The sequence below is a fragment of the Haematobia irritans genome, chromosome 3 (assembly GCF_050003625.1).
Source record: "Haematobia irritans isolate KBUSLIRL chromosome 3, ASM5000362v1, whole genome shotgun sequence".
NCBI lineage: Eukaryota > Metazoa > Arthropoda > Insecta > Diptera > Muscidae > Haematobia > Haematobia irritans.
In genome coordinates this window covers 35894337-36157438 of record NC_134399.1, presented here as the reverse complement: position 1 = coordinate 36157438, position 263102 = coordinate 35894337, and the positions used below count along the sequence as shown (strand labels likewise).

Here is a 263102-nt window from a genome sequence, read left to right as displayed (position 1 = left end):
GCTTGCGATATATGCACGTTTATATGTTAAACTTATAATATTATAGATTTAAAGCAATATTAGGATGCTATAGCTCATCCAAAATAATTTAAAATACGCAGTTCTATTATTAGTTTTTATTTTATAAGACACAGCTTAGGCTGAAGAAGATTATAAATGGGAGTTTCGAAAGACTTAAGACATGAACTTAATTTAGAGAGCAAGAGAAAATTTATCAAAAGACTTAAGGCATGAACTACATTTAGAGAGCAACAGAGAATTTATCAAAAGACTTAAGGCATGAACTTCTTTTTAGGTGATCTGTTCCAATTAAAAAGACGAAAATTCAGTTAATTGAAAAATACAATTAACTTTTTATTAAAATTAAAAGTAAAATCAGTAAGGATAATTAATCAAAATTATTACATTTTTATTAAAATATTAATTATCCTACTTAACATTTTAATTAAATAAATATTTCGAAATTAAAATAGAATTGAAAATTCTGAACAGACAAATTACCCAGCGGCGGAATCGAGAAGGACCTTACAAATTCAGGCATGTTAAATGCCTTAAATTGGAAGGAGTTGTGTTTATAAGACATGCATGTGTACTGATTTTACATTCATCGTAGGCATTCTAAAATCAGACCTGTAATTAAGCATTGCGTTTCATTTACTTTTTCATTTTATACACCCAGACATTCTCTTTGCCTTCTTTATAGAAGTTGTATAGCATGGGTGTTAAAATGATGTAGCAAGAGAGTTGTCTTGTGTTCTCGTTTAAAAGAGAGCTTTAAAATTGTTTACATCCCTATTCATTTATAATTAGAATGCATTTGTAATGCCTTTGGAAGTCAAGTGGTTATTTCATATTATGACAGAAAATATTTATGTCAGAAAATATTTTCATTAATTGTCTTTGCATATGTTAATAAACGATAATAAAAGTGCATAATAATTTTGCGGACGCCAATTCACGCCATTCGTTCAGTTTTGATTTTGTGAAGTACAGACGCGTTCCTTGTTTTGTGTTTTAAAATTTGTGAAATTGTGAAAAGTTAAACTTACAGCATGGGTGTTAAAGTTATGCAGCAGGAGCTATTTAATTATAATTACAATGCATTTTCAATGCCTTTCTAAGTCAATCGCTCGTTTTATAAAATCCCACTTACAAATATAAGTAGACAAGCATCTAACATAATTGGATTGCCTTCAATTTCCCAAAAAGGGCCATTATTTTTCTATAATTTCTTGAATTTAAATTCTTCCAGATCTCAACAACAAATGTGGCGAAAGAAGTCCTGACTTAAAAATTTGTATATTTTTTTCTTTAATTTTATATTAATTATCTATTTATTTATCTATCTTTGAACTCGAAACTTCTTATTGTAACAATAAATCTGAATTAAAACAATAACTATGTCTAGTAATGATAAAGTCATTCTTTTGAGAACGTATAGGGAAGACCGCCCTGTACTACAGAACACCTTCTTGACGTAGCGCTGCAACATGCCTGTAATAAGAAGGAGCGAAGGTGTGGTTTTATTTTCAGTAATTATGTAGGAATTCTTATATACACCCCTGTAGAACTCCTTCTGTTTAGAGGGCTGGTGAACGCCCTTTTATGTAAGCTACAAAGAAGGCCTTGCCCTCCAATCTCACCCTATGTTAAATGGAAAGGAAGGTGTAATGTCCTAAGCAGGCCTCTGTAATGCCTAGACAGGCCTGGAAAAAGGCCTTCCAAGCACATGAACTACGCCGCTGGGTAGTTTCAATTATTACTGTGTATATGTGTTATTATACATACACATGATAAAACAAGTAAGGAAAGTCTAAAGTCGGGCGGAGCCGACTATATTATACCCTGCACCACTTTGTAGATCTACATTTTCGATACCATATCACATCCGTCAAATGTGTTGGGTGCTATATATAAAGGTTTGTCCCAAATACATACATTTAAATATCACTCGATCTAGACAGAATTTGATAGACTTCTACAAAATCTATACACTCAAAATTTAAGTCGGCTAATGCACTAGGGTGGAACACAATGTTAGTAAAAAAAAATATGGGAAACATTTAAATCTGAAGCAATTTTAAGGAAACTTCATAAAAGTTTATTTATGGTTTATCGCTCGATATATACACACAAAAAAATATCAATTAATTTGATTGTCAATACAATTAAAATTATGTTTAAATTTGAGCTAACAACGTAATTTGTAAATACAATTACGATTTTAGTCACTTTAGCACTCAATTTTGTTATATCAACAAACATTTTGTTATATCAATAAAAATTTGATTGAACTTAAAAATTTTCTGCAACAACAATTTATTGTTAGCTCAAAAATTATAATATTATTTTCTGTGTATGTATTAGAAGTTTAGGAAAATTAGAGTCATTTTTACAACTTTTCGACTAAGCAGTGGCGATTTTACAAGGAAAATGTTGGTATTTTGACAATTTTTGTCGAAATCAGAAAAACATATATATGGAAGCTATATCTAAACCTGAACCGATTTCAACCATATTTGGCACGCATAGCTACAATGCTAATTCTACTCCCTGAGCAAAATTTCAACTAAATCGGAGCTAAAAATTGGCCTCTGTGGTCATATGAGTGTAAATCGTGCGAAAGCTATATATGGGAGATATATCTAAATCTGAACCCTGTCCAAAATTTCAACTAAACGGAGTTAAAAATTGGCCTCTGTGGTCATAGGAGTGTAAATCGGGCGAAAGCTAAATATGGGAGATATATCTAAATCTGAACCGATTTCAAAATTGTCCAAAATTTGAACTAAATCGGAGTTAAAAATTGGCCTCTGTGGTCATATGAGTGTAAATCGGGCGAAAGCTATATATGGGAGATATATCTAAATCTGAACCGATTTCAACCAACTTTGGCACGCATAGCTACAATGCTAATTCTACTCCCTGTGCAAAATTTCAATCAAATCGGAGTAAACGATTGGCCACTGTGGTCATATGACTGTAAATCGGGCGAACGATATATATGGGAGCTATATCTAAATCTGAATCGATTTCAATAAAATTTGGCACACTTAACTACACTACTAATTGTACTCGTAGTGCAAAATTTCAACCAAATTGGGGTAAAACTCTGGCTTCTGGGACCGCATTAGTCCATATCGGGCGAAAAATATATATGGGAGCTATATCTAAATCTGAACCGATTTCAATAAAATTTGGCACACTTGGCTATAGTACTAATTGTTCTTCTTGTGCAAAATTTTAAGCAAATTAGGGTAAAACTCTGGCTTCTGGAGCCATATAAGTCCATATCGGGCGAAATATATATATGGGAGCTTCTGCACTTCTCGAAATTACGCCTTCTCATAGAAGAAAAACTTAATTAAAAGTAAAGCAAAAAATCATTGACGCAAATTATGACCATTTTAACCAAAGAGTAGTTCATTCTTACTATTTTTCGAAATTTCATTTTCCTGTGGAGAATTTAAAACAAAAATAAAATTTAACTACAAAAAATATTTTTTAGCAAATAAAGAAGATAAATTTATCTTTAGTTGAGCTACGGACTTTTTTTCAGTGTTGTTGAAACTACTTTAATCGCTAAATTTATAACTAATTAATTAGAAATAAAAAATTTCTATTGATTGAGAAAAAAGGGTTTACTTCAAATTTTAATTAATTGGTAATATTTAATTATCCACGATTACAGATACCACGCCACCTATGTTCGTAATTAATACCATTCACCTCAACTTAAGGGACCGGGTAAACCTACCTGGCCTTAATCTTCCCCATCACCTGGCCTTAATATTACACATCAACCTTAGTATGGAAATTTAAAAAATGACAAAATTGTTTGGTATTGAAAAAATAAAGGAAATCTTTCATTACAGAAGTTACATCACATAGTTTCAGGAAATAAAAATGGAAAAAAGAAAGCATGCTTAGCGTTAGAGATCATAAATTAAACAACAGACAATCACATTACAGACACGGGGAAAATAAGACCAAGTTTTTTTTTCATTTCACCCAAAAATACTTAATACTCATATTCATAAAGACAGTACTGCCATTATTTGCTATTGCTTTCAGCCAAACACCATTCCAACTATGCCGCCCATTCTCACTATTTCTCATTTGGTAAATCAGCCGCTAATTCATAACAAAATACATGGATGTGGAAACTGTCGGACAATAATAATCAAATATTTGTTTGAAACTTCTATTGACATACACCAATCTAAGAAATCTCATACATGGTGGATACATAGGTCTGCCGAGTGATGGCTTAAAGGTGTCAGATTGATGGTCAGCATGTAAAGATGATAGGCGATATGAGAGACTATCTGTAAGTCAATTTGCCGATGTAGTTTATTATGACTTTTAACTCGGAACATTTCGAATCATAAACGATCCATTTTGACACTTTCACTTTTTTCCATGCTATTCATTCAGCAGTTCATTAAGTCATTTACATGAACATGCTCGCACATCTATTTTTAATCAGTACCAGGTCTTTGTAGAGGTAGCAGTATCTCTTTTGTGATGTGGATTTTATACTATATGCATATGAATATAATCGATTGTGGAAGCACTTAGTTGCTATAATACATGGAAAATAATGAGTATTTAATAATAAAAATAAAATAAACATAAGGAATATGCATGGTATATAGAAGATTCTATTTTCCATTTTCAAAGCAGATCGGTTAACCCTTCTGTGCGTGATGAGGTCCCGCTGGACCTTTTTGATTTGTATTCATACATAACTTTATCTTTTATATGAATTTCAGCTTGATGGTTTATGACTTCTTATACTGAAGTGTTTTAAGTTGAAAACTTTAAATTTTTATGTGATTGAATCATTAAATCGGTTTTTATAGGTATTTGAAAAAGTTTAGTGCGTGATGAGGTCCAATGGGACCTATTACTAATTACATTAGTGGTTTTAGCACAGTTTAAAAAGCAGTGTAAAGATATTGCGATTTTCGTATTTGGAACAATTAATAACACTAACATACTTTCAGAAAATACCGTTATTTGGAAGAATTTGTCATTTTTGAAGTTTCCATTGGTTTCGTTGCTTGGTAGTACATAATTTTATGTCTTCCGTTGATATTGGATATATCATATATAGTGAGAGTAAAAGTGCAAAAAAAGTTATTTGAACTTCATGGAAATCGTGGTCGAAATAAGTTTTTATATTTCTATACATTTTCCAGACCTATCGGCTCCTGGAATTTGGCAAGATGTGCCTCAATTTGGACCAAGTTTGAAACAACCACTGTGCACATAATACTGCGAGCAAAACGAACGCCACTAAAAAAAATCGTATTGTTTTTCCTTCAAAAATCCAGTTTGTTAAGAACATTCAACTACAAAAACAATATATTGTTGCTTGGTACGTATAAGGATACTTATAGGTACCACGCCTGCGTCAAACATCAGGGCCACTAATAAAATATCGTAGTGATAACCTCTCTACCATCCTTTTTTTATTGTAGGTCCCACGGGACCTCATCACGCTGGTATCGCTTCCAGTGTTATCACATACACAAGGGTTAATAAGTGGGAGATGGCTAAAATCGAGCGATACATACACTCAAAACAAGTTTACTTGGATCCAAAGATTTCGACCTTCCCTTAGGGGTTTTGGTATTGATTCCGAATTAAAGATGCTGCTTCTTTAAAATAAAGAGATTTATTAGGGACTTATCTAACTTTAAATCTTGGCTCTATACAACTAAAATACAGATTTCCCTTTTTTGAATTTTCATTATTTTTTTTTGCAACATATTATAATAACTGTTCTATCCTAGATTTGACGCTTTTTATCTTTATTCCAAAGATTCTATATCTCAAATAATTCAAAGATTATTTCTTTAAATCAAAAATATTTTTATTTATTTTAAGGAAAATTTTCTTTCTTAGTATCCTAAAAAACATTTTTAGAAGAGGGATTATGAACTTTGATTATTTTATTTTTTTTATTTTAAAGAAGTCTGTCCACACTAAATTTTAAATTGCGCGTCCTAAAATTTAGGTTGCATCATGTTTCATATTAGGTCAATATATTTTCAATGTATAATTAGTTTCTATGAACAACAATCCCTCCATTTACGTCGCCACGGTTTACGTTGTTTCGATTGATGTCGTCAAATTTTTTGTTCCATCCAACTTCGATTTACGTCGTCGATTTGTTTTGCCAACTTTATCAGAAATGTCTTCCATAAGTGAAATAAATACCAACGATGATGACATCGAAACATTTATAACTGAAATTCTTACAGAAAATTCGTCAAATTCTGAATAATATTGCATATAAAGGGTGATTTGTTAAGAGCTTGATAACTTTAAAAAAAAAAAAAACGCATAAAATTTGCAAAATCTCATCGGTTCTTTATTTGAAACGTTAGATTGGTCCATGACATTTACTTTTTGAAGATAATTTCATTTAAATGTTGACCGCGGCTGCGTCTTAGGTGGTCCATTCGGAAAGTCCAATTTTGGGCAACTTTTTCGAGCATTTCGGCCGGAATAGCCCGAATTTCTTCGGAAATGTTGTCTTCCAAAGCTGGAATAGTTGCTGGCTTATTTCTGTAGACTTTAGACTTGACGTAGCCCCACAAAAAATAGTCTAAAGGCGTCAAATCGCATGATCTTGGTGGCCAACTTACCGGTCAACTTTTCTAGGGCCCATTCACTGAAAATTCGACGTTGTGGCAGATCGTTCGGCTATTCATGATGAAATGTCAAAGCATACTGAGCATCTTTCTCTTTGACACCATGTCTGAAATCCCACGTGATCTGTCAAATACTAATGCATGAAAATCCTAACCTCAAAAGAATCACCCTTTATAACGCAACGGGTTTTCATTTGTTTATGCATTTAATTTTTAAACCCTGATATTTTTGTATAATGAATTGTTATTTTTTGTTCATATATTTACATTATGTATATATATTTACTTATTTTTCACAATCACAATTTTTTGTGATTGGGGATCGATTTATCTGACGGCTATATATAGCTATAGACCGATATGGACCTAGTTAGGCATGGTTGTTAACGGCCATATACTAGCACAATGTACCAAATTTCAACTGACTCGGATGAAATTTGCGCCTCCAAGAGGCTCCAAAACCAAATCTCGGGATCGGTTTATATGGGGGCTATATATGATTATGGACTGATATGGACCACTTTTGGCATGACTGTTAAATATCATATACTATCACTACGTACCAAATTTCAACCAGATCGGAGGAATTTTGCTTCTCCAAAAGGCACCGGAGGTCAAATCTGGGGATCGGTTTATATGAGGGCTGGTATGAACCAATTCCTGCATGGTTGTTGGATAGCATATACTAACATCACGTACCAAATTTCAACCGAATCGGATAAATTTTGCTCTTCCAAGGGGCTCCGGAGGTCAAATCTGGTGATCGGTTTATATGGGGGCTATATATAATTATGGACCGGTTTCGACCAATTTTTGCAAGGGTGTTTGAGGCCATATATTAACACCACGTACCAAATTTCAACTGAATCAAATGAATTTTGGTTTTCCAAGAGGCTCCGGAGGTCAAATCTGGTGATTGGTTTATATGGGGGCTATATATAATTATGGACCGATTTCGACCAATTTTTGCATGGGTGATTGAAGCCATATATTAACACTACGTACCAAATTTCAACCGAATCAGATGAATTTTGGTTTTCCAAGAGGCTCCGGAGGTCAAATCTGGTGATTGGTTTATATGGGGGCTATATATATTTATGGACCGATATGGACCATTTTTTGTGTGGTCATTAGAGACCATATACTAACACCATGTACCAAATTTCAGCCGGATCGGATGAAATTAGCTTCTCTTAGAAGCTCCGCAAGGCAAATCGGGGGATCGGTTTATATGGGGGCTATATATAATTATGGACCGATGTGGACCAACTTTTTCATATTTGTTAGAGAACATATACTTACACCATGTACCAAATTTCAGACGGATTGGATGAAATTTGCTTCTCTTAGAGGCTCCGCAAGCCAAATATGGGGATCGGTTAAATAGGGGCTATATATAATTATTGACCGATGTGGACCAATTTTTGCATGGTTGTTAAAGACCATATGCTAATACCACGCACAAAATTTCAGCTGGATCGGATGAAATTTTCTTCTCTTAGAGGCTCCGCAAGCCAAATCTGGGGTTCGGTTTATATGGGGGCTATATATAATTATGGACCGATGTGGACCAATTTTTACATGGTTGTTAAATACAATATACTAACACCATGTACCAAATTTCAGCCGAATCGGATGAAATTTGCTTCTCTTAGAGGCTCCGAAAGCCAAATCGGGGGATCGGTTTATATGGGGGCTATATATAATTATGGACCGATGTGGACCAATTTTTGCATGGTTGTTAGAGACCATATACTTACACCATGTACCAAATTTCAGCCGGATCGGATGAAATTTTCTTCTCTTAGAGAGTCTGCAAGCCAAATTTGGGGGTCCGTTTATATGGGGGCTATACGTAAAAGTGGACCGATATGGCCCATTTGCAATACCATCCGACCTACATCAATAACAACTACTTGTGCAAAGTTTGAAGTCGATAACTTGTTTCGTTCGGAAGTTAGCGTGATTTCAACAGACGAACGGACGGACGGACGGGCGGACGGACATGCTCAGATCGACTCAGAATTTCACCGCGACGCAGAATATATATACTTTATGGGGTCTTGGAGCAATATTTCGATGTGTTACAAACGGAATGACAAAGTTAATATACCCCCATCCTATGGTGGAGGGTATAAACATTAATTGAAAGTGTAGAAGAAAACAATATTTTTTTAATCAAATATATCTTTAATTCTAATTAATTCTGTGATAGATACTATCATTTTAGTGATTGAAGCAATTTCAATTAAAACAAGTATATACGGCCGTAAGTTCGGCCAGGCCTTATGTACCCTCCACCATGGATTGCGTAGAAACTTCTACGAAAGACTGTCATCCACAATCGAAATACTTGGGTTGTGGTATCTTAAAACTTCTTAACATCGTTTTCTAAATTGTGAGTTAGTCCATACGTGGTATATATTAGACAAAAAAGTTATGTATAGTTAAGTCTACAAATAATTACGAATCGATATGGACTTTTTGCACGGTACGTAGAGAGCCAGAATTGAAATATGGGGGTCGCTTATATGGGGGCTATATACAATTATGAACTTGATATGGACCAATTTTTGTGTGATTGGAAATCGATCGATATATATAACTATAGACCGATATGGACCTAGTTAGGCATGGTTGTTAACGACCATATACTAGCACAATGTACCAAATTTCAACTCACTCGGATGAAATTTGCTCCTCCAAGAGGCTCCAAAACCAAATTTCGGGATCGGTTTATATGGGGCTATATATATGGACCACTTTTGGCATGGTTGTTAAATATCATATACGATCACCACGTACCAAATTTCAAGCAGATCGGATGAATTTTGCTTCTCCAAAAGGCCCCGGAGGTCAAATCTTGGCATCGGTTTATATTGGAGCTATATATATTTATGGGCTGATAGGAACCAATTCCTGCATAGTTGTTGGATACCATATACTAACATCACGTACCAAATTTCAACCGAATGGGAAGAAGTTTGCTCTTCCAAGAGGCTCCGGAGGTCAAATCTGGGGATCGGTTTATATGCGGGCTATATATAATTATGGACCGATGTGGACCAATTTTTGCATGGTTGTTAGAGATCATATACTAACACTATGTACCAAATTTCAGCCGGATCGGATGAAATTTGCTTCTCTTAGAGTCCTCGCAAGCCAAATCGGGGGATCGGTTTATATGGGGGCTATATATAATTATTGACCGATGTGGACCAATTTTCGCATAAATGTTAGAGACCATATACCAACACCATGCACGAAATATCAGCCGGATCGGATGAAATTTTCTTCTCTTAGAGGCTCCGCAAGCCAAATCTGGGGTTCGGTTTATATGGAGCTATATATAATTATGGACCGATGTGGACCAATTTTTGCATGGGTATTAAAGACCATACACTAACACCATGTACCAAATTTTAGCAGGATCGGATGAAATTTGCTTCTCTTAAAGGGTGATACGGTCAAAATTTGGTCAAGGGAAAACGCGTGTAAATCGGTGAAATCGTTTATTTAAAAAATCAAATTAAATTTCTTTTTCAAGTTCAATTAGTATAAAATTGAGGAAAAATATTCAGTTAGGCTTTCGCTTTTCCAAATCCGAATTGCCGGGCCTCACGCTTGACACCTGTCATCAGATTTTGTACAACCACCTTGTCCACCTTCTTCGCCGCAGAAAGCCAGGTTGCCTTGGACTGCTGCACGTCCTTAGCATTTTTTTTGGTCTTCTTTAGGTTCCGCTTGACAATAGCCCAGTATTTCTCAATTGGGCGGAGCTCTGTCGTGTTGGGAGGGTTCTTGTTCTTGGGAACCACCTGCACGTTGTTGGCGGCGTACCACTCCATGGCCTTTTTACCGTAATGGCAAGATGCCAAATCCGGCCAAAACAGTACGGAACAACCGTGTTTCTTCAGGAAAGGCAGCAGACGTTTATTCAAACACTCCTTCACGTAAATTTCTTGGTTGACAGTCCCGGAAGCTATGAAAATGCTGCTGCGTGCGAGTAGCTCGGATTTTCGCGATGCGCGAGCAAAATTTTGATACGCTGCTCTTCTTGCTTGGACGGCATTTTGACAACTGAAGAGTGAATTCCAAAATCAAAATAGGAACAACATTCTACACACACACCTTCAAAATGAGGGGTGTTCAGGTTTTTTAAATGCAAAATTGAAAGAAATACGTCAAGTTTATATTGACCAAATTTTGTCCATATCACACTTTAGAGAGTCTGCAAGCCAAATTTGGGGGTCCGTTTATATGGGGGCTGTACGTAAAAGTGGACCGATATGGCCCATTTGCAATACCATCCGACCTACATCAATAACAACTATTTGTGCAAAGTTTCAAGTCGATAGCTTGTTTCGTTCGGAAGTTAGCGTGATTTCAACAGACGGACATGCTCAAATCGACTCAGAATTTCACCACAACCCAGAATATATATACTTTATGGGGTCTTGGAGCAATATTTCGATGTGTTACAAACGGAATGACAAAGTTAATATACCCCCATCCTATGGTGGAAGGTATAAAAATTAATTGAAAGTGTAGAAGAAAACAATAAATTTTTTAATCAAATATATCTTTAATTCTAATTAATTCTGTGATTGATACTATCATTTTAGTGATTGAAGCAATTTCAATTAAAAAAATTATCGGAATTCTTTCAGTTGGGTTAGGTTAGTAAAAAAGTGATTCTGAATCTATCGGTATAATTTTGATGGGATCAAAAATCAATATTTCCGCTAGGCACAGATCATGGTTTAGGATATAAAAAGAACACTGAAAAAAAAACTTACTTACAGATCCAAAGATTTTGCCTTTACTTTAATGACTTTGGTTTCCAATTTTTTTCCTATTGCCTTTTTGCAAGAGTACAAGGCTACCGTAGCTTTTCTCGCTCTTTCTTCAATATTCAGCTTAACGTTAAGCTTCCTGTCCAATATATAACCAATGTATTTAGCACACTCACCAAAGGGAATTTCAATATCACCTAAGGAGATTCTCAGTCATCCGAAGGGCTCTCAGTATAATATCTCTGATTGTGCACGGTTGAAAAAGACTGTTTCTCATATGTTTGGCTATAAACATTATATGTTTGGAACACAAATTTTTAAACACAATATTTTTGAGTGCAAGCATATAATGTTCATAAAATATCATAACATGTTTGGGACATATATGTTAGAACATATTATGTTTGGGACATAAAATGGTTGTAAATATAATATGCTTGGATGCAAACATATATTAATTTAGAAATAGCCTATAAACATATATGTGTTTAGTAGCTTGGAGCGCTATTTAACAGGGAGCGATATTGAATTAAGTTGGTGGTTGTTGCTTGTTATTACAAAATTAACATTTTATTTTTCCTTGGGCAATTGATCAGCTACTTCTTTGATCCTTACAAACTGTGTGGTCCGCTTTTCGAATCCCCGTCCGGCAAAAGGTAAAATTAAAATAAAAAATCATACAATTGAGCAATTTCTTCTACAATGTTTGTATTACAGAAAAAGGTGCTAAGAACTAAAAAATCTCGTGGAAGTGAGAAAGATGTGGGGGAATATACAATTGGGCAGAAACATAATTTTGAGCATTCAGGTCGAAAACCTATGTTGTTAGCACCTATATTACCTGTTTATTTTCATAATTCATTATGATTGTAAATATATAAATAAATAAATAAAATTTTGAGAATTTTTTTTAAGCATATAATAATTTTGGGTGCAAAATGCTTCCAAACATATTATATGTTCATATAATAACATATTGTTTTTTGGAAGACAACATTATTGAATTTGGATGCAAAAATACAAAATGTTTGGAACTTAGACTACCCAAACATATTTTGTTTAGACCAATATGCTTTCAAACATATTATATATTGGAAGAGATCAAACATATAAATGTTTGGGCAATACCCAAAAATGTATATGCTTGAAGCAAAATATGTTTGGGAGTATATGTTACAGAAGCGATTTTTTGTGAGCGTGTGGATGGGAATTTTCCCCTGACTGCTGGAGCCACATTATCTTCGTATGCCACCATTTTTGTCATTTCTTTTTCTAGGGAAACCAGAAGTTTGTTTATAGCAACATTCGAAAGAAGAGGTGATAGAACCTATCCTTGGGGAGTGCCTCTGTTCACATACCTTGGTATGTTTGCTGGTCCTAGTATGGCTGAAATACGTCTCTTCGTTAGAAGTTCGTCTAACAGCCTATGTATACCTTTTAACATTCAGAGTTGTCAGTCCATTTAATATTGAGCTCGAATGGACGTTATTGAATGCCACGATTGTGTATTCATTGACAAATAGCGAGCTTTCAATAAAGCTGACTAGTTCATGCAATGCGGTCTTAGTAAACCTGTCCTTCGAGTATGCTTGCTGTCGTTTCGAGAGTAATCTTGAATCGACGCTAGTTCAAAGATAAATATCTATCATCCTCTCTAGAGTCTTTAGAGGGAATGAGAATAAGCTGAATGGTCGAAAATCCTTAGGGGCTTTTGCCATAAAATAAGAATGATTTTCGAATTTTAAGTTGCGGTTAACACGTATATGATGGACGAAAACAGGCAGAATCACAAACAAATTAATATATGGGTTATAGTATCAAGGTCCGATATATGACTTTGCTAATGATTCCAAGCCAAACAAGGACACATTTTAAATATAGGTACTTGATACAAGGAAACAAGTCATAATTTAAGATTTAATTATTTCATCTCCTTTTTTCATCGGGTCTTTCACAAGGGTGTTAATAAAATTCTACCTTTATCATTGGACATCAATCTTGCGACAATATTCTTTTCAGACATTTCTATTCCTTTTTTGTTGTTGAAATTATAGCATGCTTTTTTATTTAGTACTATAAAATAAACAATTATGTAAAAAACAGCGTATTAAGAAATGAGCATTTATTTTATTATTTCATCATTTAAGTGGTAAATGCGGTACTACTGAGCTCATGTTTCGACATAATTCAAGTGGATAGTGAGATAGCCATTAAAATCCCACTATTGCATAGCTATAAAATAATAAATCCCGAGAAAAAAATAGAAATAGGTTTAACGAATCGAGACCACAATATATAAACCAACAGACCTACCACGCAGACTAAACGAATGAATGAAAATTTTGTGTTAAATAATAACGCTATTGCCCGTAATTTCTTTTACAAAATGTGCTGGCTATTGTTTTAAGGAAAACTATCAGCAGCAGCAGCGATAATGATCACATAACAGTCATATTAGCAACGAAAGTAAAAACAGCCTTGTTTTCGTACCATTGTCTCAAACATTGACGTTGGCGCTACCGAAACAGCAATGAAAGCATGAAAAATAAATAATAAGTAATTAGAAAATAAAAAAATTAACGACAAGAAAGAAATAAATAAACCAGCAGATACTAACGGTCCCATTTACCTTTTACTATCTAATCTAAAAGCATAAATTTCATGTCACGCTAATTTACGCATACGCTAGTTTTGTACTGTCTAAAAACACTGTGATTCCGATTTTTACCACCAAAAAGTGGTAATTAGGTACGAACAACAAATCGGATAATCTGCAGGCCTTAAATTATAAGTTTGTAAACACAACCATAGCGATATGCGATATTTACTACACTGAAAAAAAAAACAAGTATATACGGCCGTAAGTTCGGCCAGGTCGAAGCTTATGTACTCTCCACTAGAGGTGTGCACGTGACACGAAATTGTCGTGACTCACGAAAATTTTCGTGATTCGTGCGTGAATCGTGAGTCACGCTCATGACAACAGCGTGAGTGTGCGTGAGTAATGAATTACACTCACGAAAAGAGTTAAATTCAATTACAAATTTAGAGACACCTGAGATGTTAAGAGTTTAATAAGACTCTCGATTTTAACCCTTTCGACCCTAAAGTTGCCTGTGGGCAACTTTTTGTGTTTTGAGACTCACTGTCAGCGTTGTTTTTGTTTTTGTTCATAAAACTATAACGGTATCGAAAGCTACAAGTGTTTTCTTCAAGTTGAATGAAAAATCAGCTAATTTGGTTGTCAATTAGCAAAAAAATTTTCATTAATACGCACGTACCTCAAGAAAAAAATATTTGCGAATTTAAAAAGAGGTTTTTATACATGTGACTTTTTTCAAAAATAACAACTAAAATGTTGAAAGTTTTTATTAAATCTATTGTAGTACATGTCAAATAAAATATTTCTGGAAGTCAAATCTTAGAATTGCAAAAAACAACAGATGGGAAATTTTTAAAATTGAAAAGTTGCCTGTGGGCAACTTTGGGCAATTGTGGTAGTAAAATTACATATTTTTGAACATAAGACCTGGAGAAAAAGGTTTGAAAAACAATGATTTTGAAAAAATTTTGAACTTCAATTGGGATGTCCCAGTGACGAGAAATGTGGCGATGATGTGGAAAACATATCTACAGTGCAGTGGGGAATTTGGAAGGAATCGTAAAAAGGGAGGAAGCCACTTCTTGGCAACATACTAGTGGATTAGCACGAATATAGACGCTTTATAATACTTTGGTTTTTTACACCGCCAGTTAAATTGACATTGGCTAAAAACAAAAAAAAAAAAAACATTTTCGTGATTCACGCGAAGCCGTGAATGAAATTTAAACGAAATCTCGTGAATGAAATTTCAACGAAACCTCGTGAATGTGCGTGAACGGGATTAAAGAAAAATGTGTGGCGCGTGATCGTGAGTAAAAATCAAATTGTGTTCGTGATTGTGAGTGAGTAAACTTTCTCCGAAATCACGCTCCCGATAAAAATTTACTTTCACGATCCAACCCACGCTCACGATCCAACTCACGCTCAAGATAAAATTCACGTTAACAATAAAATTCATATTCACGATAAAATTTGCACACACGGTAAAACAGACACAAAAAGTCACAATCACGAACAAATTCACGTTCACGATTAAATTCAAGCTCACCGATTTTAATCACCTTTACATATTGAGTCACGAGAAATTTCGTTAATTACCAGAATTTTATTGAGCCACGAAAATTGTCGTGTTCCGAAAATATTCGTGACTTACGAGATTTGTCGTGAATTACGAAAATTGTCGTGAATCGTGCGAATGCGTGAGACATAAACATTGTTCATGTGTGAGCGTGTGCGAGTATGACTTTTCATTTCGTGACCGTGAATTCCTACCCACATGGCATGCGTGAGTACAAATATTTCTTCGTGAATGTGTTTGAGCGTGATTGAAATTCCACTCACGCGCGCATCTAAGTATATATTTACTGTAAAATAACAAAAAACTTAACAAAAATCCAATAAAACGTAATACGTCTATCATTACAAAACAAAATAGTTTGTAGTCACAATTGCCCAAAGTTGCCCACAGGCAACATTCTCTACCGCCTAAACGAATGGGCGTGGCGACCCGAAATTTTGGCTAGACGCTTCTTAAAGGACTTCAACATGATTAAAAGTAAAAAAAAAATTTAACGATACCTATAAAAATTCGGGGTCGAAAGGGTTAATAATGCTCATGTTTTCAGACACTTCGGTAAGGTAAATTAATCATAAAATAATTCGTGAGTCACAATATTTTTCGTGAGTCACGGTATTTTTCGTGAGTCACGACGTTTTCGTGCGTGAGTGTGCGTGAGTACAAATTTTCTTTTCGTGAGTGTGTGTGAGTCCTACCAAAAATATCGTGCGTGAGTATGATTTTTCAGTCGTGGGCGTGAGTGAGAGTGAGTAAACTATTACTCACGTGCACACCTCTACCCTCCACCATGGATTGCGTAGAAACTTCTTCTAAACACTGCCATCCACAATCGAATTACTTGAGTTGCGGTAACGCTTGTCGATAGCAAGGTATCTTAAAACCTCCTAACACCCATTAGCGTAGCTAGACAATTTTCCTAGGGGGGGGGGGCTATAGGCCCCCTAGCTAAAACTTTATAGCCTGAACTTATAGGTTCAACTAATGTTTTATTTCATAAAATTGAATAAAAAAATAGACATCAAAATAACTCGACAATAAAGCAACTAAAAGTACCCTACGGAAAATTGGTGCAAATTGCCACTGACGGACCTATCACAGAACTGGTACCTTTGCTCCAGTTAGTTGCAATTTTCACATTTAGTGAAATAAAATTATCAGAATAACCTTTTGTTCGACATATTTCAAAAGTTTTTTTTCATTTCGGGTTCGATTAGGCGCCCAAATTGAAAGAGATTTCTAAGAGTTTGTCCGAGACTGGTTCCTGAGGACCTGTTTATGGGTTGCTCCTGCTAAATTGTCCCAGGACGTGTAGAAGTAAAAAACTTGTCTCCTTTATATAGCTTCCAGCAAATGTGAAGTAGTTGAGATGATAACACAATTTTTGGCCTACATAGGGGTGAAGGGTATAATATAGTCGGCCCCGCCCGACTTTAGACTTTACTTACTTGTTTTTTACTAACATTGTGTTTCTTCCCAGGCTGTTAGCCGATTTAATTTTTAATTCCAGCGATTTTGTAGAAGTACAAAAAATTTCTCCAAATCGTTTCAGATAAAAAATATTTGTATATGGGAATATAAACCTTGATAATAACTCCCAACAAATTTGAAGGAGTTAAGATGGTAACACAAATTTTGGCCTACATAATGGTGAAGGGTATAATATAGTCGGCCCCGCCTGACTTTAGACTTTACTTACTTGTTTTTATTATTAAGGAACTGAGAAAATAATTATAATTATTCCATATGCACTTTTTCGACTCACTTTATGTACGTATGAGACAACGATGGAAAAATTAACACAATTTTCTATGCAAGTATAAAAACAGTATCATTTTATTGTCTTTAAATAATTTTCATAATTCCCTATTAACATCGAACGAAACCACTGTGCAACTGAAATTTCTCATTATTATACGGGTAGATATTGCATTACTTTGTAATAAATACTCTTTTCAATATTATTTAACGAAAATCTGTTGTGGCTGCTGGCAATAAAAGTATTAAATTACAAGAGTGTAACTAAAATTGACCAACATTTGGCGGGGAATACCAACATCTGGGAATTGGGGCTTTTGGGACAATTACCGGTGGCTCTGATGCATTTGATGATAATGAAATTTTTCACAATCGCCGAAACAGTAGCCATTTCCTCACCTCATGAAAACACAACAAAACAAAACGCTAACACATTTTACGCCCGGTGAATGGTAAGTAAACTTTCAAGAGCAGCCATAAGTGGTCCATCCAGCAAAACGTAAAGTACCAATGAGCAAATATGGCTAGCCAACAAACAGCCCATAAACATTGCAATCTGAAAAGACGGAAAACGATCATAGACAGTTTATATGCCATGGAAACCGTTACAAATATTGTTGGATAACTTACAATTTGACCAGTTGACCAATAGATTGGTACATCACCGGTAAATAGTATTAGGCGTATTATGATCGGAGCAATGAGCACATTAATCGGTGTGAGTTTTTCCAATGCGCTGGCATATTTGAAGCTTAGAAATTTATTAATGAAATCTGTTTTACACAAAAACACAAGAGAAAGCAGGCAAAAAATAATATCTTAATAATAATCATAAAAATAAATCAAAATGAAAATTTAAATAAAAACAAATAAAACTGAAAAATAATAAATATTGTCAAAAATACCAAGTACTCTCGGAGAAGAAAATCTACGAAAATTTTCTATAACAGATTTGTCTTTATTTTAGTTAAAATTATTCCAATTTAAGAATTTTTTCTTTTAAATTTCTTGTTTACTTTTAAGGCTTATATGAGAAATGAGAAATTTAATATAAATAAAGTACACAATTTTTCTAAATTCAAAATTCGCATAAACTTGTTTTAAAAAAATTAAAATGAGTAAAGTTTACTTCAATTGTGTCGGTCTTGAACATATCAATAATTTTAATTCAAATATTTTTCCTTCAAAATATGAAATTAAAAAAAAAAAATAATTTATTTATTCTATATACTAGGGACCTTCCAATTATTATTTGACTGGATACTTACCTCCATTATTAGACAAAGCAGTTACAATAATCCAAAATATTATAAAATTCCAAACTAAATGGGTGATAACAGTCAGAGAAGCCTTCAGCCATTTGCCCAATTGCAAGATTACAAATTGCGTACCATAAAAATAGAATACTAGTAGAGAAATAACCAAAATCCAACCTAAGAATACAAAAAACAACGTTACACAGAAAAAAATATCACAAATATATTTCCTATTATAAAGGTAATTGAAGCTGAAAACTTTTTCAATTAAAAACTTAATTGGAACAATTAACTTTTTAATCAAACTCGAAACATTAAGCCAATTAGGCCAAGATTGAACATTGTTAAAAATTTCAAATTTTGTACCAGAAAGTGGTGATTTGCGGAAAGCATTGATTTTTTGTCATGTTGCACAACAAACAATTTATGACCTTTTAACAGCTACGGGAAAGATTCAAAACTGTGGATGTGTATGTGGATGAAAAAAAAACGCTAATTTCATACCGGTATACCTGCTATACAATTAACTTTTTAATCAAAGTAGAAACATTAATTTTTAATCAAAAAATTAATTGATACGATTAAGTTTTTAATCAAAATCTGAAGAATAAGTCATTTAAAAAAGATGGCATTTTTTGTCAACTTTGTCATTCCGTTTGTAACACATTGAAATATTGCTCTCAGTCGCCATAAAGTATATATATTCTGGGTCGTGGTGAAATTCTGAGTCGATCTGAGCATGTCCGTCCGTCCGTCTGTTGAAATCGCGCTAACTTCCGAACGAAACAAGCTATAACTTGAAACTTGGCACAAGTAGTTGTTATTGATGTAGGTCGGATGGTATTGCAAATGGGCCATATCGGTCCACTTTTACGTATAGCCCCCCTATAAACGAACCCCCAAATTTGGCTTGCAGACCCTCTAAGAGAAGCAAATTTCATCCGATCCAGCTGAAATTTGGTACATGGTGTTAGTATATGGTCTCTAACAACCACGACAAAATTGGTCCGCATCGCTCCATAATTATATATAGCCCCCATATAAACCGATCCCCCGATTTGGCTTTCGGAGCCTCTAAGAGAAGCAAATTTCATCCGATCCGTCTGAAATTTGGTACATGGTGTAAGTATATGGTCTCTAATGGCCATGCAAAAAGTGGTCCACATCGGTCCATAATTATATATAGCTCCCATATAAACCGATCCCCAGATTTGACCTCCGGAGCCCCTTGGAAGAGCAAAATTCATCCGATTCGGTTGAAATTTGGTACGTGATGTTAGTATATGGTATCCAACAACCATGCAGGAATTGGTTCATATCAATCCATAATTATATATAGCACCCATATAAACCGATCCCCAGATTTGACCTCCGGTGCCTTTTGGAGAAACAAAATTCATCCGATCTGGTTGAAATTTTGTACTTGGTGGTAGTATATGATATTTAACAACCATGCCAAAAGTGGTCCATATCAGTCCATAATCATATATAGCCCCCATATAAACCGATCCCGAGATTTGGTTTTGGAGCCTCTTGGAGGGGCAAATTTCATCCGAGTCAGTTGAAATTTGGTACATTGTGCTAGTATATGGCCGTTAACAACCATGCCTATTTATAGTTATATATAGCCCTAAGATAAATCGATCCCCAATCACACAAAAATTAGTCCATATCAATAATTGTATATAGCCCCTATATAAGCGACCCCCATATTTCAATTCTGGCTCCCTACGTATCGTGCAAAAGTCCATATCGATTCGTAATTATTTGTAGACCTACCTACACATACCTTTTTTTGTCTAATATATACCACGTATGGACTAACTCACAATTTAGAAAACGATTTAAGATATGTAACACAACCCACACGCAAAGAAAAAAAACGTTTGGAAAACCTGTACCGAAAACGTTTTTCTTTTGTTAGAGTTTTTTGAATTGCTCCGAAAATTTTAAACTTTTATCACCAAAAAAATTCGTTTGTTACAAAGTTTTTATTTTTTCAATAAAAAAAGTTATTTTTGAAACAACAACAGAGCCCATTTCGTTTATATCAAACACTGTTCTTTTCAGACTTTTGGTCTTTAATAAAACACATTTTACAGTTCAAAATTTAATATAGTACAATGTAATGTTGAACATTTTTTTCGGAATCTTCCGAACATATGTAGAATGTTTGTAAAAAAAAAAAAAAAAAAAAAAAACTGTGGTCGAAGCAGGGATCGAACCCACGACCCTTGGCATGAGAGTCAGACGTAGCAACCACTGCTCCACGGTGCCAAACTAAATGTTTGTTTCTGTTAAATAAACTTTGTTTATTCGGTTCGTGGGCGCCGCAAGCTATGCTATATAAATATAACTTATATGGATATTTATCTATAGATGACCATAACAGGTACATAGCTCAGTGGTTAGTGTGTTGGCTTACAAAGTGCATGGTCCGCGGTTCGATTCTCCGTCCAGGCGAAAGGTAAAAAAATTTTAAAAATTTATAAAATCGTATAATTTCTTCTACATTGTTTGTATTACAGAAAAAGGTGCTAAGAACTAAAAATATTCGTGGAAGTGAGAAAGATGTGAGGGACAATGCAATTAGCCAGAAAAAAAAAATTTTTTGAGTTAGTCTTTATGAAATTGTTTTTACATCCTGGAAAAGAATAAACGTTTATCACAAAAAGTATATACTTTTCTTCCAAATACACTTCCTTACAGCGAAAAGCAAATGAGAAACGAACTTTGTTTGTCTAAAATTTCGTTTGGGAGGAAAGAATTATTTTTTTGCGTGCAAGTAATTCGATTGTGGATGACAGTCATTCGTAGAAGTTTTTACGCAATCCATGGTGGAGGGTACATAAGATTCGGCCTGGCCGAACTTACGGCCGTTTATACTTTTTTGTAATACAACAAATTAATGTATTTTAATAAAACAGAAAGTGATTGAAAATAGTTCAATCTTTAATGAAAAAAAAAATAATTGATGCAATATTTTAATCAAACTAAGAACAAGGTTAGTTAAGACAAGTATATACAGCAGTAAGTTCGGCCGGGCCGAATTTTTAATACCCACCACCATTAATCAAATATAACAGTTTACTTTGAAAACTCTTCGTCGTAGCGGGTTTCTTGATAATATATAGAATTTAAGGGGGTTTGATGACAAATCTTCTCCCAAGCAAATCAGTTCAACCAGATTCTACCTATGAAGACTAACATAGATCAGATTCTGGATTTATGAGAACCAATTTTGTTTGAGTTTTAGAGAAATCATAAACATATCGTGTATATGATGAAATAACGCCTTGATTTGAAGTCTTAAATCTGTAGATTTTTTCCGACATTATTTAAATGAATACGATGAGTAAAATCTGGAAATTTTACTTCCAATTTCAGGCAATTTTCATGACCAGTGCGCCTGTTATACCCTGAAAGAAGTGTTTTCTTTTCTGCGGAACGAAATTTTAGACAAGCAAAGTTTTCTTTTGACACAAATTTTAGAGACAATCGTTGAATCGCTTATCAAAAATTCGGATTAGTTTGCTCTAAACGAAAATACTTTATACGAAAGGGGAATTTCGTTTCTCTAAAATTTCATTCCGGAGGAAAATATTTTTTCTTTGGGTGTACCCTCAAGAAGTTAAATCGGTCTATATCGATGCCTTACCAAACGGACCGTTAAAAATAAATGCGATACAGATTTTAGAGGATCTAAAATTCCAGTATATTTACATTTTGGTGCAAATCGGATAAAAACTACGGTTTCTAGAAGTCCAAGGAGTTAAATCTGGAAATCGGTCTATGTGGAGGCTATACTAAAACATGGGTCGACACACACCGTATTCGGCTGACCTATTTGTGGTCAGCCGGATTTTAGAAGTCCTAGAAATAAATTCGGGAGTTAGGTCTATATGGGGGCTATACCAAAACATGGACCAATACTCCCCACCTCTTAATGTTTCTCAAATACCTCTAGAATTCCACTTTCAGACGAATTGGGTGAAAACTACTAGAATTCGTAGAAGTAAAATCGGGAGATCAGTCTATATAGGGGCTATACACCTCAATTTCGGCACACCTATTTGTGGTCCCAAAATACCTCTAGATTTCCAATTTCAGACAAATCGGGTAATAAATACAGTTTACAGAAGCCTAAGAATAAATATCGGGAGATCGATCTATATGGCGGCTATACCAAAACATGGACCGATACGGACCATTTTCGACACACCACTTTATGGTCCTAAAATACCTCTAGATTTTCAATTTCAGACAAATCGGGTAGTAAATACAGTTTCTAGAAGCCCAAGAAGCAAAATTGGGAGATCGGTGTATATGGAGGCTATACCAAAACATGGACCGATGGGCCCCATTTTCGGCACATCTTTTTATGGTCCTCAGGTACTTCTAGATTTTCAAGTTCAGGCAAATTGGATAAAAACTACGGTTTTTATAAGCCCAAGACCCCAAATTGGGAAGTCGGTTTATATGGGGACTATATCAAAACTTGGACCGATATAGCCCATCTTCGAACTTGACCTGCCTGCAAACACAAAACGAATCTGTGCCAAATTTCAGGACGATAGCGCCATTTTTGAAGGCTATAGCGTGATTACTACAGACAGACAGACGGACTGACGGACATGCTTATATCGTCTTAGAATTTCTCCCTGATCAAGAATATATATATATATACTTTATATAGTCGGAAATCGATATTTCGATGTGTTACAAACGGAATGACAAGCTTATTATACCCCCATCACCATTCTATGATGGTGGGTATAAAAATGAGTAAACGTTTCCGCGGTTTTTATTAAACAATGAATTGAAAAATTGTTTAACTGAATTAATTAAAAAGTTAATTGGAATTTGGATTGAATTTAAAAACTTAATTGTCTTTTGCAATCAACATCAATTAAATTTTTTTCAAAACAAATCAATTAATTTGTTAATCAAATATTTTTTCATGTTCAATTAAAAGAGTGATTGATACTATCATTTTCGCGATTAAAAAATTAATTGGATTTGTTTGGACAAACTAATCTAGGTTAGGTTAGGTTATGTGACAGCCCGATGTATCAGGCTCACTTAGACTATTCAGTCCATTGTGATACCACAGTGGTGAACTTCTCTCTTATCACTGAGTGCTGCCCGATTCCATGTTAAGCTCAATGACAAGGGACCTCCTTTTTATAGCCGAGTCCGAACGGCGTTCCACATTGCAGTGAAACCACTTAGAGAAGCTTTGAAACCCCCAGAAATGTCACCAGCATTACTGAGGTGGGATAATCCACCGTTGAAAAACTTTTTGGTGTTAGGTCGAAGTAGGAATCGAACCCACGACCTTGTGTATGCAAGGCGGGTATGCTAAACATTGCACCACGGTGGCTCCCTATTATGGTCCTAAAATACCTCCAGATTTCTAATTTCAGGCGAATTGGATAAGAATTACGATTTCTATAAGCCCAAGATCCCAAATCGGGAGGTCGGTTTATATGGGGACTATATCAAAACCTGGGCCGATATAGCCCATCTTCGAACTTGACCTGCCTGCAGACGTGATTACAACAGACAGACAGACGGACATTGTTATATGGTCTTAGAATTTCTTCCTGATCAAGAATATATATACTTCACATAGTCGGAAATCGATATTTCGATGTGTTACAAACGGAATGACAAGTTTTTTATTCTATGATGGTGGGTATAAAAATGAGTAAACGTTTCCGCTGTTTTTATTAAACAATGAATTGAAAAATTGTTTAACTGATTTAATTAAAAAGTTAATTGGAACTTGGATTGAAGTTTAACTAAATAATCAACTCCTCTTTCTCCATAAGAAGTTAGCATAAAGTGAACAAAATTGAGTTATCTCTCCCAGCCAGATCTATACTAAAGGCTGTGGAAAAGTTCATTCGCCCGAACTGAAACATGTACAGTCTAGGCGTGTATAGATTTGTATCTGGCGTTTTCTTTTCAATGGTTCCATAGATCAAATTCCTCGATGTAATTTGTCCATAAAGCTGGAGAAATAATTAATTGTGAAATTAAAATATCATGCATTTGGACGTTAGTCGCCTGTTTCGGTATCAGGCTAACATGAAAAATAATCAACTAAAAAATTATTGAGTTTTCCAAACGACATAAATTAAAATTTCGATTGAATCAATTAAAAACTTAATTGTCTTTTGCAATCAACATCAATTAAATTTTTAATTGAAAATTTCAAAACAAATCAATTTTTTAATCAAATATTTTTTCATGCCCAATTAAAACTGCGATTGATACTATTACATTCGCGATTGAAGATAATTCAATTAAAAAATTAATTGGATTAATTAAAGTCGTGATTGAATAATAATTTTTTGTTGTTTGCATACACACGCAAACATATATAATGGATTTGTTTGGACAAACTAATCTAAATACACATACACAGTCTCACACAAGTTTACATACGATTAAAGGATTTGTATTTTATTTAAATAATAAAATATTATAAACTATGCATATACATGCTTTAATTTTTGTAAAATAATTTGAAAAACAAAGTATTTGTTAATTTTTAACAAACATTTTTTAGTGTGGTTTATAAACAACAACAAGAAACATGTTTAGTTAGAAGGTTAAAAACTCAGGGGTATGTAAACTTGTGTAAGACTGTGTACCTACTAGTATACCACCTGTGGAATAACAATGGATAGAATAGTCTAAGTGAGGCTGAAATATCGTGCTGCTACTATATTTAACCTAGCTAACATACACTGAAAAAAAACATTATCTTGAGGCCAAATATTTCTTGTTTTCCAAAAGTCAATAAACTTTTCAATGAAGTAATTAAGTCCTTAAAATTAAGTGAGTAGACCTAAAAATTCGTACCTTTACATGGAAAAAAATTTGTTTCTTTGACTAAGGTTAACTTGACTTTAACAATTCTAAAAATTCTTCCAAGTTAATGAAATTGTCTTTAAGTTAATTCAAAAGTAGGCCATGTCTTTCAACACTTTATATTAAAGAAGATTTTTGCCTAGAAACGTAGCATCATTTCTACTTGAAGTCGAGCTTGAATTTGGAAATTTAAGTAGTCATTAACAGTTTCAATCAATTTGTTTTAAAGCTCTTGAAGAATTTGACTTACCTGTTGCGAAGGCAACTATATGCATGCGTATATTATGATTCGCCCTATGAATCAGATGACCCAGATAAACACCCAAAATATACGGAACGATAAAGAGGCAAATATTATCCGAGACCAAATTGAAGTGGGTCAATTCGTATAATAACGTAGTGCTGAGATAATAAGACCAATAAAATGACATGTCATAATAAATATATAACATAGAATTGGGTTTAATTTACCTATATCCATATCGATGAGTTATACCCCAAATCCAAATAATTGCAGCTACTGCAGAGAATAAAACTATTGAAGCGCCCATTACAATGGCATAGTAAAATTGTAATTGCAGAAGTAGCATTAGCAAACATGACATTATATAAAAATGGATTTTCAAGGCTACGAACCAGGTCCATGGCATACACTAACAAATGTCCAAATGTTAGTTTAATTCCAAATTTTTAAACCAAAAATTTTTAAACATACCCGTTCGTTTAGCGGAAAGAAGGTATCCATATAAAATATATTGAATATTTGATTCTGTGAACAGTTCTTGTAATCTCGCGATGGTATTTCCAATGTTATATTGTAGTAGAAATACTTGTCCAAAAGTAGAGCAGAATATAGGGCAAATGTATAAGATGGGGTTAAGCTATAGAGAAGATATCACAATACAATTATAAGAAATAATTTAAGATAAAATACTAAGTAATTGTTAACATTATTTTCAGTAAAAAAAGTGACAGATTATGCAACTTAAATGGTAAAAAACTAATTTTATATAATACATATGTCTTTTAATATAAAATAATCATCTTTGAAATTTCCTGAATCTGAAGAAAATCATTTTTCTGTCCACGACTTTAATATTGTCTACACGCAGAGAAGGAATATGATCCAAGAGCAAAATGTTACGGAAAAAATGTCGAAACCATGTTCTTTTTTCGGAATTTATGTATCTAAAGGCATGTTACATTGGACAAGAAAAGAATATTTTTGCGAGAAAAATGCTACATCGTCGCTGTGAAAAGGTATCATGGTGCCCTTGAAACATTTTTGAGGTGATCATATTCCTTCTCTGGGTGTATAGAACATTTTCCCAATAATACTTGGCATTCAACCCCTCGATCCATGGGTTAGGTTAAAGTGGCAGCCCAATTAAGATTCAGGCTCACTTAGACTATTCAATCCATTGTGATACCACATTTAACTAAAAGTACCTATTACATATGGGCACTTCTATTTTTAACCACTGAACCTTCTCTATTATTTTCTTTGGTTGAACCAACCAGATTGTTCCAAAAACATTAACAGACTGCTTAAGTTAACGTTTTCCAGTTCCGCCAGTAATCTAATGCTACATGCCCCTAAAATTCGCTTACGCCTTACACAAAATGCAGGAAACTCACACAAGAGGCGTTTAATTGATTCCTTTTCCTCCGCATCATGACAGCTCATATAATAGTCATTATACTTCGCACCAATAGTTTTTGCAAATTCGCCTATCAGGCAGCGACCCGTTATAGCAGATATCAGGAGTGATATCTGACGTCTTGAGAACACTAGCATATCTAGTGTGTGGTTCAAGTTTAAATGGGACCATATTTGCTTGGTGTCGTTACAACCCTTGCAATTCTTCCATCGAACATTTGCCATCATGACAGCCTTCCCACGCAGTATGAGCTTGTAGGTAGCCAGATACATACCAACAGATTCTAGTTCCCCTGGAATACGTAAGGTAGTTCCTAGCCCTTCTAACTCATCTGCTTCGCAGTTCTCCGGTATGGTCCTATGGCCAGGCACCCATATTAGGTGAATATTATACTGCTCAGCCATCTCGTTGAGAGACTTGCGGCAGGCGATGGTCGTTTTCGAGTTAAGGAACACAGAGTCCAAGGATTTTATTGCAGGTTGACTGTCTGAGTATGTAGTAATGCCAACATTTTTTGGAACATTACTTCTCAGCCAATTCGCCACCTCTCTTATTGCTAATATTTCAGCCTGAAAAACACTACAGTGATTAGGTAATCTTTTCGCTATTCGAAGTTCCAGATCTTTATGATATACTCCGAAACCCAATTGTCCATCCAATTTGGAGCCATCAGTGTAGAAATCTATATATTCTTTATTCCCCGGGGTCTGTGTGCACCACGCCTCACTGTTGGGGATTAGAGTCTCAAACTTTTTGTCGAAAAGTGGATTCGCCAAAGTGTAATCCACTACGTTAGGCACATCTGGCATTATTTTGAGAACCGAACTGTGACCGTAACTTTTTTCCGACCACAGCGTTAGCTCGCGCAACCGCACAGCCATTGTTGCAGCTGACTATTTGGCCAAAATGTCTAAAGGCAATAGATGCAGCATGACATTAAGGGAATATGTTCCTGTCTTACTGAATGCGCCTGAGATACACAAGCACGCCATACGCTGAACTTTATCTAAACCTGTCGGTTACTGAAGTGCGGCCACGAGACTACAACACCATATAGCATTATAGGTCTAACCACTGCCGCGTATAGCCAATACACAATTTTCGGTTTTAGTTCCCACTTTTTTTCCTATTGCCTTTTTGCACGAGTACAAAGCTATCGTGGCTTTTCTCGCCCTTTCTTCAATATTAAGCCTAAAGTTCAGCTTCCTGTCCAGAATAACGCCAAGGTATTTTGCACACTCACCAAAGGGAATTTCAATACCCCCTAAGAATATGGGCTTAACCGTGGGAGTTTTGCGATCCTTGCAGTACATGACTAATTCTGTCTTTGCAGGATTTACTCCAAGACCATTCTCTTTCGCTCATTTCTCAGTCATCCGGAGGGCTCTCTGTATAACATCTCTGATTGTGGATGGGAATTTTCCCTTGACTGCTAGAGCCACATCGTCTGCGTTTGTCACCACTTTTATCCTTTCTTTTTCTAGGGAAACCAGAAGGTTGTTTATAGCAACATTCCAAAGAAGAGGTGATAGAACTCCTCCTTGGGGCGTGCCTCTGTTCACATACCTTTGTGTGTTTGCTTGTCCTAGTATGGCTGAAATACGTCTCCTCATTAGCAGTTCGTCTAGCAGCCTAAGTATATCTGGATCAACATTCAGAGTCGCCAGTCCATTTAATATCGAGCTCGGATGGACGTTATTGAATGCCCCTCGATGTCTAGAAACGCCACGATTGTGTATTCATTACCAGATAGTGAACCCCTCGATCCATTAATACACTCAAAAAAGTTTCTTTGAATTCAGTGATTTTGACCTTCCCTTAAGGAGCTTAGAATAGCTTCCGAACCAAAGATGGCGCTTCTTTAAAATAAAGACATTTTTTAAGGAACTATATATCTTTAATTCTTGGCTATATAAATGTAATAATCGGATACATATCTTTTCGTTCTCTTTTCTCGTAATAAATTTTAGCTAAAAATCTAAATTATAACAGATACTTTCTCAATGTCAAAAAGCTTTAAATCAAAAATGCAAAATCCTCAAAATGAATATCAGCATATTTTTTAAACTAATTCAAAGATTATTTCCTTAAATCCAAAATGTCTTTCTTTACTTTAAGGTAAATTTGCCTTCAAAGACATAAAAAAGCTTTAAGCAAAGATTATGATCTTTCTTTTGATTATTTTTTTTGTTAAGGAAAATTGTCCCTAATATAGTATAAATTGGGTATGGTAAAATGTAGATTGCATAATCTTTTATATTAAAACATTGGTGACCATTGGTGGTTTTTCAGGCAATTATAAAGCAATCACACTTGAATCCCATCTAGAATAACATTATTTCTGAATGTAAAGATCAGTGTCAAAAACCAGTGAACCAGGAACCAGGAAGGAAATTTTTGGTTAATTTAAAAAAAAAAATAGGATAATTTTAGAAAATTTTTAAAACTGTATTACAAACGCAGATGTCACACGGATTTCACACAAAAATAAGTAAATAGGTCTTTTTCGAAAAATTCAAGAACAAATTTCGTAGTTTGAAGGAAAAAATTGGAGTTAAAAATTGCGCAAATATCTTAAGTGTCATATGAAGTAAAAAAATAAATATATTCCAAGAAACTATTTCAAAACATAATAATTCCAAAAACTAAAATATAAAAATATAATTAAATTTTTTAGTGTCATATCGGGTTCATTTTTTTTTGATGGCAGCATTTTTCTGGCTCTTGTCCCCATATTGGAACACTTTCGTTCCCAAAAATGCATAATTTAAATTAATATTTATCACAAAAATCCCTAATAAAGTGTGGACAAATTTTTGTGAAAAAAATAAAGCAATTTGCTCTGCTATAGAAAATCATTTATAATTTAAAAATTGAAAAAAAATAAAAGGAAAATTCTGTGTCCGCTTCTGGTCTTTGGTTATTTTTTAATAAAGATTTGTATTAAGTTCGAGTTAGCCACAAAAATCGCCAATTTTTCACAAGTACTTTTCTCTAATAATCCATTATAAATAATATAAATTTTGTGAAAAATTGCGTTTGGGTATTCCCCATCAATTTTTAATACAATTTGCATCAATGAGGTATTTATTTTTTTTTATTGTTTTTACTGTTTTTTTTTTTTTATTTTAGCGCCTAAACTGGAACTTAATACCCACCTTAATGTAGAAATAAATAATCAAGTAGCCAACATAAAAATTTCGTCCCCATACTTGAAAGGAAAAAAATGCCCAAATACCCGCTGCACTGAGCGAGCGTTTCAGAAATAATGGCAACCTGAAGTTGGTTGCCATACATATCAGCCACACTGTATACCTAACCTAACCTAACTGAGTTTAGAAAGTACTTTTTATAAGTAAGTTTTAAACGTTCTTTTTACAAGTGTAATGATTAAATTCCTTGCCTCTATATATCCGGTTGCGTACGATCAAATTTCTGAAGAGATTATAATGTAACGCGTAAAAGTATGCTTTCACCACAACTTTGAAAAGAATTTTGTGGAGACATATTGAAGTGGAGATATATATAAAAAAATTAAATAATGTGTGGCATATATTTAGGCAGCATATTAATACCAAATCTTGTACATATTCAAAATAAAGTGTGTGCTTTAGTGAAATTTCATTCCCCCCCTGTTCTGGTTTACGAATTCGCAAAACGCAAAATTTTCAATTGACAATAACTCGTCAATCGATACGTCTTGAAATTTTTACAAATTAAATTCCTTATCGATAGGAACAGTTTGCGAAAATTTCGTATTATATATTGTAGTGGTTCGGAAAACAAAGATTGAGAAAAATTTTGCGTTTTGCGAATTCAAAAACCAGAAAAGGCTGATTGAAAATGCCCAAACGACAAAAAAATATTTTTGGTGAAATTTCAAGATTACAGCACTATTCCATAGGAAATAAAACTTGTGTTTCAAAAGTTTCCTATGCCATGATTTTCTTACACCTTCAAATAGACTTGTTATACGCGATTGCCCCACTTGGACAGAACTCACAGTTTTATTTGTTGGGCGTTCAGAATAACTAATTTTAAATTATTTTCTTGAACAGGTGGAAAGAAGACATTAAACCGATATTTTGTTAATTAATAAGTATTTATTATGGTTTAACTGAAATTTGCAATTCACGCGATTCATTTAAATTTAGCTTTTGCGTGCTAGTGGCTCTCTCCTGCTCATATGGCATTTTCTCCAGTACAGCACCACTATTGGAATCACACCTAGCGCCAGGAAATATAGCGCAACAAAAAATTATTCCAACGCATTTACAAAATTGTTTGGTTTCGAATTTTCCACACTTCAGTTCAGTTTTCCATTATCAAACCAAAACTAGCTTTTGGGGGATTTATAAATAAAACTGCTCACCGAGGTATGACGGGTGCACTCAAAAAAAAGTGAACCCTACGTGGCACTAAGGCCAATTTAATTCTATTTTAGTTCATGGAATTATTATGTTTTGAAAAAGTTTTCTTGACTTTAAACATTTTTTGCGTACGTTAGTTATATTAACTAAACAAGCAAGGAAAGTCTAAAGTTGGGCGGGGCCGACTATATTATACCCTTCACTACTATGTATACCAACATCTTAACACCTTCAAATTTGTTAGGAGCTATATAAAGGTTTAGTTTCCCATATACAAATATTTAAATATAAACCGATTTGGACACATTTTTTTTTAAACTTTCACAAAAGGGCTAGACTGAAAATTTAAATTGGTTAATGACCGAGACGGACCACAATGTTAGTAAAATTATATTGGAAATATTTAAATTACATAAAATTTCGCAAATCTTAATGTATGATTTATAGTTCGATATATACGACTTAGAGTATACACCCAGAGAAGGAATATGATCACCTCAATCATGTTTTAAGAGCAAAATGTTATTTTTGGGTGGTGACCATATAACATGGTTTTCGCAACCATGTTATTTTCTCGGAAATCATGTATCTGATTTCGGCAAGCATGTTATATTTGACGAGAAAATAACATTATAGTGACAAACATGTTACATGGTCACCATACAAAAATAACATTTTGCTCTTGAAACATATTTGAGGTGATCATATTTCTTCTCTGCGTGTAGGTAAATTTTAATCATTTTTGCGAGTTTTCGACTTAACAATGACAATTTTACAAGGAACACGTGGGTATTTTGGCCATATTGGCTAAAATCGGAAGACCATATATATGGTGGCTGAGCCGATTTTGATAAAATTTGGCACATATTGTTAAAAGTTTAATTGAACTCTCAGTGCAAAACATCAAAATTTTCGAAATGAAACTTTGGCATCCGTGGCCATTTGAATCTAAATCGGGCGAAAGATATATATGCACGCAAAGAAAAAAAAAACGTTTGGAAAACGTGTACCGAAAACTTTTGTTAGAGTTTTTTGAATTGCTTCGAAAATTTTAAACTTTTATCACCAAAAAAATTCGTTTGTTACAAAATTTTTATTTTTTCAATAAAAAAAGTTATTTTTGAAACAACAACACAGTCCATTTCGTTTATATCAAACACTGTTCTTTTTTGACTTTAGGTCTTTAATAAGACACATTTTACAGTTCAAAATTTAATATACTACAATGTAATGTTGAACATTTTTTCGGAATCTTCCGAACATATCTGGAATATATGTACAAAAAAAAAAAACAAAACAAAAAACTTTGGTCGAAACAGGAATCGAACCCACGACCCTTGACATACAAGTCGGACGTAGCAACCACTGCTCCACGGTGCCAAACTAAATCTTTGTTTCTGTTAAATAAACTTTGTTTATTCGGTTCGTGGGCGCCACAAGCTATGCTATATAAATATAACTTATATGGATATTTATCTATTGATGACCATAACAGGTATGTTACATAGCTCAGTGGTTAGTGTGTTGGCTTACAAAGTGCATGGTCCGCGGTTCGATTCTCCGTCCAGGCGAAAGGTAAAAAATTTAAAAAATTTATAAAATCGTATAATTTCTTCTACATTATTGGTATTACAGGAAAAGGTGTTAAGAACTAAAAAACCTCGTGGATGTGAGAAAGATGTGAGGGAAAATGCAATTAGCAAGAAAACAATGTTTTTTTTTACATTTGTCTTTATGAAATTGTTTTTACATCCTGCAAAAGAATAAACGCTTATCACAAAAAGTATATATTTTTCTTCCAAATACACTTCCTTACAGCGAAAAGCAAATGAGAAACGAACTTTGTTTGTCTAAAATTTCGTTTGGGAGGAAAGAATTATTTTTTTTGCGTGTGGGAGTTATATCTAAATCTGAACCGATTTTAACCAAATTTTGCATGTATTTCAAAAATGTTAGTCCTACTGTCTGTGCAAAACTTCAAGTAAATCGGAGTGAAATATTGACCTCTGGTAGATATAGGCTAGACGCACAGTCTTACACAAGTTTACAAACCCCTGAGTTTTTAATCTTCTAACTAAACATGTTTCTTGTTGTTGTTGTTTATAACCACACTAAAATTTTTTTGCTAAAAATTAACAAATACTTTGTTTTTCAAATTATTTTACAAAAATTAAAGCTTTAAATAAAATACAAATTCTTTAATCGTATGTAAACTTGTGTGAGACTGTGTATATCTAAATCTGAACCAATTTCAACTAAATTTGCCATGCATAGTAAAAATATTATTTCCTCTTCACAATTTTAAGTAAATCGGAGAAAAATTTTGATCTTCGGTGATCATATCTGTAAAGCGAACGACAGATATATATGGGAGCTATATTTAAATCTGAACCGATTTCAACCAAATTCGGTATGCATATTTATAATGTTAATACTACTCCTTCTGCAAAATTTTACGTAACGCGGGGTAAAACTTTGGTCTCTGGGGCCATAGGAGTTTAAATCAGGCGAAAGCTATACATGGGAGCTATATCTAAAGCTGAAGCGATTTCATCCAAATTCGGTACGCATATTTATAATGTTAATTCCACTCCCTATGCAAAATTTCACGTAAATCGGAGTAAACATTTTGCCTCTGGGCCCATAGGAGTGTAAATCGGGCAAAAGCTATATATGGGAGCTATATCTAAATATGAACCGATTTCATCCAAATTCTGTGTGCATATTTATAATGTTAATTCTACTCCCTGTGAAAAATTTCACGTAAATCGGAACAAAAGGTTGGCCTCTGGGCCCATAGGAGTTTAAATCGGGCGAAAGCTATATATGGGAGCTATATCTAAATTTAAATGTGAATTCTACTCCCTGTGCAAAATTTCACGTAACTCGGAGTAAATATTTGGCCTCTGGGGCCATAGGAGTGTAAATCGCAAAATTTGCGAGACTCACAAAATATTTGATTATATGAAATTGGAAGAAGTTCGGTTGATAAATACGTCATGTATGACCAGATCGGTTATAAATATAAATGCAAGCTATAGCTAAATCAATAGGGATCGTCTTTGAGACGAAAAAGGACCCTATGCCAAATTTGAGGACGATCGGACTTAAACTGCGAGCTGAACTTTGCACACAAAAATACATCAACAGACAGACAGACGGACATCGCTAAATCGACTCAGAATTTAATTCAAAGCCGATCGGTATACTAAAAGATGCGTCTATGACTACTCCTTCTCGGCGTTACAAACAAATGCACCAACTTATTATACCCTGTACTACAGTAGTGGTGAAGGGTATAAAAATTATACACAAATGAAGTAAAAAGATTTACTAAATTCGTTTCTCCCACAAAATAGTTAAAAATTTCTTAAAATTTGCACATTTTACCAATAATGCGGCCATCCTGAACTTCGTATGACACAACATTTTCAACTCCAATTTTTTTCCTCCAAACTATGAAATTTTATTTAACAAGTGAAAAAATAATTGCATCTAAAAATTTTGTTGAATTTGTCGAAAACTATTTACTTATTTTTGTGAAAACGGAGTGACATCTGCGTTTGTAATACAGTTTTGTAAGAATTTTCTAAAATTACCCAAAATATTCCTTCCCGGTGAGTTCACTGTTTTTTGAGTATCGTTCACTTACCCCACAATTTTATAAATAATCAGTTTCATGGCATGCTTCATTTGACCAAATGTATATAAATTATTCTTAGGCAGAGAACTGAAGAAATCATAGGACAGATTAGCCCCACTAAAATAAAAAAATAGAGAGTAACATATTAGCACTTTTTCGATTGCAATCTAATTAAACTCAACTTGATAAGAAAATAGATATCCATTAGAAATATTGAACGTTTCAGAAATAAATCTCGATGTTTCACCTTATTTTGTATCATGGCCAAGTCCAGATTGTTTGCCATGAAACTATATTCATTGATCAGGTGTAATAAGATGTAGGATATGGAAAAGATGAACATCATGCCACATAAGGGAGTTGATGTTGTCTGCAGCATATTGTAAACAACATTCGATAATGATATGGAATCCAAAAGTTCTTCAAAATAAAAGGAATACTGACGTGAGATGATCTCGGGAGCTTTAACTAAAAATACGAAACCAGAAGCAAAAAAAAAAACAAACTAAGTTGCACTAACTAAGTGTAACGTATATAACTTGTCTTACATACCTGGTTCAATTTGCGAAGCCCTAGTTAAGGTGAATTGCTTCAGGTCTACACTACCCAATGTACTCTTCCATTCTCCGATGTTTATTAATATATCATCTGCAGATGGTTTACTCTCTTGTAAAAGGCTGCTATCTGCTTTAGTAACTGGGATATCGGGGACATTGGACCGATTGACGTGTATTATATATCTCCTCAGTAAGAACACCGTCAAATGTATTAGCAGAGATCCAAATAACATGATTCTATATATTAAATGGTTTATTATTTAGGATTGGTTGGGATTGGAATAAGTATATACGACCGTAAGATTCGGCCGGGCCGAATCTTATGTACCCTACACCATGGGTTGGGTATAAACTTCTGCTAAAGGCTGAAATCCACAATCGAATTACTTGGGTTGTGGTAATGTATGAGTTAGTCCATGGCAATGAATGAGTTAATCCATATGGGGTATATGTTAGACAACAAGTCAGATTACATACCTATATAATTAGGAGTTCGGAAAGTCTTATCTGGGGATCAGTTTATATTGGTGCTATATATAATTATGGACCGATATGGACCAAGTTATGCATGGTTGTTAGAGGCCATATACTACTACGTATTAAATTTCAATCGATCGGATCCAATAGGCTCCGAAGGTCAAATCTGGGGATCGGTTTATATGGGGGCTATATATAATTATGGTCCAATATGAACCAATTTTTATATGAATGTTAGAAACCACGTACCACATTTCAACCGGATCGGATGAATTTTGCTCCTCCAAGAGGCTCCGGAGGTCAAATCTGAGGATCGGTTTATATGGGGGCTATATATAATTATGGACCGATATGGACCAAGTTACGCATGGTTGTTAGAGGCCATATACTAACTCAACGTATTAAATTTCAATCGAATCGTTACAAACCTCCGATATGTGATAAGTGGACTTTTTGAAATTTAAGTCATGCTTTTTATGATTGTTTATCGCTCCCTGTATTAATTAGTACAGGAAGACATAAACTAACATGTTTCAGATCAGGTACGAAATACAAAGTTATGTTATAATAAAAGACAAAATCTTTCGCAGTGAACTTACCACATGTCGAAGGGTTAAACCCGTCATACAGGGTACACTTATAAGTTAGAATCACCCAGCAAAAAAATTTGGAAGTTCTTCCAAAGGCACAACTTAAAAAGCACTTCCAGAAGATGCACTCCAAATGATGTTCTTTATTTTAACTACCCTGAAAGTTCTTTTAATTCAATTTTTTAAAATTTGGTTTTTTCATACTTTTAATGGGTAATTTTAACTTTTTTGTTTCAAATAGGTTAAAAACAGAGTAAGAATTCATAAAATGGTACAAATCACTTAAATTTTGTCGAAAAAAGTGCTAAATCCAATCAGAAAAATTGTGAACTTTTGAAAATATTTGAGGTCAAACGTTACTGACAAGCGTTAGAATCCATTAAAAATTATAAAAAATTATAAAAATTAATTATTTGACAAAATTTCACAGAATTTTTATACCCTCCACCATAGGATGGGGGGTATATTAACTTTGTCATTCCGTTTGTAACACATCGAAATATTGCTCTAAGACCCCATAAAGTATATATATTCTGGGTCGTGGTGAAATTCTGAGTCGATCTGAGCATGTCGGTCCGTCCGTCCGTCTGTTGAAATCACGCTAACTTCCGAACGAAAGAAGCTATCGACTTGAAACTTGGCACAAGTAGTTGTTATTGATGTAGGTCGGATGGTTTTGCAAATGGGCCATATCGGTCCACTTTTAGGTATAGCCCCCATAGAAACGGACCCCCGATTTGGCTTGCGAGGCCTCTAAGAGAAGCAAATTTCATCCGATCCAGCTGAAATTTGGTACATGGTGTTAGTATATGGTCTCTAACAACTATGCAAAAATCGGTCCATAATTATATATATAGCCCCCATATAAACCGATCCCCCGATTTGGCTTGCGAGGCCTCTAAGAGAAGCAAAATCCATCCGATCCGGCTGAAATTTGGTACATGGTGTTAGTATATGGTCTCTAACAACTATGCAAAAATCGGTTCATAATTATATATAGCCCCCATATAAACCGATCCCCAGATTTGGCTTGCGAGGCCTCTAAGAGAAGCAAATTTCATCCGATCCAGCTGAAATTTGGTACATGGTGTTAGTATATGGTCTCTAACAACCATGCAAAAATTGGTCCACATCGGTCCATAATTATATATAGCCTCCATATAAACCGATCCCCCGATTTGGTTTGCGAGGCCTCTAAGAGAAGCAAATTTCTTCCGATCCGGCTGAAATTTGGAACGTGGTGTTAGTATATGGTCTCTAACAACCATGCAAAAACTGGTCCACATCGGTCCATAAACTGGTCCACATCGGTCCCCATATACACCGATCACCAGATTTGACCTCCGGAGCCTCTTGGAAGACCAAAATTCATCTGATTCAGTTGAAATTTGGTACGTGGTGTTAATATATGGCCTCAAACTCCCATGCACAAATTGGTCGAAATCGGTCCATAATTATATATAGGCCCCATATAAACCGATCCCCAGATTTGACCTCCAGAGCCCCTTGGAAGAGCAAAATTCTTCCCATTCGGTTGAAATTTGGTACGTGATGTTAGTATATGGTATCCAAAAACCATGCAGGAATTGGTTCCTATCAGCCCATAATTATATATAGCTCCCATATAAACCGATCCCCAGATTTGACCTCCGGTGCCTTTTGGAGAAACAAATTCATCCGATCTGCTTGAAATTTGGTATGTGGTGATCGTATATGATATTTAACAACCATGCCAAAAGTGGTCCATATCAGTCCATAATCATATATAGCCCCATATAAACCGATCACGAGATTTGGTTTTGGAGCCTCTTGGAGGAGCAAATTTCATCCGAGTGAGTTGAAATTTGGTACATTGTGGTAGTATGTGGTGGTTAACAACCATGTCTAACTAGGTCCAAATCGGTCTATAGTTATATATATCCCCCAGATAAATCGATTTCCAATCACACAAAAATTGGTCCATATCAAGTTCATAATTGTATATAGCCCCCATATAAGCGACCCCATATTTCAATTCTGGCTCTCTACGTACCGTGCAAAAAGTCCATATCGATTCGTAATTATTTGTAGACTTAACTATACATAACTTTTTTGTCTAATATATACCACGTATGGACTAACTCACAATTTAGAAAACGATGTTAAGAAGTTTTAAGATACCACAACCCAAGTATTTCGATTGTGGATGACAGTCTTTCGTAGAAGTTTCTACGCAATCCATGGTGAAGGGTACATAAGATTCGGCCTGTCCGAACTTACGGCCGTATACACTTGTTTAATTTACATCCAAAACATTGAATTCGGATCACACCTAAAGAAGTGATGCAAATTTAGTGCAACGGTTGTTGAAATGGAGGACTTCCGTCCTATGACAAGCCCATGTTAAATTCATCGCTTCTGCGTCAATTTTTCACCACTTCCGGATCCAAAAAGAACATTTTCATTACTTTTTTGGCGACGCTTTTTTTGCTGGGCAGTAAAACAAAAAAATTCTTTTGTTTGTATGTAACATATAATACTCTTCCTGTCTAAACCATGGTTATCTAGATTATAAATACTTACACTAAAATATAGAAATTAAAATCTTCATATATTCTGTAATGTCCTGTAACTATGCGATGTCTCAAGTAGGTCACATTCCTTACGAAATTGGTTGTTTGAAATAAATAGACTTCCAAAATTTCGCGAAGATCAGTATTGGTGCACGATTTTGGAAAACATATCATCTGTTGAATTTTTTCGAACTACAGGAAAATAAAGTGGAAATAATTAAAGTTTATACATCATTAATTTATTATTTACCAATGCATCTACACAGAAAAAATATCACAAAAATATTTCCAATTAAAATGTTAATTGAAGCTGGAAACATTTTCAATTAAAAAATTAATTTTTAATCAAACTAAATGTTTAATCAAAACAAGTCCATAATTGACATTTTTGAATTAAGAAAATAATTGATACAATTAACTTTTAACTTTAAGCTAGTTAAAAATGTTACAGGGAATAAATCTTTTAATCAAACTAAAAGCATTAAATCAGTTAAGAAAGTGGTTGAAAATAGTTATGTTTACTGTTTAATTAAAAAATTAATCGGGTTTTGCAATCAACACCAATTACATTTTTAATTGCATCAATTAAAAAATTAATTGAAATTTGCTCTGAAATCAGTTCATTTTTTAATCATGTATTTTTTTTTTTTGATGCACAATTAAAACTGTTATTGATACTATAATTTTCGTGATTGAAGACATTTCACTTTAAAAATTAATTGGACCATTTAATTTCGTGATTGAAACAAGAAAAAAATTTTCTGTGTACAGTATGCAAACACCCTATTTTTACACAAAACAAGTAAGGAAAGTCTAAAGTCGGGCGGGGCCGACTATATTATACCCTGCACCACCATGTAGATCTAAATTTTCGACACCATATCACATCCGTCAAATGTGTTGGGGGCTATATATAAAGGTTTGTCCCAAATACATACATTTAAATATCACTAGATCTGGACAGGATTTGATAGACTTCTACAAAATCTATAGACTCAAAATAGAAGTCGGCTAATGCACTAGGGTGGAACACAATGTTAGTAACAAAATATTGGAAACATTTAAATCTGAAGCAATTTTAAGGAAACTTCGCAAAACTTTATTTATGATTTATCGCTCGGTATATATGTATTCGAAGTTTAGGAAAATTAGAGTCATTTTTACAACTTTTCGACTAAGCAGTGGCGATTTAACAAAGAAAATGTTGGTATTTTGAGCATTTTTGTCGAAATCAGAAAAACATATATATGGGAGTTATATCTAAATCTGAACCGATTTCAACCAAATTTGGCACGCATAGCTACAATGCTAATTCTACTCCCTGTGCTAAATTTCAACTAAATCGGAGTTAAAAATTGACCTCTGTGGTCATATGAGTGTAAATCGGGCGAAAGCTATATATGGGAGATATATCTAAATCTGAACCGATTTCAACCAAATTTGGCACGCATAGCTGCAATGCTAATTCTGCTCCCTGTGCAAAATTTCAACTAAATCGGAGTAAAAGATTGGCCACTGTGGTCATATGAGTGTAAATCGGGCGAACGATATATATGGGAGCTATATCTAAATCTGAACCGATTTCAATAAAATTTAGCACACTTGACTACACTACTAATTGTACTCCTAGTGCAAAATGTCAACCAAATTGGTGTAAAACTCCGACTTCTGGGACCGTATTAGTCCATATCGGGCGATAGATATATATGGGAGCTATATCTAAATCTGAACCGATTTCAATAAAATTTGGCACACTTGACTATAGTACTATTTGTTCTTCTTGTGCAAAATTTTAAGCAAATTAAGTTAAAACTCTGGCTTCTGGGGCCATATAAGTCCATATCGGACGAAATATATATATGAGATCTATATCTAAATCTGAACCGATTTCTTCCAAAATTAACAGGGTTCTATTCTGAGCCAAAACACATACTTGTGCCAAATTTGAAGTCGATTGGACTAAAACTGCGACCTAGACTTTGATTACAAAAATGTGTTCACGGACAGACGGACATGGCTACTGGGTGTTGCAAACATATGCACTAACTTATAATACCCTGTTCCACAGTGTGGCACAGGGTATAAAAAGTATACGCATTTGTTATACCCTCCATCGTTTTTAATACATCGTTGGTTCCAGACAATATTGGACCCAGACCCCATAAAGTATTTATGCTCTGGGTCGTGGTAAAATTCTGATTCGACGTAGCGATATCTCTCCGTCTGTTTGTTGAAATCACGCTAACTTCCGAAAGAAACAGTCCATTGGTTTGAAAGTTGTTCCACACTGAAAAGAAAGCATGCCCCGTTCAAAAGATTTTGTCTTTACTTTAAAAAATTTGGTATTGATTCCGAGCCAAAGAAGCGGAGAATACAAGTAAGGATACTTTTAAGACACAATCCTCTTCAGCTTTTTTCTTCATATGCTATCAAAGTCCTTTAAAAACGAGTTAACAACAACTCCTGCTGAAATAGTGCTCCATTTTTTGCTGGGTAGGACCACTTTTAGGTATAGCCCCCATATAAAGCCAACCTCAGATTTGATTTCCGGAATCTCTTGCTAGAGCGAATTTCATACGATACGTTTGAAATTTACTATATGCTCTCTAACAATCGTGCGAAAATTGGTCCATATCGCTGCACTCAAAACAAAGTGAACCCTCTATTTCACTAAAGGCAATTTAACTTTATTTTAGTTCATGGAATTATTATGTTTGAAGAAAGTTTCCTTTACTCTAATATTTTTTTGCGTACTTTAGTTAAATGAACTAAATAACGGGAAAATTATACACAAACGAAGCATAAAGATTTACTAGATTTCTCACAAAATAGTTCATTATTTCTTTAAATTTGTAAATTTTACTACAAATGCTCCCATCTTGAACTTCTTATGGCACTAAAGAGATTCTTACAATTTTGATCTTCAATTTTTTCCTTCAAACTACAAAATTTTCTTTAACAAGAAAATGATATTCAAATGAAGCATAAAGATTTACTAAAATTGGAATTTATTAAAATTTGTAAATTTTACCAATAATGTTCCTATCTTAAATTTCGTATGGCATTAAAGCCATTTTTGCAATTTTGAACTCCAATTTTTTCTTTCAAACTACGAAATTTTTTTTAAAAACTGAAAAAAAAGAAAACAATTATGTCTAATAAGTTTTCTTTAATTTGTCGAAAAATATTTACTTATTTTTGTGAAATCGGCATGACATCCGTGTTTGTAATACAGCTTAGTTAAAACTTTCTAAAATTAACCTAAATTTTTCGTCCTGGTGGGTACACTTTTTTCTGAGTTTAAGGAGAAACCTTTTTTACGAAAATTTAATAAACAATCAATAAAATTCACATAGATGCATTTTAAGTTTAAAATTTACACTTCGTGGGTTTTTTTATTTGCCTGCAAAACTGTCGGAGTCGGATATATAATTATGTGTACTGAAAAAAAAAAAACAGTGAACCCACCAGGAATAAAAATTTTGCTTAATTTAAACAAGTAAGTAAAGTAGAAAGTCGGGCAGGCCGACTTTATCATACCCTAAACCACCCTTACCATAGAAATAAAATTTTGAGAAAAAATACTATGTCTATGTATTTTGAAAATAATTTTTATAGAAATAATATTTTGAAAAAATGTCTATAGAGATACAATTTTAACAACATTTTCTATAGAAATAAAATGTTGGCAAAATTTTCTATAGGAATAAAGTTTTGACAAAAATTTCTATAGAAATATTTGTTTGGTAGATTTGTTGTAATTTGTGGTAATCTTCAAATTTTGTTAGATTTTTTACCACACATTGTTAAAGATCAAGCCTTGCCGGCTTTTAATATCCTCCTCTAGAGCCACGAAAATGTAAAAATTATTACAAAATGTGCCTACATTGTGGCCCTACAAGACGCTAAATATTAGAAAAAACCTACATATAGGGAATGTCTCCTACTTCTAGCAACACTGGCTGTAGTTGATATTGCACCTACGGGGTTAGTATGCCACTAATCTTGAGCTCATTATTAAAAAAGAGAAAATCGCTCAATTATTGTGGGTATTAAATCCAAATTTGTAAAAATCGAGCAATATTCTTATGAAAGAGCTACAAATACGTATAAATACGATCGGCTAGTACATCAAAATTTGAAATTTGAGTAACATTGGTTAATAAATAAAAGTACTATGGAAGCTATATCTAAATCTGAACCAATTTGCATAATATTTTGCGGGTTTGATTAATACCACAAAAGGTTACTTTGTGCAAGATTTGAGTAAGATCAGTTAAGAAATGAAGCCTGTGTGGTCAAACATAAGGTTATAAGGGCGAATTTTTCAAAATCGGGCGATACATATGTGGGAGCTATATCTAAATCTGAATCGATTTCGATAAAATTTGCACATATAGTTAGTACTATAGACGACTACATTTAGCCAACTTTGAGTAAGATCGGTTAACAAATAAGGGTTCTATGGCCAAATTTGGGAAAATCGAGGTATACATATATATGGCAGCTATATCTAAATCTGAACCGATTTAGATGATTTTATGCACATATAGTAAGTGCTATAGACGACTACATTTAGCCAAATTTGAGTAAGATCGGTTGATAAATAGGGGTTTTATGGCCAAATTTAGAAAAATCGGGCGGTACATATATATGGGAGCTATAGCTAAATCTGAACCGATTGAAATTTTGCAGACTTGAAGGGCGATGAAAGAGATTACCTTTTGCCAAATTTGGTGACGATCCGTTTGAAAAAAAGCGTAACGTGACCCCATTTGTCGAAATCGGGCGATATATATATATGGGAGCTATATCTAAATTTGATCCGATTTCTTCCAAATTCAATAACGTTCGTTCTTGTGCCCAAAAAACTCCCTGTACCAAATTTCATCAAAATCGGTTAATAATTGTGACCGGAATCCTGTGAACAACAAATACATGGACAGACGGACGGACTTATACCCTGACCACTATGTGGTTTAGGGTATAAAAATGTTGATTATTTTTATACCCACCACCATAAAATGGTGACGGGGGTATAATAAGTTTGTCATTCCGTTTGTAACACATCGAAATATCGATTTCCGACTATATAAAGTATATATATTCTTGATCAGGGAGAAATTCTAAGACGATATAAGCATGTCCGTCTGTCCGTCTGTCTGTCTGTCTGTCTGTTGTAATCACGCTACAGCCTTCAATAATGGCGCTATCGTCCCGAAATTTGGCACAGATTAGTTTTTTGTTTGCAGGCAGGTCAAGTTCGAAGATGGCCTATATCGGTCCAAGTTTTGATATAGTCCCCATATAAACCGACCTCCCGATTTGGGGTCTTGGGCCTATAAAAATCGTAGTTTTTATCAGATTTGCCTGAAATAGGAAATCTAGAAGTATTTTGAGACCATAAAGAGGTGTGTCGAAAATGGTCCGTATCGGTCCATGTTTTAGTATAGCCCCCATATAGACCGATCTCCCGATTTTGCTTCTTAGGCGTCTAGACACAGTATTTTCTATCCGATTTGTCTGAAATTGAAAATCCAGTGGTATTTTAGGACCATAAGGAGGTGAGTCGAAAATCGTTCGTATCGGTCCATGTTTTGATATAGCCCCCATATAGACCGATCTCCCGATTTTGCTTCTTGGGCGTCTAGAAACTATATTTACCATCCGATTTGCCTGAAATTGGAAATCTAGAGGTATTGTGGGACTATAAAGAGGTGTGTCGAAAATGATCCATATCGGTCCGTGTTTTGGTATAGCCCCCATATAGACCGATCTCCCGATTTTGCTTCTTACGCGTCTAGAAAAAGTATTTCTATCCGATTTGTCTGAAATTGAAAATCTAGAGGTATTTTAGGACCATAAGGAGGTGTGTCGAAAATCGTTCGTATCGGTCCATGTTTTGATATAGCCTCCATATAGACCGATCTCCCGATTTTGCTTCTTGGGCGTCTAGAAACTATATGTACCATCCGATTTGCCTGATATTGGAAATCTAGAGGTATTGTGGGACTATAAAGAGGTGTGTCGAAAATGATCCATATCGGTCCATGTTTTGGTATAGCCCCCATATAGACCGATCTCCCGATTTTGCTTCTTACGCGTCTAGAAACAGTATTTTCTATCCGATTTGTATGAAATTGAAAATCTAAAGTTATTTTGGGACTATAAAGAGGTGTGTCGAAAATAATCCATATCGGTCCATGTTTTGGTATAGCCCCCATATAAACCAACCTCCCGATTTGGAGTCTTGGGCCTATAAAAACCGTAGTTTTTATCCAATTTGCCTGAAATTGGAAATATGGAGGTATTTGAGGACCATAAAAAGGTGTGCCGAAAATGGTGTTCATCGGTCCATGTTTTGGTATAGCCCCCATATGGGCCGATATCCCGATTTAGCTTTTAGGGATTCTAGAAACTATATTTACCATCCGATTTGCCTGAAATTGGAAATCTAGAGATATTTGAGGACCATAAAAAGGTGTGCCGAAAATGGTGCTCATCGGTCCATGTTTTGATATAGCCCCCATAGAGACTGATTTCCCGATTTTGCTTCTTGGGCTTCTAGAAACTATATTTACCATCCGCTTTGCCTGAAATTCTCGAGCTATAATAACCTGTATTTATTACATGATTTGCTTGAAATTCGAAATCTAGAGGTATTTTTAGATTACAAATAAGAGTGCCGAATTTGAGGTATATCGGTCCATATTTTGGTATAACCCCCATATAGACTGATCTCTAGATTTTTACTTCTAGAGACTATATTTTCTGGCCGATTTGTTTGAAATTGAAAATCTGGAGATATTTTAAGATCACAAATATGTGAGTAGCAAATGGTGCCTATCGGTCCATGTTTTGGTATAGCCCCCATATACACCGATCTCCCGGCTTTATTTCTTGGGTTTTTATCCGATTTGCTGGAAATTAGTAATCTATAATAAAATTTTAGACAAACGAAATTTCTTTTTCTTATTAAGTGTTTTCGTTTATTCAACGATTGTCTCTAAAATTTGTGTCAAAATAAAACTTTGCTTATCTAAAATTACATTTCTCAAAAAAGAATACACTTCTTTCAGAGTATAGCAGGCGCACTGATCATGAAAATTGCTTCAAACTGAAAGTAAAAGTTCCAGATTTTACTCATCGTATTTAAATAAATGCGATATGTTTATATTTTCTCTAAAACTCTAACAAAATTGGTTCTCATAAATCCAAAATCTTATCAGGTCTTCATAGGTATTCTACCTTTAAAGTTTGTCTTCGGGAGCTGGCTCGTTTGGGAGAAGATTTGTCATCAAACCCCCTACAATTCTATATATTATCAAGTAACCCACTACGACGAAGAGTTTTCATAGTAAACTATTATACTTTATTCATGGTGGTGGGTATTTAAAATTCGGCCCGGCCGAATTTACTGCTATATATACTTGTTATAAATATCGTAAAAATAAGTAAATATTTATCGACAAATTCAAATTTTACCCCTTTTTATTTCATTTAACTAACGTACGCAAAAAATTATTAATGACAAGGAAAAATTCTCAAAACAAAATAATTCCATTAATTTAAATAGAATTCAATTGGCTTTAGTGCCATATTGGATTCACTTTGTTTTTTGAGTTTATAAATCCCCTAATGCAAATACCGATCGTTATGCTTAAGTCCATGCTGAACTGATTATTACTTACCCGAAAAAAATTATCATATCCAATTTCCATTAGAAAATGACCAGATATTAGATGAACATCGAATGGCAATGCGAAGAGTTTGTAATTTGGATTTGAAAATTGCAATTGTATGTCATTATGTTGCTGCGATAGAAATCGACACAAATTTGGATTTTGTAAACGAACTGAAGTACCAGAAAAGGCTGCTCCCGCGTAATAACTGGAGGCGTCATACACTACATAGAAACGAAGAAGAGGAAACAACCTCAACACTACATTACCAAGGCCCATAAATTATGGTTGACCTACATTTCACAGCCCAATATTCACCATTGCGTAGTCCTTGAACATAGACATACATGTCTTTGAAACACGTCTGTGTGATATTCCATTCCTTATCGCTGAATTCAAAGAACCTTATCAGAGCGTATGGACTAAAAGTCTCAAAGGCGTAATTTACACTGGTAATAATAGTAGGATTACACTGAACTCCATTCGGCCTAATCATTATGGCCAATAGACCAAAAGCCAATAAAGAAATTCGAAGTTGATGGCAAGAACTACATTCGTTCATCTCAAGTGTTAATGATAGACTGCCTGCATATGAGTCATAATAATCATGGGGAGTTCCTTATTACTTTCTTATTGAAATCAAAAGTTTTCTTCATTTGAACTTTGGTTGATTTTGAAAAATCTCATCATGCGAACAAAATGATAAAGTGGAAAAATTGCAAATGGAATTTAAATATCGACCACAATATCAATACAGTAGTGGGCAAATAAATGGCACAACTTCTACCGCATCTGGCATGAATTAATTGGATATCCCAGCAACAAGTATATACAGCAGTAAGTTCGCCCAGGCCGAATATTAAATACCCACCACCATGAATCAAATATAACAGTTACCTTTGAAAACTCTTCGTCGTGTTACTTGATTATGTATAACGGGTTACTTGATAATTTATAGAATGATAATATATAGGAATGATTAAATAATGCCCTGATTTAATTTCAGTTTCAAGCAACTTTCATGATCAGTGTTCTATACCCTCAACAAGTGAAATCGTTCTATATGGAGGCCTTATCAAATAGAAAGATAACAACTAAATCCATTACAATTTTAGGCAAATCGGATAAAAACTACGGTTTATATAAGCCCAAGGAGGTAAATCCGTAAATCAGTCTATATGGGTGCTATACCAAAAATATACACCGATACACAAAATTAAGCACACCATGTTGTGGTTCTGAAAAACCTACAGAATTTATCGATACACAATTTATTCGGAATAACTATTTTTGGTCCCAAAAAACCACTAGATTTCAAATTTCAAGCAAAAAACAACGGTTTCTAGAAGCTCAAGAAGTAAACTCGGGAGATCGGGCTATAGCAAACCATAGACCGATATACACCATATTCGACACACCCGTCCTAACATACCTTTAGATTTCTAAATTCAGGAAAATCGGATTGAAAATACGGATTCTAGAAGCGCAAGACCCCAAATTTGGTCGGTTTATATGGGGGCTATACCAAAACATGGACCTATACACCTCATTTTCGAGACACCTATTTTTGGTCCTAAAATAACTATAGATTTCAAATTTCAGGAAAATAGGATTGAAAATACAGTTTCTAGAAGCCCAAGAAGGTAAATTGGGAGGTCGGTCTATATCGCTTTACCAAAACATAGACCGGTCCCAAAAAACCACAAGATTTCAAATTTCAAGCAAATTGAATAAAAACAAAGGTTTCTAGAAGCTCAAGAAGTAAACTCGGGATATCCGGCTATAGCAAACCATAGACCGATACACACCATATTCGGCACACCCGTCCTAACATATATTTAGATTTCTAAATTCAGGAAAATCGGATTGAAAATACGGATTCTAGAAGCACAAGACCCCAAATTGGGTCGGTATATATGGGTGCTATACCAAAACATGGACCTATACACCTCATTTTCGACACAACTATTTTTGGTCCTAAGATAACTATAGATTTCAAATTTCAGGAAAATAGGATTGAAAATACAGTTTCTAGAAGCCCAAGAAGGTAAATTTGGGAGATCGGTCTATATTGCTTTACCAAAACATAGACCGATAGGCACCATTTTCGGCACATTTATTTACAGTCCTAAAACACCTCTAGGTTTCCAATTTCAGGCAAATCGGATAGAAAATACGGTTTCTAAAAGGACAAGACCCCAAATCGGGGGGTCGGTTTATATGGGGGCTATACCAAAACAAGGATTGATATAGCCCATCTTGAATAGAATTTCTCCCTGATCACGAATATATATATACTTTATATAGTCGGAAATCGATATTTCTATGTGTTACAAACGGAATGACAAACTTATTATACCCCCAACACCATTCGGATTGAATACGGTGGTGGGTATAAAAAAGAGCTTCCAAAAAATGTAGTTTGGGTTCCCAATTTGTGACCCGCAGGTAGTGCAAACTTGGATCATCTCCAATGAATTTTACATGGGCTTATCATACGACGGAAGTACTCCTTTTTGAGATCCTTTGCATTGCTTTAGAAGTTGTGCCTTGGAAGTTCTTTTGGATGAAGAAATTTAAAAAACAAAAAAAATTTCTAACTTCACTTTTTATTTTTATCAGTATTTTTATACCTTCCACCATAGGATGGGGGTATATTAACTTTGTCATTCCGTTTGTAACACATCGAAATATTGCTCTAAGACCCCATAAAGTATATATATTCTGGGTCGTGGTGAAATTCTGAGTCGATCTGAGCATGTCCGTCCGTCCGTCAGTTGAAATCACGCTAACTTCCGAACGAAACAAACTATCGACTTGAAACTTGGCACAAGTAGTTGTTATTGATGTAGGTCGGATGGTATTGCAAATGGGCCATATCGGTCCACTTTTACGTATAGCCCCCATATAAGCGGACCCCAAAATTTGGCTTGCAGACCCTCTAAGAGAAGCAAATTTCATCCGATCCGGCTGAAATTTGGTACATAGTGTTAGCATGTGGTCTCCAATAACCATGCAAAAATTGGTCCACATCGGTCCATAATTATATATAGCCCCCATATAAACCGATCCCCCAAATTTGGCTTGCAGACCCTCTAAGTGAAGCAAATTTCATCCGATCCGGCTGAAATTTGGTACATGGTGTGAGTATATGGTCTCTAACAACCATGAAAAACTTGGTCCACTTCGGTCCATAATTATATATAGCCCCCATATAAACCGATCCCCCGATTTGGCTTGCGGAGCCTTTAAGAGAAGCAAATTTCATCCGATCCGGCTGAAATTTGGTACATGGTGTTAGTATATGGTCTCTAACAACCATGAAAAACTTGGTCCACTTCGGTCCATAATTATATATAGCCCCCATATAAACCGATCCCCCGATTTGGCTTTCGGATCCTCTAAGAGAAGCAAATTTCATCCTCTTGGAAGACCAAAATTCATCTGATTCAGTTGATATTTGGTACGTGGTGTTAATATATGGCCTCAAACACCCATGCAAAAATTGGTAGAAATCGATCCTAATTATGTATAGCCCCCATATAAACCGATCCTCAGATTTGACATGGCAAAAGTGGTCCATATCAGTCCATAACCACATATAGCCCCCATATAAACCGATCCCGAAATTTGGTTTTGGAGCCCCTTGGAGGAGTAAATTTCATCCGAGTCAGTTGAAATTTGGTACATTGTGCTAGTATATGGCCGTTAACAACCATGCCTAACTAGGTCCATATCGGTCTATAGTTATATATAGCCCTCAGATAAATCGATCCCCAATCACACAAAAATTGGTCCATATCACGTTCGTAATTTTATATAGCCCCCATATAAGCGACCCCCATATTTAAATTCTGGCTCCCTACGTACCGTGCAAAAGTCCATATCGATTCGTTATTATTTGTAGACTTATATACCTTTTTGTAATAATATATACCACGTGTGGACTAACTCACAATTTAGAAAACGATTTAAGATACCACAACCCAAGTAATTCGATTGTGTATAACAGTCTTTCGTAGAAGTTTCTACGCAATCCATGGTGGAGGGTACATAAGATTCGGCCTGGCCGAACTTACGGCCGTTTATACTTGTTTGTAATACTTTTATGTTCTTATTATCTAATTTTTACAAATTGAAAAACTTCTTCGCTTCCACCGGAAGCGAACAAATAAAATAATTTCCATTTATTTGTCCTTACTGTAGTAATATTCCTTTTAAACGTAGTAATATTCAGAAGATTTAAATTTATTGCGAACACTACATAAAACAACGATTTGTATACATCACCTCAAAGAATTTCTTCTCAAGTGTATATTAAATTCATCTCTACAGGCAGAGAAGGAATATAATTAAATCAAACATGTTTCAAGAGCATAATGTTACTTTTGGACGGTGACTATGTAACATTTTTGTCGCAAAAATATTGTTCTCTGGGCAAACATATATGTACATGCTTGCTTGTCGAAATTAGATACCTAATTTTTTTTAGAAAATAACATGGTTTCCTTAAACATGTTTCCCGTCCAAAAACAACATTTTGCACATTTGCAAATTTTTTTGCTGAGATAGTAAATGTATATTTTACATCCGTTCATATTATGTTACATGTATTTGCAATTGTACACTATTTCTTTATCCATCAATGTTAGCATCATTGTCGTAGATTGATATGCAATGCATTTTTACACTTTCTTTGAAATGGGTTCACGATTTGTACATACTGACCTCATAACGAAATCAAAAGTGGCGTATAATAAAAATAACATAATAATACGACAGATAACCGATATAAGAAAGTCGCAGCAAGTAGAGAATGTGGAACTTCCGAAACGATCGTCCATCTAACCATCTTGCTGTCTAAGGACTTTGTCCAAATCAATTTGACATACTTTTCCTGGTTGGTTAAGCTTGTAGTTTGATCAACGCATGGTTTTAAGCTGAAATCAAAACAATAACAAAATCAGAAATCTTTTTTTCTTATATTTTTTCTTATAGGTAAATAAATTAGCTTACTAATAGTATCCGATATCTATACTGCAATTTTAATTTTTGGAGTTAAGTGATATGAGGAAATCCCACAGGAAGCTCTTCAACCATGTCCACAAAAGCTCCGGAGGACTAAGACGCTTACAAGATGAATCTGAGAGGATATAAGCGAGATGTGAGATGTGTGCTCTGGGACAACTCTGGGAATTATTAGTATCCACTCGGGGTCTCATTTAAACTTCGGAAGGCCATTGGGCACCGTTAAGTGGCGAGGCTGACTGATATTTATCTCAGAACATGTATCAACTCAAGATTGCTCCCGAAACGACAACATGCATTGATCACGTACTGCAAAGAGCCCAAATTCCCACGGTTAAGCCCATCTCCTTTGGTGGTATTGAAATTCCCTTTGGTGAGTGTGTAAAATACCCCGAAATTATATTGGACTGGCGGCTGTAGTTTAAGAAAGGACTGGCTATACACACACAAAAAAATGGATTCAATCGCGAAATTAATTGATCCAATTATTTTTAATTGAAATGTCTGGGGATCGGTTTATATGGGGCTATATATAATTATAGACCGATGGGGATAATATTCTGCGTGGTTGTGAGAGACCATATACTAACACCACGTGTCAAATTTCAAACAGATCGGACTAATTTTGCTCCTCCAAGAGGCTCCGGAGGTCAAATCTAGGGATTGGTTTATATGGGGGATATATATAATTATAGACCGATATGGACCAATTATTGCATGATTGTTGCAGAGTATATACTAACACCACGTACCAAATTTCAACCGGAGCGGATGAAATTTGCTTCTCTAAGAGGCTCCGCAAGCCAAATTTGGAGGTCGGTTTATATGGGGGCTACACGTAAAAGTGGTCCCATATGGTCCATTTGCAATACCATCCAACCTACATGAATAACAATTACTTATGTTATGCCAAGTTTCAAGTCGATAGCTTGTTTCGTTCGGAAGTTAGCGTAATTTCAACAGAAGGACGGACGGACGGACGGACGGACATGCTTAGATCGACTCAGAATTTCATCACGACCCAAAATATATATACTTTATGGGGTCTTAGAGCAATATTTCGATGTGTTACAAACGGAATGACAAAGATAGAATAACTTTAAAGGGTGATACGGTCAAAATTTGGTCAAGGGAAAACGCGTGTAAATCGGTGAAATCGTTTATTTAAAAAATTAAATTAAATTTCTTTTTCAAGTTCAATTAGTATAAAATTCAGGAAAAATATTCAGTTAAGCTTTCGCTTTTCCAAATCCGAATTGCCGAGCCTCACGCTTAACACCTGCCATCAGATTTTGTACAGCCACCTTGTCCACCTTCTTCGCCGCAGAAAGCCAGTTTGCCTTGAACTGCTACTCGTCCTTAGCAGTTTTTTTGGTCTTCTTTAGGTTCCGCTTGACAATAGCCCAGTATTTCTCAATTGGGCGGAGCTCTGGCGTGTTGGGAGGGTTCTTGTCCTTGGGAACCACCTGCACGTTGTTGGCGGCGTACCACTCCATGGCCTTTTTACCGTAATGGCAAGATGCCAAATCCGGCCAAAACAGTACGGAACAACCGTGTTTCGTCAGGAAAGGCAGCAGACGTTTATTCAAACACTCTTTCACGTAAATTTCTTGGTTGACAGTCCCGGAAGCTATGAAAATGCTGCTTTTCAAGCCACAGGTACAGATGGCTTGCCAAACCAGATATTTCTTTGCGAACTTTGACAGTTTTATGTGCTTGAAAATATCTGCTACCTTTCCCCTTCCTTTTGCCGTATAAAACTCCTGTCCCGGAAGCTGCTTGTAGTCGGCTTTGACATAGGTTTCGTCGTCCATTATCACGCTTCGTCAGCATCGTCGTGTACAGCCTCCGGGATCGCGCTTTGGCCGTCGTATTTTGTTTATCATCGCGATTTGGAGTCACTACCTTCTTGTAAGTCGATAGTCCGGCTCGTTTTTTGGCTCGATGCACGGTTGTAGACGATACACCCAGCTTATTTGCGGCATCTCGGAGAGAGAGCTTAGGGTTTCGCTTGAAACTACCGGCAACTCTCTTTGTCGTCTCAGCGGCTTCCGGTTTTCGATTTCCCCCCGATCCAGACTGTCGACAAACGTTCCCCAAACACTTTAATTACATTTGTAACGGTTGATTTGGCAACTTTTAGCGATTTTGCCAGCTTTGCGTGCGAGTAGCTCGGATTTTCGCGATGCGCGAGCAAAATTTTGATACGCTGCTCTTCTTGCTTGGACGGCATTTTGACAACTGAAGAGTGAATTCCAAAATCAAAATAGGAGCAACATTCTACACACACACACCTTCAAAATGGGGGGGTGTTCAGGTTTTTTAAATGCAAAATTGAAAGAAATACGTCAAGTTTATATTGACCAAATTTTGAGCGTATCACCCTTTATATTTAGCTCAAGGACAAGAGACCTATTTTTTATAGGCGAGTCCCAACGGCGTTCCACATTGATCTGAAACCACAGGAGCTTTGAAACACTCAGAAATGTTACCAGCATTACTGAGTATTCGGTCGCAACCGAGATTGAATCCACGACCTTACGTATGCAAGGCGGGCATGCTAACCACAGTGGCATCCTCCAAGGTGGCTCCAGGTGCCGAAAAAAAAATTGGTGACAAATAGGAACTATAAACACTGAAAAAAATATTGTCGACCTTACGACATTTCATGTCTTTAAAATACGAATGCAAATTTTGCTTAGCATAGAAGATGTATTCCTCTAATATAAATATTTTTTCCTTGTCCAAGAGCCGATAAACTTTTCAATGAAGTCGTATTTTCCTTATAATTAAGTGATTTCACTTAAAAATGGGTATCATAACATGAAAGAAAAAATGTTTGGGCTAAGGTCAACTTAAGAAGGAACAAGATACTGAGCTCTTATTTCTTTCAGACTATGACCGACTTGCGAGAATGCAGCCTGAGGAGTATTCTCGCCTTCATCAAGGCATCGGGGTGGAGGACCTAGGCGCATCCGAAGGACACATTATTCTAGAGTGAACTCATTCCGGCCGGAGCGAGACAGACACGACGATGAAGATGGAGAGAAGTTTGAGGAACCGCAATGGACCAAATATGGTCTAATAATACTATTGGCGCGAAGTATAATGACTATTGTATGAGCTGTCATGATGCGGAGGAAAAGGAATCAATAAAACACCTCTTGTGAGTGTCCTGCATTTTGTGTAAGGCGTAAGCAAATTTTAGGGGCATATAGCTTCAGATTACTGGCGGACCTGGAAAACGTTAACTTAAGCAGTCTGCTAATGTTTTTGGAACAATCTGGTTGGTTCAACAGAAGAAATTATCGAGAAGGTTCAGAAGTTAAAACTAGAAGTTCCCATAGGTAATAGGTACTTTTAGTTAATGTGGTATCACAATGGACTGAATAGTCTAAGTGAGCCTGAATCTTAATCGGGCTGCCACTTTAACCTAACCTATGGTCGATTGGACACAAATCCGCTAGTTCGGATTGGTGTCATCCTCCATAACCTAACCTAACCTAAGGTCAACTTGACTTTAATAATTCAGAAAAATTCTTTAAAATTTAATGAAATTGTCTTTAAACTTGTTGTCCTTTTGCATCTTGACTACAAAGCAAAAAATCGTTCAAATATGGGACATGTTTTTCAACACTTTATTTTGGAGACGTTTTTACTGGAAACATAGCATAATTTCTACTGGAAGTCGAGCCTTAATTTGGAAAATAAAATTGTAGTTAACTCGTTTTTAAAGGACTTTAATAGCATACGAAGGAAAAAAGCTGAAAAAGCGAAAAATTAAAATTTGCTTCCTACACACAGAGAAGGAATATGATCACCCCAACCATGTTTCAAGAGCAAAATGTTACTTTTTAACGGAAAACATGTAACATGTTTGTCGACACCATGTTATTTTCTCGCAAATTATGTATACGATTTCGGAAAGCATGTTATGTTTGACGAGAAAAGAATATTTTTGCGACAAAAATGCTACATGATCGCCGTGAAAAAGTAACATGGTGCTCTTGAAATAGGTTTGAGGTGATCATATTCCTTCTCTGGGTGTAGAAGCAAGTACACAAAACCCAAATTTAAAAGAGAATTGTGTCTTAAAAGTATCCTTACTTATATTCACCGCTTCTTTGGCTCGGAAACAATACCAACATTTTTAAAGCAAAGACAAAATCTTTGGAACCGGACATACTTTTTTTCAGTGTACCTTTTACCTACTCATATCATACTGCTTGTAAGCGCACATTGAAAATACTACTATTATCCTCAAATGTGAATCTGAAAAAATTATTTTTAACCAAATTGTTGGATTTGCTTTTATTGAAATAATGTTAATAAAATAGTTTGAATTTAATAAAAATAAATAATAATAAATTAAAATAAATATAATTAAATTAACCTGAAGAAAATTATATTAATTAACCCTTTCACTACCGAAATAAACCTAATGATAAAAATTTTTATTTTTATTCTGTTTTTACTTGTACTAACAGCATGTAGAGCAAAAATTGTCATTTTGAAAACCTACCTCAATTAACAGGTTGGCTGATAAGTCCCCGGTCTAACAAAGAAAAACACATTTTTTTTTTGTCAAAATTCGTTTTTATTATTCAACATAGTTCCCTTCAAGAGCGATACAACGATTATAACGACCTTCCCATTTTTTAATACCATTTTGGTAGTACTCCTTCGGTTTTACTTCAAAATAGGCCTGAGTTTCGGCGATCACCTCTTCATTGCAGCCAAATTTTTTCCCTGCGATCATCCTTTTGAGGTCTGAGAACAAGAAAAAGGCGCTGGGGGCCAGATCTGGAGAATACGGTGGGTGGGGAAGCAATTCGAAGCCCAATTCATGAATTTTTGCCATCGTTCTCAATGACTTGTGGCACGGTGCGTTGTCTTGGTGGAACAACACAGTTTTCTTCTTCATATGGGGCCGTTTTGCCGCGATTTCGACCTTCAAACGCTTCAATAACGCCATATAATAGTCACTGTTGATGGTTTTTCCCTTCTCAAGATAATCGATAAAAATTATTCCATGCGCATCCCAAAAAAACAGAGGCCATTACCTTGCCAGCGGACTTTTGAGTCTTTCCACGCTTCGGAGACGGCTCACCGGTCGCTGTCCACTCAGCCGACTGTCGATTGGACTCAGGAGTATAGTGATGGAGCCATGTTTCATCCATTGTCACATATCGACGGAAAAACTCGGATGTATTACGAGTTAACAGCTGCAAACACCGCTCAGAATCATCAACACGTTGTTGGTTTTGGTCAAATGGAGAACGCGCGGCACCCATTTTGCACAGAGCTTCAGCATATCCAAATATTGATGAATGATATGACCAACACGTTCCTTTGATATCTTTAAGGCCTCTGCTATCTCGATCAACTTCAATTTACGGTCATTCAAAATCATTTTGTGGATTTTTTTATGTTTTCGTCGGTAACAACCTCTTTCGGGCGTCCACTGCGTTCACCGTCCTCCGTGCTTATTTCACCACGCTTGAATTTTGTATACCAATCAATTATTGTTGATTTCCCTGGGGCAGAGTCCGGAAACTCATTGTCAAGCCAAGTTTTTGCTTCCACCTTATTTTTTCCCTTCAAAAAACAGTATTTTATCAAAACACGAAATTCCTTTTTTTCCATTTTTTTCGCAATAACAAAAGTTGCTTCACAAATTTTGACACTAATCATTTGAAGGTTTGTACTTTATAAAAATAATATACATTTAATACTAGCGACGCCATCTATGTGTCAGACCGGGGACTTATCATCCAACCTGTTACTTCACGAGCTATATGAGCTTGTTATGAAAACTTAATTCTTGAATTGTGACCAAATGGCCTTACGAAAATAAGCGCTATTTGGCCTATAATATCTTTCAAAGTGTGAGGAAAAATACAAAAAAAACAAGTAAGGAAAGTCTAAAGTCGGGCGGGGCCGACTATATTATACCCTGCACCACTTTGTAGATCTAAATTTTCGATACCATATCACATCCGTCAAATGTGTTGGGGGCTATATATAAAGGTTTGTCCCAAATACATACATTTAAATATCACTCGATCTGAACAGAATTTGATAGAATTCTACAAAATCAATAGACTCAAAATTTAAGTCGGCTAATGTACTAGCGTGGAACACAATGTTAGTAAAAAAAATATGGGAAACATTTAAATCTGAAGCAATTTTGAGGAAACTTCGCAAAAGTTTATTTATGATTTATCGCTCGATATATATGTATTAGAAGTTTAGGAAAATTAGAGTCATTTTTACAACTTTTCGACTAAGCAGTGGCGATTTTACAAGGAAAATGTTGGTATTTTGACAATTTTTGTCGAAATCAGAAAAACATATATATGGGAGCTATATCGAAATCTGAACCGATTTCAACCAAATTTTGCACGCATAGCTACAAAGCTAATTCTACTCCCTGTGCAAAATTTCAACTAAATCGGAGCAAAAAATTGGCCTCTGTGGTCATATGAGTGTAAATCGGCCGAAAGCTATATATGGGAGCTATATCTAAATCTGAACCGATTTCAACCAAACTTGACACGCATAGCAACAATGCTAATTCTACTCCCTGTGCAAAATTTCAACTAAATCGGAGCAAAAAATTGGCCACTGTGGTCCTATGAGTGTAAATCGGGCGAAAGCTATATATGGGAGCTATATCTAAATCTGAATCGATTTCAACCAAATTTGGCACGCATAGCTATAATGCTAAATCTACTCCCTGTGCAAAATTTCAACCAAATTGAGCCAAAACTCTGGCTTTTAGGACCATATTAGCCATATCGGGCGAAAGGTATATATGGGAGCTATATCTAAATCTGAACCGATTTCAATCAAATTTTGCACACTTGACTATATTACTAATTGTACTCCTAGTCCAAAATTTCAACCAAATTCGGAAAAAATCTGGCTTCTGGGGCCATATAAGTACATATCGGGCGATAGATATATGGGAGCTATATCTAAATCTGAACCGATTTCAATCAAATTTTGCACCCTTGACTATACGACTAAGTGTTATGTTTGTACAAAATTTCAAGCAAATCGGTATAAAACTCTGGCTGCTGGGTCCATATTAGTGCATATTGAGCGAAAGATATATATGGGAGCTATATCTAAATCTGAACCGATTTCTTCCAAAATCAATAGGGTTCTATTCTGACCCAGACGGACGGACGGACAGACAGACATGGTTTTATCGACTCAGGAACCCACCCTGAGCATTATTTCTAAAGACACCATGTGTCTATCTCGTCTCCTTCTGGGTGTTACAAACATATGCACTAACTTATAATACCCTGTTCCACAGTGTGGCGCAGGGTATAAAAACCGTAAAAGTATCAGCTATAGTTTTTGTATAAATGTCCATTTACTAGAAACATGCAGTACAAAAATTGTCTCAAATTTTCGTATTTTTCGTTTATTGTTAAAGAAGATTATAAAAATGAATTTTAGACCTCACCAATATGGACAATATTTATAGGTTATTTAGATTAAAGCCTCTACTTAAAAATAGCATCGAGAAATAAACCAAAACTAAGTGGGAAAATAGAATTTGGTGTCTTTTTCGAATGTCCTTCTAAGTGGACATCGGTAGTGAAAGGGTTAACTTAATTTCATATATCTTGAACACCACCAAAATAATCTCAAAATAAAACGTTTTCAAATTTCTTTTTTCTCATTAACACTGAAATATTTATTTAATTCAATTGATTTATTTCTTGAGTACAATAAAATTCCGGAAATACATATAAGAACGAGTTAATGTTTTCGTTTACATTCTATATACGTACTAATATGTATATATATATATGTATATATATCGTATGTATATAACTAAATCTAATAATAATGTATGTATATAGCATGATTATAACGGCATGTTTAAATTAATTTATTTATCTTAATTAAGAGATATATGTTGGTATAAACTAATAAATACCACAATGAAAATAGAAAGATTCCTATTATATTTATATGTAAATAAAAGAAAATCAAATTTAATTGAATAGTAATATTCGGGCATTTTATCGTATGTATAATCAAGCATTGATGCAATTCAAACTCTACACAGATTCTTATCCATGATCGTGACCGTGAATGTAGAGATCGAGGAGCTATATAAACATTGCATGTTTATGCGTTTTTTGATGATTTTTTTTTATTTAATTTTTTTTATTATTATTACATTCATTGTTTTTAAATTGTAACGCGTTATTATTGTCATTTTTAATTAGTTAACATTCATATTTTTTAAATGTTTTCTTTTTATATGTAATTACTTTTATTTGATTTCATTTGTAACCATTTTTTATGCATACACATTTTCGTCGTGACAATGTCTTGTTAACTTATATGACCCAAAAGGTGTATAGGACGTTTTCAGAGATGTTTTGTTTTTTAATATTAAATAATAAAATTTATTTATTTTTAATCACATTTGTAGAAAAAAAGAGCTACGTAATTTTAACGAAGATTTTCATTAAAAAGTAATCAATAAAACAAATTCGTTAATATAATGAACAAATTCGTGTATGAATTAGGTATACAAAATTCGTGAAAATCGATTTTTTTTATGAAAATAGAGTCGAAATTATTAACCGACATTATAATGTTACACTGAAAAAACTATTGACCTAATATGGAAGATTATGCAACTTAAATTTTATGACTCGAAATTTACGCAATGCTAAGGAAAAGATTCTTTAAAATAATGACATTTTAATTAAAAGAAAGTTTATAATCCTTGCATTAAATTTTTTTTTTCATTAAATTTAGGACACAAATCTTGAAAATTTGCGTCCCTCTGTTGAAGTTGTTGTAGATCTTTGAAGTAAGGGAAATGTTCCTTAAAATAAAGAAAAACATTTTTAAATTAAAAAAATCGTCTTTAACTCAACTGACATATTGAATTTTTAAATTTAAGATGAAAACGCTTCAAATATTGGCTAAGACTTATTTTAAGGATTTGCATCTTTGGTTTAAAGTTTTTTTTAGCATTAAGAACACAGTTTTTACTTTGAAGTACTTGGCATAATTTGGATTTTGAAACTGGAATTTGTTTGTACATGAATACCTTTATTAATATATCGCAAACAGAGAATAAAAATTCGATGAATGAGATCTGTATCCTAATTTTAATTTTATCGATCCTAGATTTAAAGCCAGGGAGGTCCGTAAAAAATGGCTTTATTTTAAAAAAGCCGCATCTGTGGCTCGGAATCAATACCAAAATCCTTAAAGGAAGGTCAAAATCTTTGGATCCAAGTAAACTTTTTTTTTTTTGAGTGTAGTTAAAATCGATTAATCTACTTTTCATAGTGACCAAAATCGACAAATCCCAGTTTAAGGAAAAATTCGAAAGGTCTTATACGAATTGAAATTGAATTGTGATGTAGCTGTTTTTATGCTGAAGATTCTTCCAAAGGTCGAAATTCGCGACAACAAATTAACCTTTTCGATTTTTAAGAAGTTGAAAAATTTACTTTTCCATTAGTCATAACAATCCCTAGGATTCAATACCTTTTAGATTATGAAGTTATTTGTAATATTAAAGAAATAGAAATAATTTTTAATATATTCTTAAACAATTTTTATTTGTTTTTCTGTGTATAAAAAGGCGAGAACTACACTGAAAAAAAATATTTAAGTGATATTAAAGATTACGCAACCTCAATTTTAGGATGCCCAATTTACACACTATTAAGGACAAATTTCTTTAAAATAATGAAATTTTAATTAAAAGTAAGTTTATAATCTTTGCTTCAAAAAAAATTTTTTTTTCATTAAATTTAGGACACACATTTCGAAAATTTGCGTTCCTTCGTTAAAGTTACATGTCTTTAAACTAAGGCAAATTTTCCTTAAAGTAAAGAAACACATTTTTGATTTAAAGAAATCGTCCTTAAATTAACAGAAATATTGAATCTTTAGATTTAAGATAAAAACGCTTCAAATATAGGCTAAAATTAATTTGAGGATTTTGAGTCTTTAATTTAAAAATTTTTTTTTGGATTTAAGATTTTTTTTACTTCTGTATCCCAATTTTAATTTTATGGATCCTAAATTTAAAGCCAAAAATAATCCTTGTTTTAAAGAATCCGCATCTTTGGCTCGGAATCAATACCAAAATCCTTAAAGGAAGGTCAAAATCTTTGGATCCAAGTAAACTTTTTTTGAGTGTACTTTAGAAGTATTTTTAAAAACACTTCCTGGACGCACAGTGAAATACAACCTTCAAATCTCTTCACCACTGTGGTATCACAATGGACTGAATAGTCTATGTGAGCCTGATACATTGGGCTTCCACATAACCTAACGTAACCTAAATCTCTTGAAGCGATTTTAGCCATAAATTTTGAATGCTACATAGATCTGTCGATCTGTCGCTTTTAAAGGCTCTTTAACAGATTGAAAGATTAAGAATAAACGAAGAAAATAATATCACACATTCTTATAAATGTATACAAGCTTTGTTGAACACGAAGATGAAGTTATGGAAAAGAAAATGCCCTGTACCAATCTACACAAGCTTAGATATACATATTTCATTGCAGACTAAAGCGAATTTCCATAGCCTTCAGTATAGATTGGGCGGCGAGATATGACTCATTTTGGGTCTTATATGCATGAGTCCAATTTTATGCGCAATTCGAACATTTATGTTGCAGACGTCTTATAAATAAATCATAAGGTTCATATTTGCAAAAATTGCTCCAAAAACACGAAAATGGAAATCTCTGAAAACTAATATTGTTACTGACTCTTTATGAAAAATCAGAACAAAATATCAAAAAATTATTCTATGAAGCCGACACACAGTTTTTTTTTTATGGGAGGAACCGACCATCTATGCAGCATTTAAGGCCTATAATAATGATGCGAGAGAGGTCTGAAATGAACGAAATTCTTCCAAAATTATTTTTTCTGTAGAAAACGTTTGTCAAAATTTCTTGCTGTAGGAAATTTTTAACAATTTTTTTTGCGATAGGACATTTTTGTTGAAATTAGAAATTGTGGCAGCCCATTATTTCAGACTCATTCCTACTATTCAGTCCAGTGGTGAACTTCTCTCACATCAGCCAGATCTTATCACTGAGTGCTGCCCGATTCCATGCTAAATGATAAGGGTCTGTCAGGAATATCACCAGCATTACCAAAAGGTGTTACAAGGACATAGTATTTTTTTCAAAATTTGTTATAGGAAATTTTGTCAAAATTTCTTTGCTATAGATTTTTTTAAATACAATATTAGGGCTGTTTTCTTTTAGCACTGGATACCCTAAGCCGTGAAGGACTAAAAGAAAACCGAGTATTCGTTTATCCAGGACATCTCCAAAAATATGCAACATCAGCTGTTTAAAAATAATCACAGAAAAGAAGTGAAATCTTGCATTTTAATGTATGAAATGCTCCAATTAGTAATTAATAGTTACTGCTGCGATTATTTATGACACTGTATCTCTTTGAATTTCATGTTTTTTGATAAAATAGTCACAATAAAATGCTATTGTGAATCAAAGAAGCGTCACTTTCTCAAAATACAATCTGGCAACATCGGCGCCACTTGCACTGATGAGATGTTCTGGATAGAACACCAGTGCAACGATGTTCTAGATGGCCCATACAAATGTTGCATCCAGTGCTAAAAGAAAACAATCCCAATTGCCTGTCTTCAATCACGAAATTTATTGATCCAATTAATTTTTAATTGAAATGTTTTCAATCATAGAAGACAATCATAGAATGTCTTCAATCATAGAAATGATAGTATAAATCACCAACATTAATTAAATTAAAAAATTAATTGATACAATTAAAAAATAATTTGATACTATTATTTTCTGTGATTGATTTTTGTTTCAATTAAAAAATTTGTTGAACAAATTAAATTTATTACTGAAAATGTTTTAGAATTCAATTAAAATTTTAATTGGAACAATTTTGGTGATATTTTTTTTGTATCTGCCCTATAGGAAATTTTGTCAAAGTTTCTTTTCTATAGAATTTTTAAATTTGCGTTCTAAAGGGTGGTTAAATTGTAAGTGCCGATGTTGAATGTGAACCACACCTAAACGCCAAGTTTTTTTCCGAATTTTATTTGACATTTCTCTATTTCAGACTTACTCAATTTGAACCATGGAGAGATACACAATCCAACAACGTGTTAAATGGTTCCAAGAAATGGCAACAGTGGATGATCAATTTTCGAAGAAAATCATCTTCAGTGACGGGCACATTTTCACCTCAAGTGGATTCGTCAATAAACAGAATTGCCGCAATTGGGCGAATGAGAATCCAAGAGTGATTGTCGAAAAACCAATGCGCCCACAAAGAGTGACTATTTGGTGCGGTTTATAATTTCTTTCCAAAAGGATTTTTTAAATTTCTTTTCTATAGGAAAATTTGCCAAAGAAAAAAATGTCCTTTGTAAAAAAATGTCAAAATGTATTTTCTTTGGAAAACTTTATGAAAATTCCTATATTGCCACTCTATAGCATTTTTTAAATATCTTTCCTATAGAAAAATTTGTTTGCTATAGGACTTTAAAATTTAAATTTCTTTTCTATCGGATTTTTTTTTTTCAATATTTCATTGCCATAGAAATCTTTAAAAAAAATATTTTTCTATAGACAATTTTGTCCAAATTTTATGTTAGAAGAATTTTGGTGAAAATTTCTTTGTTAAGATCATTTTTTTTTTTTCAAAATTTGACACAGAAATTTTTATTTTCCAAAGGAATTTGTTTAAAGTTGTCTTTGTCACAGGAAGACAAACTTTCTTTTCAATAATTGTTTTTCTTTTTTCAAAATTTCTTGGCTAGCCGAAATTGTATAAACATTTCTTTGCTACACGAAATTTTAGCAAAATTTCTTTGGTATGAATAATTGTGTAAAATTTTACTATGGGATTTTTTCTAAAGAATTCATTGCTATAGGAAATTTGCTATATCATAATTTTCGAATTGCATTTTAATATACTCTAAATGACCATTCGATTTGTAAATAAAAAAAGAAAATACAAATAAAAAGTTTTATTTTCATCCAAACTGGATTTTCTGTATTTTTTTATTTTCATTTATTTGTATCCTGTTAAAAAGTACTTTTTTGTAAAATTAAGAGAAAAAAAGAACTAAAACACAGTTTATAAAGACAAGTACTATAATTAAATAATTATTTTAAACAAAAAAACAACTTCATAAACATACAATACAGATGGATAATGGATAATACAATAATTAAAATGTAAATTAAAAAGAATTTCCATAATAATTACACTTAGGAGGGTGGAAATTATAAATATAAATATTATTTTTTTTTTTTTCGTTTTTGGTTACATAAAAGTAAATGTATTTTTTTTGTTGTATTAGAATTGAAACAGGTATTAAAATTATATAGAAATAATACGGGAATCCTTAAATTATTTTAAAACTCAATTCTAAAATAATTAAGATTTTACAAACATAAATGGATGGAGGGGGTGGGGCAACAAGGGAGCTGTATCTGACAGTGTTTATAGTCATAGACATGGAACATAATAAAAAATAATCTAAAATAGAAATTGGAAACAATTAAAACAAATTTTTACAAAAACAATTAAAACAAATTTTAAGGACTTGTTCAACAGTATTTTTTTGTTTATCTTAAAAAAATAAGAGATTCCAGTTATGCATATGTGTATGTATATGTCTATATCAACTTGTTTGCTTTAAAATCATGCTAGGTAAGAAAAATATATAAAGCTTAGTATTTTGTTTGTTTTAATTAAAAAGGGGCGAATAGAGTATAGATTTACAAATTATAATTTAAATAATAAAAAAAAAACAGATAACTAGTATTCGAGAGGTTTTGTAAAAATGTATGGACGTAATCCTCCATGGTAAAGCTGATAATTTGAGTGGGTCAAAGCTGCTTTTGGTTGAGGTTACTGACATATCCTGCGAAGAGAATAAGTTGATGTCACAAACCACTGAAGGGATAACATAGTGTCCTTGAATTCTCTACGTTAAAAAGGAACACATTCATTTGATTTGTTATCGATAAAATGATGTCTTTTCCATAGAAAGCTTAATTCACATAAATAGACAGTGTTTAAAAATTCCATAAATATTTTTTTGTTGTTTTGTATTTCGGATTCAAATGGAGAATTGTCTAAAAACGTCATCGATTCTTAAAACAAACAGAAACATAATTACAGTGGGTTTGTATGTGTATGTACGTGGGTGTGTGTGTGTCGTATAGCCCAAGGTTAGGAGGGGTCCAAACACTATGTAAAAATTCCACATATTTATCTTTAGCAAAGTTATTCTCGTTAGTATTTCGTTAACACCTTTTTTGGGCAAAATGTTCGTATTGGCACAGATTGGGCCACCTTCGGAACTATATACAAAGAATTTATTAAATTCAAATTTGTGGGACGAATCCGTACAGGTCCCCCAAATCTGCCCCAATGTAAACGAGGCCCGAATCCTAAGTTTTTATTTGGTTTTTTGGATCGATGTGTGTGTGTATGCTTGTCGGTTCTGTTTTCTTTGTTTTTTTTGGTTTTTTTGCTAAAAATTAAGTTTTCAGTTACATTTTAATCGACGCTTCTAGTGAATGACATTGTGTGGTGTAGATGTGTGTGTTTCTGGGTGAGCAGGTTGGTTTGGTTTTGGAGTTTTTGTTTAATTTATATGGGTACATAGTTGCCCTTGGGCTTGTAAAACAATTGACCGCGTACGAGTCGTCGTCCGATTTCAGCAAGCAGCAAACGTTTTTCCTTTTGAATTTTCTTCAGAACGCCCTTGTTTTCTTGTGCTCTGCGCGAGAGATATGGCAAGACTTCCTGTACTGGACCATAGGGTATATACTTATAGGCCGAGTAACCAGCTTGACCTAAAGTAGGAAAAAGTAACAGTTGATATTAAAAAAATTTCAAATTTTAATTGTTTTTTTTTCTTTCAGTACATACCTAATGGGAAAGTAATATAATCACACATGCCCAATAATTGGCCGAAACATATGACTTTGTCTTCTGGAGAAATTCCAATTTCCTTCATCTTCTCGATGGCATAACGAACAGTGTCTTCGTTATGAGATGCTACCATAATACCAATCTTCTTTGCATCCTCACCACTATCTTTGAGTATCTATATGGACAAGAAAAGAAAAAAACAAAATTTGATTAAAATAGTGACCTACACTCAAAATACAACCCACCAGTTAATTTTAGAAAATTTTGATTAATTTGGTGGGAGACACGAATTTAGGAAATCTTTATGCTTCAATTGTATATAAATTTTCCCCATGTTTTAGTTCATTAAAAATTATTAAAGTCAAGAAAACTTTTTCAAAACCTAATAATTCCATGAACTATGTTAAAATATAATTAAATTGGCCCTAGTGCCCCAACAAAAAACAGCGTCGCCAAAAAAGTAATGCAAATGTTCTTTTTGGATCCGGAAGTTTAACATGGGCTTGTCATAAGACGGATGTCCACCATTTTAACCGTCGTTGCATTGAATTTGCATCACTTCTTAAGATGTGATGCGAATTCAGTGTTTTGGATGTGAATTAAGAAATTTTGTGATATTTTCACAAATAAATAATTTTTAGATTTTTTTATGAGTTTTAATGCATTCTTATGCTTGTTTGGAACGTTTGACATCAACTATTTTCAAAAATTCGCAATTTTCCTAGAATGGATTTGGATTTTTTTTTCGGCAACATTTAAATAATTTTTACCATTTAATTATTTCTTAATCTATTTTTAACCTATTTGAAACAAAAAATTTTAAATTTTCCATTAACAAAAAAAGCGAGTTATAAAAAAATTGACTCAAATGAACTTCCTGTGCAGCTAAAATAAAGAACTTCTTCGGGAGTACATTTTTGGAAGTGCATTTAAAGTTGTGCTTTTAGAAGAACTTCTACATCTTTTGCTGGGGCCATATAGGGTTCATTTTTTAGTGTACACACTCAACGAAAAAATACTTTCCTGTGAAACGAAATAACAAACAAACGCAATTCTCCTTTGTTGTATAGTATTTTCTTTAAGAGCAAATAAATCCGAATTTAACTTAAATGTTGCAATCTGCTTTATTTGCTTTTAAGGAAATTTTTTTTTAGCCTCAAAAGAAAACTTCACTTGTCTAAAATTTCGTCACCCAGGAAAGCAAACACTTCTTTCAGTGTAGTTGATTGATTTATCCATATACGAGTGCTACTCACCTTAATCCTTCTCAAACACTCAGTTAATGTCTTGTGGTACATTTCAGTAGTAGCCTCAAAGTTGGGATTCACTGGATCAGGGTATCCCAAGGCCTCAGCTCTTGCACGTTCCTGTTCCATGTAAGCACCACGCACTAATTTAGCACCAAAGTAGAAGTTTTGACGTTTAGCTTGTTCCAAATCCGTATTAACCTAAACGAATGAAAAGTCCCAACATGACCGTAAATTATCCGTCTGGTACTACTAAATGGATTCCACCTTACCTCACGGAATGCTTCACGCAAATAACATTGGTATGTATTGAATACAATGGCCTTATCTTTGTTATATTTACGCATCATTTCTAGAGTAATACGGGAAATTGCTGGTTGGAAATAAGTTTGTTCAGCGTCAATCATTATACGGACATCCAATTCAGCAGCAGTCTAGAAAATCAAAAAGAGAATAGTTAACTTCAGTCAAACAATATAAGAAAAATATAAGAAGATATCTTCTAAAGAATTTAACACAAATGTGAAGAATATCAAAGAAATCAGAGATTATGCTGAGGATTTGGATTTATCTGTCCAAGATCTATGATAGTTATAGTTTTTTTAGTAGGTGGGAGAAGCTATCTTGATAATCCTCAAATTCATGTTGACTTCGCCACATCACTAATTATGTTATCTGGATTTAAATTAACAGTTATTGGATGAACGGGAATGAGTATTAATTGAAATTCGCCACTATTCCCCCTAGAAGCGCTTCTATTTGCGTGAATTTTCGTCAATAGTCAATCATTTCCCAGCGAATAAAGATTTTAGATTACCACTTTTCATGTTATCCTGATACCGAAACAGGCGATTAACGTCTCAATGCATGATCTTAATTTACATTAATTATTATTCGAGCTTTATGGAAAACGAAGATTAAGGAACTTTGATCAACAGAGTCATTGAAAAGAAAACGCCAGACACAATTCTGTACACGCCTGACTGTACATGTTTCCGTTGGGGCGATTAAACTTTTCCACAGTCTTTAGTACAGATCTGGCTGGAAAAGATAATTCAATTTTGGCCCTTTAACTTAATGGAAACACATATATAAATTAGACCCCTTTAAATCGAATCATCTTTCATCCTATTGTGTATTATCCCTCCATAGTGTAAAGGCTTCGAAAAAGGAGTACTTCTGTTCTGTGACAAGCCCATGTAAAATACAGTGGAGATGAACTAAATTTGCACTACAGTGAAACTTCTCAGAAGGGGACATTTACGGTGTACTATATTTTTCCACATTTGGGAGGTTTCCAGATTAATTTTACTCTTCCACTTTTGAGTTTCCTAGTTTGAGAATCATAAGAAATATATAAGAAGATATCTTCTATAGAATTTAACACAAATGTGAAGAATATCAAAGAAATCAGAGATTATGCTGAGGATTTGGATTTATTTGTCCAAGATCTATGGTAGTTATAGTTTTTTAGTTATCTTGATAATCCTCAAATTCATGTTGACTTCGCCATATCACTAATTATGTTATCCGGATTTAAATTAACAGGTATTGGATGAACGGGTATGAGTATTAATTAAAATTCGCCACTATTCCCCCTAGAAGCGCTTCTATTTGCGTGAATTTTCGTCAATAGTCAATCATTTCCCAGCAAATAAAGATTTTAGATTACCACTTTTCATGGTATCTTGATACCGAAACAGGCGATTAACGTCCCAATGCATGATCTTAATTTACATTAATTATTATTCGAGCTTTATGGACAACGAAAATTAAGGAAATTTGATCAACAGAGTCATGGAAAAGAAAACGCTAGGCACAATTCTGTACACGCCTGACTGTACTTAATGGAAACACATATAGACATTAACCCCTTTAAATCGAATCATCTTCAATCCTATTGTGCCTTATATCTTCATAGTGTTAAGGCTTCGAAAAGGGAAGCCTTAAGCCTTATTTTCAGTGACAAGTTCGTGTAAAGTACAGGGCAGATGAACTAAATTTGCACTACAGTGAAACCTCTCAGAAGGGGACATTTACGGTGTACTATATTTTGTCCACAATTGGGAGGTTTCCAGATTAATTTTACTCTTCCACTTTTGAGTTTCCTAGTTTGAGAGGTTTCACTGTACTTCCTGATCACAATTTAGAAAAGAGCTTTAGAAGCAGCTCTTTTTATACTCTCCACCATAGGATGGAGGGTATATTAACTTTGTCATTCCGTTTGTAACACATCGAAATATTGCTCTAAGACCCCATAAAGTATATATATTCTGGGTTGCGGTGAAATTCTGAGTCCATCTAAGCATGTCCGTCCGTCTGTTGAAATCACGCTAACTTCCGAACGAAACAAGCTATCTACTTGAAACTTGGCACAAGTAGTTGTTATCGGTTATCGGTTCACTTTTACGTATAGCCCTATATAAACGGACCCCCAGATTTGGCTTGCGGAGCCTCTACGAAAAGCATATTTCATCCGATCTGGCTGAAATTTGGTACATGGTGTTGGTATATGGTCTCTAACAACGATGCAAAAATTGGTCCATAATTATATATAGCCCCCATATAAACAGATCCCCAGATTTGACCTCCGGAGCCTCGTGGAGGAGCAAAATTCATTCGATTTGGTTGAAATTTGGTACATGGTGTTGGTATATGGTTTCTAACAACCATGCAAAAATTGGTCCACATAGGTTCATAATTATATATAGCCCCCATATAAACCGATCCCCAGATTTGGCGTAGAGGCTCCGCACTACGAGAAGCATATTTCATCCGATCTGGCTGAAAGTTGGTACATGGTGTTGGTATATGGTCTCTAACAACCATGCAAAAATTGGTCCACATAGGTTCATAATTCATTATATATAGCCCCCACATAAACCGATCCCCAGATTTGGCTTGCGGAGCCTCAAATAGAAGCAAATTTCATCCGATCCGGCTGAAATTGGGTACATGGTGTTGGTATACGGTCTCTAATAACCATGCAAAAATTGGTCCACATAGGTTCATAATTATATATAGCCCCCACATAAACCGATCCCCAGATTTGGCTTGCGGAGCCTCTAAGAGAAGCAAATTTCATGCGATCCGGCTGAAATTGGGTACATGGTGTCGGTATACGGTCTCTAACAACCATGACAGAATTAGTCCATATCGGTACATTATTATATATACACCGAACCCCACATTTGACCTCCGCAGCCTCTTGGAGGAGCAAAATTCGTCCGATCCGGTTGAAATTTGGTACGCGGTGTTACTATATGGTTTCTAACAACCATGCAAAAATTGGTCCATATCGGTCCATAATTGTATATAGCCCTCATATAAATCGACCCCCAGATTTTACCTCCGGAACCTCTTGGAGGAGCTAAATTCATCCCATTTGGTTGAAATTTGGTATAGTATATGGCCGCTAACAGCCATGCAACAATTGGTCCATATCGGTCTATAGTTATATATAGCCGATCGCCAATCACACAAAATTTGGTTCATATCGCCAAAAATAATCTACCATATTTTATTTCTATAGAAAATTTCGTCAAAATTTTATTTCTATAGAAAATTTCGTCAAAATTTTATTTCTATAGAAAATTTTGTCAAACTGAATTATATACGTATTTAATCGGCCTTTTTTTTTGTTTATATGGACTAACTTGTTCGTATGGACTAACTTACAAGTTAGAAGACGGTGTTAAGAAGTTTTAAGATACCTTGCCATCGGCAAGTGTTACCGCAACCCAAGTAATTCGATTGTGGATGAAAGTCTTTAGTAGAAGTTTCTACGCAATCCATGGTGCAGAGTACATAAGACTCGGCCCTGCCGAACTTACGGCTGTATATACTTGTTTACTTTACGAATAACAAAATTAATTGATTTCGATGCAAAACTCAGCCAAGATGTTAATTGAAAATTCAATTTTCAAGTATATTGGTGATTGATACTATTAACTTTGTAATTGAAGCACTTTCAGTTAAAAATTCAATTTTTTCTGCATATCAAACGGCTCTACAGGTTTTAGAAAATTGAATTGTCCACAAAATTGTCACCACAATACTGATTGGTCCCAAGTAGCGCTTAACCCAAAAAGAGCTCATATGAATATCGCTATATCGATATTTACCCCTTTGCGATCTATCATTCATGTAGGACTTTTTTGTGGTAGAGCACACTTTTATCAATACTGCATAAGTAGAATTGCAGGCGATTGCTGTTTCCTGATGGATGGAGGACATATTCCCACACTGTTAGAAAAATATGTTTTTCATATGTTCCGATATAAACAAAATGTGTTTCGGGCACAATTTTAAAACACAATATATTTAAGGGCAAACATGTAATGTTCCTAAACTAACACTAAATGTTTGGGACATCTATGTTAATATGTTAGAATATATTATGTTTGGGGCATGAATGTTTCATAAAAATCATATGTGTGAATGCAAACATATATAAATTTACAAATTTCGACTAAACATACATATGTTGTGATATTTTATTCAAAGCGACATAGATAGTATAGAGAAAGAAATAGAGATGGAAACCGGGAGAGTTGACGAAAGATATCAACATAACACAGCGAAAGAATCAAAAGAGAACAATTTCTGTGAAACCGCTTCTATGTTGTTTCGTAAAACTGTTTTATGATAAGGCCAAAAATTTGATATGCTTAAGTCTAAATATTATTTAATTTGAATAAAGAGAATAGACAATCGGAACCAAGAGAATAGACATTTGAAAAACAAACAGCATATGTTTTCGCCTTGAGAGCAGCATTTTATGTATGTGTGGACATGTGTTTTGTTTATCGTTTTGGCATTATGGGCACAATTTTTTTCTTGGTTCGTTAAAAGAAATCAGGGGTCTTCATAAAAATAACGAAAGGGCACTATACTCTTTTTAGAGTTGGGACAGTAAAATGAAATAAGGAGGAAATAGTGAAAAATTACACAGTAAAATGTATAAAAACAATGTTTGGTTCTTCTTTATTAATAAGTAGTCCACGAGGAGTTGACCGACACATTCAAATATAAAAGCGGGCATTAAGTTCGAGTTTTGCAGCTAAAACAATTTGAAACGTTTTTTCTTTAAAATGAATTATTAAAGAAAAATAAAAGGCATTTTACAGCGATGGTGTTAAATGCTAGTAAAAAACTGTTCACACCTAACTAAATTTATGTTTATATTATAAAATTATTTATGTATGTTTATACTCGTTTATGTATGTTTATACTCGACTCCTCGTTCTTCTTTTGTTAGAGTTTTTGAATTCCTTCCAAGTTTTAAAGTTTTGTACCAAAAACTGTTTTTTGTTACAAAATTGTTATTTTTGCAATAAAAAATAATATTTTATTCAAAAATCAGTCAATTTCGTTTATATCAAGCACTGTTACTGACTATAAATCAATCCCACGGCGGCGGGTTCTACGCACCGGATTGACCCGATGGATACCAGCCATCGGCCAGCGGCTGCCACCTCAGTGTACGTGTTGTCTCGTCCATTTTTTCGTGTTGGAGAAGGTGCATCCCGGGGAGCCCTCTCCGCCTGCTTTTGGTCCGAGCCGGGATAGAGGAAAACCCCGGACCATGGTACTGTGCCGTCTGCCGAAATCGAATTCACCATCGCTCGGTTTCGGTGAGGTGTAACCGGTGCATGGAATGGGTGCACTTCCGGAATTGCTCCGGCCTAACATCGCTGCGGGAGTATAGTCAAACTGACTTCGTGGCAGGATGCTGTGCCAATGACTGCAGCAGTGGGTCATCTGATTATGTGACCCCACCGACTTCTCCCGCACAACAATATTCTCCGCCGCAGCATCTTACACCGAATATTGTTGTACCAGTTCCGGAGAGTGCATAATTTTTGCAATTTAATTGCAACGGGCTCCGTGGTAAGATTAGTGAGATCGTAGACTTTATGAATCGGAAAAGGATAAGGATCGCGGCGATCCAGGAAACAAAGCTGAATCCCACCTGCAGCCTACGACATTGTGATGGGTACAATGTCCTACGGAAGGATCGCACAAGAAATGGAGGTGGTGGCCTGGCTTTCATATTACACCGTTCCGTGCAGTATAGACCACTCACGCTTGTGCTAGACACTAATGACCCGTACATGGAATGTATGGGGGTAGCAGTTAAGTGTGGGGCTGCCGAGATAGAGCTATACAATGTGTACATACCGCCGGTTGGTAGCTGTGCTCCTGGTTATAGCCCAAACATTGAGTGGTTGTTGAGCGGGCATAACCGATTGGTTCTAGGAGATTTTAATGCCCACCATGAACTTTGGCATTCTCTCCTGGGTAATGACCAGAGGGGCATAGCTTTGGCAGAGCAGATAGACGACTCCACATTTTGCACGGTGAACGAAGAGGCCCCCACGAGAATTATGGGTGACTGCAGCAGTTCGCCAGATTTATCGTTAGCATCGCCTGGTCTGATAAATGACGTCTCCTGGCAACCCGTCATTTCATTGGGTTCGGACCACCTCCCCATAATTCTCACCATCAACCGACCCTCCGATTTCATAACCTCTGAACGCCGGACGTTTATTAATCAAAAGAAAGCCAACTGGGAAGGCTTCAGAGAATACACCGATCGCCGCTTCAGTGAGCTCCCGTCCCCCTCACATGTTCATGTTGCCCAGAGGGAGTTCCGGGACATCATCAACGCAGCAGCCGCTCGCTTCATACCCGCTGGTCGAATTGCCCAGGTGAGGCCCAACTTCCCAGCCGAAGCGGCGGGACTCGCAGACGAGCGTGATGAACGCCGTCGTGCTAACCCTGCTGATCCTAGAATCAGAGAACTAAATCTAGAGATTAGTAAGATAGTCGACGAGCACAAGCGGAACACTTGGTTAGAGCACCTGAAGCAATGTAACTTAGGAACAGGAACTGGTAAATTGTGGTCAACAGTTAGAGCCCTCTCGAACCCCTCCACAAGGGATGATGGGATTTCAGTCACATTTGGCGACGTGACTGTGACTGATCCGAAGAGGTGCGCCAAATACTTCAACCGACAGTTTGTCGAGCATCCCGAGAGTGATAGAGCGAAAAGGATAGCCACCCGTCGTGTACGTGGTCTCCGAGCCGATGACACACCACAATTTACTGCAGCCGAAGTTACCAATGTCATCAACAGCGCGAAACCATCTAAGGCGCTGGGCCCTGACGGAATTTCAATGCTAATGCTGAAGCATCTGGGAATACTGGGAGTTGAGTACCTGACCAGACTCCTCAATTTGTCTTTGGAATCACACATTATACCCGATGTCTGGAAAATGGGAAGGGTGATTCCACTACTGAAACCGGGCAAAGATTCGAGCAAAGGTGAATCGTACAGACCGATATCCCTTCTTTCGCCAGTAGCCAAGACACTTGAGGCATTACTCCTCCCCAGCCTTGTGGAGAATTTTCCAGCTGCCCACCATCAACATGGATTCCGTAAGGTACATAGTACGACAACAGCCTTACATGCCATTTCGACACATATTAATAAGGGACTTAACCAGCCCAGGCCGTGTCACAGGACGGTCCTCGTGGCGCTTGACCTATCGAAAGCATTCGATACGGTCAACCATGCCACATTATTTGAGGACATCGAGAATACGTCCCTACCGGCAGGAGCGAAGCGTTGGGTGCTGAATTATATGTGTGGACGCCAGTCGTACGTGGAATTCAGGGACAGAAAGTCAAGACCGCGTAGAGTTAAACAGGGAGTTCCCCAAGGTGGGGTGATATCTCCGGCACTGTTTAACCTCTACATGTCCTCGATTCCACCCCCTCCTGACGGCGTCGAGATTGTATCATATGCGGATGACTGTACAATCTTGGCATCTGGGCCCAATGTTGATGACATTTGCGATCGGTTGAACGTCTACATAGCTAATCTTACCAGTTATTTCACTGCGAGAAACTTGAGGATATCCCCCACCAAATCCTCAGCCACACTATTTACTACATGGACGGCAGAAGTGCGCAGGCAGTTGAATATCAGAGTCGATGGAGTAATAATTCCGACCACAAATTACCCCAAGATTCTTGGGGTCACATTCGACAGCCTTTTTAGGTCATCTGCCCATGCCACTGCAATTTGTAATAAGCTCCGTGGTAGAAACAAGGTCCTCAAGTCACTAGCCCGCAGTACTTGGGGTGCGGACAAAGAAACTTTGCTAACTACTTATAAGGCAATTGGCCGGTCAGTGGTAAACTATGCAGCGCCAGTGTGGACACCGCAGACCAGTGATACGCAGTGGAATAACATACAAACCTGCCAGAACGCTGCTCTTAGAACTGCGACTGGGTGTCTCCGCAGCACACCCCTGGATCACCTTTATGTGGAGACACAGATCATCCCTGTGCGAAGACACAACTACATGTTGTCAAAGCAGTATCTCCTGGGTTGTTATCGCAGTAATCATCCAAACCACCATCTTATGGATACACAACCACCACCCAGGAACGTAAGGGTTGATATACATAATCTAGAGCGCGAGATCCAGCGCTATAAAAGAGAGCCTCTAGATCAAGCAGCGTACCAGGCAGGTTTGAACAGGATTCATGAGGATACTGTAGCTGAAGCGGTGAGAAGCTACAAGGTTAATCCTGTTCTTGGAGTCCGACCACCGCCCATAGCACCGGAGGAAAGAGACCTCCCACGGCAGACTAGGGCAGTTTTGGCCCAATTAAGATCAGGCAAGTGCAGCCGCCTCAATTCCTACTTATCGGTGATTGATAGCAGCGTAGCTGACGTTTGTCCAATTTGCAACCAAGGGCCACACGACACGCGTCATCTTTTCTCTTGCCCAGCCAAACCAACCCGACTTACCACCAGATCACTCTGGACACACCCCATCTTAGTCGCAGAGTTCCTTGATCTGCCAACAAGCTGATGTACCAAGCGTATAACATGAAATGGATGAGATCACAATAAACTGTTACAACAACAACAACAACAACTATAAATCTTTAATAACCCACATTTCGAAGTTTCATTATAAAAATTTAATATAGTATAAATATAAATGTGTAAATTAAAATTGAACCCACGACCCTTTGCATGCAAGGCAGACATGCTAACCACTGCTCCACGTGGCAAACAAATGTATGTTTCTGTTAAATAATGTTATGTTTGCATGGGCTCGTGGGCGCTGCAAACTATGCTATATAAATGTAACTTATAACGATAATTATCTACTGGTGACTATAACAGCTACGTAGTCCAGTGGATAGTGTGTTGGCTTACAAACTGTATGGTCCTCTGTTCGATTCTCCGTGCAGGCGAAAGGTAAAATTTATAAATTTATAAAAGTGAATAATTTCTTCAACATTATTTGTATTACAGAAAAAGGTGCCAAGAACTAAAATATTTCGTGGAAGTGAAAATTACGAGTATATTAGGCAATGAGCACAATCGTCTTTGGGAAAAATTCTTCCAAGCATATAATATTTTTGGGCTCAAAATGCTTCCAAACATATTCACACAAAACAAACATATTAATGTTTCGGCAGTATCCAATAATATATGTGCTTCCTGCAAAATATGTTTGGAACATATATTAAAGAAGCGATTTTTTTTGAGGGTGTAGAACTGGGACTGGTCCATACACAGCAGAGACTAGTCCTCTACTGGTCCTGTGGTTGATCCATATCCCCTTGGGTTAGGTTAGGTATAGTGGCAGCCCGATATTCCATGCTCACTTACGGTGTGGTCACACTGGGCAAATATTTGACAGAAATCGAAAAAGAATTCTTCGCCACAGGCAAAGCATCAAACATTTTTAGACCATATTGGATATATTACATCACGATAAGAGTATTTTCCAAAACAGTATACAGATATTTCGTAAGTGCTACTGGAAAAATGTTTGACACTCATTTTAGGCAAATATTTGTCTAGTGAGACCATACCCTTAGACTATTCAGTCCATACCATAGTGGTGAATATCGCAATAGGAATGAAATCGTCCGACTACCATTTCTAGTTCGATATGTACGCAGGACATGATAATCATGAGAGTTGTGTAAGCAACATTCGATTTCATAAAATCTTGTTATTCATTCCTCGAACCCCTCAGGGGAGTCACATAATTTGACGACTCCCTGTAGCTACCCTACATCCAGATAAGTAATCAGTAAGACCATAATCGGGGTACTACGTTAAGCCAGAACAGATTAGACAGTGCGCTAACTACCAGAGATGGTCCGTAACATATCAAGCTTTTTTAGACGGTCTGTATTCGCTCATCCTTTCCTTCTATAATTTCTGCAGAAACTGGAAGGAAGGAAAACTACTTAAGTCTTGCATAAGTGACTTTTTGTTTAGAAAGAATTTTACAAAATCATTTTTTGGCTTATTACAGCTAATTTCCATCCTAATTCGCTGATGCAACTAAGGCTTGGATGGACATTATGGACCAAGCAAACCTAGAATAGTTTGAAGTTGCCAATGAGAGATGTAAAACTAGTAAATACAATAAAAATCATTTTTTTGTATCCCTTCTATCGGGGAGCCTAAGTAAATTAAATTAAAATATATTCACAGTTTCTTTAATTCAAAATTAAGTTTTTTACATTAGGTTTACGACTTTTGCGACATATGTACGTATTATACCGTCGTAAATGTATGTCGCAAAAGTCACAGTTTGCGACAGGCCAACCCTGCTAACTACACATCACGGAAATCTAACGATTCCAGCATAATCAAAAGATTTTTGCTAACCAAATAAAACAATAATTTTTTACGGCTCGGGCCAAAACGGAGAATGTTCCCGAGATGCACCTTTTCTACTACATTGAGTTTTTTTTTTTTAACAGGTAGCTGATGTTGTGAACTCACATATACAACGAAATTTATATTTGTTAATATTGCTTACCTTAACAATTGTATTTAAACGACGAATCATATTTCTAAACATTTCTTCCTCATTATGTGGAATTTGTGAGATCAAACGACGCATTTGACCAGTTTTTGGATCGGGTACTCTGAAGGTATCACTAAGCTGTGAGTCTTCATCGACAATACCAGACCAGGGGAACAGATGCAAAATACTGTAAAATAAAGAATAGTATAAATATTATAAATGTTCCGCATAATACATAAAAACCAAGCCATAACAAACTAAGTCGAATGTCATACACACAGAAAACGAATTCATTTATTTTATGAAAAAAAAATATCCAAACATGGAATTCGACATACAGCAATAAGAAGTAGGGATTCTAAGTTCCAAGAGGATATCTCTATTCGTTCGAAAAGGGGAATTCGAACGGACGGACACGGTTATATCATGAATCAGAATTTCACCATGAGCAAGAATAAATGATATATACACAGAAAAAATTTCACGGAAACTTTTCCAATTCAAGTTTCAAAATTGTATTGTGAGAAACGGGCCGACTGAAGGGCATGTTTCTTTCAAATAAAGTTTCTTTACATCGGCGTGTGGCCGTCCAAAACTACGCTGTATAAATACAACTGTTGTCTGGGTAACCTGAGCATTGATGGCTATAGCAGTGATTGTCTGTTGACGACAATAACAGCTACGCAGACCAGGGGACAGTGTGTTGGTTTACAAATTGTATGGTCCGCGTTTCGATTCTCCCTCTAGGCAAAAGGTAAATTTAAAAATATAATATAAAATCAAATAATTTCTTCTACATTGTATGTATTACAGAAAAAAGTGCTAAGAACTAAATAGACCTTGTGGAAGTGAAAAAGGAGGATAAAATTATCCAGAAAATAAAAAAAAAATGTTTTGAGTTAGTCTTTATGAAATTGTTTTCACATCCTCAACAAGAAACAACGTTTATCGAAAAAAGAATATCAAAATAAATTTACTTAAAGCAAAAAGCAAATAGTAAACGATGGCGTTTTGTGTAACATTTCGTTTGGGAGGAACGTATTATTTTGTGGAAATACCTATGTGGAATTTTTTCCATAAGCCGTTCTTTCCACCTCACTCATTTTTCACTTATCCGCAGTATATTACAGTTTTTTTTCTACTTAATTTTTTTTTGTCAAAAGGAAACTTCGTTTGACTAAAAATATTGTTCCTTAGTAAAGAAAAATCTAATTACATGTGAGAAATTTCCCCAACTGTCATTCCCACGCCATCTGCATATAGCAAACGACTGTTTTATGCAAAATTTTAAAGCAAAGGTAATAGAACTCGTTCTTGGGATAAACCACTGTTGACATACTTTTGAATGTTCGCTCGCCGAAATATAAATGTTAGCCCGCTTAATTTCAGGCTCACGTATTGCATATATGTACTTCTAGTTTTTATCGTAGAAGCCTCTCGATTATTTTCTTCTGTTGAGCCAATCTGATTATTAAAAAAATATTTGCAAACTGTTTAAGTTAACATTTTACAGGCTTGCCAGTAATCTAATGCTATATGCTCCTAAAATTCGCTTACGCCTCACCAAATTACAAATTCACGATACACTCAACAACAGTGAAGGCACTAAAGCGAAATTTTCTTTGACAAATGAAAAAATTAATTGTGTGAATTGAAATACGTTCTTATCCAAAAAAAAAATCGACCAAAATTTGAAGACAATTTTACCACCAATCTACCAAATTTAAAAATTTTATTTCTATAATTTTTTTTAAATTTTATTTATATAAAATTTTTTTGTAAATTTTTTTTTCTATAAAAAATTTTGTCAATTTTTTTCTTTAGAAAATTTTGTCAAAATTTTATTTCTATAGAAAATTTTGTCATAATTTTATTTCAATAGAGAATTTTGTCAAAATGTAATTTCTATAGAAAATTTTGTCAAAATTTTATTTCAATAGAGAATTTTGTCAAAATGTAATTTCTATAGAAATTTTTTTCAAAATTTTATTTCTATAGAAATTTTTTTCAAAATTTTATTTCTATAGAAAATTTTGTCAAATTTTATTTCTATAGAAAATGCTGTCAAAATTTTATTTCTATAGAAAATTTTGTCAAAATTTTATTTCTATAGAAAATTTTGTCAAAATTTTATTTCTATAGAAAATTTTGTCAAAATTTTATTTCTATAGAAAATTTTGTCAAAATTTTATTTCTACAGATAATTTTATGAAAATTGTATTTTATAGAAAATTTTATCAACATTTTATTTCTATAGAAAATATTGTAAAAATTTTATTTCTATGAAAAATATTGTCAAAATTTTACTTCTATAGAAAATTTAGTGAAAATTTTATTTCTATAGAAAATGCTGTCAAAATTTTATTTCTATAGAAAATTTTGTCAAAATTTTATTTCTATAGAAAATTTTGTCAAAATTTTATTTCTACAGATAATTTTATGAAAATTGTATTTTATAGAAAATTTTATCAACATTTAATTTCTATCGAAAATATTGTAAAAATTTTATTTCTATAGAAAATATTGTCAAAATTTTACTTCTATAGAAAATTTAGTCAAAATTTTATTTCTATAGAAAATTAAGTCAAAATTTTATTTCTATAGAAAATTTTGTCAAAATTTTATTTGTATAGAAAATGCTGTCAAAATTTTATTTGTATGGAAAATTTTGTCAAAATTTTATTTCTAACATATATAAAATGCTGTAAAAATTTTATTTGTATAGAATATTTTATCAACATTTTATTTATATAGAAAATTTAGTCAACATTTCATTTCCATAAAAAATATTGTCAAAATTTTACTTCTATAGAAAATTTTTTCAAAATTTTATTTCTATAGAAATTTTTTTCAAAATTTTATTTCTATAGAAAATTTTGTCAAATTTTATTTCTATAGAAAATGCTGTCAAAATTTTATTTCTATAGAAAATTTTGTCAAAATTTTATTTCTATAGAAAATTTTGTCAAAATTTTATTTCTATAGAAAATTTTGTCAAAATTTTATTTCTACAGATAATTTTATGAAAATTGTATTTTATAGAAAATGTTATCAACATTTTATTTCTATAGAAAATATTGTAAAAATTTTATTTCTATGAAAAATATTGTCAAAATTTTACTTCTATAGAAAATTTAGTGAAAATTTTATTTCTATAGAAAATGCTGTCAAAGTTTTATTTCTATAGAAAATTTTGTCAAAATTTTATTTCTATAGAAAATTTTGTCAAAATTTTATTTCTACAGATAATTTTATGAAAATTGTATTTTATAGAAAATTTTATCAACATTTAATTTCTATAGAAAATATTGTAAAAATTTTATTTCTATAGAAAATATTGTCAAAATTTTACTTCTATAGAAAATTTAGTCAAAATTTTATTTCTATAGAAAATTTTGTCAAAATTTTATTTCTATAGAAAATTTTGTGACAATTTTATTTCTATAGAAAATTTTGTAAAAATTTTATTGCTATAGAATATTCTGTGAAAATTTTATTTCTAACATATATAAAATGCTGTAAAAATTTTATTTGTATAGAATATTTTATCAACATTTTATTTATATAGAAAATTTAGTCAACATTTCATTTCCATAAAAAATATTGTCAAAATTTTACTTCTACAGAAAATTTTGTCAAAATTTTATTTCTACAGATAATTTTATGAAAATTGTATTTCTATAGAAAATTTTATCAACATTTTATTTCTATAGATAATTTTATCAACATTTTATTTCTATAGAAAATTTTGTCTAAATTTTATTTCTATAAAAAATTTTGTCAAAATTTTATTTCTATATAAAATTGTGTCAAAATTTTATTTCTATAGATAATTTTATCAAAATTTTATTTCTATAGAAAATTTTGTCAAAATTTTATTTCTATAGAAAATTTTGTCAAAATTTTATTTCTACAGATAATTTTATGAAAATTATATTTTATAAAAAATTTTATCAACATTTTATTTCTATAGAAAATATTGTAAAAATTTTATTTCTATAGAAAATATTGTCAAAATTTTACTTCTATAGAAAATTTAGTCAAAATTTTATTTCTATAGAAAATTTAGTCAAAATTTTATTTCTATAGAAAATTTTGTCAAAATCTTATTTGTATAGAAAATTTAGTCAAAATTTTATTTCTATAGAAAATGCTGTCAAAATTTTATTTCTATAGAAAATTTTGTCAAAATTTTATTTCTAACATATATAAAATGCTGTAAAAATTTTATTTGTATAGAATATTTTATCAACATTTTATTTATATAGAAAATTTAGTCAACATTTCATTTCTATAAAAAATATTGTCAAAATTTTACTTCTATAGAAAATTTTGTCAAAATTTTATTTCTACAGATAATTTTATGAAAATTGTATTTCTATAGAAAATTTTATCAACATATTATTTCTATAGATAATTTTATCAACATTTTATTTCTATAGAAAATTTTGTCTAAATTTTATTTCTATAAAAAATTTTGTCAAAATTTTATTTCTATATAAAATTGTGTCAAAATTTTATTTCTATAGATAATTTTATCAAAATTTTATTTCTATAGAAATTTTTGTCTAAATTTTATTTATAGAAAATTTTGACAAAATTTTATTTCTATAAACAATTTTGTCAAAATTGTATTTCTATAGAAAATTTTGTCAAAATTGTATTTCTATAGAAAATTTAGCCAAATTTTATTTTTATATAAAATTTTCTAAGTACTTCTTAGTTTGAGGAGGTCTATATTGCAAAATTTACCAAACCATCAAGAATTCTACCGAACAGTTAAAAATATACCAATTTTGATAGAATTCTACCTGGCAACCGTGCCTGGTACTCATATTAAGTGAATATGGTACTGCTCAGTCATCTCGTTGAGAGATTTGCGACAATCTATAGTCCAAACAAATTCTTTAAAAGAATATGCAACATCGACTTAGCATACTATGGTTTAGAAATGGTTATATGATCGTTAAAACAAAAACACCTACCCATCTTTATCAGAGGTAACATTCTTCAAGAATTCTTTGACGTTCTTATTATCACCCAAACTCTCGTAGTACTTTTCCAAATCCTTAATAGTCTTTTTATAAGTCAAGACATTGCCTTGTCCACCAACCATATCTTCCATATATTTACGTGTGCGCATAATGACCTCAGACAATTGCAACTGTAATAAAAGATAAAAGTGGCATTAGAATAGGAATGATTAGAATTTTACATTTAACTATTACATACCAAGAGTTGAGGACGACCCAGGGCGGTTAGTTTAATGGCGGTGATACCGGTGCCAAAGGTAGCGCCTAAAAAAACAAAAACAAAATGTAAATTTACTTATTAACATATTGGAGGAATTTTTTCCAAAAACTTAACCACGACATACGATAGCATTGTGATTGTGAAAATTAAAAATTAATATACAAAAATATTTTTTTATAACTTAATATTAATACTAATTGCACTCTACAATATGGCCTATACCATAGATAAAGCATCTGATGATCATATACACTACAATAATAATAGCCAAGCGATGCCATCGCATGTGACAACACGGTCAAATGATGTTGTTCTAAATATAGGTCAAGGTCCAACGTGAATCTACAATACTTTGGTCTTGGTCAGATCTATATATGTATCTGTAGATCACAGAAAAAAAATTTTGCACATCTATTCTTTGTTTATTTTTGTTTTGTTTGTTTTTTCGTTCTATATGTTTTTTACACATCTTTTATGTAGGTCGCTATCATTTGTGTATGAAAAACAAATATCCAAACATATTTAAGAAATATTAAGCTGACTCAAGATAAATTGTTTTTTATGTTTTAACAATTTGCGTCTAGGTATAGATTATTTTGTTTTATTCTAGAACACAGAAAAAAATATTATTTGCCTTCAGTTACGAAATTAATCGAATTAATTAAAATTGATTTAATTAATATTGTACTAAAAAGTTGCACAAAACTTTCAAAGATTTTTGATTTGGTTTGATATTGGTTTTTATTTTTAATTGATACTTTTTTTAATTCAACTAAAAATTTAATTTCTGAGAAATTATCGTGCCACTTTTTCGTGCATCAACAATTAATCCCTTTATATTTTTAACATTATGTAAATTTTATACCCAATCCCCACGCTAACGAAATATAAAATACTCATATACATATATTTTATATTTCATTATCGTTAACGTTGAAAATGTATAAAAAGTGGCACAAAAAGTGTCATTCCAAATAAAAGCGACAAACTCATATCCAAGTAGTTGCACTCATTTATTTCTTATGAAATAATAGGGCTGTTTTCTTTTAGCACTGGATGCAACATTTGTATGGGCTATCCAGAACATCGTTGCACTGGTGTTCTACTCAGAACATCTCATCAGTGCAAGTCGCACCGATGTTGCCAGATTGTATTTTGATAGAGTGACGCTTCTTCGATTCACAATAGCAATTTATTGTGACTAATTTATCGACAAAACTGAATTTCAAACTGATACAATGTCATAAATAATCGCAGCAGTAAATATTTATTACTAATTTGTGCATTTCATACATTAAAAATGCAAGATTTCACTTCTTTTCTGTGATTGTTTTTAAACAGCTGATGGCAGTGTTGTATATTTTTGGAGCTGTCCTGGATAAACGAGTACTCTGTTTTCTTTTAGTCCTTCGCGGCTAAGGGTATCCAGTGCTAAAAGAAAACAGCCCTAATGTTTTGAGATACAATGGTAACACAGACTGCAAAAACTGTTGACCAAAAACCATCATCACTCGAAGGAAGAGGAAAATTCGCCAATTTTTTGTGATACTTATGGAACATTTGTAGCGGTAACGATGCATATAATCGATGAGTCCATTATAAATTAAGAATTGCACTGATAGAAAAAGCTTCATCATATTAATGAAATTTGTCATTAAAATAATATTTATGATTGTGATCGCGGTAGCCACAGTTGGTAGAATTCTATCAAAAATGGTATATTTTTTGCTGTTTGATTGATAGAATTCAATTATAAATAGGAGAAATAAAATTTGGACAAAATTTTCTATAGAAATAAAATATTGACACATTCTTCTATAGAAATAAAATTTTGACCAAATTTTCTGTAGAAATAAAATTTTGACCAAATTTTCTGTAGAAATAAAATTTTGACCAAATTTTCTATAAAAATAAAATGTTGACAAATTTTTCTATAGAAATAAAATATTGACGACATTTTCTACAGAAATAATATTTTGACCAAATTTTCTATAGAAATAAAATTTTGACAAAATTTTGTATAGAAATAAAATTTTGACAAAATTTTCTATAGAAATAAAATGTTGCCAAAATTTTATATAGAAATAAAATTTTGACAAAATTTTCTATAGAAATAAAATTTTGATAAAATTTTCTGTAGAAATAAAATTTGTACAAAATTTACTATAGAAAAAAAATTTTTGACAAAATTTTCTATAGAAATAAAATGTTAACAAAATTTTCTATAGAAATAAAATGTTAACAAAATTTTCTATAGAAATAAAATGTTTTCTACCGAAATAAAACTTTGACAAAATTTTCTATAGAAATTAAATTTTTATAAAATTTTCTATAGAAATAAAATTTTGATAACATTTTCTGTAGAAATAAAATTTTGACAAAATTTTCTTTAGAAAAAAAATTTTGACAAAATTTTCTGTAGAAATAAAATGTTGAAAAAATTTTCTGTAGAAATAAAATTTTGACAAATTTTTTTATTGAAATAAAATTTTGATAAAATTTTCTGTAGAAATAAAACTTTGACAAAATTTTCTATAGAAATAAAATTATGAGAAAATTTTCTATAGAAATAAAATTTTGAAAAAATTTTTCATAGAAATAAAATTTTGAAAAAATTTTCTATAGAAATAAAATTTTAACAAAATTTTATATAAAAATTACATTTTTATAAAATTTACTATAGAAATAAAATTTTGACAATATTTTCTATGGAAATAAAATTTTGATAAAATTTTCTATAGAAATAAAACTTTGACAAAATTTTCTATAGAAATAAAATTTTGACAAAATTTTGTATAGAAATAAAATGTTAATAAAATTTTCTGTAGAGATAAAATTTTGACAATATTTTCTATGGAAATATAATTTTGATAAAATTTTCTATAGAAATAAAACTCTGACAAAATTTTCTTAGAAATAAAATTTTTACAAAATTTTCTATAGAAATAAAATTTTGACAAAATTTTCTATAGAAATAAAATTTTGATAAAATTTTCTGTAGAAATAAAATTTGTACAAAATTTACTATAGAAAAAAATTTTTGACAAAATTTTCTATAGAAATAAAATTTTGCCAATATTTTCTATAGAAATAAAATTTTGACAAAATTTTCTATAGAAATAAAATTTTGACAAAATTTTATATAGAAATTATATCTTTATAAACTTTTCTACAGAAATAACATTTTGACAAAATTTTCTATAGAAATAAAATTTTGACAAAATTTTCTACAGAAATAAAATTTTGACAAATTTTCTGTAGAAATAAAATGTTGACAAAATTTTCTATAGAAATAAAAGTTTGACAAAATTTTCTATAGAAATAAAATTTTGACAAAATTTTCTATAGAAAAAAAATTTGACAAATTTTTTTATACAAATAAAATTTTCGCAAAATTTTCTATAGAAATAAAATTTTTACAAAATTTTCTATAGAAATAAAATTGTAACAAAATTTTCTATAGAAAAAAAATTTTGACAAAATTTTCTATAGAAATAAAATTTTGACAAAATTATCTATGGAAATAAAATTTTGACAAAATTTTCTATAGAAAAAACATTGTGACAAAACTTTCTATAGAAATAAAATTTTGCCAAAATTTTCTATAGAAATAAAATATTGACACATTCTTCTATAGAAATAACATTTTGACAAAATATTGTATAGAAATAAAATGTTTACAAAATTTTCTTTGGAAATAAAATTTTGACAAAATTTTGTATAGAAATAAAATTTGGACAAAACTTTCTATAGAAATAAAATTTTGCCAAAATTTTCTATAGAAATTAAATTTTTATAAAATTTTCGATAGAAATAAAATTTTGACAAAATTTTCTATGGAAATAAAATTTTGATAAAATTTTCTATAGAAATAAAACTTTGACAAAATTTTCTATAGAAATAAAATTTTGACAAAATTTTCTGTTGAAGTATGTGAAATCATCTGTGACATATACATAAAATGTAAAAAAATAAACCATTTAGGAAACTAAATAAATCGATATAAGATAAGTAGGCTATGTAGACATTGCGCATCATATAAATTCGTTTTAAAAGATTTTTATTATTTCAACTTTCAAAAGATAATTATTAATAATTACAATAATTTACGAATATACTAAAACTGCACGTATAATCTTTTAATGATTACATGATTTAGAAATTTAATACTTCTCCATACCTCCCATTAGAATCTTTGAAAATTTGCCAAAAAAAACTTGCCATTTAAATTTTAATACAAATCGTTCCCTTTGTATTTTAAAATCTTTGACACATTTTTGTTCTTATCCAAATATACATGTATACTAAAACATTTTTCATATATCTCGTGATTCTTGACAGACATAAATCATTAAAAAAATGTTCATTGGAATTGCGTGGGACATATGAGTAAACGACTACCTCTATACTATATTGAAATGATGATGGATTTGAAAAAGTTGTTTGCCAAACAAAAAAAAAAAAAACAAGATTCCTTTAATACGTTTGTAATTAAAATATATATTCCATTCTTATGCAAAAAAAGTTAAACACTATCTTTATAGTCGAAGAATTGATTGCATTTGCAATCGAAAATTCTAGGTACAACGAACTGATCATTGTTAAAGTTGAATGTAAACTTTTTTTCGGGCTAAAAATTACAAATACCATATTCCTAAAAATGGAATAATTGAGATTAAAAATATAAAAAAATTAAAATGTCTGGCGATCAAAAAGCCACATCCCCGAAGCTTAATATTGATTTTAAAATAAATTTAATTTATAATAATAAATTATTGTAATTGATTGAGTTTACAACAGATAGCTTAGATGTAAGCAATCGATAAAATAAAGAAAAGTCGAATTCCCAAAAATTTAATAGTTGCGATTAAAAAAATCTAAAAATTTTAATAATAAAATAATAAATTTATAAAGAATTAATTCATGTAGTTAATGTTTTAATATGAAAGAAAATCGATTACACAAATAAATTGAATTAACTCAAAATTAATTTTTTTTAATTTAACAAGTTATTTTTTTGTCAAGTTGGATTCTAAAATGTTTACCTTCATTTAAGGATTTTGGTATTATTTCCAAGTTAAAGACAAATTTCGACCCAGATTTAATTTAATTTGATATTAAAAAATCTAAACTTATGTCCTTAGTTTTGTTGACCTGTTGTTCTAATTTTTTTATTATTATTTCGGCCTGAGGTCCTTTTAATAAAAAATCCTTTTTACGTTTTTTTATTACTTGTAAAATTGATTATCCAATATTTCAACTAACATCGTTAGTCTTCGACGGGGATCTAAATACTCGTACATTGTGTACTAATATTTGTTATTTATGTAGATCCCCGTCGAAGACTAACGATGTTAGTCGAAATATTGGATAATAAATTTAACAAGTAATCAAAAATCGAAAAAGGATTTTTTATTAAAAGGACCTCAGGCCGAAATAATAATAAAATAAATCTAAAAATTTTAATAATAAAATAACAAATTTATAAAGAATTAATTCATGTAGGTAATGTTTTATTATTAAAGAAAATCGATTGCACAAATTAATTTAATTAACTCAAAATTAAACAATTTAATTAATTCAAAATTCCAATTTTTAAATTTAACAAATTATTTTTTTTTGGGTTTGTCAACTTGGATTCTAAAATGTTTACCTTCATTTAAGAATTTTGATATTATTTTCAAGTTAAAAACAAAGTTTGACCCCGATTTAATTTACTTAAAATATAAAAACAGATCTAATTTATTTAATTTTTCATTTCCTTCTAAATATAAAATCCAAATTGCAACGAAAACTTTAAAATAAATTTGTGACTATTTTTACAGATTTAAGGTGGGTATTAAGTTCGAGTTTAAAAATGACGATTTTAGCCGCTATTGAAACTCGAACTTAATACCCACCTTTATAGAAAAAAAATATATTTGCCTTCAATTAGAAATTAATTGATCCAATTAATTTTTAATTGAAATATATTCAATCACAAAAATTATAGTATCAATCTCTAAAGCCAATTAAACATTTAATTAATCCAATTAAAAAATTAATTGATACAAATAATTAAAAATTTTGTTTTAATTGAATAGTTTTTAAAATGCAATAAAAATTTTAATTAGATAATCTTGGCAATATTTTTTCTGTGTATATTATATCCAGAATTTCGAAAGCTCCACGGAAAAATACCAAATATTTTCCCAGATTGCTATGCCAGTTTTCTAAATCTTACTCTATGTCTCAGAAACGAAATCGGACACCTCTTAAAAGTGGACAGTTTCGTGAGACGTTTGCAATATAATGACATTCAAAATATCCCCTCACAAGTGGACACCTTAAAGAATTAGAGCGTTTTTAGGGCTCGTGAGGTTTCACTGTATATCCTTGGAGTTATAATAGCAAAAATAAATTAATTAAAATTACACACTACTAAAATAAATCATACTAGCAACATTATTCTAGATTACATACCTATGGGTGTTGTAGTAGTAGACATTAATTACACCACATTATTACAACACATTATAAAGTTCTTTAAAATTATTAAAATAAACTAAAACACACAACAAAACAAGCAACATTAAATGAAATTAAAATTCAAATTAATTAAAAAACAAAACAAAAAACACTAGTTTACAGAACATTTCCATCGTTGAAATGTAGGGACATTTATTAAAAATTCTTAATATGCTTACTATAATTGCCAAGTAAGGGTTCCGATTGGACTTATGCAACACGAGATACTGATATGCCACGCCATCTATTGGAAAAATAATTTTTATTACACCAACTTGGTCAGAGTTGTCTCAGAGTATGTTGCAGTTTAAAAGTGCCAAAAAGGTATAAAAGTACTTAAGTGCCAAAAAAGGTACAAAAGTACCTACTATATCAAGCTCTTTTAAGGATACAAAAGTCGAAAATAGACTTTACGAATAATCGACCTTATGCCAGAAAAAATGTATACAATTCAAAGTCGACTCCTTTTAATCTTCAAATTCGACTTTGTACATATAATATCGACTTCTAACGCAAAAATCGAAAAGGACTTAAAATATATCGGGAATATAAGGCAAATAATGATCAATTATATTTTACTTGAACATTTCTCCTGCATATGTGCAACTGTTTTTTTTGCATGTAAACTGGTGAGGAAAAGTAGATACACTACGACAATCCCAAGTGAAATAAATCATATGGTTACATCGACGACAAAGACTTGGAAACCCCGTAAAAACTAATTAGGAAACACTCAAATGGGAAATCTTATCGCATCCACCGTATATCCCTAACATTGCTCCTTCTGATTACCACTTGTTGCGATCGATGGCGTATAACCTGGCTGATCAGGATTTTCGTTTTTATAAGTAATCCACAAATTGAGTCGATTTGCGGAAAGTCTAGTAGGGCGGGGCCGACTATATTCTACCCTTAACCACTTTCTAAATTTTCGATACCATATCACATCCGTCAAATGTGTTGGGGGCTATATATAAAGGTTTGTCCCAAATACATACATTTAAATATCACTCGATCTGGACAGATTTTGATAGACTTCTACAAAATCTAAAGACTCAAAATTTAAGTCCGCTAATGCACTAGGGTGGAACACAATGTTAGTAAAAAACAAGTAAGGAAAGTCTAAAGTCGGGCCGGGCCGACTATATTATACCCTGCACCACTTTGTAGATCTAAATTTTCGATACCATCCGTCAAATGTGTTGGGGGCTATATATAACGGTTTGTCCCAAATACACACATTTAAATATCACTCGATCTGGACAGAACTTGACAGACTTCTGCAAAATCTATAGACTCAAAATTTAAGTCGGCTAATGCACTAGGGTGGAACACAATGTTACTTAAAAAAAAAATATGGGAAACATTTAAATCTGAAGCAATTTTAAGGAAACTTCGCAAAAGTTTATTTATGATTTATCGCTCAATGTATATGTATTAGAAGTTTAGGAAAATTAGAGTCATTTTTACAACTTTTCGACTAAGCAGTGGCGATTTTACAAGGAAAATGTTGGTATTTTGACCATTTTTGTCGAAATCAGAAAAACATATATATGGGAGCTATATCTAAATCTGAACCGATTTCAACAAAATTTGGCACGCATAGCACCAATGCTAATTCTGCTCCATGTGCAAAATTTCAACTAAATCGGAACAAAAAATTGGCCTCTGTGGTCATATGAGTGCAAATCGGGCGAAAGCTATATATGGGAGCTATATCTATATCTGAACCGATTTCAACCAAATTTGGCACGCATAGCTACAAAGCTAATTCTAAACCCTGTGCAAAATTTCATTTCGGAGTAAAAGATTGGCCACTGTGGTCGTATGAGTGTAAATCGGGCGAACGATGTTCTTCTTGTGCAAAATTTTAAGCAAATTAGGGTACAACCCTGGCTTCTGGGGCCATATAAGTTCATATCGGGCGATATATATATATATATATATATATATATATATATATATATATATATATATATATATATATATATATATATATATATATATATATATATATATATATATATATATATATATATATATATATATATATATATATATATATATATATATATATATATATATATATATATATATATATATATATATATATATATATATATATATATATATATATATATATATATATATATATATATATATATATATATATAAATCTAAATCTGAACCGATTTCTTCCAAAATCAATAGGGTTCTATTCTGAGCAGGGTTGGCCTGTCACAAACTGTGACTTTTGCGACGGTATAATACGTATGTCGCAAAAGTCGTAAACCTGCTGTAGAAAACCAAATTTTGAATAGAAGAAATCCTGAACATTTTTAATTTAGTTTGACAGCATTCGCTGTGAGTTTCTGTCGAAATTTGTGAAAGTTTTCCCATGATCAAGCCTATTTTCTTAGGTGGTATCGAAATTCCCGTTGGTGAGTGTGCAAAATACCTTGGGGTTATATTGGAAAGGAGACTGAACTTAAAGCTAAGAAAGGACAAGAAAATCCACGGTTACCCTGAACTCGTGCAAAAGGCAATAGGGAAAATGTGGGGACTAAAACCGAAAATTGTGAACATTCCTAAGAATTGAAACTTCTTCGCACATACCATCGTCTTGGATATCATCGAATTCGCTGCCTAGCTGACGCGACTAAAGTATTTTCAGTTTGCGACTTTTGTTACTTTTTCTACATTTACGACGCGTATGTGACGTTTACGACGTTTACAACTTTGCGACAGTCGCAAACCTAAAAGAGTTTGATACAGACCATCTCTGATTCTGAGTCAAAACACATACTTGTGCCAAATTTGAAGTCGATTGGACTAAAACTGCGACTTTGATTACAAAAATGTGTTCACGGACAGACGGACATGGCTATATCGACTAAGGAGCCCACCCTGAGCATTTTTGCCAAAGACACCATGTGTCTATCTCGTCTCCTTCTGGGTGTTGCAAACATATGCACTATGTTATAATACCCTGTTCCACAGTGTAGCGCAGGGTATAATTATGGAACGGCTTTAAAATAAAGTCCTATAAGATTTCTGAATAGAAATTTGCCATCTTTGCTAAGCAACACTACTATTGGTCATTTATATTCACAACAATATTGTTTTCAGTGTACGAGAAAAAACCAGTTTCATACTTTATCTTTTATTTGCTTCAACTTGTAATCATATCCATATCGCGCTATTGCACAAAAGTTTGAAAAGTCCAAAATTAAAACAAACAAAAAATCTTGAAAGCTCACAAAGTTGACTTTTACAAAACTCGAAAAATCGAAACGTAAGCATTTCCAAATTTGAAACACTCAAAAAATCGAGTGTTTTATTCTGATCACAATCCCAACACCCAATACTTTCCCCCGGAAAGAAACTTTAGACAAACGAAATTTTGCTGCAATGTAAAGTATTTTCATTTTTATGTTAGTCTGATATTAATGCAGGCTGGTTTTTTATCCAAATTAATTACTTTACATATTATAAAAATTCTAATACGAACTTATTCGAAATGAAGATTTATGATATTGGTATCTGGATTTTATTGACAAAAAAAATACAGATACCAATCTTCACAAGCCTGACTATACACATATTTCATTGCTGGCTATGTCGAATTTCCATATCCTTCTTTAAGAGCAAATAAACCCAAATTTTTAACAAAATGCACAATGGTTGTATAAAATATATACCGATCGACTCAGAATTACCTCCTGAGTCGATCGGTAGCGCTTGGTGTTCATCCGTCCATGTATTTGTTGTTCGCAAGATTCCGCTCGAAATTGTTAACCGATTTTGATGAAATTTGGTAAGTGTCGTTTTTTGGTACAGGGACGAACGCTATTGAATTTTAATTTTAGATTTCGATAAATAGGGTCATATTGGCTTCATTTACTAACCGATCGGCATCAAATTTGCCACAAAGTAATCCAATTGATCACCCTTTACGTGTGCCAAATTTCATCGAAATCGGTTCAGATTTAGATATAGCTCCCATATATATGTTTCGACCGATTTTCCCAAATTTGGCCATAAGTCCCTTATTTATCAACCGATCTGACACAAAGTTGGCCAAATATAATTTTCTATAGCACTTACTATATGTGCACAAAATCATCGAAATCGGTTCAGATTTAGCTATAGCTTCCATATATATGTATCGGTCGATTTTCACAAATTTGGCCATAAAAAGCCTATTTATCAACCGATCTTGCTCAAATTTGGCTTACTCTATTCTTCTATAGTACTGACTATATGTGCAAAATATCATCCAAATCGGATTAGATTTAGATATAGCTCCCATATACTCGTATATGTAGCGCCCGTTTTTTCGAAAATGTGCCGTTTATAATCTTATTTTTGACCATAGTGGTCTCATTTATTAACCGATCTTACTCAAATTTAGCACAAGCTAATCTCCTGTAATATCAACAAAACCTGCAAAATATAATCCAAATCGGTTCAGATTTTGGTATAGCTCCCTTATATATACATCGATTGATTTTCCCAAATATGGCCATAATACTCTTATTTATTAACCACTGTTGCTCAAATTTCAAATGTACATGTATTATCCGATCGTATTTAGACTTACATGGAGCTCTTGCATAAATCTATTGCCCGATTTTCAGAAATTTGGATTTATTACCCACAACTAATTGTGCGATGGACCCAATATTAGTGGCATACTAACTCTGACATACTAATAATGGACCCAATATTAGTGGCATACTCTGTAGGTTCAGAATCAACTATAACTCCTAATATGAGACATTTCTGTTCAGATTTTGATAAAACTCCCCTTAATGTTTAAATATGGAAATGTGGTTTTTCCCCAAACCTATACCATTGATATCCCACAAACATTGGTCATTCAGTAGGGGTGGTTTAGGGTATGATATACTTTCACTTTTCTTACTTGTTTCATTTTATTTTAAAAAAAATTTTTAGCTTCAAAGGAAAATTTTGTTTGTCTAAAATTTCGTTCGGAAAGAAAACACTTCTTTCAGTTTAAGCTCTTTTAAAAAGACATACATTTTTCGTAGAATATTATGGATGCACTGAAATCATAGCATGCGTTACTCCTTAGTTATTATTATTATTTATTTATTTATTTATTTTAACAAAATAAACATTTAAAACTCATCTTCATTGATTTTTTTCCGGTTTTAACCAGTTAAAAGATTTTCTGCAAAATAAAAGACCGGATTTTCAGATAAAACGAAAACCAGTTTTATTTAAAAACTGGTTATTTTGATACTCTACACACAAAAAATATCACCAAAATTTTTCTAATTCAAATTTTAATTGAATTCTAAAAATTTTCAATGAAAACATAAATTGGCTCAACAATTTTTTTTTAATTGAAACAAACACCAAACCACAGAAATGAAAAGTATCAATTAAATATTCCATTGGATCAGTTAATGTTTTAATTAACATTGGTGATTGCTACTGTCAAATCAACGATTGATCAATCGATCAATCAATTTCGTGATTGAAGAAAATGAATATTTTTTTCTGTGTAGTGTTCTTACTATTATTTAAAATCAGCTACTTTGTGCGCTTCAAACACTCTTTACAAGGAATAGATTGCAAGTAATTGGAACGAAAAAAAATTTAATATAAAAGGTTGGCTTCCTTAAGAAAAGGTCCGAAATTAATTATGGCATTCCCTTCCTCTATTTAATGGAATGATATCAAGTGGCCATGCTTTGCAAAGATCGAAATAAAACTCATAATCACAATTAAATGTGTATATTAAACAGTCATTTGAAATAAATTAAAATTTTCTTTCCATCAAATTTAAAATATTCCATGCATATATGAACTGTTCTGTAAACTAGTGTAATTAAAAAAAAAACAAAAACAACAACAAAGAAGAAGTAACTACAACACGAAATACATTAGTAAGGTGCTTTGTATCCATCCTTACCCTCAGAAGTGCGTCGAGGGGAATACTTCTTATCGTCGTCTTTAAAAAGGTATTTGCAGTTGGTAGCCGTATTCCGTAATGCGTTTTATACGAGGGATTCGATAGGTTGGTGGTTAGGCGGGATTTAAACAATGCAGATTAGTAGTTCATAGTTGTTGGTGATGGTCAGTGGAAAAGGCCATAAAAGGGCAATAGCATTTATTCGAGTGTTTGTGTGTGTGAGTGAGTACGTATGTGTTGGGTAATGAAATTAGAAAAATGGGATTGGTTTTTACGGAATGTTACGGGATGCGTAATTTGTTAATTAAATGTGACGATGACGTATTTTGGTCGACACACCACCGCGTGTCAATTAATTTCAGACACATTACGTGACGACAACGACACAGGAAATTTGAATTGCAACACCGACCGTTTAGATGAAGGATTAAAATTAAATTAAATTGTAGCAGTAGTAGAAATTAATATCAATCGCGAATTAAATTGATAATCGCGGAAGATATAGTTTTTTTTTTTAAAGTTGTTTGTTTATTTGTTATTTGTTCGCCAATAAAAGGCATTTCCGGAATTGTTGAAGGATGATGAAGCGAGTTGTTCAAGTTGATTAATAATGCCAATTTGTTGAGGGTTTATTTTTAGGATTTCGGTTAGTAGACAAACACATATAAATAAATATTGTCGTAATTTTGAAAATGAAGAAGAAGGAATTAGTAATTATTAAAATGTAAATTAATAAAACAAGTTTTGACACAAAAATAATAAAATTAAAGGATTAAAACATAACCATTACAATTTTTTTAGTAATAACTTATTCTAAATATTAAATATATATAATACACATTATTTTCTATTTCCAACAAACACAATTGTTTGAAATAGATTTGAATTTAAACTTTCTTCAAACATTTCTACTTATTAGGCTTGCCTCTTCAAATATTTTTATTTATTGGGCTTGCTTAATAAAACCGCGAGAAACATTAGTTAACTTTAGAAAATAAAAATATATTTTTCCTTTGTATTAATTAAGATTATATATTAAATACCTAATTATATGTATATTTTTTTATTAATTTATATTCTTAAATTAAATGATTTCAATGACACAACATATAAAACAAACCTTTTACCAACCCAATTGTATGTCAACTTTTAAATAATGTCAGGAATTTATGAACACTCAAAAAAAGGAGACACAATATACAATTTAACTTTATTTAAACTTTATTTCAGAAAATATTATTTTTAGTTAACATTTCTCCAAGATGTTATTGTTATATTTATTTATTTACCCCCATTTTCATGAAACTCCGTTAGTGCTCCGTTAGCTAACGAACTTTTAAACCGTACCATGGATATATCTGTCATCTTGCCTATATATTCCACATGCCAGTTAGAAATTTAACTGCTGAAAATTTTTCAGTTAAAGTTAACCGGAGAGGAGATATTTGCAATTTACTTTCTATTAACTGGCAGTTAAAGCCTAACGGAGCTACAAGAAAATGGCCGTTAATGTAAATGATTTTGATAGTATTGTGGCGTTTTTCCCATATTTTGACAGTATTGTGCGATTTTCCCCATATTCGAATATTTTTTCGTAGACGGGGACGAACTTTTCAAATTTCCATAATTTTGGGGATTTTCTCGAAATCGGTTTAGTATATATAAAAAATAGTTTTTGTCTTCAATCACAAAATTAATTGATCCAATTAATTTTAAATTGAAATGTCTTCAATCACAGAAATAATAGTATCAATCACAAATGTTAATTTAAAACAAGTATATACGGCCGTAAGTTCGCCCCAGCTGAATCTTATGTACCCTCCACCATGGATTGCTTAGAAACTTCTACTAAAGACGGTCATCCAAAATTGAATCCTTCTAAGAGTTGTGGGCATGATGGGATATATCCGAAGACGCTGTTATCTTGTGCTACTATAATAACTCCATATTTAGTGAGGATTTTTAATGACATGGTGAGAACCTCAACATATTCACAAATCCTTAAAGTACATAAAGTGGTACCAATACCTAAAAAAAGTGACGCTGCTGCGTTAGAAGATTTCCGACCCATATCAATTCTGCCAGTTATTGACACTGTTTTCGAGCGTGTAATACATAGTCAACTGTATAGGTATTTTTTGGATAATCATTTATTGAATGATTACCAATATGGCTTTCGGAAAGCATGTGGGACGGAGGAGGCTGTTATAAATGTGCATACCAGTATTTGCAAGGGATTAGATGAGGGTCATCGGGCCGTTATTGGGGTATTTTATGATTTATCGAAAGCCTTTGATCTTGTCGATCACAATATTTTGATAAGGAAACTCGAATCTTATGGAATTTGTGGTAATGGACTGATGCTATTGAAAAATTATTTAACTAACAGGAAACAGTTTGTACAGCTGAAAGGGCAGAAAAGTTCACTGAGAGATGTCAGGTATGGAGTACCTCAAGGTAGTGTTTTAGGGCCGCTACTGTTTTCTATTTATATAAACGATTTGAAGGATCTAACATTGGATGGGAGGATATTTATTTACGCGGATGACATTTGTCTTATTTATCCCTATAAAAATGAAACAGCGGTAAAGCTTCATATAGAAAGATATGCGTCATTGATTTTAGAGTTTATTCGCCTTAATAAGCTCTATCTGAACTCCGACAAGACTCAACTTATCAGATTTAAACCTCGTTTTAAATTCAGCAATCGATTTAGTATTCATATTGATGGAAGTGAGATACAGGAAGTTCACACCGTACGATATTTAGGTTTACATTTACAAGGGAACCTTTCGTGGGATAGTCATATACATTACCTTAAATCTAAAATATCACCAGCACTTGGATTACTATACAAGTTTCAACACAGGTTCGATATGAAAACTAAACTCTTAATTTTTCAGGCCTTGATTCAAAGTCATTATAGTTACTTGCCTATAATTTATGGTTGGAAAAAATCAGCTGAGTTGAAATCTCTTCAACGGCTTCAGAATAAAGCTCTGAAAATCGTAGCAAATTTGAGAATTTCTCATTCCACTTTGGACTTATATCAGGAATTTTTCCCCACAATTTTGCCTATATATGGAATTCATAAACTTCAATCAATGATCTATATTTATAAAAGCTTACATAATATCGGACTTCACACCATACACTTTGTGAGAAATCTGCTATCGGTAAATACCCGTAATAGAAATAATTTAAAAATGTAGGTACGCAGCAATATAATTTGCTGCCCCCATATATTAAAGAAATTGAACATCTATCTTTGTACAAAATTACTTTGAAGAAATATTTACTAGAACGAATTGAAGAGCTTCTGGTATAATGTAAATGGAGATAAAATATTATTAATTATTGTATTTATATAAAATGGAATTTAAATAATATTATGTATATCTTTATTAAATTGTTAATATATACTTTATGAACAGTCTCTAAAATGCCTAATGGCGCAGAGACGAAATGTATTAATGTTTTGTAATTTGCACAATAAAGATACAAAAAAAAAAAAAAATTACTTGGGTTGCGGCCGATAGCAAGGCATCTTAAAACATCTTAACATAATCTTCTAAATTGTAAGTTAGTACATGCGGGATATATATTAGATAAAAAAGGTCGATTAAATGCGTATATATTCAGTTCTTGTATATATAGGGAAGAAATAATTCCGAACCGACATGAACTTTTGTGCCGTAGTTATAGACAAAAATTGAAATATGAACCCAGAGAAGGAATATGATCACCTCAAATATGTTTCAAGAGCACCATGTTACTTTTTCACGGCGACCATGTAGCATTTTTGTAGCAAACATATTATTTTATCGTCAAACATAACATGCTTTCCGAAATCAGATACATAATTTCTGAGAAGAAAACATGGTTTCAACATGTTTTCCGTGAAAAAGTAACATTTTGCTCTTGGAACATGGTTGATGTGATCATATTCCTTCTCTGCGTGTGGGGGTCGCTTTATATGGAGGCTATATACAATTATGAACACGAGTCTACCAAAAATGGCAGATTATTTACTGTTTGGCAGATTGGTTGAATTCTTGATGTTTTGGAAGATTTTGTAAACTATTCCTCTCCAACTAAGCGGTGCTTCAAAGATTTTCTATAGAAACAAAATTTTGACAAAATTTTCTATAGAATTTATATATTGACAAAATTTCCTAAAGAAATAAAATGTTGACAAAATTTTCTGTAGAAATAAAATTTTGATAAAACTTTCTAGAAAAATATACAATTTTGATATAATTTTCTATGGCAATAAAATTTTGCTAGATTATTTTTGGCTCGAGTGCCAATCGTGATTTTTCTGTGATTTGGGATCGGTTTATCTGGGGCTATATATAACAATAATTCGATACGGAAAAATTTTGGCATGGTTGTTATCGGGCATATACTAGCGCAATGTACCAAATTTCAAGCGAATCGGATGAATTTTGCTCCTCCAAGAGACTCCGGAGGTCAAATCTGGGGATCGGTTCATATGGGGGCTATATATAATTATGGACCAATACGGACCAATTTTTGCATGTATATTAGAGACTATATATTTACACCACGTACCAAATTTCAACCGGATCGGATGAAATTTGCTCCTCCAAGAGGCTCCGGAGGTCAAATCAGGGGATCGGCTTATATGGGGGCTATATATATGATTATGGACCGATGTGGACCAATTTTTGCATGGTTGTTAGAGACCATATACTAACACCATGTGCCAATTTTCAGCCAGATCGGATGATATTTGCTTCTCTTAGAGACTCCGCAAGACAAATTTGGGGATCGGTTTATATGGGGGCTATATATGCATGGTTGTTAGAGACCATATACTAACAGCATGTACCTATTTTCAGCCATATCTGATGAAAATGCTCCTCTTAGAGGCTCCGCAAGGCAAATCTGGGGGTCCGTTTATATGGGGGCTATACGTAAAAGTGGACCGATATGGCCCATTTGCAATACCATCCGACCTACATCAATAACAACTACTTGTGCCAAGTTTCAAGTCGATAGCTTGTTTCGTTCGGAAGTTAGCGTGATTTCCACAGACGGACGGAAGGGCGGACATCGCTAGATCGACTCAGAATTTCACCACGATCCAGAGTATATATACTTTATGGGGTCTTAGACCAATATTTCGATGTGTTACAAACGGAATGACAAAATTAATATACTCCCCATCCTATGAAAATAATTGATACAACTAATTTTTGTGATTGATTTTGTTTCAATTAAAAATTTTGTTATATTAATTAAATTTTGAATTAAATATTTTTTAAAACTCAATTTAAATTTTAATTGGAAAATTTTTGGCGATATTTATTATTATGTACACAGTCTGTTGTAAAACTGATGTTAAAATTAACTTATATTTAAAAAAAAATTGATTTAGTTTATTTTTAAAATTTTGTACGAAATTTTCCATATTTTCCAATCCAATAGAAAAATTTTACATTTATTCCACAAATGGAGCATTTAAATTAGAAACGGACATTGTGGGGCCCCAAGGACTTGCGCCACACTGTGGAACCGGGTATTAAAAGTTAGTGCATATGTTTGCAATACCCACAAGGAGACATATGGTGTCTTTGACAATATTGCTCAGGGCCGAGCCCTGACTCGATCTAGCCATATCCGTCTATCCGTCTGTCCGTCCGTCCGTCTGTCTGTGAACACATTTTAGTAATCAAAGTCTAGGTCGCAATTGTAGTCCTATCAAATTTGGGTCAGAATAGAACCCTATTGATTTTGCAAGAAATCGGTTCAGTTTTAGATATAGCTGCCATATATATCATTCGTCCAGGTCGTGTCAGATTTAAATGCATGTATAGGGGAACAGAAATCTTTATGTATACACCGAAAGAATTCTCTTCGTTAATTTTACGAAGAATTCTTCATTAACTATTCTTCGTGAATTCTTCATTAAAATAACGAAATTTGCATTCATTTTCGTACATTTTACGAAGAACATTTTACGAATATACGAAACTTCTACGAAATATTCTACATTAACTTTTCTTCGTAAAAAGTTCGTACTTTTAACGAAACTTTCTTCATATTTCATGAATTTTGTGAAGAAGTTTTTACGAATATTTTACGTAACATTCTGCGTTAAAATTTCTTCATAAAAAGTACGAAACATTTTCTTTGAAATAACGAAGAAGTTTCATTGTAGTTTTAAAATTTCCGTTCGCGACATAAAATTGTCTTTTATAATGAGCTTGAGTGTATTCCTTTATTCTATTTTTTTATGCAAGTCTATGCTACTTCTCATTTGGGTGATAGAGCGCTATGAATAAAAGTGAAGCAATAAAACAAAAAATTATTAAAAAACTTAAGATGTAAAGTAGTGATGTCATTTTTCACATTTGTAACTACAACCAAATGCACTTTCGACTGTAATTTTTTTTCTAAAAGTTCGAACATTTTTGAAAAAAAAGTACGAAAGTTTTTCATAAAAAGTACGAACATTTTTCATAAAAACTACGAAAGTTTTTCATAAAAAGTACGAAACATTTTCATAAAAAGAACGAAATTGTTTCATAAAAAGTACGAAGATTTTTCATAAAAAGTACGAAGATTCTTCATAAAAAGTACGAATTTTTTTCTTACAAAGTACGAAAATTTTGGAAGAACTTTTCTTCGTAAAAAGTACGAAATATTTCGTACTTTTAATGAAAAGTTTCTTTGGTTGTAAAACAATGACAAATTTCGTACTTTTAACGAAATTTTTCGTTCTTTTTACGAAGAAAATTCTTTCGGTGTAGCACCCAACACATTTGGCGGATTTGATATGGCGAAAATGTGGATCTACAAAGTGGTGTAGGGTATAATATAGTCGGCACCGCCCGACTTTAGACTTCCCTTACTTGTTTTTTTTACTAACATTGTGTTCCACACCAGGACATTAGCCAACTTAAATTTTAAGTCTATAGATTTTGTAGAAGTATAACAAATTTTATCCAGATCGAGTCAGATTTAAATGTATGTATATGGGAAAGCTCCCAACACGGATTTAATACGGTATCGAAAATGTGGATCTACAAAGTGGTTCAGGGTATAATATAATCGGCTTCGCCCGACTTTAGACTTTCCCTACATATTTTATTATATGACTGTAGAATAAATATGTACTTTGCATGAAGAATTTCTTATTTTGAGATAAAATTCCAGCTAAGAAATTTTATTTTTTATGAAACAGAAACCTCAAACCTCCTCTTCTATAAAAAAAACAGTGCATAACGGCTGTTAAATTAATTAAATACATCAATTTAATGAATAAAGATTTTTGACTGTTTATGTTATGTTTTTTTCTGATTTAAACTGAAATATTTATTTATGTAAAAGCCTTATTAACAAAGTAAAAACTAATTGTTAAATACACATAAGTGTTAAAACATTTTCGCCTGATATTTATTAGACCGTTGCTGCTGCACTTAATAATCTAGAAGAGAGCAATTCATATCATTCATCACTGCTCACATATAGTATTGCAGGTACACATACCCATACCGATGTATGATTTAAATACATAGAATTTAAATGTATTTTGTTAGTACTTTGAGATAGCGAAAATATTATAGTATAATGTCTTTTTATATACATGTCCCACATTGTTTGCCAATAATTTCAAGAAAACGCAAAAATCAAAATATTTTCACGGTTTCTTACACTTCATTCATGTCTCATTTTGTTTCGTAATCATGACGATTGAAGGAAAACAAAATTTCAAAATAAAAATAAATTTAAAAAATTCTTGTAACATATCAACAACAGATATGTATTTGGGTTGTTTTTCGAATTACTAGTAAATTAAGATATATTTTATGGCCCATAAAAGACCAATTGAAGAATGACGAATATGCAGTAAAATCAAGAGATTGATTTTGAGGATAAAACAAGTATATACGGCCGTAAGTTCGGCCAGGTCGAATCTTATGTACCCTCCATCATGGATTGCGTAGAAACTTCTACGAAAGACTGTCATCCACAATCGAATTAATTGGGTTGTGGTATCTTAAAACTTCTTAACATCGTGAGTTAGTCCATACAGGGTATATATTAGACAAAAAAGGTATGTGTAGCAGCGTTGCCAGAATTGTTTCACCAAAAACCGCTAGATTTGCCAAAAAAAATAGCTAAAAAAGCTAAAAAATGCTAAAAAATAGCTAGAAAAAAAGCTAATTTTTTTTGTATCAAAAGTCACATTTTTGATTGAAATTTAACAAACTTAAAGACTTTATTTCACTTACAATGCATATTATTTTCATTTGCATTGCATATTAGCTCTGTTTGCGTATTCGATACATTTTGATTACTATCACAAATTTTTTACTGGAAGTCCTTCGTTTTGTGGGAGCTACCTTCCCAACACCTCTATTTTATTTACTTGTTATTTTAAAATATTAAATGATCTAAGCATGCTTTGGATTTGGTAAAAAAATTATTTGTCATTTTTTTAAATAAAATTTTAGTTTGGTTTTGAAATTGTGAAAACTTCGAAATACATTATTTTTATTTAAATTTTAGAAAATACCTACAGTTTACATTTCCCAGTAAAAACATTTTCCTTTTCTTCATGAGCTATCAAAGTGCTTTAAAAACGTGCTAACGCCAACTTAAATTTCCAAATTCAGACTCGACTTTAAGTAGAAATTACTGTATATATACGTTTTTAAAATAAAGTGTTGAAAAACCTCTTCTATTTTTGAACGCTATTTTGGTTTGTGGTTAAGATGCAAAAACTCCTCACATTTAAAGACTATTTCATTAATTCTTCCTTCTTTCATGAAAACATACCCATTTTTAAGTTGAATCACTTAATTATAAGGACAAAACGACTTTATCGTCTTTTGGACAAGGAAAACAGTTTATATAAAAGAAATTCACAAATGCTATTATAACCAAAATTCGCGTTCGTATTTTAAGGAGACGACAATATTTTTTCAGTGCACAAAGCTATTCACATCTACTATTTTAATTTAGTAATATCGTAATAACTTTAGAATATTATAATAACATAAAAAGGATAAACGAGTCAAATCATAATATTCCCAATAATTTACTGACAGTTTATCTAACAAATTTGTATGGTAATAGTAGATTTAAAGTTTACGATAACTTTTATGTATATAATGAAAAAACTTTACAACAAGGTGTACTTGCTACAAAAATACCCGCATAATGGCTGGACTCATTATTAATGTTTCAACTGAGCTTTGAAATATGTGGAAATCCTTATACTTGCAGCAAGGCTTAGATAAAAACGCCGATTTATCCATATTTCAATAGAAACATGTCGAAAATAAAAAAAACCAAAAATAGCTAAAAGGGTCATGAAAAAAAGCCAGAAAAAAAGCTAAAAGCTAAATGCATTTTTTTCCCGCTAAACGTCTTCAAAAAAAGCCAAATCTAGCGGGAAAAAAGCTAAATTGGCAACGCTGTAGGTAAGTCTACAAATAATTACGAATCGATATGGACTTTTGCACGGTACGTAGGGAGCCAGAATTGAAATATTGGGGACGCTTATATGGGGGCTATATAAAATTATGAACTTGATATGGACCAATTTTTGTGTGTTTGGGGATCGATTTATCTGATGGCTATATATAACTATAGACCGATATGGACCTAGTTAGGCATGGTTGTGTACGGCCACATACTAGCACAATGTACCAAATTTCAACTGACTCCGATGAAATTTGCTCCTCCAAGAGGCTCCAAAACTAAATCTCGGGATCGGTTTATATGGGGGCTATATATGATTATGGACTGATATGGACCACTTTTGGCATGGTTGTTAAATATCATATACTACCACCACGTACCAAATTTCAACCAGATCGGATGAATTTTGCTTCTCCAAAAGGCACCGGAGGTCAAATCTGGGGATCGGTTTATATGGGAGCTATATATAATTATGGACTGATAGGAACCAATTCCTGCATGGTTGTTAAATATCATATACTACCACCACGTACCAAATTTCAACCAGGTCGGATGAATTTTGCTTCTCCAAAAGTCACGGGAGGTCAAATCTGGGGATCGGTTTATATGGGAGCTATATATAATTATGGACTGATATGAACCAATTCCTGCTTGGTTGTTGGATACCATATACTAACATCACGTACCAAATTTCAACCGAATCGGATGAATTTTGCTCTTCCAAGGGGCTCCGGAGGTCAAATCTGGGGATCGGTTTATATGGGGCCTATATATAATTATGGACCGATTTCGACCAATTTTTACATGGGTGTTTGAGGCCATATATTAACACCACGTACCAAATTTCAACTGAATCAGATTAATTTTGGTCTTCCAAGAGGCTCCGGAGGTAAAATCTGGTGATCGGTTTACATGGGCGCTATATATAATTATGGACCGATGTTGACCAATTTTTGCATGGTTGTTAGAGACCATGTACTAACACCATGTACCAAATTTCAGCCGGATCGGATGAAATATGCTACTCTTAGAGGCTCCGCAAGCCAAATCTGGGGGTCCGTTTATATGGGGGCTATACGTTAAAGTGAACCATTATGGCCCATTTGCAATACCATCCGACCTACATCAATAACAACTACTTGTGCCAAGTTTCAAGTCGATAGCCTATTTCGTTCGGAAGTTATCGTGATTTCAACAGACGGACGGGCGGACATGCTTAGATCGACTCAGAATTTCAACACGACCCAGAATATATATACTTTATGGGGTCCACCATCCTATGATGAAAGGTATAAAAATCGAAATTGATTAATGGTCTTTAAAAGTCTTTAATATCGATTATGGCCCATAAAAGGTCGATTGTTAAATGACGATTACTCTAAAAATTTAGGAGATCGAGAAAAACGTCGAACATCGAACAATGAACTTTTTGTCACAAAAAGTCGAATACTTGTAATATCGAGATTTTTGTAAATCGATTCAAATTGATGTTGGTCAAACTCAGTGTTGCCAGGTTAGGGGGTTTTCACGTTTACGGGGATTTTTAGGGGTAACATTTATTTGGGTGGCTTTTTGGGAAAAAAAATATCTTAGACCTCATAAAGTGGAGCAATTCTCAACCAAATTTGGAACAATTCTGGTATGAATTTGGAGGAAAAAGATGAAGGAAGTCAACCCAAGTTCCTAAATATAAACAAGTATACATCAGCATTATTTTCATTATCCTTTTCAATTGCTTCTGTTGAAAGAGCATTTTTAATATTTGACACATTTAAAAGCAAACTAATGGCGATTTCGATTGGGAAAAACGGTGCAACATTCTCGTAATTGATTGTCATATACGAAGGACACTGTCATAAATTTTGGATCCTGTATCCCTCAAAATGTTATGAATTAATAATAACTTTGGAATGACACTATCATTTGGGCGCAAATACAATGAGGGAAAAAGTAGTGTAACACCAAGGTAACATATTTTTTGCGAAACGAAAACGCCCTAAGAAATCGTACTTTAACTTAGCAGCCGAAAACATTTTAAGAGTTACATTTTCATTCAATTATGGGTCTTAATTTTTCAATTTGTACACTGCAACGGCAGACGATTGTTAATTTTGAACTCTTTGTGGCGAAAAATGTCTTTATTTACTGTTCTTGTATCACTACAGGATTTGTTCACGAAATTTGAGAACCCATTTTGTACTTTTTACATTCTTAAATTTTTGGGGGGTTTTTGAAAAAAGTCTAGACCAAGTTAGGGGCTTTTTCTTAAGATTTGAGGGGAAGATTCAAAAATCACCTGGCAACACTGGTCAAACTCAACTTTTTATCGTAACCACAATTGACAAGACGAATTTTAACGAAAAACTTAAAAAGTCGAATTTTCACATAAGAATATAATTTAGCTCTCTCTCTCTACTCAGAAAAAACATCACCAAATTATTTCCAATTAAAAAGTTTATTGAAGTTGAAAAATTTTTCAATTAATAAATTAATTAATATAATTAAACATTAAGTTAATTAAGTCAATGATTGAAATTTTTACATTTTTAATTACAAAATTAATTGATTATTAACTTTTTAATCAAACCCGCAAGACTAAAAAAGGTGATGGTTTTTTTTATACCCTTCACCACTACTGTGGTACAGGGTATAATATGTTTGTGCATTTGTATGTAACGCCAAGAAGGAAAAGTCTGAGACCCATCGTTTAGTATACCGATCGTCTTAGAATTAAATTCTGAGTCGATGTAGCGATGTCCGTCTGTCTGTCTGTCTGTCCGTCTGTCTGTCTGTCTGTTGATGTATTTTTGTGTGCAAAGTACAGCTCGCAGTTTTAGTCCGATTGTCCTAAAATTTGGTATGGGGTCCTGTTTCGGCTCAAAGACGATCCCTATTGATTTTGGAAAAAATCGGTTCAGATTTAGATATAGCTGCCATATATATTTTTCACCGATCTGGTCATAATTGGCGTGTATATCAACCGATCTTCCTCAAATTCCGTACATCTCAATATTTTATGAGTCTCGAAAAACTTGCAAAATATCATCCAAATCGGTTCAGATTTAGATATAGCTCCCATATATAGCTTTCGCCCGATTTACACTCCTTTGTCCACAGAGGCCAATTTTTTGCTCCGATTTAGATGAAATTTTGCACAGGGAGTAGAATTAGCATTATAGCTATGCGTGTCAAATTTGGTGGAAATCGGTTCAGATTTGGATATAGCTCCCATATATAGCTTTCGCCCGATTTACACTCATATGACCACAGAGGCTAATTTTTTGCTCCGATTTAGTTGAAATTTTGCACAGGGAGTAGAATTAGCATTGTTGCTATGCGTGCCAAATTTGATTGGAATCGGTTCAGATTTAGATATAGCTCCCATATATAGCTTTCGCCCGATTTACACTCATATGACCACAGAGGCAAATTTTTTGCTCCGATTTAGTTGAAATTTTGCACAGGGAGTAGAATTAGCATTGTTGCTATGCGTGCCAAATTTGGTTGAAATCGGTTCAGATTTAGATATAGCTCCCATATATATGTTTTTCTGATTTCGACAAAAATTGTCAAAATACCAACATTTTCCTTGTAAAATCGCCACTGCTTAGTCGAATAGTTGAAAAAATTACCCTAATTTTCTTAAACTTCTTATACATATATATCGAGCGATAAATCATAAATAAACTTTTGCGAAATTTCCTTAAAATTGCTTCAGATTTATATGTTTCCCATATTTTTTACTAATATTGTGTTCCACCCTAGTGCATTAGCCGACTTAAATTTTAAGTCTATAGATTTTGTAGAGTCTATCAAATTCTGTCCAGATCGAGTGATATTTAAATGTATGTATTTGGGACAAACCTTTATATATAGCCCCCAACACATTTGACGGATGTGATATGGTATCGAAAATTTAGATCTACAAAGTGGTGCAGGGTATAATATAGTCGGCCCCGCCCGACTTTAGACTTTCCTTACTGGTTTTAATTTGTAATTACAAATTTATTTCAGACAATCAATCTTTTAATGAAACACAAAGTCAGTTAGGAAAGTAATTAAAAATAGCTACGTTTTTAATTATTTTTTTTTTTTTTTTTGAGTTTTGCAATCAACATCAATTAAATTTTTAATTGAATCAATTAAAATATTAATTGAAATTTGCTCATGAAATCAATTAATTTCTTAATCGAATATTTTTTGTGCCCAATTAAAACAGTGATTGATACTATCATTTTGTGACATTTCAATTTAAAAAATAATTGGATCAATTAATTTTGTGATTGAATCAGAAAAACATTGCTGAAAAATTATCATAAAGTCGCAATACCAAAAGTCGACTTTTCAATAATAGCAAAAATCGATATTTCCACAATTTTAAAACCGGCCATAGTGGAGGATTCGGACTGGCCGATTAATTCTTAATGTAAATATTTCTTTGGAAAAATGTTAAAAGTCGACTTTTCAATAACAGCAAAAGTCGACATTTTCACAATTTTAAAAGAATTCGGCCTGGTCGATTAATTCTTAATGTAAATATTTCTTTGGAAAAGTTCCGGTTGTCGTTGCGATGCGACTTCCGAAATCACATAAATCATGTTTACATCTTGACAACACTGGTAATAAACTTTATTCAAACCAATCAATTAACAAAACTCTGGTGCATAAGAGTGTGTTAAAATATTTTCAAATGTTTTGTTCTTCATGAATATATTTTACTGAATAAAAATAAACGCATTTCAATTAACACTTGGTCGAATGCAAGATCAGAAATATTTATTAACACATTTCTCTTCCAAATTCAAGAATATAATTATAATTAACACTTCACATAAAGCGTGTCTTATATAATCAATATAAAAACTGTTGAAACATGTGATAGCAAATGGATTTATTATTTGTCCAAAAATGGTGTCTATCTATATTCCAGCAACTAATTAAGCCAGAGGGAACTAATATAAATTTTAGATTCAACATTATTTTTTTTATTTTATCCCTAGCATAGACTCAGACTATTAACTCCATTGTGATACTTCTCTCCTACCAAAAGTAACCACAACCCACAATTATCGTTTCATACGATTTCGCTAAACTAAATAAATTCATCTTCTATGCCACAAACGCTCAAAATCATATCTTTACTAATTGTTTCGGAGGAAACACATGTATGCTAATTTATTAAAATTTTAAATTGTAAACAATTGAAAATTACCTATATTAAATTGCTCTTTACTACTTTCTTATCTGTATGCAATTTATTAACATTAACAAATGTTTTGTTTTGTATAAATTTGTTTTCAAGTCCATGAAATTATTTCAATATTTTATGGACATATAATAATTATAACGAAAACATAATCGTCAACTGTTTATTCACCTGAAAGTGTGTTAATAAATTAATCGCAAATTGTTGAGACACCCACACACACACAAATAAAGAAAATAAAATGTAATTGAAACGATTACGTAAATTTTAAAATTGAAACCCGTATTACTGCATTAATTTAAATTGTTCGGAATTGAGTTGGTTTTGCGGGTTTGTTTTGTATGCATGTCTAAAAATTTGGTCTCATCTAGAGTGATTTAATTAAATTTACCTGAAACAGCTTCTAGACATTTGATGAAGGTATCCATGTTGCGTTCGCAAGTGGCTTCGTTCAAGTAGAAGTAGGTTCTGGCACTGTTGACCTTGTAGCGACGATCGGCAAATGTTTTATCAATTTTATATTGTGGTAAAGCCTCATCCTCTGCAGACACAGCCATACTGGAAACTGAAGATCTAAAAAAGAAATAATGAGGAATTCGTTATTGAATCTACTGGACTAATCGGTACATAAACGAATTCTTTTCGAACAAAAAGTGTTTTATTTGTGTTGAACTTTTTCTATAATAACTCATTGTCAGCAATTTTTTAATACAACCAAAAATATTATATTTTTATTTATATGGACTAATTGATATTAAGTTTTTTTTTATATTTATTTCAATATTTTATTGTTTTAATTGAAATGAATTTAATTAAAATTACAGTAGATTAATTTATTATAAAAAATTTAATTACATTTTACCAGAACAAACTAAAATAAACTTCAACATAAATTCTATTCAATGAAAACAAAAAAAAACTTTATTTAATTTTAATATTGACGAAAATAAAATTGAAAAGCTAATTAAAACGAATTCAATAAAATTATTCTAATTAACATAAAACTAAACTTAACAAGTATATACGGCCAGGCCGAATCTTATGTACCCTCCGGTTTATATGGAGGATATATATGATTGTGGACTGATATGGACCACTTTTGGCATAGTTGTTAAATATCATATACTACCACCACGTACCAAATTTCAACTAGATCGGATGATTTTCGCTTCTCCAAAAGGCACCGGAGGTCAAATCTGGGGATCGGTTCATATGGGGGCTATATATAATTATGGACTGATATGAACCAATTCCTGCATTGTTGTTGGATACCATATACTAACTTCAGGTACCAAATTTCAACTGAATCGGATGAATTTTGGTCTTCCAAGAGGCTCCGGAGGTCAAATCAGGGGATCGGTTTATATAGGGCCTATATATAATTATGGACTGATTTCGACCAATTTTTGCATGGGTGTTTGAGGCGTACCAAATTTCACCTGGATCAGATGAATTTTGGTCTTCCAAGAGGCTCCGGAGGTCAAATTTGGTGATCGGTTTATATGGGGGCTATATATAATTACACACCGATGTGGACCAATTTTTGCATGGTTGTTAGAGACCATATACTAACACCATGTACCAAATTTCAGCCGGATCGGATGAAATTTGCTTCTCTTAGAAGCTCCGCAAGCCAAATCGGGGGATCGGTTTATATGGGGCTATATATAATTATGGACCGATGTGGACCAATTTTTGCATGGTTGTTAGAGACCATATACTAACACCATGTACCAAATTTCAGCCGGATCGGATGAAATTCGCTTCTCTTAGAGGATTCGCAAGCCAAATTTGGGGTTTATATGGGGGCTATACGTAAACGTGGACCAATTTTTTCATGGTTGTTAGACTATATACTAACACCATGTACCAAATTTCAGCCGGATCGGATGAAATTTGCTTCTCTTAGAGGATTCGCAAGCCAAATTTTGGGGTCCGTTGATATGGGGGCTATACGTAAAAGTGGACCTATATGGCCCATTTGCAATACCATCCGACCTACATCAATAACAACTACTTGTGCAAAGTTTCAAGTCGATAGCTTGTTTCGTTCGGAAGTTAGCGTGATTTCAACAGACGGACGGACGGACAGGCTCAGATCAACTCAGAATTTCACCACGACCCAGAATATATATACTTTATGGGGTCTTAGAGCAATATTTCGATGTGTTACAAACGGAATGACAAAGTTAATATACCCCCCATCCTATGGTGGAGGGTATAATAATATATCCTCCATCCTATGGTGGAGGGTATAAAAAGTTGATTAAAGAGGAAAACGTAAAACTGAAAACTGATAAAATTTTTATAAAAAATAAAGTCAGTTAAGAAACTTATTGAACTTTTTAAGTTTTCAATTAAAATGTCAATTAACCCAATCAAAAATGTTATTAAATAAAAAATATTTCCAATCAAAAATATAATTGATAATATTGTTCGAAAGTAATTAGTTTCTATAGTTACAGAGAAACCTCTCAAAGTTGACACCAAATTATAATGTGTTAATATAGCAAACGTCTCACGACAAATTTGTTTAAGAGATTTCACTTTATTCTATTTATAGGTTCATAAAACTATGACTCATTTCCAACTATCCGGAAATTTCGTAAGAGAGTATAAACTTTTATAAAATTACATGAAAATGTTTTCATCTAAAGGTAAAGTAATTGATTGCTTCAATTAAAAATATTATTTGAGTTTTGCGACCAAAATTAATAACATTTTTAGTTGGACCAATTAAAAAAATAATTGAAAGTGTCAAAGAAATCAATTAATTTTCTACTTTTTTATATCTAAATAATTTTGTGATTCATTCTATCATTTTTGTGATTAAACCAGAGAAAGCGTTTGAAAATGTCGAAGAAATCAATTAATTTTCTACTTACGTATACTTTTTTATATCTAATTAATTTTGTGACTAATTCTATCATTTTTGTGACTAATTCTATCATTTGCTTTGACTAATTCTATCATTTGCTTACTTCAATAAACTAAAAATGAGAAAAAAACGTTTTATACAAATAAAATAGTTCAATAAATTCGAAATTCGCACTATATAGTTCATATTAAATTTTACTTTCTTTATGTTTATAATTTTACAAAAATCAATAAATTTTACTTAAATTGTATTTATCTTGAACATCGAATTGCGAAAATACCTTTTTAACAGTTTCTTCCTTTAAACCATTGACTTAATTTGACTTAAATTAAATTAAATTAGCATAAAATTATCAGATTAGGAATACAAAAGTCGTAGAACAAACTAGAAGTATACAATTAAATTATAATATTAGATCCATAAAAAACATTTTTCCTACCACCATCAGAGAAGGGCTGTATCAAACTTTTTTAGGTTTGCGACTGTCGCAAAGGTCTAAACGTCACATATGCGTCGTAAAAGTCACAAACTAAAAATACTTCAGTCGCGTCAGCTGGACATTCGATGATACTCAAGACATTAAAAGTTCAATTCTAAGAAATTTTCCTAAAATTATTAACGGATTTATAAATCGTTAAATAGAGAATAGACTTATTTCAATGGGAGACTCCAAGAGAAAATTACTGTTATGTCATACTCGCCGATGCAGTAATCGTTACCTTCCACAAATTTCTGCAAAAACTGGCAGAGCAGAAAACCCACTACTTAAGTCTCCCATAAGTGAACTGCTGTTTAGAGAGAATTTTATAAATTAACCTTTTGACTTATTAGAGCTAATTTTCATACTAATTAGACATTGTCAAAACTCTAGCTAGTTATTCGCTGATGCAACAAAAGTTTGGATAAACATTATGGACACCGCAAGCCCTGAATAGATTGTATGTTAGTTGCGAATGAAAGATGTAAAACATGTTGAGTTTTCAATTAATGCAATGGAGGCATATTTTTGCATCCCTTTATCGGGGAGCCAAACTAAATTAAATTAAAAAAGTTCATCATTTTTTTGTACAAAATTAGGTTTTCTACAAAATTAGGTTTTCTACTCTTGCGACATACGTATTATACCGTCGTAAATGTATGTCGCAAAAGTCACAGTTTGCGACAGACCAACCTTCTTATAATTAAGTGATTTGACTTAAAAATGGGTATCATAACATGAAAGAAAAAAATTTTGGGCTAAGGTCAACTTGACTTTAATAATTCAGAAAAAAATCTTTAAAATTAATGAAATTGTCTTTAAATTTGTTGCCTCAATCAATACCAAGATTGTTAATGTAAAGACAAAATCTTTGGAACCGGGCATGCATTTTTTCGGTGCTGAAAGTTGATCGATAATTCCCTACGCAGCTCCTAAAAATTTCCTTTTTTCCCTACGCCCAAAAATTTTTTTGCCTACATTTTTCGCTACATTAAAAAAAATTGACTAAATTCAAACAAATATGGCAAGAAAATGGCAAATATTTCTTTAAAATTAATAGTCAGTGACTATATCCTTCAATAAAGGGATGAAATGTTCAATCAAATGAATACTGACATTCTTAATCGGATTTCGAACTTTGCAACATCATTGCTCATTTTTAACACTACCAACATTTTTCTTGTGGACTTTAAAGGCCGCGTGTTTCTTCAAGTCAGATTTACGAACTTTCCACAAGCAATGCACTGACATTTAAAATCGTCATTTTGTACCGCCACTAGCCAATCCTTTAATTCCAGTAAGCCAATTTGCACAAAAAGTTGTTTTCTAAATTTTGCTGGAATGGTTTTTGTAGACGACTCTTAAAAAAATAAATAAAAACTCTTATGAATGTAATTTGCCCATAAGTAAACAGCATAAAACAGTTATTTAAAGATATTTCAAAATAGATATCCTACATTTATATAAACGAATCCGCGAATGCACTGCTAAAGTGGTATTTGTATTAGAAAATATTCGGAAGCACCAAGTTGGGGAAGCCATCATCTGATTATGTACCTAAATGGAAGCGTTCATTCCTGCAAAAATAAATCTATTTCATATTATTAAATAGCAATGCAAAAAAAAACTTTTAACGATACCGCTGACCTTTTCTATATAATATCATAATTACAATAATATCGTTGACGATGAATAACATATTCAATTAGTTGACTAACATATATTTTGGATCTTAAAATATCCGAAATATTAAGCAAAAGTACTCTTCTTGTTGCAGAACATAGTAAAATATGAAAATTGGAAAAATTCCCTACATTTGTAGAAAAACTGAAAAATATGTCCCTTTTTCCCCACAGTTGTACTTTTAGGAAAAAATCCCTACAAAAAAGATTTTTCCCTACGCATGACATCACTGCATGAGTTACAAAATGTGCAAAGAGTCAAAAATGTGCCCCTTGCAAATCGAAAATGTCTAAATAAGTTAAACTATATGAAACTAGCATCAATATAATTCAGTTTAAGAAATAAAATGAAAATCAACAAAAACAAATAATATATTGAACATTGAATTAAAATTAAAAAAATAATCTAGAATAAAGTCAACTTATTTCAAATCAATTGAAGTAATGTAAGTTAAATTAGATTAGATTAAATATATTATTAAATTAACTTGTATCATATATCAGTCAATGCGTTAAATTAATAATTTAAATTGAATTAATTTATATAATATATGTATCTGTTAAAGCCAAATAAATTGAATTAAAATTAAAAACAAATAATCTAAAATAATGTCAACTTATTTCAAAACAATTGAAGTAATGTAACTTAGATTAGATTAAATATACTATTACATTAACTTGTATTATATACCAGTCACAACTAACTTAATTTAATTAAATTTAAAAAAAAAAAATTAAATTAAAATAAAATTATATTGAATTGAACTATTTTAAATCTAGTTTAATTTAATAATTAAATTGCGTTAAGTTAAAAACAAACAAGATATGTATTTTATTACCATATTGGTACAATTAAATTAAATTTAAACAAGTATATACGGCCGTAAGTTAGGCCAGGCCGAAGCTTATGTACCCTCCATCATGGATTGCGTAGAAACTTCTACTGAAGACTGTCATCCACAATCGAATTACTTGGGTTGCGGCAACACTTGCCGATGGCAAGGTATCTTAAAACTTCCTAACACCGTAATATATACCACATAGTCCATACGTGGTATATATTAAACTAAAAAGGCCGAATAAATACGTATATAATTAAGTTTAAAGTTTCTATAGAAATAAAATTTTGACAAAATAAAATTTTGACATTTTCTTAGAAGTAAAATTTGGATTGCGTAGAAACTTCAACTGAAGACTGTCATCCACAATCGAATTACTTGGGTTGCGGTAACACTTGCCAATGGCAAAGTATCTTAAAACTTCCTAACACCGTAATATATACCACATAGTCCATACGTGGTATATATTAAACTAAAAAGGCCGAATAAATACGTATATAATTAAGTTTAAAGTTTCTATAGAAATAAAATTTTGACAAAATAAAATTTTGACATTTTCTTAGAAGTAAAATTTGGATTGCGTAGAAACTTCAACTGAAGACTGTCATCCACAATCGAATTACTTGGGTTGCGGTAACACTTGCCAATGGCAAAGTATCTTAAAACTTCCTAACACCGTAATATATACCACATAGTCCATACGTGGTATATATTAAACTAAAAAGGCCGAATAAATACGTATGTAATTAAGTTTAAAGTTTCTATAGAAATAAAATTTTGACAAAATAAAATTCTGACATTTTCTTAGAAGTAAAATTTGGAAAACATTTTCGATAGAAATAAAATTTGGAAAAATTTTCTATAGAAAAAAATTTTGACAAAATTTTCTATAGAAATAAAATTTTGACAAAATATTCTATAGAAATAACATGTTAACAATGTTTTCTATAAAAATGAAATTTTGGTAGATTATTTTTGGCTCGAGTGGCAACCATGATTATGAACCGATATGGACCAATTTTTGTGTGATTGGGGATCGGGTATTTATAACTATAGACCGATACGGACCAATTTTGGCATGGTTATCAGCGGCCTTATACTATCACCACGTTGCAAATTTCAACCGGATCGGATGAATTTTGCTCCTCCAAGAGGCTCCGGAGATCAAATCTGGGCAACGGTTTATATGGGGGCTATATATAATTATGGACCGATATGGACCAATTCTTGCGTGTTTCTTAGAGACCACATTCTAATACCATGTTCCAAATTTCAACCGGATCGGATGAAGTTTGCTCCTCCAAGAGGCTCCGGAGGACAAATCTGGGGATCGATTTATCTGGGGGCTATATATAATTATGGACCGATATGGACCAATTCTTGCATGGTTGTTAGAGACCATATACTAACGCCACGTACCAAATTTCAACCGGATCGGATGAATTTTTCTCCTCTAAGAGTCTCCGGAGGTCAAATCTGGGAATCGGCTTATATGGGGGCTATATATAATTATGGACCGATATGGACCAATTTTGGCATGGTTGTTAGAGACAATATACTAACACCACGTACCAATTTCAATCGGATGACTTTTGCTCCTCTAAGAGGCTCCGGGGTCATATCTGGGGATCGGTTTATATGGGGGCTATATATAATTATGGACCGATGTTGACCAATTTTTGCATAATCATTAGAGAACATATACCAACACCATGTACCAAATTTCAGCCGGATCGGATGAAATTTGCTTCTCTTAGAAGCTCCGCAAGCCAAATCGGGGGATCGGTTTATATGGGGGCTATATATAATTATGGACCGATGTGGACCAATTTTTGCATGGTTGTTACAGACCATATACTAACACCATGTACCAAATTTCAGCCGCATCGGATGAAATTTGGTTCTCTTAGAGGCTCCGCAAGCCAAATCGGGGGATCAGTTTATATGGGGACTGTATGTAATTATGGACCGATATGGACCAATTTCTGCATTGTTGTTAGAGACCATATACTAACACCATGTACCAAATTTCAGCCGGATCGGATGAAATTTGCTTCTCTTAGAATAATCGCAAGCCAAATTTGGGGGTCCGTTTATATGGGGGCTATACGTAAAAGTGGACCGATATGCCCCATTTGCAATACCATCCGACCTACATCAATAACAACTACTTGTGCCAAGTTACAAGTCGATAACTTGTTTCGTTCGGAAGTTAGCGTGATTTCAACAGACGGACGGACCGACATGCTCAGATCGACTCAGAATTTCACCACAACCCAGAATATATATACTTTATGGGGTCTTAGAGCAATATTTCGATCTGTTACAAACTGAATGACAAAGTTAATATACCCCCATCCTATGGTGGAGGGTATAAAAATATATTAAAATTAGAAAACACATAAAAAAGTTATTAAATTAGATCGCTGCTTGTAATCAACTGATCACAAAATTACTATATATGTAATCGATATAACATATTATGGATCAAAACCTTATTAAATTAAAGTTTGAGCAAATACCACATGAGATTTTAGCCCTAATATTAATCTCGATAATGTAATAATTACATATACTTACTCAACTTCACGTTTCTCGGCTTCCTCTTGTGAGAGATCTTCTTCAACAGAGTAGTCCAGAATTGGTTTGACTCCAAAAGAACGTAACCTATTATCAATTGAATGGAAAAAGAAAATACAATTTGACTCATTAATAAAATTCTCTGAAATAAAATTATTTTATAAACATGCATTTAAGTTTTGTTAAAACAAACATTGTATATATAGTAGTGTGAAATTATGTCTGAATTGAGTTTGCATGTGTGGGCGTATGCGTAAAATGTGTTTTAATCGATCATTGGTTAGAATAAACGTGGCGATAATCCTGTGCTAGTTGTTGCTGTTATCAAAACATTTCTGTTAGGAATTTCTATCATGTGAATTTGAATTGTGGTTGTTAGATATGATTTACATAATAAATTGCATAATTTATTAATAATTACATATGCAATTTACTTAAAATAGATATGCGTGTGTAGTATATTGGGATGAAACAATATTAACTAGAAACTATTATTAAATCGTCATACATGATTTTCTTATGAAGCTCTTTCTATATTAAATTGATTTCTTTCTATATTAAATTGCTTCTTGTATCGAGAATGAAGTCATCTAAATATAACGAAGGTATTCTCAAATGAGGAAAGTCAAAACAAATAAAAACGAAAATGAACACTGACTGTGAAATTGATCATAGGGTGGCGTACATTGGACTTATTATGGATAAATCTTCTTAAAGTGTTCTTTTAGGCTTAATGCCCATTTATTTATACTCGCATAATTACCTTAAAAAACGTAAAAATACCTTAAATGGGGAATTATTTACAAATTGCAATAATAGTGGCATTAAAGTTTTTTATTATAATTTATTTGTTATTTGAAACATGAAAAATGTTTATCAATTACGGCTGACGTGTAATTGTTCGAAAGGATATTTTCTAAGATTTTTCTTCCCAGCAAAAAAAGCATCGCCAAAAAAGTAATGAAAATGTTCTTTATGGATCTGGAAGTGGCGCAAAATTGACGCAGAAGCGATGAATTTAACATGGGCTTGCATTGGACAGATGTCCTCCATTTCAACAGCCGGTGCACTGAATTTGCATAACTTCTTTAGGTGTGATTCGAATTCAATATTTTGGATGTAAATTAAAAAATTCTGTGATATTTTGGCAAATAAATAATTTTTATATTCTTTTATAATTTTTAATGGATTCTAACTCTTGCCTTAAACGTTTGACCTCAAATATTTAAAAAAATTCACAATTTTTTCAGATTGGATTTATCGTTTTTTTATGAATTCTTAAATTGTTTTTAACCAATTTGAAACAAAAAAACTTAAAATTACCCATCAAAAATATGAAAAAACATGTTACAAAAAAATGAAAAAAAGCATGTTACAAAATCAAAATAACTTCCTGTGTAAAAATAAAGTGTTAAAATAAAGAACATCATTGGGAGTACATCTTCTGGAAGTGCTTTTAAAGTTGTGCCTTTGGAAGAACTTCAAAATTTTTTTGCTGGGTACGTGTAATTTTCCACGAAGTATTGCCTTGTTCGAAAGGATATTTTCTACGATTTTTCTTATTCAATCAGATAACCGACTGATGACCTATCACAAGCACATGTAAAATTGAATGCTTCTGGTGCGATTTTGCACCATAAATTGCCAAATATCATTTCTTCATGGGTAATACTAATAAAGGGTGGCTGATATGTTATGAAACAAAGTAAGGCGGTATATTTTTTTTCAAAAGCAAAATGTCGGAAATAACATCAAATTTTAGAATCAGTGTGGATTTGTTCGAAATACTACCTATGACACGATTTATGTCGAAAAAGACCATAACACTCTGATCGGAAATTGCTCTGCGGTATTTTGGCCCATTCCCTAAGATGCGCCATTTTGAGATGATCAACACTTTGGTATTTTTTTAGTGCTAACCGTAGTGTCCAAAATTCCCCAGGCGCAAAACTCCAACATATTGAGATCCTCATTACGGCTCGGCGGCGGTTGAGAACTGATGGCCAATTAAAGGTTTACATTTTCAATTGGCCTCTATGGCAAGTAAACCCGATCATTTTGTTTGTTCACAAACTGCTTCTCATCGGAGAAAACCAAATTCGTTAACTGACCACTTCGTGCAAGCGAAGCAACTCCTTGAGGCTTGCCATCCTGACTTTTTTGTGCATCACCGATGCACTTTTTGAAACATCAATAGCTTTAATCCATTTTTTTTAACCCATTCACTACCGAAATAAACCTAATTTTAAAAACTTCATTTTTCTTATATTTTTACTTGTGCTAAGAGCATGTAGAACAAAAATTGTAATTCTAAGGATCTACCTCAATTACTTCAAGACATATATGTACTTGTTCTGAAAGTTTGATCCTTGAATTGTGTCCAAATGGCTTTACGAAAATAAACGCTATTTGGCCTATAATATCTTCCGAAGTGTGAGAAAAAATACAAAAAATATCAGCTATAGTTTTTGCATGAATTTCAATTTTCTAGAGACGTACAGTAAGAAAATAGTCTAAAAATCTCCTTTTTTTGTTTATTGTTTTTTGACAAAACTCGAAAAGCCGAAGTACTCCACGTTTTTGTTACCGAATTTTTCCCCAAAATTTTTCAATATTTTCAAAAATTTCTTCAAACTGTAAAAAACTTTAACTCCCTAAACTATATGTCTAAAGAACGTAGTTAATATCATTAAAATCGGAAAAAATCGGAATTGTCCATTTTGTGAGTAAAAAATCGTCAATATGCCGATAAATCGGCAAAATTGGCGGCCCTGCCTAGGATATTAAGAGTTTAATAACGCTCTCGATTTTAATCGTGCTCATGTTTTCATAAGGTAAATTACTCATAAAATTATTCGTGAGTCACGACATTTTCCGTGAGTCACGATATTATTCGTGAGTAACGGTATTTTTCGGGAGTCATGACGTTTTGGTGCTCGAGTGTGCGTGAGTACAAATTTTCTTTTCGTGAGTGTGAGTGTGCGTGAGCGTGAGACCTATCAAACAATAATGTGCGTGAGTAAGATTTATCCGCAGCGAGTGTGCGTGAGTAAAATATTACTCACGTGCACACCTCTAGCTCACACCTCGCCCACGATTACAACTTAACTCCAGGTAATACTGTGGAGAAGTACTTTCTCCATAGGACATAACATAGGACATGGCAAAAGTATGCAAGATTTCCATTTATTGGAAATTGGTTACCAATGTTGGACTGAATTAAAAAAAAATCCACGAGTAATAACGAGATGTCCGAGGAATATAATCTTTTTTTCATTTTCTCTTCCAGGAATATAATTTAGCTTCAGGTACACTGAAAAAAATATTGTCGTGAAGTCAAAGAATTCATGTCTTTAAAATACGAATGCAAATTTTGCTTAGCATAGAAGACGCATTTCTCTAATATAGAGTTTTTTTCCTTGTCCAAAAGTCGATAAACTTTTCAATGAAGTCGTATTGTCCTTATAATTAAGTGATTTGACTTAAAAATTGCTATCATAACATGAAAGAAAAAAATTTTGGGCTAAGGCCAACTTGACTTTAATAATTCAGAAAAATTCTTTAAAATTAATGAAATTGTCTTTAAATTTGTTGCCTTTTTGCATCTTGACTACAAAGCAAAAAATCGTTCAAATATAGGACATGTTTTTCAACACTTTATTTTAAAGACGTTTTTAATTGAAACAAGCATATTTTCTACAGGAAGTCGAGTCTGAATTTGGAAAATAAAGTTGTCGTTAAGTCGGTTTTAAAGGACTTTGATAGTATATAAAAAAAAAAGATAAAAAAAAAAACAAAAATTAAAATTTGCTTCCTAGAAGCAAGTACACAAAACCCACATTTAAAAGAGAATTGTGTCTTAAAAGTATCTTTACTTGTATTCTCCGCTTCTTTGGCTCGGAATCAGTACCAACATTTTTGAAGTAAAGACAAAATCTTTGGAACCGGGCATGGTTTTTTTTTTTAGTGTAATGATGCAGTGAAGTATTTTCCTCTTAGGACATGTCATGAAAAAGTAATCAACTTTTCCATTTTATGATAAGTATTTATAAATTTTTCAAATAAGTTACCACCAAGATTACTTGGTAATGAGAGTTTTTACTGGATATAATTTCATTTAAAGGTGGGCACTAAGCTCGGTTTTCGAGTTGAAAATCCCATATTTTCACTATATTTCCTGAAATAATCAAAATTATAAATAAAGACTTGGCGAAATCTAGATGAACAAGAAACTGCGCATCAATTGAGTTAATTTTATATTGAACTGTTTTAATAAAGTAACCGCGAAAATTTCAACGCGATAAGTGAACATAGTACTGACCTTAAGACATAACAAATTTTACATCTCTACATATTAGTTTACTATTAATTACATCTGTTTAAATAAAAATGTTAACAATAATTTCTATTAATAAATTATTCCATCCCAATGTTAAATGTAAATATGCAAAACGTGTTGAAGTGTATTAGGTGTATGCGTGTATATATTTTTTCTTGTTTTATTATTTATTAAACAATTAGATAAGAATTGTATCACCAGGGTGCCACATACACTAAAGACACCGTACATAAATAACTAAGTGATACTGATATTCCTACATAAATAAATGTAATTGTGATTGCCTTGCCACTGTGACATAATCTTCAAGAGATTCTCACATGCCACATACTCTCGTTCTACATAAGTGCTCTGTGTGGTTCATGTGGTGGCAGGCAGCAGTAATAAGACAAATTGAAGGACAGTCGAGTACATAGCAAAAAGCATTTGTGAAACGTCCTTGACAGAGAAAGAAAGAGAGTAGTGATTTATTTAATGAGTCGTTTAAATTTTGATTAAAGTCAATTTAGAATTTCGTGGATGTGGATGTGGACTGCACCACCATCAATCCCCATCAAGAGGGCCAATTCAATTCGATTCGATTGGTGTTGGTTGTTTTTTTTGTGTCTTTTCATTCTTTCAAATTCATTGCCAATTTGCTTAGTATTTGTAGGTTTTGATGAAGTGAAATGATTTTGATTTTGTGCCCCAAATTGATATGGTATGAGGAAATAACTTAGTATCGCTATTTGATTGGCAAGGTTGGAGGTTATGACAAGTTACTAATTGAAAATACAAAATACACCTTAAACAAAACTAATTTAAATATATCATTTAAATTTACTATATATAATAGGCAAATATTCCTCTTATCTCTATTAACACTTGTTTAAAAATAAAATTATATTTTTATCTAAATTTTTCTTTGGGGAATTCTGTTGTTGTATTTATTTATATATATGCAATTGCAGGTGCCAAGTATCTTAAAAGGTATCACTTCTAATTGATTTCATGGCAACACAGTTGGGTAAAATGAATACAAAAAAAAAAAAAACAAAATAAAATCTCAATGTGATAGATTTTGCAAAACCACATTAAGAGGTTAACTCATTTAAAGGTGAGCTTACTTAGCTTGTTCATGTAAACAAATATACTGTAGTTATTTTTAATTTCTTCCCATTAGTGTTAATTACCGATTGCGTAAAGCTGCATATCTCTGAAGGAGAAAGTTATATAAACATATGCATATCGACATGACCCAATAAATGAAGGTTTCAAGATGTGTTCTTACACCGAAAGAATTATCTTCGGTAATTTTACGAAGAATTCTTCATTAACTATTCTTCGTGAATTCTTCATTAAAACAATGAAAAACGAAGAACATTTTACGAATATACGAAACGTCTACGAAATATTCTACATTAATTTTTCTTCGTAAAAGTTTCGTACTTTTAACGAAACTTTTTTCAAATTTCATAATTTTTGTGAAGAATTTTTTACGAATTTATGAATATATTACGAAACATTCTGCGTTAAAACTCCTTCATAAAAGGTAGACACTTTTTTTAAATAATGAAGAAGTTCCTTGAAGTTGTAAAATTTCCGTTCGCGACATAAAATTGCCTCTGATAATGTGCTTGAGTGTATTCCTTTTTTCTATTTTTTATGCTTGTCTATGCTACTTCTCATTTAGGTGATAGCGCGCTATGAATAAAAGTGAAGCAATAAAACTAAAAATTATTCAAAAACTTAAGTAGTGATGACATTTTTCACACTTGTTACTACACCAAATGCACTTTCGACTATAATTTTTTTTTCTAAAAGTTCGAACCTTTTTCAAACAAAAGTACAAAAGTTTCTTATAAAAAGTACGAAACATTTTCATAAAAAGAACCAAATTGTTTCATAAAAAATAGGAAGATTTTTCATAAAAAGTACTAAAATTTTTCATAAAAAGTACGAAACATTTTCATTAAAAGGACGAAATTATTTCATAAAAATTACATAGATTTTTTTATAAAAAGTACAAATTTTTTCTTAAAAGATTTTCATAAAAAGAACGAAATTGTTTCATAAAAATTACGAAGATTTTTCATAAAAAGTACAAATTACAAACTACGAAAAATTTGGAAGAACTATTTTCATAAAAAGCACGAAATATTTCGTACTTTTAATGAAACCTTTCTTTGGTTGTAAAACAATGAAATTAACGAAATTGTTCGTTCTTTTTACGAAGAATATTCTTTCGGTGTACACAGAGAAAAAAACATGAACATTTGAACGGTATTGTTTTTTAAAACATACAATAAAAGTAAGTAAATTTGAAAATTTCAAATAGTTTTTATTATTAAATTATGCAAAATTTTCCATCTCATTGTTTTCATCAAAAGTACGATTTTTTTCTTAAAACATTTTCATAAAAAGAACGAAATTGTTTCATAAAAATTACGAAAAAATTTCGTAAAAAGTACGATTTTTTTCTTACAAACTACAAAAAAATTGGAAGAACTATTTTCGTAAAAAGTACGAAATATTTCGTAATTTTAATGAAAACTTTCTTTGGTTGTAAAACAAAGAAATTAACGAAATTGTTCGTTTTTTTACGAAGGAAATTCTTTCGGTGTACACAGAGAAAAAAAAACATGAACATTTGAGCGATATTGTGTTTTAAAACATACAATAAAAGTAAGTAAATTTGAAAATTTCAAATAGTTTTTATTATTAAATTATGGAAAATTTTCCATCTCATTGTTTAAGGTATATGTAAAATTTCATTTTACATTCTTTATATTTTAGTAATTTTACAACAAACATAAGATAATTTTAATTAAATATGAGTTAATTGATAATAATTCCATATGACTTCATTTAAATTAAATTCAATATAATTTAGTGCAAAAAAATACAACTAATTGTAATTTATTTAATTCAAATTATTATAAATTATTTAATAAATTATACAAAATCCGCTGAAACAAAAATTGTAAATATTTTATGATTCATTTCTTACATCACACTTCTCCAATGGACAACTTTATTTTCATGTATTATTATTTTTTTAAATAATTTGAAATTTTTTGTTTAATTCAAATTACGTTAGCTTGATTTCTATTTTTACTGTAATTTCCCAGCAAAAAAATTTGGAAGTTCTTCTCAAGGCACAACTTTAAAAGAACTTCCAAAAATGCCATCCCAAAGATGTTCTTTATTTAAACTGACTCATTTGAGTCATTTTTTTTTAACCCGTTTTTTTTATATTTTTAATGCGAAATTATTTTTTTGTTTTGTTTCAAATAGGTTAAAAACATATTAAGAATTAATAAAATGGCACAAATTATTTAAATTTAGCCGAAAAAATGTTAAATCCTTTCTAGAAAAATTGCGAATTTTTGAAAATATTTGATGACAAACGTTCCAGACAAATCATAAAAAAACTTTAAAAATTATTTATTTGTCAAAATATTACCAAAAATTCTTAATTCACATCCAAAAACCTTGAATTCACCTCACACCTTAAGAAGTGATGCAAATTCCGCGCAGCGGCTGTTGAAATCGTGGACATCCGTCCTATGACAAGTCCATGTTAAATTCATTGCTTCTGCGTCAATTTGGCACCACTTCTGGATCCAAAATTTGGCACTACTTCTGGATCCAAAATTAAATTAATTTCAATTCAATTTAATTAACTAATTATTTAATTTTATTAAATTTAATATAATTTAATTTATGAAGTCAATTAAATTTAATATGACTTAATTTAATTTAATAATTTTATTTCGATGTCCTCATTCCAGAATACGCTAAGTCGACTTGGCGTGTTTTGATGGAGTTCGTTGTGTTTTATTCGGATTTTTGTGAATTACATCCTGATAAAATTTCGAATTTATTGGACACTTCCATCAAAAGTTATGCATAATATATACAATATGTGACTAAAGTTTTAAAAAATGTCGAATGTAAAAAGGTCAAAAGGCTTTGTTCGGTTAAAGTGGTCTAAGTAATTTTTAGCCATGTTCTATTATCACTATTTTGAGATCGTAAATACTAAAAAAACTATAATAAATATGATTTTAAGACCGAAAATAAGGGAATTTCTATCTTAAGGTGGGTACTAAGTTCGAGTTTTTCCGCTAAAGTGAAAACTAAACTAGTAGAAAGGCATCAAATTATTTCTTGGAAATTTTATTATAACTCGATAGGGAATATCCCAAAGAAAATTTTCACAAAGTTTGTATTCCTTAAAATGGATTATTAAAGAAAAGTAATCGTGAAAAAATGACAAAACTTTGAACTTGTTTCCTGTAAAATTCACTTTTTAGACTTAGCGTACTTTGGAATGAAGCAGTCGATTTGATTGTAAAATAATGTAAATGATAATAATTGAATTAGATTCTGTTTTCTTCAAATTTAATCCTATCAAATTTTAACCTATCGAATTTGGACTCCATTTACATTAAATTTAATATAATTTAATTGAACGTAAAAACAAATAAATTAATTTCATTCTATTATAGTTGATTTATTTAATTTACTATAACATAATTTAATTATATTAAAAAATTATACGAAATCTCGCGAAAGAAAATTTCTACTTCCTAAATCCCTAATATTATAGGATAAATTTCTTACCATCTCTTAATTGTAAACTTTAACTTTATAATTTCACACCTCTCTAGTAGAGAATTTAAGTTTTATTTAAATTTAAAATAATGTAATTGATTTAAAAAACTGGGATCGATTTCAATTTATTAGAATTTAATTAACTTTAGGTTGGCTGCTAATTTAATTTAAATTGATTTAATTAAAGAGGGAATTAAATTATAACTTAATTTAATATAATTTAATTAATCATTTTTTAAAATTATATTTATATGCTGCGCCACACTGTGCAATAGGGTATTATAAATTAGTGCATATGTTTGCAACACACAGAAGGAGACGAGATAGACATATGGTATCTTTGGCAAAAATCCTCAGGGTGGGCTCTCGAGTCGATATAGCGATGTTCGTGTGTCTGTGAACACATTTTGTAATCAAAGTCTAGGTCGCAGTATGTGTTTTGGCTCAGAATAGATACCTATTGATTTTGGAAGAAATCGGTTCAGATTTAGATATAGCTCCCATATATATATTTCGCCCGATATGGACTTATATGGCCCCAGAAGCCAGAGTTTTATTCTAATTTGCTTAAAATTTTGCACAAGAAGAACAATTAGTACTATAGTCAAGTGTGCCAAATTTTATTGAAATCGTTTCAGATTTAGATAAAGCTCCCATATATATCTTTTGCCCGATATGGACTAATACGGTCCCAGAAGCCAGAGTTTTACCCAAATTTGGTTGAAATTTTGCACAGGGAGTAGAATTAGTATTGTAGCTATGCGTGCCAAATTTTGTTGAAATCGGTTCAGATTTAGATATAGCTCCAATATATAGCTTTCGGCCGATTTACACTCAAATGACCACAGAGGCCAATTTTTTGCTCCGATTTAGTTGAAATTTTGCACAGGGAGTAGAATTAGCATTGTAGCTATGCGTGCCAAATTTGGTTGAAATCGGTTCAGATTTAGATATAGCTCCAATATATATCTTTCGGCCGATTTACACTCAAATGACCACAGAGGCCAATTTTTTGCTCCGATTTAGTTGAAATTTTGCACAGGGAGTAGAATTAGCATTGTAGCTATGCGTGCCAAATTTGGTTGAAATCGGTTCAGATTTAGATATATCTCCCATATATAGCTTTCGCTCGATTTACACTCATATGACAACAGAGACCAATTTTTTGCTCCGATTTAGTTGAAATTTTGCACAGGGAGTAAAATTAGCATTGTTGCTATGCGTGCCAAATTTGGTTGAAATCGGTTCAGATTTAGATATAGCTCCCATATATATGTTTTTCTGATTTGGACAAAAATGGTCAAAATACCAACATTTTCCTTGTAAAATCGCGACTGCGTAGTCGAAAAGGTGTAAAAATGACTCTAATTTTCCTAAACTTCTAATACATATATATCGAGCGATAAATCATAAATAAAATTTTACGAATTTTCCTTAAAATTGCTTCAGATTTAAATGTTTCCCATATTTTTTTTACTAACATTGTGTTCCACCCTAGTGCATTAGCCGACTTAAATTTTGAGTCTATAGATTTTGTAGAAGTCTATCAAATTCTGTCCAGATCGAGTGATATTTAAATGTGTGTATTTGGGACAAACCTTTATATATAGTCCCGAACACATTTGACGGATGTGATATGGTATCGAAAATTTAGATCTACAAAGTGGTGCAGGGTATAATATAGTCGGCCCGCCCGACTTTAGACTTTCCTTACTTGTTTTTGTATGAATTAGTGTCTAGAGAATTCCCAATTAAACTACACAGAAAAAATATCAATTATAATCTTAATTGAATTAAAAAAAATTCAATAAAAACTGATTGAATTATTTTTTTAATCAAAATAAAACTCAATCACAAAAAAAAATTAATTTAAATTAAATTTAATTTTTAATGGATATCTTAATTTAAATTAAATTACTTAATCGTAATAAATATTAAAATACCTCTAAAACGATTCCAATTTTTTAAATTTAATTTTAATCTAAATAAGACCTTAATCAAAACTAATTTAATTTAGCCTTAATATAGTTTTATTAGTAATTAAATTATCTCTATCTCAAAAAAAACTGTTATCGTTCGACAGAAATGTTAAAAACAGCCAAATTTATAAGCATCAGCTGTCTTTGCACTGTAGTCCAACAAAAACGTTCGGTTTTGGCATAGAGAAATTGCAGTAAATTAACCACGATACAATGTAAAATATTCTTTTAATTAAATAATAAAATTAATGACTGAAGGATTTCGTATTACTAATTAAATATATAAATTTAAAAAAATGTTAATTTAAAAAATCATTTGATCTGAATATAAATACAAATAATTCAATTATGATGAAGTTCAATTAAAATTTCAATGAATAACTTTTTTCCTGAGTAGACTAAAAATTTCTTTTTATCTCTTAAATACTTACTACCTCTTTCCTATCAAAAATGCGATTATAAGTAAAATTTCCATTTTGCAAATTTCCACATAGAAAATCATGCAAAATTCATCACATAATCATTTCAATTTTTCAAAACAAAATTGTGGGCGATATGGAGGAGGACATGGACAGATGAGAAAATTAGTAAAAATATGCAATGCTCACAAAAACTGAATGGGAACACACAGAGTTGGAGCAAACATTAAGAAGGAAAATACAAAGAAAAAAACACAAAAACGTGAAAAAAAAACCTCTCAAGTGTTGGCACAATTTTATAACGATCCTCGCCTGCAACAAAGTGCCCATAGAAAGATGATTTCATTAAAACTGTAAAAAGTTTCTCTCCCAGAATGGCTTTGGTAAATTTCATCAACTTCATCACCAAGAAAACAACGCAAATGCCAAAAATTCCAAATTTGGGTGAATAACAGGATATTGAGTTGAATAAAGTTGGGGCAAGTGGGACATTTGTGTGCACAAGGGGGTGGGTGGGTGTGTGGTGGATGTAAAAGTGTTCGAGGTTTTGGTGGGAAATTGGATCATTGGATGGCATTTTGTTTGCATGTGAGTGTATGTGTGTGTGGCAAAAGCGTCGGTTTTCAGTTGGGCGCCAGCGAATTGCATTCAATTTGCGATTAAAACACATGTTCGTTTAAACAGAAGAAGAAACATAAGCAGGTTGTTTGTGGCGGTGTTGGTGGCAGTTGGTAGAATAACAGCCCCCATTTACAAAACATAATCCGGCGCAAAAACCAAAAGTAATGTGAAATAGAAATAAAAAAGAAAGAAAAAAAGAAAAGCATTAGTCAATTTCGGTAAGGATATATAAAATTACCTTTCAAGTGTTGGTATGATTTTGATCTGATCTTCGCCAGCAACAAAATGTCCATAGAATGTTGCCTTCATTAGAGCTGTAAACAATTTATCTCCCAGTATTGTATTTGCCACTTTCATAAGCTACAAATTTGTTTAGATGTTGCATTTTCGTTTCGTTACGTTTTGTTTTTTTCATTTACGCGATTTAAATAAAGGTAGACAATGTTTTTTTTGTTTGTTTTTGGAAAAAGAAATTTAGAATAGATTGACATTAATAATATGCATAGTGTGTTTACACTTAAGTCCATTCAATCATTCTCATTCATTCAACTTTTTCTATTAAAGTAAAATCAATGGAAAGAAAAAAAAAAATAATAGAAGAAAAAACAATCTCGAATCCGTCTTAAACATAACGAAAATGAAAAGTTCTATATATTTGCCAAATAATATACTAAAATTAAATATAATACAAAGTGGCATAAAGATACAACACAATTTACAAAATTAACTACTAAAAATTTTATATACATTAAGGGAAAAAAAAAGAAATGCTTGAAATTCTCAAATGAGATGAATATTTTTTTAACTTAGAAAGATTGTACTTTTAACAATAAGTTTAAAATTTTAATAATAAAATAATTATATGGTCTAACGAAATGAATTTTTACTTCTTGTACGTCGACATGAAGAAGATTTCCCTTCAACAAGCTTACCCATGTTCCCACTTAAGACTTAGGAGACGTTTACCTTAGACGATCGATATCTATACCTTAGATCTGGTATTGCTTCAAGTTTGCTCTCAAAACCACAATGCAACTAATTCAAAAATCCTAGTGAGACTGCATTGCATGAACTTGTCCCATGTAATGGAGCTCACCGTCTGTCGATGAATACTTGTACACAATTGTGACTTTCCTAGACACTGAAGAGCGAGTATTCAAAAAAGATGAGACGTGTTTTAATCTCTCCAGGGCAAACAAACATCAAAAGGTATGTGTGACTGTATTGCATGATCAAGTCTGTTTTATAAAAGGCTCACTATCTCTCTATGAGTATAAAAGTTTGGCTTTTCTAGAGTTGGAGGTGACACTCCATGAGAGGAATGTTTTCCATTTACTTTGGAATATTAAACTTTTACTGTGCGAGTAAACATATTTTAGCCCATCTAATAAGAGGGAAGTTCTCCACTGTGGTATCACAATGGACTGAATAGTCTACGTGAGCCTAACGGGCTACCACTATACCTAACCTAACCTAAGCTAGCCCCCCTAAAGCCAGATAACCTTCTGATGTATGAGGACAAGGAAATTCAGCAAAGAAGAATCTTTCACCTATACATTGGAATATTGCCATAAACAGTCTTTTGCTTTTACTAGAGACAAAAGGGTACAAGAAGCGTCCCACTCAGTCCCATATACAATTGGAGAATTCGTACAGGAGGCATTCCGGGTGACTGAGATATGAGTGAGTGAGAAGTAAGATCCCCATAGTCTCTGCCAAAAGACAATAGCGAAAAATAGGCATCACAACCAAAATTTGCACATTGTAACCAGCTGTGGTTGGACCTATAATGTTAAGTAAAGTTGTGGTATGGAGGCAGGCCCTTCCACAATCGACTCTCAGGGAGTTTTTGTGTATCTCTGGCGAATGAAGTCAGACATTTACATCTCTTCTTAATGTCATGTTACATTTATTGCCTTTTAACATATTGGAAAAAAAATCCGCTGCAACAAGGGTCGTTTCATTTTCTCTAAATGTGTCAACCACTGTGTATTATACTTTTGTGAAAGTCCCTTTCGGCGTGAAGTTTGAAACACAAATTCAGTGAATTCCCAGAGTACATTTACACTGTGAATCAAGGTTGTGTAAAATTTTAAGCCGATGATTCCAAACTGGATGGACATACAAGTGGAGCCTAGAAACAAAAACCGTTTTTTACGATATTTTATTTCTAGATTTACTCCCATATTCATAAAAGTTAATGTAAACTTTAAACCTACTATTACTATACAAATTATATCGATAAACTGTCAGTAAATTATTATGAATATGGACATTAAAAAATATTCCAAAAACCGGAGGATGGCGTTTTTTGAAACAAGACATCAGCAAATCTTTTAACGAGACGACACATCGGTTCAATAATAACCTAATACCTGGATATAAGAACATATCAGGAAACTGTAAAAGGGAGGCGGGGACCTCCCTCCCCTTCAAATTTCATCGAACTCATACAAAAATATCTTGACTAACAAATTTCCACTTGGGCCCACTCCTAAACAGAATTCTGCGATGATGTATAATTTAATGCTGAGTTGTCAGGTGGGTAAAATTGAACTGTTTAAATATATTGTTAAGGAATAAGCTAAACTTGAACTGCTCAAATATCTTGTTGAGAGATATGTGGCAGTCTATGACGTTTTTAAATATTTTATTATAATTCGAGCTAACCGAATCGAAAACTAATTTTTCGATATATTAGGAATGAAAATCTTTTCTTTTTATAGGAATTAATAAATTATTATATTTAAATTATTTGTTTTATTATACATGCTATTTGATATTTAAATATTCATCCCAGAGATAATTTAAAGCATTTCTTTTATATTAAAATCAATACAGAATAAAACTACTCTTACATGATATTATTCAATGATGTTTTTCCAGTTTTGTAGCTATAAGTTAAATTTATATATTTTAATATTTATCTTATTATTTGCATAATTGAAAAGCCAATAAATTTGAAAACTCTCAATGGAGCAGTCACCTGAACATATAAAACTTCGTAGTTCCTTTTATCACACAAAATTAAACTAAAAAACGTTTACTTGGATCTAAAGATTTTGACCTCCCCTTAAGGATTTTGGTATTGATTCCGAGCCAAAGATGCGGCTTCTTTAAAATAAAGAAATTTTTTAGCGACCTATCTGGCTTTAAATCTACGACCAATAAAATTAAAATTAAGATACAGATCTCATTTATCAAATGTTCCTTCTCTTTTCGCGGTTTATTAATAAAGGTACTCACGTACAAACAAATGCCAGTTTAAAAATCCAAATTATAACAGATACTTCAAATAAAAAATGGTTTCTTAATTCCAAAAACAAACTTTAAACCTAAGATGCTAAATCTTCAAAATAAGTCTTAACCTATATTTAAAGCGTATTTATCTTAAATATAAAGCTTCAACATTTATGTTAATTTAAGGACAATTTATTTAAATCGAAAATGTGTTTTTGCTTTAAGGAAAATTAGCCTTAGTTCAAAGACATGCGACTTTAACGGGGGGACGCAAATTTACAAAATTTGTGTCCTAAATTTAATTGAAAATATTTTTTAAAGCCAAGATTATAAACTTTAATTTAATTAAATTTTCATTATTTTAAAGTAATTTGTCCTTAATATTTTGTAAATTTTGCATCCTAAAATTTAAGTTGCGTAATCTTTAATGTCAAGTAAATATTTTTTTCAATGTAGGTGTTGTAAAAAATATTTTAAGCAAAAAAACCTGCTAGTTTCCACAAAAATTACATTTAAGCATATCCAAAATAAAACTACGTTGGTCTAAAATTTCGTTTTATCGTGCACTGATTTGAAAAATTATGCAACCAAGATTTTAGGAACACGCAATTTGAAAAATATTAAGGAGTGTTTAAAATATATAAATTTTAATTAAAACTATATTCATAATCTTTGCTTTAAAAAGGTTTGTCTTTAAATTTACACATGAATTTTTGAAATTTACGCCCCTCCGTCAAGACAAATTTCCCTTAATGTAAAGAAAAACATTTTTTATTTAAAAAAATAATTTTTAAAATAACTGAGATATTAATTCTTTTGATTTAAGATAAAACAAATTTTTGGAAATTTTACATTGAGTTTCAAGCAATTTTCATGATCAGTGCGCCTTCTACACCCTCAAGAAGTGAAGTCGGTCTATATGGAGGCATTACCAAATGGACCGATAAAAACTTAATCCGAAACACGTTTTTGTGAGCCTAAAATACCAGAATATTTACAATTTCAGGCAAATCAGATAAAAACTACGGTTTCTAGAAACCCAAGGAGTTAAATCGGGAGATCGTTCTTATGGGGGCTATACCAAAATATGGACTGTTTTCGGCACACCTCTTTATGACCCGAAAATACCTCTAGATTTCAAATTTCGGGCAAATAGGATAAAAACTTCGGATTCTAGAAGCCCAAGAAGTAAAATCGGGAAATCGGTCTATATGGGGGCTATATAGACCGATACTCCCCATTTTCAGCACACCTCTTTATGGTCCTAAAATACCTCTAGATTTCCAATTTCAGACAAATTGGATAAAAACTAAAAACTTTCTATAAGCCCAAGACCCAAAATCGGGAGGTCGTTTTATATGGGGACCATACCAAAACATGGACCGATACTCACAATTTTTGGCACACGTATTTGTGTTCCCACAATACCTCTAGATTTCCAATTTCAGGTAAATTGAATAAAAACTGCGGTTTCTATAAGCCCAAGAAGTAAAATCGGGAGATCGGTCTATATGGGGGCTATACCAAAATATGGACCGATACTCACAATTTTTGGCACACGTATTTGTGGTCCTACAATACCACTAGATTTCCAATTTCAGGTAAATTGAATAAAAACTGCGGTTTCTATAAGCCCAAGAAGTAAAATCGGGAGATCGGTCTATATGGCGGCTATACCAAAATATGGACCGATACTCACAATTTTTGGCACACATCTTTATGGCCATAAAATATAGATTTCAAATTTCAGGCAAATTGGATAATAACTACAATTTCTATAAGCCCAAGACCCCAAATCGGGAGGTCGATTTATATGAGGAATATATCAAAACTTGGACCGGTATAGCCCATCTTCGAACTTGACCTGCCTGCAGACCAAAGACGAGTTTGTGCAAATTTTCAGCACGATTGCTTCATTATTGAAGACTGTAGCGTGATTACAACAGACAGACGGACAGACGGACATCGTTATATCGTTTTAGAATTTCTCCCTGATCAAGAATATATATACTTTATATAGTCTGAAATCGATATTTCGATGTGTTACAAACGGAATGACAAACTTATTATACCCCCGTCACCATTCTATGGTGGTGGGTATAATTAATTGAATTTTGCAGTCAACATCAATTAAAAATTTAATTGAATCAATTAAAAAATTAATTGAAATTTGCTAATGAAATCAATTAATTTTTTTATCAAGTATTTTTTATGCTCAATTAAAACTGTGATTGATACTATCTTTTTCGTGATTGAAGACATTTCAAATAAAAAATTAATTAGATCAATTAATTTTGTGATTGAATCTGATACATTTTTTTTGTTTGTATATCGCAAAAAAAGAAAGAAAATTCGATAAATAAGATCTGTATCCTAATTTCAAATGTATAGAGCCTAAATGTAAAGCTAGATATCTCCCTGAAAAAAATCTTTGTTTTAATGAACCATAATCTTTGGCTTGAAATCAATACCAAAATTCTTCAGGAAATGTCAAAATCTTTGAATCCAAGTAAACTTTTTTTGAGTGTAGATTTAAAGCTAGATTGCTCCCTAAAATATATCTTTTTTTATAAAGAAGCAGCATCTTGGGCTCGAAATCAATACTTAACCCCTTAAATGAAGGTAAAAACTTTGGAGCCAAGTACATTTTTCAGACAATTGCAAGAATTTCTAGAATGAAAAATAGTTCACACGACAAAAAAATGATAAATAAAACAATTTGTTGCCTATTTTATTCATAAGAAAAAATTCTGCTAGCAATAAAACCCCAAATGTAGTCTGCTCTAAAATTTTATTTTTTTTTTTTTATAAATAGAAAAAAATGCCCATATAAAATTCATAAGAAAAAACCCCCACTAAATTTGCCCACTATTAATGTGACGGGTGTGTTTGTTTATATCATTATCATCGTCATTACTGGCTTCTTCTACATAGTGTATATGTACGTAAATGTTCAATTATTTCAAATGTACTATATAGTATTATTTTTGAAATTTCACAATTTGCTAGAACTTTTTAATGGCTTTTAGTCAGGTGAGCAGTAGCAGCTTTTATTCTAAAATTTAAAAAAAGGGGGCGGAACTTGTCTCTGCTCGTGACGTTAAGCAAGTGCAGTCGTTGTCGCGGCACGTTTATTTCAAAAAAGATCTCATCCTATAGATATGTGTTGTTTTTGTTTTTTTTTTCTGTCGCTGAGTCAAACGTTAGAAAATGTATTAAGTAAACTTGTTTTCTATTTATTATTTCGTCGCATCTTAGAAAGATGTTTCTTTGTTGCCAAAAAGTTGATTTTTTTTGTTGCTGTCATTAGATGGCCAAATCTAATATGAATTCTTTATATAATCAAGTGCTAGGGAATAAAAAAAATTAATGAAAGCACGGGATTTATGTACCCTGGGTTATTTTGGGTAGAAGGGCCTATTTCTAAATCTAATCGAATAGATTTAATAGATTGTCCATGCATCCATCTGAAGACAGTTTATTTTTTAAAGCAAAGTCAATGTAATAAGTTTTATTTAGGTTAGGTAAGCAGCAGCCCGTATTTATCATCGAGAGCTGCCCGATTCCATGTTTAACTCAATGATAAAGAACCTTCTTTTTATAGCCGAGTCCGCACGGCGTGTCACATTACGGTGACATCACTTAGAGAAGCTTTGAACCACTGAGAAATGTCATCAGCACTCCCAAGAGGAGATAATCCGGAATTACACCCACGGTTAAAATCTTTTTTGGTGTTCGGTCGAAATTTGGGTTGAACCCATGACCCTTTGTATGCCAGGCGGGCATGCTAATCACGGTGGCTACCTAATATTTATTTATTTAATTGACTTGACTAGTTTTTATTGGAAATAATGACGCCGAGTCACTCCGACAGCTATTTATTGTCAGTCGACGCCGCTACCAATTCAGTCGGCTTATCTGGCCCGAAATCTAGCCAATTAATAGAAATATATTTAAAAAATTGTTTTTTCTTAAATTTGTTTTTATACCCTCCACCATAGGATGGGGGGTATATTAACTTTGTCATACCGTTTGTAACACATCGAAATATTGCTCTAAAACCCCATAAAGTACATATATTTTGGGTCGTGGTGAAATTCTGAGTCGATCTGAGCATGTCCGTCCGCCCGTCCGTCTGTTGAAATTACGCTAACTTCCGAACGAAACAAGCTATCGACTTGAAACTTGGCACAAGTAGTTGTTGTTGATGTAGGTCGGATGGTATTGCAAATGGGCCATATCGGTACACTTTTACGTATAGCCCCCATATAAACGGACCCCCAAATTTGGCTTGCGAGGCCTCTAAGAGAAGCAAATTTCATCCGATCCGGCTGAAATTTGGTACATGGTGTTAGTATATGGTCTCTAACAACCATGCAAAAATTGGTTCACATCGGTCCATAATTATATATAGCCCCCATATAAACCGATCCCCCGATTTGGCTTGTGGAGCCTCTAAGAGAAGAAAGTTTCATCCGATCCGGCTGAAATTTGGTACATGGTGTTAGTATATGGTCTCTAACAACCATGCAAAAATTGGTCCATATCGGTCCATAATTATATATAGCCCCCATATAAACCGATCCCCAGATTTGGCTTGCGAGGCCTCTAAGAGAAGCAAATTTCATTCGATCTGGCTGAAATTTGGTACATGGTGTTAGTATATGGTCTCTAACAACCATGCAAAAATTGGTCCATATCGGTCCATAATTATATATAGCCCCCATATAAACCGATCACCAGATTTGACCTCCGGAGCACCTTGGAAGAGCAAAATTCTTCACATTCGGTTGAAATTTGGTACGTGATGTTAGTATAGGGTATCCAACAACCATGCATGAATTGGTTCCTATCAGTCTATAATTATATATAGCTCCCATATAAACCGATCCCCAAATTTGACCTCCGGTGCCTTTTGGAGAAGCAAAATTCATCAAAATTCAATGAAATTTGGTACGTGGTGGTAGTATATGATATTTATCAACCATGTGAGTTGATATTTGTGGATGACAGTCTTTCGTAGAAGTTTCTACGCAATCCATGGTGGAGGGTACATAAGATTCGGCATGGCCGAACTTACGGACGTATATACTTGTTTTTTTTTTTTTTGGCGAAAAAAATTTACAATTAACCTTCAGGCATCAAGTCACCGCTGCCTGTCAAAGAATGAAGCCGACCCATTTTTGTCGGCGGTGGCTGACACTCAATTTTTGCCTCCGGTGGCGGCAGCTTGACGACTGAGCCGATAGAAATCTGTCTCTTCGGCGGCGGACAATTATCCATTGTAAAATCAATTTGAAGCTATTCGAATGGTAATGAGATTTGTTGTACAACCAATCTTACAATCAAATTTACATTTCATTCAAATTTCTGAGCTAAATTTTTGCAAAATTATTATAGCACCTTGAAATTGATTAATTGTGGGTGAAGGAATCAAAATTTTGGCAAAAAATACGACTATTACTAATACATTTTTCTGATTTAAACTAATATTTTTGATCAATTGGCGGCTAAATTTGTGTCGAAATGAGTCGACATATTCAGCGGCGTCGACTGACAAAGGGTTCAAATTCTTAGGCAAAAAATACGACTATTTTTTTATTAATTGGCGGCTAAATTGTAGTCGAGATGAGTCGAAATATTCAGCGGCATCGACTGCCAAAAATGGTCGGTGGTTAATTAAATTTTAGTTAAATTTTATTATTTTAGTTAAATTTAATTTTTTTTTTTGGAAATTTTCCAAACCCCAATGAAAACTTCCGGTTTTTAGGTATGTCTCAAACATTTTATGAATTTAACGCGGGTATAAAGTTCAATGACCGTACACATAAGTTCAATACAAACTAAAGCAGAAGAAAATTTTCGTACGATTCCCAAAAATAGTAAGAATGAACTACTGTACGGTTAAAATGACCATGATTTGGCCCAATGACTTTTTTTACTTTAGTTTAGTTTTAGTAGTTTTTTTTTTCTTCTTGTAGGAGAGGATATAATTTCGTGAAGTGCAGCTACAAAGTACACCAGGACATTAAATGTATCTGGTTTTGACAACGCTTTTTGAAAATCTCAAAATGTTGAGTACAATTTAGTTCAATTTTCGTACAAGGTAGTTAATTCTTCCTATAAAACAGTTTGCTTTTTTCTGTGCATATGTTAAAGTGCCTTAGTACATAATACTATTGGTCCCTGTCATTAGAATACGATTACCGGTGTTTTTTTTTTTTCTTTCTTTTTCTATGCCACATTATCGAATTCAATTTCCTGTTCTGCGAGCAAGCAAAGGTACATCCCTCCACCTTCCAAAAAGCTCAAATTCAATTCATGTTCTATACGACTTACACACCCCCCTATTAGTGGGTGGCAGACAAAATGCCGGCGTTATAAAATCGATAATAAACATAATTATACAAAGCAAAAAAAAAAACGACTGTCTGTTAGGAACTTTGTTCTATGCCATATGGTTTTTATTGTTGTTGCCTTTTTTCGCCCATTCTCTCTAATTCTATTCCATTTTTCAAACCTAAAATAGATGTGTCAGTCAAGAGATATACAACTAAACTGGCACGAGAAAATCTTTGCTATGTAAGTTATATCACCATTCAAAGATGACGGTTAGGTCAATAAGTGCAAATTGTTTCTTGTTTAGTGGTATTGATCCAAATCGTTGTTCTAGAGCCAAAAATACAGTTTGACAATGTCTTAAAATGATGTGAATACTAGAGTGACAATTTTTTAAATTATACATAATGATATTTTTCTTGTAAGTAGCACGAGACACCCTTGTATGTAATGATACATATACTTGTACAATAATAAATATAAATTTTAATATATTTGCTGACCATACATATGAATTGAAGAATTTCATACCCAGAGAAAAATTTACTATGTACACGGATGAAAAAGACTGTTTTTCATATGTTTGGCTATAAACATTATATGTTTGGAACACAAATTTGTAAACACAATATTTTTGAGTGCAAGCATATAATGTTCATAAACTAGCATAACATGTTTGGGACATATATGTTAATATGTTAGAACATATTATGTTTGGGCCATAAAATGTTTGCAAATATAATATGCTTGGATGCAAACATATATTAATTTAGAAATAGCCTATAAACATATATGTGTTTGTAGTAGCTTGGAGCGCTATTTAATAGGGAGCGATATTGAATTAAGTTGGTGGTTGTTGCTTGTTATTACAAAATTAACATTTTATTTTTCCTTGGGCAATTGATCAGCTACTTCTTTGATCCTTACAAACTGTGTGGTCCGCTGTTCGAATCCCCGTCCGGCAAAAGGTAAAATTAAAATAAAAAAATCATAAAATTGAATAATTTCTTCTACAATGTTTGTATTACAGAAAAAGGTGCTAAGAACTAAAAAATCTCGTGGAAGTGAGAAAGATGTGGGGGAATATACAATTAGGCAGAAACAAAATTTTGAGCATTCAGGTCGAAAACCTATGTTGTTAGCACCTATATTACCTGTTTATTTTCATAATTCATTATGATTGTAAATATATAAATAAATAAATAAAATTTTGAGCACAGTATTGTTTGGGAGAATTTTTTTTGAGCATATAATATTTTTGGGTGCAAAATGCTTCCAAACATATTATATGTTCACATAATAACATATTGTTTTTTGGAAGACAACATTATTGAATTTGGATGCAAAAATACAAAATGTTTGGAACTTAGACTACCCAAACATATATTGTTTAGACCAATATGCTTTCAAACATATTATATATTGGTAGAGATCAAACATATAAATGTTTGGGCAATACCCAAAAATGTATATGCTTGAAGCAAAATATGTTTGGGAGTATATGTTACAGAAGCGATTTTTTGTGAGCGTGTAGGTGACATAAAATAAAGACATTGATATTGCAATCAGCTGATTGTTGACAAATACATCTAAACGTCAAATACAGTGTATCACTACCTTGGGTAATTGTACCATGCAATATGTATAGCAAAACCTAATATTTCACGTAATAACGGGTCTGTTCGCGTGCTCTTGCACGCCTTGTTACATATGAAAATAAAATAAATTAAATTAAATTAAAAAATCCAGGAGTAACCTACAAAAGATTATTCCCAGGAGATTTTCGCACAAATTGTGATATTTTTCCGTGGATGGGAACGAAATTATTGATTTGGGACATAAGGGTTAAGTGTGGAAGATTTCCATAAATTTGGGGAATTTTTTATATCGGTTGAGTATAATAAATCACGCTTAGATTACTGAGAATGAATCACAGTGAATCATCAAAATTGAAGAAAGACAATAGAGCTCAAATGGAGCAATTGGGATAGAAACGAACACAGGATTTTATTTTACGGACCCAAGCGCTATAATTTTACTCATCTACTTATAATTGTACTCATTTTGACTAAGACAACTTTCTGCAATTGTGAAATCAACTTTCTGCAATTGTGAAATCGTGAGGACTTGGGCTAAAATGCTGCCCCCTCATCAGTGTTCCTCACTGATTTGATCAATATATCCCATAAATATACACCCTCAAAAAAATCGCTTCTGTAACATATACCCCAAACACATTTTGCTTCAAGCCTATAAATTTTCAGGATTGGTCCAAACAAAATATTATTTGTATTGTTCAAACATATTATGTTTCAACTTAGGGCATACACTGGTAGAAAAAATTTTAATGAAATTATCTTTGTGTGGATATTTTTTTAAGGCGCCAATTGGTTACTTCCATTATTTTACTTGCAGCTTACTCTCTAGGTCTCTCTTTCTAAACACATATATGTTTATAGGCTATTTCTAAATTAATATATGTTTGCATCTAAACATATTATATTTAGAAACATTTTATGTCCCAAACATAATATGCTCTAACATATTAACATATATGTCCCAAACATGTTATGATAGTTTATGAACATTATATGTTTGCACTTAAAAATATTGTGTTAAAAAACATATGAAAAACAGTCTTTTTCGTCCGTGTAGAATGATGAAGATGATTCACCTTCATATTGATATATCACCCATTTTTATTACTTGAGTGTTTAGAAGAATAAATACATGGTAATCGAACTCTCATTTTATTTCTCTAGCATTTGGATGACGATTACTGCCTTCCCGGTTTTGTGTTTCGAAGTCTTGGCCTTATTGCAATTCGCAATGGTATGACAAAAATTTTATATTTTTTCAATTTTCAATAGCATACAGAAAAAATATTTTTTGTCTTCAATCACAAAATTAATTGATTCAATAAATTTTTAATTGAAATGTCTTCACAGTAGTAATAGTATCACTCACCAAAGTCAATTACAAATTAACTGTTCGGATTAAAAAATTAATTGATACAATTAATTGTTGTGACTGATTTTTGGTTCAATTAAAACATTTGTTGAACCAATTAAATTTTTAATTGAATATGTTTTTAAAATTTTTTTTAAATTTTAATTTTTAAAATTTTAATTGGAAAAATGTTGGTGATATTTTTTTCTGTGCAGAACCCATTTCTTTATTGTTTCGTAAAAACTTGTCAAAAATTTATTGGGAATTCTTGTGAGGAATTTTAATTTAAATTGATTTATTGGATACAAAAGCGTTCCAATTTAGGGATAATAGGCAGAAAAATACTAGCAACACTGACAAAATTATAAAAATAAAAGAAGAAACCAAACTCCGTTTAAGTTTTCTTTCACTTTTCTTTTCACAATTTTTCCATATTCATCTTTTTTTGTTATTATTATGCACCAAATTATTTATAAATAAATAAAATATTTAAAAATGCATGTTTGGATGAAGGTTAGGTTAGGTTAGGTTAGGTGGCAGCCCGATGTATCAGGCTCACTTAGACTATTCAGTCCATTGTGATACCACATTGGTGAACTTCTCTCTTATCACTGAGTGCTGCCCGATTCCATGTTAAGCTGAATGACAAGGGACCTCCTTTTTATAGCCGAGTACGAACGGCGTTCCACATTGCAGTGAAACCACTTAGAGAAGCTTTGAAACCCTCAGAAATGTCACCAGCATTACTGAGGTGGTATAATCCACCGCTGAAAAACTTTTTGGTGTTCGGTCGATGCAGGAATCGAACCCACGACCTTGTGTATGCAAGGCGGGCATGCTAACCATTGCACCACGGTGGATGAAAAAACCGCGAAATTTAATTTTGAGAAAAAATGTGTGAAAATTAATGCTTGGAGCTGACTCTTTACGAACAAATCAAAACGAAATGTCAGAAAATAGTCTGGAGCTTTTCTGGAAGTATAAATTGACAAATTTTTAATCCAATATTTTTTTTCATGAAAGATTTTTATTGAATATTTGATTTGGTGTGTACAATTTGACCAATTCAGAGCATAGTAGTATGTTATTTAAAGTTGGAAATTCCTTTAAGCAAAACAATGATCATTTATATATAGAATACCTATCACATATCATAATCTCGACCAATGCCTTTCGAAACCATCCTCATAGGTCTTATGTTATATTGTACATCTTGTTTTATTTTAATTTATCGATTTTATTTTTCGCAACGAAGCAAATTTTTCGAGCACTGACAAAAAAAATTGACATAAACCAAACCACAACGATATATTTGTAGTATAAAAGAAAACAATCAATCCAAGAGATTTGTTTTCGCTGCTAACGTCACACCTCTGCTGACCCACACAAAAACAATATAAACCTTCGGAGATGTTTAGATACACGTTCCGATGCATATACATACAATGTTATACACATATATATTTACATACAGACATGTTGATATATACTAGCTACAAAAATCTCTTCGCATACCAAAATTTGCAATAGCAAAGAGTCAAAATAGTCAGTCGTCTGTTGAATTTACGACTCTCTTCTCTTGTTATAGGTTGATTTAACATAGCACACGAGAGAATACCCCGCATTGTATGTTGGGGTATGTATTAGTTGCTGCTAGTTGGTTCATTTCTGGGGGCTTGTCGCCAATGTTTCTATGTGTAAGTGCATAAGGGGGCTGCTGTAGAGCACACAATTCCAACAGATGTGTTGGTGCATTTGTATGGTTCACCTCCTACACCCTTCTTAGTATTTAGTTGGGTATTTACAAAGTATTTTTGGTGAAATGTACAATAATAAAAAAAATAAAAAAAACAAAGTGGAGTAAGTTTTGCCGGTTCAATGGGGTCATATAATTCCCTTCATCGCCCACAAAAAACACACTTTGGTTATACAGTGGCGTGCAAAAATGAGTACATAATTAATGTTTTTCATTTCTAAACGAATAATATAAGCAGTAATAAAGAAACTCTAAATAATTTTATTTTTCCTTTATTCCTTCTTCAATTCTAAGTAAAACAACAAAAAAAACTCAAAACAAAAAGTAAAGAAGTAAACAACAAAACAAACTCGCATGTACTCAATTTTGCACTTTTCTATACCGGTGTCAGTTGGAACATTTTCTAGTACTTGGTCCATAACCCTTTATTTTTAATGACATATTTATACGTTTTGGCATGCTTTCAACCAATTCCTGTATAATTTCATCCGGTATATTCTGCCACTCAAGCTGTACTCATTCCCACAGGTCTTCTAATTTTGATGGAGCTGATTGGTACAATTCCAGTCGACTTCCCATGATTGACCATAAATTCTCAATCGGATTTAGGTCGGGGCTTTGCGCTGGCCAATTCATCACTTGAAATTTTTGCTCACTAAGCCATTTTTACACTATTTTGGCACTATGCTTCGGATCATCATCCTGTTGAAATACTACTTCATCTTCAGGATAGACACTCTTGTCAACAAACTCGGGAAGACGAGTCTGCAAAATGGCGAGGAAGTCTTCCTTCTTCATTATACCATCAATTTTCTGCAATGGCCCAATGTGCCACCAAGTGAAGCAGCCCCAATCCTTGATGCTTCCACCCCCATGCTTCACAGTTTGCTTAACATGGTGGCGTTGAATGGTATCACCAGGACGACGGCAGCAATATTGTTTACCGTCCGATTGGAAACGGTTAAATTTTGATTTATCTGACCAGATAACACGACATCTGTCGTCCAATTTTTATGCTCTCTTGTAAACATCATTCGCGCCTTTTGATTCTTTTCGGACAATGTAGGTTTTTTTACAGCTGAAACATAACCAATGTTGTGGAACGCTCGTCTTGCTGTCCATTCACTAACGTGCTTATTTTTGGCAACAGTAGTATTTGTCGGCATTACGTACTTTACATCGCGCGATAACTTATTCATTTTAATTTTTACTTGATATTATTGTAGTGCACTTCAGTAGTATTTTTCGGCGTTACGGACTTGTTCTGCCTCATTTCTGCCATCATAAGGAGAGCGTCCGCTTCGGTCAATAGTTTTCGGCGGCCACTGGTTTGCTCTTTGGGTGTAGTATTTCGTCTTTTTTGACGGGAATGACCACAGACTGACTTATATTTAGTTCCTTGGCTATATTCCGCGATGAAGACCCATTATTAGTTAAGGAAACTATATTGTCCTTTACATCGCGTGATAACTTATTCATTTTAATTTTTACTTGATATTATTGCAGTGCACTTCAAATAAAGCTTGAACTCTTACTAGCAAACACGTTTCTAAACACAAAGTTGTATTACTGATCATAAAGAAAGACAAAAAATACAAAACTAACGGTATATTTTGGTTTTATGATGAGTACATCAAAAAGTGCAAAATTGAGTTAATGTGAGTTTTTTTTTTGTGTGTTTATTTATCTCGCTGTATTCTTTACTTTTTGTTTTGAGTTTTTTTTTATTTCGGAATTGAAGAAGGAATAAAGGAAAACTAAAATTAGTGTAAGTTTCTTTATTGCTGCTTTTTTATTCGTTTAGAATTGGAAAAAAATTATGTACGTGGTTGTTGGTTTTGCCAAAAAAAGTTCATGTTCCGACTACACAGAAAAAAAGTCCGTAGTTAAACTAATGCTAACTTTAACATATGTTTATTCCACTCAAAAAATTTTAACTAAACAGATTTCACACCGATGTCACAAAAAATAAGTAAATATTTTTCGACAAATTCAAGAAAATTTATTAGACAAAATTATTCTTTTTTCACTTGTGAAAGAAAATTTCGTAGTGTGAAGGAAAAAATTGGAGTTCAAAATTGCAAAAATGTTTTTAGTGCCATAGGAAGTAAATTGGCTTTAGTGCCATATAGGGTTCACTTTTTTTCTGAGTGTGAAAAAAATAATTTGTTTGTAGTTAAATTTTATTATTTTTTCGAAATTTTCCACAGCCCAACTACAGTATATGTACATAAGTTCAATGTGAACTAAAGTGGAAGTACATTTTTGTACGATTCCGAAAAATAGTAAGATGGAACTTCTAAATGGTTATGAGTTGGCCCCAATGAGTTTTTTCTTTACTTTTAGTTCATTTTTCTTCTATTTCTTTGTATTAGCAACGTATGTTATAATGGGATTCTCAAAATCTGTGGTACAATTTAGTTCCATTATCGCACGCGATAGTTCATTTTTCCCACCAAGCTGTCAGCTTCAACAACCGCTGTACGGTTGCACGAACTATCTGATCTGATAGAAAGCACAGTCACAGTTCGGTCCGCAAAATAGTGCCAGATTTGTCAAACGTAGTGGATTACACTCTGGCGAAGCAGCTTTTCGCCAAAAAATTTGAAGTTATTTTGCTCTTCGACCATATGATTGTGACAACCATGTTTTTTCCCTGCGTGTACTTTTTGGCCACCTCAATAGTATTGAAAGGCATTCTGTTTTCACATTCTGCTTTTGAGCATGACTGCAAATCAAAAACTTTTTTAAAATCAATAAAATTACTATTGCTCATATTATTATTATTATTAACATTATATAACATTCCATTTCTCTATGCCAGAAAAACAATAAAAATTCTTTAAATCACTCCTTACAATTTTTCTGGGTGTACTGGACTTAATACAATTTCCCATCCCTAGTGCGTAGTAACTGGTTTACGGTTCAAGTTTTCAATCACGTGAGCTCCATGAAATACTGAGAAATGACGAAAAACTCCCTCCCATACGCTTCAAAGGTGAACAGAAAAAATACAAATACATTAAACTGACATTCATTACCGGTTTCGTATTCAACAGTGCCCAGTCTCATCCATCTATCACATTAATTAACAATAACGATGAAATAAAAAAAGACGAATGGTATGAAGCTAACAGCGAATAGTGACGAAGGTAGACTGTTTATTTTTGTTGTTGTTTATAATTGCTGACCTTTTCCTGTTTGAGCTTCTCTTTGTTTTTTGCGTGCTGTAAAATGTTATTCTCAATTTCTCTCGATATCTTTCTCTGCCAGTTTCTTTTAAACGAAAATATGTTTCTCTGTTCATAACATTTTATCTAAAAGCCGGCAAAGTCAGGCTTACCTATATTTGCTCATTGTGTGAGATAGTGAGGTGTCTGTATGAGTGAATGTAAAATGAGTAGTCAGTCATTAGAACATAGTTTCATTTTTATGTAATTACATAGATGAATAAGTGGGTTCACTCAAAGAAATTTGTTAGAAATAAATAGGTCTAATTGTAAACAATAGAAAACTGAGGATAGACGAAATCTCTGAATTACACTGCCAACAATTTTTTTTTAAATTTTTCTAAAAAAACTACATCCTACTATCAAATTCCATTGTGAATAAGTTCTCCTTTTTGATAGAAGTAGAATTTTCTTAAAATTTTGGTAATTTTTTTTTTGTACGAGCTATTGTCTAATCCACCGTATTCCCCTGATTGGGTCCACCCGCCTAATTTTTACCTTTTTGGTTTTCAAAATTAAGGAAGGTACCGGCCAAATTCGTCGAACTACTATCTCATCCACTAGGAGCCAATGTGGTGCAATGGGTTTGAACCCACGACGGTACAAACCCACTTTCGACCAAACACCAAAAAGTTTTTCAGCGGTGGATTATTTCACCTCAGTAATGCTGGTGACATTGCTGAGTGTTTCAAAACTTCTCTAAGTGGTTTCACTGCACTTTACATCGCGCGATAACTTATTCATTTTAATTTTTACTTGATATTATTGTAGTGCACTTAAAAAAGTTGTATTACTGATCATAAAGAAAGACAAAAAATACAAAACTAACGGTATATTTTGGTTTTATGATGAGTACATCAAAAAGTGCAAAATTGAGTACATGCGAGTTTTTTTTTTTCGTTGTGTTTATTTATCTGTGTATTCTTTGCTTTTTGTTTTGAGTTTTTTGTTGTTTTCTTTAGAATTGAAGAAGGAATAAAGGAAAAAATAAAATTATATTAAGTTTCTTTATTGCTTCTTTTTTATTCGTTTAGAATTGGAAAAAAGTATGTACTCATTTCTGCACGCCACTGTACATGTTATTGTGGTTGTTGGTTTTGCCAAAAGACGTTCATGTTCCGACTACGCAGAAAAAAAGTTCGTAGTTAAACTAATGCAACTTTAACATGTGCTTATTCCTCTCAAAAAATTTTAACTAAACAGATTTCACACCGATGTCACAAAAAGTAAGTAAATATTTTTCGACAAATTCAAGAAAATTTATTAGACAAAATTATTCTTTTTTCACTTGTGAAAGAAAATTTCGTAGTGTGAAGGAAAAAATTGGAGTTCAAAATTGCAAAAATGTTTTTAGTGCCATACGAAGTAAATTGGCTTTAGTGCCATATAGGGTTCACTTTTTTTCTGAGTGTGAAAAAAATAATTTGTTTGTAGTTAAATTTTATTATTTTTTCGAAATTTTCCACAGCCCAACTACAGTATATGTACATAAGTTCAATGTGAACTAAAGCGGAAGTAAATTTTTGTACGATTCCGAAAAATAGTAAGATGGAACTTCCAAATGGTTATGAGTTGGCCCCAATGAGTTTTTTCTTTACTTTTAGTTCATTTTTCTTCTATTTCTTTGTATTAGCAACGTATGTTATAATGGGATTCTCAAAATCTGTGGTACAATTTAGTTCCATTATCGCACGCGATAGTTCATTTTTCCCACCAAGCTGTCAGCTTCAACAACCGCTGTACGGTTGCACGAACTATCTGATCTGATAGAAAGCACAGTCACAGTTCGGTCCGCAAAATAGTGCCAGATTTGTCAAACGTAGTGGATTACACTCTGGCGAAGCAGCTTTTCGCCAAAAAATTTGAAGTTATTTTGCTCTTCGACCATATGATTGTGACAACCATGTTTTTTCCCTGCGTGTACTTTTTGGCCACCTCAATAGTATTGAAAGGCATTCTGTTTTCACATTCTGCTTTTGAGCATGACTGCAAATCAAAAACTTTTTTAAAATCAATAAAATTACTATTGCTCATATTATTATTATTATTATTAACATTATATAACATTCCATTTCTCTATGCCAGAAAAACAATAAAAATTCTTTAAATCACTCCTTACAATTTTTCTGGGTGTACTGGACTTAATACAATTTCCCATCCCTAGTGCGTAGTAACTGGTTTACGGTTCAAGTTTTCAATCACGTGAGCTCCATGAAATACTGAGAAATGACGAAAAACTCCCTCCCATACGCTTCAAAGGTGAACAGAAAAAATACAAATACATTAAACTGACATTCATTACCGGTTTCGTATTCAACAGTGCCCAGTCTCATCCATCTATCACATTAATTAACAATAACGATGAAATAAAAAAAGACGAATGGTATGAAGCTAACAGCGAATAGTGACGAAGGTAGACTGTTTATTTTTGTTGTTGTTTATAATTGCTGACCTTTTCCTGTTTGAGCTTCTCTTTGTTTTTTGCGTGCTGTAAAATGTTATTCTCAATTTCTCTCGATATCTTTCTCTGCCAGTTTCTTTTAAACGAAAATATGTTTCTCTGTTCATAACATTTTATCTAAAAGCCGGCAAAGTCAGGCTTACCTATATTTGCTCATTGTGTGAGATAGTGAGGTGTCTGTATGAGTGAATGTAAAATGAGTAGTCAGTCATTAGAACATAGTTTCATTTTTATGTAATTACATAGATGAATAAGTGGGTTCACTCAAAGAAATTTGTTAGAAATAAATAGGTCTGATTGTAAACAATAGAAAACTGAGGATAGACGAAATCTCTGAATTACACTGCCAACAATTTTTTTTTAAATTTTTCTAAAAAAACTACATCCTACTATCAAATTCCATTGTGAATAAGTTCTCCTTTTTGATAGAAGTAGAATTTTCTTAAAATTTTGGTAATTTTTTTTTTGTACGAGCTATTGTCTAATCCACCGTATTCCCCTGATTGGGTCCACCCGCCTAATTTTTACCTTTTTGGTTTTCAAAATTAAGGAAGGTACCGGCCAAATTCGTCGAACTACTATCTCATCCACTAGGAGCCAATGTGGTGCAATGGGTTTGAACCCACGACGGTACAAACCCACTTTCGACCAAACACCAAAAAGTTTTTCAGCGGTGGATTATTTCACCTCAGTAATGCTGGTGACATTGCTGAGTGTTTCAAAACTTCTCTAAGTGGTTTCACTGCAATGTGATACCACATTGGTGAACTTTTCTTTTATCACTGAGTGCTGCCGAATCCATGTTAAGCTCAATGACAAGGGGCCTCATTTTTATAGCCGAGTCCGAAAGGCGTTCCACATTGCAGTGAAACCACTTAGAGAAGCTTTGAAACCCTCAGAAATATCACCAGCATTACCGAGGTGTGATAATCCACTGCTGAAAAACTTTTTGGTGTTCGGTCGGAGCAGGAATGCTAACCATTGTACCACGGTGGCTCCCTGAATAGTCTAAGTGAGCCTGAAATATCGGGCTGCCACTATACCTAACCTAACCTAACCAGGTAAGGCCAAAAGATATCTATGTAATGTAACTTTGACGCCAAAATAATGTCTCCAAGAGCAGGTGAATGGGACTGCATTATCTATACCAGTCGGCTCACTATATGAATACACTATTGTGGCCAAATCCATGAATGCTAAAGGCAAACTTCTAACACATCTAACAGACTAGATATTCTGAGTGTATAATTGTGAAATTGCATAGCAAGACCAGATTTATTGCTTGTTCTAACGGTGTCATTAAAATGTCTCTACAATGAATAGATGCAATTGTTATAAATTTTGAAGCATTTATCTGATTCTCTGTATGGCTTTCCCTCTCTCGCTCTCACCCTATCCCAAATATCATAACAAACGTAAATACTCGACTGCAATCATGAGAGCCAGGGTTAATTATAGTCGGTAATGACGTGTTTAAAAATGTTGACGTAACAATAGGTGTGTTTTGAATTACAACACAGCTACCTATTACTTAGCGTGAAGAGCCAAATCATCATCATCGAAGCATTTAAGCATTATTAGGCGCCGTTTTCAATTATTACAGACTTGTCGAACGAACGATAGATAATATTACTTAATATCGTTTCGACCCTAATACAACAATGATTGTAATGTAATAAAAATCTTTGGAATGTTTGTGTAACAATAGTTTAAGTTGAGTCATTACAAAAAAACTTTAAATTATCCCAAGTACATTGGGAATAGTAAATAACCTTTAGGGATTTGGTATGATAATCATTGTGCTATTATAAATTATAATTAACTTAAATGAGCCACTTATATAAAAATTTACTGAAATTTAAAAACAAAAATATGAGATACACAATGCAATTTAAACGAAACAACTTTAGTTAGAATAGCACATATTTGTAAAGACAAAAAATCACGAAAAAGTTAAATATGTTAATCGGCTAAAATTCTTTAGTTCAGCAGTAAAGTTTGTTGAATCAATAGTTTTGCTTATTAGAATCCAAACATTTATCTTGTTATTATAACAAACAAAATTAAGTTTGCTAATGTAATAAACGAGACTGTTTCCCCTTTTTCCAATAGACAAAAACTGCTGCAACCCCTAATTTGTTGACGGAAAGTCATCCTTCATTTGTATACACTAAAGGCATCCTTCGTTATTTTGACTACGGCCTATTTCAAGGCGCTTTAAATTGCAACATAAACAAAACTGCGAACCAAAATTTAGTTTAATTTTTTATTCAGTTCATGTTTAATTATTATTAAACAAAAATTCATAAAATCTTTGAATTGGAATAACTTAAATTTGTCATACGCCAATCGACCAAAATACATTTTAGATCGAAAATAAAATTCAGCGTAGTCATTTTGACCAAGGATGACTGTCTAGGATTAATGAAGTTTTCTTTTGAGTATGATACCAGCCTATAAATGCTCTTAGAGATGATAAATTAAATTACAGAGTTTTGGTTTTCCACCCCACTTTATAATCAAAGCCCTAACCAACATCATTGAATAATATCATGTTCGATTTGCAAAAATCGTCTAAGGAGAAAGGCCAAAAAAAAAAACAATATATTGACTAACTGAAAGATAAAAAATTATACAACAATAATATTTATAATGATTTGAATTTGTTTTGTCCAAGAGTTGTGGAAGCTAAATGATGATCTTGAAATCTCGGAACATATAATCTTACCTGCATGTTATGTTCGACTAGTTTCTCACTGGAGCAAATCATGTAAACGAGATAGGCTCGAACTAGCTCCCATGTTGTTTTGCTTTTGAATGCCGCATTTGGATCATTGAAACTAACATCCAATGGATCACGTTGGGGATTTTCAGGTAGCTTAGGCCTGGGTGGTGGCCTATAGCTAGGGCTGTAGGGTTTAGCATTGCTGCCAACTGATGCAGTCACCTGAGATTTTGAATCATTTGTGTGGATACCACGTTGCTGATAATACTGCTGATGATTAAAGGATGGAGCGTATAGGACTTGTTGGAATACCCGATGTCTCAATGATTTTTGATTTGATGATGGTGAGGTGGTGGATTCGTCATTTGAAGATTGGTCAAATTGCGAAACATTCGAAGATGTGGCTGCTGCTGAATAATTGGAGCCACTTAAGTATTGACGTCTACCAGCACTGAGACTGCCGGAACTACTGCCGCTACAGCTATAAACTAGATTTGTACGTTGAGCACAGATGGAACGCAAAAACGCCATTACACACGCGCACTAACTTTGTATGAAATGTAACGAGTGTGTCTTGTCTACGTTCTCAAGCGATTCCGAGAGGATATGTTCACGATTTGTCTTCGTTTGTTTTTTGTTTTCTTTCTCCAACAATAACGTTCAAGCTTTCACTTGAAGTTATTAATCGCTTTTTTTGGGGGGTTTTGCCTTTTATTCGCAATTTACTTTGAACGTAGCACTTTTTTGTGATATTTTTTGTTTTACGAAAAATCCCACAGGAATGAGTCGTCGTTTAATGTTACACTGAAATTAAAAATTGATAAAAGATAATATTAGCATTGAAATAGTTTACAAATCAGTTTTTTATACATATGGATTTACATAGAATTTCCCAAATTGAATGCATTCCTTTCTCGTATTCTGTTATAAACAATACAAAGTTTGACAACTTTTGTCTAATTTGACAAGAATATGATTCTTAATATTGTGTACTCCAATAGGTATACAAATGACCTTATAAGGGTGGGTAGTAAGAAAACCAAAATATACATAGTATGGCCTCTTGTGAGTACACAGAAAAATTTTATCACCAAATTATTTTCAATTAGATTTCGAATTTTAATTGAATTTGAAAATACAGTATCGAACAAAATCTAAACACCCCTTCAGTACATATTTTTAAAGAAGATTCATTTGTTTTTTTTTTTTTTTTAATTTTATTTTTAAATATATCTTTAATAACGAACACAATCCTAATAGACCATTCACGTTTGCCACTCGATCCAAACATAATTTACCAAGATTTGAAGAAAATTTTACGAAAAAACTAACAAATACAAAAATCCGAATTTGAATATATGTGTCGAAGTTTTAAATATTTTTTAGCTTGCACAAACAAGGGACATTCGACTTTGATAGTAAGACCTAAATCAAGAATTAAAATTTTTAAAGATGTTTTTTTCTATTTACAAATATTATCAAATTTTTATTTCTATAGAAAATTTTATCAAAGTTTTATTTCTATACAAATTATTGTCAAAATTTTATTTCTATAGAAAATTTTTGCAAAATTTTATTTGTATAGAAAATTTTTGCAAAATTTTATTTCTATAGAAAATTTTGTCAAAATTTTATTTCCATAGAAAATTTTGTCACATTTTATTTCTATAGAAAATTTTATTAAAATTTCTTTTCTATATAAAATATTGTCAACATTTTATTTCTATAGGAAACTTTATCAAAATTTTATTTCTATAGAAAATTTTGTTTAAATTTAGTTTCTATACAAAATTTTGTCAAAATGTTATTTCTATAGAAATTTTCGTCAAAATTTTGTCAAAATTTTATTTCTATAGAAAATTTTATCAACATTTTATTTCTATAGAAAATTTTGTCAAAATTTTATTTCTATAGAAAATTTTGTTAACATATAATTTCTATGGAAAATTTTATCAAAATTTTATTTCTATAGGAAATTTTGTCAAAATTTTATTTCTATAGAAAATTTTATTAAAATTTTATTTCTATAGAAAATTTTATTAAAATTTTATTTCTATAGAAAATTTTATTAATTTTTTTTTTCAATATAAAATATTGTCAAAATTTTATTTCTATAGGACATTTTGTCAAAACTTTATTTCTATAGAAAATTTTGTTTAAATTTAGTTTTTATAGAAAATTTTATCAAAATTTATTTCTATAGAGAATTTTGTCAAAATTTTATTTCCATAGAAAATTTTGTCACACTTTTATTTCTATAGAAAATTTTATTAAAATTTCTTTTCTATATAAAATATTGTCAACATTTTATTTCTATAGGAAACTTTATCAAAATTTTATTTCTATAGAAAATTTTGTTTAAATTTACTTTCTATACAAACTTTTGTCAAAATGTTATTTCTATAGAAATTTTCGTCAAAATTTTGTCAAAATTTTGTTTCTATAGAAAATTTTATCAACATTTTATTTCTATAGAAAATTTTGTAAAAATGTCATTTCTATAGAAATTTTTATCAAAATTTTATTTCTATAGAAAATTTTGTTAACATTTAATTTCTATGGAAAATTTTATCAAAATTTTATTTCTATAGAAAATTTTGTTAAACCTATTTTTTAAACCGAAACATATGAAAACACTCTCTTTTTATCTGAGTAGTGGCTGGAATTTTTAGTCGACGACCAGCAAAAAACCGTTCATATCTTCCAGAAATAAAAAACCAGACTTGAATTCTCCAAGGCCCATTTCAACTGGAGTGTCTAAAAATGGAGAACTTTTCTATTTCCTGGCGAATCAAAGTTTAATTCAAAGGATTCGGGCTTCAAAAGGCATATACGTAGACAAAATCGGCAACAGTTGAATCCTGAATATTACAATTTTCACTGTAAAGCATCGAGCCTGCAACATAATGGTATGTGGTTGTTTCTCTGGGCAAGAGATTGGACCAATTCATAATATTGATGAAGTTATGGATCTTTTCATGTGTCGTGACACCCAGCAAAAAATGGAAGTTCTTCTAAAGGCACAACTTTAAAAGCACTTCCAAAAATGTCCTCCCAAAGAAGTTCTTTATTTTAGGTGCACAGGAAGTTCTTTTAATTCAATTTTTTATATATTTTTAATGGAAAATTTAAATTTTCCATTAAAAATAAAAAAAATTTTCAAAAAATATTTATTTGTCAAAATATTACAAAATTTCTTATCTCACATCCATAGCACTGAATTCGTATCACACCTTAAGAAGTGATGCAAATCCAGTGCAACGGCCGTTAAAATGGTGGACATCCGTCCTATGACAAGCCTATGTTAAATTCATTGCTTCTGCGCCAATTTTGCACCACTTCCGGATCCAAAAAGAACATCTTCACTACTTTTTTGGCGACACTTTTTTTGCTGGGATGTTAAACGACGTGATGTTGCCTTATGCAGAAGAAGATATGACACTTAAATGGACATTTCAATAAGTTAACGACCCCAAACTTAAGTCAAAAGTAGTTAAGTAGTGGTTTCATAACAATTTCCTAGAAGTCCTCCGTAATTCCCAGATCTCGTGGAAACTTGTGGGAGATCGTTAACTCATCATCAGACGAGAAAATTTGAAAACCAAAGACAATTTTTTTGAAGCCGTAAAAAAAACCTGGGAAGCAATATATAAGATGTGCGCATTTCATCCAGAACACAGGATACGCAACGAAATGTATTTGACAAACATTCGATTAGTTGAAAAGTCAATTTTCTACTTTTTTACACCCTCCACCAAAGGATGGGGGGTATATTAACTTTGTCATTCCGTTTGTAACACATCGAAATATTGCTCTCATATATATATATATATATATATATATATATATATATATATATATATATATATATATATATATATATATATATATATATATATATATATATATATATATATATATATATATATATATATATATATATATATATATATATATATATATATATATATATATATATATATATATATATATATATATATATATATATATATATATATATATATATATATATATATATATATATATATATACGGACGAACGGACGGACGGGCGAACATGCTTAGATCGACTCAGAATTTCACCACGACCCAGAATATATATATATATATATATATATATATATATATATATATATATATATATATATATATATATATATATATATATATATATATATATATATATATATATATATATATATATATATATATATATATATATATATTCTGGGTCGTGGTGAAATTCTGAGTCGATCTAAGCATGTTCGCCCGTCCGTCCGTTCGTCCGTCCATATATTGAAATCACGCTAACTTCGAAACAAGCTATCGATTTGAAACTTGGCATAAGTAGTTGTTATTGATGTAGGTCGGATGGTATTGCAAATGGGCCATATCGGATCTCTTTTACGTATAGCCCCTATATAAACCGATCCCTAGATTTGGCTTGCGGAGCCTCTTTGAGGAGCAAAATTCTTTCGATCCGGTTGAAATTTGGTACGTGGTGTTAGTATATGGTCTCTAACAACCATGCAAAAATTGGTCCATATCGGTCTATAATTATATATAGCCCCCATATAAACCGATCCTCAGATTCGACCTCCGGAGCCTCTTAGAGGAGCAAAATTCATCTGATCCGTTTGAAATTTGGTACGTGGTGTTTGTATATGGTCTCTAATAACCATGCAAAAATTGGTCCATATCGGTTCATTATTATATAGCCCCCATATAAACCGATCCCCAGATTTGAACTCCGGAGCCTCTTGGAAGAGCAAATTTCATCCGATCCGGTTCGAATTTGGTATGTGCAGTTAGTATATGGTCTATAACAATCATGCAAAAATTGGTCCATATCGGTCCATAATTATATATAGCCCTCATTTAAATCGATCCCCATATTTGACCTCCGGAACCTCTTGGAGGAGCAAAATTCATCCCATTCAGTTGAAATTTGGTACATTGCGCTAGTATATGGCCGCTAGCAACCATGCAAAAATTGGTCCATATCGGTCTATAGTTATATATAGCCGATCGCCAATTCCACAAAAATTGGTCCATAGAAAAATTTGTCAAAATTTTATTTCTATAGAAAATTGTGTCAAGCTGAATTATATATGTATTTAATCGGCCTTTTTTTTGTTTAATATATACCCCGTATGGACTAACTTACAATTTAGAAGACGGTGTTAAGAAGTTTTAAGATACCTTGCCATCGGCAAGTGTTACCCCAAGTAATTCGATTGTGGATGGCAGTCTTTAGTAGAAGTTTCTACGCAATCCATGGCGGAGGGTACATAATATTCGGCCTGACCGAACTTACGGCCGTGTATACTTGTTATCTCTAGTTTAAAGTAAACAATAACCGATCAAAAACTGGGTAAGTAGTTGAGGTGAAAAACTGCATACCAAAAATGTTTGTGACATACCCCCAGTAATTCCGTATGCTTGAGAAGAATGACTTACCATCACCTCATGGTTTCGGTAACCATATATCTGATTTCGTTGAGTACTAGTACACAGAAAATTTCCAATTAAAAAACCGATTGAAGTTGAAAACATTATCAATTAAAAATTAACTGATACAATTAACTTTTTAATGAATTAAAAAATGAAGTCGGTTAAGAAAATGATTGAAACTTGTTTACATTTTCAATTAAAATATTAATTATCCCAATTAACATTTTTATTAAATAAATAAATAATTCCAATTAAAAATAAAATTGAAAGTTTTGTTCGAAAATAATTAAAAGAAATTTCTTCAATAAATTGTTTTTCATGTGGGCATTAATTGATTTTTGCGAACAAAATCAATTAAATGTTTAATTGAACTAATTAAAAAATTGATTGAAAGTTTCGAATTCTGTGATTGATGCTATCATTTTCGTGATTGAAACAATTTCAATCAAAAACTTAATTGGATCAGTTAATGTTGAGTTTGAATCAGAAGAACATGTTTTCGGTGTAGTTTTCTATTTCTTGAAAAAAAAATGAACTATATTACCTCGAAGATTATTTGGTAATGAGAGGAAAATAATTCGACAAATACTGATCCCTCATATTTGTATTTATCCATAGGTTAAATTTATTACCAATTTTGCATTTCCCTCCAAGATTATTTGCTGGGTAATGCTCCGTCAAATACTGATCCTCATATTAGTTCTATCTGAAGGAATAACCACCAATTAAAATTTTTTGAATGGAATACAATAAACACAAGGACGTTTTTCTCTAACTTAGATATTAACTACTCTTTAAGCTTAGAGCTTTATATTAGGGTTAATGAGTTTATGAGGAAAAGGCTGAATCGTTGTAATTTGTTTCTTAGTGTCGTCATCAGGGCCAATACTTCAAAAACGCTACAGTCATTAAAATATAGACAAAATCTTGGTATTGTTTTTTTTCAGACTTAAAGAAGCCTTAATTACTCACAAGAAAAATGTACATAGCATAAAATATATTTTTCGACGTCATTGCTCTGGTCGTGATGTTTTCATAATTATTGTATCCATATGCTAGTAAAGACGCATTAGCACTTTGTTGGATTCCCGAATAAAATTTGATATTACATTATTAATTAATAGAATTTTCCTTATAGCAAGTATAACGAATTTTCGACGATATTTCATTCAATGTTAGAAGTCAAATTGTCAATTTGAGATATACTGAAAATTACCATAAATCTAACCATATTTCTCAAAGTAATTCAATGCTAACAAATAGGATTTAATATGTATAATAATTTATTGGCATCCAAAGATTGTCGTTGTTTGCAATTCGGAAATTAATTAATTTAGTGATTTCCTTAAAATTTTTATTTCGCTTATAAATTTTTCATACCAATTTAATAAAATATTTTATGATAGTTTTACTTACTAAAATTTTATTTTTTTTTTATATCTTTATTTCTGACATGTAGCTACGAATTTCGTTCCAATCCAGTAAACAGTTGAGCTATCCAAAATCAATTTGCTACATTTAAAATAACGTCGTCTATTCCCCTCAAATTCAAATGCTGTTACCCAGCAAAAATTCACACTACCATATAATCTTGGAGGGGACTTAAAATTGGTAATTCCATGGAAAGTTTGTTTACTTTCTCAAAGACTTAAAAGAATAACTGCAGGCTCGTGTAAAAGTCATTGCTTCTAATCCGATTTTCCATAACTTCTGGACGAAAAATTACATTTTCATTGCTTGTTTAGCAAAGCTATTTTGCAATTATTCCACGTGAACGTTTTTTTATATGGAGTGTAACAGTTTTTGGTACGAAAATGTGATCTTAGTATTACACAGAAAAAAATTTCACCAAAATATTTCCCATTAAAAATTTAATTGAAGCTGAACCCTATTTCAATTAAAAAATGAATTGGTACAATTAACATTTTAATCAAATTCGGAATTCGGATTTTTTTTTTAATTTTTAATAAAAAAATAAATTGATTTTATTAAAAAAGAAAATGATTGAAAATAGTTACGTCTTTAATTAAAAAATCAATTAATGCAATATTCTTTTTATCAAACTAGGAAAACAAGTTAAGAAAATGAGGGAATATTTTCGCTGTTTTTATAAAACAAATAATTGAAAAATTTAATCGATGTCGGTAGCAAAACTCAATTAATTGTTTAACTGATTTAATTAAAACTGTAATTGGAATTTGTATTAAAGTTTAACTAAATAATTAATTGAATCAATTAAAACACTGATTTCAAATCGACATAAGTTAAATTTTCGATTAAATCAATTAAAAAATTAAAAAATTAATAGTTTTTTTTTACAATCAACATCAATTAAATTTTTAATTGAATCGATTAAAAAATAAATTAAAATTTTCCAAACAAATCAATTAATTTTTTAATTAAATATTTTTTCATGCCCAATTAAAACTGTGATTGATACTATCATTTTCGTGATTGAAGGCATTTCAATTAACAAATTAATTGGATGAATTAATTTCGTGATTGGACCATAATTTTTTGTGTAGGCTTTTATTGAAAGAAGAAAAAATTAATAGTCGATAATAATGATGTACTCATTCAATTTTCGTTAGAATATAATTCAGCTCTAGGGAAAATTTTATATTGTCAGTCATGTCATGTGTTCCTTACGGTAGATATATGTGTAAACAGTCGATATCGAAGGTTAGCAGAATTCCTACATACCGGGCTTTACAAAAGGCTTTTGTAATCACAACCTGGAGAAAAATCACTTAATGCAACTCAGTCGTAAATCAAACAAATCACATTAAGCAAAAATAAAATGTGTGTAATTTATCTTTGTACAAAAAATTGTTTCAGTTCCGCAAAAATATCATTGAATTTAAATATATTTTAATTTTATTTCAGTGGCGATCAGGTGTTTAGAGATTTCAAAGAATAAGCAGACATTTTTCTATCTCTCTCTCTCTCTCTATCTCTCTCTCTCTCTCTATCTCTCTCTTTATTACAATGTTAGTTGTGGTCCAAGAATGAAGCATAAAAAGATCAATATTGGCAGATGTTTCCACTAAAAAAAAACGGTGAAAAAAAATAAAAACAAAAATATGACAATTTTCTTCTGCCACTGAAATATAGTCAATTGCTATCGTTGGGTACTACTTGCGATAAAATCTTCGTGTGGGAGGGGGAAAGAACTGATTTTCACGAGTTGTATAACACAAAACATACTTGTGTAATTTTTCCCGCATGGCTTTATTGATTTTGCAGACGTTTTTCTTCATGTGGAAAAAGTAATGGAGTCGTAAATTGTGCAGATGAAGTTATACGGTTCCATACATTAAAACACATACATACACACACTTACATATACATAGGAAGGCAAGTAGAGTATTGCGCAAGTATGAAAATTACAAATTACACAAAAAAACAAACAACCAGCTGTTTTTCTTAAATTCCCCTCAACCCCCCTTTGATACAGTATGGAATGTATTACATAGTTAGGGTGGATTGAAGTCATGGCAATGAATAATTTTGTGTTGTGTTTTTGCATTTTAGACATGTGAGAGCTCTAGGAAAAAAACAGTACTCACAAAAATGCCCCCACCCACAACAAAGATACACATGAAATAAAAACTAACTCTTAGATCTTAAACATTTTTTTGCAAATAGAGTTTCCTTTTTTTCTAAAGTTTTTCTCTTGACGCCAAAAACACTACAATTTTCGAAACAAAACAAATACAAAATAAATTTAATTTCATAAAATAAATATTTTTTTTAATTACGCAGTGATGGTCATTACAAAGGGGGTGAGACACTTTCAACTCTGCTATTGAAGTTCGTCTTCATGCTTTGGCTCACTACTAAACACGACACCCTGTAGCTGTGAGGCATCAACTGATTCTGTTATTTCGTCTTCTTCTTCTTCTTCTTCGTTATGTTGTACGTAAAGAGAGCGTTAGGTAGTGTGCGTGTGTTCTGTCCGTCTGATTTGCACTCGCTTGTATATGCTGACTGTTAATCAGTTTCAATGGATTTTAGTCGGAATGGGAATCTGAACGTGCCTCTTTTGAAACTACTGTGGGGTCGTCTTTTGCTCTTTTTAAGCTTTTTTTCGTTCGTTCGTCGTCTGAGATTATATAATATCGGTTATTTTCACAGATCCTTTGGAGTGAAAATTTCCGCATATATCTAACGAAAATAATGGCCAGGCTTTTTTAATATTGCACACAATTCGCCTGTGAGTGTTTGTTTTGGATTATTTTACGTAAATTATCCATATAAATATTATTGTTAATTTTGGGGTAAACATTTAGACATAGTATTTTTAGAATTTTTTCTTTAAACCATTTTTTGTACAAACAACCAATTGTTTCTCTCGTTTTATGGTAAATTGCAATTTTTCCATGTTCCTGATTATGCAAAAATTAGGCTATGATTTTCAAACTAAAACATTCACTTGCCAATGCGGAACTTTTTCTTTTACGTATTATTAATCCACTTTAGACAATTGGTTCATTCTTTTATTACAAACGGAAAACTAAAATTTTGTCAATTCAGCTAATACTGGTGACTACGTAGCAAAGGTAGGTACATAATTATTTCTTTATGCTTTATGCAATAATTGTGGTGTCGTTGTAGCAAAAAATAATGACACACAATACACACAATTGATTATAAACGTTGTGGTTTATGATGATTCTGCATACAATTTTATTCGCAATTTTTTTTAATATTGTACATAAAATTAAATGTATGAAAAATACCCCCAAACAAATGGGAACAAGAAGCAAAAAAGTATACCTAAAACCGTTTTCTGTCTGTTTTCACTCTGTGTATAATTTTTTTCTTTTATATCACACAAGCACCACCGGGAAGGAAGAATGACTTCAAGAATCACGTCGCGGCGTCGAACGACAACTGACAGAACGAGTCTAAGGAATTGAGCAGCAGAGTGTTGTGTAGTTGCCGCAATATCCAAAAGCCAGCTAAACGAACGATGACGATGATAATTATCTCTGTAAAAAAACGTTTTTCTCATTAGCTTCACTCTCTTTATCTATGTTATTCTCTCATGCGCATATTTGCTCTTTTATTCATCGTATAGGGGAGTTGAAGGTAGAAAATGTGCTTTCACATGTTAGCGCCAAGTTAAGGAGAGATGCTTTTGTACGAACATACATACACATACCAACAAACGCATATCCGAAAGCATTAATATCCAAATGTAGGTATCTAACATGAAAGGAGCAGTGCAAAAATGGGCCTTTTTTATGGGGCATTCTAATTCAAGATTAATGACGTGTTTTTTTTTAACGAAACGAAAATTTACTTGTTAAAAATAAACAAAACGAAGCCAAAAGAAACCTATTAAAAATGATTATGAAAATTGGTCAAATGACAAAACAAATTAAAAACTGCACTCAAATCGATGATTTAACAGTGGCATAGGAAAAGAGATATGTTTGTTCCGAATTTATTTCGGCATAAGACGGCTATTATACAAAACCTTTTTTCGGAAGGTTCAGGTGTGGTTCATTGTTGGGTTTAATGATCTGCCTGAATTTATTCTGATAATTGGTAGACAGTTTTGCTGAAAGTAGAGGATGCTGATGAGGAATGTGGTAATTCGGAAACGTGCGTCCATCCAACCATCTTGCAGTCTATAGGGCTTTGTCCAAATAAATTTGACAAACATTATTTTCCTCTGTTGGTTAAGCTACACTTGTAGTTTAGTCAATGTATGGTTTTAAGCTGAAATAAAAAAACAACAACAATACAAATTAAAAACAATTTTATTTTGCCTTTGCAACAAAACTGCATCTACACTGTAAACTATTGTAATTTTAGAACATGTAATTTTTTTACAATATGACCAATTTCTTTAAAATAAACATTTTAATTAAACGTAATTTCATAATCTTTGCTTTAAAATATTTTTCAAATTTAATGAAAAAAACGGTTTTCTTTATTGGGGAACGAAATTTTACACAAACGAGGATTTCTTTCGACGCTTTTTTAAAAACAAATAACGTTTAGAGACAATCGTTGAATTGTTTTTCATAAAATTGGTTTTAATTGCTCTGAAAGTGAATATTTTATGAGTAAGGCAATGAGTAAGTAATTTTCGTTCCAAAGTAAAGTCGTTTTTCTTTAGACTCACATACACTCCAAAATTCTGGCAAGCGGCAAAGTCAGTATTCATACCCGGACTGAATAAACTAAGTGAGCTTGAAATAAATCGGACTGCCAATTTAAACTTACCCAAACCCGGGAAATATTAAGCATAAGAGTCTAATATCATTCCTATTCCAACTATTCACAAGGGTGTGAAGTTAAAGTTGTTTTTACGAAGACACAAACCACTTTAGATATTTTGAAAATTTAAATTTTTGTTGCGAATTTAAGACTTCCTCTTCATCTAGTTAATGAGATAAAGGGGGGCAAATTCATGTAAATTCTAATAACTATAAAACCTTTGTGGGGCACAGTTTTTAAAAAACATTAATTGATTCTATTAGCTTTAAGGACGTAGAAGACTATTCTGGAGATTCCATGAACGTAGCTGGGCGTTAAGTCTGGGGGGGTCAATTATATTTAGGCCAATTTTGTGGGTCAATTTTCGGACATTTCTAGGAAGAGTTAAACGGCAAAAGTGGGTATAGCATATTAGCCCCAAGCTAGGAGAATCTTCTGCCCGAGAGCTATGAAGGCAATAGCAGACAAAATGGTCGGATCGCGAACTGTATTGGAATGAAAAAGCATGCTCAACGAATACACGGAATATGACAGGATCCGCATCATATGGATGCCGAGACATGCCGGAATAGGAGAAAACGTGAAAGCAAGAAGAGTAGGATGAAAGTCAGGAGGACTGAGTAAATAATGATCGGGCTCATAGAATTGAGAGCACATCTGTACCCAATAGGATCAGTAAAGGACGGTGCATGTAGGGCGTGCTTTGAGGATGATGAGACCTTGGCACACTACTTTTGTCACTCCCTTACCTTTACTGGACAAAAGGTTAACCATATCGATGAATTCGGGACCTTACACAGCTGGGAAACAGGGACTGAAAACAAATTAGGCAATTCGTTAGAGACACAGAGATCCTGGATCCTGGGAAAGAAGGGTACGATGGAAAGAAGCCGAATACTGGTTTAGGTGTATGTCAGCCGACAGTGGACAGTCCGTCCGTCTGTGGAAAATACGCTAACTTCCGAAAGAAACAAGCTATCGACTTGAAACTTATGACAAGTAGTTGTTATTTACTCGTATGTAAGTCAGATGGTATTGCAAATGGACCATATCCCCAAATTTGGCTTGCGGAGGCTCTAGGTGGAGCAAATTTCATCCGATCCGGTTGAAATTTGGTACGTGGTGTTAGTATATGACATCTAACACTCATGCAAAAATTGATCCATACCGGTTCATAATAATATATAGCCCCCATGTAAACCGATCCCCAGATTTTGCTTGGGAATACTCTAGGAGGAGCAAATTTCATCCGATCCGTTTGAAATTTGGTATGTGGTGTTAGTATATAGTCTCTAATATTCATGCTCAAATTGAACCATATAGGTCTATAATTATATATAGCCCCCATATAAACCGATTCCCAGATTTGACCTCCGGGGCCTCTTGGAGGAGCAACTTTCGTCCGATTCGCTTAAAATTTTGTAAGTTGTGTAAGTCTATAGTATCTAACAACCATGCAAAAATTGGTCCATATCGGTCCATAATTATATATTGCCCCCATATAAACCGATCCCCAAATTTGGCTTTCGGAGACTCTTGAATGAGCAAATTTCATCCGATTCAGTTGAAATTTTCTATGTTGTATAAGTATATGACCACTAACAACCATGCAAAAATTTATCCATATCGGTCCATAATTATATATAGCCCCCCCAGATTTGACCCCCGGAGCCTCTTGGAGCATCAAATTTCGTCTGATTCGGTTAAAATTTGGTAAGTTAAATTAGTATATGATCTTTAACAACCCTGCAAAAATTGTTCCATATCGAACCATAATTATATATAGCCCCTATATAAACCGATCCCCAGACTTGACCTCGGGAGCTTCTTTGAAGAACAAATTTGTTGGAGGCTCAAATTTCATCAGATTTGGTTGAAATTTGGTACGATATGTTAGTATATGGTGGCTAACAACCATGCCATAAGTGGTCCATATAGATCCATAATTATATATAGCCTCCAAATAAACCGATCCCCAGATTTTAATTCTTTCAGGATAAGCAAACTTCTTTTTATCTTGCTAAACTTTGGCACTAATCACACAAAACTTGGACCATATCGGTTCATAATTGTATGTTATATAGCCCCCATATAAACCGACCCCCATATTTCACTTCTGCCTCTCTTTTACCACGCAAAAATTCATACCGGTCAAGAACTGAATTATGTAGGTTTTTAATCTGGCTTTTTTTTGCCTAATATGTATATACCCCGTATGGACTAACTTCCAATTTAGAAGAAGTTAAGGAGTTTTAGGATACGCTGCCATCGGCAAGTATTACCACATCCCAAGTAATTCGATTGTGGATGGCAGTCTTTAGTAGAAGTTTCTTGTTTTTAATTAACATAAAATTACATTATATAAGCATCAAACAAATGTGGCTAACGTTATTCGTTTGCCTACAATTTCGTTTGGGAGCAAAGAAATATATATTTTTTTAGTGTATAGAAATCTAAACTCAGTGTTTCCACTTTTTCATACGGACGATATATTAATGCCCGGCATATAAAAAATAACATATTTGATTAAAAAATAATGAATTAAAAAAGCCTTTTAATTTCACTTAAAATTATTTCTAACCTCGCGAATTTCTTGGTGATTTGCAACCCAGCTAATTGCTGTTGAGTCCGAAAAAAATTAGACAAACCAAATTCATTACAAAGTATTTTCTTTAGAAGCGAATAATCCCGAATTTATGAAAAGCGACGAAATTATTGTTTCTACACTGTTAGAAAAATATGTTTTTCATATGTTCCGATATAAACAAAATGTGTTTCGGGCACAATTTTTAAACACAATATATTTAAGTGCCAACATGTAATGTTCCTAAACTAACACTAAATGTTTGGGACACATATGTTAATATGTTGTAATATATTATGTTTGGGGCATGAATGTTTCATAAAAATAAAACATATATAAATTTACAAATTTCCAGTAAACATATATATGTTTACAATTTCTGTGAAACAGTTGTATGTTGTATCCGAAAACTGCTTTATGATAGGCCAACAATTTTATATGCTTAAGTCTAAATATTATATAATTTGAATATTAGAATGAGTATTCGGAGTAAAGAGAATAGACATTCGGAACCAAGAGCATAGAGATTTAAAAAAAATAGCATGTGTTTCGCCTTGAGAGAAGAATTTTATGTATGTGTGGACAAGTACTTTGTTTATCATTTTGGCATTATGGACACACATTTTGAACTGAATGACAGAAAAAGGTACCAAAAACTAAAAATTTCGTGGAAGTGCAAATTATGTTAGGGAATGAGCACAATTTTCTTTGGGGAAAATTCGTCCAAGTATATAGTATTTTTGGGCTCAAAATGCTTCCAAACATATAATATGTTCACATAAAACAAACATATTAATGTGTCGGCAGTATCCAATAATATATGTGCTTCCTGCAAAATATGTTTGGAACATATGTTAGAGAAGCGATTTTTTTGAGGGTGTAATTGTTTCAGAATCACCTCTTGAATCGATGTAGCCCTTGGTGTCCATCCGTCAGTCCAGAGAATTGAAGTAAGGACACATTTAACACACAATTCTCTTTTAAGTTTGAGTTTTGCGTACTTGATTCTAGAAAACAAATTTTAATTTTTTCGTTTTTTCAGCTTTTTTCTTCTTGAGCTATTAAGTCCATTAAAAACGTGTTAACGACATCCTAGATTTCCAAATTTAGACTCGACTTCAAGTAGAAATTGTACAATGTTTCAAGTAAAATACGTCTTTAAAATAAAGAGTTGAAAAAATTTTCCTATTTTTATACGCTTTTTATCTTTATAGCCAAGATGCAAAAAGTCAACATATTTAAAGACGATTTCATAATTTTTTAAGATTTTTTTCAGAAGTATTAAAGCCAAGTTGACCTTAGTAAGGCGAAATTTTCTTTCATGTTAGGATACCCAATTTTAAGTTCAATCACTTACCTATAAGGACAAAAAGACTTCCTTGAAAAGTTTCTCGACTTTTGGACAAGGTTAGGTGGCAACCCGATGTATCAGGCTCACTTAGACTATTCAGTCCATTGTAATACCACCGCTGAGCTCAATGACAAGACTCCTTTTTATAGCCGAGTCCGAACGGCGTTCCAAATTGCAGTGAAACCACTTAGAGAAGCTTTGAAACCCTCAGAAATGTCACCAGCATTACTGAGGTGGGATAATCCACCACTGAATAACTTTTTTGGTGTTCGGTCGAAGCAGGGATCGAACCCACGACCTTGTGTATGCAAGGCGGCCATGCTAACCATTGCACCACGATGGTTCCCATTTTTGGACTTTTGGACAAGGAAAGAACCTTATATCAGAGAAATGGTACCTCTGTAAGCTTAACATTAAGCCTAGCTCCTACTTGTACATACGTATGTATCACAAGATTTTAATGAATATAATCACATTACCGATTTTATTGCAAAATATCAGACATATATCTGTCACCTATTAGCCGGTATAACTCAAAATTTATGTAAGACACCCCTGTAACACTCAAAAAAAAGTTTACTTGGAACCAAAGATTTTAACCTTAGCTGAAGGATTTTGGTACTGATTCCCAGCCAAAGATGTGGCTTTTCTAATATAAATGCATTTTAGGGACCTATCTAGGTTTAAATTTAGGATCAAGAAAATTAAAATTAGGATACACACTGAAAAAAATATTTACGTTATATTAAAGATTACGTAACCTAAATTTTAGGATGTGCAATTTACAAAATATTAAGGACAAATTTCTTTAAAAAAGTATAATTTTATTTAAAATAAAGTTTATAATATTTCCTTCAAAATTAGACACAATTTTAGGACACAACTTTTGGAAATTTGCATCCCTTCGTTAAAGTCGTATGTCTTCGAACTAAGGTAAGTTTTCCTTAAAGTAAAGAAACACATTTTTGATTTAAGGAAATCGTCCTTAAATTAATTGAAATATTGAAACTTAGTATTTTTGGTTTAAAGTTTGAAGTGTCCGTTACAATTTAAAGTAAAGAAACACATTTTTGATTTAAGGAAATCGTCCTTAAATTAATTGAAATATTGAAACTTAGTATTTTTGGTTTAAAGTTTGAAGTGTCCGTTACAATTTGGATTTTTAAAATACGATTTTTTGTATGTGAATAGCTTTATTAATAACCGCGAAAAGAGAATGAAAATTCTACAAAATGAGATCTATATCCAAAATTTAATTTTATTGAGCGTTTGGCTCGGAATCAATACCAAACTCCTTAAGGGTATTGATTCCTTCTTCCAAATAACTCCTTCCTAACTTCCTTTGGATCCAAATAACTTTGTTTTGAGTGCAGATTCCATTTAAAGAATTTTCATTCTCAATTTGCGATATATTATAACAAATACTTCAAAATAAAAAATGTTTCCTTAATTCCAAAAAAAGATGCAAAATCCTCAAAATAAGTCTTAGTTTATATTTGAAGAGTTTTTATCATAATCTAAAGATTCAATATACCACCTAATTTGAAGTCGATTTCTTTAAGTCAAAATTGTTTTTCTTTACTTTAAGGAAAATTTGCTTTACTTCCAAGACATACGACTTCAACGACGGGGCGCAAATTACAAAGCTTCGAATTCCAAATTTAATTTAAAAAAAATTTTGAAGCAACGATTTTTCTTTTAAATGACATTTCATTAATTTCATGAAATGTGTCTTCAATATTATGCAAATTGCGTGTCCTATGTTACATAATCATTCATATTACGTCAATATTTGTTTCAGTGATCGACTGATTTAAATTTATTTCCCAAATTTATCCTTTTAATAACACACAAATGCTGCTTATGTTTCCTAATTCTGTAAGGGTGGTTCATGGTATGATATAGCGCCGCCCGACTTTCTACTTTATTCACTTTTTAAATTTGAATATAAATTCCGTTTCATATTTCGAAACGGTTCAATGCGGTTTATCTATCAAAGTCGCCTATAAACCGCTAATATTCTAATGAGATTTCAGCGCCATCTACATTTAATTTATTGTGTTTAACATACGTTGGTTCTTTATCTGAAAGGTCGAACTGATTATAAGCGACCTCTATTGGATTGTGCTTTCTTATGTGTACATAATATTAAATTAGGTAATTGGCCAATAGATGGCGCTCTGTACTATAATGTTGATGCTTCGAAGTTAAAATCGCAGGCTCTTAAAAAACGACCATACCGAGCATACCCTTAACTTTACTAAATGACTTGCGTTGAGGTGAAATGTGGGCGGACTTATTAACCCTATAATATTTGTGAAACCTCCAAAAGCAAAGCAGTATGTAGTTACAAAGCTTTAGGCAACTCTAGTGGGTTGATGGCATCGCGTAGCTTCTCCTACGTTGATGCGCCTCTTTCTCAGCTACCCTGCCAACATTTTTTGAATTTGGCGGCATTTCTGAGAATCCCCACCACGTCGAAAACTGTCGTATACGATATTGAAAACTCCTCGCAAAAGTGCCGTCACTATTGAGAAATTGTACCACGCCAAGTTACTACAAAAAATTATCGCATGAGTGCAATTATTAGATGCCTTTTTAGATAAATTTAGAACGACGCCAATAAGAGCCCCTTCAAACTATCAGAAAAAGTGAATTTTGAGATAAGCTGAGTACTATATTCAGTTTTCAAGCTGAAAAACAGCTTGTTTTCACGGTTACTTTTTTAAATTAGTTAAATTATAAATATAAAATGGTTCACAATCAATTCCTTAGATCTTTTCCATTCATTATTTCACAAGACTTCATAAAAATATAATCTTCTTCATATAGATTTTTGTACTTTTAATTTAGTGTTTTGGTGAAAAATACGAACATAGTACTCACCTTTAAGGTGGGTATTAAGTTCGAGTTTAGCCGCTAAAATCGTCCTTTTTCATGATTACTTTTCTTTAATAATCCATTTTAAGGAATACAAACTTTGTGAAAATTTGCTTTGGGCTTTTCCCCATCAAGTTATAAAAAAATTTGCAACAAATATGTATAATTTTATGCCTTTTTCTTAATGATTTGGTTTTCACTTTAGCGATTTTAGCGGCTAATCTCGAACTTAGTACCCACCTTTAGTTGTAAAACAATCATTGTGGTCAAGTAAAACACGATTGTTTATTATGTTTATTAATTTGATTAAACAATTATAAATTCTTATAAATAAAACATTTATACGACTATCACATCATAATTTTTTGCATTAATAAAAGAATGATGTTGAGTTACAACCCTGCCAACATTTTTTGAATTTGGGGACTCTTTTGAGAATCCCCACTACGTCGAAAACAATCATATACGACATCAAAAACTCGTCGGAAAAGCGCCGTCACTATTGAGAAGTTGTACCACGCCAAGTTACTACAAAAATGTTTCGCATGAGTGCAATTATTAGGTGCCTTTATAGATCAATTTAGAACGACGCCAATAAGGGACCCTCCAAACAATCAGAAAAAGTGCATTTTAAGATAGTTGTAAAAGAATCATTGTGGTCGAGTAAAACACGTTTGTTTAGATATTTATTAATTTGATTAAACATTTACAAATTCTTAAAAATATAACATTTATACCACTATCACATTACATTTAACATAATTTTTGGCATTAATGATGATGTTGAGTTACAAGTAGCGAGTTACATGTTGCTGCGTCTATCAACCAGTGTTTTTATTCCATGGAGGCAGCGTGTCTGTAAAATATCTGAAAAACAATCACTTTATTCCATTTGGAAAATCACCAAATTGTTCACCAATATACCTTTCACAATTTTAAACGTATAATCTATGTTTTCAGAACTTTATTTTCGTTTTTATTTAATTAAAATATAACAAGCTGGTTGCGCTTGGCGTTTCACAAAAAAAATGGCTTTTTTAACAGTAGGGATGGCAAATTACTTGCATGTACTTTTTGATGTACCTTTTCATGATGGTTGAAGTGACATTTACGAGTCTGTGGTAACGATGAGGTTGAAATGGAACTTTGAAATGTTGGCAGGGAAGTAGCAAGTTACATGTTGCAGCGTCCATCAACCAGTGTGAGGCAGCGTGTCTGGAAAAATATCTGAAAAAAATCTTTATTCCATTTAAAAAGTCGAAAATTGTTCACTAATATACCTTTAACACTAATATACTTTTCAAGCGAAATAACTATGTTTTCAGCACTTCATTTTCGTTTTTATTCAAATAAATTATAATAAGCTAGTTGCACTTTGTGTTTCACAAAATATAAAATGGCTCTTGTAACAATAGTGATGGCAAAATACTTTCATGTACATTTTGTACTTATTGATTCGTTTCCCCCATCACAGTTAGCGACGTGGATGAAATAGAACTTTGAAATGCTGGCGTGGTACTATCATAGACACAACACTAAAAATGTCTTTTTTTTTTTTTGCTTTTAACTCAACTTTTGATCAATTCAATACAATTTCAATTTGAAATTTGTATTAAAATAAAACAGTTGACTTGGAATATTCTAAATTATTTCTAGGATGATTTTATTCCCGGGGAAAAAATTCGCAGGGAACGCATTCCCCAGGGAATATTAAGATTTGAAGTATAAAATTTATCTCTCATAATTGTACACCTCCCAAGTTTTGACAAAATTTAAGCGACAAACGGTTGTAACTTCATCCCGGTTTCGACGAACACCACCTTCACCATCCCTCTCAACAATGCCGATGAAATTTCTGAGTGTACACTGTGAACTCTAGCTTCTGTGAATGCAATTTTATCACTTCCTATTTTATTTACGACATTATTAATTAAATAAAAAGCAAAAAAATATACATTGCCTCAGAAACATAATGTTTGTTTTTTATTTCTCCGTAGTAGACATTGCCAATTCTACTGGTTTGTGAAAACAAAATCATATGTATTATTTTAATATATTTTTGTGTATGGTTTAATACTTAAAATTAAATGTATATGCATTCTCAAATATATAATAATTGTCAAATTGTTAAGGTGTACCATATAACATAGGCATTTGTTTGTATACGTATGGGTATATTGTTAATATGCTAATTCCAATAATATTAATTTACATTCGAACTAAACTACAATTATGATATTTATAATTAGTTTGTTTTTAGTTATTTCGATTACATTTGAATATGTTGTCAGAAAAAAAGTATAAAGAAGTTATATGTAAACATTTATGTATTGAAAAACAAAAAAAAACTAGTCCAATTTGTATCAGATAATACTTTTAAATATAACATGAGTAGTAATTTACAAAGCTTTTATAACAGAAACAAAATGATTTATAACAATCAGTAATTCAAATTTGTATTAGATTTTGTTATTAACAAAAAAAAACTTAATTCTATTTCTAGTCTGGTTCTTATAATCGAAAAACATATATAAGATACATTTTCTTGTATAGTTTTATGTCTTATCAATTCGCCATAAAATAGTGCAATATATTTTCACAAAGGCGTTGCAGCCAGGGGCAAATATATTGTAAAAGAAATTGGAAAACTGGTCGTAAAGAGGGAAATAACAAACACAAGTGATGCTGCACTGTCTCGACCAGTGCCGTAAATAAATGTCAGTTAGTCGAATCTCTATTAAAATGTATATAATAATTTTGTTGTTGGGTTTCAAGTCCTCTACTGCAATGATGTTGGTTATTTCCATCAACGTCATCATCATCATCATCGTCGTCACTATCAATACGGTTACTGGTAACTCCAATTATTGGTTGTTGATTATCATCATATGCCCATTGCATTTCCTCTCCAAATTTATTTAAATGCGCTAGATTTTTATAAATGTGTAATTTTCTATTGTCAATATACGATTCGCATGGATAACACCAAACAGATAAATCACTAAAGCTTAAAGCCATAGGATGAGATGTTTCAATATTATGGAACATCATATGCTCCATTACATAGCGTCCACATAAAACCCTATGACAGCTGAGACACATCCAATTTTCAACCTCCGAGGAACATTCATTGCAAGGTGCATTGGTATTTATTGCTGTAGAAGAAAGCAGGCAAGGAAAAGCAGTGAGTGAAAATGTAAATAAATATACCAAAAAATACATCACAAAGTTTCATGTCTTACAAAATTAAAGCAAATTTACAGAGCACAACAAAATTATTTAAGTTATAAAAATTAATAAATAACAAATAAACAAATATGAAAATAAAACTTATCAAACTAAATGGATATGGAAGACATAAAAACCAACACAATAAAGGGAAGCAAATCGCTCTTAAAAAGCACTGACCAATTTTTAAAAATTCATGCCAATAATAAATAAAATAATCTTGTTCCTGCCTATTTTTACTGAGGGTATATAGGGAGGAATCGAACGACACACAACTTCATATACGTGATTTTTACGCATTAGAATGCAACTGTGTATCATCCTATACAGCAAATAAAAATAAAACAAGGAAAGAGAAATTAAATTAAAAATTAAAAATTTTGCATTTTTGAATAAAAAATTATTCTTCTTTTCCAACATGTTGAATTTTTGAAGCTTAGTGTCAATAACTTAAGATTGATTGAGGAGCTAGAACTTGCCAAAGAGGTATCGCAACCTGTCGACCCGTCTATAGGTCGAATAATTGGCAGAGATGGTATATATCAAACTTTTTTAAGTTTGCGACTGTCGCCAAGTTGTAAACGTCACATACGCGTCGTAGAAAAAAGGTATCAAACGTCGCAAACTCAAAATAGTTCTTTTTTATTCTAATGCTATAATTCGTTTGCGCATTAAAAATTCATCAAATCAAAGCATTAATTTTAGGTTTGAATCACTGCATTATTAGAAAATTTGATCTAATCTGGCTAATCACAGGTGGTTCACAGGACTTCAGTCACATCAACTAGATAGCGAATTCGTTTATATCTAAAGGCGTTTTCGTTTCGCAAAAAATATGTTGCCCTGATGCTATACTACTTTTTCCCTCATAGTATTCTCGCTCAAATAATAGTGTGATTCTAAAGTAATTGTTAATATATAATATTGTGATTGTGATATTGTGACAGGATCCAAAATCTTCGACAGTGTCCTTCAGATTTGGCAATCAATTTCGAGAACGTTTCAAATTTTCCCCAATCGAAATCGCCATAAGATGATATGCGCGAAAAAGTGACAATTTTCACGAATGCTTAAAAAAAATCTTAATAAATTTGTAATTCGTTAAATTGGCCCTTTAAATGCTTTGAAATGCTTAAATAAATTAATAAATAAAATAAAAAATAAAATTTAAAGAAGTTAATCTGTAGAATAAACTTATGGGAGGCTTCAAACCAAAATTACAAAAGCTACTGGCGCATAAATAAATAAATCAAATATCTGCAGAAACTGACAGCGAAGGAGAACCACTAGTTAAGTGCAAGATAAAAGAGACTTTTTGACTTAGTAGAGCCAGTCAAACTAGGTTAGGTTACGTATAGCGGCAGCCCAATATTTCAAGCTCACTTAGACTATTCAGTCCATTGTGATACCACAGTGGTGGAATGCTGCCCGATTCCATATTAAGCTCAATGACAAGGGACCTCCTTTTTATAGCCGAGTCCGAACGGCGTTCCACATTGCAGTGAAACCACTTAGAGAAGCTTTGAAACACTCAGAAATGTCACCAGCATTACTGATGTGGGATAATCCAACGCTGAAAAACTTTTTGGTGTTTGGTCGTGGGTTCGAACCCACGACCCTGTGTATGCAAAGTGGCTCCCAGCCAGTCATACTAACTAAAAATTGCCAAAACTCTAGCTACTCAATCGATAATGCAACGAAAGCTTGGAGAGGCATTTTCGACCAAGAAAACGCAGAATAGTATGAAGTTGGGAATGAGGGATAAAGTCAAGGTTTTGCAGTCCTTGATTGTAGTCCTAATTATTATTATTAATTTTTTTAAGTAAATTTAATGTATTGTCTTTATGTTGAGTATCTCTGTAACCAATTGGGGTTGGTTGTAAAATGAGTTAAATAAATAAAAAAAAATTTATAAGACAAACATGAGACCAGAAATAAAAAAATGTTCATTATTTTTTTTTTTAGGTTTTCTACATTAGGTGTACGACTTTTGAGACATACGAAATACACCGTCATAAATGTATGACGCAAAGGTCACAGTTTGCGACAGGCCAACGCTGCTAATTGGGCCGAATTCTTGGTCATTGCCAAGATTGATAACATCAGTCGAAAACCGTCCACTGAGCCCTGAAGTTAGCAGCCCAGTTGGTATTATTTTTTTTAGGTTTTCTACATTAGGTTTACGACTTTTGAGACATACGAAATACACCGTCATATATGTATGACGCAAAGGTCACAGTTTGCGACAGACCAACCCTGCTAATTGGGCCGAATTCTTGGTCATTGCCAAGATTGATAACATCAGTCGAAAGCCGTCCACTGAGCCCTGAAGTTAGCAGCTCAGTTGATCAGTTTGAGTTTCGCTGTATGGTGGCCTAATCTATCACCATACTTGAAATTCGTAATATTTACTTATTGCGGTAAATTTAATTAATCCGATATGTGAAAAACACGTCCTTTCAGTTCAACTGCCAACTGGGATCCGGAGCCTCCGATCCCATTGAAATTTGGTACGTGATGTTAGCATACGCTTTCTAACAACCATGCAGAGATTGGTCCATATATATATCCCCCATATAAACCGATTCCCAGATTTGACTTCCAGAATCTTTTGGAGGAGTAAATCTTATTCGATCCGGTTGAATTTTGTAGGTGATGTCAGTATATGTGTTCTAATAATCCAGCTAAAATTTATCCATATTGGTTCATAATGATATATAGCCCTTATATCAACCAACTTCCAAGAATTTGACTTATGGAATTACGACAACCCATTAGAGCTCGACCGAAGCATCGGCTTCGCCTTCGGCATTCGGCCAAAAATCGATAATCGGCCATGAATCGGTCTTTGGCGTCAAGAGACCGATTAACCGAAGCCGAAGCATTTTGAATAAATTATTTAATACGTAAAAAATTATAACTAATCTTGTTTTGTCTCTACACTCATAGAAAAAATTCTGCTAAAAACAGCAGTCGATGTCTGCTGTTATATTTTTGTACTTCAGGGCCAAATGAACAACAATTTATAAAATTTGTAGGTTATAAATTTTTCCCCAAAGCATATTTAAGAACCAAAAGTAGTTTTTGGTATATTTTTGCACTGTAATATACTTACAAGCTCCTAAATACGATCAGCAAACATTTAGTTTGCTGTTATGCCTCAATTCGATAAATATTCAGATTTTTGGTCAAATACTATAGATATTTATAAAATATTGTTTTAATTATGTTAGGATAGCTCCTAAGTTGACATTTTTATTTGTTTTAGCCAAAATAAAACATGTTTTAGTTTAATCGAGCTTCAAAAATAGCAGGAAATGTTTGCTATTTCAGCAAACAGTGACTGCTGTCCCTTTTTCAGCAGACTTTCTGCTGTTTTAGCAGACTTTTCTGCTGTCCCTACTAACAAATTTCTTTGGGTGTATAATATCAAATGAATTACCTTTTATTGTAGTATTTATGCATTTGTTTAAAAAAATATTCTAATATTGGACTAATAAACACCAAATTTCTTTAATTACAAATTTGAGGAAAATAATCGGCTTCGGCCGATTATTGCTTTTTTTGCCGCACATCGGCTTCGGTCTTCAGTAGAACTTTGTACCCAATACATGGCGGAGGGTACATAAAATTCATCCTGGCCTAACTTTTGGCCGTATATACTTGTAGAATTATATCTATTTCAATAAGTAAATAAATTCACCATTCCCTATCCCATGCGAAAGCTTTTATTCATATTTCAAATGAAAGAAAATTGATTTCGGTTCTTCTACATCGATAGACAAGTCTTTTGATATTTCGATGTCAAGTAGGGGTCGAAAGTATACAATATGTTTTAAGAAAAATTAAAAAAAAAACTGCTACAATATGAATGAATTCTCAAGTAAAAAAATTAAAATACTCGTTTATTATTGTTGTTTTGATTTCTGCTTAAAATCATGCGTTGACTAAACTACAAGTGTAGCTTGACCAACAGAGCAAAAATATATTTCTCAAATTTATTTGGGCAAAGCTCTTTACACTGCAAGATAGTTGGATGTACGGCCGTTTCGGAAGTACCACATTCCTCATTAGCATCCTCTACCTGCAACGAAACTATCAAGCAATTGATAGTTATTTTTATTTTTTCACTCTTTTTTCACTAAACAAATTATATCTCGAGTTAGAAATGTCCGATTATATTGTTGTTGGTACTTAAATGAAAGGTATTAAGATGAGGAATAATAGTTTATTGGATCTGTGATATGTTAAGTGGTTCTATAAAAATATCGATGCGAAACGGCCAAATTTTCAAAAAATAGTATTTTACAATGGAACTTTTCCGCCAGAAAAGTATAAAACGTTAAAAAAATTCTCTCCATGGTCGTATAGATGATACTCTAACGTACTTATAAGACCAACTAGAAGAATGATGACTCCAAATTGGATGGACAAGTGGGTTTCGGAGTATATTCTAAAGATCTGGAACTTCGAATAGCGAGAAGATTACCTAATCACTGTAGTGTTGTAGTGTTCAGGCTGAAATATTAGCAATAAGAGAGGTGGCGAATTGGCTGAAAAGTAATGTTCCAAAAAATGTTGGCATTAATATATACTCAGACAGTCAATAAAATCCGTGGACTCTATGTTCCTTAACTCGAAAACGGTCATCGACTGCCGCAAATCTCTCAACGAGATGGCTGAACAGTACAATATTCACCAAATATGGGTGCCTGGCCATAGGAACATACCGGGGAACTGCGAAACAGATGACTTAGCAAGGCTAGGAACTACCTTAGATATTCCAGGGGAACTAGAATCTGTTGGTATGTCTCTGGCAACATGCAAGCTCTTACTGCGTGAAGAAGCTGTTATGATGGCAAATGTTCGATGGGAGAATTGCAAGGGTTGTAACGACACCAAGCAAATATAGCCCCATTTAAACTTGAACCGCACACTAGATATGCTAGTGTTCTCAAAACGTCAGATATCACTCCTGATATCTGCTATACAGGGTCTGCCTGATAGGCGAATTGGCACAAACTATTGGTGCGAAGTATAATGACTATTGTATGAGCTGTCATGATGCGGAGGAAAAGAAATCAATTAAACACCTCTTGTGTGAGTGTCTGCATTTTGTATAAGGCGTAAGCAAATTTTAGGGGCATATAGCTTTAGATTATTGGCGGACCTGGAAAAGGTTAACTTAAGCAGTCTGTTAATGTTTTTGGAACAATCTGGTTGGTTCAACAAAAGAAAATAATAGAGAAGGTTCAGTGGTTAAAACTAGAAGTGCCCATATGTAATAGGTACTTTTAGTTAAATGTGGTATCACAATGGACTGAATAGCTAAGTGAGCCTGAAACTTAATCGGGCTGCCACTTTAGCCTAACTTAACCTAACTAGAAGAAAATCGACCGAAAAATGACAAAGATATAAGCAATATAATCGGACATTTCTAACTCGAGATATAATTTGTTTACTGAAAAAAGATCAAACAACTAAAAATAATGGGATATCTCAAAACTGTTCCAAAAAAAAAAATTAAACACTTTTTTTCGAATTCAGCAGGCTCTCATCAAATGTACATTTTCAGTGTAAATTAGTGTTATCAGAAGAAATTCCGACCCAAACCCAAAAGTGAATTACACTTGAACCTCTTGAAAAAGGGTTGTTTTTATAGTCGACTTTGCCTTAATAAATTTGCAAAATACATATTTATTTGAATATCAATGTGCAAAAATAGAAAATAAAAATCCTACGATTTACGGTAACTGGACATGAGTTAAGTTAAAAAATATTACCACAACCAAAGCCCCGCGATCCACATTTAACCCCAGCTCTGACACCAATTTTGTTCTACATTATATCTACATGATGAAATATTTACATTTGTAAATAATAAAATAATAGTGGAGCTATTGAATACCATGGTAATACATGAATTACACCGAACCATTTTTTTATTTTGATTTTACCCATAATGATGACATTTACCTTTAAGTTGAATACCACACAAAGGTTTGTGATTTACCTATACATATGGGTGTCTCACTATTTATTAATAACTTTTCCCTAACCCCCTATATGAAATTTTGACACCAAATTAACTGCGTAAAGACATGCAACATTTTGTCTAAGTAAATATTCATTCATGTCTCCTTTTGCCATAATTAATGTACATTCATGTCTCATTGAATAAATCATTGCTCCTCTGGGAAAAATGAAATAAAAAGCCGTACAAGAAATGAACAAATGTGATGTCATTTTTTTAAGACTTAAAATAATCATCTAGTTATCCTAATTGCGTAGTCATAAATGTTACAAAGCCTTTGGAAAATCAAAATGACAAACACAATGAGAAAAAAGAAACAAAAACACAAAACCATGGAAAGATTGATATGCATGTACGGAAAACAAACAATGAAAAATACAACACAATACTCATTATCTTGCTTACATTTCGGGGCATCTTCTGGATGCAGTTGGGACAAATGAGGACAATTCTTTAAAGGCACAACAGCAAACATTTCATTATTTTCAAAAGCCTATGATGAGCCAGATGATTGTCAGATGAGAGTACCGATTCGTTGTTTTCGAAATTCCAAATCAAATATTTGTACAGTGCATTGGTGCAATTATTATGGGAGCAGACATGAAAAAATTCATATGGTGTGGTTAATATTGACATTTCAATTACTCTTATAGGCTGAGCATGTCTTAAATTAATTACCTGCATGTGCTCTGTGAGATATTCTGTAAGGGTTTTTACTTTTACCTTCGGTTTGCTGCCACTTGCCTCTAAAGATATGTTTTGACCCGAGTCGCCGGAACCACCAGCTGCACCTTGGACGTCATCCCTTGTAATATCTAAATTTTGTAAAGTAGCAGATAGAAAATCCTCATTGTTATTCTCGCCCGACACTTGTGGTAAACGTTTGCCAAAGCTTAGACTTTTCCAATATCGTCTTTGTACACTAATGCAATTCTGCAGCGTCTCCATACAACTAAGATAGGCAACTGTGGGTGGACGTAGAATATTGGCATTGCCATTTAATTGAACCGATGGTATGGGGTCACCCAGCAAACATTTGGTACACATTGTCATAGCATAGGAAATCGAATTAACATTATAGCCACCTTCGAGGCAAACTATAATTCGACCATTGGCCAAGGCAGATAGCCAATGTGTAAATAATCCATAAGCTTCGGGAGTTACTTTACATCCACCAAGAGGATCACCTATGGCAGCATCAAATCCAGCACTAACCAAAACCAATTGAGGATCAAATTCATATGCTATCGGCATTATTATATGCTGAAAGGCCATTATGTACTCCAAGTCACCCATTCCTTTCTGTAAATAAAAAAAATTTTAATGGTAATTAAGCATGTTCAACATTGTGTGAATGTTTTTCCACAGTAGGGATTGTAATGATAACACTAGTTTACACTGAAAATGTACACTTGATAAGAGTCGACTCCTATGTATTTTGATCTGCTGAATTCGAAAAAAAAAATATTTAAAAATTTTTAAGTTAACAGTTTTTGAGATATCCCGTTATTTTTAGTTTTTCGCTCTTTTTTCACTAAACAAATTGTGTCTCGAGTTAGAAATGTCCGATTATATCGTCGTTAAATCGTACTTAAATGAAAGGTATTAAGACGACGAATAATCGTGTATAATTGGATCTGTGATAAGTAAGTGGTTCAAAAAATATCGATGCGAAAAAGTCAAATTTTCAAAAAAAAATTTTTCAATCAAGAAAATTTTTAATTTCCAAATAAGTTAAGTGGTTCAAATATCAAATATCGATGCGAAAAACCCAAATTTTCCAAAAAAAATCATATTTACAATGGACCTTTTCCGCCAGAAAAGTATAAAGGAACCCGACGTTTTTTCAATGGTTTATACTTTTCTGGCGGAAAAGGTCCATTGAAAATTTGGCTTTTTTCGCATCGATATTTGATATTTGAACCACTTAACTTATTTGGAAATTAAAAATTTTCTTGAATGAAAAATAATTGATTTCTTCGGCACTTTCAATAAAGATTTTAATTGGTTTAATTATTTTTTTATGAGCTTATTTATTGTATTGTTAGAAACTAGATTCATTTCTAATTTTCATACTTCATATTTAGGGTTTTATGACTATTCCGATTTTAATTATAATTGGATTATTCTTTGAATTTGGTCCAATTACTTCTGAACAAAATGTTCAATTATGTTTAGTTTTTAATATTGTTTTAATATAATTAGAATTTTAATTGCAATAATTAATATTTTAATTAAAAACATAAAAATTTTCAATCATTTTCTTAACTGACTATATATTTCTCTTTTAAATTGATTAAAACGTTAATTGTTTCAGGCAAGTTTTTAATCAATACTGTCCAATTTTTATTGGAAATGTTTTGGTGATATTTTTTAGTCTATGATGTAAATTATGTTTTAATTCAATTCATAGTCAATTTTTAGATTTTTTCGTTAAAGGACAATTGATCGATTCTAGACAATATCAATATTGACTCGTGTGTTAAGTCTGCACATAACCTCAGTAAGGAATCGCCGATTTTATTCAGCTTATGATACAATGACATGTTACAAACTAAAGTTACCATATTTCTATGCTTAAGGATTAAAATGATTACAATAAAAGCGTCACTTATTACACGCATTTTTTTTTCTTATTTTTTATATATACGCCTGTGTAATATATTACAAACAAAATATAGTCTCAGTATATACTTGTTTCCATTTTATTGCAGTCGGGTTATTGACCAAGACATACCGTATTATTGTATTAGATATTCATTCGTTGGACAGGGCGACTTATTCGACCACTTCTTGTTCTATAATGTTCAAAACTTTCTGGTTCTTCAATCGAAGTATCACTACTGTTAAATGTTTCATCACTACTCGCGGATATAAATTCATCAGAGGATGTGCTATGATCATGTAATTGAATCTCAGATGAGTTCATATCTCGAGAAGGTATAATCTGAATTTCATTTTGAATATTATCGTTATTCGGGCCACGTGAGGTAATATTTGGATCGAATAAATCGTTATCCTGCTCACTATTATAGCTCTTAGCAATAAATCGTCGATTCCGCCTGAAACATTTACCAAGATTATCCATTATTATATATGATCTACTTCCAATAATGTCGACAATTGTACCATAATGCCATTCTTTACCACTTTTTTTAAAGATTACACGGTCTCCTTTCTCCAAAGGTGGTAGATCCCTTGCATTTCGATTATAGTAGAGCCGCTGATTCATACGCTTATTGCTTATCCTCTTTTGAACCTCGTCCTCGTCTATGCTGTTTCTATATAGTAGTGCCTCAGATATAGGCAACCTTGTCTTCGTCATCCTCCCAAAAAATAACTGCACTGGGGCTAATTGCAAAGATGCTACCGGTGTGGAGTTGTACTCCAGAATACGGTATTGAAACTGGTCAACCTCGTTTGCCTCATAACAACGTTTAAGTATTTAATTCTTGGCCACTGCAACGCCCTTTTCTGCCAACCCATTACTCTGCGGATATCTCGGGCTGCAATACCGAATCTCACAATTATACCTGTCAGCAAAGCTTCTAAAGTTGTCCGAACCAAAAGGGTTATTGTCACATCTAATTATCGTGGGAAAACCAACAGTGTTGAACGTTTCTGTAATAATGTCAATAATATGGCTAGACGATTTACCTTGTAACATCCTGCAAATTAGGAATCCCGAATAAGCATCCAAAATCGAAATATAATCACGCCCACCATATTCAAAAAGATCCATGCCCACCCTATAGAAGGGATATTTTGGAACCTCGTCCTGAAGGAGGGTCTCTTTGCCGGCGTTCCGAGTGAATTTCTCACAAACTGGGCATGACCTTACTCTTTCCCTGATAGATAAGTTCATGCCAGGCCAAAAGTACAACACTCTCGCACGCGCGAGAGTTTTCTCTATTCCCAAATGTGGGGAATGTAACCATCTCACTATTCTATCCTGAAGTCCTGTGGGTATGACAAGTCTATGATTTCGAAACAGTAATCCATTTTCGTAGTGCATTTCAGATTTGTATTTATAAAATTCCTGACATATCGCATTTAGCTGGTGAAAACCCGGCCAACCACCCTCAACATAGCGACAAAGCTTGCTATAGTTGTCATCATTCTCAATCGTAGAAAGGTACAACTTATAATTCGATTCCGACAAACAAACGGATTTCGTTACTGTATGAATGATTGCCTCCATATCCTCGATCTCATCTACATCGGGAAGCTGAGCCCTTGAAAGGCAATCAGCAACCAACATCTGTCTTCCTGGCCTGAACACGATACTCATTCCCGGATACTTCAACAAGAACATTAACATTCGTTGCAATCGGAGTGTAACATCGTCTATATCCCGCCTGATCAAAGTTTCAAGGGGCTTATGGTCACTTTCAACCATGAATTCTCGACCATATAAATAAAAGTGGAATCGCTCGCATGCAAAGACCACAGCGAGAAGCTCCTTTTCTATTTGAGCCCACTTCTGTTCACTTTTGCTTAAAGTGCGTGATGCATACGCAACAGGTCTCCCACCCTGCATCAACACACATCCAAGACCATCCTTCGATGCATCAGTTTGCACCAGCACAGGCTTTGTTGGATCGTACGTGATTAAAACCGGATCCGAACTCGCAATACGTAATAGCTCATGGAATTCCCTTTCATGTTCCTGACCCCAACTAAAAACAGCATCCTTATGAGTAAGTTTTCTTAATGAGGCTGATTTTTGGGACAAATTTGGAATATACTTCCCTAAATACTTAAATAATCCAAGCAAACGCATTACGTCCCCTTTCGATTCGGGAACCTTCAAATTCAAAATCGCATCTAAATATTTTCTGTTTGGCCTGACCGAACCATCCGAAACGATATTACCCATAAAAATCATTTCTGATTTCCTGTACTGAATCTTATTCGAATTGAATCTCACACCATTCCTTCTAGCTCGATCTAAAACTTCCGCCAACACGCTATCATGCTCCTGTTCATCTCTAGCCACTATCGCCATATCATCAAAATATATCAGGACATTTGGCAGATCACCAAATATTCTCACCATCTCCCGCTGAAACATCTCGGGTGCACTATTAAGTCCAAATGGAACCCGCAAAAACTTGTACCTTCCAAAAGGTGTCATGAAGGTAGTCAAATCAGAACTCTTTTCGTCCAATTGCATATGCCAAAATCCCCGAGACAAGTCAAGTACAGTAAAAACTTTCATGTCAATGAGTCGTGATGTGAAATCATCGACGGTCGGTATCAAAAAATGCTCCCGTTGGATTTGTTCGTTCAATTTCTTCGGATCCAAACAAATCCGCAAACTCCCGTCACGTTTCTCTACCACTTGGATATTACTAACCCACTGAGTGGGGTAATTAACTGGCGCTATAATACCAGCTTCTACCATATTTCCTATCTCTGACTTTAATCGGTCCAATAGACACAAGGGAAATCGTTTCCTGTAATGTATAGATGGTACTGCATCCTCCCTTAAGGTAATCGAAAAAGGCTTCGGAAATTTACCCAACCCATCAAAAACATCCCTGTTTCTAGAAATTAATTCCTCCTTTGTACTGGGATACTGACCGACGATTCGGACATCCATCCGCTTAACTAACCCAAAATCCATGCAAGTCTGTAGCCCTAACAATGGCTCATATGTATTATTGACAACAAGAAATTCTGCCGTCCGTCCAAATCCGGTGTCCAAATCTACACATTCCAATTCTACTGTGCCCACTATATCAATCTTCGACCTACTGTAATCAAAAACGGGATAATTGTTGTTTTCATTATTTAATTCAATATTGGACTTCTCAATAAATTTCAGTGGAATACAGTTTACGTCAGATCCTGTATCAATCTTAAATTTCACTTTTTCATTAAATATACGGTATGTTTTGGTCCACCTCACAAAATTATTTCTAGATGAAGTTGAACTTATTCTAAAAAAAACATTTCTATCCAGTTCATTAGTATTAGAATTAAATTGCTCCACTATACCTGATTCATCCCAACAAATACCGAGTGCTTGTTTTTGTTTTGAATCAAATCTCTTTCCATTTTGCTTCCGATCCTCTCTTGTCGTAGCATCTACTTCACTTTTTCCACCCCTTTCTCCGCCTCTTGCTTGCCTACAAAATTTTGAGAAATGGCCTCTTCGCCCACAGTTGAAACAGTTAGCACTTGCCGCTTTGCACGTACGACGATGTGTTAGTGTATAGGCGCCGCCACAGTTGAAACACTTTTTTACAACAGATTGTACCAGATTGCCTTCGGTTTCAACCTTCAACACACCCGCTGGCTCGCCTTGCAGAATTACCTTGTTCGTATTGGCAGATTCTATAATTTTACATTTTTCAATCACGGTCTCCAAAGTTTCATCTTTGCCATTTAAAAGCTGGAGCTGTAAATTTTTATCGAATACTCCAATGATAATACGGTCGCGCAGCATACGACTTTCATAGGATGCACCACAAACGCATTTGAAGTCACAATGTTGTATTTGCTTCCTCAACTCGGTCTCAAATTCTGAAAATGGTTGGTGTTCTTTTTGGACAATACAATTGAATTTGAATGCCTCCATGGATATGTTTCTCTTCGGCATAAAATACTCATCGAAACGCGAAAGAACTTCGTCCAATTTACGCCCGGGTTTCGAAGCTTCTCCACCGCCAGACACACCCAATAACTCGTCAATTGATCCATCGTTTGGGTATAGAGCATTGTAAATATCGATAATGTGCCTGTCGCCGATCATTAATAGTTGCGCAATCTTAACATTCTCTGCCTCTTTCAGCAACTTTTTCCCGGTCATATAAATAAGAAAATGCCTTTTCCATCCCGGCCACTGAAGCGCCAAATTCGAGCCATCCAATGGAGGTGGCATGCGGTCGCTATTCACCAAGGCCATCGCCAATAATGTTTATCAATTGGTTACGATTTTGTATTATGATAATACTGCAACGATTGCAATATTATTAACTGAATAAGATTTTCACTTCTGACACCATGTGTTAAGTCTGCACATAACCTCAGTAAGGAATCGCCGATTTTATTCAGCTTATGATACAATGACATGTTACAAACTAAAGTTACCATATTTCTATGCTTAAGGATTAAAATGATTACAATAAAAGCGTCACTTATTACAACTCGTTTTTCAAACAAATTAAAAGTTTTCTATTATTTATTTTTTATGTAAAGTCGATTCAACTTTCGTCTTTTGTACATATTCTGAAGAATAATAAATTCAGTGAATTCCACTTACCTTGTTCCAAGGGATGTTAACATTGAATCCTACACCAGCACCCTTACCCACCGAATCAAAATCACCATCTTTACTTTTGGGAAAGAAACTGGCATTATCATAACGATGTACACTTATATACAAAACTTGAGGATTCGATTCGAAAATATGTTGCGTTCCATTGCCATGATGCACATCCCAGTCAACAATTAAAACTCTTTCCAGACCATGCTCATTGATGGCATACTGGGCAGCAATAGCCACATTATTGAATATACAAAATCCATGAGGTACATCGGATTCTGCATGATGTCCCGGGGGACGGACAATGCAAACGCCACTTCTTGCTTCACCCTTAACAACTTTGTCAACCACTTGTAGTACTGAGCCAGCAGCAACAGTTGCACTCTCAAAAGTCTTGGGATGGAAGTAAACTGAATTGAATTTGGAGCCCATATTTTGTAGCTCATCCTTTTCACCAATACGACGAATTGAATTTAAATGCGATCGTGTATGAGCCAAACAAATTTCATTTGTCGTTGCCGACCGCGAAGGTAATTTCTGCATACGTTCCAATAGCTTATAATCCTGATGCATTTCATAGATTTTACTTATACGTTCTGGTTGCTCGGGATGACCTTCTTCATACATGTTGGTATGTTGCAACATAATCTCATCGTAAACATAACAAACACGTATTTTCGGTGAGAAGAGTTTTGTTTCTGAAAACAATGAGTGCTAGAATCGATCGCTTTCTTGCTCAAGAAATTTCCAACTTACCAGCTTTTAATCTATTCAAACGTTGGGCATTGCGCTCAACTATGTCTAAGGGAATTTTCGGTGCCGTATCTCTCGTGGGAAAACGTTCTGGCAGTGGGGGTCCTCCAATAAATACACGACTGACTTTGTGTAAATTTATTTGGGGATTAACATTGTTGATGTCTTCCATGGTGTATGTATCTTGTGCTTGCAAGCATTTCCAATATGAACGATGGGCAAAAATGCAATTAAGAATTGACTCTTGTATAGAGAGACACGGTGGTTCCAATTTCTCCACTAATGAAGGACAGGGCTCTCCCAACAGAGCCCTTAATGTTAAGGCAGCTCCCTCGGCTAATGAATCTAAACAATAACCTCCTTCTAAGACGACAGCCAATCGGGAATTTGCCAATTTCAGAAGAGGATTAATGAGATGTGTATAAAATGCTGGTGTTACTTCCATTTCACCCTCTGGACAACCCAAAGCAGCATCATAGCCTGCAGAGATAATTATAAGTTCAGGCTGAAATTCGCATGCCACAGGTATTAATATTTGTTGGAATATCGCCAAATAATCGCCATTTGTCATGCCAGTCTTGTTCAAGGGTAAATTGAAATTATAACCTAAACCTGGGCCATAACCAATAGCATCAAAATCTGATTCTTTCAGATTTGGCCAGAATGTGCCATGTTCAAATCGATGAATGGAGAAATATAGCACTCTAAAACAAAAAACCAAATGATGAAATACATATAAAATTGTTTCATCTTATAAGAAAATCACCTTGGATCGTGGTAGAAAAATCTTTGTGTTCCCTGGCCATGGTGGACATCCCAGTCGACAATCATAATTTTTTTTAATTTCAATACATCTAGGGCATATTGAGTAGCAATGGCTACATTATTGAAAAAGCAGTAACTTTAAAAGAACAAAAAACATTGTTTAACATAATTATACTTGAGATACCTCGATATCGACAATATAAAATTTTGAAAGATGTTCGACTGAATTGCAAAAAACATCTGATTTTCACTATAAATGCATATGTTTTTTGTTTTGTGCCAATTTGTATGGCAACATTTCTAAAATCTCGATATTGAAGTATACAACTTTGGAATTTATTAGCAACGTATAAATAACCCACCCATTAAATTCAGCTTTCATGGCATGATGTCCAGGTGGTCGTATAATTGCCATTCCATTTTGTACTGTACCACTTACAATATTTTCCACTAAGTCAATAGTTGATCCCGCCGATAAGAGTGATAAATCGAATGTGCTCTATTGTAATGGTTAAAGAAAATTAAGTTATTAAATTAAATTAATAACTCTCGTTACTTTGCAAAATCATTTAAAAATAAGTTTTCACTCACCGGATGAATATAAACTGAGTCATAGTGGGAACTTAAATCTTCCATTTTCTCATCATCACGAACACCTGATGTCTGTTCCAGCCGTTTATAATGTTCATCACTGTGCAGCAGCATAATTTCATCTTTTGTTGCTCTTCTGGATGGTAGAATCTGACAACGTTCAACTAAATTTAATTCCCTGCAACTAAATACAAAAATAATTTTTAATAAATAAACTTTTGGATCTGAAATACTCCGAAATGTCCACAATATTACTGAAAGGGAATAAGTGATTACTAAAAATGGTTTGCGGTATAAATCGAGGCTTTTCAAAATCAATTTTTGACGTTTGTTAAAATCGACCAACTAACCTTTAACACTGTAAGTTTTGATTTTTAAATATACATTTTTTAAACAGATTCCTGCGCAAATAACATCAAGATTCTCAGGGAGAGAGTAAGTTCATACACACCAGTGGCCATTGGTACAAATTTGCGACTTTGGCATTTGACAAATTGAGGCCACGCCATTACCAAAATTGGAACGATATAGCTTCAACAAATAAAAATTATTAAAATAAATACGCTATAAAATTGGTGAGATTTATTCCATTGGATTCCATCATCTTGACTGACGAAGCTCTTTCCACCATCGTGGCTACGTCAACAAAATAAACTGTCCCATCTGGGTATTGGAAAATCAAGAATTATTATTGTCATCATGTGATTTTTTTTTGTGCGGTTTATGATAATGCGTGGCCATTGCACTTTGAGGTTCCGGAGATCAAATCTGGCGATCGGTATGGATAAAATTTTTGCATAGTTATTAGAGACTAATATCACGTATCGATTTTCAAACGGATCGGATAAGATTTGCTCTTCTAGGAGGATCCGTAAGACAAATCTGGGGATCGGTTTATATGGGAGCTATATATAATTACCAATATGGTCCATTTGCAATATCATCCGACCTATCAATAATATCAATAACAAGAACTTATACCAAGTTTCAAGAAGAGTGAAACCGGTTGATAAAAACAGGTGGATCGGTTTGAATTCTTAAACCGATTGTCGGTTTTAATGAACCGGGACCGGTAGAACCGGTGCTTTCAATGCCTCAAGTTCACCAATGTGGTATCACAATGGACTGAATAGTGAGAATAAGTGAGCCTGATACATCGGGCTGCCACCTAACCTAAGGCCTCGATTCCTGCTTCGACCGAACACCAAAAAGTTTTTCAGCGGTGGATTATCCCACCTCAGTAATGCTGGTGACATTTCTGAGGGTTTTCAAAGCTTCTCTAAGTGGTTTCACTACAAATGAGGTCCCTTGTCATTGAGCTTAAAATGGAATCGGGCAGCACTCAGTGATAAGAGAAAAGTTCACCAATGTGGTATCACAATGGACTGATTAGTCTAAGTGAGCCTGATACATCGGGCTGCCACCTAACCTAACCTAACCTAACCTAAGGCCTCAACAAACGGCTTTCGGTTTTTATATTTTCATTGTAAAATTACCAATTTAATGCCAAAATTAGACAAATGGGTATGTTAATAAACTGCAATAAAATCACTTCCAAATAGGTGCAACGTACATTTGAATTAAATAAATTGTGTCCAACTTTTTATAAATTATCGAATTAGTTTTTTCGTTAATCTATTGTGACAATAAAATTAGATTTTCTTTTCATTGCGTATTTTTATGAATATCGGTTGAACCGGTCATGCCAATTATTTATTAAAAAAAACACACACATACAGACCACCGGTTTTTGATAACCCGTTTTTTTAGCCGAGAAAACCAGAAATTCTATGGACAGACAAACAGCGCTATATACTTTATGGGGTCTGATACCAATATTTCGATGTATTACGAACGGAATGGCAAAGTTAGTATACTCCTCATTCAATGGTGGATAAAGGTTTTGGTGATATTTTTCCTAAGTGGAATCTTCACACACGGGTTTTTAACGGTCCAACGCCCTTTCCGTATAAAATGAAATCATAAAAAATGTATAACTTGGAATACGTTCACTATAGATGATTAACTTATCTTTTGTCAATGAGAGCTACCCGATTCTATATCTAGGTCAATTATAACGGACCTTTTGTATACCGAGTTCGACGCATATCATTGTTGGCTCATTTTGATATAGAGATATAAATAATCCCAACTATTTTATTTAATACACCACAAGAAAAACTTACCGATCGAGAACCCGTGTAAATCGCTCTGGACATTCTGGATGTTTATCATCCCAAAGGCATCGATGTTGAGACATAGATTCGTCATAGACCAATCCTGTAGGACGCATCATCATTTGTTTTGCATTAACAGCCTGTACAGAAAAAAGTGTGAAAATAAATTTAAAATTCAGAATTGACGAAAATAAATTTTGCCGACAATAGCTTACATTTTGAAATATATCCTTGACTGCTCCATCAATTTGTGTCGGTTGTTGCATTTTCAATAATTTTGCTTTCCGTTTTGCCTCCAGTAGTGCTGCATTGGGCTTTCGATTATCAACTGCAGATTTGACCATTGCTCGAGTCTGTATTTTTGCTTTTTGTGCTCCCCGCCGGGTAACAATTGGTGAACTCTGATAAGAGAAATAAAAATAGCACATCACTTAGTGTTTCTTTGTCAAGTATGATAAACCTCACGGATAGATATGTATTACGAATTCAAAACAATAATTATCTAAGAAATTTAGCGAACAATCTACCTTAATAGAAAAAATTGTTTATTTCGTTACAATCAGCTTGCACCAAAAGTCAGCGTATTACTGAATCATTCAACAAATAAAACTATTCAATTCAGTTAAACTTGGCTCATACTCCCACATAAACGTGAGTGTATATGAATCTTAAAGCTACAAGTAGAATCCGTTCGACGGCTAAATATGCATACAAGAATGAGTAGTTTTGTTTGGGCGTTCCGGCTAATGGTTTACCTGAATGTTTGCATGGGTGTATTTATTTCCATCATCAATCGCCAGTTACTTTTTACTCACTGAGTTTTTAAGACTCATGCATTGTTGTTGTTGTTAATTAAGACAGTTATTTTGACGTCAATAATTAACAGACCATATACATGCCCATATTTCATTGTTTCTCTTTTGAGCTTATGTACTTCTTTTAGAAATTAATATGCTATTATTATTGTGTACCGGTGTAGAAATAGAAATCTATGATTTGATTATACCGATAATCTGGTGCGACTCGAGATTTTACCTGGAAACGTCAAATCTACAGATCAGTAGAGTATGGGTCAATTGGAATTAGCTCATACTTTTAATTTAAATTCGAATTTGCAGCACAAAACTGAGATACGAACCAGCATCTTAAATACTAATTTAGATTCTCAATTTCCCATTTTTATTATTCAGGTTACAAAACTAAGTCGGAAATAGTATTAGAACAGATCCTGAGAAATGTGCATAGTTGAAAATACCTTTGCAATATATTGTTGTGTGAACTGTGCAATCACCACACTGTTGAATGTAAACCCACAAATTTTTCAAGTATTGAAAGATTTTCGTTTCAGATAATAATAAAAATTCTCTTTCCAAAAGTTTAGAAAATTTTGAAGTTTCCAATGACTTCCGAAGTATTCAGTATTTTTGTCCGAGATATATTTAGGAAGGTAGTTTCAAGCTATCAGGTGATTACAATTTTTTTCATTTGAGCAGAACTTTGATTGTCGGTATTTGCTTAATGGCATAGGCATAGCTAAAGGGGTTTTATGGGTTAGTCATCTCCCCCTACCAAATATCATGCAGTATTTCTTCAAACTATGATTATATAGCAATGAATTAACCAATCCTTGTTTCTTCCCATCTACAAGAATTTTTTTTTTCTCTTTTGAGGTATCTTCACAAAGAGCACACATTGTAGCTTTTACCCCTTACGAAAATGTTGCTAGCTACGCCAATGTTTAATTGACAATTGTGACAAAATTAAAAAAATTTAAATAAATTTGAATTTAAATACATTTTGAAATTTTCAATTTGCTTTAAATTTATGGCAGAAAAGTATCGAAATAAATTGTCCTCATAATTGATGGTAAAATTACTTCAATTATTCTAGCGAACCGTAACATTTTTCCTCATATTTCGAAGCAAACATCGATACATTTCCAGATTTTCTCTATTTTAAATTTCCCACTTGTTGACTATATTGTTCAACAATTGGGAAATTTTATTCAATTTGACTGTGAATCAAAGTTTCAATATGGCGACTGACATTTTTGTTTTTGTAATACTAAAACTACCTTACTAAATCTGCCTTGATTTTTGCCCTAAAGACGATATTTCTGACGGCAATTTAATAAATAATTCATCAGTTGAAGGATTTTAGTCCTACAGAAACAATACTATGCAAATCGTATACAATTTATTTGTCCTATTTTCCACTTTTAATCTTTTGATGTCACCAAATTTGCTTTTCGGATTTTTTTGCTATTGTAAGTGACGATATTTATAATTAAAATAAAATAAATTCAGAAGCTAAAGCATTTCCGAAAAACTAGAAATTTTTTGTTGAATTTTTAGCCACGCTAACACAAGGTGTTACCTATTAAACCAGAGCTTCCCAAATGGGGGAAGCTCTGGTTAGTATATCAATATTTCGATATACTAACCAGTTAAAACAGCCAGACCAGCTAAAACAGCAATTTCTATCTGACATGTACGCAATTTATTTTGGGCACATACACTAAAAAAATAAGTGAACCCTATGAACCAATTTAATTATATTTCAGTTCATAGAATTATATATGGTTTAAGAAAGTTTCCTTGACTTTCTTGTGTACGTTAATGAAATGCACTAAACAAGGAGGAAAAATTATACACAAATGAAGCATAACGATTTACTAAATCCGTGTCTTCCGGATAAACTTATAGTCTGGACAGCGCATTAACTTCATTAAACGCATTCTAGAAGAAAAAAGTTTACACTTATGTGCCTCAGATTTTGGGTTCAATTCATATTTTTAATTCAAAAAAAAAATATTGTATTTAAAAAGATGTTCCTTGCTCGTTCTCTCAACCCATTTTGGGTTCAATTCATATTTTTAATTCCAACAAAAAATTGTATTTAAAAAGATGTTCCTTGCTAGTTCTCTCAATTACCTCTCCAACGATATATTATATTTAGGCCAAGGCATATTTGGGAAAGTATTTTCAAGCTTCAGTTGATTACTATGTTTTCATTTGAGCAGAACTTTGATTGTGGGTATTTGCTTAATGACATAGACGTAGCTAAAGGTATTTTATGGGTTTGTCATCTCCCACTACCAAATACCTAGCTACGCCAATGTTTAATTGACAATTGTAACAAATAAAAATTCAAAACCCTATTTTCGGAGATACGGGCCCCTCAAGTTTTCATTATCATGTATATTGGATTTAGTATCCACCGCACATAATCATCCTAAAAGTAACATTTTAGAATAACATGGACCCGGAGAGGTCCTGGGTTCGTGTTAGCCCACTTTGGACTTTGACCACAGGAGAAAGTCCCAAACCCCGGCCGAAGGCCGCCACCTACCCATTTTGGGTTCGCATTTTGGACTCTGTCCATAAGAGAAAGTCTCAAACCCCGGCCAATTTTCCAGGGTCGGTATCTCGAAAACTACGCTCTTCCGACAAAATTTTTGGCTAAACTGCAGTTTATGGGCCCCTCACCGAATCCGTTGAATTTAACATATGTTATGTAGTTTGATGAACTGATTCTAACAAGGTAAATTTTTCCCCGGAAATGCCCGGATCTTGAGATGTAGCCCTCCAAAGGGTCTATAAAAACTTGATATATTTCCTTTGTTTGTTATCCAATCTAAACATATGAAAGGTTTTTTAATGCACTTTTAAACGCATAAAATATTTTATAAATATAAAATACAGTTTGGGAGATATAAATATAAAAAGAATAAAAGAATGTTTACCCTAATTTTTTGTTATATCTCAAAAAGTCTTCGATTATACCCTAGGTCTTTTTCATAGTTTGAAAGCATATACTCTGGCCTTTCGATTGGTGTGCGACATGTCTTTATAGGTACACTTTTAGCAAAGTTATTGAGCTTTTTTTTGTTCTTACTCAGAGGACTCAGCTTTCATATGATACCAAGTTTGTTTAGATTGGACAATAAACAAAGGAGATATGTCAAGTTTTTATTGACCCTTTGGAGTGCTATATCTCAAGACCCGGACATTTCCGGAAAAAATTGATCTGTTTAGAATCACCATACTAAGCTACATAACATATATTAATTTCAAGCAATTCGGTGAGGGGCCCATAAACAGTAGTTGTTCCAAATTTTTACATAATATTTTCTCTTTAAAATTTTCTCTTAGATTGGACAATGTCCATCCAAAATTTTTGAAAATTGTTCTACCCATAGTTATAGTTAGACATATAACACACCTATTCAATACAATCATAACGACTGGAAATTATTCAATGGATTGGAAACATGCGAAGGTGATACCAATCCCAAAATCTAATGCCAATAATGAATACAGACAATTTTCAATTTTACCATATTTATCCAAAGTGTTTGAACGCATAATCCATTTCCAAATAACAGAATGTTTGCGACAGAACTCGTTATTGTCTGTGCATCAATCCGGTTTCAGACCTAAACATAGTTGCATAACCGCATTATTGGATGTAACGGAAAATATACCACTTTATTTGCTTTAAACTTGAACGCTATTTCAACTTTTCAAATTCAGCAGTAAAACTAATTTCGAATTACTTAAGATATCGTATCCAGTCTGTTGTGATAAAAAACAAATCTTCCACGCCTCTAAATGTAATAGCTGGCGTTCCGCAAAGCTCGATACTAGGTCCATTATTATTCTCCATGTACATCAATGATCTCCCCAATACTCTTGATCACTCAAAAATACATATTTACGCTGACGACGTTCAAATTTACCTGAGTTGTAAGAAATCTTAATTAGCTGGTGGCGTAAATAAATTAAATTATGACCTTGGCAAAATATATTTATGGGCTCAGAATAATTGTCTTCAAATAAATCCAAAAAATGTAAATTTCTTTTAATAAATGGTCATGCACAAAACATTTCTTGCGACTATGCTGTACAAATTGGAAGTGAACAAATCGATCACACACACAAAACAAAAAATTGGGAATAATTTTCTCTAACATGGAACGATCAAATAATTGCTGAGACAGGAAAAATGTGTTTGGTATGTTACGAACTTTATATCAAAAGCAGCATCTTCCACCCTTAATATTCGTACCCTATTGGCCAAGTCGTACCTAATCCCAGTATTGTTGTATGGCAGTGAACTCTTTACAAAAACTAATGTTAACAGTACAAATCGTCTCGAATCAGCATATAAAGCCATATTCATTGTTCAGCTTTCCGCAAGAGCTTATACGGACGAAGTCGATATTGGAGATTATATGAATATTAAAGCACTCATCATGATGCATAAACTGATATATACAAAAACTCCAGGTTATCTTCATATGAAATTACAATTCGGAAGATCAAGTAGACGTTTACTTATGGCTGTAAATCGTAACCAACTATTGCTTTCTGAATGGCAATTTTTTACTAACACAACTCGTCTTTGGAGCTCTCTCCCTCCCGTTATTCAACGCATAGGCAACGCAGATAACTTCAAAAAATCATTATTTAATCATTTTGGTATTTACATTTACTTTTTGTTATTATACTTGTTTGTTACTATATATATTAATTTAAAATTTTAAAATTTGAATCGAATTGGTTAACATTGTTATATTTTTGATTTCATTTTTTATTTTATTTGCCTTTGTTTTTTTCTTAAACAAACTGAAATATTTTATGTCACACACTGTAATTGTAAGATTATAGATCTTGTTGTATGTGAGGCAATAAATAAACTAAAATTACAAAAAATGTAATAGTTTTTGCGCAAAAAATTGCAATTTCATTCATTTCATGAAAAATTGCTGTCCGAATTAACAAAAATATAAAAAAAGTGAGTAAAGTCTAAAGTCGGGCGGGGCCGACTATATTATACCCTGCACCACTTTGTAGATCTAAATTTTCGATACCATATCACATCCGTCAAATGTGTTGGGTGCTATATATAAACGTTTGTCCCAAATACATACATTTAAATATCACTCTATTTGGACAGAATTTGATAGACTTTTACAAAATCTATAGACTCAAAATTAAAGTTGGCTAATGCACTAGGGTGGACACAATTTTAGTAAAAAAATATGGGAAACATTTAAATCTGAAGCAATTTTAAGGAAACTTCGCAAAAGTTTATTTATGATTTATCGTTCGGTATATATGTATTAGAAGTTTAGGAAAATTAGTCATTTTTACAACTTGTCGACTAAGCAGTGGCGATTTAACAAGGAAAATGTTGGTATTTTGACAATTTTTGTCGAAATCAGAAAAATATATATATGGGAGCTATATCTAAATCTGAACCGATTTCAATCAAATGACTATATTACTAATTGTACGCATAGTGCCAAATTTTAACCAAATTGGGCCAAAACACTGGCTTCTGGGGCCATATAAGTCCATATCGGGCGAAAAATATATATGGAAGCTATATCTAAATCTGAATCGATTTCAACCAAATTTGGCACGCATAGCTATAATGCTAAATCTACTCACTGTGCAAAATTTCAACCAAATTGGGCCAAAACTCTGGCTTTTAGGACCATATTAGTCCATATCGGGCGAAAGATATATATGGGAGCTATATCTAAATCTGAACCGATTTCAATCGAATTTTGCACACTTGACTATACTACTAATTGTACTCCTAGGGCAAAATTTCAACCAAATTCGGCCAAAAATCTGGCTTCTGGGGCCATATAAGTCCATATCGGGCGAAAGATATATATGGGAGCTATATCTAAATCTGAACCGATTCCAATCAAATATTGCACACTTGACTATACGACTAAGTGTTATGTTTGCACTAAAATGTAAATTTCAAGCAAATCGGTATAAAACTCTGGCTGCTGGGTCCATATTAGTGCATATCGGGCAAAAGATATATATGGGAGCTATATCTAAATCTGAACCGATTTCTTCCAAAATCAATAGGGTTCTATTCTGACCCAAATTAGGAACATGTGCCAAATTTGAAGGTGATTGGAATTAAATTGCGACCTAGACTTTGATCACAAAAATGTGTTCACAGACAGACGGACGGACGGACAGACGGACATGGTTATATCGACTCAGGGACCCACCCTGAGCATTATTGCCAAAGACACCATGGTTATATCGACTCAGGGACCCACCCTGAGCATTATTGCCAAAAACACCATGTGTCTATCTCGTCTCCTTCTAGGTGTTACAAACATATTCACTAACTTATAATACCCTGTTCCACAGTGTGGCGCAGGGTATAAATATCGATTTTCAGATGTCGATATCTCGAAAACTAGGTTTCCTTCGGCTTAAATCTACTTTAGTACAAGTGGTCCGATTGGTCCAATTTTTGGCCAGCGTGTAGACTTTTCGATTCTAAGCACAAAATGTTATATACCACTTTTTGGCGGAAAGACCTATTTTCGGAGTTACAGGCCCCTAAAGTTTTCATTATCGCGTATATTGGATTTAGTATCCATTGCACATAATCATCCTAAAACTAATATATTTCGAATAACATGGACCCGGAGAGGTCCTGGGTTCGCGTTAGCCCACTTTGGACTCTGTCCGTAGGAGAAAGTCTCAAGACCAGGCCGAAGGCCGCGTACCTATCCCCTTTGGGTTCGCGTTAGCCCACTTTGGACCCTGTCCATAGGAGAAAGTCTGAAATCCCGGCAGAAGGCCGGCCACCTATACCCAATTTTTAGGGGTCGGTATCTCGAAAACTACGATCTTCCGACAAAATGTTTACTTAATATTTTCTGCTTAAAATGTACTATTTTTTTTTAATGTGGTAACAATTTGATACAGATTCGACATAGAAGTCAGTTATTTGAGCGGCAGTTTTATATATATGCGACGCGTCTCTGGAATCAGTTACCCAATCAACTTCAACTTACATGCAATTCAGGGCAGTTAATCACAAAGAAATCTTTATGTATAAACAACAATATCTAATTCAGTATCATATTATATGTAAATCCAATTCCTTATTATTATTATTATCTTTATTAAATTATCTTTCTAATTATTGTATTTATTATATTTGTTATAACATTACTGATTCTAATACTCATTATAAGATATATATCTTTTGTATTAGGAAAGCAAAATAAATAAAATGAAAATGAAATGAATGAAATGAAAATGCCTATTTTTACTAATAGACAATGATGAACTCTAATATGAAGTAGATATAATTCTATAATTCTTTAGTTCTTTTCTGTATTATACATTTTTGTAAGTAATTTCTCAGTATTAGTTTTTCCTATTATTTATTTAATGCTCATTTACACAAATTTATAATCATTTAATCCTATATTCTCATTTCTAGACTATAAGCTAGGTAATGTTGAATGGTTATTATTGTCATTATTTTATTACTTTTTTTCATATCATTGTAATTCTATTTATATTCTATTATTTTAGTAAATTTGTTTGTAATATCAATTAATCGAGACTATAGAGCCGGTGATTCTTTTTATTATATTTTTTATTCTAATTACCCCCATTTTCATAAAGCTCCGTTAGTGTTCCATTAACTAACCAACTTTTAAACCGTATTATGAACGAAGCTGTCATCTTGCATATATATTCCATATGCTAGTTAGGAACTTAACTGACGAAAATTTTTCAGTTAAAGTTAACTGGAGAGAAGATATTTGCAATTTACTTTCTGTTAACTGGCAGTTAAAGCCTAACGGAGCTACATGAAAAATGCCGTTAATGTTATAAATTAAGTCAATTATTCAAAGAATTGTGTAGTTTTTGGGTCATATATGGTCTAGCGACTTGACTCTTTATGAAATAAATAAATAAATAAAAACGGAATTTTATTGATTTCATGAAAAATGACTGTCAGAATTGACAAATATATAAAGGAAAATACCGATTTTCAGATGTCGATATCTCGAAAACTAGGCTTTTCTGACAAATTTTTTACTTTACATTTTCGATTTTAAATCCCTTCTCCTACACTCAAAAAAAATTGTTTAATTTTAACAACTGGTGCTCATTAGCGTAGCTAGACAATTTTCCTAGGGGGGGGGGGGGCTATAGCCCCCCTAGCTAAAATTTAATAGACTGAAAATGAATAAAAAATCAGACATCAAGATAACTAGACAATTAATATTTAATAAAGCAACTAAAAATAGTTCCACACTTTTTCCGAGCAAAAAATTTGGAAGTTGTTCTAAGGGCACAACTTTAAAAGCACTTCCAATGAAGTTAATAATAAAAACTTCCTGTGTAGTTAAAATACACAGGAAGTTTTTTTATTCAGGACTTTATAGTTCTTTTTTTCATATTTTAATGGGAAATTTTAGTTTTTTTTTTTTCAAATAGGTTAAAAAGAACTATTTTATTAATTCTTTTTAACCTATTTAAAAAAAAAAACAAAAATTTCCCATTACAAATTATTCATTCTAGAATGCTAAATCCATTATAGAAAAATCGAAAATTTTTGAAAATATTCCTGGGCAAACGCTTCAGAAATGTTGACATCTGTCCTATGACAAGTTCATATTACAATCATCGCTTCTCCGCCAATTTTGCACCCCTCCCAGACCCAAAAAGAACTTTTTCACAATTTTTTGGCGACGCTTTTTTGCAGCATCATTAACCCTTTCGACCCTAAAGTTGCCTGTGGGCAACTTTTTGTGTTTTGAGACTCACTGTCAGCGTTGTTTTTGTTTTTGTTCATAAAACTGTAACGGTATCGAAAGCTACAAGTGTTTTCTTCAAGTTGAATGAAAAATCAGCTAATTTGGTTGTCAATTAGCAAAAAAAAATTCATTAATACGCACGTACCTCAAGAAAAAAATATTTGCGAATTTAAAAAGAGGTTTTTATACATGTGACTTTTTTCAAAAATTACAACTAAAATGTTGAAAGTTTTTATTAAATCTATTGTAGTACATGTCAAATAAAATATTTCTGGAAGTCAAATCTTAGAATTGCGAAAAAACAACAGATGAGAAATTTTTAAAATTGAAAAGTTGCCTGTGGGCAACTTTAGGCAATTGTGGTAGTAAAATTACATATTTTTGAACATAAGGCCTGGAGAAAAAAGGTTTGAAAAACAATGATTTTGAAAAAATTTTGAACTTCAATTGGGATGTCCCAGTGACGAGAAATGCGGCGATGATGTGGAAAACATATCTGCAGTGCAGTGGGGAATTTGGAAGGAATCGTAAAAAGGGAGGAAGCCACTTCTTGGCAACATACTAGTGGATTAGCACGAATATTTGGTTTTTTACACCGCCACTTAAATTGACATGGGTTAAAAACAAACAAAAAAAAAAACAAAACATTTTCGTGAGTCACGCGTGATTCACGCGAAGCCGTGAATGAAATTTAAACAGAAATCTCGTGAATATGCGTGAACGGGATTAAAGAAAAATGTGTGGCGCGTGAGCGTAAGTTAAAATCAAATTGTGTTCGTGATTGTGAGTCAGTAAACTTTCTCCGAAAACACGCTCCCGATAAAAATTTACTTTCACGATCCAACCCACCCTCACGATCCAACTCAATAGCGTGAATCACGAGAAATTTCGTTAATTACCAGAATTTTATTGAGCCACGAAAATTGTCGTGTTGCGAAAATATTCGTGACTCACGAGATTTGTCGTGAATTACGAAAATTGTCGTGAATCGTGCGAAAGCGTGAGACATAAACGTTGTTCATGTGCGATCGTGCGCGAGTATGACTTTTCAATTCGTGAATTAATTTCGTGACCGTGAATTCCTACCCACATGGCGTGTGTGAGTACAAATATTTCTTCGTGAATGTGTTTGAGCGTGATTGAAATTCCACTCACGCGCGCATCTAAGTATATATTTACTGTAAAATAACAAAAAACTTAACAAAAATCCAATAAAACGTAATACGTCTATCAATGCAAAACAAACTATTTTGTAGTCACAATTGCCCAAAGTTGCCCACAGGCAACATTCTCTACCGCCTAAACGAATGGGCGTGGCGACCCGAATTTTTTGGCTAGACGCTAAATGACTTTAACATGATTAAAAGTAAAAAAAATACCTATAAAAATTCAGGGTCGAAAGGGTTAATATATAAATTTATGAAAGAATAGTTTTATTATCATTACTACTTTTTTAATTAAATTGACTAAAAATCAGACTAATAAGGAACTTTAGTTATTAAACTAAACATAAATTTAGGAACTTAAATCATAAGTTCAATCACAGTTTTATTTTATAAATTTCAGACTTCAAGCATTCACTTATAATAAAGAAATAAAACTGTATATTGCCCTAGGCAACTGCTAACACAACCCAAGTGATTTGATTTTGCATGAAAGTCTTTAGTTTATATATATTTAATTTTATATAAAAACAATGGAAAATCGTAAGTAAGTTTTCAAATTCTGGGGGGGGGGCTAAAATTTTTCTGGGGGATCTAAGCCCCCTCCCCAGAGGCCTTCCTACGCTTATGCTTGTGCTAAAGTAGATTTGTTCCTAGAATTGATAAACGATTTGATAATTTCAATCCGCGAAAGATGCCTATCAATATGGATTCGCTTAAATTTTTTTGTATAGGAATGCACCGAATTACTCAGAGCTATAGACAAGTCAAAGGAGTGCATCCATCCATCCATATCAACAAAAAGTGAATCGATTTTGAAATGTAAATTACATTTTTTAAATTTGTTTTCACACAGAAAATAATGTTTTAAGAGGTAACACCTTGTGTCAGCCACCCCGTATATAAAAATATTAAACTTATACCTCAACTAAAACTTCGCTATTTTTCAGAAATGTTTTAGCTTCGGAATTTTTATTTGCTTTCCAACACCATCGTCGCTTACAATAACCAAAATAAAATTCGGAAAAGCAAAATTGGTGACATCAAAAGACAAAAAGAGGAAAATAGGACGTATAACTATTACATATACACATGTACTATTATGTCTTACCATTTCTACGAGATGATTTGTCACTGTGAAAATTTCTGTAATAAAAACCCAGGCCAGGCAAAAAAAAATAGCGAATGGCAGGCAGGTTAAAATGTAGTATTGTTGTTGTTGTTGCTATTATTATAATGTAAACACACTTTCTTTCAAACCTCACGCTTCACGCACGTTGTCCGACATTTGCAAAACCACCGATTACACGAAACTAGAACTATAATTGAATTAAGTGAGTCAATTTGTCACTACACTTCTTGCTAAGAGCAATTGTTCTATATCAAAAAATTTATCTTTGGATAATTGTCCTTGTAACTTATATTTCAAGTTTCATTTTTGGAATAACTTTTCACAAAATACACTTTACGTGGAAGGAAATGTAAATGGATTTTTATCGAGACAATAAAATATTTCTTTAATTTAAAGGAACTGAAATTGTATTTATTTTCTATAAAAACGTTGTAATAACAACTAATTTATTTATTATTTATGGATTCTATTTCCATTTGTGCTACACCGTAACTATAGATCTAGGTACCAAATACATGCTGATACTTACGAATAATCTCTTTCATTTTCTATATTACTGATTCGTAAACAAACTTGACATTTGCCCATTTGAGTCAAAGATAATGTATTATCTTTGCTTTGGTGAGAAAAAGAATGTTGGACGGACCTAAATACTCGAAGCCGGACGTAGAAGTGATGCCAAGCAACCATCGTTTAGTAAAATGCATGACAATAACAGTGTTATCGACACAGTAAATTATAACTAGATATTTAAAAAAACGATCCTAACTACATACTTCTAATACTTGAAATCTACAGCCTATAGGCTGTAATATTGGAATTTGGTAAGTATATCTAACAATTGGTCAGAAAAAGACCGTTGGAGAAAGTGATGGCAAGCAACCGTCGTTTAGTAAAATGTATAATAACTGCGTTATCAACGCCGTAAATATTCAATAAAGATGTTTAAAACCCGCTCCTAACTGCATACTTCTAATACCTGAAATCTACAGTCTATAGGCTATAATATTGAAATTTGGTAGGTATATCTAACAATTGGTCAGGGTAACAATAAATAACACAAACAATAAATTGCACAAACAAACCAAATAAATAAGATTCGATTACTATTACCAATGCAATTGCATTGTCCTCTCATGAGAGAACATGACTTTGAGGGTCCATTGTATATTATCGTTGTACGTTTTATTTAATATTTTTATTGAAGTATGTTAAGGGAGTCTTTCTAATATTAATTTACCAGTTGTATATAATACAACATACATTTCTAACGAGAGCAAAATATAAACAATCGATGACAACGCCTCATGAAATTTTCGGTAACAAAAATACCAATGCAAAAATACCAAATTTCGTTAGAGGTGCATACGGCCGGTAATCAATTGGAAAAGGTGTTGCATTTAAAAAACGCTCATTCTGTGTTTATTAATAAACACAGAATGAATGGAATTGAACACGAAGTTCGTGTTCAATTGCAAGAAAATAAACAAATGGAAAATTTTAGACAAATTTTAACCAAATAGTTTATAAAAATAGGTAAGTGAAAATAAAAAATGAAATAAAACTTTAAGGAAATCACTAAATGTATATCTCTTTGCAGAAAACTAAAATTATGGATTCTACGTTCTTGAAAACATTAAAAAGCTGACCGATGAAAAAAATGGTGGACAATTAACTGAAACTGCTTCAAATAGTTCATAATAATGGTACGTCAATATGAAAAATTAAATCAACACTTTAGAGAAGTCACTAAATTTAAATCTCTTTGCAGAAAACTAAAATCTTTGGATGCTACATTCTTGCAAACATTAAAAAGCTGACCAATGAAAAATGAGTGGCTTCTCGACAAGAAAAAGTTTCCAGAAACATTACAAGTGCAACCAATTAAAATTGTTAAAAACAACAAATTGTTGAAATCAACAACTTCTGGATGAAAATGTGCATCACATCGTCAGTTTAATTCATATGCTATTAACAGTTTAAAATGGATATTTTGTGAATTCCTTCTGCTGGAAATCAATTCTAACACGCGGTCCAGTACATTCCTAATTTCAAATTGCCCGCATGTTAATAAATTTTAATGCTGTTTTATGACAACAAAAGGAAGGAAATCGAATTATCAATGCAAAAGTGTTTACTAATAATGTTTAAGATAATTAAAGTTTTGTTGTTTGTTTTTTTTTTTTTTTTTGTTCTTATTTGTTGATATATTTAATAAGATTATTATTTATCAATTGGTATATATTTTATTTTGATGAAAATGAATAAATTATACAAAATTCATAGAATTTTGGCTTTGACTTTTAATTTGAAGTGGGTATATCATTCATACAAATTTAGGTTGAAAAGTATTTGCCAAATTCAAAATTAACATCGTTAATTTTGAATTTGACTCGCATCGAAAATTGTTTGACAAATTATTGAGTAGCGATGAATTCCAATTTGAGGATAACACTTGAGATATTATATATGCTAATGTGTTGAATTTCACTGTTGAGGGTAATGTCTGTTTTTTGTTGAGAACGCGATTTTCTCAACAAATTTCAACTTGAATATTACCCTAATCCTTTGAAAAATGTTTGAACAATTGTTGAAATTTAGCATTTTTCAAACGTTTGTGTTTTTGGGTTGGCTTTCTTCGTCTATGCAAATGCTCGTCACTGTACATATGTTTACGTTTTTTGCAGTAAGCAAACAGCTGATTAGCCTGGTTGAATTCAAAAACAATCTTCATCTTCTATTGTTTTTGGTTGAAATTGCCGCGATATTTAATAACAAAACGACGAAATGGAAAAAATTGTACAATACAACAGTAATATCAAGAGACAAACTCCCGATTTTATACAATGCCATATTGCTTTCGCCGATTGTCTCACTATCACAGCTAATAACAAAACATGTTTAGTACTCACGAAAAATTTGAAATTTTTGGAGTTTTATCAGAAGCAATTAATGGCCAGTATAGACCTTTCAAAGACATGTATAAATAAAGTTGGCACGAAGTGCTCCACAGCTGCAGACATTGGGGAATGTGACTCTGAGGCCTCCTCCTATTCACCAAAGATTTATTTTGGCAAATATATTCTTCATGCCGTCACTGTAACAAAAATATATATTATTATTCATTGCTTGGATAAATGTGTAATTTTGTTGAGATTGCCCGATTTTAAGGGTTTCGAAATTAAAGAAGAATATGAAGAAGTTCGGGAGTTTCGAATTATCAATGGCTCCTTGAAGTATTCTGCTATACTTGAAATAGAATTTGAAAACGACACCGTCATAAAAGTTGACTTTGAAGAAGGCTGCACTGAGCAGAGTGATCAGTTGGACTTTGTTGAAAAGAAGGCTGAATTGAAACTCCTACTGGATAGAGTTCGAAGTGCTAAGACTGAACTTAAACTTCATGAAGGTTTAACTGCTATAGGATTTCAGAATCTACAAAAGCGATTAACGTATGGGTTACCAAATGCACGGCCAGTAAAGTTGGAAGAGAAACAAATGCTGGCTCGATGTGGTGATGTCTGGCAACGATTAACACCCCATAATGACCTAGTTATTGGAGTGCCGCTTGTTAACCAATGCACACATCCAAATATTACCATACTGCAAAATATTCAGCCGCTACTTGAAGTGCCGTCCATTCCCGGATCAGCAATATTTATTGAGTACCGTTTATTCCAACTAAAGCACGGATTTGATACATTGGACTCTGTAGAAACATTCTTGCAAACCGAAGATGAAGAAATTCAAATGAATGTCTGGACAGATGATGCAAAGTGTAGACTCCTACCAGAGTCCTATGTTATTCTTGTTATGAAAGTTAAAATATCCGACATAATGTCACTGAAGGAAAGTCCGCTGTTGCTTAATTATGAAATATCACAAGAGAATTGCCTTACAAAGCTACAAATATATTTGCACACAATAGATGTACACAAAATTTTGTTTGAACAGCGTCCCAAATACGAGCTAAGATTTCAAGAGTGGACTTTACATCAGGACTTTTTAACAATTGCTATATCATCACATGAAACCTGTCTTGGTATTATTTTAAAACAAGAAGGAGATTTGGATATTTTCGAATTTTGTTTAAGGCAAAAGTTTGAATTTGAAAAATTGCCACCGTTTACAGAGAACCAAATTAATAACTGCATGTATTACAATCATAGACGAGTTTCATTATGGTTTGGATGTCTAATTCTACGATCATGCAAAGTGGAAGAAAATGATAATGATCATTCCGTAACAAGATGGAAGATATATTGTCCCGATGCAGAAAAAACATTTCTATTTACGAAAATGCTTCTTCATGATCTTACTACATTACAATGTAATGTTGTTTCAATCGAAAATAGAAATAGGTCAATATTGAATGGAGCACAAAGTGTTATGGAATTGGAAAATTCATTGAGAGAGGAGCTGTATCGTACGAACAAACTCATAAAGGAAAATACGTGTGAGGGGGCCTGTGAAAAATGGTTACAAATGTCCACACATGTATTTAAAGCACAGCTCCAAACAGATCTAATATACAAAAGAATTGGTCAATAATTCATATGATGCTAATAAAATATATATTAAAACCCCGATCCCATTTTCAGACAAAATTATTCATAAGACATAAAAAAGACCTATATTTAACATCATGGGGCCAAGACCATACAACGCAAACTGCTTGCCGAAAGGCATATTTGAAACACTTTAAAATAAGCATTTAATCTTATTAAATTATAATTTATTACACGTTTTCTGATATATAAGTTAAAATTTTAAGTTTATAGTTCAAAAGCAAAAATGTCGAAAATAATATAAAATATTAGAATTAGTTTAGTTTGGTATTTTTAGGGCCAAAAAGACCCTATACGCAAAAGTCTTATGGATTGAAATCCGGAGATTTTGGTGACCATTGTGCGGTAGACGTCAAGCGGGGAACCTTCTTTGTAAGCCATTCTTGGTTGATGATCCTATTGGTATGCCTTTAGAATATATTATTTTGGCCCCTCGGTCCATAAATACGAGCGGGAAGGCAATCCACACAATTACCATCGGTTCATATTTTTAGTCTAATTTAAATTTAATAGTCTAATTTAATAGTCTATGTTGGACTAGAAATATTTTAGAAAAATGTTTGAATTTTAAACAATTTTTGGTCGAAAAGGGTGTTAAATTACATGAATTGTATAAAAGAACGAGCGGTCCGATTTTAATCAAGTTAAATATGTGGTGTAGGTATTGAAAAAGTTTATTTTATTTTAAATGATTTATTAATGAAAAGTAGCCATGAAAAATGACTTTAGCGCGACAAGGTTGGTATTAAGTTCGAGTTTAGCCGCTAAAATTGTCATTTTTTTAACCTGCTTTACTAAAACGGATTTATTTTTTTTTTTATTTTCGATTTTAGGTGGGCATTGAGTTCGAGTTTGGCCGCTAAAATGATAAATAAATATAACTCTTTGATGGCAATTTTATTATAACTTGATGGGGAATAGCCCAACTTTTTGTGAAGTTTATATTATTTAAATTGGAGAATCAACAGCTGTCATCGTTCTACATCAGATCTATATATAGATCTTCTCGATTTCAAGAATAGATGTAGTCTGGTTTGTGGCTACATCGATTGTTTCTACCCTGGCTTTTGATGTAAAGGACATCGCCATTAAAACAAACACCAAAAAATATTTAAAATCGATTATTAAAGAAAAGTTATCGTGAAAATGGCATTTTTGCGGCTAAAATCAAACTTAATATCTTTTAGCGGTATAATGCGGACTTAATACTGACCTAAAACAAATAAAAAAATAAATAAATAAATTTGAGAAAATTAAAATTTTGCCAATTTTTTAGTTTTTGGATTGGGTAATTTACAGAAGACGTCAAAGAATAAATTATTGAATAAAAAATATAATTCTGCTATATTTGTTTATACCTCATACACATTAGTATCGAAATCTATTAAAAATTGATTTTAAATCCCTTATTTATAAGGCAAATGACAGTTAAAATCTAGTTAAAGTGGATTTTGGAAGTATAATGTGAATGAGGTATTAGAAATATTTTTACTTTCTGTTAGGAACCCAGAGTAGAACTTGAATTGCATACTGCAAGCCCTAATACTTCGCCACTTGTTTTCTTTGAATTATCATTATTATTGTCCTTATGTTACATGTATGTATGTATGTATTATGTCTATGCTCATGTATTTGATCATTCGTATATCCATATATATTCTAACGGTCATACTTTGCCGCTACTTGCATTTTGACTTTTTACATCAAAGTGGTTTGAACATTTTAAGGAGTAAGATCTGTGTGCGCGCGGTATGAATATTACTTATATTAATTTTAATGTAAAATATTAATAAAAGTTACATTTAGGTTAGTCCCCCCCACTCTGCAACTTTGTGTGTTTTATTCCACTCCATAAAAACCACAACACTTTCGGAATATATTGTTGATAAAAACCCCTCATTTATAACAGCAATGGGATTTTGGATGAACGAATTTTTGTCATCATGTATTGCATTTTATGCTAATTTCATTAAATGTTTGTTGTTAGCTATCATCCACAAAAAAACTGTAAACTTAAGAGATTAACATTATTGTTGATTTTTTAAATTGTTACACACTTGCCTTTTGGATGACACTTTAAGGACTTGTAACAAAAAAATATTTCTCTAAATTTCATTTCTTTTTTTGATTTTGTTTTATATATAGGCGGGAACTATGTTCGGTGTTCGACTTGAATGCCACTTTATTTTCGCGATTACTTTTCCTTAAATAATCAAAATTATAAATTAAAACAAACGTATTCCTTTAAAGTCTTGTCGAAATCTAGAGGAACAAGAAAAAGCGCATCAATTGAATTAATGTATATGCTTTGTATTGAACTGTTTTAATAGAGTAATCACGAAAATTACAACGCGAAAAGCGAACATAGTACTTATCTTATGTTGTTAATTTTCAGTTCGAAAAATAAAATTTTGCTAAGTTTGAAAAAGTAAAAAAACAAGTTGTAAAGGAGGTGAAAATTTAAAATTTTTTACCCTTGTAATCACCGTTGCCACAACGAAAATTTATTTTTGACCAAATTTTTTCCAAAATCGGACCAACTTTCCCCCCAGCGGACCAAATTTCCAATTCCAATTCCGATCGGACCAAAATGGCAACGCTGCTTGTAATGCTTATTTGTTTTATATAATGTTCCGTGCACAAATTAGTTTTTTATCCGACTAATTCGGTTTTTGATGTCTTTGTGTCACCATGTATTTTTGTCGAAACTCTGTTATCGAAAATTGTAATTGTAATGTTGATAGATAATTGTATACAAAATACTGAATCTTAGTGAAACATGGAGAAATCCGAAAATTCGCAACCCACAACTGGAAATGCAAGGCGTAAAATTTTAAGCGTTGCCGTTTCCCAAATTCTAATGGAAAAGGGTTTTGATAGTGTCGATAAAGAATGCCTGGAAACTTTGACCGAGATGTTACAAAGCTGTGGGTCATATTAGAATTGGGGTTTTTTATGTGGTGTTCATATCAATCTATATTTTAGTGCTTGTAGAGGTCGGACAATCCGCCAGAAGTTATTGTGAGCTGTCAGGACGAGCAATACCGGTGGTTGGTGATGTTGTTGTAGCCCTTGTGAATATGGGAATATATTTGCAAGGTATTGAGGGATTTGCAAAAAGAGAAGGAAGACAGATAATTTCAATGCCACCACAGCAACAACAACAAAAACAACTGAATCTTTTACAAGCCGGAACGAAATCCCACCACCCGCCACACATTCTGCCTTACTTACCGCTTTTCCCAGACCCACATGCTTATGTTAGAACACCTGTAAGAAAACACATACCACAAGATTTAAAACGGAAATATTAACATATATTCCAAATTTTTAGACGCACAAGCAACCAGTGACTGAGTATGAAGCCATCCGAGAAAAAGCAGCCACACAAAAGAGAGATATAGAAAAGGCTTTGACGAAGTTTTTAGCGAAAACCTCGGAAACACACAGCCTTTTCGATACGGAGGACAACATGTTTCCTTGTAAGATATCTCGATATATAAAATGAAGTTTAAAAATTAACAAATCATTTTTAGTAATTGCATGTAAACCTGCATTCCCTACTTACTTGGCTGCTCTAAATCCCACTGACCAAGTGTTCGACTTTGAAGAGTTGGAATATCATTACTTGGTAGCCAATCGAACGGAGGATTGTAAAGACGAGGACGATGACGAAGAAGGCGAGGAGGAGGCAGCAAGTAATGATAATGGTGGTGGCAGTGGAAGTGGAGGTGCTGATGAGTCAGAAAAGAAGGCCGATAAGACTGAAAAGGAATCGAAACCCGAAAACGACATAAAGCCTAATTCTACGACGAACAAAGCCATTCTAGAAAATCCAAATATTGACTCTATATCAAATCCATACTTAAGAGCTGCCACTCTGCCAAAGCGAGCTAAACCAGATCATTTGGGGACATCTATGTGAATACAATATTGTGAATTTGAAAATTATAGAAATATACTACAAACTGGATTTTGCAATTAGAATAATTGAAGTGGTTTGTTCTTAACGATTAAGGCGCATCTCCTTAAGTGGCATTGAGATTCCTTTCGTAAGTGTGCAAAACACCTCGTAATCATATTGGAGCTATAATCATATTGGAGCCGAAACTCCAGCAGGTTTAGGTAAAGTTCAGCGAATGGTGTGTTTCTGCTTCTCAGGCGCATTTAATAACATAGCTTTGAACCTCAATGTCTTTTAATCATTTGATGCACTAAATATCAATGGTGAAACCTAGTGCACGAAGACTCCTGGGAATATATGTGACTGTTATGTAATACAACAAAGTAAAGTTGTTCAAAAGTGAAAATAACAAAATTGTCGAATAAGTTTAGATTTGTCCTTTAAGCCATTCTTGATTTGAGCGTGATGTGTGCGATGTTGCTGAGTCCTGTCGGAATTTCCATGGTATGTGGTTGAAGTGTTGTGTCTGTCTATGGCATCAATACCGTCTTTAAGACATTTTCCCGATTATATTCGGCACTTATTTTAACCACAATCCCATGACGGCGGGTCCTTTGCACGGGATTGACCCGATGGGCCCTACCCAACGGCTGCAACATCAGTGTAAGTGATGTTTCGTCCGTCCTTTGTGTTGGGCGAGGGCCTCAGAGAACACACAGATAGCCGCTTGAGGGAATTGCCGTCCACTTCCATGTTCATTTTGCCCAGAGAATGTTCCGGTGCATCATCACCTCAGCAGCCGCGCGCTTCATACCCGCTGGTGAATAGCCCAAGTGAGTCCCAAATTACTAGCAGAAGCGGCGGGAATTGCAGATGAGGGTGATGAACACCGTCGCGATAACCCTGCTTATCCCAAAATCAGGGAACTGAATCTAGAGATTAGTAAGATAGGTGACGAGCACAAGCGGAGCATCTGAAGCATTGTAACTTAGTCACAGGCGAGAGCCCTCTCCAAACCCGCTACCAAGGATGATGGGATTTCAGTCATCTTTGCAATACCGACAGTGTGTCGAGCATCCCGAAGATGATAGAGCGAAAAAGAGAGTCATTCGTTGCATCCACAATACAAAACAATTTACCTCATTCGAAGTTACCGATCAACAGCGCAAAACCATTCAAAACTCTGGGTCCCGACGGAATCTCAGTGCTAATGCTGAAGCATATGGGAATACTGGGAGATCAGTACTTTACCAGACTCCTCAATTTATCCTTGGAATGACTCATTATACCCGTTGTCTGGAAAATGGGTGGTTCCACTACCGAAGCCAATCAACGATTTCCCTTCTCTCGCCAATATCCAAGATACTTCAGGCACTACTCCTCCCCAGTCTTTTTGAGGAAGCAAGCGTGTTTTACTAATTATCTTTGTGGACGTCGGTCATATGTGAAATTTAGTGATAGTAAGTCAAGACCCTCTAGAACGTCATATATTCGAATCGATATGGACAAGTTTTTGTACGGTTGTTAGAGATTGACATCACGTACTAAACTGATTCAAACGATTCGGATGAAATTTGCTCTTTCAAGATAATTATGCACCGATATGGCCATAAGCGTAGGAAGGCCTCTGGGGAGGGGGCTTAGACCCCCCAGAAAAATTTTAGCCTCCCCCAGAATTTGAAAACCTATTTACGATTTTACATTTTTCTAAAAATTAAACAAGTATATACAACCGCACAAAGTTCCGCTAAAGACTTTCATGCACAATCGAATTACTTTGGTTGTGGTAGCAGTTGCCGATGGCAATGTTTGAAATCTGATATTTATAAAATAAATCTGTGGTTGAACTTTTGATTTAGTTGAATAACTAAAGCTCTTTTATTATTTTGTTTAGTCAATTTAATTAAAAAAAATAGTAATTGATACTATTCTTTCATAAATTAATATCTTAATAATGCTGCCAAAAAGCATAGCCAAAAAGAAGTGAAAATCTTCTTTTTGGGTCCGGAAGTGGTGCAAAATTGGCGGAGAAGCGATGAATGTAATATGAAATTGTCATAGAACGAATGTCCACCGTTTCAACAGCCGTTGCAATGAATTTGCATCACTTCTTAAGTTGTGATCCAAATTCAGTGTTTTGAATGTGAATTAAAAAATTTTGTTTTGTTTTCCCAAATAATTAATTTTTATATTTTTTATGATTTTTAATGCATTCTAACGCTTGTTTGAAACGTTTTCCCTCGAATATTTTCAAAAATTCTATAAAAATTTCTATAATGAATTTAGCATATTTGTGGCAAAATTTGAATAATTTGTACCATTTTATTTATTCTTACCTTTTTTAAAAGAAAACAAAAAAATACGCATTAAAATATGAAAAAATGAAGTAAAAAACTTCCTGTGCAGTTAAAATAATTAACTTCTTTGTGAGGACATTTTTGGAAGTGCTTTTAAAGTTGTGACATTAGAATAACTCCCAATTTTTTTGCTGGGAAAAGTGTGGAACTACTTTTAGTTGCTTTATTATAAATTAATTGTCGAGTTATTTTGATGCCTATATTGTTATTCATTTTTATGAAATAAAACATTAATTGAACCTATAAGTTCAGTCTATAAATTTTCAGCTAGGGGGGCTATAGCCCCCCTAGGAAAATTGTCTAGCTACGCTAATGGATATGGCCCTATGCATGTTTGTTAGAAGGCATATAACATCTTGTACAGAAATTTCATCCGGATCGAATGAAATTTGTTCCTGCAATAGGCTTCGCATGTCAAATCAGTTTATGTGGGAGCTACATATAATTATGAAACGATAGGGTACAATTTTTTGCATAATTGTTACAGGGGATATAGTAACAGAGCGCACCAAATTTCAACCGGATCGGATGAAATTTATTCCTCCAGGAGGCTTCAGTTTATATGCCGTTTCCCAAATTCTAATGGAAAAGGGTTTTGATAGTGTCGATAAAGAATGCCTGGAAACTTTGACTGAGATGTTACAAAGCTGTGGGTCATATTAGAATTGGGGTTTTTTATGTGGTGTTCATATCAATCTATATTTTAGTGCTTGTAGAGGTCGGACAATCCGCCAGAAGTTATTGTGAGCTGTCAGGACGAACAATACCGGTGGTTGGTGATGTTGTTGTAGCCCTTGTGAATATGGGAATATCTTTGCAAGGTATTGAGGGATTTGCAAAAAGAGAAGGAAGACAGATAATTTCAATGCCACCACAGCAACAACAACAAAAACAACTGAATCTTTTACAAGCCGGAACGAAATCCCACCACCCGCCACACATTCTGCCTTACTTACCGCTTTTCCCAGACCCACATGCTTATGTTAGAACACCTGTAAGAAAACACATACCACAAGATTTAAAACGGAAATATTAACATATATTCCAAATTTTTAGACGCACAAGCAACCAGTGACTGAGTATGAAGCCATCCGAGAAAAAGCAGCCACACAAAAGAGAGATATAGAAAAGGCTTTGACGAAGTTTTTAGCGAAAACCTCGGAAACACACAGCCTTTTCGATACGGAGGACAACATGTTTCCTTGTAAGATATCTCGATATATAAAATGAAGTTTAAAAATTAACAAATCATTTTTAGTAATTGCATGTAAACCTGCATTCCCTACTTACTTGGCTGCTCTAAATCCCACTGACCAAGTGTTCGACTTTGAAGAGTTGGAATATCATTACTTGGTAGCCAATCGAACGGAGGATTGTAAAGACGAGGACGATGACGAAGAAGGCGAGGAGGAGGCAGCAAGTAATGATAATGGTGGTGGCAGTGGAAGTGGAGGTGCTGATGAGTCAGAAAAGAAGGCCGATAAGACTGAAAAGGAATCGAAACCCGAAAACGACATAAAGCCTAATTCTACGACGAACAAAGCCATTCTAGAAAATCCAAATATTGACTCTATATCAAATCCATACTTAAGAGCTGCCACTCTGCCAAAGCGAGCTAAACCAGATCATTTGGGACATCTATGTAAATACAATATTGTGAATTTGAAAATTATAGAAATATACTACAAACTGGATTTTGCAATTAGAATAATTGAAGTGGTTTGTTCTTAACGATTAAGGCGCATCTCCTTAAGTGGCATTGAGATTCCTTTCGTAAGTGTGCAAAACACCTCGTAATCATATTGGAGCTATAATCATATTGGAGCCGAAACTCCAGCAGGTTTAGGTAAAGTTCAGCGAATGGTGTGTTTCTGCTTCTCAGGCGCATTTAATAACATAGCTTTGAACCTCAATGTCTTTTAATCATTTTGATGCACTAAATATCAATGGTGAAACCTAGTGCACGAAGACTCCTGGGAATATATGTGACTGTTATGTAATACAACAAAGTAAAGTTGTTCAAAAGTGAAAATAACAAAATTGTCGAATAAGTTTAGATTTGTCCTTTAAGCCATTCTTGATTTGAGCGTGATGTGTGCGATGTTGCTGAGTCCTGTCGGAATTTCCATGGTATGTGGTTGAAGTGTTGTGTCTGTCTATGGCATCAATACCGTCTTTAAGACATTTTCCCGATTATATTCGGCACTTATTTTAACCACAATCCCATGACGGCGGGTCCTTTGCAAGGGATTGACCAGATGGGCCCTACCCAACGGCTGCAACATCAGTGTAAGTGATGTTTCGTCCGTCCTTTGTGTTGGGCGAGGGCCTCAGAGAACACACAGATAGCCGCTTGAGGGAATTGCCGTCCACTTCCATGTTCATTTTGCCCAGAGAATGTTCCGGTGCATCATCACCTCAGCAGCCGCGCGCTTCATACCCGCTGGTGAATAGCCCAAGTGAGTCCCAAATTACTAGCAGAAGCGGCGGGAATTGCAGATGAGGGTGATGAACACCGTCGCGATAACCCTGCTTATCCCAAAATCAGGGAACTGAATCTAGAGATTAGTAAGATAGGTGACGAGCACAAGCGGAGCATCTGAAGCATTGTAACTTAGTCACAGGCGAGAGCCCTCTCCAAACCCGCTACCAAGGATGATGGGATTTCAGTCATCTTTGCAATACCGACAGTGTGTCGAGCATCCCGAAGATGATAGAGCGAAAAAGAGAGTCATTCGTTGCATCCACAATACAAAACAATTTACCTCATTCGAAGTTACCGATCAACAGCGCAAAACCATTCAAAACTCTGGGTCCCGACGGAATCTCAGTGCTAATGCTGAAGCATATGGGAATACTGGGAGATCAGTACTTTACCAGACTCCTCAATTTATCCTTGGAATGACTCATTATACCCGTTGTCTGGAAAATGGGTGGTTCCACTACCGAAGCCAATCAACGATTTCCCTTCTCTCGCCAATATCCAAGATACTTCAGGCACTACTCCTCCCCAGTCTTTTTGAGGAAGCAAGCGTGTTTTACTAATTATCTTTGTGGACGTCGGTCATATGTGAAATTTAGTGATAGTAAGTCAAGACCCTCTAGAACGTCATATATTCGAATCGATATGGACAAGTTTTTGTACGGTTGTTAGAGATTGACATCACGTACTAAACTGATTCAAACGATTCGGATGAAATTTGCTCTTTCAAGATAATTATGCACCGATATGGCCATAAGCGTAGGAAGGCCTCTGGGGAGGGGGCTTAGACCCCCCAGAAAAATTTTAGCCTCCCCCAGAATTTGAAAACCTATTTACGATTTTACATTTTTCTAAAAATTAAACAAGTATATACAACCGCACAAAGTTCCGCTAAAGACTTTCATGCACAATCGAATTACTTTGGTTGTGGTAGCAGTTGCCGATGGCAATGTTTGAAATCTGATATTTATAAAATAAATCTGTGGTTGAACTTTTGATTTAGTTGAATAACTAAAGCTCTTTTATTATTTTGTTTAGTCAATTTAATTAAAAAAAATAGTAATTGATACTATTCTTTCATAAATTAATATCTTAATAATGCTGCCAAAAAGCATAGCCAAAAAGAAGTGAAAATCTTCTTTTTGGGTCCGGAAGTGGTGCAAAATTGGCGGAGAAGCGATGAATGTAATATGAAATTGTCATAGAACGAATGTCCACCGTTTCAACAGCCGTTGCAATGAATTTGCATCACTTCTTAAGTTGTGATCCAAATTCAGTGTTTTGAATGTGAATTAAAAAATTTTGTTTTGTTTTCCCAAATAATTAATTTTTATATTTTTTATGATTTTTAATGCATTCTAACGCTTGTTTGAAACGTTTTCCCTCGAATATTTTCAAAAATTCTATAAAAATTTCTATAATGAATTTAGCATATTTGTGGCAAAATTTGAATAATTTGTACTATTTTATTTATTCTTACCTTTTTTAAAAGAAAACAAAAAAATACGCATTAAAATATGAAAAAATGAAGTAAAAAACTTCCTGTGCAGTTAAAATAATTAACTTCTTTGTGAGGACATTTTTGGAAGTGCTTTTAAAGTTGTGACATTAGAATAACTCCCAATTTGTCGAGTTATTTTGATGCCTATATTGTTATTCATTTTTATGAAATAAAACATTAATTGAACCTATAAGTTCAGTCTATAAATTTTCAGCTAGGGGGGCTATAGCCCCCCTAGGAAAATTGTCTAGCTACGCTAATGGATATGGCCCTATGCATGTTTGTTAGAAGGCATATAACATCTTGTACAGAAATTTCATCCGGATCGAATGAAATTTGTTCCTGCAATAGGCTTCGCATGTCAAATCAGTTTATGTGGGAGCTACATATAATTATGAAACGATAGGGTACAATTTTTTGCATAATTGTTACAGGGGATATAGTAACAGAGCGCACCAAATTTCAACCGGATCGGATGAAATTTATTCCTCCAGGAGGCTTCAGTTTATATGGGAGCTATATGTAAATAGGGTTCGATGAGGTCTTCGAATAGGCCCCAGAAATCAAATTTGGGGATCGGTTTATATGGGAGCTATATGTAATTATGGTCCAATAGGGTCCAGTTTTTTACATAGTTGCCACAAGACATATTCTAACATCGCGTAGAAAATTTCTATCGAATCGGATGAAAATTCACCTCAAAGAATCTCCAGAAATCACATCTGGTTTATATGGGAGCTATACCTTAAAGTGGTCTGATATGGCCCATTTCCAATACTATCCAACCTACATCAATACAACTACTTGTACAACAACAAGTAGTTGTATTGATGTATAGCTTGTTTTTTCGGGAGTTGGCGTGATTTCAGCAGGCGGACCAACAGCCGGACTAGAATATCTCAGAATGTCACCACGATCCGGAATATATATACTTTATGGGGTCTGAGACAAATATTTCGATGTGTTGTAAATGAAATGACAAAGTTAACATACCACCATCCTATGGTGGAGGGTATAAAAAACACTAGTTTCCAAAAAAAATTCATATACACTTCATGAAAATCAACTTTTTGAGCTGCTGAATTCGAAAAAAAAATATTTATGGAACAGTTTTTGAGATATCCCGTTATTTTCAAATTTTCGCTCTTTTTTCACTAAACACAATATTTCTCGAGTTAGAAATGTCCGATTATAACGTTGTTGGTACTTAAATGTTTAAAATTTTTTTTTCGAATTCAGCAGCTCAAAATACATAAGAAAAGTTGATTTTCATCAAGTGTACATTTTGAGTGTAAACTAATGTAATTAATCCTATTTCGAATTTAGATTTATTTTAAGTATTTATTAGAAAAATAAGAAAAATACACTACATAGAATAAACATAAAAACGAATTCATATACATAAAAAAGTTAATCTAAATATGTAATGTTTGGAAATTAAAACTTGGAAAACTATCCAATTTTTATATGCAAATCCAGTTGCTCTAATTCATGTTAGTTATAACAATTGTTCAATCACGATCTGGTTCACCAAGTCTAGAAATATGAATAAAAACAATGTTAAAAAAATTAGAATCCAAAAGTGCATTTAAAAATATAAATAATATACCTTAGAATTTTTATAAAGTCTTCCGACATCAGTGACATATCCTGAGGGGTTAAAAATGAATATTGTCTAAGCGGACGCTTACGGCCTTCATCCACCAATAAACGGGTCATGTATTCTCGATTCACTTCGTCCTGAAACATACATACATGTACTTACAATATACTTCATTTCGTTGTTATGCGACTTACCGTAAACACATCGTATTCATCCAAAAAATAAAATGGGTGATCTACACATGACCAAAGCGATATGAGGAAAGCCACTGTGCTGTACGAACGCTCGCCGCCTGATAACGATTTTGTATTAGAAACAGCGTTCTTGTTATGATCACGGGGTATAACCGAAAGTTTCAGGGTCTTTTCTTGGTGATTTACATCCAAACAACCTTCGAAATTTCTCAGCTTAAGAATCATCTGAAAATCACAAGAATCACTAGCAAAAACTCCAGAGAAAAAGAAAATCAAAATAATACTTACACTAAATGATATCTGTAACAGTAAAGCCATATGCTCTTTCAATTTTTTCAAAAAGTCGAAACGAAATTTCAAGGACTTTCGCAACTGAAAGGAAAATAAACGATGTTTATTTTGGATAAATAGTATTCGAATTTATTTATATTAACTGAAAAAGAATAATAAAATAGAAGTTTACGTATGTTAGGTATCGTGGAAGCTCTTTATTTTAGACTCGAACAATTTAAATGTCTTCAAGATATTAGTTTCCTGTTCTTATATTCATCCAATTTATGAATATTCTGTCTATGGACCTCAACTTGTGGCTATCAACAGGTGCGTGATTCTGTTAGAATTGTAGTTTTAGGTGATTTCAATTTTCTTGGCTTAGCTTACCATATACGGTTGCGTTTAGTCCTCTAACGAATATTTCTGATTCGGAATGTGGTTCGGACTTGATCGAACTCTTTTTCAATGAGTTGAAATAATGCTTACAAGGAATTGTTCTGAGGTTCTGAATGTTTTAGGGGAACTGATAAAAGTTTGTACCTGTACAATTTTTCACATATTGTCAATTTTTAAGGCTGTATTAGGAAAATTTTCACAATTTTGTACAATTTCTAAAAAAAATTTTCGACTTCTCACAACTTCGATTTGGAAAAGGTGAAAGTGTGTAAAATAATTTACAATCTTAAGTCATGAACTCAGCTGTTACTTGTAAAGCAATAGGTCCATAAAGAAGCAATATAGGTTGGTAAACGGGTACTAATTCCAATTTATTTGGCCACCTTTCAATTCAATATTTTCTTTATTCACTTCAATAATAGTATCATTGAACTAATAATAATTGACGTAGAGATAAAGGATTAAAATACGTTATTCTTAAAATACTTACCGTTAATATGGACCCTTTTATGTTATCATAATTGCCTTGGCTGGCCTCTAATGCCTCTTTCTTAGTGTTTATGAGTTCATGCATTGATTGTGGATCAAGACTCACTGGTTTTCCATGTTTCAACTTGGCTTTTATTCTTGATATTTCCTCTTGAAGTTGTTCCGCGCTGAGCTCGGTTTCAACACGTTCTCCTTTCTCCGACGCCATTTCCATGTGAATTCCTAGTTTCTTTGAAATTTCATTCCTTTCGTGATTTATTTTTTTGTTATGTTCTTGAATATCCGTTAGTTTGTTACGATTTGTAGCATCGCTACTATTGACGCTGCGAAGCTTTGCTTTAATCTGATCCGATTTGGCCTGGATACATGAAAACAAAATAAAATGTATTTATTAATTTCTTATTATTTAATATTTTATGTTTACACAAATACATGCCTTAAGATCCTCTATTTCAGCGTTTATATTTCGCAGAGTTTGTTCTTTGGATAAAAGTTCATCCTCATAATTTGATTTTTCATTATTAGCGTCGGCTAGTTTAATACGCTTTTCATCTATCTTTTTGTCCATTTCTTCCAATCTACCTTCATTCTCCTCCATTTCTTTTTTCTGGATAAAATATAGAAAAACAATATAAGCAATATTATCGAACAGGACTCACATTAGCGGATCACATTAGCTGGTCATGGAAACAATTTTTAAACAACAGACAAAGTTTTGCGATATATGTTTAGGCCTTACCAACAACTCCATTTCGTTATGAATGTCGGCATATTCAAAACTTTCTAGTTCTCTGATTTTATCCAAAAGTTCTCTACGAGTGCTCTCATGTTTTGCTAATAAGTCACGCTTTTCCTGTATTAGTTTAGCATCTTGAGGAATTTGTTGGGCCATACAATTTAGATCCTTATCAAATTCTTTGAGTTTTTTTTCAAGAGCCAATTTTTCATTTTCTAAATGCCTTCAAATAGAAGTAAATATTTTATATATCATATGAAATTATTAATAAAAAAAGAACATTTTACCTAAGGCGCTCTTCAGTGTTGACTTGTATTAAACTAGCTTGGGTTAATCGGCTGGAATACATACGATATTTTGGAGCAGGATGATATTCTAAAATTAAATTCGACCCTTTAACGACTATAACCTTAAATAGGTTTGTGGGAACGTTTTCACGTTTCGATGTAATAGACTCTGCAATTTCCTTGTTTTTAGTTATGAGGACGGATTCAATTCTAATACGATCAATGAGACAGTTTATAACAACGGGATCATTGCAACGGATTTCGTTTAAAAGCAAAGATGTTCCTTTTGGTGGTGTTACACAACCATTGCTAACATCATATACCTATAACCAAAAGAAAATATTAAAATATTTATATTTAAAAAAAATAGTCATTTTGCTTTCTTACAGATTTTGCAAATTTTGTAGTTATTATCATTGGTCTTCTTTTGTCATATTTTGCTAATATTTTTTCCAAGAGATCGCAATCTTTTTTGTTATTAACGAGAAATGCTCCCAACAAAGTTTTGCCAAGAATATTCTCCACTACATCGCGAAACTCGCTATTAGGCACTTCAACATAACTGCCAATTGGTCCTCTTGGTAACTCAGAAAACAGACCCTGCTTATGGGCCTTTTTTATGTCATTTATAAGGTCGAACATATGATTTCCGTATATCAATATTTTATTCTTTGTACTAGCCTTAACAGTGGCTATATTTGCATTATGAAGACCTTGAAGATTAAACAAAAAACACGATAAACTTTTTGTTTTTTTTTCATATTTCTAAGTAAGCCTTACGTATTTCGTCGGAGCAATCCCTTTGGAGTCGTTTTATCTCACTCACTACTTGTTCTTTTTGGGCTTTGCTGTCGATGTGAAGTTTAAGTTCCCTTTTTATATTTTCAATCATGGGATCTATATTGGTTTCACACTGTTTCCGGTATTGATCAATTTCGTTTTCATTTTTGGCTCGTAAAGCGTCGACATCATCTTGATTCCTATGTTTATATGTTAGTAAAATGAGAAAATAAAATAAATAAATTATACAATTTTTAATTTTTTTACCCTTGAGAACGTTCATGTATATGCTGTTTAAGAATTTGTATTTGTTCTTCCAGGCGCGATTTTTTATGCTTCAGTGAATCGAGAGAGCTGGAAATATCCGCCGAGCGTTTGGCTATAGCGTCAACTTTACTTTTTATTTCTCTATATTGCCTATTTTCCTGATCATAATTACTATTTTTTTCATTAATATCCTCGTTGTATTTGCTATATAACATTGGAAACACTTTAGTATAAATTCTTTTACAATAATATGAAAGCTACAATATACCTTATTTCAGCCTTTAATTGCTGATTAATTTCGTCTTTATTTTCTATTAACCTTTGAAGTTCATTTTCTCTTTTTTTATACTTTTCAAATTTGTCATCAATTTCCTGCAGCTTTTCCTCATATTGTGTCACTAGAAGCCATGCGTGCTCTGTATCTCTTTGGTTTAAAACATCCTAAAGATTAAAAAAAATAATATGAATTTCTTTAACATTCCCATTTCATTTGTAACCTTCAATTTCTCAAAAGAGAGTAGTTCCTCTAATTTCTTTTCATGTTCGGCAATGTCCTCTCTCACTTTTGTTAATTTCTGTAAAAAAAATACACAATTAAGTAATAAAAATAAATAAAAGACATTCAAATTTAAACTTTAAATTTAAACATTTGTAATCTTTTTCATTTAGGCGTTTATATTGTATTATGGATACTAAATGGGAAGAACCCTAATAGCACCAAGCGATTTTGTCTTCTGTTTTCTTTTTACCATTGATCATAAAAAAGAAGTAATGTATATGAGTGTAAATCGGGCGAAAAATAATTATATCTCAATCTGAAACTATTTTACAATTTACGCCAAAATTTAAAGCAAATCAGGTAAAATTCTGGCTTCAGGGCCATAAAGGTGCATATAGGTCGAAAGATATGTATAGAAGCTTTATCTAAATCTGAACCGATTTCTTCCAAAATCATTAGAGTTATACTCTGACCCAAAACACATACTTGTACCAAGTTTGATTGGACTGCGACCTAGACATTGATCACAAAAATGTGTTCACACACAGAAAGATGGACGGATATTGCTAGATCGACTTGTCCAGGGCTGGCCCTGACAATTATTGCCCATGACACCAGATGTCTATCTCGTCCAGGTGTTACAAACATATGCATTAACTTATAATACCCTGTTTGATTTTGCTGCACTATTTGCCTAAAAAAAGGATTTGATTTTGATATGAAAAAGATTTGAATCGTCGACCGATATTACTCACCGGCATATTTAATTTTTTTTTTTAAATTATAAACCTCTTTTGTTGATTATATTCCAATGTATTTATTTAACCCCTTTTTAATTATTTGAAATTATTATTCGAAACGTTTTGTATTTAATTTATGGTATACTAATTAATTTTTGTACAATTATATTTCTACCACTAACATTCGCATACTATAAGATTTAAAATATTGAAGTATGTGGAAGCAAAACCAAATAAATCGAAAAATTGGGCGAAGATGTTAAGTGTTCATCAGACCATCCTCGTACAAAAAAAATATTAGTACTAAACAATTTTTATGAGATTTATTTTTCTTTCGAAGCAAATAGAATTTCTTGTATGACTTACTGTTTCATAGTTTTTTAACTCATGCAAATGCGTCTTATGAAGATGAAGAGAATCATTGAGTTTTTCTAGAACAACATCAATCTGTGTGGCTTTAAGAAATAGGTTGTAGTTTTTCGACGGCTCCAAACTGAAAAAAATAAACAAAAAATATTAATGTAGTTTCTAGAATATATGGACATGTGGCACATTTGGATACGCTGGAAAATAATCTCGTACTGACCGTGAGTAATAATAGGCTTTAGTGAATGAATAACTTATAGATTTATCATAATCTAATTATTGATTGAATTTAAATTGTCTTGAACCTGAGAGCTATATTCATTAATGATAACGTATTTTTCGTAAGGGTGATTTGCTTCTTTATCGCGATTTGGTTAACTAAGACTGCGGGAATGAAATGAAACAAAAGTTATTTGTACATGAGGTTGAACAGCTTTTTACTCAGTTGCATACCGTATTAGACAAAATTCTCTGTATGGCAATTGGGTTTTTTGACAATTTTGGGGTATTTTTGTAAAAATCGAAACCACAGGTTTTTATCATGGTTTTTATCATGGCTTATATCAATTAATTTTGTATGTTTTTCTTACATATCACTACACGCATAGTAGAAAGTCTGCTAAAACAGAAGTCACTGTTTGCTCTTATATTTTAATACTTTCTGCACTAGCGGCCAACAATTCGTAAAATTTGTAGGTTCTGAAATGTAAGTATTTTAAAAAACTAAAAATAATTTTTTCTTTTGTATATAGTACGATCTGCAATCATTTTTTTTTCTTTTTGCAGTTAGGTCTTAATTTGAAAAATATTCAGATATTTTATACAAGCACGCTCTTAATTTGTGTTCAGATAGCCCGTAGTTTACATTTTTGTTTCAGCCAAACTAAAACATATCTAAAGGTAATCGTGTTTAAGAAATAGCACACATTGTTTGCTTTTTCAGTAGACTTTCTGCTGTTTTAGCAGATTTTTCTGCGATGTCCACTAACAAATTTATTTGGGTGTTTAAAAACCTAACTCCAAATTTTGTTGGGAAAGGCTTAATTTTGTTAGTGTATTTTAATTCAATTAATTTAATTACTCATTTTATGAGGATAATAATTATAGCCACACGCACTCATTATTGGCACAATTGCAGTTTCACAAATTTTACAAAAAAAAAAAAAACAGGTACTTACTCTTTAAGAAATTCTCTTGCACTGTCTTGATTAAGAACAAACACAGGGTTATCAACTTGTACATTGTGGTACATTAAAATCCTATGCAAATCGTCTACTTTTTTACTAACTGTATGGCCGGCAGCATCTTTAATAAGATAAGATCCAGATGTCAAAGATATTGTCCGTATCACCGTTATTTTATCTCCATAAGTTTCCGGCTCATATGGTTGGGGTCCATCATTTGCAATAACAATTTCAATTTTGGCTGTAGATTCGCCATTTTTTATAAAAGCTGCAGAAGAAAATATATACCATACGAAAATACTAATTAAATAAATAAAGATGAAAAACATGAGAAATTTATATACAGGTATATGGTCATTGCCTATGAAAGTAAACGTTGTTGTTTGTTAATATTAGCTTTAAATTTGTGCTATAAAAAATCTTATTATTGAAAACGAGGTGTACAAACGACGTGCTCCATCTACATGTTTAGCTAGTAGACTAATTTCAAAATATCAACTTACAATTCCAGCAGAACATCAGATTCATAGAAGTTGGACGTTAGATCAAAAGTATAGAGCTCAACCGAAAACTCTGTATTATTATAAGGTATTAGCATTAAACTGCTCAATATATTCTTAGTTAGAATATATTGAGTAGAAGTTAGAACTTCTTATTGCAACGAGCTATATATGCAAATATCTATGAGCCTTCTGACATTGTTTGATTTTCGATTATAATAACGTCTAAATAGATGCAACTCACATTTCGTCTAAAATCCCTATACCATAAACTGGTAATTGTCAGACGTACGTATTTGTAGCTTACCTTTTGCACTCCGCGATCGATTCGTTGTCTTGGCGCTTCCTCCTAAACCCAGAACCAAGGCAGCAAGTACAGCACTTTTGCCGCTTCCGTTACTGCCAACCAAAAAATTGACGCGTGAATGAAACTCCACTAGCAAATTGGAATGACACATAAAATTGGTCAAATGCATACTCAACAGTTTTCCACATCGCCTAGTATCTTCAATGCCTTTGCCGTTTACCCCTTGAGATTGAGACTTCAAAATAAAAGACAAGGAAGCGTAAATATTATCTTTAACATAATAATTTGGTTACCTACAATATTGGCATTTTGGGAATCTCCATAATGGCGTCGTTTGTTAGGACCATCGCTGGTCGTCGATTGGTTATTTCCATCACAATTCTTTCTTTTGCGCACCAAACTTAAACTCATTTTGAATTATCAAAATTAGTAAGAATTTCTTACTAAGTATTGGCGGGAGGACGAGTTGATAAGTGGGGACCACGATGCAAAAATTGAAATTGAGGACTGTTGGTGTAAACGATTATTCAAATAGCATTTAGTTCCAATAAATTGAGCGCTCAACTTTAAATCTTCAAAGCCTTCCGACTGACTGTCGTTCTTCTTTGTCGTCGTCGCATTTGCAGTTGGACAGCGATGAAGAAGAAGAAGAACAGAGAAGCCGCATACCCTCAAACAACCCCCTCCCTTAGACGATCATATGCCCCCAGGACCAGTGTTGCCAATTTGGTGCTTTTAGCACCAAATTTTGTGCTTTTTGATTTCTAAAAAGCACCAAATTGCCTTTTTGGTGCCTTTTCAAAAAAAGCACCAACTTGGTGCTTTCTGGCATTTTCATTTAAAGCTTTTGGTGCTTTTTTTATTTTGAACAGTATTAAGTAATTGATACACAAATTTTGATTAGACTTTCAAGAGCTGAAGAAACTCAAATTTATTGCCAAATATAGAATTTGATTGTTATGAAGTTGGTATTGATTAATTTTTAATTAATATTGTTATTTAGGGTATTCTGTAGGAAAGTCGAACGATGAGTGCCGAATTTTTGAATTTGGTAAAGATTTCATTAAAAACGTTTGTATTAAATTCACAACTGAAATAAGCATATATCCATATATTAATATTTTGAAAGTTGAAAAACATCACTGATCAAAATGAATTGGACGAAAGCATTAAAACTGATCAAGGTGTATACTAGAATTGCGTTTCATAATGGTGAGTACTAAGTTTGAGTTTTGCCGCAAAAGTGAAAACTATATCAGTAAAAAAGGCATAAAATTATGCATATTTGCTGCAAATTTTATTATAACTTGATGGAGTATAGCCAAAAGCAAATTTTCACAAAGTTTGTATTCCTTAAAATGAATTATTAAAGAAAAGTAATTGTGAAAAAATGACTATTTGAGCAGCTAAACTCGATCTTAATACCCACCTTAACTTCATAAAATTCAATTCACAAAAGTTCTATGATACATCTTCGGAAGTTTTTTTTTTTTTTTTTTTTTTTTTTTTTTTTTTTTTTTTTTTTTTTTAGTAGAGCATTTAATTTTCGATTTTGTGGTGGGGAAGGTGGTATGTTAGAATTTATAATTTATTTTTGGTGCTTTTTGGCTTTGGGGAGTTGGCAACACTGCCCAGGACATATATCGGGACCGGCATTGTAAAAATGAACGCCGTTCAAAATGTGTTGGTCAGGCCTAGATGCGGGGCAAAAGAAAAAAAGGAGCCGAGGCAATTTTATCGACGCCGTAAGCAATAGGTCTCTTCGCGTATTTTTCAAATAAAATGTATCCCGAAGGCAACACAGGGGTGTTTACTCAAATAATTAGCTTAGAATTCAAGTTGAGAAATAGTTGACATAACACGGCTCTAAACAAAAAATACTCTTAGCAGTAGAATTAATATAACAGCAATAACTTCACAAGCTAGCCTGTCAAATTCAATATTATTCAAATATTCCTCAAACAATTTTCAATTCGAGACATATTTAAAATTAACATAAACACCCATTTATAATTTAAATTCAATGCCAAAAAAGTAGGATTTACGTATATATGCATTTCCCCGCCAACATTTTTTAGATTTTTCGTCACTGCCCTGCCATTACAAAATTCGATTTTATCCTACCATTGACTTTTAAGTGACACTATAAAAACTGCCAAATGTGATGGGAAACGTACCAAAAAATTGATATTATTTTGCCATCGTCACTATTGTTTTTTGAATTTTATGAAACTTCTTAGAATCCCAACAATGTCGAAAACAGTCATATACGATATCCAAAGTCATATACGATATCCCAAGTCATATACGATATCCAAAATGTAATTATAAGATTTCATAGAAATATTGCTTTTAGATCTGTATTTTTATTAGTTCTCAATTTGTTTGAAAAATACAAAGCCACAGATCACTTCGAATGTGCCTGCCGGTACAAAATCCTGCTGATGCTGGTGTACTAGCGTCTGGCAATCAGTGTTTTTATACTTGATCGGTGCAGTATCAGATCAGCGAATTAAAATGTGTTTGAAACCAAAGACCATTAATAAAGAAGACGTGAATTGGGCTTTGATAGTGTTAGTAATAGAAAACGGAGATTAATATCATACTTGTTGGAAAAGCGCTCCGAACTTATAATACGTTCGCACTAGACACGAAATCCTCGAAAACGAGGATTTTGGGCGAAATCATCCAAGATCTCAGTAGATTTGCAATGGGCAAATATCAGCTGGCTAGTAGAGGATTCCAACAAAATCTCTTTCAAAATCCCCTATACTGCCTTGTACAACTGTGGTTTTAGTACTAAAAAAGCGCTTTTTGCAACCCTGCCCCAATTTTCCTTCTGGATGAATGGGTGTGTGCGTGTGCACATACGGGTTTGTGTTTGTATTGATATATTTACAAACAGCTGTTAAATCCTCAAATCAACGAAATCTCGTTATTTTGCCAGTCCGAACACTTGAGATTTGTAAAGAGATTTGAGTTCTAAATAGCGAGATTTCGTGCCTAGTGCGAACGTAGTATTACTGGTTTGATGCAGACATTTCATGCAAATTTCTGTGTCGGTTGCACTAAATTATTAATAAAATGTTTCACAAAGTGTTTTTGTTCGATTAAGAGTTAAAAAAATTGCTAAAACCCAATAAACACAGGATGAGCGTTTTTCAAATGCAACACCTCTTCAGTTTGAGGGTAAATATCATTTTCAATATAAATTCAACTTGACTTGAAAAAGCTCATCTTCAAATTGTCTGCGAATTACAACCAATTTGGCAAAATGTTGACGAAAACTTTGAAAATGTGTTGAAGATAATTGGAGAAAACTTTGACAAAACACTACCCTGAAATGCAACGAAAAAACCACATGGTTTTCAATACTACTTTGGACAACAAAGTTCGTGGAAGAAATAAAAAAATGTGGAAATTTTTTAATAATCAATTGAAATTGCTTACAATAATTGGTAAGTAAAACTAAAACACGAAATGAAAACTTTAAGGAAGTCGCTAAACTCAAACCTCTTTGCAGACAACTAAAATATTTGGATGCTGATTCTTGGACACATTAAGAGGCTGGCCGATGAAAAATGGTAGTGGCTTATCGAGAAGAGAAAGTTTCCATAAATCAAAGTGCAACCAAAAAAACTTGGTATTTATGCTTTTCCATATCAACAACTACTGGATGATAATTCGCAATTCACAAAATAAAAATTAAACCGATGATGCGATATAAATTAAACTATCGATGTGATATAGTTTTATATCGCATCATCGGTTTAATTTGTTATTTTGTGAATTGAAATTGCTGGAAATTTATTCCAATTATCTGGACATCAAGTTCCTGAAAATTGCCAGTATTTTAATAACAACAATTTTGTAACACCAACGTTCTTGAGGAAATCACGAAGTACGTGGTCAATTGGAAGAAATACAAAATGGTAAGTCAAAATAAAAAGTGAAATGAAAACATAATGGAAATCACAAAACTCGATTGTTTTGCAGAAAACTAAAATCATTGAATGGTATATTCTTGGAAGATGTTGGCCGATGAAAAACCGATGAAGGAAACAACAAAGAAAAGTTTTCAGAAAACTTACAAAGTGCAACCAATTAAAACAAAGTGCAACAATTCCTATATCAAGAACTTCTGGATGAAAATGTGCATCATTGCTTTAATTTGTTATTTTGTGAATTGAAATTGCTGTAAATTTATTCCAATTATCTGGTCATCAAGTTCCTGAAAATTGCCAGTATTTTAATAACAACAATTTTGTAACACCAACGTTCTTGAGGAAATCACGAAGTACGTGGTCAATTGGAAGAAATACAAATTGGTAAGTCAAAATAAAAAGTGAAATGAAAACATAATGGAAATCACAAAACTCGATTGTTTTGCAGAAAACTAAAATCATTGGATGGTATATTCTTGGAAGATGTTGGCCGATGAAAAACCGATGAAGGGAACAACAAAGAAAAGTTTTCAGAAAACTTACAAAGTGCAATCAATTAAACCACAGTGCAACAATTCCTATATCAAGAACTTCTGGATGAAAATGTGCATTACATCAATTTACATCCCGTCATCAGTTTGATATTTTGTGATTTCCTCTTGCTGGAATCTATTCTAACACACAAGCCAGCAAGTTCCTCGATAGTAATTATTTCAAATTGCCAGCATATTAATGACACCAACATTATGGAGGAAATGGAATTATACATGTAAAAATGTTTAAGATATTTAAAGTTGTAGTCATAGTTTTATTTATTAATACGTTTAATAAGATAACTACATTTTGATTGGTATTATATTATTTTTATATATTATTAATGTTATTTTTAAGATTATTATATTTGTTAACGAAAAAAATAATAAAATTTAAAAAATCCCTAGAAATTTAGTATTGACTTTCAGTTAGAACTAGGATTGACTTTCATACAAATTGTGGTTTGAAAGTATTCGCAACAATGGTAATTTTTTATTTTTCTCACATTGAAAACTGTTTGAGAAATTATTGAGTAGCGATGCATTTCAATTTGAGGATTACAATTGAGAAATTATTGCTATTGTGTTGAATTTTACTGTTGAGGGTAATGTCTGTTTTTTGTTGAGAACACGATTTTCTCAACAATTTCTCAACTTGAATATTACCCTAATCCTTTGAAAAAATGTTTGAAAAATTATTGAATTTTAGTATTTTTCAAACGTTTGTGTTTATTGGGAATAAGCGAATTAAGTTTTGTTACGAATGCAAAATGAAAAGAGAAACCGAAAAAAAGTTGCAACGTCTCATGGAACATGTATGATATTAATCTCTGTTTTTTCAAGAAAAAGAGGAAGAGCAAGCTTATCTCACGTCTTCTTTATTAATGGTCTTTGTTTGAAACATACTCGAGGATGTGTTGAAAGCAAGCCCAGTTATATTTATGTTTTCTCTCTAAAGGCCGGTACTCTGTTCGGTTTTCGCGTTGAAACTCCATACAAAACCAAAAAATGCGAAAAATTTGCGAAATTTTTTCCATTTGTGATACTTTGTTTTTTCGTGTTGAAAAACTGACGTTTATAGCACGGCGCCATTTGCAATGTGAATTAAGAAATAATTTATTTATTAAAAACTATTTGTGCGGGTTTATAAATCAAACACGGACCATATTTTTGTTCCGAAACTATACAAAGGATCAAAGGAATAGCAGATCAATTGCCCAAGGAAAAATAAAATGTTATTTTGTAAAAACAAGCAACAACCACCAACTTAATCCAATATCGCTCCCTGTAAAATAGCGCTCCAAGCTACCTAAAAAAACGCCGCTTTCTATGTGCGAAATAATGGTTTCCATAAAAATTTTTCGCAAGAATGAACATAGTACCGGCCTTAACTAAAATGGGGTTGTATTTGAAAATGGCTCGTACTTGTATTTATTGGGCTGGTATAATTGTATCTCAAGGCATATTAAAGAGGTAAAGTCATGCAACCAGGTGACTAATATCGACATTCATCTTGTCAAAGGCTTTGTTTACGTTTAGTAGGTTTGTTTACATTCTTTGTGTACATAAATATTACAATACAACAACACTACACATACACAAAATGTCAACTTAAGTGACCTGCCATTTTAGTTTGACTTTCTAAATATCATGGGGTGTACACACGTTTGCTCGTGACTTTACCTTTAATTAATATGCCTTGATTGTATCTCGGATGACGACGTGAATTTGAATGATCTGTCAAAAGTGAGTCGGCTTCGTTCTCTGCCGCTGTAAACAGCATATGAAATTGTTTCTGACACTTGTTTAACGACTACGCTTTTTTCCATTCGGGAGTTGGCATCACTGATTAGCGGCGTAACAACATTGAGCAAGGCGTCAATTTTTTTTGACCGGCTTTTGCAAATTGAAAAAATGTATTTGTTTGTATTTGTTTTATTTACGTACATGTATTATGTAGGTGTTATGCATTTTGTATGTATGAGTACGCATAACCAACATTTGAAATTGTCACTTGTTTAACGATCATGATACATATGGCGCTGAAAGTGTTTTTGATTGTAATTATAGAAGACATTTAATTAAATATCAATTATTAAAACATTAGGAAATTTTAATGTGCCTTCGAAGGAGGTAGAAGTGTTTACGTGTGTTCGTTTTTGTTTTTTAAAATATTCAATTGCAAGTTGTAAACATTGAAACATGGATGGCTTTGGAAACGCACTTGTTGATTTTCCCAAGATTAACAATATTATTAGCCAACTTCAATACGATTTTGAGAATTACAAATATACATGTTATAGATGTGCTTCAAAATTCGTTAAGTTACAAAAGATCCTCTACAGTAAGTATTATAATAGCAAGTGTTTACCACAAGTTATCCAAATGCTACCTAAAGGTCAGTTGTCACTAAACCCATATAATTTTCGGGACACACCACCGACTTTGTTATTGGAGCTAAATATGTCAGTGGGTATCACAGTGGCAAAATATTTTTATTTCAGTTAAATATTTGCAATGTCTGAACGTACCTTTGGAATTGAAAATTTTATCCTTTTATTTTAATTCTTTTGTCGATAGCCATCAGTGCTCACTTTAGAAATACATTTACAGTCGATATCTCGAAAATTTAGGATTACCACTAAAAATTCATCGCCTGGTGTTTTTTTGTTGGTTGGAGTACTTGTGGTAATTAGTTTAGTTTTTTTGGAATAATTCATTTGTCTTTAATTGCAGCAAACAACATTCCATACAAGTTGGTTATGGCCGTTATGGATCGTCATGGAATTGTGGACGATGTAAATCTAATGGTACCACCATTTCAGTTGACATCGCTAATACATGACATATATTTTGCTTGCGAAAAAATGGGTCACTTTTCCAAGTCTATATCGTATACACTGGAAAATGCTACAGCTTTACTATCAAATTTCTTTTGGAATATTTTCGATCCGTAAGTGTTTATAGTTCAACTAAATTTTAGATGTCATTTTAACGTTTTTATTGATATTTACCAATGAATAGACATCGGCGCCATTCCATATCTCTGTTAGAAATAAAAATAACATTCCTTTTATTGTGTAAATTATACGCTTCCGAACAAATCGTAAACGAATTTTACATACTGTTGAGTAACCGAAAAACTAAATGTGTTTCGAAGCTGAACTTTGAATATATGCTGAATATTTTGACAAAAATATTTTCATACATAGGAGAAGGATCTGCATATGGATTCCAAAACATATCCCTAGTTTTAGATCAGTGTTACGCAAGGGTAAGTGTGCTTTACGGGCAATTTTAATATCAAAATCTCTATATATGGATATTTACATTCAACAGTGTCACAACTTATCAGGCCTGACGGATCATCAGTTTCATTGCTTATGGACAAGAACGCAAACACGTTTCCTAATTTATGCAAACCTTATAGCACTAATAAAAAGAATTGAAGACACTGAAAAACTTATTCATCTCAACTCATGTGCCTCATGCCATCTGGAAAAAATTACAGGGATTCGTTTTAAATGTCAATCTTGCAAAGATTTATCATTATGTTTGAAATGTTTCGCTCAAGGATACACAAACAATAGACATGACGCAGGCCATCGAATGTATGAAGTTTTCGTTGAGGTAAAAACGATAATGTAAATTCTAGTGGGTATTTAATTAACATTAAAATTAAATTTGTAGGATTTGCCACCAAAGAAATTTTCTTATTACTTGTCAAAATTATGTACAGGTATGTTCTGTGCTCCAAAACCGTCCAGCGAAGACACAACTGGTTTCGCAAATGAAACGGTTACACAAAATGACACAGAATTAGTAACAATTGCCACCAATAGGACATCAAATGCATCTACAGTAAGTTTAAAAACATTGCCGAAATCCCATCAGACTTCAAAAGAAGCAGTAATTAGGGATAAAACAATAAATGATACGAAACAAAAGAGTGATGTTGGTGGTATGTTTTTGTGGAGATATTAACCAACAAATATAAACTAATAGTTACTTTTTTAAATTTCAGAATCTTTAGCTTGTCTAACAACGACAGCCTCCACAGCATTAAATGTTTCTGGAAAGTTACAATCCCTAATTGATAGATTACTAAATCAAAATGAGTAAGTTTTGTTTGCCTTTTTTCATTACTTAGTCTAAATAAAATAATTACAGAAAACTGGAAAATCAATTGAAATGTATAGGATCATCGAGCACAGAACAAATATCAAATTTCCTAACAGCACATCAGGAATTCTTGAGGGAAATTATATCAGAAATGCGAAACATTTCGGTAAATTATTATCAAATATTAAACATTGTGTTCTACGCGTTATTAATTTTTTTTTATCAACTGCAGTCCACTAACTCTGAGATGGAAAAATCATTTTTACCCAGTAGTACTCCGAATCGCTGGGGTACGGTGACGTCTGGAATGGATGACCTTAGTGCTGTTGTAAATATGCAATCAAATGGTGGTGGTAATTTTCCGATTGACAGTAAACCTAAGGACTTTTTAACCCATTCAAGTAAATAGAAATATACAGCTAAGCGCATCTAATTGAGGATGGTCTGATAAGAACATAGCCTTATTCACTGATGCAAGGTCAATTTGGTCTCGAATAGAACCTTTCGTTTAGAAACAGCACTGTCCGCGATCTATTGTAGGCTAAGTTCACAACGGACCACCCTCTTAGTTGCATGTAGCTGTAAGTGAAAATAAAAACTATTTAACACAACACTCAATTTTTTTTAGTTAATGGCGCAGACATAAATCGCACATACCTCGATGCTAACAAATCGGACTATTCAATAAACGATTTGAGTATATGGTTCAATCAACGGCGGCTATCATCAATTGCTCCCATTTCGTTGCCAGTATCTCTACCACTCCCGTCCTTGAATGAACTATCATCCCATGAAGAGCTTAACTACTATGGTGTCAATACTCGTGATACCGAAATGAATAACTTCAAGTTATTATTGACTAAAGTGAAGGAAATAGTTGATGATTCCTACAGTGACAATACGGAGCTGTCCGAAGCAACACAAAATTTAGAAAATGCATTGGAATCGATCATTAATATAGAAGAAGATCGAAGGCTGAGTCTAAAATAATATTTTTTAATCCGTCCCATCACACTCTAAAAGTATTTGCAATGTTTATTTAAAAGCTTTAATTTTTAATACAAACCTATAATATATACACTTGTCAATAAAATGATATTGCATTTAAGTGGTATCTTATATACCTTGATATAGAGATATACACGTGAATCAAATAATATACATTCACGATTTAAGCACAGCCCCAAGAAATGGAAAATTTCACCCAAATCCTAAAAAATTCTCAATTTTTATATGAAAACCTACTTTCCTAGAGGGAAAGGGAGGTTAATTCGTGATCACCCCCAAAAAAACACATATGAAATATTTTTGTCATATGTATCTCCTAAACTAAGCCTCCTAGAGCGAAAAGGACGCTAATTCGTGATTACCTCCAAAAACTTGGAATATCCTAAAATTTTTATATGAAAAGCTTTTGACCATATCTCCTAAACGTCCTAGAGCGAAAAGGAGGTTAATTCGGGACCAGTGGTGGTATTCTGTACACAATTTTAACGACGTATCGCATCGTTAATGCTTAGAACTAGGTTCGTTTCTGCGAAAAACGAATATCTTCATCTATCTCCGTAAATAGGTCTCAAACCCAGGGATGTTAACTTATATATGCGAAATAATATTCCTGCCTATTTTTTCGTGCGAAAAATCCAGAGTTGTATAAATATGTGTCTGAAAATGCTCAAAACAAAGATTTCGCAATTTATTTCGCGCTAACATTTTTTATATGGAGTATAACAGTTTTTCGTGCGAAAACGTGATCTTAGTACCAGGCTTTATGGACCCATTTTCTAATACAAAAAGAGTTTTCTGCAGTACTTTTAAAATCCAAGGGTTCTAAGCCGTTCTAAGAATTTCGTCGGGCGGAACTGCCTTAAATTGTCTCAAATTAAAGGGAATTTTAATAGATTGAAAATATCGCCCAGTTTTCTATTCCGGCTATGAGCACAGAAAAAAATATTTCCAATTAAAAAGTTAATTGAAGTTGAAAATTTTTTCAATTAATAAATTAATTGATACAATTAACTTTTTAATCATGATAGAAACATTAAGTTAATTAAGTTAATGATTGAAAATTTTAAATTTTTTTATTAAAAAATTAATTGATACAATTAACTTTTTAATCAAATTAGGAAGACTAATTCACTTAAAAAGGGCTGATTTTTTTTTAAATTTTTAATTAAAAATGTACTTCAAATAATCATTTGTTAATCCAAATAAAAACTCTAAGCCAATTCAGAAAGTAATTAAAAATAGTTACCTTTTTTAAGTAATAAATTAATTGAGTTTTGCAATCAACATCAATTAAATTTTTAATTGAGTCAATTAAAAAATTAATTGAAATTTGCTGCAAAAAATCAATTAATTTTTTAATCAAGAATTATTTCTATGCCCAATTAAAACTGTGATTGATACTATCATTTTCGTGATTGAAGACATTTCAATTAAAAAATTAATTGGATCAATTAATTTGGTGATTGAATCAGAAAAAAATTTTTGTGTGTGTATTTTAATTAACAAACAATTTCCAATTTTGCAAGCTACGTATGTGCTATTCTTTCGTTCCAACGCTATTCGTGGCACTATTGCCAAGCGCAATACAGCCTAAACAAAAATTCTCAATGATTACTTGCAGAATGGTCCAACCATTAGTGCAAACCAAAAACAATGGAAGATGAAGATGGGAAAATGGCAGCAGGGGGTATCAAACCATTGACGGCGTTCGATGCAAACGTGTCGTTTATGATTTTTTGTTCCACAAATTAAACTAAGAATAAAAAGAAATTTATATCAGGGAAACACGTAGAACAATCGGTCAAAAGTTTCTCATTATAATTTACACAAAATTTAACATCATTTGTGAGTTTTTAACAAAAAATATTGCAAATTAAAAATGAACGAACGTGTATGTATCGAACACCGTAAATGCAACTTTTGGTATGACGTCGCCCATTTTCCAATCTTCCTTTTCTATTGTTTTTGGTGCAAACCAAAGACCATTAATAAAGAAGACGTGAATTGGGCTTTGATAGTGTTAGTAATAGAAAACGGAGATTAATATCATACTTGTTGGAAAAGCGCTCCGAACTTATAATACGTTCGCACTAGACACGAAATCCTCGAAAACGAGGATTTTGGGCGAAATCATCCAAGATCTCAGTAGATTTGCAATGGGCAAATATCAGCTGGCTAGTAGAGGATTTCAACAAAATCTCTTTCAAAATCCCCTATACTGCCTTGTACAACTGTGGTTTTAGTACTAAAAAAGCGCTTTTTGCAACCCTGCCCCAATTTTCCTTCTGGATGAATGGGTGTGTGCGTGTGCACATACGGGTTTGTGTTTGTATTGATATATTTACAAACAGCTGTTAAATCCTCAAATCAACGAAATCTCGTTATTTTGCCAGTCCGAACACTTGAGATTTGTAAAGAGATTTGAGTTCTAAATAGCGAGATTTCGTGCCTAGTGCGAACGTAGTATTACTGGTTTGATGCAGACATTTCATGCAAATTTCTGTGTCGGTTGCACTAAATTATTAATAAAATGTTTCACAAAGTGTTTTTGTTCGATTAAGAGTTAAAAAAATTGCTAAAACCCAATAAACACAGGATGAGCGTTTTTCAAATGCAACACCTCTTCAGTTTGAGGGTAAATATCATTTTCAATATAAATTCAACTTGACTTGAAAAAGCTCATCTTCAAATTGTCTGCGAATTACAACCAATTTGGCAAAATGTTGACGAAAACTTTGAAAATGTGTTGAAGATAATTGGAGAAAACTTTGACAAAACACTACCCTGAAATGCAACGAAAAAACCACATGGTTTTCAATACTACTTTGGACAACAAAGTTCGTGGAAGAAATAAAAAAATGTGGAAATTTTTTAATAATCAATTGAAATTGCTTACAATAATTGGTAAGTAAAACTAAAACACGAAATGAAAACTTTAAGGAAGTCGCTAAACTCAAACCTCTTTGCAGACAACTAAAATATTTGGATGCTGATTCTTGGACACATTAAGAGGCTGGCCGATGAAAAATGGTAGTGGCTTATCGAGAAGAGAAAGTTTCCATAAATCAAAGTGCAACCAAAAAAACTTGGTATTTATGCTTTTCCATATCAACAACTACTGGATGATAATTCGCAATTCACAAAATAAAAATTAAACCGATGATGCGATATAAATTAAACTATCGATGTGATATAGTTTTATATCGCATCATCGGTTTAATTTGTTATTTTGTGAATTGAAATTGCTGGAAATTTATTCCAATTATCTGGACATCAAGTTCCTGAAAATTGCCAGTATTTTAATAACAACAATTTTGTAACACCAACGTTCTTGAGGAAATCACGAAGTACGTGGTCAATTGGAAGAAATACAAAATGGTAAGTCAAAATAAAAAGTGAAATGAAAACATAATGGAAATCACAAAACTCGATTGTTTTGCAGAAAACTAAAATCATTGAATGGTATATTCTTGGAAGATGTTGGCCGATGAAAAACCGATGAAGGAAACAACAAAGAAAAGTTTTCAGAAAACTTACAAAGTGCAACCAATTAAAACAAAGTGCAACAATTCCTATATCAAGAACTTCTGGATGAAAATGTGCATCATTGCTTTAATTTGTTATTTTGTGAATTGAAATTGCTGTAAATTTATTCCAATTATCTGGTCATCAAGTTCCTGAAAATTGCCAGTATTTTAATAACAACAATTTTGTAACACCAACGTTCTTGAGGAAATCACGAAGTACGTGGTCAATTGGAAGAAATACAAATTGGTAAGTCAAAATAAAAAGTGAAATGAAAACATAATGGAAATCACAAAACTCGATTGTTTTGCAGAAAACTAAAATCATTGGATGGTATATTCTTGGAAGATGTTGGCCGATGAAAAACCGATGAAGGGAACAACAAAGAAAAGTTTTCAGAAAACTTACAAAGTGCAATCAATTAAACCACAGTGCAACAATTCCTATATCAAGAACTTCTGGATGAAAATGTGCATTACATCAATTTACATCCCGTCATCAGTTTGATATTTTGTGATTTCCTCTTGCTGGAATCTATTCTAACACACAAGCCAGCAAGTTCCTCGATAGTAATTATTTCAAATTGCCAGCATATTAATGACACCAACATTATGGAGGAAATGGAATTATACATGTAAAAATGTTTAAGATATTTAAAGTTGTAGTCATAGTTTTATTTATTAATACGTTTAATAAGATAACTACATTTTGATTGGTATTATATTATTTTTATATATTATTAATGTTATTTTTAAGATTATTATATTTGTTAACGAAAAAAATAATAAAATTTACAAAATCCCTAGAAATTTAGTATTGACTTTCAGTTAGAACTAGGATTGACTTTCATACAAATTGTGGTTTGAAAGTATTCGCAACAATGGTAATTTTTTATTTTTCTCACATTGAAAACTGTTTGAGAAATTATTGAGTAGCGATGCATTTCAATTTGAGGATTACAATTGAGAAATTATTGCTATTGTGTTGAATTTTACTGTTGAGGGTAATGTCTGTTTTTTGTTGAGAACACGATTTTCTCAACAATTTCTCAACTTGAATATTACCCTAATCCTTTGAAAAAATGTTTGAAAAATTATTGAATTTTAGTATTTTTCAAACGTTTGTGTTTATTGGGAATAAGCGAATTAAGTTTTGTTACGAATGCAAAATGAAAAGAGAAACCGAAAAAAAGTTGCAACGTCTCATGGAACATGTATGATATTAATCTCTGTTTTTTCAAGAAAAAGAGGAAGAGCAAGCTTATCTCACGTCTTCTTTATTAATGGTCTTTGGTGCAAACTATTTTTTTCGTAACAATGCGATTATCGTAAAGAAATACAGAATCCCACTACTGATTATGTCTTTGCTATATCAAAGCCCGAAATATATTTGAAATGGCAATGTCATTTACATGTGTATTTCATATGTAACCCTGTTTAGAGAATACGAAACACCCAGTGTTGAAGTGCAATATGCAATAAAAGTTGGCAATGTTTTTCTCATATGTTCCCTTTTTGTCGTTGGCATCTCAAAAAACAGCTGATCAGAAAAAGGCCGGATAATTTTGTTTGGGGGAGTGAAACACAGAAAAATAAAATAAAACGATTGGACATTCTTCGTTGAGCCTTTGCTGTGTAGACATCGTTCCTTGCTTGTGAAGAGAAACCTTTTTGATTTTGTATTCAGTTCTAACTGTGTGCATTGATTTGAATACTGTTGGACAATTTCATTGTCTTGTTGGTGGTTGTTATTTTGTGTATCTGGTGTGAGTGGTTGTGCAAAATTAACCGCTGGCCTTAGTGGTGGCCATGGAAAGTGGTGTGGAGGAGAAGGCTGGGCCTTCTAAGTCCATGATTGTTTGTCATATTGATACTGACAAAAAATGTGACAATAAAAAGAAACTGACGAAACCTATAAAAGGCAGAAATGTTAGACCTGCGATTATTAATAATTGTGAAGTAGCTGAAACGGGGGTTGACGAGGCTATGAATGTTGATGTGATTGTTAATGATGGTGATGGTGGTATTGCGGCGAAAAATGCGAGACCGCGAGAAGAAATGGTGGTACATGAAAGCAAAAAAAGAAGAGTGAATGATTCGTTGGTGAGATATTCGAATAATCATAAAGGTGAGCCACACGTATTGGTAGACACCTCTGAGGTAGATAATGGTACTAACAAAAAAGTTAAAAATGGTCTCTATTTTGTACAGAAAATAAGAGACATTAAGTCTGACGAGTTTGACAAGATCAAGAAGATCGATGCAATTGGTGTTACGTTATATAAATTAACGTTTGAGGATGTTGAATCAGCCAATAAATTTTTAGACAATGAAGAGTTGAGGAAAAGAAAGTTGAGGGCCTTTGTCCCCAGAAACTTTGTTGAAACTTTCGGTGTCATTAGAAATGTGCCTTTATGCTATAGTGAACAAGAGATTTTAGAAAATGCAACTTCAAGTATCAATATTACTTCTGTTAAACGTTTTACCAGGCGCGATGAAAAAGAGGTGGGTGTTTTTCATCCAACTGAAACAGTCAAAATTGGCTTTGCGGGTGATGATCACCCTAGTTGGATAGTGTTTGAAAAGTCTGTTCTGGTTGTCAGCACATACTATCCTGCTATCAGACAGTGTTACAACTGTGGTCGCTTGGGCCATACTAAACTGGGTTGTCGGTCGAAGAAACGATGTATAAAATGTGGTGCTGATAGTGAAGTCTGCAATGGCCAATGTGGTGGTAAAAAATGCATTCTGTGTAAGGCTGAAGGCCATCTTGCTAGTGACAAGGAAATTTGTCCGAGCTGGATAAAAGAAATAGAAACCAACAAGATTATGACGCGTAAAAAGATGTCAAAACGTGAGGTACTTCAGAAATACAACAACCAAAATCGTTTTGATCTTTTAGCTGATGATGACAGTTTTCCGGAATTATCTAATGGAAGGAATAGAAAGAAGACTGCCCCAGTGAGGGAGGATATGAGAGACAGAGATGTTAATCAAATTTTAACCCCATACACTTATAGCTCTGTGGCTAAGAGGCAGAGAAAAGAATATGTTCATCGCACCGGTGTGCAAACTCATCCGAGGATGTTTCCGGAAACGCAGCCCTCATCGCCTGTTTATATGACAAGTGAGCTGAGAGTCAGTGAACTCGAGAAAGTCACCAGTGAGATGCTGGCTTTCATGATGGACTTTTTCAAGATGTCTGGTAACACTGTTGCTATAGATGCTGCTAATCATTTTAATTCGCGCCTGGTAAAATGTGGTTTGGTGCCTCAATCTTCTAATTCTAGTCTTTTATCTAATTCTTCATTTTATGGTAAAGATACTACAGTATAATGTGCAGTCGTTTACAAAAAACAAGAATTATCTAGAATTTTATGCGAATAACTACAACTTTGACATTTTAGTGCTGTCTGAAATTTTTTCTGAAAACAGAGATAATAGAAATAGAATGATTAATTTCAATCTTGTTCAGAAATTCAGACCTGATGGCTATGGGGGTGTAGCCATTGCTCTGAGGAAATATATAAAATTTTCCAGAATCGTATTTGAAACTGAATTTGACATAATAATTGTCAAAACCAGTAATCTTCATACAAATTTTACAATTGCGTCGGTTTACTTCCCTCCGTCTATGCCATTGTATATTCTGGCTGGTGAAGTAGGAAGACTATGCAATTTTTTAGATAGACATGAGAATGTTATTCTGATGGGAGACTTCAATGCTCGTAACACTGTTTGGGGAGATAATATCTCCAATAGAAAAGGGAAAGAACTGGAAACCATTTTTAGCTACTCTAGATTAAAATGCATCAATTCCAATAACATCACTTTCAGAAGGAATGACGAGTCTGATGGTTCGGTGCTCGATCTCACTTTCATTAATACATGTTTGGAGGGAACATGGACTGTGAGCGACTGTTATCTTGGTGGCAGCAGACACTTTCCCATTACGGTTGTCATAGATTCAAGGAAAAAATCAAAGATGAAATTTCTATCCAAAAATAAACTTCTGATGTCGCTTTCGAAGTTGGTGCTTGAGCCGGATTTGGATAGTATACAAAAGTCTATGAAAGATGAAGTTGAGTATGCCTCATATGTTGTTCCAGATGGACGTAGCCCAAAGTTTTGGTGGAGTGAGGAACTCAAGGTTGGGTTTCGCAGGCAGTGGGCGGCTGCTAAGAAAGCCAGGCTTTTTCCCTCGTATAACAATCTTGAAGATGCTAGAAAAGCGACTGAGCACTGGAAGAATATGGTGGCTGAGGCCAAGAAAAAGTGTTATCTTGCCAAACTAGATGAAATCAACAAGTCTCCCAACACTAAAAATGCCTGGAAGTTTATTAATAACATCCGTGGAAGAAATAATCCTACTAGATCTATTTGGAATGATGAAAATAATGCTGTATACTTGGAGCACCTTAAAAATCAAGTTACTGGTGAGAATGTGATTATTGATTTTCCTTTGGTTAATCACTTCATTGAACCATTTGATTTTGAAGAGTTTATTTTGTGTCTATCTGGAAAAAGGTCTCAGTCGGCTGGAGGACATGATGGAATAACGTATAATATGATTAAATCTCTCTCGGGCATTTCCAAACGCGCTTTGTTAACAGCTATGAACAATGCTTTTTTGACTAACACCATTCGAGATGATTGGAGAATTATAAAAATTGTGCCTATACCAAAACCGAAAAAGAATCATAATGACCCTAAAAACTTTCGGCCAATATCATTGATATCGGTGTTTCTAAAATGTATTAATTTAATGGTGAAAGAAAGAATCTCAGTACACTTTGACAGTGTGGATATTATACCCAGAAGATCATTTGCATACAAAAAGAATTCTTCCACAAGTACATGTATTAATGAACTCTTGCATAGAGTTGCCTTGCTTAAGGCCAACAACTTCAAGGTTGTTATTCTGTCTCTTGATATATGTGATGCTTATAATTGTGTCAAGATTGATATGCTACAGAGAAAACTCATCCTTTCAGGTTTGGATACTGCGTACTGTAACTGGATCATTAATTTTCTCTCTCACAGAATACTGAAGTTGAGTAATTCGGAGGTGTCTGTGTACAATGGGTTGCCACAAGGTAGTTGTCTGTCGCCACTGCTGTTTAACTTATACACTGCCAGTCTTCATACCCTTGAGGATGGCAATACAACTATTTTTCAATATGCAGATGACTTCATCATAATGTCGTATCACCGTGATTTTGCTGAGGCTAGATCGAACCTTATTGACAAGGTAAGAGAATTCATGGACACCTGTAGAAATCTTAATTTATCCTTTAATCCATCCAAATCGAACACAATGTATTTTGCTAAAAATGGTTTTAAAAATATTGATATGGTTATCGATGGTACTAGAGTTGAGCAGACGAAAAAACTGCGATTTCTAGGCAGAATTGTCACGAATTCCTTGTCGATAAAGGACCATTATGATTCTATTTCAAAGGAGACGCAGAATCGTGTAAACATGCTTAAGTGCCTCACTTCTATTCGAGGGGGTTTGCATCCCAATGTTGCGTTGAATGTGTATAAAAGCATTGTTAGATCAAAGATAGAATATGTGAGAACCACAGCGGCAGATGCCCCGAAGAGTATTAATAAAAGAGTGGAAAGATTACAGACTGACATGTTAAGGAGAAGTCTAGGTGTTGCCAGATCTTCCCCCACACATATTGTTTATGCATTGGCTCATGAACTCCCCCCAGAGTTTAGAGCAGTGTACCTGACAGCGAAAGAACTCATTAAGGTGCAATCCAGAGATAAGGTGCTGTATGATCTAGTGTCTGATAATCCAAAAGTCAACTCCAGCTACAGTTACGTATATTATGAATTTCCTCAAATTTTTGATAGTATTGAGCACATTTCTAACTCCTTGACATCTAGAAAAGTTACTGTCAGACTCAACCTATTGCCTAATGGGAAGAATAACTATCCCATAGATATATTAAAGTCCATCTACCTCAGCGAAATTGATGGCTATAAAAATTTTAATTTTACTATTTTTGCTACTGATGCTTCTGTTTCTACTAACTCTATTGGCTGTGGTATTGTCAATGTATCCACAAATCAACGATTTCTTTTCAGAATTGGTTTTGCTGCCTCATCCACTTTTGGGGAACTATGGGCATTAGTCAAGGCTCTGGAGATTGCCATTGAACATGAAGATGACAAGTGTGTACTGTTCACGGATAGCCTTGCTGCATGCAAGATTATTGCCAGTGAAAACACCAACAACTACATTGCCGCTACATTTCATCAAAAACTTCAAGATTCTAACATCAATAAATGCCATATTGTCTGGATTCCTGGTCATAGAGGACTGAACATAAATGAGTTAGCAGATGAAACAGCCAAACTTGCTGCAGAGTGTGGGGCACCCCTTAACCCTAAACTCACTCCTGAAGAAGGCCTAAACAAAATCCGAACAGCTCTATGGAATAATTGGAATTTAGAATTCAAGAAAATTTCTCTCTGCAAAAGCATCAAAGCCAGCAAATTATTTGAAGATGTTAGAATAAAGCCGTGGTTTTCGAAGTATATGTTCAACCCCCAAGAAACCAAAATCATCAATCGATTGCACACAGCCCGTACGTATGACAAACCTTTTCTTTTAAAAATTGGAGCTATCAGCTCAGATGTCTGCAACGAATGTTTGGATGCGGAATCAACACATCATACAATTTTTGATTGTACAAAATTCGATGCTCTAAGACTGAAATACAATTTAACTAATCGTTTTACTGATGTTTATGACATCCTGGCTACAAAGGACATAGATTTATATAAATCTCTCGTTAATTTTATTATTGAAACTAACGTTTCAATTTAATTACTTGATTGAATCAACAAGACTGATATGGAATTCATCTGTGATATTTTATGGCTTACGCCTAATCGATTTAAACTAACAACAAACCTAACCTGTGATATTTATAAGCCTGATACATTTATGCCGTCGTCACATTTACAATAATAATTGACTAATTGACTATCATTTATATTTTGAATAACTGATCCTAAACTTTTGTCATGGCGAAACATATGCACTATTTATACCACTCACACCTGATAATTAGAGTCTACTCATATCGGGTTCGATAGCTTCTAATCGGGGCTTTTTTGGCTCAACGAAAGTGTTCATTTGTTTATTTCCGGTGTAGTTTGGGTCTACATCGATCGGTGTATATAACCTGGCCTTTTAATGTCGAAGAGACATTGCCATTAATTAATCAAAACCCAAAAAAAAAAAAAAAAAAAAACGATTGGACGAAATATAGAATTAATATGGGAGATTGGTTCAAATTTTCAATATTTTTGTCATTGTGCGCTTGTTTAACTTCCAGTCAACATGTATGATATTAAACTCAGCTCAAGTGGTCCCTCGCCGAATTATTTGAAAATGGACAAGGTTTAATTGGCCCTTGCATGATTAGGTGGAATGATGTCCCACTTCATAACATACATTACTTTCAAATATTTCGGCCCGGTATCAATAAATTATTTAGCTGTAATTAACATTATTTACAATCATCGTTTATTTTCTAGGCCACAAATCAACTTAACCAATATGCGGAAGCCGTCCAAAAGTCAACTCATACCAATAATTGGGCAGTTTTGGTAGATGCATCACGTTTTTGGTTTAATTATCGTCATGTCGCCAATGTCCTGTCTATATATAGATCGGTAAAACGTTTGGGTATCCCCGACTCCCAGATTATACTTATGATTGCTGACGATATGGCTTGTAATCCACGCAATCCACGTCCTGGTCAAGTCTATAATAATGCCAATCAACATATTAATGTATATGGTGATGATGTTGAAGTAGATTATAGGGGTTATGAGGTCACTGTGGAAAATTTTGTACGTCTTTTAACGGGACGTACCCAAAATGGAACTGCCCGATCGAAGAAACTGCTTACGGATGCTGGCAGTAATGTTTTGATTTATTTGACTGGCCATGGTGGCGATGGCTTCTTAAAATTCCAAGACTCAGAAGAAATTACTAGTCAAGAATTGGCCGATGCTGTCGAGCAAATGTGGGAGAAGAAAAGGTGAGTTTGGATGAATGTTGAAAAAAATGGGAGATATAAAATGAGGGTCCAAATAAAATCAAAATTCACAACGAAATTGGACAATACAAAAATTGTGAAATTAACAAAAATCGTCTAAAATAGCAAACGTATAGAGAAACTTGAAAGACTTAAATGCTCTGATTTCTTTACATAGGTTCATATATACCATTTTATTTGTTACTTTTTCTAGATACAATGAACTATTCTTGATGGTGGATACTTGTCAAGCTGCATCTCTATATGAAAAGTTTACCTCACCAAATATTTTAGCAGTAGCCAGCAGTTTAGTAGGAGAGGATTCATTATCGGTAAGGAAGTTTCTAATAATAAACATTACCATCCATTTACATTTTCATTTTGTTTCTTTAGCATCATGTTGATTCGTCCATTGGTGTTTACATGATCGATCGCTATACTTATTATGCTTTGGAGTTTTTGGAAAAAGTCCAACCCAATACTGACAAAACAATGGGTGAATTTGTAAGTGAAATAGTCAATTGTCATTGAAATATGAAATATTAAATGCTCGTTTTTATGTTTCAGTTAAAAGTATGCCCCAAGCGTTTATGCATATCAACAGTGGGTGTACGCAAGGATTTATATAAACGAGATCCTCATAAAGTTCCTATAACCGATTTCTTTGGTTCCATACGGCCTACAGAGATAACTACAGGGCGAGTCAATATAACACTAGCTGAAGAAGAGTAAGTTAAGAGCAATGTGAAATTTATATTACTAATAGTATAGGAAATGCAAGCAAATTACTTCATATTTTCCTATCGAATAGGAGTCGAACGTATACAATATGTTTCCAGAAAAAGGGTGATAATATTTTTAAAATTTGCATATGGGAAATGCATCGATTGTACAGCTTAATTGCAAACAAAATCGAAAAGAACATAAACGAAAAAAGGGTCAAAATCGAAATGGCTGGTGGCATTTATTTCACAACACACTCTTAGAAAAAAATTTTTATAATTTTCCCCTGTTTTTAGCAGATATTTTTTCTGCTCTGTGTACTAAAAAATTTCTTTGGGTGCAGTATTTAATATTGATTTTTATACCATGGAACACTCTGTGGAAGAAATCGGTTCAGATTTCGTTATAGTAGTCATATATGGGTGAATTTGTAAGTGAAGATATAGCTTCCAAATATATCTTTTGACCGTGGTCAGAATTTCATATTGATTTGCTTTACATTTCGCACAAGTAGTATAACTAATAGTATCGTTAAGCATGCTAAATTTGATTGACATCGACTCAGATGTAAATATAGCTCCCATATATTTCGCTCGAGGCCAAAGACTACAATTGTCGGACGGTCCCAACGCCCACTTTCCCGCTTCTTCCGACCCTGAGGACCAGACCAGCTACAGAGCCGGACATATTATACACAGAAAAAATGTCAACATAATATTTCCAATTAAAATTTTCAAAAATATTCAATTACAAATTTAATTGCTTCAACTAATGTTTTAATTAAAACAAAAATCAATCCCAAAAATTTATAGTATCAATTTATTTTTTAATTGGATCAATTAATTTTTTAATTGACTTCGGTGATTGTACTATCATTTCTCTGATTGAATACATTTCAATTAAAAATTATTTGGATGAATTAATTTCGTGATTGAATCCACAAAAAAAAAAATTGTGTATAGGTCTAAATAAATACTAGTATAACCAACAAAAAATGTGTTTGTTGTCCAAATATGCTACAACTCCGGACTTTCTCACATTAATCCTTAAGTCAATTAGATGATAGATTATATTAAGATAGGCTCTACTGATGCATAATTCGAACATTGAAAATCAAGGAAATGGAAGTGATAATTCATACAAAGCCTGAAAGGGATATTTATCCTAATCGTAGATATAAATTCTGAGTATGGAATCTCAACAATCTTCTTAGAGCTCAATATCATCCGTCGACTCTTAAGAGTGGATAAATGAATCAGCTTCAATCTAGAAGTGTAATGAGAAAGAACAAAATCCAATGAAGATGCCTCAAAGCCAACAACAAGAATTGCTTCTGCACCGTAAAAAACTCCTTCTCCCAACGCTTTATGAATCATAGAACCCAGATGCCTTATTTGCCATCGAACTAATATGACTTTAGCCTTACTTGCTCAATATAATCATTTTAACACTCACTAACACTCATTTAACACTCACTGCACCGTAAAAAACTCCTTCTCCCAACGCTTTATGAATCCTAGAACCCAGATGCCTTATTTGCCATCGAACTAATATGACTTTAGCCTTACTTGCTCAATATAATCATTTTAACACTCACTAAAGTTTTACTTGTCTTAAATTTCTTTAAATTTATTTTTCATATATATTTGTTTCTTTTTTTTCAGGGACTTCATCGAAGCCTACCAGCAACAGGAAGAAGCTAAATCACAACATTCCACCTTTAACGTACAGTTCGAGCCACAATTTCCCAAAGATTTATTTAAGTAACAACCTTTAAGATACCACCAAACACATACCACTTGTATTAGCATTTAAACACAGCATCTGTTAACAACAACTACGTGGAGGTGAATGGACTGTGTACCATCCAAAATAATTAATTTGTTTGGATGAAATGCAACAAAGAGAGAACAAGTTTTTTGTAAACATATGTAGTTCTTGTGATTTTTGTTTTTTAATAAGAAATAAATTACGATTTTTTTAATAACAAAAGTACAATAATATAAATAAATAATTAAAATTAACAGCTTCCTACATTCGCAAAAACTGCAAAGTGCGGGTGTGTATCACAATTCAATCTACTTTTGCTTAACACGATGACAACGATGAAGATAATAATGGTTAGTGCTACTTTTTGTTGTTGTTGGAGACAATAAGACAAGAGCGACACACCCCTTTCTTTGTTTACGATTTTAGTTTATGTTAATTTAGTTTTTTTTTAATATTTGTTGTAGTTCCTTATTTTGCAAAATCATTGTACCTATTTTTTGTATGGCGATATTTATCTTCATTCATAATCATTGCGAGGGGGCTTTGTTGATGAAGATCCGTTTTTATGTCAAAAATTCTGGTCTTCTAGTTAAATATGATGTACTTCGTTCAATAATTTGTTATTCAATTTGTTATTCTTTTTTTCTCCCAAATGCCCAATAGTTTCTTATAGACTTAAATTTGTTTGCTGCAATCATATGTACGTTCACAGCATTCTGGGAAACTGCGATCGATATTGACGAAATCCCTCAATTTGCATCCTTTAGGTGGGGGAACAGGGTCACATCTATGAAGAATAAAAAATAATAAATTAATAAAAAATTTTATAGGTTATTAAGGCCACTATAATTTACGTTTTGAATTCTGCATATCCATTGTCCAAACATGTCACTCCAGCACAGGGATTATTGTGAGCTTTAGCCTTTTGACCGGGAGACAAAACAAGATCTGTAGTTATGGTGCATTTTCCGGGGTTAGCTGAAAAAGGGATGAAGTATTTAACAATTTACAAATTAATTGATTATTAAAAAAAAAATGAAACTTAAAAAAGGCGAACAAAAATTATATAAACTACACTCATAGAAAAAAGTTCGCTAAATCGAAAATCAGAGTCTGCTATTATATTTTTGTTCTTTAGGTTTTGAAATCAGCGTAATTGAAGCATATTTAAAAACAAAAAAATATTTTTGTATATTCCTCCACTATAATATCCTTCAAAGTTGCTAAATGCGATCTGTTGTGCCTTAATTTGAGAAATATTCAGATTTTTGAGGGAGTACGTAATATATTGTTGTTATTGTGTTACGATACCCCCTTGAATATATTTTTCGATTCAAACAAAAATCGAGTTTAAAAAAATTGCAGACAATGTTTGCTGTTTCAGCAAACTTTTATTGCAGGCCTTGCAGAATTTTAAGCTTGGTCTACTAACAAAATTCTTTGGGTGTAGCCAGAAACTTTTAGATACCCCTTCGCAGCCAATAATGTATTTTTGGTGGGTTTCGCTCAATTTGATTTAAATTTCGAGGTTACTTTATTAAAACAGTTCAATATAAAAAAATCATCCTTTTGATTTGTATTTAGAATTTATATTTTAATCACAAACTCACTTGGATTATGAAAACGCGCCTTAGCAATAGCAGCTTCGTTTAGAACCAGCAAGGAGCACAAAACACAAACAAACACGGCGAATTTCATTTTTTTTGTGTAAACTTTTACTTTCTTTCTGTTGTGAACACTGTGATGCTGTTGAAGCAACTGTTAATTGGAATACGAAAAATTTAATGTTTTATATATGAATCGTAATCGGAAGCAAAATCTTCATTAGTGTTAAGAATACTTTGAATCAACATTTTTGCTTCTTTTCATCGTTTTTTTACTTACATATCTTTTGTTGTGTTTTTTGGGATGCTGATCGTCTTTTTTTTTGTCGCAGCTACTTCATCGTCATACAAGTTCAAGTTCAGGGAATAATAAAAAGCCACAAAACAAAAATAAATACTGATGGGTTTACCATAAGTACGATTATATTTTGCCTTTAAAATATAATTTTTCTTTCGAAATCAAAATTGGAAAAGGCCTACATGGTGATAAGAAATTTCGGATGTATATTATTTTGAGGTTCAATTTCCTTTCGCTGTAAATGAGAGCAGTGGAATTTATGTTAGATCATTTGCCCTAATTTGTAATTTGCTGTGAAATGATTGAAATCAGTATTAATAGACATATTGATACAAAAATAATGCATTAAATTTTACAAGTCTTATGATGTAAGATTTAAATACGAAAGGGATAATAATTTTGAAAAAGTGAATGGTTATTTAGTAATTTTAGAAATCGTTGTTGTAACTGTGTGTTCTACAAAGACAATAAATAGAGCGCGGTATTGATTTCCCATTGTTTCTTCTCTATTGTCTGTTATGTTTGCACAGTATTGCACTCAATAAAAATTTAACTTGGAGCCAAAGATTTTGACTTTCCTTTAAAATAAAGACATTTTCAGGGCGTATATATGTAGCTTTAAATCTGGGATCAATAAAATAAAAATTGGGATACAAATTAGAGGTGTGCACTTGAGTAATATCTTACTCACGCACACTCACGCACGATATTGTTTGGTAGGACTCACGCTCATGCACGTCAATTTCCAAGATGCGTGTCCTAAATTTAATGAAAAACAATTTTGAACCAAAAATAATAAACTTTCTTTTAATTAAAATTTCATTAATTTAAAGAAATGTGTAAATTGCGTGTCCTAAAATTAAGGTTTCATTCATATTAGGTCAATATTTTTTTCATTGTGCGAAGCCACCCTCTCATAGTTGTAACCAGGGCTGTGGAGTCGAGCCAATTTTGCTCGACTCCGACTCCGGAGTCGACTCCGGGTAATATAACTAAATCTCATTTTAATACCACTAATTTGTAGTTCTATTGTGGGGGTGCCGTAAGTGGATCGATATAAAGTATCGTATTTATTTATGTGTGCAAAAAGGTCTTAATTTCACATTAGATGCCAATTGAACTCTATATTTCAAATTTCGGGCAATGTTTAATAAATAAAATAATGATATAAATACACTCATAGAAAAAAATCTGCAAATAACAGCAGTCGATGTCTGCTGTTATATTTTTTGTACTTCAGAGCCTAATGAACAACAAATTACAAAATTTTTAGGTTATAAATTTTTCCCCAAAGCGTATTTAAGAACCAAAAGTAATTTTTGGTATATTTTTGCACTGTAATATATTTACAAGCTCATAACTACGATCAGCAAACATTTTGTTTGCTATTATGCATCAATTCGATAAATATTCAGATTTTTAATCAATTACTATAGATTTTCATAAAATATTGTTTTAATTATGTTAGGATAGCTCCTAAGTTGATATTTTTATTTGTTTCAGCCAAAATAAAACATGATTTAGTGTAGACGAGCTTAAAAAATAGCAGGAAATGTTTGCTATTTCAGCAAACAGTGACTGCTGTCCCTTTTTTAGCAGATAATATGAGAAGATACAAACAGTATATGTATTTGTGGACCAAAATTATTGATACTATCTCAAATCCTTTAAATTTGTTGCGAGCTATATAAAGGTTTATATTCCCATATGCATGGATTTGAATCTGAATCGATTTAGACAAAATTATATATACTTCTACAAAATCTATGTACTTAAAATTTAAATCTAACGTTATGGGACGTAACACAATTTTAACAAAAAATAAAAATGCAAGGAAAGTCTAAAGTCGGGCGGGCCGATTATAATTCACTCTGCACATCTTTGTATTTAGCTCTACATTTTGATAAAATCTCAAATCAGACTTTTACAAAATCTCGGGCAATATTTGGGAAATATTTATAATTGTTTAGGCAATTTCGCAAAAATTCATTTATGATTCATACATTGAAAAATTTAAAAATTTGAGTCATTTCTACAAGTTTTCGACTTAGCAGTGAGTATCAGTGAGCATAAAATTTTGGAAAAAATTTTGTCTAGTAAATAAAATATTGCAAAATTTTATATAGAATATTGCAAAATTTTATATGACTAAATTTTCTGTTGAAATAAAATTTTGCCAAAATTTTCTATAGAAATCAAATTTTTAGCAAATATATAGATAAAATTTTGAATAAATTTTTTATAGAAATAAAATTTGGCAAAATTTTTTATAGAAAAAAAAAGTTTGAAAAAATTATCAATAGAAATACAATTAAAAAAATGTGTTGCAAACAAAATTTTCTATAGAAATAAACTTTTGCAAAATATTCCATAGAAACAAACTTTTGACTAAATTTTCTATAGAAATAAAATTTTGACTAAATTTTATATAGCAAAAAATATTTCTATAGTAATACAATTTTGAATACATGTTTTATAGCAGTGAGTATCAGTGAGCATCAGTAAGAAAAAAAAATTGAGAAAATTTGCTATAGAATTAAAATTTGACAATTTTTTCTTATGGACATAAAATTTTGAAAAAATTATCAATAAAAATACAATTTTAGAAAAATTTTTGGGTAGTAAATAAAATTCTGCAAAATATTCTACAGAAACAAAATTTTGACTAAATTTTCTATAGAAATAAAATTTTGACAAAATTTTCTATAGAAATAAAATTTTGACCAAATTTTCTAATAAAAAAATCTATTACTATAAAATTTTGGCAAAAATTTCTATAGAAATAAAATTTTGACTTAAATTTTTACACAAATAAAATTTTGACTAACTTTTCTATAGAAAAAAATATTTCTATAGTAATAAAATTTTGAATAAATTTTTTATAGAAATAAAATTTTGACAAAATTTGTTATAGAAATAAAATTTTGACAAAACTTTTTATAGAAAAAAGATTTTGACAAATTTTTTCTATAAAAAACAATTTTGAAAAAATTTTCTGTCAATATTCCACATATATAATAATTTTGATTGTTCGAAATATTTCAAATAAATTGATATGGGCATTAAAATGGATCGATCCAGCCCATCTGCTAGTCTAACATTCTAGGAAACATAAAAAGATAGCCGTAATTGGAAATTGATTTTCATTTATAATCTTGCTGTACATTGATCGAATTAATAACGCAATCGAAACTAATTTGCGTAAAAACTTGCTTAGTTACAAAAATGTGAAGTGTTTTAAAAATTTTGGTTTAGCCGGAGTCGGAGTCGAGCAAAATTTTTACGACTCCGACTCCGACTCCAGCAAAATCTACAGACTCCGACTCCGGCTCCATAGCCCTGGTTGTAACATACATATATACACATGAAATAATATCACAAAAATATTTCCAATTAAAAAATACTCAATTAAAAATTTAAACGATTCAACAAATTTTCTAATTGAAAAAAAAAACAATCACAAAAATTAATTGTATTAATTTTTAAATTGGATCAATTAATTTTTAATTGACTTTGGTGATTGATACTATCATTTCTGTGATTGAAGACATTTCAATTAAATACTAATTGGATCAATTGATTTCGTGATTGAAGACAAAAATAGAATCTGACACCACCCATATATTTTCTGGCTCATGGTGAAATTCCCAGTCGATCTACACTCATAGAAAAAAGTCTGCTAAAAACAGCAGTCGACGTCTGCTGTTATATTTTTGTACTTCAGGGCCTAATGAACAACAATTTATAAAATTTTTAGGTTATAAATTTTTCCGCAAAGCATATTTAAGAACCAAAAGTAGTTTTTGGTATATTTTTGTACTGTAATATACTTACAGGCTCCTAAATACGATCAGCAAACATTTTGTTTGCTGTTATGTCTCAATTCGATAAATATTCAGATTTTTGGTCAAATACTATAGATGTTCATAAAATATTGTTTTAATGATATTAGGATCGCTCCTAAGTTGACATTTTTATTTGTTTTAGCCAAAATAAAACAGGTTTTTGTGTAATCGAGCTTAAAAATAGCAGGAAATGTTTGCTATTTCAGTAAACAGTTACTGCTGTCCCTTTTTCAGCAGACTTTCTGCTGGTTTAGCAGACTTTTCTGCTGTCCCTACTAACAAATTTCTTTGGGTGTATGTACACTCATAGTCAAATAAGAAAAGCCAAAATTTGGGCTGGGCTTTACATTATTTTAAATTTTGTTTAGTGGATTATCCCGAGTTACAAACAGATATGTGTCCATACCAAATACAAATTAAAATATTTTAATACCTACACAGAAACAAATCAATTTATTGTTGTAAAGCTACAATGAAATTTTTTTACAATAAATACTATTTTTTGGAACAAAATTTTACAAAACTACTCAGGTCGTATATGTCCATCATATTCCTGAAAATACCTCCAAATGGAACATATTACAGAATTTTTAAAGGAAGCGTCATAAACAGGTTCACATTTTGAAATAAAAACAAAAAATATATCGGATGTCTCCACCGTATAAACAATATATTAAATTATTTTTTTATTTTTGTTGGAATTTGCGTAATCGTTCATTTCCTTCCCATTTTGAAATTCAAGTTCTACAGTGCATTCCACTAACTGGTACAATAACGGAGAGCTGTATTATTGACATTATTCACACTTATTGTGTAATTTACATGCGTCAACGTCATTACGCTGTCTGTCGTATGAATGCGAACATTTTGTAAATTAAGATGAGAAATTAAAACTGATTCTTTATTGGTATATCTCACTAGGCGCCACTCAGGCGAGACAAGAACAGGTTCAAGGCACCGCTCTTATTTTTTGGTTTTCTCCAGAAACTGTCTATTAAGAAAAAAAAACTATATTTTTATGAGAGGTTAAATAAAGTGGTGCAAAATCAGCAATGCATTTTGGGTTTGTCATAGGCCAGAAGTCATCTATTTGAGCATCCGCTACATTGATTACGCATTAATTCGTTAGATGTGAAGCTATTTTGGTATATCGGATTTCATTTGAAAAAATATTCTTACTTATTTTACTTTTTCTGTTTCTACCTTTATGTAAAGATATTTCAGACAATACACAATTTGCGGAAAATTCAGAAAAAATGATAGATAAACTTTTCAATTTTTTTTGGGAAATTTTCATTTTTATACCCGTGACCATAGGATGGGGGTAAACTAAGGTTGTCATTCCGTTTGTAACAAAATAATATTGGTCTCAGACCCCATAATGTATATACACAGAAAAAATATTGTCGTGAGGCCAACTATTTCTTGACCTTAAAATACAAATGCGAGTTTTGCTTAGAATAGAAAAGAAATTTCTCTGCACTGAAAAAACAGTGAACCCACCCACCAGGAAGAAAAATTTCGGTTAATTTTAGAAAATTTTAACTAACGCTGGCATCACGCCGATGTCATAAAAATAAGTAAATATGTTTCGATAAATTCAAGAAAATTTATTAGACATAATTAGGTTTTTTCACTTGTTAAAGGAAATTTTGTAGTTTGAAGGAAAAAATTGGAGTTCAAAATTACAAGAATGTCTTTAGTGACATACGAAGTTCATGATGAACGCATTTGTAGTAACATTTACAAATTTAAAGAAATATTGAACTATTTTGTGGAAGACACGAATTTAGTTAATCTTTATCCTTCATTTGTGTACATTTTTTTCCTCGGTTTTAGTTAATTTAACTAACGTACACAAAAAATTATTAGAGTAGAGGAAACTTTCTTCAAGCATAATAATTCCCTGAACTAAATTAAAGTTAATTTGGCTTTAGTGAAATAGAGAGTTCACTTTTTTTTGATATAAAGTTGTTTTCCTTGTCCAAAAGTCGATCAACTTTTCAATGAAATTGTTTTGTCCTTATAGTTAAGGGTTATAAAAATTGATGTCTTTATATGAAAGAAATTTTTTTAGACTAAGGTCAACTTAGCTTTAATAATTCTAAAAAAATTCTTCAAAATGAATGAAATCTTTAAGTTTGCTCACTTTTTGTATCGTGACTACAAAGGACATCGTTTTCAAAACTTTATTTTAAAGATGTTTCGTACTTGAAACATAGCATAATTTCTACTTAAAGTCGAGTCCGAATTTTAAAGGACTTTGATAGTACACCCAGAAAAAAGACAAATCTTACATATTTGTGGTAAACCTTTTACTTCAAAATTTGAACTGCTTACCTTCGTTTTTAAATACAGTTTTATTTATTTATATAGGCGGTTTTTTCTTAAATAAAAGACATATTTTATTAATATATTAAATATATTTATTAAGAATCAACAGCATCGACAGACCTTGAAATATTAGTTTATTATTCCACTATTTCCAATTTCCATGTAATGTTACCAACCGTAAAACGTAATGGTTTTCTTCTTCTTCTTCCTTTCACTTTTAATAAGATCCTGCGTAACGATTTTGTCCTCCTGTTACAATTCCAATATCTACAAATATAAAAAATCTTAAACCAATTTGTTCACAAAAGGTTAGCGTCACTGTATGAATGTTACACTCATAGAAAAAAGTCTGCTAAAAACAGCAGTCGATGTCTGCTGTTATATTTTTGTACTTCAGGGCCTAATGAACAACAATTTATAAAATTTTCCCCAAAGCATATTTAAGAACCAAAAGTAGTTTTGGTATATTTTTGCTCTGTAATATACTTACAAGCTCCTAAATACGACCAGCAAACATTTTGTTTGCTGTTATGCCTCAATTCGATAAATATTCAAATTTTTGGTCAAATACTATAGATATTCATAAAACATTGTGTTAATTATGTTAGGATAGCTCCTAAGTTGACATTTTTATTTGTTTTAGCCAAAATAAAACATGTTTTAGTGTAATCGAGCTTAAAAAATAGCAAGAAATGTTTGCTATTTCAGCAAACAGTGACTGCTGTCCCTTTTTCAGCAGACTTTCTGCTGGTTTAGTAGACTTTTCTGCTATCCCTACTAACAAATTTCTTTGGGTGTACCTGATAGTTGAAGATTCCAAAATGAAGACGAATGAAGGGGTTGTTATTATGTTGGCGTTTTCTTTCTTACACACCATCACGAACATTGATAGACTTATTGATTGCTATTTATGTCAAATAATTTTGAAAAAAAAAACGGAAAATGTTCTCACTAATTTAAAATATTTAAAATATTTTATTTGTTATTTATTATATTATTTTACTATATTATTTTTTAACAATTTCTCCGTATACCATAACAACGCGATTCCAACTAAAAAACAACCCACGCGCAAACATATCGATTACATCGATGACAGGTATCGATTACAGGTAGATAAAAGAAATATAGGACAATTTCCTATATTCTAACAAGTGTGTTTCCTTAAGTTTTGAAAGGATTGAATACTTCTTAGTTCGAATGAACTAAAATATTTTTCTTTGCTAAGTGTTATTCGTATGTATGATAAGCTTTCTATAATAAAGGAAGCCAGAATTATCATTTTATAAGAAATTTTACTAAATTTGAGGAAAGTTGGTTGTAGTTCGGTTTTTGGTTTTATTTTTAGGAATGCTTTGTTATCAGTGAATAAAATTTTCTTGTTCAGTAGTAGGTTAGGTTAGGTGGCAGCCCGATGTATCAGGCTCACTTAGACTATTCAGTCCATTGTGATACCACATTGGTGAACTTCTCTCTTATCACTGAGTGCTGCCCGATTCCATGTTAAGCTCAATGACAAGGAACCTCCTTTTTATAGCCGACTCCGAACGGCGTTCCACATTGGAGTGAAACCACTTAGAGAAGCTTTGAAACCATCAGAAATGTCACCAGCATTACTGAGGTGGGATAATCCCCCGCTGAAAAACTTTTTGGTGTTCGGTCGAAGCAGGAATCGAACCCACGACCTTGTGTATGCAAGGCGGGCATGCTAATCATTGCACCACGGTGGCTCCCTTGTTCAGTAGTAAATTCTTATACCCAGCGAAGAAAACAGTATTAGTAAAATTCCATGCCTTATTCTAGTTAATGAACTGTTCCTAACTCCTTTCAGTTTAGGATTTTTTTAAGTAAATTTAAAATTTTTTAAACATTTTTTTATTACAAAAATTTAACTTAATGGAAATAAAATGCCTTAAAAAAATTGATAAACATTTTTTCCTTTAGTTTCGAAGACACTTTTTTCTGGGTGTACAGAAGAGAAAAGTAGAA

General features: G+C 32.8%; 12 protein-coding genes and 4 long non-coding RNA genes across 27 annotated transcripts; 9 read left to right on the top strand and 7 right to left on the bottom strand.

Moving 5' to 3' along the window:
* Window positions 1–17515: 17515 nt before the first annotated feature.
* On the bottom strand, window positions 17516–26185 carry LOC142230841 (uncharacterized). Its single transcript, XM_075301464.1, has 5 exons — window positions 26007–26185; window positions 25786–25937; window positions 18666–18830; window positions 18028–18170; window positions 17516–17953 (listed from the first exon to the last, which is right to left on the bottom strand). The coding sequence occupies exons 1-5, from the start codon at window positions 26183–26185 to the stop codon at window positions 17834–17836; spliced, it is 759 nt and encodes a 252-aa protein (XP_075157579.1). The 3' UTR covers window positions 17516–17833.
* A 9029-nt stretch (window positions 26186–35214) lies between these two features.
* On the bottom strand, window positions 35215–35999 carry LOC142230840 (uncharacterized). The gene is made up of 3 exons (XM_075301463.1): window positions 35762–35999; window positions 35392–35677; window positions 35215–35326 (listed from the first exon to the last, which is right to left on the bottom strand). The coding sequence occupies exons 1-3, from the start codon at window positions 35997–35999 to the stop codon at window positions 35215–35217; spliced, it is 636 nt and encodes a 211-aa protein (XP_075157578.1).
* A 30203-nt stretch (window positions 36000–66202) lies between these two features.
* On the bottom strand, window positions 66203–165070 carry slgA (proline dehydrogenase slgA). 4 transcript variants are annotated; one of them, XM_075300648.1, is made up of 13 exons: window positions 164914–165070; window positions 154664–155464; window positions 132199–132320; window positions 120004–120090; window positions 111938–112119; window positions 96882–96920; window positions 84410–84474; window positions 84163–84341; window positions 79190–79364; window positions 68588–68749; window positions 68325–68516; window positions 67066–67243; window positions 66203–66989 (listed from the first exon to the last, which is right to left on the bottom strand). In XM_075300648.1, the coding sequence occupies exons 2-13, from the start codon at window positions 155189–155191 to the stop codon at window positions 66784–66786; spliced, it is 2115 nt and encodes a 704-aa protein (XP_075156763.1). In that variant the 5' UTR covers window positions 155192–155464; window positions 164914–165070; the 3' UTR covers window positions 66203–66783. The 4 variants fall into 4 exon arrangements, with proteins under 4 accessions (XP_075156763.1, XP_075156762.1, XP_075156765.1 ...); XM_075300647.1 differs by lacking the exon at window positions 132199–132320 and adding an exon at window positions 131615–131736; XM_075300650.1 differs by lacking the exon at window positions 96882–96920.
* An 8766-nt stretch (window positions 165071–173836) lies between these two features.
* On the bottom strand, window positions 173837–174334 carry LOC142230837 (uncharacterized). The gene is made up of 2 exons (XR_012720801.1): window positions 174108–174334; window positions 173837–174050 (listed from the first exon to the last, which is right to left on the bottom strand). It is a non-coding gene; the product is annotated as an uncharacterized LOC142230837 (long non-coding RNA).
* Window positions 174335–175135: 801 nt separating this feature from the next.
* Window positions 175136–206406, bottom strand: HDAC6 (histone deacetylase 6). Of its 5 annotated transcripts, XM_075302119.1 has the most exons (12): window positions 206247–206403; window positions 205889–206096; window positions 194220–194405; window positions 194014–194144; window positions 191828–192011; window positions 191599–191735; window positions 191238–191372; window positions 190475–191175; window positions 189716–190416; window positions 183124–183747; window positions 182851–182938; window positions 175136–176338 (listed from the first exon to the last, which is right to left on the bottom strand). In XM_075302119.1, the coding sequence occupies exons 2-12, from the start codon at window positions 205889–205891 to the stop codon at window positions 175902–175904; spliced, it is 3327 nt and encodes a 1108-aa protein (XP_075158234.1). In that variant the 5' UTR covers window positions 205892–206096; window positions 206247–206403; the 3' UTR covers window positions 175136–175901. The 5 variants fall into 5 exon arrangements, with proteins under 5 accessions (XP_075158234.1, XP_075158235.1, XP_075158236.1 ...); XM_075302120.1 differs by lacking the exons at window positions 205889–206096; window positions 206247–206403 and adding an exon at window positions 194532–194667; XM_075302121.1 differs by lacking the exon at window positions 182851–182938 and having other exon boundaries at window positions 176200–176338; window positions 205889–206406.
* LOC142231511 (uncharacterized) lies at window positions 205457–206421 on the top strand. Its single transcript, XR_012720812.1, has 2 exons — window positions 205457–205651; window positions 205728–206421. It is a non-coding gene; the product is annotated as an uncharacterized LOC142231511 (long non-coding RNA).
* A 2191-nt stretch (window positions 206422–208612) lies between these two features.
* Window positions 208613–210498, top strand: LOC142229884 (uncharacterized). Its single transcript, XM_075300458.1, has one exon. The coding sequence runs from the start codon at window positions 208697–208699 to the stop codon at window positions 210458–210460; it is 1764 nt and encodes a 587-aa protein (XP_075156573.1). The 5' UTR covers window positions 208613–208696; the 3' UTR covers window positions 210461–210498.
* Window positions 210499–213207: 2709 nt separating this feature from the next.
* Window positions 213208–214467, top strand: LOC142230108 (transcription initiation factor TFIID subunit 8-like). Its single transcript, XM_075300744.1, has 4 exons — window positions 213208–213404; window positions 213463–213749; window positions 213812–213959; window positions 214014–214467. Exons 1-4 carry the CDS (start codon window positions 213257–213259, stop codon window positions 214400–214402), a joined length of 972 nt encoding a protein of 323 aa, XP_075156859.1. The 5' UTR covers window positions 213208–213256; the 3' UTR covers window positions 214403–214467.
* A 2762-nt stretch (window positions 214468–217229) lies between these two features.
* Window positions 217230–218469, top strand: LOC142230839 (transcription initiation factor TFIID subunit 8-like). Its single transcript, XM_075301462.1, has 4 exons — window positions 217230–217387; window positions 217446–217732; window positions 217795–217942; window positions 217997–218469. The coding sequence occupies exons 1-4, from the start codon at window positions 217267–217269 to the stop codon at window positions 218467–218469; spliced, it is 1029 nt and encodes a 342-aa protein (XP_075157577.1). The 5' UTR covers window positions 217230–217266.
* A 3557-nt stretch (window positions 218470–222026) lies between these two features.
* SMC6 (Structural maintenance of chromosomes 6) lies at window positions 222027–229991 on the bottom strand. The gene is made up of 17 exons (XM_075302124.1): window positions 229640–229991; window positions 229343–229577; window positions 228530–228803; window positions 227352–227478; window positions 226244–226321; window positions 226015–226187; window positions 225747–225950; window positions 225480–225679; window positions 225087–225412; window positions 224700–225022; window positions 224416–224635; window positions 224113–224283; window positions 223678–224034; window positions 222807–222890; window positions 222519–222743; window positions 222331–222461; window positions 222027–222257 (listed from the first exon to the last, which is right to left on the bottom strand). Exons 1-17 carry the CDS (start codon window positions 229751–229753, stop codon window positions 222233–222235), a joined length of 3267 nt encoding a protein of 1088 aa, XP_075158239.1. The 5' UTR covers window positions 229754–229991; the 3' UTR covers window positions 222027–222232.
* Window positions 229992–232312: 2321 nt separating this feature from the next.
* On the top strand, window positions 232313–234129 carry LOC142231549 (uncharacterized). Its single transcript, XR_012720824.1, has 4 exons — window positions 232313–232800; window positions 232866–233274; window positions 233339–233670; window positions 233735–234129. It is a non-coding gene; the product is annotated as an uncharacterized LOC142231549 (long non-coding RNA).
* A 1678-nt stretch (window positions 234130–235807) lies between these two features.
* dah (discontinuous actin hexagon) lies at window positions 235808–239049 on the top strand. The gene is made up of 9 exons (XM_075300734.1): window positions 235808–236163; window positions 236556–236772; window positions 236844–237093; window positions 237159–237449; window positions 237510–237780; window positions 237844–237937; window positions 237990–238107; window positions 238174–238342; window positions 238570–239049. Exons 1-9 carry the CDS (start codon window positions 236022–236024, stop codon window positions 238929–238931), a joined length of 1914 nt encoding a protein of 637 aa, XP_075156849.1. The 5' UTR covers window positions 235808–236021; the 3' UTR covers window positions 238932–239049.
* Window positions 239050–241365: 2316 nt separating this feature from the next.
* Window positions 241366–243283, top strand: LOC142230738 (uncharacterized). Its single transcript, XR_012720791.1, has 4 exons — window positions 241366–241853; window positions 241919–242327; window positions 242392–242723; window positions 242788–243283. It is a non-coding gene; the product is annotated as an uncharacterized LOC142230738 (long non-coding RNA).
* A 712-nt stretch (window positions 243284–243995) lies between these two features.
* On the top strand, window positions 243996–253245 carry PIG-K (Phosphatidylinositol glycan anchor biosynthesis class K). 4 transcript variants are annotated; one of them, XM_075303242.1, is made up of 7 exons: window positions 243996–244085; window positions 249757–249838; window positions 250034–250542; window positions 250754–250871; window positions 250933–251043; window positions 251107–251267; window positions 252927–253245. In XM_075303242.1, the coding sequence occupies exons 2-7, from the start codon at window positions 249773–249775 to the stop codon at window positions 253027–253029; spliced, it is 1068 nt and encodes a 355-aa protein (XP_075159357.1). In that variant the 5' UTR covers window positions 243996–244085; window positions 249757–249772; the 3' UTR covers window positions 253030–253245. The 4 variants fall into 4 exon arrangements, with proteins under 4 accessions (XP_075159357.1, XP_075159355.1, XP_075159356.1 ...); XM_075303240.1 differs by lacking the exon at window positions 243996–244085 and adding an exon at window positions 244092–244210 and having other exon boundaries at window positions 249649–249838; XM_075303241.1 differs by lacking the exon at window positions 243996–244085 and adding an exon at window positions 244092–244210 and having other exon boundaries at window positions 249623–249838.
* On the top strand, window positions 244467–249624 carry LOC142232418 (uncharacterized). Of its 2 annotated transcripts, XM_075303238.1 has the most exons (3): window positions 244467–244601; window positions 246311–246909; window positions 247468–249624. In XM_075303238.1, the coding sequence occupies exons 2-3, from the start codon at window positions 246459–246461 to the stop codon at window positions 249315–249317; spliced, it is 2301 nt and encodes a 766-aa protein (XP_075159353.1). In that variant the 5' UTR covers window positions 244467–244601; window positions 246311–246458; the 3' UTR covers window positions 249318–249624. The 2 variants fall into 2 exon arrangements, with proteins under 2 accessions (XP_075159353.1, XP_075159352.1); XM_075303237.1 differs by having other exon boundaries at window positions 246311–249624.
* LOC142232420 (uncharacterized) lies at window positions 253195–254785 on the bottom strand. Its single transcript, XM_075303243.1, has 3 exons — window positions 254643–254785; window positions 253887–254010; window positions 253195–253819 (listed from the first exon to the last, which is right to left on the bottom strand). Exons 1-3 carry the CDS (start codon window positions 254728–254730, stop codon window positions 253708–253710), a joined length of 324 nt encoding a protein of 107 aa, XP_075159358.1. The 5' UTR covers window positions 254731–254785; the 3' UTR covers window positions 253195–253707.
* Between the last annotated feature and the right edge of the window lie 8317 nt (window positions 254786–263102).

What these genes read in the sequence shown, in the direction of transcription:
- LOC142230841 (XM_075301464.1), bottom strand. Translation starts at nt 26,185, where the DNA reads ATGCCATGGACCTGGTTCGTAGCCTTGAAAATCCATTTTTATATAATG. An exon ending in ACTCATCGATATGGATATAG is followed by an intron (nt 25,938 to 26,006) that starts GTAAATTAAACC and finishes TTATTATCTCAG; the next exon opens with CACTACGTTATTATACGAAT. An exon ending in TGCTTTGTCTAATAATGGAG is followed by an intron (nt 18,171 to 18,665) that starts GTAAGTATCCAG and finishes TGTGTAAAACAG; the next exon opens with ATTTCATTAATAAATTTCTA.
- LOC142230840 (XM_075301463.1), bottom strand. Translation starts at nt 35,999, where the DNA reads ATGTTATTTGGATCTCTGCTAATACATTTGACGGTGTTCTTACTGAGG. An exon ending in GGCTTCGCAAATTGAACCAG is followed by an intron (nt 35,678 to 35,761) that starts GTATGTAAGACA and finishes TCGTATTTTTAG; the next exon opens with TTAAAGCTCCCGAGATCATC. An exon ending in GATATCTATTTTCTTATCAA is followed by an intron (nt 35,327 to 35,391) that starts GTTGAGTTTAAT and finishes TTTTTATTTTAG; the next exon opens with TGGGGCTAATCTGTCCTATG.
- slgA (XM_075300648.1), bottom strand. Translation starts at nt 155,191, where the DNA reads ATGGCGTTTTTGCGTTCCATCTGTGCTCAACGTACAAATCTAGTTTAT. An exon ending in ATGTCTAGAAGCTGTTTCAG is followed by an intron (nt 96,921 to 111,937) that starts GTAAATTTAATT and finishes ACCTTTTTAAAG; the next exon opens with ACGACGATAAGAAGTATTCC. An exon ending in AGTGTTTGAGAAGGATTAAG is followed by an intron (nt 67,244 to 68,324) that starts GTGAGTAGCACT and finishes TTGTCCATATAG; the next exon opens with ATACTCAAAGATAGTGGTGA.
- HDAC6 (XM_075302119.1), bottom strand. An exon ending in ATCTCACAGAGCACATGCAG is followed by an intron (nt 182,939 to 183,123) that starts GTAATTAATTTA and finishes GGCTCATCATAG; the next exon opens with GCTTTTGAAAATAATGAAAT. An exon ending in TCCAGAAGATGCCCCGAAAT is followed by an intron (nt 176,339 to 182,850) that starts GTAAGCAAGATA and finishes TTTCTTCTACAG; the next exon opens with CAATAAATACCAATGCACCT.
- LOC142229884 (XM_075300458.1), top strand. Translation starts at nt 208,697, where the DNA reads ATGGAAAAAATTGTACAATACAACAGTAATATCAAGAGACAAACTCCC.
- LOC142230108 (XM_075300744.1), top strand. Translation starts at nt 213,257, where the DNA reads ATGGAGAAATCCGAAAATTCGCAACCCACAACTGGAAATGCAAGGCGT. An exon ending in GACCGAGATGTTACAAAGCT is followed by an intron (nt 213,405 to 213,462) that starts GTGGGTCATATT and finishes TCTATATTTTAG; the next exon opens with TGCTTGTAGAGGTCGGACAA. An exon ending in ATGCTTATGTTAGAACACCT is followed by an intron (nt 213,750 to 213,811) that starts GTAAGAAAACAC and finishes CCAAATTTTTAG; the next exon opens with ACGCACAAGCAACCAGTGAC.
- LOC142230839 (XM_075301462.1), top strand. Translation starts at nt 217,267, where the DNA reads ATGAAATTTATTCCTCCAGGAGGCTTCAGTTTATATGCCGTTTCCCAA. An exon ending in GACTGAGATGTTACAAAGCT is followed by an intron (nt 217,388 to 217,445) that starts GTGGGTCATATT and finishes TCTATATTTTAG; the next exon opens with TGCTTGTAGAGGTCGGACAA. An exon ending in GGAGGACAACATGTTTCCTT is followed by an intron (nt 217,943 to 217,996) that starts GTAAGATATCTC and finishes AATCATTTTTAG; the next exon opens with TAATTGCATGTAAACCTGCA.
- SMC6 (XM_075302124.1), bottom strand. Translation starts at nt 229,753, where the DNA reads ATGAGTTTAAGTTTGGTGCGCAAAAGAAAGAATTGTGATGGAAATAAC. An exon ending in CTACAAAATTTGCAAAATCT is followed by an intron (nt 225,023 to 225,086) that starts GTAAGAAAGCAA and finishes TTTTGGTTATAG; the next exon opens with GTATATGATGTTAGCAATGG. An exon ending in ATAACGAAATGGAGTTGTTG is followed by an intron (nt 224,284 to 224,415) that starts GTAAGGCCTAAA and finishes TATTTTATCCAG; the next exon opens with AAAAAAGAAATGGAGGAGAA.
- dah (XM_075300734.1), top strand. Translation starts at nt 236,022, where the DNA reads ATGGATGGCTTTGGAAACGCACTTGTTGATTTTCCCAAGATTAACAAT. An exon ending in TGTATGAAGTTTTCGTTGAG is followed by an intron (nt 237,450 to 237,509) that starts GTAAAAACGATA and finishes TTAAATTTGTAG; the next exon opens with GATTTGCCACCAAAGAAATT. An exon ending in GGACTTTTTAACCCATTCAA is followed by an intron (nt 238,343 to 238,569) that starts GTAAATAGAAAT and finishes AATTTTTTTTAG; the next exon opens with TTAATGGCGCAGACATAAAT.
- LOC142232418 (XM_075303237.1), top strand. Translation starts at nt 246,459, where the DNA reads ATGAAATTTCTATCCAAAAATAAACTTCTGATGTCGCTTTCGAAGTTG.
- PIG-K (XM_075303242.1), top strand. Translation starts at nt 249,773, where the DNA reads ATGGGAGATTGGTTCAAATTTTCAATATTTTTGTCATTGTGCGCTTGT. An exon ending in GTTTAACTTCCAGTCAACAT is followed by an intron (nt 249,839 to 250,033) that starts GTATGATATTAA and finishes TTTATTTTCTAG; the next exon opens with GCCACAAATCAACTTAACCA. An exon ending in ATAACACTAGCTGAAGAAGA is followed by an intron (nt 251,268 to 252,926) that starts GTAAGTTAAGAG and finishes CTTTTTTTTCAG; the next exon opens with GGACTTCATCGAAGCCTACC.
- LOC142232420 (XM_075303243.1), bottom strand. Translation starts at nt 254,730, where the DNA reads ATGAAATTCGCCGTGTTTGTTTGTGTTTTGTGCTCCTTGCTGGTTCTA. An exon ending in GGCGCGTTTTCATAATCCAA is followed by an intron (nt 254,011 to 254,642) that starts GTGAGTTTGTGA and finishes TCCCTTTTTCAG; the next exon opens with CTAACCCCGGAAAATGCACC. An exon ending in GGATATGCAGAATTCAAAAC is followed by an intron (nt 253,820 to 253,886) that starts GTAAATTATAGT and finishes TATTCTTCATAG; the next exon opens with ATGTGACCCTGTTCCCCCAC.